The sequence below is a fragment of the Rhynchophorus ferrugineus genome, unplaced genomic scaffold, assembly GCF_030347505.1.
Source record: "Rhynchophorus ferrugineus isolate W39M unplaced genomic scaffold, kcgeb_rfMv2 rfM3, whole genome shotgun sequence".
Lineage (NCBI taxonomy): Eukaryota > Metazoa > Arthropoda > Insecta > Coleoptera > Curculionidae > Rhynchophorus > Rhynchophorus ferrugineus.
This window is the reverse complement of record NW_027472582.1, coordinates 36,382,953-36,671,310: the sequence shown is the minus strand read 5'-3', so window position 1 is coordinate 36,671,310 and position 288,358 is coordinate 36,382,953. Positions and strand designations below refer to the sequence as shown.

General features: G+C 30.4%; 2 protein-coding genes, 1 long non-coding RNA gene and 1 pseudogene across 8 annotated transcripts in view; 2 read left to right on the top strand and 2 right to left on the bottom strand.

Moving 5' to 3' along the window:
- Positions 1 to 96,015, top strand: part of LOC143193577 (uncharacterized) — a 98,657-nt gene extending 2,642 nt beyond the window's left edge. The window contains exons 2-13 of one of the 4 annotated variants that reach the window (XM_076399877.1): positions 44,818 to 45,059; positions 49,750 to 49,889; positions 81,082 to 81,277; positions 83,732 to 83,842; positions 87,800 to 87,910; positions 87,972 to 88,181; positions 89,787 to 89,952; positions 90,014 to 90,277; positions 92,072 to 92,210; positions 92,324 to 92,402; positions 92,466 to 92,657; positions 95,368 to 96,015. In XM_076399877.1, the coding sequence (XP_076255992.1) occupies positions 44,937 to 45,059; positions 49,750 to 49,889; positions 81,082 to 81,277; positions 83,732 to 83,842; positions 87,800 to 87,910; positions 87,972 to 88,181; positions 89,787 to 89,952; positions 90,014 to 90,277; positions 92,072 to 92,210; positions 92,324 to 92,402; positions 92,466 to 92,651 (1,725 nt within the window). In that variant the 5' untranslated portion in view covers positions 44,818 to 44,936 and the 3' untranslated portion in view covers positions 92,652 to 92,657; positions 95,368 to 96,015. Of the gene's footprint in view, positions 1 to 44,817; positions 45,060 to 49,749; positions 49,890 to 81,081; positions 81,278 to 83,731; positions 83,843 to 87,799; positions 87,911 to 87,971; positions 88,182 to 89,786; positions 89,953 to 90,013; positions 90,278 to 92,071; positions 92,211 to 92,278; positions 92,403 to 92,462; positions 92,658 to 95,367 lie in introns of all 4 variants that reach the window. The other 3 variants (XM_076399876.1, XM_076399875.1, XM_076399874.1) reach the window with 3 other exon arrangements.
- LOC143192478 (uncharacterized) lies at positions 34,176 to 35,608 on the bottom strand. Its single transcript, XR_013004783.1, has 6 exons — positions 35,470 to 35,608; positions 35,317 to 35,401; positions 34,931 to 35,265; positions 34,748 to 34,870; positions 34,464 to 34,696; positions 34,176 to 34,372 (listed from the first exon to the last, which is right to left on the bottom strand). It is a non-coding gene; the product is annotated as an uncharacterized LOC143192478 (long non-coding RNA).
- On the top strand, positions 50,851 to 50,949 carry LOC143194501 (uncharacterized; annotated as a pseudogene).
- Positions 96,016 to 142,652: 46,637 nt separating the features above from the next.
- Positions 142,653 to 277,197, bottom strand: LOC143193137 (uncharacterized). Of its 3 annotated transcripts, none has more exons than XM_076399121.1 (5): positions 276,775 to 277,197; positions 240,596 to 240,627; positions 207,238 to 207,280; positions 146,911 to 148,001; positions 142,653 to 144,905 (listed from the first exon to the last, which is right to left on the bottom strand). In XM_076399121.1, the coding sequence occupies exons 4-5, from the start codon at positions 147,983 to 147,985 to the stop codon at positions 144,028 to 144,030; spliced, it is 1,953 nt and encodes a 650-aa protein (XP_076255236.1). In that variant the 5' UTR covers positions 147,986 to 148,001; positions 207,238 to 207,280; positions 240,596 to 240,627; positions 276,775 to 277,197; the 3' UTR covers positions 142,653 to 144,027. The 3 variants fall into 3 exon arrangements, with proteins under 3 accessions (XP_076255236.1, XP_076255237.1, XP_076255238.1); XM_076399122.1 differs by having other exon boundaries at positions 240,615 to 240,627; positions 276,775 to 276,913; XM_076399123.1 differs by lacking the exon at positions 240,596 to 240,627 and having other exon boundaries at positions 276,775 to 276,906.
- Positions 277,198 to 288,358: the final 11,161 nt, after the last annotated feature.

Genomic DNA, 288,358 nt, shown 5'->3' with positions numbered 1-288,358 from the left:
TGTTATAATTATTATTAATTTCCATATAGGTATTTATAATTTTCTTATTAGAGCTGCTCATTGTTTATAATTAGTGTTATAGACTAAAAAACATAAAGATAATAACCATTTGACTTAAAACTGATTTTTAAAGTTATTAAACTTGAATATATTAAGTATTTATATAGTATGAGTTTTGACTGATTTAACTCCTGCTGAAATTTATGTGCTATTGATCGACAAAAGTAGTAGTCAGAGAAGCAAGATCTGAAGAATACTGCAGGTGAGGTAGGGCATTCCATTTGAATACAAGGATTGTACAGGCGTGCATTCTCGTGCTGAAAAAGGACTTTGTGGTATTTTTGGTAGTATTCCGGCCGTTTTTAATTCCGAAAACGGTTTACACATTTATAATTTCGGTGTTCTATTTTGTTTTTTTTTTGGTGAACTATACTAGTTTATATATTTTATAATTTATAATATCATTAAACATATGGCGGGCTCAGCTCGACGACTTTAGTAGATATATATTTTCAATAACAATTCAATATAATAACTCCTTCCTGTTATCGTGTAATAAGCAGGTCTAATTAAAATATGCCTGTCAGTGTTCCTGGTTGGTTTTTAATTCATAGAGGAGAGCCAATTATCTTATCCCAATTCCAACTATAACTCCCATTGATTTAGATAATTTTTAGAATATAAGAGCCTTCATCGAGCAGTTTCCCTCCAGAATTCTCCATGACTTTACGATCTAAACTATCCCGAAAAAATATTTTATAAGAACCAAACTCCCATATATTTGGTGAAGTATAAATTATTGTTTATTTTTCTATAACCAAGTCATCAAATATTCTATAGCTAAAGTGTACAGTTTTTTTTAATAGTGCATTGTTACAAGTCATTGACAGATAACCTATAATTTGGTTTTACAAGTTATTGACGACTAGGTATATATCTCGAAAAGCACATAGGTCTTCCCTTAGTTTCTACAACAGTAATGTATCAAATAGCACTACTGTTCTTTCCTGTTAAATGAACTTCATTGACCCACACAAGGTCACCTAATTAGCTTCTCTGAGTCTGTAACTTATTCTCTACTCTTGTTAACTTATCTGCTCATGTTTCTTGGCGTTTCTCTTGGTTTCGTGAGTAACAGTCAAAATTTATATATATATAACTTATTGTTATTACTTTTTGTGGAATATCCCCATAACTTCATTCCGTAGGTTCCTATAGGTTTTAGAACTTATGTCTACAACAGCTAATAGCAACACCAGATAATTAAGATTTTTTTCCAGTTCACTAATATATTCCTGTATATTTATATTCAAGTTCTTTTCTCTGAAATGTGCTCTTGTACTGTAAATGCTGTTCTAAGACAACTATTTTGTGGGGTATATCTTCTTTGGGTACCAACGGAATATATATTGAATATGAATGTACAGAATGAATTTTGCTATTTAATAAAAATTTATATTTTTTTGGAATCTGAAGTTCTCAATCTATTGTTAACCACAATCTTCGTCATAAATTTCATAGTGATTGCTTTGGCAATAGTTTTTCACGTTCAGTTACTTGGAGTAACTGCAATCACCGTTTCTGTGTTTAATATCATCTTTATTATACTAATTATTTAATTCTAACTAATTGTGGTATATTTTGTTAGTGTTAAATGTTGTTTTTCGATATTTATAGAAGTAATAATTTTATACAGTTTATCAACGAGAGCTATCGAAAAGATCAAATATACAACATTGGAAACACAAAGATGATTTTGTTTCATAAAAGTTTTCTATCGTTTAATTTGAGATGGGGATTGAAAAAATATTTATTATCTTCTCATATTAATTTCAACATTAAATAATTTTCTACTGTTTTCGATTATATACCTTGATACATTCAGAAAATTATATTTCTACGACAAGAAGGATTTAGAATATTCTATTTTGAGTATAATTTTACATTATAGACATCTGCGGTCTTGTGTAAGCTTAATATGCTTAATATTTCGATTAAGCAATGCTCCTAATATCCTAATTTGCAGAATTTGTGGATAAAAATATTCCGTGGGTGTTGGGTTTCCGTTAATGGGTTGTCAATACAATGAACTAAAGTTGAGACCTGTAGCTACTGTTTCAATTAGGTTAGAAAGCAAAAAAAATAGCAAGTTTTTCTTGGGCAACGTAGACTAGTTTATGCAAGGGAAATAACCCATCTTTATTTAAGTTATTTATGTGTATCCAGCGGAACAAAACCAAACTAAATAGATCTAAGATTAATGATTTTCTTAGATCTATAATATTGAAATTTAAGCTTGCCTACTGTACACACTATGTTTAGTAAACAACTTCCTTCAGTGTCCAAAACGTGGCCTTGATAGTTTACGCAGAGTTATACGTGAACTAAATTCTTACTGTGAGACCTCAAAATTACATTTGTTTGTGTTGCTATATCAAGTCACGATTTTGCCGAACTGTTTATCTGTTATTATGAACAATTCCAAAAAACCGATGTCACGGTAAAGCACCATTACTAGCGTTAGGAACTATCGACTGAAAACAGTCGAAACAGTCGGTAGTCAAAAAACTACCGACTTCTTTGAAAACTTTTCATCCAAATGCGCGGGCCGTCAATTCGTGATGCCAGACGAAGATGTAAGTTAATTTTATATGTGCTTATATTTTCAAAGGTACCATAAGCGAGACGGAGATGTACATATTCCTTCAGGTAATATCTGAAAAAAAAAGAAATGGATAAAAATAATTATCGAATACTATAAACATGCAATTTATAATTTCATTTTAAATGAAGTAGAATTACTTTTATATTTGAATGTTCTGTGGATTTCTAAAAAGGAATGGAATTTTTGTATGGAGTGGAATAATTCCCCACCAATGTTTTATCATATTTTGATGTGTTAATTGCTATTTTTAAATTCTATATTATAATAAGAATACAATACAACAGAACTTAAATAAAATCTAAAAACCAAATATGTACAATAAACATAAATACTAAATAAAAATTAATATATAAAAATATGATAATAATATATAATAAATAAAATTTAATAATAAAAATATAATTAATTATAGAAAAAAAACTAATCTATGACATAATTAAAAGTGATCGCACAATAACTACTAGAACTCTTTTAAATAAAGTAAATGCATTTTATTATTGAACGGAAATATGTTTTAACAAAAATCGAGAGAATAACCGAAATATTACCTATCATTGCCTTAAAAACAGTCAAAAATAGTTTACTATTTATTATTTACAATTTTAAACTTTTTACCCTGTTACATTAACAATCTTAATAAATGTTGTTCCAAAATGCTGCTATATTAATATACAATATATGTTATTTACAAGCAAACTACAAAAAAAATAACAAAACTATATATATTACATACAAAACTATGTAAGCATAAAAATAGTCAATTACTAAACAGTCGATAGTACCATCACTAACCATTACCTAAATAATACGATACATAGGCACTATAGTGACATGTAGTAGACAATATAGTTACAGTATACAATATAAATACGCCTCATTTGATTACATAAAACAATTTTAGTTGGATGTTTGTTAAGCACTAGGGAAGTTTTTTAAAAAACGCATAACCGACTCATAAATTCATTATTTATTTATTACTAGCGACCCGCCCCGGCTTCGCACGGGTGCAATGCTGATACTAAATTAAATACACTACAGAAAAAATATGAACGTTGTATATAAAAACATAGTGGCCCGCTCCGACTTTGCACGGGCATAAAATATATATGCCTATGTCACTCAATGAAAACATGATTAAAATCGATCCAGTATTTTTGGTTCATTCATTACTGCCCTTGGCCTGCACGCATTAAATTTGTAGTAAAACAATTCCTCTTCCCCTATACTTACTATGAAGATTTCCTGCTATCTTTGGAATATCTAAATTCATACAATTTTTATTACATTACACATTTTTAAACGCAAATTTTAAATTTGTAATATCTCCGAAAATATTTGTTTAATTTACATGCTGTAAGGAACCATATTGATCTATATTAATTGCACACTGTATTTAAGGTACTTAATTCGATAAGGATTAATGCCGTATTGCTTAAAATAGCTTCGTAAATAAGCCATTTTCTCACGTAAAAAATAAACAATAAAAATGGTTAATGTGGGTTATCCCTAAAAGATAAACATATACCATCGCGGACTTTGTTGTAGACCTTTTTATGGTGTACAATACTGTAGTACATTAATTTGATCTAACTCGTAGGGTTAGGCAGCGTTTTTGCTAATTGCTAAATAAGCCTAAAAAAATAAGTTAATTTACGACATCACGTTAGAAACCTCTAAAATTAGCAATGTTGCCTTAGTATATTATGCATGTATTATACATATAAACCTTCCTCTTGAATCACTCTATCTATTGAAAAAAACCGCATCAAAATCCGTTGCGTAGTTTTAAAGATTTAAGCGCACATAGGAATATAGGGACAGAAAAGGCGACTTTGTTTTATACTATGTAGTGATATAATTATGTATTTATTAATATTTTTTAATTTAGATTTAAACTGAATAAATATAAGTATTATGTACATTGATATTTACTTAAATTTTTTTATGAGTATTCACAATATAACTGCACTGTTAAACAATGACAGAAAAAATTTGAGGTGCGTACAAGTATAAAGAAACATGTTTTAATTTACTGCCGGTAAACGCACCCATCTTGTGCGAAGTTCCTCCGCAGTAATATCTCATAAATAATATATAATATTTGTATCTGCGGACTTCTTGATAGATTTATAGTCCTAAATATATTACACTTTTTAATTAATTAATCAATTAAGGCATTATACATTCATTATACAAAAATATATAATATATTCTTATTGTTTATTTAATTTTCTTACTTAATGATCCTATGCCTCTAGGACTTTTCAAGGTCGGTTTTAACATGTGTTAAATATAAAGAAATATCCCTGGTTTCGGTTACGGGAGTGTTATTGGAAAAATTACTAATTAGACTTTTCAAGTTTAGCAATATTAGAAGCCTATTCGCGTCTATTGTTAATTAACATTGCACCCTATTTAGAAATGTTCCTTTTATATAACAATCTAGATACCTATTTTCTGCAGTGGGATCTTTTGTCTTAAGCTTCCAATATCTTATCCTTTTGAAACTATATTTTAAATAAAATAAAAAGAAATAAAGAAAATTATCCTAAGTTGACAAAAAAATAAGACCAGTTCCTCCAGTTAAATTTCTACCATACGGAAAGAGATATTCTTATTTTCTAAAACCTCAACTATATCGAAAACCGTCGAAAAGGTGCCTTATACCGGAAGAAAGGGTATAAAACACTTTGCAAAAAGAATTAGGAATGCGAAGCCTCTGCCCATGATGGTTACTGTATTTGCTAAATACCGATGAAATACAAATAGGTAAATGTTTTTCGGGCCTATTTTGTATCCCTTTTTGCCACCATGAACCATGTAAAACTTCAAAGTGGTTAGATTCATCTTTATTCCAGTTACTTTGAGTAATTAAAAGTTATATCACGCTAAAACACATAATAAGTAATTAACAAATGCAATGACTTTATAAGCAATTGTTTAATTTTTTTTGTCTTTTACCAGAAAAAAACTTGTGAAACAGTTAAGGATTTTTACATGAAAACACCCCAAAGCAAAAAGCCATTATAATGATGTGGTTTATAACTTGGAAAATAGTTCAAATAAGTGAATGGTTTATCGTTAGGTGAAATTATGCTGCAAAAAATTACAGTTTTGTATATATAAATTTTATTTCTGCGAACTTATTGAATATCCTAATAAAAAGTCTATATCTAAAACTTAACTACCTATGTAATGTTATTAAATAAAAAGGGTTAAATTATATTTATAACGTATAAGTTTCCTACACTGAAGGAATGTTTTTTGAATTTTTTATTAATTTATAACATATTTATTATCACAAACACTGAAATCCATATATACCATTTAAACCATTGTTTTTCATTCGAAATATTTACCTATTCGCTTCGATCCGTTTATGATAAACAAGACGCTTAAAACATTCCAATGGTAAATTATTCTAAATATAACCTTTTAAAAACAAGTGTCGTGCGTGTTGTTTTTAACAACATTCACCAGAGTAAATTTAACGTCCGATAACGATGTTCCATGATAATAGCAGGTGTCACAATCTCCACACATTTTTACGTATTATGATTTCAAGTAACCATTTATTGCATACATTCTTCGTGCATTGAATACCAGTCCAAGCGCGATTACATTCAGACGTAATTTTTTTGTTGGTTCTTCAAGGTCAACGAAAATTAATTTCGCCGCTCGACGATATTTTGAAATGGTTCGAAGGTTCCGTTCATTAAATAAAATTTTCAGTTGGATTTAATGATGTGGAAATTTTTAGAATTCAAATTTTTCGTATCTCATTAAAAACCAGTCGATATTATAAGTATTTTGTTAATAATTAGTGTTTTTTAATTAGTTAAATGATTATGTTTGAAGAAATATATAAGCCAATAAAAATTAATAGTGAATACATTTATAACAGAAATAAATGTATTTAACAGCACTATTGTACATCACAAGGTGGATGAGATAAAGAACTTGAACTTTATTTTTATGGCTTTTCAAATTCATCTCCTTTTCTCGACTGTTGGAGATGCTACGTTCTGGTGCAATGATAGCCTCTTGACGTTAGTCAATACGGCCAAACGTTTTAATTGGATTAAATTTCTGAACCCTATTCTCAACATCAATCACTATTCTTTTTTAATTGAGACGGTCGATAGTCACAGTTTTCAAGGCCAGATGGTTCTCCTATTGCTGCATTGGTCGTGGGTTCGAATCCCCCATGGGAAAATGCTTGTGATATCAGTCACGCCAATAACCAGGTTGGATAAGATCAGATGCCTTCTCCGGGATGGCTCAGATGGTAGGCCCGCCTGGTGCCCAAGATCATAACTAATAGCCCACATTAGCTCCATATACGAAATATCGATGACGCTGTCATAACTAAAATCCACACGCATACATTAAGTTGTTGACTAAAAATGACATTGCAAAGTAACTCAATTAAATAAAGGCATTGTTTGCAGACATTTGCAAACATTGTTACAGTTGCTTCAAGACTGAAAATATGTAGTTACGGCAACAAACCCTTGAATTAAAACAAAGAAAAATCATCAAGTTCTATTTGTCAATCCACCTCTGACAAGCTCGATTGAAATTAGTAACTGAACATTTAAACAATAAATTTGACCATTAAGTATAAGTGTGATTGAACCAACAAGTAAGTTAAAATTATATGAAACAAATAGAATAGGTTAGATGAGAGGCTTTGACTAACAAAAACCATAATAGAAAGAATAACTTCTAGTATGGTACAGCAGTAGTATAAACATGGCTACGAAATTTTTAATAAGAAAATTAATAGGAAGAACGCTTGGAACATGTAGGCTAACTACAAAAAAATATAAGTTACGAAACCATATATTTGGTTATTAAGTTATTTTTGATTTGTTTCTTTTGAAAGTTCCCCCTTTTATAAACTCACGTAAAAAAATATAAATAGTTCTTGGTCACAATAAATGCTATTTTTAGAAAATAATTATTTATCTTGTAATAATTCTATATACTTGCATTGATTTACAAGATAATGTATGTAAACCTGATAACACAATATTAGAAGAGAATGCAGAAAATATGTTTGTACAATTTTAAAATAACCACTTGAAGAATGAGAATAAGCCGACAATAATTTTTTATGCCATATTTAGAAAGTTTTTATATCATCATATTTGGGTAAAATTAATCATCCTATAGTTATTTTGATTGGTGAACGATGAAAAATGCTGTTAAAAATGAACATTTACAGCTCTTTTTTGAATTTGTTTAATTAACGTTTAGTAAATTGCAATTAAGGTCATGGTGTATGAATCGCTGTAAAGCTATTCACAAAAACTATAATTAATAAAGATTTTAATTATTATTGGTTATATACATTCACTCCATGAATAACTAGAATGTCAAGAAAAGTATAAGAATGTTTACAAATATTATTCCAAATCATGAGTCATTTACAGTATGCTACCAAAATATTGTTTTACGCCTAAATTTATACAAATAATTTTTTGCTATTTTAATTGAGCTATAATCTTATTTAATGATCATTATAGTTAATTTTTTTATTGAGCAGTATTTACAAAATCTGCTAAGTAGATTCTTCTAGACGTCCTCTACTCAGTCGGTATTTTATCTGAATCCACTCTTGTAGTATAGTGTTTGGTTACTAAGATAAACAAAGCATATATTTCGGATAGACTGAAAATTGTGATTTTGACAGGTTTAGATGCGATCATTTGTCTGAGCAGGATTTTAATTAATTTTAATCTTAATTACTTAGGTTAGTATTGTTTTTATTTCTTCTTTATATATATATATTTAAATTTAACCTATAACAATTTTATTTTTTTGGAAATAACGGAAATTTTATGAATGTGTTTTCCATTTTAAATAAACTCAGTATTCGTAATTACTTTCCACGAGTACAATATAAATTTTGTATTATATAACCTAAAGGTTAAACTAGATATTTTAATTACATATTTTATACTGAAAACCGAAGAAAGAGATTTTAAGTTTTGTGAATAGCTAATTTAATGTTATATTATTTATAATACAACTAAAAATATTTTTATGCATTTAGTTTTCTGGAATGTCTTAATGTTGCTTGAATAATTATGCTTAAAGAAACTAGCTAACCGGCAGAAAAAGTTGGTATCTTACAAGTCTATTTCGCTGCGATACCGAAATTATTTGAGAAACTGCTGTTAACATCTATTAATCCAATGCAATGTTCCTGGACATCTCATACATCTCATTACATATCATTAAATAAAATGAATAAGGTAATAGTTCATTACAGCTTTTCCAGTTTTCTTTACCAACTTTCATTAAACAATTTTAAGGTCTCTAATTTTTATATGAATACGCTAAGCTGTTAATTAATCTCAAGGTGCCATAGTAGATCGATTTTTAAAACATTAGCTTGTTAATAAGAGACTGGTTAATTAATATTGCACCTGCTTATTTCAAATTTACACAAATTGTCCGTATAATTATCATTTTTTAATTAAAACCTGTGTAGGTATAATATTTCTTTCATATTAATCATGAGAAAACAGACGTCTGCATCAGAAAATTATTGTGTTATAGTGCAGTAAATGTCTATTTATATCACATAAGTTTATAAACAATTGGTCATAATAATATGACGTATTTCCACGAAATTCTCATACTTTTACTTCCTTGAATGGAAACGTTTAATTAGCATAGGCGATGATTTTAATAACTATTCTAGGAAATTATAGGTAGCTTGAAATAAACCACATTAGAAATAATTTCTTGAAATATAACTGAAATATACATTTTTATTGGTAATTTTAGAGTCAAGGCTGTATAAATGAAGGAACTATGGAGTGCTTTTATATTCATTATTTTAGGTAGTTTAAGTGTGTGATCAAAATAGCAGTATCAGCTTGTATCATATTAATAACATCTATGATGGTATTTCTATATATATAGCCAGTCCGATAAAACAGTTAATGCACGTGATCAACATTTATGACGTCAGCACTAACCGCATCAAATCTGAGTTTTGGTTGACGGTGTTTGCTGATTTATAACTTCTAGTTATTATCACTAATGTTTTGAAGAATTTCATATATTGATTCTAAACGAGTTCCGGGTTCTAAACGAATTTTATAATTTCAAACTAAAATTGGTAATATATTCGACATCATCTATGTCGTGTATTGGCTCTTCCACTCGAGCAACTATATTTGTACCTTTTCTAATAACTTGCACTGTAAATATAATTGAACCAATAAAATATTTTCTTTTTTATAGAGTAGTCTAATAATACTAATTCAATTTTAGGGGTGAAATGCTATTAAAGCCCACTTTTGAGCAAGTTTAAATGTAATTTGCTTAGATAACTTTAGTCAAGGACACTCATAGCCACAACTATTATTGCTTATTCATACCGATTAAAGATTTTAGGTGCGTCTTACTAGAAATAAAAAAGAAAAGAAGAAAATAAAAATACATTGTTAAACTTAATTAAACTTAAATATTTTTTTTAATTTTTACCAACGAGGGGTTACAGACAGGACTGGACCTACTGTTCAACGTAGGCTCCGAACTGCTATCCTCGGCATTAAGCCTACCGATTGGCCACTAACCAATTTACAAACCATCCCAGAAGACACCTGGTGGTTACTAACCCGACTGGGAAGGTAATTCCTTGTCGAATTTTCCAATGTTGCCTATAATAAAAGTTACAATTACAATCATAAACATACATGCCATGCATCAGCAGAATTTGAACCCGTTGATCGTCAACTGGGCGAAATATTGATTTGTTACATATCACAATCAAAATAAATGTGTATACAAAAAATCAAAAAAAAAACTGAAATATTTCATTCAAATCAAAAAGACAACAATAGCGTGAGAATAAAATGCTAGAACTGGAGCTTTTCAGACGATATACAAGTTATTTTATTTCAAATATAAATTTTACTTAATTTTACTTCTTAGTATATAATTATATTAATAAAATAATGAAACATAGGAACTAAATTTCAGTTAAAACCTAAAATTGCACAGTTATCTAAAATAAACCATTTAAATAAACTGAATGCATTAAACTAAAACGGCTATACATTTACAATAATCTAAATAAAGATGAAGTGTGCGGTGCGATATCGACAACGTCAATTGACATACAAACCGTTCTACCGCTACGACATTTTTCTTTTAACGGTAAAAACAACCGTCATTGATAACTACTGGTGAAGGCAGTGGACATGCCTAACCTTTATTTACTGCTGTTTTACTTTAAACATGATATATATGAGGAGAAAGCACCAATTTGTACATTATATCGGTAAAGCTGAAACATTGTTGAAATTTGGTTTATACGGTTGCACATTCGACATAAAAGTATTAAATATTATTTAACTATTTTTAGGTAATTATATTTTTTTCCGTATTTTATTTTATCAAGTAATTCTCAGTTTCCAACATATAAAAAATTAGGAATTGATATATAAGGTAAAACTGACTCCACAAATCAAACGCATGTAATACGTTTCAATGAAGACTGATGTGACTTATGATATTTAGGTAATAGGATCAAAACGTTTCTACGTTTTTTTAGTTTAAGCTAGCCACAGAAATAACCAAATTCATAATAGCCAAAACAAGATCTCTAATTTGGCGGCTTGGTGGCGCAGTGGTAAAGGCGATGGGACGGTCCTCCTACTGTTGCGACAGCCGCGGATTCGAATCCTGCTGAGGCATGGTCGTAAATTTATGTTTGTGATTGTTTAAAACTTGTGAATGTTCTAGGAAAGAGGGTAAAATACGACAAGGAAAATGATCCCAGTCACGCCAGTAACCAGGCTGGGTAAGACCGGATGTCCTCTGGGATGATTTCTAAGGTTGGTCACTCGCCAGTCGGTAGGTTTAATGCTGAGGACCGTTGTTCGGAGATATAAAAGATCTCTAATTTAAGAAAATTAACTAGTAACTATGAAAAAGAGGAGCAATAGATTAAAATATCTGAGACGGTATTGAATAGAGAATTAATCATCTAATATCCACATCATTCATGCAGGATTACAGAAATGTTTGTTTCCTATTTTCAAATCGGATTCAATAATTAACTTAAATAAACTACTAATTGAAGCTTTTGCGCCACATTACCGCAATTTCTATTATGTTGATTTTTTCATTACAATTTCCCATAAAACATTGTTACTGCATTTACTAATTTAACACATCTCTCTGGCTTACTTATTCAAAACTCACCTTGTTAATCTCTTATGAAATCCCGATTTGATATAATGAGCAGGTTGAAATATCCTCAGATTTTAAATTCAAAAATGTATATAAAAAATAATCATTTTTTGAATTTCGAATGAAAATCATTTATTGTTATTTAAAAAAAGTTTACAAATCAATCTGAAGTGTTTTATGTTTTACCCAGTCTGGTTACTGGCATGACTGGGATCATCTTCTTTGTCGGATTTTGCACACTTACCTAGAAGAATCACAAGTATTAAACAGCCATGCCGCAGCAGGATTTAAACCCGCGACTATTGCAACAGTAGGTGGATCATCCTGTCGTCTTTACCAATGCGCCAACCAAGCCGGCATTAAATTATTAAACCTCACAATATTTAATTATTGCGCTGAGACTTTTAACCAACTTTTGTACAAAAGGTAACAACTTATTATTTATATGTTGAGTCTTAACAAGTATTGCCAGACGTAATCTGATGTTTTTGGTTGAAAAATTGATAATTCACAACCTCTTTGAAAACTTGTATCTTTTAGACGCGACAATGACTAACAAATTATCAAAATTATTTTTCTGTTATATTTTTGTGACAGATGTTGAAAATTAGGCGAGGAATTACTGCTAATATACATGATTGCATAAGAATTTATATGCAGAATAGATTTACAGCTGTTGAATCTAACTTAATTAAAATAATTGAAAATGTTTGCTATGAATATATGTACTACTATGTACATACGGTTGAATTTCGTCAAACAGACGTCTACAGATTTTACATTAGGTCATCGTTACAATTACATTAATCAAGCACATATATAATAAGTATATTTTAGAATAACATCATGTCTTATATTAAGCGATTATTTAGCCCATTGATTTTAATAATTAATGTACATAAAGCTGCATGAAGAAACTTGTTCAAAATTGCAGTTACCTTATGTGAAATATCAAGGTCTTTCTTACCTTTGATATTAGCTATCAAGTTTTTATAGTTGTCGTACGCTTTTGTCTAAAAGTCCGTAAAGAAAATTAAAAAGATCAGTTTTTTTTTATTAATTTATTATTTTTAATGTATTAAATATGATATTTAAGAAATACATTAGAAATTATACATTAGAATCCAAGAACTGCTGCTGGCACCCTCATTAACTTTCTAAATAAAATTATTTATAATTATTTATATTAATCTCCTATGATTTCAACTCCCTAGTACTGTTGACATATTAATGTATATCAGCATCTGCATTTATGTCCAAATTAATATAAAATATGAGAAATTAGGTTTTACCATCTTGTTCAATTATTTTAAACAATGTTAACAGTATACCTATCAGTTATACATCCAATTAAGTTCATTTTAAAAATACAATTGTGTATTTGAAATAATAGAACAATGTTTGCTAAAGAGGAATAAGCCAATTATACAAGAGAAACTTGTAGGATGATAATTTGAGTAATGCCATAGAAAATCCGGATGACAAAACCACTGATTACTAACATGGGGAGGAAGGCAGCTGTTTTGCGTAAGATACCAAACCGGTACTGCATTGTAATTAAAGTATTTGACAAAAATCAGTAGGTCTCTTGAATGTAGTAACAGTTGTAGTTTATAATTGTTAGCTAACGTTTACTTATACACCGCTCTATAACAAGAATTTAATAAAGAAATCAAATTTATTTGTTTTAACTGCAGCCTTGATGAGTAGTCGAGATATTTAGCAAAGTCTACTCTTACAAGACCATTTAATGAATAAAAACATATGCACTAAGATCTACTACGGTATTAATAAATCTAACAGGTTTGTTCGTTTTTAAGTATAGAAATATCTTAAAATTATATGAATTCATAATATAATATTAATATAATAATAATGTGATATATTAATACAAGGTCAATCCTAATCTTACCAAATTTAAAAAAATGATAATAAGATTATACTGGCTTTGGTAGTAACATTGGTTGTAAATTAAAAAAACTGCACATTTGCGCATTTGCAATAAGTATTATTACATGATTTCAGTTATATAATATAACCATCCTGACATGTAGAAGATCACTTGAGTAAGTGTAGATTATTTGATGATATGGATTTTTTAAGCAGATTCATTGCTTGAATATTTACTGATACTAATAAGGCTCATTTTTTTTTTCTAACTTTAATTAAAAATTTCAATAAAGCTTAGTTTTTAAGTTCATTCAGAACGTAGTTAGTATTTTCTTCTGGTATCATTAAATTATTACGAGTACTATACGACGATTTATGTAACATACAGTGAGCTTAGGCTTATTTCACATTTAATAGAATATTAGAAATGTAATTAACCAATATTACCTGTATATGCCAGTTAGTATAGCCTGTAATATCTTCTAATATAGTGTTTATAATATTAGTAAATAATGTAATCACTTTTATTTCTGACGTTAGTTTGAATGTATTTGGAATCGTTCGAGTTTATTCACAATTTTTGTTCTAATTATTGTTTGGAATTACACTTTATTATTTGAATGCATTTTGATCACGTAGATATCTTATATACAAAATGTGAATCATCAATGCCATCAAATATTTAGCGTCTTAATATTCCCTCAATTTCTCTAGATGATACAACAGTTCTTCATTTAGTATTATGGAGCTTCGGTATATACAGATGCTAATCAAGACATATTTAAAATTGCATTTTGGACACACCTGCTGATAAAGTCCATCAAATACTTTTAGAAACTGATTATGTTCTTTCATAGCAATTCATATTTTCAGACAGACTAGCAGTTAAACAGAAACTGTTTCCAGATAGTTACATACAGTGGCAAAGATCCAAAACTTACGTAACTAGATGTGTCGTTACAGGCAGAAACATTAACTTTATATAAAAGGATCTGATTTTTAAATATATAAATTTAAACTTCTTTCAACAATACTTTCCGCTTTATTTAGTGGATGAGATTAATAGAGAATTCATCAAATGAAATATGTAGGGTTTAGTGCATCAATAATAATTTTAAATAAAATTTATTTTTGAAAATTTGAAATTTAAAATTAAAATTAAACTTAAAGTTAGGTGAATAATTACTCAATAATGTTGAAATGTTAAAAAAAACTGATAATTCTAACTATACATACACTGTTAGTACTGTACTGTTTTACAGGCCTTATAATGCCCTTATTAAAATATTTACCTGTATATTTCCGGTGATAGTATTCGACGAACTCTGTTTCACACCCAACAATAGACCATAAATAACCACTATAGAAATAGTTCCCATATTACACTTCAAAATACCATAAACAATGGACTATTCTTTAAAGAGTGGAATCTTCTTCATTATGTGAAAAACCTTTGTCAAATATTTCAAAACCATTATTTTAAAATAAGCAACAGTTTTTATGAATGTGTAGCTATTTCTTATAAAAAGCAATGCTATATATATGCTATATATATGCAAAGGGCTTATATATTTACAGTAGACAAAATAAAAGGAAAATGATTGACAAATGAAAAAATTTCGCATTATAAACAAAATAATTTATTCACAATACGTTTGAAATATAATTTATGTGTTTCATTTTAATTTTGTCTCATTCAAAGGATTCGTTATGCTAAGGCATAGTTATGATAATATGATGATGTATTCGACTTCTGTAATTGTTTTAAAAATGTTCCCGATTCATTTTTAATCTCTTTAAACGACTTAAATCAATATTCTCAAAAATTGTTTTATTGAGTTTCAGAAATAATTAAAGGTCAGAGAGAGCTAAATCAGGTCAATAAGGGGGTTGTGGAGTCTTTAATTTGAGTTTTAATGAAAAAGTCGCAAAACAGTGCATCATAGCGATAAAAACATATTGACACAAAATAAAAGGAGTTGGAACCTGAAAACCTTGGGGATAGTTATATGTGTAAAGTACGTAAATAATAATTGGACCGAATACAGTATATTGTGGAACCTGCTCCTTGTTTCCTTTATTGTTATTAAGTTAACTCCAAATATGTTGACTGTAACATAAAAATTTAATATAGTTCAGTGTATTGCTACGATAACCTTTTCTGAAACTGGTGGATGAGTCCGTTATTATAAATCTTGCCGAAGGATTGAGTTACGTCTAAGAATATAGCTCGACACGCTTTTTCTGTACATAATATTTTTCACTAGTGATAATATGATTCTGATCAAAAGTTCTTCGAATACCTTATGTTTTACTAGTACAAGTGAACTTCGTACCTAAATAAAGAAAATAATTTGGTATATTACTGTGTAAAATGTGTATTAACATACAGTGTATCACTAGAATGGTGCTAAGTCAGCAAGCATCCGCAAAGTCAGATAAATACAGTAGTGTTATGGGACAATAACTTAGTTTAGCTTGATCTGTCGAACACAGTACTTACAAAGGTTTACTTGCAATTATGTTAATATTGCAACTAGTTCTTAGATTCTGCAAATGTGTTTTTCAATGTTGTTATTGTATTCAGATAGTCTATTGTTATTATAAAAACGTATATAGTGTAATGTATCGCATTATTATTATTGTGAAACAATAATATTTAGTTTATATTCTCTTAATACATGGTAAACGGTGTATTATATCATAAAACGTAAATACATAATTATTTTATATCGAAAATTGTAGACAAATTTAGCCCAAAACAACTTTTAACATAATATGTTTTTAGGAAATAAGATACTTTTAAGAAATATCATGCATTATGGAAAACCCGTCTGATATTGCTATTTATACAACCTGGTAGGTGCACTTGTATTGAATAAAACATTTTAAAAAATAACATTATTTAAAATACATTTGAAATATATGCACTTACTATCCCATTTTGATTAAGCTTTTTGTTTATATGTAATAGTCTATAAAAAGTCTACAGAGTTGGTCGTTTTTGCATATATGTCATTTTTATAAATCACAAATTTACTTTGAATTAATTAACATTTTTTATTATTTATTTATTATATAGTCACTAGTCGTTGCCGATTAACTCACAATTTGTCTTTACAATAACTCAAAACTAGGTATATATCTAGGATCCCATAGGATCTATATATCCCAATTTTAGTTTCTGGTGTAATAATTTCTATGTGCTAACACCGCTGTTTTTATATTAAAAGCATCTAGCTATACTACTCTACACTATACAAGATCAAATGGTTAATTTTTTTTTTGACTCTGTGTCCTGTTCTGATGTTATCCAAGAGTTCGGTATTCAAGAATCAATATTGGAATGTGAATGGAGCCTTTTACGATATCTCCTTCCAATTTTCTTGATTTTCTGAGTAACAGTTGGTATTTGAGAGTCTGAAAAACTTGCACTATTTTTTACTACTTTTCGAAACTCCCCATAATTTAATTCCGTATGTCCATAGTTCAGTTTATTACGTGTTGTTAATTGTGATTTTTTTAAATTGACTAATACAACATACCTTTTACCTTCATACGATTTTTCAATTATATCTATTATTCTATATACCAGCTCCAATTGTTGAATGCTTGTTAATAAACCCAAAATGATATTCTCGGTAATATATTAAGTAATATAAGATATTAAAAAAATTCTATTTCTGATATCTGTTGAAATGACAAATAAAGGAATTTAAGTAAAAGTATGGAAAAATAGTATGTATCGAAAAGATGGGAATTAGCATAGAAAGTATTTCCTATTAATATAGCGGTAAAAGACGGAACCTATACATATTTAATTAAAATACTTCCATTTATTAATAAGCTTATCCGATATGCAAAAACATTCACCTATAGTGGATTAGCTCATTCTTATGTATTATATAGACATGAAAGTTATTTTTATTCTTTCTTTTTTCTTATGAAAAGTGACACTAAAATGCTAAAATGATAGTTAACCGCTAATAAATGCCAAACATCCTACTGTTTTTTTTTGTATAGTAACTAACAAGACACTAATATACTTCTAAAGATCTAAACAAACTCTCGCAAAGTCAGTAACTTTCTAACTCTACTAGATTTTCAACTATTGGAAAGAGAAACAAATAGACGTAATTCTGTATCGCTTCAATGTTTTATATGTAAGTTGTAAAATATGAGTTTTGATCATTTTCTAACTTATTTTTATAAATTATTTTAGTCAACTTATTTTCCACCATTTCTACAACCTTTTCCAATGCTTTTGGTAACATGGCTATACCGTATCGAAAGAAACATGTTGGTTTTCTCGCAATACAATTATTGATCTGTTTTCGCACATTAATCTGAACAACGGTTAATCAAAAAGCGCTGTGTCTGTTGAGTATGCTAGATGCGCCAAAACTTTCTATTCGGGCTACAAAGGTACTCTTTTATACTGTACAAAACTACTATATTTTTCACAACTCTTGCAACGTGTGGCTTTAAGTCTGCTATTGCTGACCTTTTTGCAATAATACGAAACCTAATTTATTACATTAGGTCGGTATATAATTATTATCTGCAGTAACAGTTTCATTCCGTTTTAGCTGCTTGTAATATACTATACCTTGTTGAACCCCGTATATGGACATGACTAGACTATATGGCTAGGTTTAGTATCCCGCGTTAATGTTGATGTAGATGGATCTCCTGGGTTAGACCTGACTTAGCATTGTCATAGTAAACACATTTTCGATCGTTAGTCCTAAAAGTCCATTGAAATGTGACCATTTTGTGTGATAGTCGTTCTTTCTTTTGACCTCTTTCACTGCGACGTCTGTAACAGTTGCTTCACGAAGAGCTGGATCTGTTTGAAAGTTTCTTCTAGCTTTTCGTCCAATAAGAGCTTCATTTTATTGTCTTAGGATCTTTTCGATCCCCCACTCCGTTCTGCAGCCTCATAATAATATACTTCTAAAAGTGTTTGGTAAGCTTTGGGAGCCGATTTTTTTATTTCAACAACAAAAACAGCGAATGTCGAAAATGCAATTTTAGGTATTTACACTGAATGTAATGACTCAGTAGCACTAAAAGGAAAATTATTATTTTGTATCGAGAAAGGACAGTAAATATGTTTAACATGTGTAGATAAAACTATCGCGCAATACCAGTTAAAGGAGGAACGTATTAGATGTGGAAAGCGTGCAATTCTCATTTTGGCTGTATTACCTCTGATTAGCCGAAATTACACTGGCCCTCAACAGTAAATTTGTTTAACATGTGTAGATAAAACTTTCGCGCAATCCTAGTTAAAGGAAGAACGTATTAGATGTGGAAGGCGTACAATTCTCATTTTGGCGATATTACCTCTGATTAACCGAAATCACGATGGTTCCATCAGCTGTGTGCGAAATCGTAGCGCTTTTAAACAAATTAGTGGAAGCCATTATGCAAAAAGTTTCTAAAAATAAACATGGCGTTCAATACGATGCTACAAAATCCTTTATTCATCTTATTATATTCGCTAACGGTAGTACTATATTTAATTAACACATTATAGTATAAGCTCAAGCTAATATATTATATTAAGCTCAAGTTATAAGTTAAATTCAGGCCTTATAAAGTTTGAGAATTAAAGAGTATATTTGTAAAAGTATTGACAACTGATGGATAAAGATCCATCCTAATTAAAGAATTAGACAAGTTGGAGTTGAAGTATTAGGGATCAGTAATACAGGAGAGTAGAGTGGTATCTATGATAGAAGTAATAAGTCAAGTCGTCCCAAATTGCACGAAATTTAGCTTCTCTGTGATGGGGAGCGTGGGAGTCCGGAATTTTTAAACGTTTATCTTGCGAAACCTCCTATACGGCTCTGAGATATGACACTGCTAGGGTCTGACATCTGTACGTATGACAGTCTATTAAATTATAGTTAAAGTCTTACAAAGTGTATTCTCCGAGATCACATTAGAAATGAAGTCATTCGCTTAAGATGCGATAGTCGGTAGACATTTGCTAGAAAAACTTAGAGGCACAGATTATAATGATTTCGACACATCTGTCGAATGAAAACTCAACGAATTCCTTACAGATTTCTGTATTAGATTTCATAAAATTGACCTATTTTATGGAAGATGATCGAATGATTATAGAAAGTGATCTGAAAAGAAGAAACTAACATTGGCTGTGACTATGCGGCTGATTGCCAACTGTGGCGAGATTTAATGCAGAATATTTAGTCCTGCGACACATAGTACAAAACAGCGTATAGTGGACACTCCCCTCAAAGGTCGGTTATGGATTTCTGTGATGGTGGTAATGAGAGAAGTCTTAAGACCATCAAATTTAACTGTTAGCTTAAGTTGTTTATCAGTTGTTACTTATAACTTCTTACATCTAACTTATAATTTATAACACGTACTTCGCACGTTCACTAATAAAAATCGCTAAGCAAAATACCTACCTGAACCTAATATTTACAAAGTTTGTCCAATGAAATAAGATAGTATCGACTTAAACAGGACAAAAAACAAACAAGTTAATTATGAAAATATACTCGCTTTGTTGACTGACAGGATTATTAATGGATCCGGTGCATTCTTCAACAAAACCGATCCAATCAAACACACAGGGTCACAGTTGATCGTTGTCCACCGATTTGTTTAGTGAAACAGGTTGATAGCGACCGGGAAATTTACAAACTGGTCTTCGGTAATATATTAGTATAACTTGTAATGGCTCAGGCGTGTCTATAAATCATTTACATAAATTATCGTGTTCTTAGTGAAGGAATTCGACCGTCGAAATTGCAACACGGTTCGATTGGATAAACCTCGCGGAGGAATTAGGAATATATGAACCATTGATGAGCTTATTTAGCTACTTGCTACGTGAAGTGTAAAACGTTGGGAGATACGTTAATAATGGAATAAGCTGAGGTAAGGTGTGTTGCTCCCTAAACTGTGTAAAGACGTTATTATTTCTGGTAGAGGATAATCTAAAGTACATTAACCCAGATTAAATTGATATCCAAAACAAAAATAAAGATTGCATATAATTTTATTATGTACTTAATAAAGCTTTCTTTTTTAAATTAAACCTTCTAAAATAATATAAATTATATTTAATAATCATTAATGTTTGTGATCCTCATAATTTTATTCCAAAAATTAAAACAAGTTCTTATCAATAAATTTCCTAATTTTGTAGTTTGAATTTCAATTTAAAAATTGTAAAAAACAAGTCAATCACTTATTTTGCACTTTGTGTGAATACACTTATGGAACCACTGATTAAAAAATAGTGGGAGTGAAATTTTGCAATTTTGTATATTATGAGTTTCCTCTTTTGGTTTTCGGTTGAAAATTACGCATCCGTGGTTTTTTTATCACATTAATGTGCCACTGGTTCTTCTCAACTTCTTTATCAATAAAGTCACTTCAAGGACTTCATGCTTTTGATAGGGTTGTAGAGATCAAATCGAAAAAGGTTTTAAAGACCATTTCAGGCAGATATGTTGAGTGCACTTAAAGCGAGTGTAGATGGGCTAAAGAGTCAATGTAGATGGGACAGATCACAAGAGACTTGTACAAGGTATAAAGAACAGATACATTTAGATGCTTGGGGCAAAATTCTTGAGCAGATATTATATTATGGCTTATGGATTTCCAGGTATCTAAGAGGTTTGGGTGGGGCTTTCGAGATGAAAGTCTGATAAACAGCGATAGTGCTAAATTCGGCCCTAAGTATGATCAAAATTTGATATTCTATAAGTATATAACATGCAGGGATTCCCCTGAACCCAGTGAGGCGGAGGTTCAGAAGGGACAGATGGGGAACAAAAATGGATGGAGCTTTTTCGTTCCGCATTTTGCGATGGGGAAACACCTGTTACTGGATTTATATTGAAAAGATGGTTAAGGTGACAATAGAGTGGAGAATTTTGGTCATGCGGTTAGATAATTTGCTAAAAGGGGAAAATAGAAGTTTTGCAGTGATATTTAAATTGGAAATATCCATAGTTCATTTTGGATCTGATAATAAATGTATACAAATGGACGATGATATTTGGGTCTGTAAGATCTATGAGAGACATATATATCTATTAGAGACCTATGTGTTCGGTCTCTGTTGGTTTGAATTTTTATGTTAATCATGCATAACTCTGCATGAGAGATGTTGGTCAAATAAGATTTCCAGGAAGTTCGTATAACTATTTGAAAATATTAGTGAATGAATGGAACCCAGAGTAGTTGCGATTTTTAGAGAATTGGATTTTTATGGCTTTGTTGACGTGAAGCCATTCAAATATGTGTTTAAAAACATAATTAATTAACATTAAGGTATATATATGAAATTAGTTATTAAGAAATGTTAAAATATTACCTACGTTACAATACGCTACAAAAGTATAAGCTTTTTATTTTGGTTACTTGAAACTTATTATATGAAGCATACGTCATGTGACAATTCATTATCACAAATCCTATGTAATGTCGTTTTAATTATCACAATATTAAGACTTGTTATTTTCACCATATTAACACTATTGCAGTAGAAAAATACTAATTATGCCTAGTTTCAAATAATATGACTTTAGATTTTTCCTGCTAATAATGATGCTCTATTAATTTTTAACTGCTACTTCATATATATATATATATATATATTTATATATATATATATATATATATATATATATACATATATACAACTACAGAAACAGAATATTTAGGAGAATATTTTAATCGCTTGAAGTTTTGTTTTTCCCATTTATTTTTTAAATAATTAGTCATGAGTGAACAAATGCTCTTAGCGACGTACAGTTAATAAATATAAAAATGCGAATATTGGTTTCAATGTTTCAAAGGTGAATTCTGTTGACGAAAAACCCTTAAAACTTCAAAAATTTAATTTTAAATCCAACTGAAGTTTCATAGGATATTATTATTGGTGACATTTTCCTCTGACGAATGCATGTTCGATTTGCCAGTACAGGTATAGTTTAAATCCATATAATTTTCATTTAGTAAACATACTTTCCTCCTAAGTTAGTCGTTAATTTAGATACATGCCAAGATTAGCATTTAGCAGCCTCCACCGGGGTGAGTTGCATGTTCTTCTAGGCAAAGTTAAAGTTACATAATTACATTTTGTTTCATTGTTTCTAATACACAAAGTTCTCAGCGACTACTATATTTTATTAGGATATGTTAGGAGATCTTTAATACAATTATTGGATCTGCGTGAAACTGCTGTGCCATCTGTGTATGTTGCCAAAATATTAAAAGTTAATGAGTTTTAATTAATGAGTGTAAAATGTATTGATGGAATAACTAATCAAAAATTTAGTATTATGTCGCATGGCATATAGTCTAGATAGTCTCCATTTACATAAATATGTCCAAAAATAAGTGAGCTTAGATAGACTTAAAAGACTTTTCTGACGTCAATCAGAAATACTCCGAAAATATTAGAAAATAATCTGTAAAACTTAAAAATAAGTTGTTTTTGTTTAACTACTATTGATAGGCAACTTTTGAACAAAAATTAAACAAGCTTTTTCCAAATAAAACCTGCAAAAATCCATATATATCCATATTATAATAAGTAATATTATAAATAAATTTAAAGGAAACATACTTAATGCATTAAAAAAATTTAATACAACAGAGATAAAGGTTATTTTCTAAAAAGTAAATATATTTGTAATAACACATTTTTAATATGTTAATTTTTATTGAACAATATCAATATTAATATCAACATATAACAATATTTAATAAAATTGATTACATATCAGACACTTAACTTATAATAAATTCTGCTGGGATAAATATATTATGTACCGAGCACTACGTTAAGAGAACACCTGGATCCAATTTCACCATAACACGGTTCGGTGAGCTCAGACATAAAATACCCTATACATCTTTGCACTCATTCGTCTTGTAGATTGTAAATTCCATACCTATTTTTTATTCATAACGCTGAGAAATGGGTTATTTTAAACAAATTATTTTAAAAACATTGTGGTCAAACACGTGTTGTTTTTCATTTATCGATACATTTTTAAATGCCATCAAATTATATAAAACATAAAATATAATCATATTTCATTAAAAAATAATGCCATAAAAGAAACTTATTTGACACAAAGAATATCATCAAACATATTAAAAAATTACAAAATAAAGGAGTTTCGATGCATAGATTGAAGAGTTTTTCTTTAATTTTAAACTATATTCAATATGTCTAGCAATTCATTTCTTAAGGTATAATAATTGTTCAACAGATAGTGTCACGTACGTCTTTGGCAATAGCTACTTTCAAGTTTCAAACTTTATTTATAGCTATCAAGTAGAGTGGAGAGTTTTTTTTATTAATCGAAGCTTTTCCTTAATTTTATAAAACTTTTTCTCATCTCTCTGGTAATATAATATGTGGAAAGAACTATGCTGATTCAATCATCGATCTATTTTCGCACATTTTCAGTACATTGAAACCATCCGTAATCAGATTGCACTGTGTCTGGTGCAACATCAACTAAAGCATATTGTGAATGATGTGCTATTGTAGTCTAGACACGTGGCCGAGTAATTCCATGCAAGAGAATGGCGGTTATTTTACGTAGAGTATCAAAACTATAAAATTTAACAGCTAGGTTCTGTTAATTAGGAGTTGTTTACTTTGATACTTATTAGATTTTATACTTTGATAGCCACAAAATATCATTGCTCAGACATCCAACTATATTTATACGTGTTTCCAAATGTTCTTACAAAACAAAATAAGTTATTATGTATATCTCTACTATCCTGTAGTATTTCTGGACGTCTCACAAGCTTTTTTGATCGGGTATGGCATTTGGGATTAATATACAAAATGAGCAAATTGCTACAGCGGAATCACTATCGACTGCCTAAACTGATTACTGAAAGACTTATACAGCTTAATAGCTGCAAATCCGTTCATACTATTTGTATTTTGCCACAAAATTACACAAAAACCTAATTATATCACTTGACGGCTGCACGATTACACCCGATACATCTCGGTGGTAGGTTAAAATATGAACATCATGTTAGACAAAAATCAGAGCAGAACGGACGGAAAGCCAAGCAACTGTACTGGTTAGTTAGAAGATACTCTCTATATTCATAAAGCCAATTTGGACTTATAGGGTGTAAATTTGGGATTGCACTAAAACATAAAATAAACTAATAATCCAACGCACCCAAAACAAAGTTCTACCAATAATTACCAATGCTTATCGCCACGTAACCAACGAAGAACTGCAATATGATCTCGAAATCAAATGAATATAGTAAGTGATCTAAGATTTCCCCTTAAAACATGAAAAATCACAGCAACGTGGAAACAATATAGCTACTGGATAACAAGCTGAAAATCAGAAGTTTGAAGCAAACCAAACCACACGAACTTATTTAGTGTATTCTCAACTTTAGCTTCAATAGTTTAGTTTTATTTTAATTTGAAATACATACTGATGTATTAATACTCGCCTTGCTGTAGTAATAAATTAATTCGTAAATTGAGATTGTACTTACCATATCTAATGTAAGATGTAATTAATTAAAAAAAAAATATATGTCAGTACGATGGCTAAAATATCTTAAAAATTTGTCTTGTTTTGTTTACTGCTGATTTTAATATCAAAGCTTATATAGTTTATTAACGTATAGAGTTTATAATTATTAGCTACTAATGGTATATTATATGGTATATTTGTTGGAGCATTGGCGAGGCGTTTTTTAATAAATATAGTAAGTTAACATAATAATAATATAGCCTATTAAATGATAAATATTAAGAATGCTACCCAATTATTTTTTAGAAAACATCTTTAATTGCTATTAAATTGTGTTTTAATTACCAGTAATTTTAGAAGGAATTGAGAACTATAAAATAAGTTAGATTTCAAATTCCAATCGTTACATTGGGTATTGCCACACATCGCGATGTGATGTATTTTTAAAATGTAACCGCATTGCTACAATAAAGCTAACCGTAATTTTGCAACTTTGTGTTATAGTTTAAACTTTAACTTGTTGTGATGTTAGATAGTGCTCCTTAAGTCCACCTTTAAAAATATACATATTTGCATAATTATATTTTTTAATATTTAGTATAATATAATACAATAATATAACATATACAAATTATATATTATTCATCGTCATTATTCGTCAATTTTTTTACTTTAAATTCTATTCAACCCGGGAATATTAGCACTTTAGGAATTTAGCAGGTATATCTTTATTAACTTATAAATTTTTAACATAGACTTAGAGCTTTAGAGTATCTGACACTCTATCACCATTTCTCATTATTAGTTAGCAAAATATAGAATTATGTCTCATTTATAGAGAAAATCAGCAGCTTTTGGTTTTTATAGATAATCTTTATACAGATATATTATATATATTATATATCAACTCTTATCTCTTTTAACATTGACACATTAAAATAAATTTACACATTATACTTTTAAACATTATTTAGACATAGACACTGTTAGGCTATTTTAATTGCTGAATATAACTTTTAAATTGTTTAATTAGTACACAAGGATAAATCAACGAAAACATATATTTATATACAGATAAAAAGTTAAAGAACAATGATTCAGCATATTTTATACGAAAAGGAAAGTTGATCGAGTAATCGAGTGCAACTTTAATGCATCTAACCTAAATAGAAGTCAATGCTAAACATGTAAAATTTTTCTAAAAAGTGATTTTGATCACGTGATAATAAACAATACTAATAAGAATATACTGAGTTATCTAAGTAAATCTTCCATTTTAAGTTATAATTTAATGATGAATACTAAGGCTTTCAATATTCATATTCATTAAGAAACAAGCACAAGTACAGGTTAATGTAATAGAGACCGAAATTAATATCCACAAATGTTATCTCACTAAATGTATTTCCCAACCAAGTTCTTCAAAAGTTGAGCAAGTGGTATGTTTTTGGATGAAAGCAAGAACTTCTTCGAATCTGCATTTTACTTTTGTTCATATAGTTGCGTCTTTATATGTAAAGACGCTTTTATTATATATGATTTATACGTCGATGGGCAATATTTCTTTCTTCGATGGTTAAGATGGTTCGGATGTCCTTGACGTAATTAGTCGTTATGTTTGACACTTATAAAAAGTTAGGTTAAGTTAGAATATAAGCGGGAAAACAGCAACAATTGTAAAATATAACGATAATGTAAGCTGTTAAGGTAACATATGTAGTCTGTACAAAGTAAAATTAGTGAATAAAGACCATAAATAGTTCAAAACATAGTTTATTCCACACACACATATATATATAGCACATATTCCAAGTTTATAGTTTGATTATGTACTAAACCTATTATTAGAAATTTGTTCTGTAAACGACAACTAAATTATACTGCATCATACAGAAAATATCTGCAAACTATATATATACTAGATATATATATGTATATATACGTAGTTTTTTTGTGATTACAGCTAATTACTGTTAATTATATCAATCGATATTTTACTGTCAAATGGTTAAATTATTGATACTGCTGCATATAACCAATACAAGGCCATTAATCTCAAAAATATTTAACTGATTCAGTGGAATGCAGATAGACTTACTTGCTATTTAATATTAATTACAATGTATGGCTCTACATGATATATTGTTACATAAGTATGTTTTGTTAATTGCCAAACTCATTAATTTTAATACCTTTTACGAAGTTGTTAACATCTGCTTAATATACATAATTATATCTCAAGAACAATACCTAGATGTTCAAACATAAAAAGATTTTTTTCAATCTGAAAAACTTCGTTATGTTTCCCACCTTGAATGTTCAATTCGCCTCCGATGAGATATTTAACGCTAAAATTCCTTCGTGCGTTTCGTGTGGTCAGACACTCCTAGAATAATCAGATTATTATTATTTATATAAGCACTTATTAACTTTCAACAAAGAACATCCACCCAACAGAATAATATTTTCGCGGTTGGCAATTTGGTTATTGTGCAATGACATAATGCTTGTTTTCGTATAAATAGATATTAAACAATAATTCAGTGTACATTATTTCTAAGTAATGTTATAGCTGTATTTAATCGATACATTTGAAAAAGAAATGACAAACAAACCACTAAATTATTTTGTGGTGTGCTTTTTGTAAATGCAGGTCATTATCAGGACCTGCAGTTCCTCTTATATAACAATCTCCTGAATATTTTAAAAATACAATGTATACAAATATATTTGTCCCAAAAATCATTAAAATGCTCACTCTGCAAAAAATATCTCATTCCTACAATATAGCCAACCGACAACTTCAAAAATTTCCTTGCAAACAATTTTCTGAATTATCAAATATGATAAATAATATTTTCAGGTTGCAATAATTTCGATTTCTCTGAAAACAAGCCTATATAACTCATGTTATAAAAATTAAGACAAATTAACACTGTCCAACTAATGTTCAATCAATCTCAATTATTAAAGATCATTGAAAGAGTAATTCTTAAGCCAATATATCAAACTGCGAGGTTAGCAGACGAAGTAAACCGCACTTTTCATGACAGTATCTAATAATGCAAATTTTCTGGTCATTATCAAGTCATTTGACGTTAAAATGTATAGTGATCTTGTACACTTCATACAAGTCGGTGGTTATTTCTAGACTAGGAGATTCCACAAGGTTCCCAATCGGGACTGATTAATATACCATCGTCTCTATACCTAAAGTCTAAAGTGTAAAATCTGAACTTTATGCGTATGACGTTCTTTCTACGCTCTCAATCTTAAAAAATTAACAGTCTAGTAACTTAAATTTTGGAAGCTGAAAATGAATCCACAAAGAATCCAAACAATTATTTTCCACTGTAAAAGTTTTCTTTCGTGCTTTTCTGTCATCTAAGATGGTTAGATCAAATCCACCAAGTATAGATCAAGTAATCTGCCAGTTTAATTATAATCCTTTTGTATCAGATGTCAGTGCGTTTTATTTATTATATATGTTAGCCGGTATAATCTGATTTTCTCAGATTAGATCAATAAAACAAAGTGTTCCAAATTAAGATATTTGTGAGGACTACCCGTTGGTGGACTAAGAACAACTAATGAAAGAGTATACCGACTGGTAATTAAGGTCTTCATGTATTTCCCGATTATTCCATCCTATCCAGAAATTAAAAAACACCCTTTAACCATGCCTCAATTCTGATTACAGCCAGTAAATTACGCACTGCAAATCCGAAGACCCACAAAATATTTATATTGAAGACTCTTTATAATGAATTCTTCAACTTCATTAATTCTATCCTTGATTCGACCTCAAAATATTGAACACACCCGAAGTAAAGCTTTAGAAGCTTTTTTCTGTAGTATCCCATGTAGTAGGTCTGATTTATTCATAAGTTCTTATTTATACGTACACTAGATGATCTTTTTACTGAAAATTAGTGTCAGTAACACTATTGTTATAACGGTAGTACAGAAAAGTAATAGAAGTTAATAAGTTCGAATTTAATTAGAGGATTTTTACCTTTTTACGTTATTAACCTGTTGAATGTATTTTTTTGTTGTCATGTTCCTTTCATTTCGACTGCACTTTTTAGCTCGATTCTCTTGAGTAGTTACAGTGCAGCACATCTACCATACGTTGGTTACACCAGTTTAATTTTTTTTTTGATGGCATTATGTAGTATTCATCTTTATCGCTAAAAATGTACTTAGAAAGAACCATTGGGTGTTATAGATAACGGCCCAACTTTAGAATTGATCTACATCTGAATAAAGGTATTTAAAGAATAGCGGTAAATTGCCGATATTTGCTGATACAAAGGGCATAAGTATAAACCTTACGAATGTATGTCAAAAAACAAATTGACGGAATTAAAATTAAATACCTAAAGAGTATTTTAATATTATGTGTACTTCGGCGAGTAGGATTAGCTTCATAATTTGTGAAAGTGGACAATATTGATCATCTATGTAATAAAAAAACTTTATTTGGATGATCTGATTTTAATCTAATTGTAATAATAAAGAACTTGGCTTGAAATGAAGAACTAACCAAATGAAGCAACCATTCTAGAAGTAGTAAAAGACAGGCTACAAATTAATGTTGGATGAACAACAATTCAACGAACTAAAGGCTAAAATAGAGCAGATATAAGCTTAGTCGCGAGTTCGAATCCCGTTGTCATATGGACGTAAATTTATATTTATGATTGTTTTTAGGCAAAATTGTAAAATCCAACAAGAAAAAGTTTTAGAGTTAGACCATTAAATAAGCTGGGGAAGATCAGATGTCTTTTGGAATGGTCTCTAAGCTGGTCACTCGCCTATTTGGCAAAAAATAATACTATAAATATGACAAAAAGGAACTATTTCTTGGGAAGTTTATGTAATTTTTTCATGTTATTCTTCGTTTCTTGCAGAATGAAATTGAAAACTGAAAATATAAGAGAGTTTGGTTATAATAGGTAAAATTTTACCATAACAATTTTACTCAACTATCCACCATCACTATATTACTAGCATACCCATTGCCACTGTCCCACTCAGGTATCCTTTAAAATATATTTATCCTTTAAAATATATTAAAATATCTATCCTTTAAAATATATTACTATAATAGTAAATTTCTGTGACCTTTTTTAAAGTTATTAATATCTATTGGTTTATTTTATGGGTAAAGTAAATTAACGATTAAAACTTTATTTAAAATAAAATCTATAGATTAGCCTATTTAGTATTAATAAAAAATTTAATAGAAATAAGATAACTGTTTAAAATCAATATTAACAAGGATAATAAACCAGTACCATAAAAACCGGCCGCCGATTTCTTTCTATCGTAATGGTATAATAGCTCACACCTGTCGTCAAAATTTCTCTGAAACGACACAGATTCTGAAAATGGTTGGTTATAACCATCGGCAAATTCTTTGTCACAACCAGTTGCCTGTAATTTATTCAGATGGGATCGTTTTGGAGGTCAAACGTGTCATATAAAAGAAGCCTATACACTATAGCAGTGTCATTCATTTGATAGAAGAGATATCTTATCTCTCTCTCTCTCTGTCGCTCTCTCTCTCTCTCTCTATATATATATATATATATATATATATATATATATATATATATATTCCTCTGAATAACAGTATATTCACCATGATGATTTTTTAAACGCAAATGATTTCTGTTAATATGTTTCACTTTTGTATTGGATAAGTTAATAATTTTTTTTTATCATTACTCTTCGTGGGTCCACAATCTGCCCTATTGCCAATAATTATTTCTTATGTCTATAGTTAATAATAATCCGATTCATATAAATATACAATAAAGATTTGCTAAATAATTATTGCTAAATCTACGCCCTAGAACCATCCTGTTGGTTCCCTGCCACAACTCCGATTCCAACCGGTAAATTACTCATTTACCTACCAGTTCTTATTCATACATGTACTTATAACTTTTCTTCGTTCGTTTTGCTCCTACGTTCCTTTTATTATAATTTCACTTTTTACTTCTATTATCTTGAGTAACCTGTGTATGCCACATATTAGTATATTATGTACTCCATATTTTATAGTAATATGTACTCTATATATTCTCCATACATGTACTTCTAGTGAAGTCCTTTATATGTTATACTCGGTGCCTTGTAGACAATAATAATACTGTTACAGTAATTTTTGTTATCATTTGTATTGAACATTTCAATATAAAATATTCGTTTATTTACTCTTCCATTAAATATTGTATATATAAACCTAAATTATTTAATAATTTAATGGTATTATTTATACAAGTTGTCTCTAGAAAATAGTTGTATTTGTATTTTTGTAATATTTATGAAAACTGATTGAACAATAAAACTGATAAATCATTTAGTTTTTGTTTTAATTTACGCGGATTTAAAACCGATGGTATTACTGGGTATTAAATCGGATCGGGTATATTTGTAACCAACTTCATGATAAAGACTTCACTTTTCATTATCTGTCATTTCGTCGAAGTGTGAAAAATTTGTTTTTTCACTGAAAATATCTGAATTTTTACTGAGTAAATCGTATTTGCGGAAAAGTTTTTCTTTTCTGTATGAAGCTTATAGCAAACATACTCCATCGATTTCAACATATGTTTACTGGTTTCGACATTTTAAAAATGGAGATTTTGACATCGAAAACAGAGAGCGTTCTGGATAGCCAAAAAAAGACGATGACTTGAAGGCATAAATGGGGAATACTATGGACTAGAATTGATGTATTTGTGCCGAACTGTGCGCGAAAAACGGCCGGAATTCAACCAAGAACAAAACAACATGATTATTCTGCATAACGACGTTCGATGACATGGTGCAAAACGGGAAGAGCTACCACATCCATCGCGTTCTCCAGGCCTTGCTCCTTCTGATTACTACTTGTTCCGACGTATGAATCGTAACCTGTCTGGAATCCTGGAATCCGTAAATTGTCTTAAAAAAGTAGCGACTATAATTTTTCTTAAGCTTTAAATCAAAAAAGTCCTTTAGAATTAATAAATGCATAAATTCAACTTGTATACTTTTCGCACAAGGTCTTGCCGGGGAAATCATTCACCACCTGATTCATCCAGCTGATAGTGCTTGTATTAAAATAAAAGATCAAAAACAAGGTAAACTTGGATTTCGAATACAGTGCTTCTATTATATTCGATTCATTTTTAGTTGGAACCCAATGGTACCAAGAATATGACTTTGCCAACCCGTGCTCAAGCATCATGGTCCATTAGTACATTGTTTAAAACAAATTGTTTCAGTGTTCTAGAATTATCAGATTTATATAGTCCAATCATGTACGTTCAATTTACATATCCTATAATTAGACGGGTTGAAAATATAATGGTTTTTTGCTTCATATTTATTTAAAAACAAATTAATTAATTTTATTAAAATTTGATTTTTAATTGAAATAAAAATATAAAATAAAACAATACTTTTTAATGTATTTACAAGCTTTTAAAGATGTAACCAAAACATAGCTACGGTATAATTGTAAACGTATACTTCCAACGATGTAATGTTTGTTTTTTTTTTCAGTTTTTTGTCCGCGTAATTCTTAAGACAATTTTTTGAGAACATTTTGGTAGAATCTCGTCTGCCAAGTCTGTTTGGCTTTAATTCTCATTTTTATTAAACTGATAACACAAGACTATATAAGTGAAATAAAAACACATGTTTGCATATTATCTGTTTCATAATAACAATCGCTCAACATCGCGCAATATAAACGCTTAATTTTACATTATTTCAGGTAATTGGTCATAACTCTGTTAGGTGCCAAAGAATGTTTACAAATTTCAATTTCACACACTCGGGTATATTATCTCGCAAGTGGCATCTTAACGACCACAAAATCGCATTTGAGACGAGAAAATATCGCATTTGAAATGATTAATTAGAATCTTGCTAAGCCAGAACTGTATAATAGTTATAATCAGTTTGGTTCGTTCCAAGGTTTAACTTTCCCATCGTTCCGCTACAATGGAGTTGCTCTTCCACTTTGAATAAAAAACGAAAAGATGAAAATAACGTAAGAACTCATTTTAAATGAATATTTTAATCGATATAATAAAGCAAATAGGTTCAGACATCTTCATGTATTTTAATTTAAATAGTAAATGAACTGAGTCATTTCAAACCTGTTACATATATATTTCCTTTAGTCAACTATAATTACATATAATAGATTTATATTATTTTATTTTAAAAAGGAAATGGAAGATCTTAATGAAATATGATTTGGTTATAATCAGATAGGACCAGTTTTAATTCAATAGTTTATTGCAAATAAAGCTGTGCGTTTTTGCATTTTCAATTTAATATTGTCATTTTTTTTTTGTTTAAACTTCTTTCGCCATTTCTCATGTGTAATAAAAATTTCGTCGAGAAAGAAACTCACAGGCTTCGAATATATACATTATTCTTCAATTTAGATTATAGAATATACTGTATAATCTATACAAACTAGCTATGAACTCTTATCATCTCAATTTATGACGCCAAGACGTCGCAATTTTCTCGCATTTGACTTTGACATTTTACGCATTTTAGTTTATTTTAGATTTGATGTTTAATAACATTCGAATATAAATAAAATAATGAAACAAAAATGTTGTAATATATAATTTATTTTAAAATTATAGTATATTTAATGCACATATTCAATCATTCGATCATCATCTAACGTATCTCATCTAGTGCAAATATTATCTATTTATTAAACGACAGTTAATTAATTATATTATTTTAGTACTTTAAATGTTAATTATTTTTTATATTTACATTGAACTCTTTTTTAAACCACCTAATGTATCCGCTGAAGACTCAACCCACTTAATAGATAATTGTACATCTAAATAATGTATTTTATTTTCATTAGAGGACATTTTTACATTTTTATGTTTAGTTTTTGTTTTCTTCGTTGTTGCGCTTTCTTGTCAAATCATTCTATCACTGTATTTCCCCTTGGTTTCTTCTATTACTAACTCTGTACGTAAAATTAGATTTAATCACTTCATTTTCTCTAGTGCATTCGCCATATCTGCAAAACAATTAGTACGCATTATTTCCTCGTACATTTTAACCAAATGCTTATATACATTCTGAACAATTAAACACATATCCATGCATACTTCTTCATATGTTTCTTCTTCTGTGTGTCTGTAGTTTTTCCAATCCGAAGGGTGTTATTGTAGACAATTCTTTCCCCATATCTAAACAGTCCTTGCTTCCATATTTTTTTCGACCTGCATGTCTATTTTAGTTATTCTTTTCTACATCCCCCAACAATTCGATTTTTTTGAATATGTAGTGATAAGGAGGAAGATATCACCTTCTATAGCCATATTGTTTGATACATCTATTACTTAATATGTAAATTACAGAAAATACATTTAAACATTTCATTTATATTTACCAAGTAACAATTTAAAATTATTCACTCTCTGGCATCACATCTTTACAACTTATTTATGTTTTGTAAGCCATTCCTTACTTACAGCTCTTGTTGACCACTTTTGGGATTTTTCTTGAATTGTTCCTAGCATGAAGAAAAATATATTTGTAATCAACTGTTAAAAAAATGTATGATATGCAAAACCTCATCAAGCGTTATTCTAACTTTTGTTACTTTTGTGCTTTTTTAGGATGTTGCCAAGAATGGCCTAATGTATAATTTTGAAATATCTATGTCTGTATACAAATTGAAATAACAAATTCTCCTTTATTTTATTATATGCAGTTAAAAAGTGTATTATTTTAAAGGCAATGTCTAGTAGTTGCATTGAACCTCTTCATGGATTATCTTTACAGTATATAAATCCTATGTTTTCTAACACTCATTAACACTAAATGTTCACCGCATCGACTTATATCCTTTAAAGAGCTGCAAATCCCTAAGTTTTCTAAATATATGTTCCATGCTAACAGTTAACCCTGAAATAATTGCATTAAATTATGTATATGTTAAAAAACTATCCACCAAACATCAAGGTTTTTGGTAAATCCAAAATTGTATCGTTTATGTTTTTTTTTGAGAGATTTTAGTCATAATGTCCATACATTAGTGCAGCTGCAATACAATGAAATATTTCAAATAAAAACCATAGCTGCTTAATAGTTAGTAGTATCAACGCTTACCTCTGTAACGCATTTTACTGATAAGAATGGTAACCCATTACATCGTTCTTGTTGCTTGTTGTTTCTGACTGCTTATGTACTTAGCCTCGGCATTTTCAACTACAAATATTAAACAGCAATTTAAAATTTATCATAACAAGCGAAGCGCCAAAACTATTGAATCGCGCAAGCAGATAACAGTATCAACATAAACAATTATTAAACAACCCAACCTAACAGTTAAATTCTAACATTTCTCCACATAACAGAAATTGTTTTTACATTTCGTATTACTAAATATCTAATTATATACAAGGACGCTCAATATATAAGGAGGCTCAGTTATATTTTCGATATGTTATTTTTGTTGTTTCATCTGTATAAACCTGTTGCTGCAGCCCATCAAATACATTGAGAAACTTATGGCGATACTGACTACCATACTTCATAAGGCGCTCTTTATTTCAACGATTTACAGACGGTGATTTTGCTTTTAATTTAAAGAAAGACCAGGAGGACCAAAAAACAATTAACGAAAATCCAGCAAAAACGCCATAAAGAATTTTTCCAAGTGTTTAAAAAGGATGAGAAAGATTCGAAAGAAAAATTGTTAACATACGAATTGACAATAATCGGAATGCATGTAGACGCCTAATAAATACAATTTGAATGGCTAAGAAAATGTTAATAAAATTTGGGTTAGAGGCCTAATCTACTTCTAATAATTTTAATATATTAATAAAACTATTTCGTATCTATTTCTTAAAAACATTTTTAACAAAAAATTTAACCAACTTCAAAAAATAAATAAGAAGCTCAATAAAAATTAAAAAATATTCTAACTTAGATTTTTAACACAAACAAAACATATTAAAATAAAACATGTATCTAATAATCGCTGTAATATATAAACAAAAATAAACAAAAACATTATTTAACCTATCTACTACACGTATATTATATTCTACTATATACAAACAATTTAGATTAATACCTATGTAAACCTTTTTATCTATTTACAATCTTATTTTAACTACTACCAACTGATCACTTTCAACGAACTTTTGTCATTGCCGAACCCAAATTGTATTATTATATTTGTATTGTTTGGGCTTCCTTTAATTTTATTTAGTTTTTACACCGATTATTATGTACATATTTTGTTTTAAAATGTTTGTTTTTGTGTTAAAAATCTAAGTTTGTTTTTTAATATCTAGTGAGTTATTTATTTTTTGAAGTCGGTTCAATGTTCCTGTTAACAACATTTTATTTTCCCTGTTTAGCGTTAAAGATTTACTCAACAAATTATACAGTTGTTTTACTGAGTATTAAAATGGGTAGGCCAAGTAAAGGTGCAGCCCGTTTGAGAAAAAATAGGAATAGAGAAAAAATGACTAAACTTAAGGAGGGCTTCAGGCCCCCGGGTCGGCTACCTAGTCTAGGTGATTTGACAAATGTGAACTAAACAACAAAACGTTATTTTCCCCAACGGGAATCGAACCCGCGACCTCCGTTAGGCAGTTAAACCCTTTAACAATTACACCACAGTAGCAGTAGTGTACAATATTGTATACAATATGTTCTACGACGTTATATATACCATAGTTTGTGCTTAAAAAGCAAACTGAATGGCTTCTGCTGTAAACTGCTTCCGATTTTTCGTCAGATCAGTTCAGTAGTAATATTATACTCAAATATCTGATTCTTATAGATACAAAAATATGTGAAAACATTAAAAGTGCCTTTGAAATTTGAGCGTTTTCCTCGATTTCGCTTCCTTCGCCCACACAGATCCTGATTTGGTTCCAATAGGACCAGCTCGGAAGTGTACTTTTTCGAATAAAAAAATAATTTTTGAAAATTGCCCACAGTTGGAGAATTCGGCGAATTTACATTAAAAAATATACAGTCGAACATAGAATCTCCTCCTTTTTTGAAGTCTTTTAAATATCACTTAGAGTTTGTCTAGGTTCCCTTGTTTAGCCATCACTTTCACGTAATAGGTAAATTGCTAATCGTTTCCATGTCTACTGTCAGCACGTGCGTGTTATGTTAACGGTCTCATTTGTCTGGTAAATCAAGAAGTTTGCATATAGGCGTGTACATACTATACGTTTCAGTCTTAACCCACGGCTAGTTTTATTAATTCGACTATATAGCATTAAATCTGTTATATTGAAATTAAGCTAATTTGTTTTCCACTTATGGGAACCTATTAGTTCTACTTGGGTCGTCCTATATATGACCGCATTCCTCGCCGATATGAAGAATGTAAATGTTTCTTTAATAAAGCCGTTTTACTAGACGCAAAACATTTTACGGAATTTGATTTTTCATAGTAAGAACATTAAATAGAATTAGAAGGAAAAAAGTATTTTGTTAACTAACTTGTATTTTAATTATATAATAATTGATAATTTATTAACATAAAATTACTATAATTATGTTATTTACATATTAAAAATTAATACAGTCCCAATTATTTCTTGGTATGTTATAACACATATATAATGAAGAAACACATTATTACGGTAAATGTTAAAACAATTAGTTTAGCCCACCAAGATTTTTTCGTGAGTCTTACTGTTTGCATTTACAGTATGCAGTTTTTTGGTCAGAGTTAGAGCGATTATAAAAGGTGACCCAAAGGATTTGATTAAATGCGTTATTGACTGACCAATCGGTATACTGTCACAAATTGTGATGCCGGAAGTTAATTTTGATTATGGACCATCTCTTCATCATTTTATTTTGGTACTCTTGCAGTTATTTGTATCTTACTCAGTTTAAGGAAGGGGACGAGGTATGTTTATGTTAAACTGAAAAATGTGACGAATGATATGCGCCGATATAAGGGTTTGGTTCAAATTTGTTTTGCAGCAGTTTGCTGGCAGTTTTGCCTTGTATACGCTTTTTACAAATTACCACTTCCCTCTGTAGAAACGCTTCAATGCAAATTAAAAGTTTTCGGCTTTTTTAAACCCTTCACATTTTATTATTCATTTATTATAGTAACTTTAAGGCCTTGTAAACCATACAAAGATGGCATATTTTTATAGTCTCTATATGATTATGATTGTAATTGGATATAACTATTATTATGAAGTTTCGAATATTGTGATTGATACATTTTGGCTTAGATTGGTTATGGTACACCTATAAACGTTAAAAAATATACAATTTATAATTTAAAATTAAATAAATACATTTAATACTCAAAAATATGATTCAACTAGAATTAAAAGTTACTGAATTTTGATTTAGCTGAAGCATTACATTTAGGGTTATGACAATGTATATAATAATAATATTTAAACTAAAATAATTATGGTATCACTTATAAGAAAAGAAAGAGTTACTATCACTATCCACTTCATTCTTAAAACACCGTATCCTCACTAAAAGATAACGATAACTAAGATAACTAAAGATAAGATCAACACAACCAAAATACATAATATCAACACAACCAACAACTAATGCCAATTACCAAACTTGTTTTTTTTGTCCGGATTGAGGACTATTATTCTGCAGCCAATAAATGCAGCCAATAAATCAATTTAATGTTTAATAAAATGAAATGAGAATTGCGACACGATATATTTTGTTTCCTTATATTTAACATATTTTAATACAAGGCCAATATCTGAAAATTTTATACCTAGAATTTTTCGCCTGATATGGTAGTGAGAATTAATAACAAAGTATGAAAAATTTAACTTTTCTAACAAGTTTTCATAACCAGGTTTCAACAGATGGAATCGGTACCAGTATTTTTTCAAATGTATTTATTGCATTATTGTGTACATATATTTAAAAGGAGCTTGAAAGTATATGCCGAATATTAATTGCTAGATACAAACAAAAATCTATTATTATATTAAAATGTACTCTCTTTAGTTATTATTTTCAAATGAAAAATTAGGTCCAAATTCATTAATTAATTTATTAATTTATTAGAGTTTCTTGATAATTTAAAAATAGAAGCATTTAAAATGATGGTATCATATCCGTCTATAACCAAAGGAAGGTTCCGTCAGTGAAAATTGGGGAAAGTGTAAATATATTTTTTCCGAATGAAGCGTGAAAGTATAAATTGTTACACGTATAATATTAAAAAAGTCAACAGAAAATATATTTGGACCAACAAGTTTAGCAACCATAAAATTAATAAACGCGATATTCTGCAAGTAAAGTAACTGTAATCTTGCACGTCGATCGAAGTACCGTCTGATTTCAACATCGATAACAAATCAATAAACAAGTTTTCAGTAAGGTGTTTATTTGAAACGTAATAAGATGAGCTGTAATTACTGAAAGATGCCCAGAAGATGCATCATAGCTTATTAAAGTGTATTATTATCAACGAAAAACAAGATGATATTACGTTCTTGCTGGAACTAATTCATTTTCAAATCATTATATCTACAAATGATTTCTTAATATCGATTTAGAATAATATTAGTTATAGGGACTTGGAAATAATTATCTATAATATATATCTATAATATTAATATTTATATGGATTTGTGTCAAACCAAGATCTAAACAATTTTTATCATTGGACCTAAGTAATGAACTTCGATAATATAAAAATATTCACATATAGCAGCGAAAGTGACATCCACAAAAAAGACGAAGATCGCGCAATTCCAGATAGATAGATTAGTGTTTGATTTCAGCCTGACTCAGTAAATGACAACAATTTAGAATTAAGTCGCTATAAGAAACAGTTTGTTAGAACAGAGGCCATGAAGCGATAAGAATAACAAAGCAAAGTTAAAAAGCAGCTGCGCCGCTTCAATTCTCGTAGAACACTCCCTACACATCAAAGAAATAAGGATTTGGAATTGGTTCTTCGCAAATTAAAATATGAAAACCTTTGTTGGCAGGTGTGCGGAGATTTGAAAATATATTACACGATGCTCAGACAACAAGCTGGGTTTACGAAATTTCCCTGCTTGAAGCTGAACAGACCGCGCAAATCACTGTATATTCAAGTTCATTAAGAACGTCATCCTAGAAACCTTGGTACCTCCACATAAAGTTTTTTGAACACCACTGCCCATAAAGTTTGAATTGATGAAGTATGTACTTGTATGATCACTTCCCAAGGATTGAGATTGCTTCAAATACACAGTTTTAAAGTTTCCAGGCTTCAACCGCTTTTCTCCTCTATACAGGTTTTCGTCGGGATAGACATTAGACGACCCAAAATTATCACGATCGTAATAGATCCTCAAAAAGAGACGATTACTTTTAAGGAGGTCACAGTCAATCATAAAGACCCAACTATAAACAAAGCATCAAGAAAATGTCAAAAACATTTCTTGATTATTTTCTGAACAATTTGGAAGAGGTGAGTGAAAAAAGAAACAAGAGAAAAAAATACCAAGGAAAATATAGAGTCTTAATGATATCACTATTGTTGGAAATATGGCGAGACCTTCCAGATTCTTCTTACGAGCGAAAATGTACAAAGAGGACTCACTCGCACAAAGAAAAAGTTTCAGGGTGTGATAGTTAACGTATACTATGTTTGAAAGTAAAACAGTATTCTAATATTGTTCAAGTATTATTCTCTTTTACTTTAATGTCATAACTGCTTTAAAATAGTTGCCCAAACTGTAAAAGAGCGTCTTATACATAGATAGAATAATAAAGAGTCTTATGATAAAAAAATCCTTGTATCAAGAACACCCAAAACTATATAGATACAAAACTTAAACCGCTCTTAAATTTTTTGTACTCTTGTGTAATGGGGTACTAAAAAACGCTAAAGAAGAGTTTCAGGTATATGGATAAAATGAAATGGGACAAATCATAGTGGAAACCCGTAAAATGGCTCTATATCTCGAAACAAATGTTAACAAATGGCTTATAGTGGAACATCTTATAGTGATGCAGACAAAGAACCAACTCAAATTTTATTCAGAGGGCGTCTAACTATATGTTTGATTAAATATGGATATAAACAGTTTTCAACTTTCTAAAAAGGCTGTAATATATTTGAAATGTAGACCATTGGTCTATAGCTCTGGTGCTTTTTAAAGCTCTGAGCTGGTCTTACGTAAGTCTCGGGAACGGTTCACGGACGGGTCTCCGAGAGCCTGTTCTGCACCGTCGCGACGCTATTGCACACTTCATTCGCTAATTCCCTATCGTATTTCCTCACTGATCTCTAACTGGCCGCTTTATTGCGCGCCAGCATTCGACTCTTCTTGGCTGCCATGCTGTGTATAACTTTCCTCATAGTCAATCACCGTATCGGACCATGCGTTGATCTTTGTAACGGTTTCCTTGTTGACTATTCCCTCTGCATTCCTTAACTGGTAGTTCCCGTCGGCTGTCCTATGCCTGTTTCGGGCCTATACCCTTTTCCCAATTTCGCATGTCTCCAATATATGCGTAGTGTCTTCTGGACCTGTGCGACACTCGCAGAGTCCATCGGTCTCCTTTAATTTAAATCTGTGCAGGTAGGTTTGCATATTTCCGTGGCCTGTCATCAATTGCACAGCCTTCCTGCTCAGTCCTGTGTTTCCTCTCCCTGATGGTTCTGGTGCTGATCTATCCTTGCTTTTTCAGTCCTATTTCTTCCTTTGCAGTGGCTTCTCTCGCGAGTCTGTCCGCGGTTATCATTTCCTTCGTTGTCGGCTGTAATATAGTAATACATTATGTAAATAATTACTTAGTTTTCCAAATAACAAAGTATTGTTTCTAATGAAATATATCTTCTAACATTGTATAAACTGTTCCAAACACGAACTCGTTGTTTTAAGTTGTAAACTGGGTTTGTTCATTATTGTTCACCGCAGGCAATTGTGACACCCATTGGGCCGACAACTTTATCATCGTAAACTTATCATGTAAAATATTAATTGCCGCTCCTACAGACGCACCTATGCTTTGCTACTTTGCATATTTTTGTTCGACAACCAGTGAAAAATATGTTATAGACTTTTTATAACTAATATCTAGCTGTTGAAATGGACAGCGCGGTGAATTAAAATTTCACTATATGTTATTTCCATAAAATAACTCAAATTGTAATAGACTGATTTTATAACTTACTTTACTTCCTCTTAAGTACTATCATTCTCCAAACACAGATAATCATTAAAACTCGCTTATCATAAAAATTACATCTTATAAATACAATAATTCATACATACTTATTCTGAAATTTGGCAATACCTAATAATCATTTAATAAAACTCACTGCTTCATGTGCTGAGAAATCATGCTGAGATATATGTTAGTGCTTATAGAAATATAGCTATTGGGGTTTGAGGTTCTTGATGTTGTTGTGGACCTCACAGATGTCCAAATGTCACTTAAAGTGAAACAAAATTATTTAATAATTATACAGCAATAATATTATATAAATATGTATTACAATTTGTGTTACTTACTACAGGAAAATGTAATTGTACTGAACTATGTTTTTTATTTCATCTTACTATATTATAATTATTATATCTAATACGCTTAGTATACAATACGCAATATTAATTTACGAATTAGTGTATTATCATTGTTCTGTTGTACTTGTATTAAAACACAAACAAGACGAGTGTGGAATAGATACATCGGTCTATATTTCCCGAATTGATATTAAATTGGACTACTTAAACTAAAGTTGAAGGTAATACTTAAGTTCGTTAAGTTTGGTTATTTATTTCTTTATTTATTATTTTAAAAAGGCCGTCAGTCTCTAGAGCTATTTAGGGTCGAGTTACAATGTATTTTTAAATAAAGTATACAAAAGTAACAATTACATTCAAAAATAATATACTATACAAATTAGAATAAGAAGAATTACAAAAGGTGTATCAATCTAGCGGCCGTAAAAAGTTGAAAAGCATATCCAAATGCTTGGGTTGGACCAGTTGTTTTAATGACCTTGGCATTCCGAGCTGCCGTCTCAGTACCTCACACTTTTCACACTCGAGAAGGATGTGCCTGACATTCTGTTGTGTTTGGCATTTGTTACATTATGGGGGGTCTCTTCCTTTTAACAGATGCTCATGCGTTAGTCTGCTATGCCCTATTCCCAGCCGAGAAAGGATGCTCAATTGGAACTTGTTGAAATTGTTAACGTTAGGAGATTGGTGAGAAAACCCCTTGATTTCCCAAAACTTGTTATTTTCCATAAGGAGATCCCAATTTAGTTTATCCAATATTTTGTATATAGTTTTTATATGTGTTTTAGCGTCTTCCTTACTGAATAGAATGTATAGAATATTATTTGGAATGAATAGAATCTTCCTTTCTGTTTGCCAGATAGTCGGCCCTTTCGTTACCGGGAATTTAGATAATTTATTCTTACTCTCCTCTTCTCCAATGTTGTATGTAGCTCTCTGATAGCTATAACTAGAGGGTGGACTGTCTTTACTGAAATCAGACTGTCTAAAGAACTCAGTGAGTCTGACACCACAAGTATTGATGGGCCCACCGACCATCCAGTGCAGATAGGGGCTTATAAATGGCCAAAATCTCCGCGGAAAAAATGCTAGTAATTGTGGGAAGCCAAAAGTACTCCTCGAACAGTCCCGGAGTGTATGCGGCACCAACGAAATATCGCCGTTTAGAACCATCCGTATAAACGGGGAAATGATTTGGGTAATTCTCCTCAAATGTCTGGGCGAAGGGCTCTTTTACTATGGAGAAGCTAATATATTCTTTCTTTAGTACCTTCATGGATAGGTCTATAGATATATTGGAGTACTGCCAGGCTGGAATTGTCGCAGTCCTGTTGACTGTAGCAGGTATTGTTCTCAATCGATTGCAAATTCCACGAAATACTGATGACGGACCTATACGATTTCTTATTGTAGTGTTGTTGTCTAGCTTGTTAGAGAAGAAGTAGTCGAACTGACTCAGGTCTGGATGAAATCTGAGGGACCTTGCATAGTTCATGAGAAGGAGCTCTCATCGTGATCCAAGTGATGAAATTTCTGCCGCACATTGAAGGAGCCTCTACTTTAGAAATTAATTTTTGTAGGAGACATAAAATATATTTAATAGCAGCATATCAACAATACTTTAATAATAGCGAACTACATGTGTATACATAACTACAATTTACTCCTCTATGTATCCCTCCTTTGTAGATCAAGTAAAGAAATGGTCTTAAGTAAAATCTTTATTTACCAAGCTATGGTACCTTCCGGTTTTTTTATATGGTTCGCGAGTATGTGCTAATAACATAACAAGAAAAGTGAATGAAATCGTTTCATTTATTTATAATAGCTAAAATCAATTTTATTCATAACAAAATGATTGAATATTCCTTGTTTTCTGAAAATGTGTAAAAACATCAAACTAATACATTGATTTTTATTTATACCGTTTCTCTTTTTTTTTCAGAAAAATCAACATGCCTGTTCTTCAACGGCCACGTCTTGAAATCGCCATAAGCAGTTGAAGGAATTTAAGCGATCTGTTGAAAAGTCCATTTTCAGACTTGTTATAGCATAAAATCCAAAATGACGGAATCCACGCCAATCTGCAGGTGTCGTGTACTTTATTTGGGTTCTAGTGTGCCTCAACAAACAAAAGATGGCCTTCAAGGAATCCAAGAACCTCTGCAAGAATTATATCCCGATCAGGTAAATTTTAATTGTGCGATTGACGTATTCTCGAAACAACCATCACCGTTATCTAAACAGGAAAGATTTTTTAAGCAATGGTTAAAATGTTTTTATAAAAGAATTTTTTTTTTATAAAAACATTATTTTTATAGAAGAATTTTATTACGTCGGGGTTTCCTTGAAATGTTGAATGGGGCAAGATATACAGGTTATTTTTTCGAATTGGTCAATGTTTTTGAATTGACCTTGTCATAAATTGTTTAATTGTTTTGGGCCATCTAAGGTTATTTAATTATTGGGTCAGTGATGCATTTTAAACGCACGTAGCATTTTGGGTTACATGTATTCAAATTACCAATAAGTATCAATTACTCGACCAATATATTTTAGTATACATTGCTAATAACACATGAAATTTTATTCTAAAATAATGAATAACCCATTATTTATAGAAGTAAAAATATATATTATAATTATAATATAAGCAACTGTTTAGGATAGGAAGCAAATCTCAATTAATTTATCTATTATAATAAATGGCAAAATAATTATAATAAAAATAATTTATAACAATTAATATTTGTAATAATACTAAACTAGTGAATATTAATAATAGGCACTTTATAAATAATATAAAAATGTAAAATGTTAAGTAAGAGATGTGTGTACAAAGGCTAGAAATTATTATTGTTATTCCACATACCAACATATTTCTCTCCTTGGGAATGATGAAACATGAAAAACAAGCATTTAATAATTTCAGTAATAACATTAAGTGGATAAACGGCAGCGTACTACTAAAGGTCTCTTAGGCTTTACTTATTCCTATGGCAGACAATATGAATATACTTTACCAATGACTTCCATGTATGTTTCCACGTTATTCCATCTATGAGCGTACAAATTTGATTATATTTTTTTAAGAATCTGGCTAATTTAGGTATTTCCAAGGGATGCATATCAAAAGCTTACCAAATTCTAGGTGAATATGTTGCAATTAACGAAGTTGGAATATCTCTCAGAATAATTGCAGAATACATTAAACGTCTTATTATATTAATTATTTTCCAAATATAACCAAAATTATTGAGAAAAAATATTGCTTCGTTTAACAATAATCCAAATTTACCATGATGCTATATTTCCTTTTATTTAGACGAAAAGAACAGGTTTAAATGAAATCACAGGAACACATAATGACAGATACCTTCAGGTTAGGTCATACTATCACCTATTCTGAAAATTATCCTGGACACTTCATATTATCATCGTTTACATGCAATTTAACTGAACCAGATTCCTTAAAGGATAAACCTCTGGCGTGTTTTTCTTTAAAATTGATACAGCTATAGTTAATATAGAATATAGTTAAAAATATCCTTTAAAAGGGCATAACTTGCTATAATAAGCTAATATAAAATTTAAATATTACTAAAAAGCAAACGAAAGAAGTTATTTCTACATTTCTTCAAGAAATATTAGATTGCATTAGAAATGTAGTAAAAAAAAAATTAAATAACAATTATATTCACACCAAAGAGGAGGTTGTCCCAGACGCATCCAAACTCCAAAGCTAAAGTCGCAACTGTACATAGGAAAAAATGGGAGGAAGTACACCATGATGAGTATATAATATGAAAGTGTGAGGTATTGGTGTGTCGTTCACTAAGTTTGGTCTGAAGACTAGATTGATACTGGCACCTAATTAATCTCAAAAGGCAATGTCTATAAGGCAAACCTTGTCAGGCTTGATTTAGTTATCGAATCATGAATATGCAGGGTAATTTTAATCACTAAACCGTGGCAAACACACGCTTAATAGTATAACTTTATTAAGAGAGTTCCTGTATCGGAGTTCTTGCACTGAAAATGCAACAATTGCGAAATATTTTTCTGTTTTAAGTCTGGAACAAATCTGAAAGACAGTGACTCACAATAATCCAAACATCTTGGAAATAGTGGCAAATTTGTATTTATCAGGGAGGATCTAGGAAATTAAGATTCAATATATGCACTGGATGAGCTTAATTTTAAGGAAGACTACAAAAACATCTTAAGCTATTAAAACTATAAAAAGAATTGTTTTAATATCAGATACGAGTTATTAAATCCATATGTTTTTAGTTAGCCCTAACCTTCAAAAGATGCGTCTATGAATTTGACAGCTGTCGGATCATTAGTTTGTGAATAATAGCATTATGAGTGAAGCAATTTTTGATATTGTGAAAACATTTATAAAAAGGAATTTAGCGTGTTGCTAAAATATTGCTTTTTGAAGGAAAAAATACAGTTGAAGCAAAAACTTGGCTTAATGCCGAGTTTCCGGACACTGTCTCAGGAAAATCAACCATCCAGGATTGGTATGCTAAGTTTAGACGTGGTGAAATGAGCACCGTAGACGGTGAACGCAATGGACGCCCGAAAGAAGTTGTTACCGACGAAAACATTAAAAAAATCTACAAAATGATTTTGTATGCCCGTAAATTGAAACTGAAAGAAATAGCAGACACTCTAAAGATATCAAATGAACGTGTACATCATATCATTCACTAATATTTGGGTATGAGAAAGCTCTGTGCCAAGTGGGTGCCGCACGAGCTCACTTTTGGCCAAAAACAACGACGAGTTGATGATTCGGAGTAGTGTTTGAAGATCAATCAAGCGTAATAAACTAGAGTTTTTACGTTGATATGTGACAATGGATGAAGCTTGGTTCTATCACTTCACCTCGAAGTCCAATCGACAGTCATCCGAGTGGACTGCACACAATATATCCACTCCAAAGCGTGGGAAAACGCAACAGTCAGCTAGCAAGGTTATGGCGTCTGTACTTTATGACGCGCATGAAATAATTTTCATTGACTACCTTGAAAAAGGAACGACCATCAACAGCGACTGCTACATGGCGTTATTTGACCGTTTGAAAGACGAAATTGCCGAAAACGGCTGCATTTGAAGAAAAAGAAAGTTCTGCTTCACAAGACAATGCCCCGTGTCAAAAATCTATGAATTGGGCTTCGAATTGCTTCCTTATCCACCGTATTCTCCAGATCTGGCCCCGGCCACTATTTCCTGCTCTCAGATCTCAAAAGAATACTTGCTGGGAAGAAATTTTCGTCGAATGAAGAGGTGATCGTCGAAACTGAGGTCTATTTTGAAGCAAAGGACAAATCGTACTACAAAAATGGTGTCGAAAAGTTGGAGGGTCGCTATAATCAGTGTATCACCCTTGAAGGGAATTACGTTGAATAAAAAAAAATTTGCCAATAAAATATGTTTTACTATGATAGGCCGGGAACATTTCAATTGACCTGTTCTATATAATATATATATATGATAATAATATATTTAAATTAACTATTTGCTCGTACTTGCACAACATATGTTTTATTGTATGTTCTGTATAATTAGAAACATATCGATGTACTCTACAGCAATCCGCACTTATTTGGTTAAACACACATTTTAGTTTTTATCTTGAGACTTTATTTCAAATTTGCCAGATCTTTATTATACTGTTATAACATTAACTATTACAATAATCAAATATTTAAGATAAATGGTTTTAAATTTATTGAGTTTGTACGATCAAATCACTCAATCAATGTTAATAAAATACGTATGCCCAAATCCAGCTATTCCCAATTACCTAGTTCTAATGTTAGTGAAATCTGCATGAACTGATTCCCGTATCCCCACTTCGTTTCCTTCCTTTGAATCTTTAGTTGCAGGTCCCGCCGTTGGTTCACTGAGAGCTGAATAGCATGAAGCAACTTCTTTGCCCACTTTAACAAATTCGGCCTCGCATTGTCTGCTCGAAAGCACGTTTGATTTCAATCCTATAGGGGTGTTGGCCACCGAAAAAAAAAATCAATTTTTCGATATTTGTAAAAAAATATCGTTATATCGATATATCAGAGAAAAAAATATCGATAAATGGCTAAAACAATATTGATATATAGGCTAAAAATTTCGATATTTTTTTCAGAAAATATCGATATATCGATATTGTTTCTGTATCACTACTATCCTGCATTAATCATTATCGCGCAATACGAATTCAAAATATAAAATATATCAATGAACACCCTGTATAACAAAACAAATAGAAAACAGTTGACTTAACTGTTAACATCATTTTTCATAAAGGAAAAGGCTAGAACTAGAACAGATAACTAATAGGTCCAATTTTTAAGACCTATAACTTTTCAGCCTAATTTTTAAAACCCAAGAGAAGATTAATCTAAAAAAAGTTACTATTTTATGGTAATTTGTTATATTTTTTACCCTCTGTGATTCCACAATCTTATGTCTGTATTATAAATTTGATATATTAAATTTCAAAATTAAATGTGTAAGTTTACTTCTGACTATTACATAAAAATACATTTTGTTTTTTAAACCCGATTATAAAATAATTGATGAAAACGTTACTTTAGAAACTCGTAATTACATTCATAAACAAAACAACATTAATAAAAAAAAAACACAATGGTTAATTTTGATTGATGTAAATAATAAAACCTTTGATTCGTGTATTATTACGCCATCATGTTATTACATCCTATATTTCCTATATCATTTTTAAAAATAAACCTTACTAAAATGTCGACCTTGAAATACAAATTTCTCAAATTACGTTAGAGTAATTCTTATACTTTAATTATTAAATTTTACTGTACTAATGTTATTCGTATTATTATTTCAGGGAGCCACTGGTGCCAAAGGAATTGACAGTTGGTTAAGCGTATGGTCAAATGGTATTCTGTTAGAAAATGTTGACGAAAACCATAAGAAAATTACACGATTTTTCCCTATAGAAAGTTTGCATTATTGTGCAGCTGTAAGGTAAGTCTCCTTCCTAAGTTAATTAGTTTTATTGTATATAATATTAACAGTAACAAAACTGTGGTATGCTAAAAAACAAACATTAATTATATTATAAAGGAGATTGATTATATATTAGTTTGTCATGTATAATTAAAAAGCTCTTATGATTTTTGACAAGAATATTTAAATTTTTATGAAAGTATTTAAAATAGCAATATTGCTCGTGTAGATAGGTGCGACCAAGTGTGACTCTAGCTTTAACAGTTCACTATTTACAATAATCTATTCTTTGTCCAACCTTTCAAAATTTTAGGTTATTTTTTGTTGATGGTTTATTTATTTTTATAATAAAAGTTCAACGTTTTAGTTTTACTGAGTCACACTTTGATAATATGTTGAAATTAATATTTTATAATATAAATAAATGTTTAAACTCAAGATACGAGCAATAATGGTGCTAATTATATAATATTGTAATTTACCAATCATTTTTGCCACAACTGCTCAAAATGTTTAACCTAAACTTACATTTATACTTACCAAATAGTAATCGAATGTATAATTTATAAATAGTGCCACAGCTAAAATAATAACAATTATAATATATTGCCAACGTGTTTAGTGCAGCAGTCAAGGCAACCGAATAATCCTATTACTGTTAAGATAATCGAGGGCTCGAGTCTTGCTAGGGCATGGTCGTAAATTTATTGTTTGTTATTGTTTATGATTCTCATTGTCTAAAATACAAGACTCCAAAAGCCGACAAATGAAAATAATGTCAGTCGCGCCAGTTACCAGGCTGGGTAAGACCGGATATCATATTGAATGTTTTTCAAATTGATCACTTTTCCAAACTTAATGCTGAGGACAGTGATTAAGAGTTTACGTCAAGTAGTAGATCCAGCCCAGATAAACCCTAATCTTTATAAAGAAAAATCGAAAATATAACATAAAACATTTATAATCTCTTTTTTTTTTGTTATAATTTAATATAACTTACATTGGAACGATACAGAGAAGATTAGCATGGCCCCTGCGCAAGGATGACACGCAAAATCGTGAAGCGTTCCACATTTTTATAGATCGTTGATTGAAACCATCCAATCACAAAAAATATAGACACAATCGTAAAAGAATTCACTGATTCCATTATCAATGCAGCCATAAGATCTACTCCTATTAACACTACAAAATCAAACAAATTACCGGTACCATGGTGGAATAAAGACTGCGCTAGGGTAATAAAGGATAGTAAAAGGGCCGTTAATGAATTCAAACTAAACCCAACATCCGAACTCTTTCAAAATTACAAAAGATTAAAGGCAATTGCGAGAAAAACTATTCGGCAAGCCAAATTAAGCTCTTGGAGAAAATTTACAAGTAGTCTTACCCCCAAACTTCATCACATACTATATGGAAGAAAGTATGCATACTAAAAGGCACCTCGCAATCTAAAATACCAGTAATGGTTGATGGAGGTCGACGTATTGAAGACCCCTGTGAAATGACTGAAATATTTGCAGCACACTATCATTCCATATTAAACAAATATAAGGAGGAAAAGATGAACAGCAATTATGGGGTAAGCAAAAATGCACACGATTTTTTGAATATTCCATTCACAATTGAAGAGCTTAATAAGGCCATGAGTGAGGGCAGAAACACATCTTCCGGACTAGATAACGTTTGCTTCCCATCAAAAACCTAACTCAATCGCAACACTTCCATTTGCTTAATATCTACAATGAAGTTTGAATGAGGGGATATTTGTCTTTGTCGTGGAAGCAGTCCCTATTAGTCCCTATATATAAGCCAGGTAAATTACAGCATTCAGTATCCCGCTACAGGCCTATCGCGTTAACCAGTCACCTATGTAAAGTATTTGAGCGTATGGTGTGTCATAGGTTGATATATGTGATTGAAAAGCATAGACTACTAAATAGTCGTCAGAAGGGCTTCATTAGAGGATACTCTACACTTGATTACTTGATCGGGTTTCAGGAGGACCTTTGTGAGGCCTAATACGGGACAACATCTGACTGCAGTCTTTCTTGACTTGAAAAGGTCTTTGACTACATTAACATCGATAGCATCCTGAAACAACTATCTAAGTGGAAAATAGGGGGCTGAATGTTCGACTTCATTGCATTTTTCTTGACTAACAGAAGCTTCCGGGTCAAGGCTATTGAAGTAATATCTACAACATATCACCAAACCAACGGTGTACCTCAGGGCTCCTGTATTAGCCCATTACTATTCATAATTGCTATGAACTCCATAACAAAGTCATTCCCACTTATATCAACGCCCGAATCTATGCAGATGATGTGGTTATCTACCACAAACATACTAACCATAAGTACAGCCAATCCCTATTACAGAATTGCCTTTATGAACTGCCTGCGTGGGCCGGACGGAATGGGTTGAAGTTCTCAACAGAGAAGACCGTGAGTGTTCACTTTTGTAGACGGAGGAACTGTTTACGAATAGCAACATTAGTGATGGAGGGTAAGAACCTAATAAACAAACCAGAACACAAATTCCTTGGCTTGCTGTTCGACCACAAGCTCAACTGGCTCCCACACATAAATTATATCAAGAATATATGTTTGGCAGACTTAGGTCTACTGAAGACCCTTTCCAACATCACTTGGGGAGCACACAGAACATCGTTGAGCAATATATATCAAGCGCTGATAAGAAGCAAATTGGATTATGGAAGCCAGTGTTATATTACCGCGCCACCTTCATACGTGAAGAAATTGGATCCCATACAAAACGCCGCTATTAGAATCATATTGGGAGCATTTCGCACTAGTCCGGTCGAAAGTTTGCAGTGCGAGGCACATATTTCATCACTCGAGTCACGGCGAGAGCTCCTACTACTAAACTATGCAAGCTCCCTCAAATTCCGTCCAGAGTTGGACTAGCTCAATACCTTTCTCCTACCTAAGACAAACTGGACCAATATAAGGAAGAGGCACTTAAGCCCCTCATTAATCTTCTAGAGGATGTGTAAACGATTAATGATTGTGATCCCAGATGTAAAATGCAGAATCACTAATACCACCATGGCAGTTCTCAAGAATACACATAAATCTCTCTATGAATTCCTTTTTTTCTATGAATTCCTCTCTGAATAAGGAAACAAATAGTTCTTCTACAATAAAAAGCTTCTTTAGACAGATAATCGAAGAGAACTATTTAAATCATTTTATCATCTACACGGATGGTTCAAAACGTGAGAAATTTGTGGGTGCTGCTTATACGTCTAGTCTACTCTAGAGACACTTTTGGCATCCATCATTTACTAGCATTTTCACTACGGAGCTGCTGGCTATATATATGGCCCTATCTGCCTTGGAAGAATCACAGATTAGCGAATCCATACTAGTAGTATCGGATTCCATAAGTTCCCTAGAGGATTTAAGATCGACATGGACAGTCCACCCTCTGGTCACATACATCAGAGAGATACAGACAAAGTTAGAATTTAAGAGTGTAAGAATAACATACCTCTGGGTCCCCCCACATAAAGGAATATCTGGAAATGAAAGGGCCGACCATCTGGCAAGTAGGGAAGAGTTAAGATCAAGTTAAACGAACTGTTTAGCAAAAAAGATGTCGAAGTCTATATGAAGGGCCTAAATAGGCAACTGACCCAATTAGAATGATACCTTCTCATAAAAAACAATAAATTATGGGAAGTCAAGAGGATCTTTTATCAATCTCTACACCATAATAACATGAGTAGATGCAAGTCAAGCGTCCTTGCACGACTGCCAATGGGGCACTGTAAACTGACACATGAATATTTGTTGAAGGGACAGAGCCCGCCCTTATGTGGTTTGTGTCAGATTCAACTTAGCGTCAGACACACCCTACTGGGCTTCCAAAAATATGTTGATTTTAGGAGACAACTTGAGATGCCGACAACACTGGAACAATTGGTCCAACCTCAGCAACCTGAATCTGCTGATTGACTGTCTAAAGACCATAGACCTACTTCAACAATTATAACATACATCTATTATTGTATAATTGAAAACTTTTATTGTATATATTCTACCGTTTATAATCTACTGTGTAGTATTTTAAGATGTTGATCAAGAGGCTGACGTTTATATAAATAAATAAATAAAATAAATAAATTTAACTTACCATATAGTTGGCACTGGATAAAAATAAAGCTAGGTTAGCAACACAGGCTTTTAATTTAAATTAACATTTAGGATTTTATTCAAAGGGAGGATTCAATTAGGATTCAAAATTAAATATAGCTGTCTATATTTTATCTGTAGCTCGGCTAATTTCTTCTAAATATAGTTCTTCCATTTCAATTTGAACTCAATTATCATAGCTAAATATTCGGCGTTATTATATGGTACAATTGTGCCATTTAAGTTGAAGACCGATGTATTGTTGGAGTATTATTTTTTTGACGAAGTTTATGGAAACAGATTTGAGCCTGTCTAGTTTTATATGCTAAAGCTTGGTTCGGTCTAGTACCATTTTATTGCTAACTGCTTTAAGTTCCTTTATAGGTGTTTCTTGTCCAATGCTAACAGTCTTATATCATCTGTAAATAGCTATCTAAATTACTTTCAGTTTAGGTATATTACTGGTACAGAGCATATAGAAGATAGGTCGAAGGATGCTACCTTGGGGAACTCCTGCTTTATTTACTTCAATTCAAAATATTTATTATCATATTCACTTTTCTGTATAATTGTGAATATATAGGGTATTAATATCTCCACCTATAGCTTTGGAAATGTTTTACTAACTTTATCATATACATGTATACTTACTTACTTTTTATTAATCAATCATTATTAATCAAGCTTACATGCCAAAGTTTGTCCAAAGGTTTGTATTGCGCTAAGAATAACTACTCAGCATATTTTTGGTTGTTCCAAAGAACGTCTAATGATGTACGCTATTCTATGGACCAAATCGATCGACGAGTGTTTTTGTTTGAATTCCAAGTGACAGTCACGAATTAGCTTGTTCTGATTTATTATTTAAAATTTTTACATTGTTTATACCCCATTTTCTAGTACCTCATGGGATATAGTGTATGTTGCATTAAACAGTGTTTGTAATTTATATTAATATACTGGATAATAAGAATAACATAGCAAATATATGGCAGTATTTTGAAATATTGACATTGCCAGTTTGATTTCCGATGAGTTAAATATTATTAGTGAAATTTCGTCTACATTGTTGTTAATTTTAATTTAGAAAGTGTTTTATACTTATAGTTTGTGTATTTATTTAAACAAACTGCCACGGCTTCGATGACGAACAAGTTATATATGTTTATGTACACATAATGGTGAAAGAGTCCGTAACTCTCGGTTAAATACTTACTACTAGAGAACTACAGAAGAACACTTGACAGAAAATGTAATTTTAAGAGACCAGGTTGCAAACACACGTGTAAATGAAAGTCGAGAGCAACGAGCAATATACGTCTTGGAGCTAATAGATTGAGACAAGGAGAGTTGATGTTAGGTTCGAATATGATACCGAAATAGACGTCATGGGCAACATAAAAATAAAGTCATATATTTAAGTATAAAGGGGAATTAGCCGGCCTTAGCTGTGCATAAGAGAAAATTTCACTACCATTATTAAATATGCCACAAGAAACATTGCAAATGCCACCGCTGGATGGAGTTAAATTTCAATCGACATTTTTATGCTTAAATTTCGTAAACTCAGAATGCGGATTGTCATAGTTTTGAATCAGCATCAAGATTCAGGGCTATCCGATACCCGATTGGTTTTTCGATCCAAAATTTTTGCAAATCTATTTATGGTTGACAAAGACAAACATTAGTACAAACTATCTATAAAATCAGATCGATATATATATATATATATATATATATATATATATATATATATATATATATATATATATTCCATCAAAATAGAATACCAATGTTCGGCCAGAATATCTGATGTGTCCGCTAGTTTTATTATAGATCTTATAGGTTTTATATCTAGATAAAACAATATCGGGGATCTTAAAAACTTACATAAGCAATTTTTATTCTTTATCTATTATTATTATTACAATATCAACTAACAATTAAGTGAAAGTAATTTTTATAACACAACAATAATGCTTGCTTACCCCGCAATAGTTCATTTCAGACGATTAAGGTTACGGGCATAATTTAAATAAGGAACGTTATTGTCCGTTCTGTCTTATAATGCACTTAAATTAAGTCTACATGATAGGTTAAGTAGCACCAGTGTCCAATAACGTTCGACACCCATAAATTCCGCACCGCAACATTTTACAATTTCAACATGTCGACCTTAAAATCCGTTTTTTATGCCGTCTGTGAACGCTCAAGAAAAAAGATCGTTCCGTAATTAATAATACATGACCGTAACATTTCTTCCACAACCATAACTTTCCTCCATCGTGCATATTTTTTTTTCGACGCATGACTGACGTTTTGCGTAGAATTAATACACATTGCAATGCTCCACATGAATATAGATTGGCTATATATTGCACGTCACGAAAGACACTAAAACGTGAGGAATTTTGTTCTTATTTCAGTTTATGAGTAACGAACACACTTGACAATAAATTACCACTAATATCGTCAATGTAACAAAACCCTGTTGATGTAATTCTGATTTCTCCAACATAGAGTAATAGAGCGTTAACTTGATTAACTTGATTGTGTGGCAAATATAATCAAAATTGTCTATAGCTCTTTTTATTTTAGTGCTATCAATTGAAATAGGATGTATTAACGTTTCTGTCTTTTGTTCCCTCATACTGAATGAAGCACAGCTGAAAGTCTGTGTCTATTATTATATTACTTACTTGTTCAATACAAAAATGTATTGAGGCAAGTTATTATTATTTTTACAATCTTATTGCGAAAATTATGGAACGGATAGTTAAATCTTATGATATACGTTAAAATGCAGATAACATACCAAAAATTAATACTTTTAAGAAAAAAATTAAAATATATGATATATTTCAAGATTACTGGTGTGCTCCTATTATGGTAAAATCGAGGAGTTAAAAAGAGAGCTTAAGCATCTATTAACAATATAATAAAACAAAAAAAATAAAGTCTATAAAATCAAGTTTATCTTGTTGGTTTGCAAATTGTATTATATTACTTTGTGTTAATGTATCTCATTAACAACGTTGTTAAAAATGTTATCTCGGTTAACGAGCATTAAGCCAAAATATTAACAATAACTACCTTAACCAATATAAATTTGTTTCTACTAAGTGAACCCCTTCAAAATAATTAAGTTTTAAATTAATCGCACTTTACAAACCACTTATTGCAGACACACAAAAATGGCGTCTTAAACAAACTAAAACAAACAATCGCGTTATAGAAATGAGACAATCATATCCCTTTGTAGGTCATTCGAATGAACCTATCAAGAAAGTGGTTTCAGAGCCACTATTGAATGAACCACGCAAAACATTTCCTCGATATCGCCTATTTAAGTAAAGCTTCTATATATATGCTCTATGTTTCTATAATGGAAGTTGCCATGGAAATAGATAACAAACTCAATCCTATAAAGGCACCTGGAATTGATGATATTTCACCTGAGTTGATGTAACAGCTTTCAGGAAAAGCAATTACCATATTATCATACATATTCATGCCTGTTTAAGACTGAAGAATGTTCCGGAATGTTTTAAGACTGCCCAAATAATTATGCTTAAAAAACCTGACAAATCGGCAGAATTTCGCTGGTATATGCGTTATAAAATTATTAGAGAATCTGCTGTTAAAACGTATTAAACCACCTATAAAAATTCCAAATTTCCCGCTTGGATTTCGAAAGCACTCAACAGTGGACATGTGCGCAGACTAAGAGCGGTTTTGAAGAGGCATTTGAAGAAAATAAAGATTGCTCAGCAATATTCCTGGATGTTTGACACACTTTTGACCGGATATGGCATTTAGGACTAATCTAGAATATAAGCAAATTGCTATCGCGGAACTATTGTCAACTGATGGTGACATATCTTTTCTCCATAATTTAAATAACTTTAATGTTGCCTTTCTTAAACTTTTTAAGGATTTTCAAAATATTATGTGTAATAAGAAATCAAAGCAGAATCTATGTACTATATCATTATATACTATATAATCGTATGTCATATAATTACTAATAAGTCAATCATAATACAATTTCCTACTATTAGTTCATTTAATATTATAGGATTATTTTGGGTTCCTCATTATGTAAATTCATATAAAATTAATTAACTATGGCCTTTCGAACATATAGCTTCGGTCATATCACTATAATACTTTGTAAAAGCCATATTGTTTACTACAGAGCAATGTTTGTTTGCTGCCTTGTTAATTTTTAAATGTTGCAAATTTCTTTTCTCAATGGTTTTTATATGGTTTTCTGCAAATATAATTATTTTGCTATTTGTTAGTTGTCCTAAATACATAAATTATGAAACATGTATAGTTTTAATTTACTTTAAAACTATTTTATTTTAACGGAATGAAGTGGTGACTTGACTCAGGAGATGGAGATGACTATAGAGATGTGATTTCCAGCCACATATAAACATCTAAGAATTTATTACGGAACAAGCAGGGCCGTACCAGTCGTGCTATAGTTAGTCATTGATGATTTGTTGTTTCTAGTTATTGTATTTAAAGTCTTCATGAACGAAGGTTAATAATAATAATAATAATAATAATATTATAATTTATAAATTATGTTTACTTATCTAAATACTTAATACAAAAGCAGGATACTTACACCTATTATAACACAAGAACCACAGGACCCAATCGGCCAATCAGCTCATTTCAAGCGAATTTCCCCTCATCAAAAGACGAGCTCATCACCAATGTATTCCCGAATATCATTGTTAATCACATAAAATATTTTTAACAAAAAATTTAACCGACTTTTGTACATAGTAAACCTATTTATCTATTTAAAGTATTATTTTAACTACCACTGAGAACTTTGAAGTCGGTAGAAGCAAAAAATTAGATTTGTTTTGTTCGTAATTTAATTTTGTGTATATGTCACAAAATTATATTGTTATTTTTATATTATTTGGGCTCAGCAATTCAATGCATATTTTTTATTAAAAATATTTTATTTTTCTCTTTTTAGTGTTAAATATTTACTCAATAAATTACGCAGTTATTTTATTAAGTATTACAATTTGTAGGCCATGTAAAGGTGCAGCCTTTACATGAGAAAAATTAGGAATAAAGAAACAATTACTAAATAGAAAGAACGCTTCAGGCGCCAGGGTCCACTACATAACCTTGGTGATTTGACAAATGTTCTAACCAAACTAAAACAACAACAAAAAGTCGTTGCCCAGTCGGGAATTGAACCCGCGATCTTCGCGTGTAACGTGAACCTCTAACCATAAAAGCAGTTGCCTGCAATATTTCTACGGCTTCTCAGTGTGTATTTAAGTGTTTAAGTGTTAAGTTATAGTATTTAAGAAGCAAACTGAACTGCTTTTGCACTGAACGGCTTTCGGTCTTCCGTTACATCAGTTCAGCAATAAATGTCTAATATAAAGGAGAAATCGGCGAACATACATTAAAAAAATTACTATCAAACATAGAACCTCTTCCTTTTTTGAAGTCGGTTAATAAATAACTAGTGGTTTGGTGATCGAACAATTTTTGGCGGGTGTGTACAAAGATGTGAATGATTTAAACGTTGTAATTCAGATTGAAAATTGTTGGTACTTTGCATTTATTCAAGTTTGTTACCTGTTATATGAATTAACTTGTATAAAGAATTAACTAAAATAATAAATATAATGAATTAACTTGTATTAATTTATATACATTATTTCTTGATAAAATAATACATAGATATTATGAAAAATATAATGTATATTAAATATAATAAGCTACATTTTCACAATATATTATCGAAAATGTAATATTTAATTAACTGTTGATAAATAATACAAAAATAATTATAGAGTATAATAGACGTATAACCCATCAATACCCAGTTTTCAATATTCTGACAGCTTGTCTGGTTGTAGTTGTTGCTAGAATATCATTAAATAAATATGACTAACGTTAGTATAAATCCGCATTGTAAACATATTTATTTTAAATTATGACTCAAACTCTCTTGTTGGCGGATCAAGATTCAAGATTGGCCCGGATACATGCTATATATTTTAGTTAATTAATAAATACTATTTCCATCCATAACATCCTTTGATAAATGTTATGTTTGCTTAATATGCCTTTAAAATAGATATATTAAAATTTAATTTAAAATAAGTTATGTAGAACCAGATTACTGTAGAGTTATTAATTACATTCTTGGTAATTACTTATTAAGATCAAGGTATCAAGGGTATAATTATTTATATTCTTTATCTTACTTAATATGGTAATATTAACTATACTATTACCATATTCTTAAGAACACTAATAAATTAATATTGTATTTTAGTAATATTATCGTACGGATTTACATTTTATGTATTTCTTTTAACAAATAAATCACTCGTAAGCATTAATAAAAAGGTATTCGGCAGATAATAAACGGAAATTGTTTTGAAAACCGTTCAATCAATTATTCGATAAATACAGAGCTGTGCCTGCATTGAAAAAATGACCTATAAAAAACCCAGTCAATTCCGTTTCGATCTCGTTCATTTCAGAATCACTGTCTACTCAAGAAGTGTGTCAATGAACGGAAAAGGTGAATGTCGAACAGAACAAGACATGGAGTGTACTATGGATGGGCGCCATTGGGATGTCGTAATATGGAATTTTCTATCGTTTGGTCGTACATAAATTCGCTTTCTAATGGTCACAACTGAAAATTCTCTGATGGTTGATTTAGTTATCTATAAATTAGAAGATCTATATTGCTTGGAGGAGTCACAAATAGATGTGGTAAATTAAAGTTATTTTGATTTAAAAAGGAAAGCAATACAAATGATGATATATAATTAGGTTAAGTGGAATTTATCGAAGACCAGAGACTGCAATTCAGTTTTCCAAATTAGGACCCACTTTAGAAATTGTTAAAAAGAGCCTGAAAGAGCCTGAATATAGACAATAAAATATAGATTTGCCATACTGTATTTTCTAAGCATAACTTCGATTTGCGTCCGATAAGTCAATACATTTAGTACAGTTTAAATTCAGAGTGTTTCCGTGTAACGTGAACGAGCTTCTCCAAGTTATGTAATGTCTAAATGCATGCAATTGGATAGTCGTTGGGTACCAAGATTAATATATATTGAAATACAAGATTAGCATGTCGTCTACATATGTACCACTGTAGTGACTTTTCTATCCGATATATGAGCAGTATACTAAAATAATGATAAATGGATAGTGATATTAGATGCAGTTCAGTGTATTCTTGTTTCTAAATCAACCGTTTATCTATAAGATTTTAGGAGCTCAAAATGAGGAAGATGGATGAAGTTTCTTTAATTTAACCTCCAACCCGGTTTTTCATATTTTCTCAAAAACCTAAGATATATACAGACGAGTAATATCAGTTTTTACCACTCTATGTAATTATTCTATATAGTTTCGTCTTGATTACGAAACCCAAATTGATATTATTAGGTAATATGGTAATATATTATTGAGTAATATAAATATATATATATATATATATATATATATATATATATATATATATATATATTTATATATATTTATATGCGATGACTTGCTATGAAATCAAAGACATGTGTCAATTTTAAAATATTAGTTTACGATGTTAAAATATAATTCATATGACATATGGAGAAATATAGAGTCATCACAGTACAACAAGTTTCACATAATAGTTCAAGCGCAAAATATTTCGATGCAATATAGAACCAAACAACTCGAAATTATATAGTACTTTGGCAAGTGTGCAGTGTAATCAGTTTGTCGATTATCTAGAGAACAACAAAACAATTAACGGAGACTGCTTTGTTAATTTATTTATGATTTTCACTATATTGTTAACTTCTGAAGTTGCGGAGCAAACAATGTTATATCGCCAGTGAAGAGACTTGAATTTGGTGACACAGACTAAGTTATTTTATATATCCGGATTTTTTTTAATCCAATCCAATATAACTTAACTCGTGTAAGGAAAATTTTAACGTCTTTTAACATTTTTGGTAGTTTATGTATAAATCTACATTTATTGTCAAATAATGATGCAATAACAGTTAGTGCCTCTAATATTTATGTCATGAAATTTTAACATATAGTATGACATCTGGCGGTAAATATACAGGTTAATAAATCTTATGTCCATACCAATTTTGCATAGTGGCGAAAAACAGCAACCTAACTATATCACTTGAGGGATGTTCAGATTTAAAATTCATCTCGATAGTATATTAAATTGGAAACATAAATTTAGATACAAATATTAACACAGCGGAGTCAACATTAAAACTGCTGTGCTTGTTAGTTGAAATATACCTCCATCTTAACCGAATATCAAAGAGATTGACTTCGGTCAATAATAAATTGTATATAGTTTTATGTGGTTAAGAAAAATACGATTGAAATAAATCATGATGAATGAGAATGAGATTGAAATCGATTATCGATTAGACACTGACAGAATGAAGTTCTTCCATGATTTACCAATACACAACCAGAAATGTTCATGAAGTAAATTTGCAATCCACTAAGTTATCGAAATTTTGGCATAAAATATGAAAGTAGGCTACAAAATCGCATGAAGAACAATTCGACTACTAGATAATTCGCTGAAAATCATAAAGTTGAGGCGAACCAAACCATACCTACTTAAATAAATAAAATACATAAACGTTTCTTCAACTTAAGTTAGTCGAATTTTTGAAATAATATTATATGAAATATAATTTGAAAACTTGAAAAATACATAACGATGTACTTATTTTGTACATGGTTTGCTTGTGAATTGATCAAAGTGTTTATCAAAACTAGTACTAATTTAATGTATAATTAAGACTCTACGTACTACTTAAGTTACGATCGTACTACTTTCTATATGAAAAATGTTTTTAAAAAATCTGAAGATGAACTTTCGATATATTTATAAATTAAAATATGATTTAATCTAATTATTTCATAACACTAATTACATAACATATTTTTAATTTTTATTAAATATTCGAGTTATAATAACAATTTAAATATAGTTAAGTATAACATTTATTAAAATGAACGCAAAATTATATTTTTTTAAACACGTTCACTATTTGATCTACGTGACAATAGCGCGAACAACCTATATGCAAATGTATTGTCGCATTAAAATTGCATCTAACGGTTGAAACTTTAACTCGAGTGACTTAAAAAACCTATGTTGACGCCTCTTTACGGTTTGCAAAGAATGACACGCAGCTATATTAATAATGAAGCTTGAAGTACAAATTAGAAGACAAAGATAACGGTGATCTGAGTGCTAATATGTTGTTTTATTACATTTTAATGACTGAAAAATAATATAAATGTTCATATGAAATATGCATACATAATCTACTGAAACAAAATATATGAAAAATTAAATACACATAAATTATGACAAACTAAATAATAAACAGTGTTTTACTATCATGTTATATCGATGTTGTTTTAATTTATAATTAACTCGCAATTCGTAGTGTCTTTATACTTATCAGGACACATAATACAGCGGATTATTCTAGAAGTTGTTTCAAGGTCATATATCAACAATCGTCTGAAGATTGGTATTTAAAACGACCTTAGCGTCGCCTTATCGTTATTATTTTAGTTGGATATATTGAAGTGATATTAGCAGCGTACAATTTACAGCCATTGTACTGGGTTTGGTTAAATTGCATTTTACATTCACTAAGTTGTTTAATAAATTCGGGGACGGAATCCCCCAATTTACAAATCATTTCGCTGAATTGGCTTTCCAGAAGACCTATACAATATTTTGGATGATGGGCGAGACGAAAATTAGAAGAATACACTAGAGAGAAGAAAAATGTTCAGTTCTGTGCATGTATGTATTTTTTGTCAGTAAACTCTGGGAGGTCAAGCGATCTTCTGACAAATATATAAGATAATCAGTTCCTTTGAAGTAAAGTAAAGTTCTATTGATTTTATTCACGCTAACCTCCTGGATTTTTTAGTGACAGGACTTAGAGATTAACGTGGGCTAATCACGGTCCTCGGCATTAAGCCTACCGACTAGCGCGTGACAAACTTTAGAAATCATCTTAGAAGACATCCGGTCTTACTCAGCTTGGCTACTTGCGTGACTAAGATCATATTCCTTGGCCGATTTTAGACTGATGCTTTGAACAATCACAAATATATATTTTACGACCATACCCCAGCAGGATTATATGTATATATGTGTATATATATATATATATATATATATATATATATATATATATATATATATATATATATATATATATATATATATATATATCTATATATATATATATATATATATATATATATATCTATATATAATAATTAATAATAATAAAATAATTTTTTTTAATAATAATAAAAAGTTTTAGAAATAATAGCTCAAAAATATAATATATATTATTCAAATGAGTATATGTTAATCCCATTTCAGCTTGTAAGTGTTCGAATGTTTCATATGTTCGAGAGTCGCGGGATTGAATACTGCAGGAGCATGATCTTAAATGCATATTTAATATTGTGATTGTCGAAGAGGCAAGAGTGTAAAACATAGTAAAGAAACTGATCCCGGTCATGCCAGTAACCAGGCTGGGTAAGATTGGATGTCTTTTGGGACAATCTGTAATAATTAAATCGTAAATCCAGTCCAGATAAACCCTAGTCGGTAAAAAGAAGATTTTAAATTATAACAAATATAATACCTTGCATGTCTTAACGTAGTTTGTTAATATTACATCGAACTGTTAGTACTTATTGTGCTATTTTATATTTAACACTATAATAATGCACAAATAGGAAATAAGTTTGCACCAAAAAAGTTACCCGTCTTTTTCATGTCTAAATTTAATTTTTGTCTAAAATTTTCTAAATATTATTGTAAAAATTTATATTTAACTATATAATATTAAAATTGTTTTTAAATTACAAATGAGTTTAATTTAGCTATGATTTTTTGTTTTATTTAAATTTTTTAATTTTTTATTTTAATGATTTTTTTTATACTTATTACTTAGAAATTGTGTATTTCTTATGAATTTAAAAAATATTTGAATTCAATTACAAAGTTGAAAACGGCGAATATAAATTACCTAACCATAAACTAGATGTAGTCATTAGGAAAAATATATATCTAGTGTATGCTAGTATTACCGGGGGGATTATAGATTATGTATCTATCGAATGAGCGTGATGCTGAAACAACTCGAACATTAATTTTATAATTTTAGTGTTGTTTTTTGCAGCTATGCGTTTATCTTCTGTAAACTCTATCTCTTCCAGGAATTTATATATTTAATTAGATCAAAATATTATCGATAATAATGTAAATTTATTGTTTTACTAGTTTTAATGCACTAAACCTGGCCTAATTTAACCAATTCGCTTTGCTGTCCAAATATTACTTCAAAATAACACCTTAACCTTTAATTTTGATTCAAGATCATAGTGATAAGCCAAAATGATGAAACGAGTTATACAGAATATCTTTAAGAACATGGCACACCATGAAAATGGCATTAAACGATGTTTTGTTTTTATTTTTTGAATCCCATTGCAATGCACAAGCATTATATTTCTTGACTAGTGAAATACTTGATAAAGACGTTCTTCGTATCATACAATTTTTAGGCTTGATATATAATATATCGACAATATATCCCATTTACCAACCATTGCGTTTAGAGTTGCAAATTTACCTATTATATTTACCTTTCTGGAATGAATTTCCACAGCCTTTAAATTTTTTCATTTATAGAAAATGGTAGTTAATTATGTTCGAAAGGAATAAGAATTCCATGAAAATCGAGCCTTACCCAAAATTGGCTTTGAAGTTAATTTCCAATGAAATAGAATGAAAAGAGAAAAAAAGCTTAGAAAGCCTGTCACATAGTCTTCTGCGTGAAACATTTGTTATGGACATGTTAAATAAAAGTGGCAACGTCAACTAGCCTCTGATATAAATTATTGGAAATGCGTGTGCTACATCAATATAGAAATTTTAAAAAATTTATTTATATTATACCAATATATTGTCGAAATTTTACCCATACTAATTAATTTATTTCCCACGGAATATGATAGGTTTTAGAGAAAGTTTTTAATACAATCATTGGAAGATTTTAAAAATTATTGAAAGTTTACCCAAATTAATTTATAGAAATTTCATTCTATTGGAACAATGATTTCTTCGAGTGCATATAATTATTATACATATAACTCCTAATAATTAACTCATTAGTCATGTTGGTTAGATATTTCCCAATTTAAAATAAACATTACTCTGAACAAAAGTACCCTGGCCTTTTTTATGTTCAATCAGCATAAAATCAATAAAATTACCAGAACAATAGAAAAATCGCGTTATACCTAATTGATTCTAATACAGTTAATAATTGATTTTTTAGTAATTACGACTTAAGCTTAAAATAATATAAAATTTTGACTACAAACCACAAATAAATTAATTTGTTTTTGTTTCAATCAATTTCTGCAATGTTTTTTCGTATTTTGATGTGTATTTTTACAACAAATATAATTTCAGAACCCAATAATTAACATTTATTTAATCTAAAGCTTATTCTAGATACTATTCTAACTTATTTTAAAGTCTATCCTAACTTATTCTAAAACTATTCCAGTTTATTCTAGATATTATTATATCTCACTCACTCTATGTGTCTGTTAATCAGTTCGCATTGCAGTTTGCGTTTGAACCTACGCACTTCACTGTTATTGCGCACATTTAAATGTTTAACTGTAGGCGAGTGCATTGGTATGCACTAATAGTCTTCTAGAATACTTCGCACTCCGAATCACACTCGTTATGGGTTCTATGGGGATATCGCTCTGAATCAGTTTGTTGGACACGTAATATGGGGCATCGACGATGACTCCCAACACTTTGTTCTGGAACTTGGAGAATATCTCTGTTAGATTTGCTAGTAGTACCTCACAGGTCAATACCATGGTTCCAATTAGGCCTAAGTATTGACTTATACAGCAAAACCTTGTTATCTAATAATAATTTAGATTTACGCCCTATCAGCCAGTACATTTCGTTTATTTAAGCCCAAGCTGTTTGCGTTTAGTAACCAACAGTTCAATTGAAAAGTATCTGGCCTGACACATAGATGGAGCTACTAGAATTTAATCTATATGTTTTTTAGTTAGCCCTGACCTTCAAAAGATGCGTGTATAAATTGCAGCTGTTGGATCATTAGTTTGTGAATTATAGCATTTTGAGTAAAGCAACTTTTGTTACTGTGAAGAAAATAGATAAAAAGGAATTTCGCGTGTTGATAATATATTGCTTTTTGAAGGGAAAAAATACAGTTGAAGCAAAAAATCGGCTTGATGTCGAGTTTCTGGATATTGCCCTAGGAAAATAAACCATCAAGGATTGGTATGCTAAGTTTAGACATGGAGTAATGAGCATCGAAAACGGTTAACGCAGTGGACTCCCAAAAGGGGTTGTTACCGACGAAAACATTTGAAAAATCCACAAAATGATTTTGAATGACTGTAAATTGAATGAAGTAGCAGACACTCTAAAGATATCAACTGAACGTGTACATCATATCATTCACGAATATTTGGGTATGTGAAAGCTCTGTGCAAAGTGGGAGCCGCGCGAGCTCACCTTTGACCACAAACAACGACGTGTTGATGATTTGGAGTAGTGTTTGAAGATGATCAACCGTGATAAACCCGAGTTTTGCATCTATATGTTGCAATGGATGAAAATGGCTCCATCATTTCACTCCTAAATCCAAGTGACAGTAATCCGAGTGGGCTGCATATGATGAATTCGCTCCAAACGTGGGAAAACGCAACAGTCTGCTGACAATCTTATGGAGTTTTTATTTTGGGATGCGCATGAAATATTTTTTATTGACTACCTTGAAAAAGGAAGGACCAACAGCGACTATTACATAGCATTATTGGACCGTTTGAAGGACGAAATCGCCGAAGATCGGTCGCATTTGAAGAAGAAGTAAGTGCTGCTTTCCCAAGAAAATGCACTGTGTCACGAGTCAATGAAAACGATGGCAAACATCCATGAATTGGGCTTCAAATTGCTTCCTCATCCACCGTATTCTCCAAATCTGGCCCCCAGCGACTATTTACTGTTCTCATATCTCAAAAGAATGCTCGCTGGGAAAAAAAATTCATCAAATGAAGAGGGGATCCCCGAAACTGAGGCCTCTTTTGAAGCAAAGGACAAATCGTACTACAAAAATGGTATCGAAAATTTGGAGGATCGCTATAATCCGTGTATCACCCTTGAAGGGATTATATTGAATAAAAGAAAACTAATTTTGCAAAAAAAAATTTATTTTACTATGGTGGGCCGGGGACTTTTCAATTGAATTGTTATATGTTTTTTCCATGTCAAACGTCGATCGAAATGCAGTCCCAGATATTTATTGTTGTCTTGTTTCGGTTCATGATTATTCAATTTTACTGCGGGACATGTTCTTCTACAAAGGGTGAATGTCACATGGGTTTTGTCTCATTTGCTTTGATACTCCACGTTTTCAACCAACAATTCTTATAGCTCTTATAGCTCATATTGGTTCCTCGTGTGATGATAAAACCACTGGGTTGTCAGCACATGTTGCAACAGTAGTATTTTTTGAGGTCGGTAGGTCAGCTGTATACAGTAGATATAACAATGGACCAAGAACATTGCCCTGCGGAACACCCGAATATATTGGGTGTAGGTTAGTGTATTTGTCACCCTGTTTGACAATAAAATATCTGCATGTGAGGCACAATTTGAGCAGTTGGAAGTGCATATGTGGCAAAAGCTTTTTCAATTTAACATGCAGTACAGTGTACCACATCTTGTCGAAGGCCTGAGAAATATCGATAAATGCAGCGGAGCAATATTTTTTATCGTTTAAATTTTTGTTAATTTGGTTGACTAATCTATATATTTCTTCTATTCCGTGTTTATTACGGAAGCCAAATTGATGGTCTGGAATAATAATTCTCTCCTTTGCGATTATTTTGAATCTCTTAATATATAATTTTTCGAATAGTTTAGAGATCACAGATAACAGGCTTATAGGACGATAAGAGGAAACGTCTTCTGATTTTTTTCCCACGTTTAAGAATCATAAAGATTTGAGCCACTTTCAAAGTGCTAGCAAAATAATTAAGCCTTAGCATGGCTTTAAATATGAATGTTATTAAGTTGATGCACGTTCCTGACAGCTCTTTTAAGATTTTTGCAGTTATGTCAAAACCAGGAGCTTTTTTGGAATTGATTTCTTTATGTATTGTTTGATTTACTTGTTTAACAATAAATTTCTTATGTAGCAGATCCATTTAAAACGGAGCGCTAAGAAAGTCAACTATGTTATTTTCTTCTGTTGCGGATATTTCAGACGAGTACGGATTAAATACTGTCTTTAAATGTTTTCCTTAAACTTTAAAACTTCGCCTTATCTTTATCATTCCTAGCCTAGGTATTGTTGTCAATTGATTATGTGATTTTAATGGCTGGATTATGTTGTTGAGGTTTTTTTTGTTACTTTCCAGAAAGAATATTCCATTGAACCAGTGGGCGTTAAGTTTTCTAAATAGTTTTGAATTCCTTATTTATGATTTTGTTCCTTATTTATTAGCTATTTCAGCTCTTTTATGGCCTTGTTGAATTTTCTCTTGTTTCCTTCTGTTCTGATTTTTTGCCAGGTTTTTCGCAGTTTTCTCTTTCCGGCAATTTTTTGTTTATTTATAGATGAAACGTAATTAAACTTTGGCATCTCGTGCTATTAGGTGCTGCATACCATGCGGCCTCTTGTGTAGATTCTACGTTAGGTAACGTTGCGAAAATAAGGGAGAAAATTTCTAGAAGTTTAAAGCCTTGCTTATAAAAAATTAATTTTAAAACTCGCGTTTTCACCCTACAATGGTTGAGACTAGGTTTTTACTTTTTATGACCGGCGCTTTTATGACACCAATAGTAACTCAGATGTTTTTTTTACAACAGAGCGTTCTGAAAGGGACGTCTGCACTTCGCGGTGGTTTGAACAGAACTTTGTTATTTATAAAATGTATTAATTTTATGATAAATTAAACAACAGTCAGCAACAGCAGAATGAAATACGACAATGTCAATTATTGATGCTATAGGGAAATGAGAAGCGGCGAAAAATATCGCTGTATCCATATAGGGGATGAGCGAAAACATTAATTTATCTTTTTCTAATATATAGTAGACTTAGTAAATAGTAATAACCGCATTGATCTGCAAAGGGACCCAAGAAAAATATACTATGCTATTTTAAATGTAACCATTTACTAGTAGTATGGTATTTAATAAAAATACGACTCCCAAAAATATAAAAATGCATTAAACTTGACTTTAACCAAAAATAATTTATATTATAATATTAATTTTTATTATTTTATAATTTTAATAATTCAAATACCCCAGCTAATCCAATCAAAATCATTTCTTCGTTATTCTCATCATTTCAGAAAGAAAAAACTACTAGAATTGCGTAAGACGAGAAAAAACTGGTTTGAATGGAATCTAGTCGGAGATTACGCCTTGGGATAGCATGAACACCTTAGATGTTTAATTCATTATGGATAGTTTAGCGATAACCATTAGGCATTTTCAAAGCAATTTCAGTCAAGAGTTGTGTATAGTTATGATATCGTTAATATTGCACAACATAATACTGTATACTATAACTAATATATTGAACTGTATATATTGTTATCGTTACGAGCAAATTAGCAGGTAATAAGTTGTGAGGTCATTTAAGTATTGTTATTTACTGATAAATTAAATACATTATAATTATATAGCTACTAAATTGTCTATTTATTAATGTTACACATTGTTTATACGTAATATGCTATTTCTGGTGCTTTCGCGGATGCTATATATGGAAACGGTATACCGAACTTTTATCAGCGTTTGGTTCTTTGAATGAAAAATAATCTTTGATTCTAATCTAACCTTTGATGGACGAAGTCTCGGCGGAATCTCATCTGCTAACTTCAGGCCTTGCTTTCTTTTGCTTCAGTTATCGTTTATAATTCATCAACTGCTTGTTTATTGTTCATCAATTTGTAATGGCACGTGTATATTGATTTTCAGTCAATTATGTACGTGTAGATATAAAATTAATGAGTGAGAGTGAGACATGACTGAATTTTTCAACTTCTTATAGTTTCCTGTAGAATATACCTGGGCATATATTGCAATCTTTTATCCATTCTATTTCTGCTACAATTAAATTTTACTTAGACTCGGAAGACCGTATCAACAGTTTAGGAATACATCGAGGACAAAAAAAGGTAATTGTTCTTTAATGCTTTACAAAATTATAAGTTGCGCTGATATAATAGAAGAATTTTTTGCTAGATAACATAGACCAAATAACGTAGTTTTCAATGTCGAACTAAATTTCACTTACAACGTCATGTAAATAAGCAAAATAGCTGATATTGATATTCAACAGAGAGATATCAAACATTCTTACACAGTCCAGGGGTAAAATTTTAGTGCGATTTATATGTTTGCACTTATAGTTGTAGAATGTATAAAAATAGGTTGGACATTTAAAAGATTACACAAAAAACTTCCAAAATTATGAACAATTTACTAAATATGTTTATACAATTACCTTTTGTATCATTTTATATCTTTTTAAATTTAAAAATTCTAACTGGCCATAATATAAAATTTTTAATACAATGTGCAATTAAATAGATATAATTAAATAATGATTTTATAATTTACTATAATTTGAAATTACGGTTTCATGTACCATCTGATGTAAACACACTGACTGTTTTATTAGAATTTACAGGAATAAATTATTGTTATCATTTAGCGTGCTTTTAACATATGAAAATAACGGAACGGATATACTACATGCAAGCAGAATCTGAATTTTTAAATCAACTGAAAGGAATACGTATATAAATAAAATTTATGTTAACTTTTGGTTAAAATTAAATTAAAATTAATATCTCATAAATTTATGTAAAAATATGAAAGCAAATGAATGAAAGAAATGTAATATTTAATACTAAGTAAGTTTTAGTATTTCCTATTGGTGAAATTACGAAGCATTAATGTTAAAAACTGTTAGATGATCTGACCGAACTGTTAGATTCATTGGTTTTGATACATCTACACATAAAATAAGAATTTTCCATTTAGTATTATTCAGTTTATATAGACGCTAACCATGGGATGCCCAAGATTATATTTTTAAATTGCTATTGTTGTTAGATTTAAACATTTCTATTATATTTGGAAAAATATAAAATAACAGAAAATTTCAAACAAAATGAATGTATTAGGGTTAAAGGTTTACAGCAGGAAAACAGAACTCCAACTCTCGGGAACTTTTAAACCTATTACAGTTTATGAATCAAATGATTTTGACAAGTCAAAACAGATGGGAAATAGTTGTAGAAAATTGTTGCAATGAATGTATGCCTTTTTAAAGTGAAAAATTAACGAAAGAAGAACTAAGCTCCTAATATTAATGAGTTTAATATTTTTCGAACTCTTATTTCTTTGGAATCCATTTATAATATTTGTACAACGCATAATAATTCGGTAATAATATCATGAAATATCTAATTTAGCAATGAAGGCTAACTATATTGTATATTAGTTATTTTATTGCTGTATATATTATTTAATTCACGAAAGAATTTCGATATGTGGAACATAATATTGCCATAATAAGTAATTTTCAAAAATCACAATTCATTCAAATGTATTTGCTCTTTTAAAATAAATTGTTTCTATAAAAAATAAAGGCATTTGGGTGAAAAACTTGTTTCTTGTAACTTGTTTGTCTACATCCAACTTCAGTAAACAATTAGTAAAAATTGAAGTTAGGACAAGATCAATTTTATTTCTTTTGAATATTAATCAAGATTTCTAAGGCGTATTATGTTTTGTATGCTTTAAAATGACGGTATATGGATATACCTACACTAATTACTGTTTCCGATGTATCTATAGCATCCTGTAAGAAAATACAGAACGGCATTGTTGAGATTTTACGTAGAATGCATGTAATGACAAACCGAGACGGACGTGGTATAGGGATGGAAATGCTGAGATATATATCTTTTGGATACAAAGGCCGGCGTCTTGATTCGAAATCATATAGTTTCTTAGAGTCTCTCAAAGTGTATCTTGTTGACGTTGTTGATAGCCAAATGTTATTGTAATCACCGTTGTAATACCTTGTATATTATCAAGATAATGACCATTATAATGTTTTGGTGAATGTATGTATTTTATTTATAAAGAAATAAATGTATTTCTTACAATACGCAACTTAGCACTGACGTAATTCACTCTGATTGGTTTTCAACTTATCATAGCCGACTGCTGTCTTCTATGGCTATATTTTATAAATCCCATTAACTAGACGGATATTAGTAATATTCCTCAAAATTTGTTTCCGAACACTATTATTATTTTTCTTAATACAACTCTACAGCTCACATTATGATTTCAAGAAATACATTTTAATCTTCTGATTTCCTGTGCGTTGTCCCTTAATTGGGATGCTTCCATGGTGCTACGACTGAGTAACCTTATTCCATTAACTTCGTCATCGTGCAATTGCTTTTGGGCTATATAGTGATAAGCCAGCATAATTAACCCAAAAATCTTGTTTTGTAAGTGCTAGATAACTAATCTATTTGATGCTTCAGTGCAATCCCATATTTGAAAAACATAAACTCAACCCGATCCAAATAGTTTGTATAATGGATTGATTAACTAATCATTTTGATCTTAGGTCAGATTGGAAATATCTTCTGACTAACCAGTACAGATATTTAATTTCGAATCTTATCTAATCTGATCTGATCTGCTTTTTGTCCGACGTGATATATTTGTCTTTATATTACTATAATTTTTCATTTATTGTTTACCTCAAGTGCAATCAACAGCAACCAATTTATTGTTCGGTTCTATCTTCCAACTCCTCATATTTAAACTGAATCCTCCTGATTTTAAACAAGAAAAGCTGGTTCAAATTACCACAAGACATTAAAACTCTTTTTATCGATTTTATAGACAATAGAGTACATTTAAGCTTCGAGCAACTTTGGAGCGTATTCGTTTGAATTAAGTAGAGGACTTAGAGTAGGAACATCCCACTTATATTGGCAGGAAGCACTTGTAACAGGATTTGAAAGATTCTCCTAAAAACTAAAAAAAAATTAATCAAATATGGACAATATGTAATATATACAAATTAAGATTACATTCGCACCTTTTAATTATGTGCCAGTGATGTGGTAAGTTGTACGTGTGACGCCATCATTCGCAATTATGCAACAGACGAAACAAATGGTTGCGAGTAAACGACTTCTAATATTAAACAGGCACGATAAGTAAGTTTCATTGAAGTGCCAACAGGCGTACTCATTATATAATGCCCGCTTCTATCTGCTATCAGAATATCAAATTCTTTCATGTCAGAGATCATTGTCCTCGTTGGTATCGTTTGTATGCGTACGTCCGAGTCGTAGCAGTTTTGATTTAATTTGAAACTTATTAGATGTTTCAAACGCCTTTCGACATCAAGATGGAATCTAATTGATTGGATACCGTTTTTCGTACGATATAATCGGATAAACAGTTCTGACCTGCATTTATTTGAAATAAAATAACATCATATTTTTTAGCATAGATTTTGTTATGAAGTTAAAATATGATGCATATGTAAATATAATTTCAGAAGCATATATTAAGAGAGCATTATATTGGCATAGTTCTAATATATTTTTATTCCGGCTTTTTACAGTTTTATCAAATAGGCTAGATCACTGTAATAAAGAATAACAAAAATATTGATTTATTTTAATATACTATTGAGAGATTATTAAAAACAGTTTTATCCTAAAAATCAAAGCGGTATTACAAAAATTCTAGCAGGAACAAAAACAAAATATTTCAAAATTCTTTATGTTAATTCGCACTACGAAACATTAACGTCACTTATCGTCTCTTGACCATCATTTCCTAATTAGGACGTTTTATCTTTTTAATGTGCTTCGTTTTTATTTGAATTATTTATCTTATATTTTACTTTGTTCTATATACATCCACAATGACTGTACTATGTGTATAACAGAAATAATATTTAAAGAACATACTAGAACTTTTATAGTAAAGTGAGTGACTACCTCAAACACACTAATCATGAAATGTGGTAGAATATTGAAGAATATTAAATCTAAAACCATCAGTACAAGAATTGATAACAAGATTAATACGTTCAGATAATAATTAAATCTAGAAAATATCCAATAATAGCACAATCGCCAGTAGGGAACTGTGACAGTAGCATTCTTGAAATCAATTGCTTCTATATTTATTCTATATTATTTAAATTATCTCTAAAGATAATATGCACAAGTTATAATTTTAATGTTTATTTAAAGTTTATTTTAAAGTTCAGACATGCTTTAACATATTAAGTTTTTCTATGAGTTTTGAAGCTTGATCTATGTTTAGTTTATTTTACTTTACTTGACTTCAGTGGCAATCACATGATTTGGATTCATACACCATCCCGAAGTAAATATTGTTTGAAAATGTTTACCATAACACACAGATACCAGGATGTAAAATTTGATACAATCTTATTATTCAATCAAATATGTAGCAGTTACCCGTAACCTGGTAAATAGTATAACCCATCGAACTACTTAATGATTAAAAAACCAGATATTTGATATTAGCTTTTGTAATACAATCATGATGGGATTTGATTTATACTTGTTAAAGGCATGAATTTAATTAATAGTTTTCTTTGTATTTTAGAAAATATGGTCGTTCAGTAGTGAAGAGCAGTGGACAGAATCTTAGAGAAATATTTTATATATTGACTTCAGGCGCACTTTTACAACTAAACCTTACTAAATCTATTTACGACTAAACCACATTATATTATGTATAATTTTCCATATTATTTGTAAACTAAAAAAGTGCAAATTCATTAGCTACTCATATAAAATAAAACTAATCAGGTCCAAACTGAAATGTTAAATGTACGGAAAATAATCAATATTTGCATTAGAATGATCTTATTTCTGTGAATAATTTACCGATGTTCAAACTATATCGGCTAGTTCGCGTCTTGCAAGATTTATCCACATTTCGCTACATATATCTACTACGGAACAAAACTGCCATTGTTGTCCATCAGAATATTTAATTTTAACATAAAATCACTCAAATAAAGTATATTTAAGACCTGTATCATATACAAACCTAAAACAACTACGTCACTACCAGATTTGAAGGTTTTAGTGCGCAATTAAAATTACATTATTTCAAACGCCAATTTTTATACTAGCTTTTTTTGTAAAATATAGCACCTATAGTACCTGTAATAATATATATTATAGATATATTTGAAAAGACAATATTTAATTAGTTATTGACATTTAATAGGTTACGCCGACCAAAATAAAAAATTTATGTGGTAGGAGCGATGTGAATTCATGGTTGAGGTAGAAATAATATCAAAATAGACCTAATGACCTATTGATATGTTAATTGATATATCGGCATTTGTATCTCTATGATAGTTTATGATATTTTGCGAAGTTTTATGACCTTCATTTCATTGGAAGTATGTTTTCTAAACCGATTTTCATAATAAACACATTTTAATTTTTAACAGACTTCAAAAAAGGAGGAGGTTCTATGTTCGGCCGTATATTTCTTTTTAATGTATGTTCGCCGATTTCTGTGTCAATTATGTACCGAATTTCAAATTTTTTTTTAATCTAAAGTGCCCTTCCGATATGATTAAACCATTTAATCCATTTTAAACAAGTTATGATCAGAGTGCTGGCAGGGGAAAGGGGGAGGTAAATACAAGGAATGCCTTAAATTTTAAAGGCACGGACAATGTTTTCATATAATTTTTATCTAACAAAAGCCATTCAGTGTGCTTTTTAACCATATAATATGAGAAGTCGTGGGAGAATGGCAGGCAACTGTTTCTATGGGGTAATAGTTAGAACGTCAAGGTTACACGCGGAGGTGATGGGTTCGATTCCCAACGGAGCAGCAAGTTTCATTTTTCTAGTTTGGTTAAAACTTTTGTCAAATCACCTAGACTAGGTAGCGGACGCTAGTGCCTGAAGCTTTCATTATTTTCGTATTAATTAAATAATCTAACTAATAATATATAAATATATATAAAAATAAAATAAGATATGTACGTATGTTAATAATCGTTGTAATAACTAAATGAAAATCAGTTTGATTTCGGTGCCAAGCCCTCAAACGATACAAAAATAATAATATAATTTCATGTCATGAATACAAAATTAAACAGGAACAAAGCAAATCTAATTATGTTTTACATTTTATTGAGTTCTTTGTTTATTTTTTCCAGTCGGTTTAATTTTTTGTAAATTAATAAAAATATCATTTTATTTACTTATTTTTATGTCTATTAGATTTATTTTTTCTCGTAACAGCTAGATTGCAACTTAATATTTTTTCAACTTGTTTAATTTTCAATCAATTTTTTCTTTGAAATTTTTTGGATACTTGTCTAAAATGTGTATTAATATTTGAGAATATGTACAGTAATACATCGCAAATTAGTCGTGTAACATTGCGTATTGTGTTACTGAACCATATCGATTGTGATAAAATGTATAATATAAGTATCTTCGGATGAATCTCGATGCAGACCTCCTTTGAAGTAAGCGCATTAAAAATAAAAGAAAATAATATAATTTAAAATATAAAAAATATATATTTGTTAATCGGAAAAATATTTTAATTATCACTATATAATAAGTTACTGTTGTACAAGCAATTTTTATTCCTCACCTATGTAATTCACTTACGGCTATTATTCCGAGACAAATAGCATATACATCTTTCAGGATAAAAAATCCTAGACTAGGCGACGATGAGAAGTCCTAAGGATTAGACTAGACGCAAAAATTCATACCCAAAAATAATTTTTTGGTTTTATCCAAATAATTTTTATGAATCTAAAAGTAGTTCTAGGTTAGGAACTTGATGAAGAATAAATATAACTGACTCTTGCAGCTTGAATGAGCAGCCTTCGTGGCTTTGAATTTATCTTTATCTGCAGCCAAGCTTGTACAACCTGATAAGGAGTAACCATTACAGTCACGTCACTTATCATTTATCAGAAGATTGGAGAGAGCCAAACTACGCAAACTTGTTTAGTGTACAAGTGTATTCTTAACTTTTGTTAAGTAGATTAATCTTATCCTAATTTGGGAAATACATACTGATGTATTAATCCCGTACTAACCTTGCTTGTGTATTAACTCAAGTACAACAGTACAGTAGTAATAAATTAATTTGTAAGTTAAGATTTTAGTAAGCATATCTTGTGTAAGATGTAATTAATAAAAAGAACTTTCATATGGCTGGGTAAGACGGATGAAGAAATGCGTGAAATATAACAAATAGTATTGAGTGCGGCAAACAGGCAGTCCGGATTTTACGCTTCTTTTGAGGTTCTCTTTAGTTATATCCGGGCGTTGTAGGAAATAATGTAAACGATGATATACCACGCCAGATCACATTCTTCCAATCACCAAGTATCCAGGTTTTATGATCGTTGCACTGTTCCTTTCGCAGCTTAGCGTTGGCTTCTGTTATAAAAGGTTTGGCAATCACAGCCCTTCCACGAATGTTAGCTTTGTGGAGATTCCGCTGTACTATTTTTGTTGAAGCCTTTATTTCTGGTGTCACTTTTAGCGCTTTACATTCACATCATTTTTAAAATTATTTGGTGCTAGTTTGAGTAACTTTGAGTTTAGTCCACAATTCCTCCTGGCCGATAATGTTTTACCATGATTTATGTATGCTGCCATTACCATGAATAAAATCGCTCGTGAAACGTTAATCAATTCAGCTATTCTCATCCAGAGGCTCCCTTTAACGAAGCACCAATGATTTTCTCTCTTTTGAAAACTGAGATATCGCACATTTCACCGATCACTGGTTTTAACCCTAGTCGAACACTATCCTAAAAAAATATATATTAAACCACTTGAAACAGTGCTACCAACATGTAAGAGATGTACTATTTTATATATGATATACTATTAACTACTTCATAAATAATACAATTCATTTATTATCATGCAACTATATAACATAGAATGCGCATTTAAAATTGTATTCAAGTTGTTTATAATATAATGCAGCCTTTAATTTTTCGGTCGATATTCACTAATAACATTGGAATTTAAAAACGAATCATATCCTCAAGATCAGCTTGTATAATCATTTTTCTGTCTGGGGTATTTCGTGAGAATAACGATTTCGAACCGGAAGTCGGTAATTGAGCAAGGAAAATATTGCAGAAGTAGCAACGGTGAATCCGCTAGTCTGGCTGCATGGGGAAGGTCATGGCAATTAATTTGCCTGCAGTGATTTAATTGCCAAATGACTATAGATATCCACGGCGCACTAGTGTATTAATAATAATAAAATTAGACCTTTGGTGGGATAATGTAAAAAACCGACCGAGATCAAAACAGTTCGATGAATAAAAACAAAGCAATCCAAGAATTATGATGTAAGCCAACAAACAAAAACAACACAATTAGATAAGTTTTTAAACATGAAGGTGCATATTATTGATTACAGACTGAAGAGAAAAGGCTGTACGTTCGTTATGGTCAGAAATTTTTCTTAGTAATTTTTTAATCTACTGGGATAATCATAGCAGATAACTAAGATGAAATATATACCTTTGTTGAGGTAATTCAGTATTATTGGCGGATTATTCGCTAAAACTATAAGGTTTCTCTAGTTTAAGGTGATAATTTAGGTTTGTTGTTGGTGTAATATACATTTTTTAATACTTTCTAAAACGTTGGTGGTTGGCAAGTTGCTCGCCTTGTTTTGTGTAGCGTAGGTTGAATTCTTGCAGATGTCTTTTATAGGTATTAAAAAGAAAACAATAAAAATGCAGTAGGCAACTTTTAATATATGACTAATTCCAGACTATGTTAAATTAGTACTGATGACATTTATTTAAAATATTGATGCAATATATTTATTTTTATAAACTCAAATAGCTAACAGTACATAATCATATTATTTACTAGAAGAAATTTTGACTAATGATTACATCTAGTTCAAACCATTCATTTTCACACTTTCAACTTTAAAATCAACTGTTTAATTTTCCTTAATGATTAGGTGTAATAAAAAATGTAAACTTTAAACCATAAATATTTTAGTAGTTAAGGATCTCGCGATTTTATCTTTCGTATTCATTAATGAAAAGGTAATGACAAAGCATCATCAGAAAAACATAATCAGAAAGTTAAACTGTTGGGTTATGGATAAGTTTTTCATAATTTTTTGTAAGCTCTGATTCTGTTGTGGAAGATCACAATTACACACCACGATTTCCAACTTTATTCTGATGGTAAAGGGTGATGTTATATAGTAATCAGATTCTCGAATAAGGCAATTATTTAAAATGTGTATTTCAACTTCACAATTATGTATATATATATATATATATATATATATATATATATATATATATATATATATATATATATATTTATATTTATAATTAAATTGCAGATAAAACGAAAACATATTTACAATTAATTTAAAATTTTGTGACTTTTACTGCACTTGCAGAAATAATAATCATTTTGTATCAAACAAATGAACCGAATATTTAGTAATTTACTACGCTTAATTTCAATACAATCAATTAGTTCCTTTAACAGTTTTTCTGCATAATGTTCAATTTTTTAGGACTTTATAATATGCACAATACTCAAAGAAAACAAATGGTTTATAATTTTGAGGTTTTATTTGTAATAATAAATATTAAAACGCTTTTTTATTTTATTCAAGTAACAAAAATATTCCATTTTTAATAATTTCTTTTAATTGTAACGATAGCTTCCACATAAAGAGAAATTTGTTTTACGATGCCACCCATCTATATTTGTCTCTTTTTCAGATATGTTCTAGTCCCAGAAAAAAATACACTTCATTCACCATCACCGAAATTTCTTCCGCTGGATTCACCTTTCGCAAGGGCACCTAATCCTGTTCATCCGCCTCTGTTTGCTGCTATTTTGAGGAGAACAACGGGCATTAAAGTTTTAGAGTGTCATGCATTCATCTGTAAAAGGGAAGTCGCTGCAAACGCATTGGTAAGATACTTTTCATAAACTGTTACTATAACAGCTTAAATGTTTTATTATATTTTTAATTTCAATTATTTTTTTCCATATAAAGTTTATTTTTATAGAAACAAGTTAATTCTGAACGTTATATGAGTCATAATAATCACTTGGCCTATTTTTATTTTCTCGTTTAAAATTCAGCCATAGAAAAATGAACTTTATTTTGTGTTATGTTTGCTATAAAACTGTTAATTGATACTTAAGCAACATATAATAGTAAAACAAATATTCAGTTACCAACGATGAGTAGAAACGAGCCCATAAGCAATTCAGGGAATTTTAGATTGAATCGGCTCTTACACTACTTCAAATATTTCCCAATGATATCGAGAGATCATTTGATCTACGTTGTATTTCTATAACAATTCTATAAGATATATGCATATAATAAAATAGTCGTCGTCAATAGTAATGTCGGTCGATATAATCCTTACCGAATAATATTATAAGAGGTCAATTGAAAAGTCCCCAGAATGATACATAGATGTCGCTACTAGAACTAAATGTCCATATTTTAGTTAGCCCAAACGCTCAAAATTTCCGTGTAAAAATCTGACAGCTGTCCGATCATTAGTTTGTGAATTATAGCATTTTGAATGAAGCAACTTTTGATAATGTGAAAAAAATCGATAAAAAGGAATTTGGCGTGTTGATAATATATTTGCTTTTGAAGGGACAAAATACAGTTGAACCAAAAACTTGGCTTGATGCCGAGTTTCCGGACACTGCCCCAGGACAACAGCAAGCATTGGTATGCTAAGTTTAGACGTAGTAAAATGAGCACCGAAGACGGTGAACGCAGAGGATACCCAAAAGAGGTTGTTACCAACGAAAACATTTAAAAAATGCACAAAATAATTTCGAATGACCCTAAATTGAAATTGAATGAAATATCAGACACTCTAAAGATATCAACTGAACGTGTATATTATAGCATTCACAAATATTTGGGTATGAGAAAAGTCTGTGCAAAAATTTCCGAAAAACGACCTCATTTGAAAAAAAAGAAAGTGCTGCTTCACCAACACAGTGTACCGTGTCGCAAGTCAGTGAAAACGATAGCAAAAATTCAAGAATTGGACATCAAGTTGCTTCCTCATCCACCGTATTCTCCAGATCTGGCCCCTAACGAGTATTTCCTATTCTCAAATCTAAAAAGAAAGCTCGCTGGGAAGAAATTTTCGTCGAATGAAGAGGTGATCTCCGAAACTGAGGCCTATTTTGAAGCAAGGACAAATCGTACTACAGGCATTGTATAAAAAAGTTGGAGGGTTACTATAATTAGTGTATCACCCTTGAAGGGTATATTCTTAAAAAAAACTAATTTTATCAAAAAAATGTGTTTGTTCAAAAAAATATTAAACTAAAAATACTACAATAATCAATGGGAAGATATAAAAATCATAATATTTTCATATATTTTTCATTATTAGTTTATTTTAGTGACTTAAACTGACAATAAGAAGTATTACGCGTCACTGCGCGAAATTATTTTTCACAAGATGCCGAAGTTATGGTCGAATAATTTGTCGATTTTCATGACCGCATCTTGAACCACTCTATTTTCTTTATTTAGCACCGACTGTACTTATGGCTAACCTTTTAACACAAAAAGTAACTCTACAGACACTGTTTTGAGTCGATTACCATCATTTATTGTAGATATTATATCTGTTGATTTCCTTTTAATAACATAATTAAAAACACTAACAGTAGGTACCAGTTTCTCCTGTGTTTTTCATTTCCATAAGCACTGTTTAATTTTATCTCAATCTGGAACTCAAGTTAATTTTACTATAACTCAATCCAGTTTAGAACTAACGCATAATAATGATATAGTTATCTTAATATACCACTCTAAAAATTAACATAAAAATTTTTTTAGAATGACATTGGAACAACATGAATTACCTCAAAAATGGTAAAGAGTTATAAAGAAATTGAATAATATGTATGAATTCATGCTGTTGAAGAAATCTGGAGAATTTATATATTTATATTTATTTTATTATTCATATACCTCTTGTTCTTGTTTAATATTTTAAAGCCTCAATTTTACCAGCTAGTATCAAAAGTGTTTATCTAAACTGGAGCTACTGTTTAACGTAGGCTCCAAATCACAGTCCTTGCCATTACGTCCGACCTTACCAAGTCTGGTTGCGATATGACTGGTATCGTTTTTTATCATATTTTACACTTTTGCCTAAGAAATAATCACACACATACATTAATTTCATTCGCAGCAATACGAGGACACGTTAGGTCATCTTAACCACTAAAGCTAACATCCGACCTTAAAATGTATTAAAACACCAATATTCTAATATAATATTTTACACTTACGATTAGTTCAAGACGTATTGGAAACGTAAACACAAAATACATTCTCTAATGTTTTTAACAGCTCTCTAAATGTTTCAGGTTAGATGTTGCTTCCATGCATACGCTGACTCAAGTTATGCCAAACAAGTTGATACGGCAGGAAGTATTTATGGCACTCTAGCCTCGGAGAGGCTAACGAGTAAAGATAAGGTGAGTAAACTTTACCGCAAGAACCATTTTTTTAAAATTTCATTACACATATGAGAACAGGAACAAGAACCATTATGCTTAATACGGCTATAAAATATCACACAGCTCGGTTTTTATATTATTATGTGTGCAAGATAACTTTTTCTGGGAAAGAAATAATTTTAATTTATAACATGCTGGTAAATATGTATTCAGGTACTATCCTTCCTACTATTTTACGGTTCACTGTTCATACCAGTTTAAACTCGCTGCAACTTCCTGCATAGCATATTTTAGTCTTCTTTAGATTATTATACATACAACATATAACTGCTCCTTTAAAATTATATTTATTAATGTTTAAATTCAATATAACTTCAGTATACTATTGATTTTAAAACAACTTAATATAACTTAATATTAACATTAATAAAATCTTGAATAAATTATATTCACTTATATTAATTCCAATCTTGTTTAATATTTTGTTCAGCATTTTTTTAACGATTTTTATACATATTGTCCATTCAAAATAGAAGTGACACGGGAAACGTCGCAATGTTGCTGCAGCTATTCTGAGTTTTACTACATTTAGGCTCTGACATATAACAAAATTTTAATATAAATAAAATAATTCAACAAATGTTCTATTAAATATAATTTATTTTAACATTATAATCCATAAATTAATTTTACAGTCACAATAATGTATATGTTAGAGTTGTTTAGTTATATATAGGGTAGTATAGATAGGGTTCCAGAAGCGTTTTTAAATGTAGCGGTATCTCCCGAAAGCCTTATGCAATTAATTAACAATTGTATATCAGAGTAATGTTGTAATATTTACTTTCATTAGAGAGCATGTTTATGTTTTACGCTTAGTTCTTGTTTCTTTCGATGCAATGTATCCTTGTAAAGTCATTATGATATTACTATATTTCTCTTTAGTTTGTCCTGTTACTATCTGTATACATCTTTCTTGATAAAACTACATTTAATTACTGCATTATCCTTAATGCATTTGCCATATCTGCAAAAATAGTTACAATACAATAGTATAACTTACATGCTCAAAAAGCTTTCACACTATAATACAATTCTCTATAATTAAAGTATATTAATTGTATACTGACCTTTAGTGGTTTCCTCTTTCATCGCCCTGTCTTGGTCATCGTCAGTATTCAATCAAAAACGAACATTCATAAAGTTTCATTCAATCACAGTCACTTTCACAAATACTAGTCAAGTTATTAAACAAGCTGTTTATTTCCAATCTATTAAAAACTTGCTCAAAATTCTACCATTTGTCAATTTCTTCTTCAATGTGTCTGATTGAGCTCATACAAATCGAAGGTGTTATTTTCGACAATGCCTCTTTCCATAAATCCAGATTTTGCATAATGAATTGATGCATTATGTTATGACTAACAAAACCTAATCGATAGTTATTCCAACATCTACCTTTTTCCATGAAACTTTGTTGTCTTTACACTATACTTATTACCATCTTTCCATGAGCAACCCAATGTACCATTCTGAGATATTCATGTCTCTTTAAAATAAATAATTTGATCCAATTCTTCCTCTATTTTGTTATATGTTTTTAAAAATTGCAATTAAAAGCAATCTCTGGAAGTTCCATTCAACCCCTTCGTGGATTATCTTTATACCACTTAAATCCTATATTATCCAACAATGTGCTACCTCTCTCAAATAGCTGTATATCTTTTGGCTCTTTGTGGGTACTACCCAGACTAACAATTTTCTCTGAAATAATTGTATTAAATTATGTTTCGATTGTAAAAACTACTTACTGTTTTTTACATTTGATACATTTGATCTCTAAAACACTAAGATTGAGCTTGATTCGTCAGCTGTTTCGCATTAACACGGTTCCTTTTTAGAGAATTTAAAGTTATATAGTTATTTATTTTTTGAGATATTTTAGTGACCGTGTCCGTACTAATATACAGTGCAGCTGCAAGGCGCAAAAAATATTTTCAATAAAAACCAAGGCGATTTCAAATTTATTAAAACAAAGCGTCAAAATAACGTTTGTCGGTTTATAACCCGTAATTATAATATTTTGAAGAATTTTTAGACATTTGGCAAACGGACAAATTTTGCAGGCTCATTCCGTTACATGTTCGTACTTCTCTAATAGCATTCTATCTCTTTTTAAATAGAATAAAATGACAAGCATAATATTGTCTAACCATAAAACGAATTTACGAGTTGGGACAGTCATATATTGATATTCGTGTCACTGCTATTTTGAATTCACTATATTTTGATATGCATATTAATATTATATTCCATGATTTTAATATTTCTCGACATAAATAAAAATTTTCTATTTGGTGTTAGTTTGTGTATACATTTTGAGTGAATACAGATGCAGTATGTACCGATGTAATACTCAAATATAAATTTTTTACATTTAATGGTAACTTATGATAAGGCTGATATATTAGATGATCTTATATTCATTAATCGTCGCTTTAAACGATTATGATTATATTGATATCATTAACAAAGAATGCTCGGAGTACCAAAAACTTACTGAACTTATTGAACGAAGACCAAGCTCCAACTCTCAAATAAATTTTAAATATGTTATCAGTTGATGAATTATATACTTATAATTTGAAGTTTCAAAAGAATTTATATTTCAAATTATTATCTTACATGATAACGTTCGGTCGCAAGTTGTCATACTTTTGAAATATACTTAATGACAGATTGAATGGGAAGTTCTGCAAAGCGGCATACTGAGGATATACGAAAATTTTTTCAACATATTATTTACCATCTTTCTGGAACGCTGAAAAAAAGTCGTTGAAAACGATAGAAAAATTTTAAGTAATATATATTGTCAATTTGTCCCAACAAATGCCTTTTAAAAGTGAACATTTGTCCAGAATATTTTTGCAGTATTAAAGTATAGCAACAGCTGATAGAACTGTACTAAATAATCTGGGACGACAACTGAATCAAAAAACTCATATTACGAAAAATAAAATATTCTTTGAATATCTAAACGGCGAGAATTTCTTCTGAGAACAATGTTAAGAAACTGATGAAGAGTTGATGAGTCCAATGGATGAGACTTTATCTCCATAACTGCCCTTCGGCAGTTAAAATATTCTATCGACTAAACTCGCACATTCTTAGAGAAATTGAAGAATTAGCAAAAAAAGATATCTAGAAGATGGAATTATTTACTGAGTACTTAACCAATACCTTCTAACCTTATCCTCCTGACGGCTGTGATACCTTACCTAATCCAAATAGAAACAAAGATAGAGTTATAAACCCAACCACTCCAAAGGAAATTGTCACCGAAATGTAGAACAATTTGAATATCAAAAAGACTCCATAATATAACCCAATAAGTGCCCAAACACTTAAAGAGCTTTAAAAGAAGAGAATAATAAAACTTGCATATGTATTCAATGCTGCATTGCGATATCAATTTGTGCCAATGTCCTAGACGATTACGGAACTTCTTAAGATCCTTAAACCAGGTAAATCGCCGAAAAATGTCACTTCTAGGGCCTATTCGACTATTAGAGGGTCCCAAATGCAAGTTGGCAAACAAATTACCTAGACAAATGAAACAGGTTCTCAAATTCTACACTTGTATTATAAATATTATGAATAATATACGGAATCGAATGTTATTTTAAATTAATCTATTTGAGTATATCACAAGGTAATCTGCTGGCATCAACATTATATTTACTTTATACCATATTTGCTGGTGTTACACTGACAATTATAATTAGTGTACAAACTGCTGTTAATCACATCACAAAAAAGAATACATGCAAGCACGTACTAAAATAAAGTCATCAATATCATAAAGTCAGAAAATTTATTTAATAACTATGAAAATGTTATAATCATAAAATTAAATCGTAATAATTCCAAAAATTCATTAAAATGCATGTGCTAAATGGGATTTCAATGTTTTAGATCGAGGAGTGGAAGATGTCTAGATCGCAGTCCGGCTCTACCATGACCATAAACACCATCGGTAATGGCAAAGATGACGTTAGTATATACAACGGCGATGAAAATCACAAAGTAAGTGAACTGAAAAAATTCTATCGACAACAAAATTGCATTTAAATATAATCCTTATCAGGTTTGGGCAGGTAGTCAAGATAATTTGGACGCCATCTATGATGTTTATGCACCATCGACTTTGAGTCGTCCTTCGAGACCACGTCAGATATCTCAACCGGTGTCCGTACCTCCACCACCGGTAAAGGATAAAAAGAAAAAAACCAAAGGCTTATCGAAATCACTGGCGGGTTCACGGGAAGATTTGTATCATCCTGTTATGAATGGAAAAGTAAGTAGACCTAACTGAATTTAATGTGTTTGCTAGTTTTTAAATTAGAAACATATCTCGCATTTTTTCTGAATAAAGCCAAAACGAATTCCTGCTATGGATTAAAATATATTAGAATTACCTCCTGCAAAATACAATATCTGAATTTTGGACTTAAATGTATAGTGTAATACCTAAGTATGTATTAGTATAATAAAAATATTTAAAATCTATACTTTTAATATATAGTTTTTTAAAATATAAATCAGCTATTTTCACATAAATAACTCATTTCAATAACTCTATGTTTAGTTTATAAGGCACCCAATTTCTTTTCCTTGTTACAATTCTTCCACTGAAAGCCGAAAGCTCAAAGCTCACGCAAATACTGAACATAATAAAAATATTGATCAGAATTAATAGAAATCCTATATTAACATATATACGAACTCAAAGCAATATAATCTGAATTTTATTAACAGTCAGGTAACAGCTGGGATTGTCTTCTAAAAGTTAAGCTGTAACCAATGTTTCGGTAAATTCAAAGTATTCGATGAATAAAAAGTGGGATTTAAAATTAACGTTATATTATAGGACCTTTAGCAAAAAGCATAAGATAATGTTGCATTAATTTTTATTTTAAAGTACAGATCGAAATAAGCAGAATAATAGAGATCTTAAAAAAAACATTATTTAAATCGTAACACAAACAAACATGTTCACAGTGATATGATATTGATTTAAGAAATTTCACACAATATTGAAAAAATTTGAAGAATTGATATTAAGTTTTAATAATATGTTCAAAGCTATATTATAAGTAGTGCAAAATATTAATATTATATAATCACAAGTGATAATGAACTCGAGGAAGTATAATATCCGGAAATGCATTAAAATGAACCTTCCAATGAAAACAAAAATATGAGGGGAATACTAATTTATTTTTATGCATATTATTTTTGCAATCTTACATCCTTGCTTTTTAAGTTTTAACTAAGTTAATTAAATTAACTAATTTAATATGTAGCAAGCTAGTTATTTGTTATTCTTGAAGAAAAATTTTAATAAAAATTGTGATAAAAATTTAAAAAAAGTTATCAGTTCATAATTCAGTCAGTATATAATTGTAATAATTTTTGGATGATTAAATTCATTATCATCATTATAAACTGGCTGTAGTTATATTGATTCATAAGTTACTTTAAAAGAATTAAGAAGGTTTGATTAACTCGTGTCTACATGTAATTTGTTGTTTTGATGTTTCATATACCTTCTCTACCAGCGATCCATGATACTTGTTTTCCTCGAACCCACCTGTATGGTATTTTTCCAGAGATACTTTTCGATAGATAATGTAGTTCGTAATTAATATTCATTCTACAAAACCGCAAATATTAACAAATTGTATTTACGTCTTCGGTATCTCCTCCATTCCTCTCTCCAGTCTATTGTATCCCCAGCTTTGATTGATTATTGTAATGACTGGCAAATATATTACATAATAACATTGAATATAAACAACGTTAAAATGAAAATATGCATATAAAATTCAGTTAATTTCAACACTATATAAGTATTTTTCAATACATACAATATATAGGTACATAACTGTTGTTATTTTAGGCTAGTAGCGTCTCAGGAACATTGATGAAACCAAGACACAGTATGCCAAGAGATGTAAGAGAAATGAGTATGCCACCAGGACCACCACAACCAGTTTATATTGTGGGACCAGCACCAGGCCCATACCAAGGAACATTGCCAAACCCAAAGTTTTTCAAGCATCATGGTGATTATCAACAGTTATAAGATAGATGTGTATGTTAGTAATTTGTTACTATTAATTTTAGGTAACACGTTTTCCCATCGACCACGAGGAAAAATGCTTATACCAGCACGACCGATACCACCCCCTATGGTACCCATAGGTCCTGTTATTATTCCGGCTCCATCAACATTGTCGAAAACGAAAAAGAAACAGAAACAACCACCAATGGAAGAACCGATTTATATGCCCAGCAACCGAGCACTTAGTCCTGTGGCTAGTTATCAACCTGTTAATTTTCCTCATGAAGCTTATTTAATGCAACAGTATGCAACAATGGAAAGTCAAGGTATAAATCGTTTTTTAGCACGCTTAATATTTATATTAATTGAGTATTATGAATTCCAATTCAACTTTAAGTTATACAAACGAAGTAAACACAAATCCAAATATTTTTTTTCTATTAGATACGCTTAGTACTAAGTATACATCACTATTTAGTTCCCCATATTTATTGAAATACGAGTTACATGGATAGGAAAATTACAGCTATGGCTAAAGTAGCAAGTCTAATCGCTTGAACGATTATCGCTCCTTGATAGGAGCGTCTGCTTCTTTAAGATGGTGTATGTAGAAGAGAGGAAATATTACAACTATGACTAAATTCGTAATCGGTCCACTGTCGTAGCTTGGACACATTTACAGTCTGATATGTGTAGATTTGCAGTCTTAAAAATTGAAAGTGATACTTTAGGCAAATTCACATATACGTTCCTGAAGTCTAGAGAGGCACATTTCAGTGGTTTGGAGAAGCGTGTCAAATGACAAGTAAACGAATCCGTCACAGGCTTCTCAGATGAAATCCACCCTCTCCTTAGAAGACATAGATAGCGATTTGATAAAACAGGAGACAAACATTTTAGGTCGATGCCAGAAGGGTTGCGGTTAACAGTGGCGAGATTTGGCGACGACTGATTCTTGAACTTGATATTCTATTATCTTGCAGTACCAACATCAGCGTATTAATTAAGCAATGGACACTCTCGCCGAATACAGGCCATGAATTGAAGATGATGATACACAATTTATACAATTTGGGGATTATTTGTATCACATCTATCATTAGTCAATAGTTTCTTCGTATTTTTGAAATGTTACTTCCTTTGGGGTACACAAATGTACAGTCATTCGTCACTTTTGATTGAAAATTTAAATTTGAGAACACATCATTTAGTATTTTGAAGTCAACACCTTAACGGTTTATTAATGTTTTTATATAAGCTGATTACATTTACTATAATTTTCCAACCGTATTAGTTAAGTGTCCAGAACACTTTTATTAAAGTTGTACAAATAAAAATAAATCAGTCACTCATTTTTATAAATCCATCAAAATTAACTTACAATATTAGTAAATTACTTTTGATTGGAAACAGACCAATTACCAATTAGGTATTTGATTTTGATGTGTTATGCTTATTTGATGGATCTCATCTAGAAAATGCTGATTATTTTCATAACTGAAACACCACCAAAATGATGGGAAAATTTGTCTCCTTAACCTAACCTAACTAGGTTTGCTTACAGCTAATTTAAATTGGAACTTGTGACTTTTACCGAGCAAATATCGCTTCTATAATATTTGATACACTAATAATTAAAGCTGATTTACAAAGGAATAATTGAAGAACATTCAAAAACGTAAAAAATACCGATATATTCTGAGAAGTTACTTTTTTATTATTTTTAAATTAATTGATTATTACTGTACTGTTGTACTTGCATCATTCACACAACATCTATCTTTGTAGATAAAATATATTTCGAGGTCATTAATCAGTTCTTGGATTAATAATTAATTGAAACAGTTTTTTTCTGTGTTTTATCCACCCCCCCTAAAGTCCAAATATCATTAATGACTGTTAATGAATTAAACAAATCCCTTTGATGGAAGCGACTCAATTATTTTTCGTTAACTAATTTGGAAGATAATATAATTATTAAAATTCAACTAAATTCAAAAAAATTAATGCAACTAAATCTACAAAATTAATAAATGTACAAAAGTTTGTACCTTATAGATTTAAAATAATTCAAATAAATATGTTTCAAAAATATATGAGTTATTTTAACGAAATTTTAGGAAAACAGAGAAGAAGTAGAGAAAAGTCTACTGAGAAGCAAGGAAAGTTAAATAAGAAACTAGCTCAAAGTATGAATGGTTTGGACGATCCTAATTTGCTGAGAGACGACGAGAGTCCGTTTAATACAGGCATATATAGGTAAGTTCCGTAAAAATACTGTATAATTAGCAAAAAGTACATCTTCTTTATATTTCTCTGGTTAATAGGAAAAAAGGGCATTTAAATGAACGAGCATTTTCTTACTCCATTAGACAAGAGCATCGAAGTCGAAGTTACGGCAGTCTCGCAAACTTAAAATTCGCTAGTCCTTTACCAAATGGCGTCCCTGATGTAAGTACATATATAAAGATACCTTTGAAGTCCAAGAACTAATGAAAAATAACTTATTAGCAGGATATTGATAGAGAGGATATCAAGAAAGAACGAGAAATCATGCAAATGGTCCAGGATCTTGACCTTTCAGGCGATGAAATTGAAAGATCTGAAGTACCGCGAGGCATGTACGATCCACGTGGCATGGCTCCTGGTCCAGTCATAATGACAGGCGCTCAGATTAATGGAAGGAGTCAACGTAGATAAATAATAGTGAGCAATTATTTTAACTAACTTTGGGAACTATATAGTAACTGACTCCTTTTTACAATTGACAGTTTCAATCGAGTACTTTAAGTCATTATTTTCACTCCGACTAGTTTCATTTCACTGATTATTAAACTTCTAGCTTTGTTACGGTAGCCGTGATTTTGAAAATAATATGCGGAATTTATGCTACATATATTTTTGGTAACATATACTCCGTTCAGTAAAACAGTGAACTCACGTCATCTAACATCATCCATACTTCAAAACGTCGCAATTTTGTCGAATCAACTCTGAGTTTTAGGTCATTTTGGCTTTAACATACCACAAAATTCTAATTTAAATAAAATAATTAAACAATAATACTATTATCAAATATAATATATTTTAACATTATAGTATATCTGATGCATATATTATCGGTAATTATTTGTAGGTTAGGGTTGTGTTTTATTTCCATTGAACATTTTTCCATACCATAGGGCCTCATCGCACTGTCTTGGAAATTGTCAGCATTGATTCATAATCCTATATTTAGAAAGTTTCATTTAAATAACTCACTAAACTGTTCCAATCTATTTCCAATCTATTTAACATTTTCAACAATCAATTTCTTCTTAAATGTGTCTGAATCCAAACCGAGAGTATTATTAACAATTCATGTTTCTAGCACGAAGAACAAAAATTTAATAATAACTGTTTTGACTAATACAATCTAACCAATTGTTATTCCAACATTTATAATATGGGTATTTTGGTCCCTAAATCAAGTCTTCCTGGATTTTATGATATGCTTTTAAAAATATAATTATTTTAAAAGCCGAAGTTCCATTAGACCTCTTCATGGATTGCATAGATTGCTTCTTTGCACCATTTAAATCCTATATTATCCAACAGTGTATGAAAGGATATTCTACATCCTTCAAAAAGCTGGATATCTCTAAGCTTTATATGGATACTTTTCAGACTAACAGTTTCCTTTGAAGGAACTGTATTATATTATGTTTATATTGAGACAACTATTCACTGTTTTTATACATTTCATATTTGATCTCTTGTCTCTCTGTCACTCGCTTCGTATGAAGACGGTTTATTTTAGATGAATCCAAAATTATATTTTTATTTTATTGAGATAATTCACTAGCAGTATCTATGCTAATATTCAGTTCAGTTGGATCGCGCTAAAAATATTTTCAATAAAAACCGTAGCAACTTAATATTAAACAGTAAATATGCTTACCACTCTGAATGAATTTTACTGGCAAGAGGGGACCATTATCACTGATTGTCTTTATGTGTGCATGTAATCTGGTCATGCTTTCACTTTAAAAGGCATTTATTAGGTCACATGTTAATCAAGATAATATTCAACAATTTTTTACCATTTTTCTGATCTATGTTGAGATTTTCTGATCTATGTGAGAACTATGTTGGTTTGGCAATGATCCGGTCATCGATAAGTTCTGCGGTATTTCAAAAATGTGTGCTAGCCAAACCATGTTGTTAAACCTGAACAAATAATAATAAAAAGCTGTACATCTAATGGGTACGGTGGATGGGGCAAAATTTCCCCATTGAACTGTTTTTTTTTGCAACAATACATTGTAAAATTTTTCCCCTTGATATGCAGTAATAGTTTTATTCGGTTCTAGTCACCTGAAATACATCACCTTGTCGCACCATGTACACAGCAAGTTTAATATAATTTATGTAGAAACCATTTAAATAACCAGTTGGTTAGCAGTGGTTAAAAATTGTTCACTGCGATATTTATATTTTCATTAGTAGATATCTTGGATCAAATTAAATGCAAACACCTAATAAGTTACATGCAAGAGTGATAAATTTTGTAGACAACCAGGTTAGAACGTATTCATCAAGCTAATATTTTGCTGGAATATCAATTTCATTAATTACTACTCGTTGCACTTTGTAACTGAGGTTACTCTGAGGTCTTATTATATTCAATTCATTCAATCCTAAATATTGCTATATATATTTTGGTTGCAATATAACTTTAAAGCGTTTTTCAATTTAATGTGGCGTATAATTTTTCCTTTTTGAGTAATTTCAATGGCTCTTGTAGGTCTCTAAAGTGGTGTTGATAAATAACTTTTGATAATCTTGTATTTAGCATGGATTTTCATCAACCACTTAATAGTTTTCTTCATATTCAGCCGCAATGTCCTCTATCTTTTATATCAATATCAACATATTTGAAGTGTAAATGAAGTTTTTAAAAGAGGTTACAAATAGAGTATATTTCCTATATAATATAATTTGATGACATATTTTATTAGTTTCCTTTAAATAATATATAATTTAATAAAATTTTAAGTAAAGGAAGTACACTTTTTTAAATATGATTTTCCAAATTCATCACAAACTATGTTGTTGGGAATAGTAATATTATCTTATAATAATATATAAATATATAATATAATATATAATACATAATAATATATTAATGTAATAATATAATAATCAGAGTTATATATTGTCAAGAATTGTGAACTTTTACATACATCCACTATAATATTTCAAAATGACGTAATTTTGTACAAATATTAATATCTCTATGATCTTCTATCTTTATATTTTCTTTCTTCAAATTTACAAGTATACTGACTAAATACTAACATTGTATAAAATTTGATTCTTAGATAAAGCTACTTTTACTATTTTCCATTTTATTAAAATACATTTTTTATTACAGGTTAGCTGGATAGATCCCATCATTGTTTTCACTATTAGGAGCTGAGGTTTTCCAAAATAAATTGTTTAGTTTTAATCCAAAATTAGACTACTATAGGCATTGAAACCATTATGATATTACGTTACAATAATTTAATTATTCTAGTGGTTAAGCTTTATTATTAATTACACAATTATATAATATAAATATATTAAATAATTAAATTAATATATACAATTCACATGTATAAATAGTAACGTATAGAAAATAAACCAACCTGTATAAATATCAAATAGAAGATAAAATTGTACACACTGATCAAAATTTGCTCAATGGTGTATTAAATATTTACCGAAAAATCGACTATAAAAAATTTGATTACATCTCGAAAAAATCCCAAATCAAACTGTTTCGTCCTATATTTTTGTAAAATAAAATGGTATTTTTTTTATAATCGATTTGTTTAAGTGAAATTTATTACTTAGGTAAATAAATAATGTTATAAATGTATTTTTATAATAATAAATATTCAGCTGATGTTTATATTTAAGTGCCATTTAAATATCTCAATATTAGGTTGAGAGAATTTAAACAAAGCAAAGAAACATCTTCTAATTACTTTGGATAGAATAATTTGTGTACATATACTAATATATGATTAATAATAAATGGATGTTTTATTTCAAATTTTATTTGACTCTGACCGATATGCTTTGAACATATTTATGCATGTGCCTAAAATGTTTAATCTCTTTTATTAAGTGGTAGTGAGAAATAAATCTTATATTACTGTATGATTCGAGACTTGAGCTTTGGCATCCGTAAGATGGTGAATGTAGACAGGAAAAGTTACATTCTAGACTAAATCTGTAAATTTTAGGCTTTTTCAAATGCAATACGTAAGCTAGATTCTAGACACTTCCCTCTGAGATCCTGTTAGAACAGAGGCCATTTGTTTAAAATAACAGAATAATTTGCAATTGAAGAACAAATTCAGAGTATTACGAATGTTTATGGAATGAATGTGAATTCCTCCCAAATCTCTCGGAAATGGTGCTTTTGGATAAAGGAGGCAGCGAGCAACGAAGAACACTCGAACCGAGATTATAGAAGGCTACCTGAAAAATATGAGAGTAGCATTGTCCATTGTCCCAGACCTAAACTATTATAGATACTCTACCCAAGGGACTACTATGTATTTATGATGATGATGATGATGATGATAATTGTTACATTGCTGTAAAAAGATAGTATTTGCATTTGAATTCGAAGTGCAACTGCCAAGAATATCTGCATTCATAGTTGGGTAGTTAGATGTAAGCATTGTACTATTAAAAATAATGAAAATACATTACTGAAGCTCATGATCTTATTTATATAAAATAAAGATAAATTGCCGAACCTAAAGGTCTTATTCGTTCTACTATAGGATTTTTAACAAAATGTACATTTTATGACAAAGAAACCATTTAAGTTATTTAGAGGGAAGCTAGTAAAGTCTGCTACCTATATATATCTAAAAGCAAAGTTTTTCATATAGCAAGTATTTGTTGAATATAGAATAGGTTGTTTTGTTTATTTCTTGATTACTGTTTTATACAAAAACATGCAGATTGTGATTATTTATGGAAACTAATTTCACTAAAATGGTTGACATTAAAAATGGTTAAATATGTAACTCTAAATGTCAGTAAATTGACCATGAAAATCAGCTTTGTCATAAAGATGAAAAACAAGATGGCAATCATTTTGAAAATAATTCCTGAATACCCAAAAATGTTTAGAATTAAAATGGTTCATTTATTATACCAAGTATTTTGTTTAATTCTCGTTACAACTATAGTTCATCGAAAATAATAGTGAATTCACGTTATCAAAATTGATGACTACACAGCGTCGCAATGTTGTCGAATCAACTTTTGACTTTTATTTTGTCTTTGATACAAAAAGTTCTAATGTAAATAAAATAATGACACAAAAATATTGTTATCAAATATAATTTGTTTTTACATTATAGTACATCAAAGTATATATTAACGAAGGACTTACAGCCACAATACTTTATAGTATAGTCTGTTTACACCACTTGTAAGCTAGAGCTCCAGGCGGGTTTTTTATCTAGTGGTGGACCCTGAAAGCTTAGTCTATGTAATTAACAATTTTATACCCAAGTAATATGTTTTATTTTCACGAGCATATTTACCTTCTTATGTTTAGTTTCCTTTGTTAGTATATCTTCATCTCACGTGTCCTTCTTAAATCATTTTTATATGAATATATTTCTTCTTATAGTTTTCTGTTACTTGTTACTTTTGTACACATTTTCTTTTAAAATTCTACGGATTTCCTCTATGTCTTCTGATTTAATCACTACATTTATCCTAATGAATTTGCAATATCGTATGTAAAAGAGTTAGTATCCGTGTTCATACATTACATAATAATATACATTATTACACATATACGATCTTGTTACACATATGGATGGTTTCGCTGTAGTGAATCTAACATAGTATTGCTCTTAACTTTATGAGAGTTTTTCATGCCGGTGTCCATACTAATATTCAGTGCAGTTGCAACACGAAAAAATATTTCTAATGAAAACCCGAACAACTTAATAATTAATCCTAACTTAATATTAACATCAAAACATGGAAAGCCACAAAATAACGCTTGCCGATTTAAAACCTCTAAATAATCACTATTTTAATAGAATAATTAATGTAAATTTAAAGCCTGCTCTTTATGTGATAGTATACACATGCAAAAGCTTATCATGCAAACGGGGATTAACAGAATAAACATGTATCTGTCAGTGTCAAAAGTGATACATTTTGCAATGTTGAGACAACACCCACTACATAGAGTTATCAATAACAAAGATTAAAAATAAATTATCAGACTATACAACTAATTAATTTAACTATAAAAGTAATTTCGGCTTTTTGAAATAAATAGATGTAAGGCCGTATAACTAAAAAATATTTCCATATCTCTGGCAATAGTTATTCCGTTTTGAAAGAGTGGCGTCGAACGCGCTATTGCTGTTTTTTTGCGGCTATATATCCTTCAGTTTCTTTAATTATCATTGCTGATAACAGGTCAATTGAAAAGTCCCCAACCTACCATAGTAAAACACATTTTTTGGCAAAATTAGTTTTTTTTTTAATCAATATAATTCCCTTCAAGGGTGATACAGTGATTATAGCGACCCTTCAAGTTTTCGAAACTATTTTTGTAGTACAATTTATCCTTTGCTTCAAAATAGGCTCCAGTTTCGGCGATCACCTCTTCATTCGACAAACATTTTTTCCCAGCGAGCATTCTTTTGAGACCTGAGCACAGGAAATAGTCGCTGGGGGCCAGATCTGTAGAAGACTGTAGACGAAGCAGCAATTCGAAGCCCGATTCATGGACTTTTGACACGGTGCATTGTCTTGGTGAAACAGCACTTTCTTTTTCTTCAAATGCGGTCGTTTTTCGGCGATTTCGTCCTTGACGGTCGAATATATGTAGTAGTCGCTGTTGAGGGTCCTTGCTTTTTCAAGGTAGTAAATGAAAATTATTCCATGAGCATGCTAAAATACAGACGCCATAATCTTATCAGCCGACTGTTGGGTTTTCCCACGCTTTGGAGCGGGTTCATCGTGTGCAGCCCACTCGGATGACTGTCGATTGGACTTCGGAGTGAAATGGTAGAGCCATGTTTCATCCATTGTAACATGTCGATGCAAAAACTCGGGTTTATTACACTTGACCATCTTCAAACACTGCTCCGAATTATCAACTTGTCGTTGTTTTGTTTAGAAGTGAGCTCGCACGGCAATCATGTTGCACAGAGCCTTCTCATACCCAAATATTCGTTAATGATATGATGTACACGTTCAGTTAATATCAATCATCAATCATCAATCAATCTATGAGACTTTGCAATTGGTATTGTCGTAGATCCCCACTGTGCCGCCAACGAAGACGGCAATTTAACAATTAGAACACTTCACAATTACAATGACACTTCGCGTTTTCAAAAGTAATTATCTTTCAATCAAGATTCAAGCAAGCATATAATATCTACAAAAGTACTAGATGGAATAAAACCATTTGAATTCTGATTTTATACGTTCGACAATAGCAGATTAAGTCAATATATTTATCAACTTATTCATTTTGTTTTTTTTTTAATTTAATAACACTAACGCACAGGAATATAAATGTAAGCGAAATATCATTTCTATGCCAAAAAAATAATATTTTACTGTTTATTAACATTTCAAGGCAGATGTACAAGTAACCTTTAAAGTAATTAGCATCATCTCCAAAATTTTTTCAACAAACGAATTTCTGATCAAGGTAATCCTCATACGTAAACGTGTGAACAGTGTGTATGTAAAATTTTTGTCAACGGCTACCAATGTTATAATAATATTTAAATTAAATTAAATATTTATAAAGCTAATAATACTAAAGTACACCCACATTAATTTTAATGATAGTTAAACGGAAACTATCAGTAATTATATGAAATTCTCCATTGAGAGAAAAATGGGAAATTAAATTAAATAAAATTTTAACATCATTTGTTACCACTTAATATCAGAGTTGATTTATAGTTTTTCAAAATATTCTCTATAAAGACTGATGCACTATTCCACCTACATCTTTTCAATGGTAACAAAACATGTGTTTTAATGCTATAATTTACTTGAATAGTAGTTCAACCATTTAGGAGGAGTTCAGCTGTATACAAACGAATAGTACAACAAATATTCAGAAGATTTTACCAGGTGTGCTGAAAAGTCATTAATGGTTTTCCTAACAGATGTCGCTAGAGTTAATTATGCAATGTTATGATTTGACACATATGTCATTTTCTTCTACTGAAATCAAGCTTCAAAGATATACATGTTAAATTTTGCAAAAATTACACCGTCATGTATCTATACTTGTACGAAATTGTCAAATTTTGTGCATGAAAAAAAGCCGCTGATTTTTGCTTCAATAGTACAAGCGCTTGCATAGAAGAACTTTGAACTAATACTTTGAATATATATTTTTTTTCCATTTTCTTGAAAATTATGTAGATTAAGAAAAAAACGAGTAACGACTTTTCAGCCATATTATAACAAACAGCGCACTCACTAGGCATAGCGTCTTCTGATTACCATATAAGTGATCAATGCTGAAAGATATAACATATAATATTATAATGTTTAAAAAAATCATCTGTATTATTATCTCCTCTGTATAATAATAGAACTAACAGTCCAGAGGCACTAGAGAAAAGCTAGACTGAATCATTTTTCTAAATTTACATGTATACAGAAAGGCACACGACTCTTAATAGTAAGCTCTCTCCAGAAATCCATGAAAAACCACATGCGATTACAACTTAGTAAAAGATAATAAACAGGAAATTACGAAAGAAGAAATGGATATTCGATAATGGCTCCGAGGAGCGTTAAGTGGAGGCAGTGCATTGTACTTGCAATACCGGTGGGTATTCGTAGCACTGGGGAAGCCAAGTATTAGGTGGATATATCCATATCGGATCCATATCGGACATATGGTTGACAAATAAATTGCCCAAAGAATTCAAGTTTGGTCTGATGATCATCAGAACATCATCAAATATCTTCCATGGACCTCCAAAACCTCAACATAATTATACCTTTATGGTATTCATAGAACTGGCACTATCAAGCGAAGAATTGCAACTGGTTTAGAAGCAAATGGTGGATCGATACCTTATTAATGAATATATATTTTGTATATAGTATACATTCACGGTATCGAGTTATTGAGTTATTTGCTTTAAGCAGAAATTAATTACGCAGGTCTCACTATAGGTTTAAAATAGACCTAATATAACAAATAATTAACTTGGAAACAAGATATTAAAGTTGTTTTTGATTATAGTTTACGTAACCGCACTTTATCAACATATTTACATTTGTTGTCCGGGTGACGTATAGTTTTTTATTATTTAGTCAATTAAATCCAGTATGAAAATTTTAGAAAGTTGGATGAATATATAAGTTATTTATGCTAGTTGTAATGGATTAGTTCACTCATTAACTGTGCGTAGGTCTTGTGTTAACATCATTGTAAAAATCATCAGAAATTGATATAAATACATATAAATTAAATGCCATCATTTATGCCTATAGTATCCATTTATGTCTATTAAAAATTATACCGTGAGCAGTAATATTATATTTGTTTGTTTATCTAGAATCTTTACCTTTATGGTTGAGATCGCATATTTTATTTGAGTATCGGCACTAGTTGGTTATAACAAAGAATATTTATCAAATTAAAATTGAAAGCATTGTTACATATTTGCATGGTAATTTAAAATCCATTTGAGTACTTCCGTCCATTTAGAACTTACATCAATTATTCTATTAAATTTTAACGTATTTTGTTTTACACTAAATTTTTACTGGGCGTTTATTTTTAATTGGTAACCGAAATTATAGCTTTAGGTGGCCATAAAAATGTAAATTATAGCGTATTTTATCACTACAATAGTAAAAACCTTCAGAATAATAATATTCAATCTATTAATCATATATTGTTAATCACTCGACATTAATTATGGCGATTTAAAATATTAGTAAAGCCTAAAAATATTATTGTTAGTAGTTTAGTAAAACATATTTTGCCTTTTCTTATAAAACAACTAAAATTATTTCGAATTTTATGCCAATATCAGTTTCAACACATAAACATATTAGACTCACGCAAGAAATTTTATACACTAATATTAAAAACTTGTGTAGGTTTCGATGTAGTTAAAAATTCACTTCTTTTGTTTAACAATTTTAGTTTCTTACTTTGGAAATATTAGGGAAATGTTTAATAGCTCTAGCTAGAGTCTAGAATGTATAGGCAATCGATTTTTTTTACAAATGAATCAAATAAATCAATATGCTCAGATTATACAAAAAAAGAGGCGTTCGAGTATTTTTAATTTGATTTCTATGTAATTTAATATGATGGAAATTCAATACGATACAGCACAATGGTGTCTTTTGATAGATTCATCAAAAAGAAGCCTTAAAGGAGTTGTAATTCATAACGGTGGTTTTTATGCTTCCGTTCTTGCAGGTCATTCCGTAAGTATTAAAAAAATCTACAAGAACTTGGGATTGGTTTTTCGTAAGTTAGAACATGAACACCATGAGATTTTAAAGGTGTTCTGCATGTTGTTTAAATAACAAGCAGGGTTAACCAAATTCACTTAATTGAGATAGCGGAGTCTAAACAAATCACTGGACAAAAAAAAGTTGGCCGTCGAGGCAGTTTAAAGTTGATGACCAGAACGTCCTCCGGCATAGAGTTATTTTACGTCCGCTACACACAAAGATTAACGTATTGATTGTTTGATCAATACGTAACACACGTATTGATCAAACATTTTGTAAAATAACTCCTCAAAGATGGAATTGCTTCAAATACACAGTTTCAAAGTTTCCAGACTCCTTAGAAGCCAATATGAAGGAAGGTGTTTTGTCAGACCTGAGATAAGATACCATATAACTATACAACAATCACGACCATGACGACACCTCATCAACAAATATTGATTGATTTTAAGGAGGTCATAGAGAAGTTTTCAGACATTCATATTAGACTTTCACTATAAACATATTGTCAAAAGAATGTTAAAAGCATTTCAAGTTTTAGGTTGTCTAATGAGCCTAAAAGTTAATTTTCCTCATTCTCGCCTGGGCTACTTTCAGGAAGGTTTGGAAGATGTGCGTGAAGAGCAAGGCGAACGATGTCATCGGGACATTAAACAGATGCGAAAGAGATAACAAGGAAAGTGAAGCGTCTTAATGAAATCCAACCTCTATTGTACAGTTCAGAGAGACCTTGCAGATTTTTCTCATAAATCGATCTGTGACAAAAATTCAACCACAATATATTAAATTAATCATGTTTCTCACATATAGAGTAAAAGCACTAATTTAAAAATTATATGTTATTAAAACTTGTTTTCACAGGTCATTCAGTATTTTCAATCAAAAATCATCAAAACTGTAAATGATACAATTACATTAATTAAAATAATAAATATATTTATATTAGAATATATTGAAATATACATTATAACACTCGCTAACTTTTTTAAATTGCTTTTAATTACATCTATATTTCCATTTACTTTCAATAATTTAGAAAATATTAATAAGTGTAATTTACTACGCCGTTGAACATTATCACAAAGTATCCGAAGTTCAAATTTTGGAATTGTAACAACTTCAGAGCAACAAATATACGTATAACAGGTCAATTGAAAAGTCTCCGGCCTACCATAGTAAAACACATTTTTTTGGCAACATTAGTATTTTTATTCAACAGAATTCCCTTCAAGGGTGATACACTGATTATAGCGACCCTCTAACTTTTTGATACATTTTCTGTAGTACGATATGTTCTTTGCTTCAACATAGCTCTCAGTTTTGGTGATCACCTCTTCATTCGACGAAAATTTCTACCCTGCGAGCATTCTTTTGAGATCTGAGAACAGGAAATAGCCGCTGGGGGCTAGATCTGGAGAATACGGTGGATACGGAGGAAGAATACGGAGGAAGCAATTGGAAGCAAAATTCATTGTTTTTTGCCATCGTTTTCACTGACTTGTGACACGGTGCATTGTCTTGGTGATGCAGCACATTCTTTTTTTTCAAATGCGGCCATTTTTCGGTGATATCATCCTTCAAATGGTCCAGTAACACTATGTAATAGTCGCTGTTGATGGTCCTCCCTATTTCAAGGTAGTCAATGGAAGTAATTCCATGCGCATCCCAAAATACGGACGCCATAAACTAGCCAGTCGACCGTTGCGTTTTCCCACGCTTTGGAGCGGGTTCATGGTATGCAGTCCACTCGGATGACTGTCGATTGGACTTCGGAGTGAAATGATGAAGCCATGTTTCATCCATTGTCACATATCGATGCAAAAATATCAGGTTTATTACGCTTGATCATCTTCAAACACTGCTCCGAATCATCAACTCGTCGTTGTTTTGGTTAGAAGTGAGCTCGCACGGCAATCATGTTGCACAGAGCATTCTCATACCCAAATATTCGTCAATAATATGATTTACACGTTCAGTTAATAGCTCTAGAGTGTCTGCTATTTCATTCAATATCAATTTACGGTCGTTCAAAATCATTTTGTGGATTTTTTAAAAGTTTTCCTCGGTAACAACCTCTTTTGGGCGTCCACTGCGGTCACCATCTTCAATGTTCATTTCAAAACGTCTAAACTTAGTATACCAATCTTTGATGCTTGATTTTTCTGGGGCAGTGTCTGGAAACTCGACATCAAGCCAGGTTTTTGCTTCAACGGTATTTTTCCCTTCACAAGCACTATTTTATCAACACGCGAAATTCCTTTTTATCCATTTTTTCACAACAAGAAAAGTTGCTTCACACAAAATGCTACAATTCACAAACTAATGATCACAAACTAATGAGCTGTCAAATTATTACACGCTTCTTTTGAGGAATAGGGCTAACTAAAAAACATATGAATTTAATTCTACTAACGCCATCTATGTGTCAGGCCGGGGACGTTTCAATCTGTAAAATGATTTTATTTTACTTTTATGTTATAAAAATAAGTATGAACTGATAAATTAAGTAATTTTTTTATATTAAAATAGAGAATATACGAATGAAAGCAAATTTGAAATTGACAATTGACAATATATGAAAACAATAACGAACACTATTAGGTAATTTATTTTTAAAATTTGAAAATATATATTAAACAAATGTCTTTACAATCATTAAATTAACTAATGATTTTACAAAACTTTGGTCTTAGAAATAAATAATCAAAATAATTGATACAAGGTTCAAAGAACAAAATGTCATATAGTCACTCATTGTACTAATCATTAGACCTTAATATTAATATTAATAAATATTTTTAAATGTTTACAAATGTACTGTTAATGATTTATAATTTCTCTTATTTGTCCTATGGGTTCCATCTATGTAAATTATGTGTTTATATGGCAACAAAAAACTAACCAACAAATGTGGAATTAGGATTCTATGAAACTATTTTATATCTATTAATATTGTATTAAGAATTTATTCCAACTATTGATACACAAATTAAGGTGTTTATTATCTGCAGTATTCAGTTAGTGATTTGTTGAGAAATGTGTTTACTAATGAAACCTGAAATTAATCATAAGTTAATACCACTAAAACATACAGAACCTCACATACACAGATCCTACATATACAGATGTCTCAGAACTATATAAATTAATAATAATTTCTTAAACAGGAATAATTTTTCTTTTTCTCTTTTCTTCATCAAACATCAAATAAAACTAAAAGCTGATTTAGAAAATATAAATATGTTATAAGCAAATAAAACTGACTTATTCTTGATATTCTTGATTCTTGTTACTCTCGACTTTTGTTAATCTCTGTTGTCTGTCTATTAGGGTGAAATTTTTACATATGTCGAGATTTTCTTTCACACCTGTATATACCTTTTGATAAAACGGACACATTAATTTGTTTTCTCCGCAAAAAATGTAATATATTTTACATTTTACGTGACCACACTATTCTCAATCGTTTTTTATCTACACTTATCATAACTCTTAAAATTAAACAATGTTTTGACCACTAACATTCCGTTTTAACATCGTTTCAAATGTAAAATTTAAGGATTGTCTTCTGATTTTAAAATGTATGCATCCCTGGTTGATTTAATTACAAAGGTATAAAGCTGGACTTGACAGCGCGTCAGCCAGAGCTTAAAATATCTCTTTAAATATATAGTTTAATTTATTTATTTATAGTCGTGTTACTTGGCGACTTCGGAGACTCATTTAGTTTTATGAACATTATCCTTTATTTTACTTAATTAACTTTTAAAAAAAAAACCTCTAACCCTAGCGTGATTCGATTCAAAGACGTTATTGTCGTCGAGCTAAAGTCTTAGTACGCACGACTACCCGCAGTTTTTGTTTATATATTTTGCGTTTCCCATCTGACGGCTCTTCCTGGTTGCTTGATATGGCCGTTTTTCGTTTTGTTGGAATATATTTATTTGTTGCGCATTTTACCCAAAAACATTAAGCTTTGATATGATTCCTTAATATAAGCTTTAACTGTGTCAAATTTCGAGCCTCATGTTTTCCTCAAAAAGGGAGAAATATTTCCACTAAGCCGATTAATATATAGATGCGAATTAATTGTATGAAGACGGAAAGAAATTTATGTAACCGAAGAAAGCGATATAAGACATTTTCACCAGCTTCCCTCCATCTCGTGCGATCGCGTATCGATTCATAATTAGTGCTAACAGCTAGCCCATTCACTTCCTATAGTTTTCCTCTTACAGTATTGATCGTAGTTCTTTTTTGTATTTAGAGCGATTTGAAAAATGTTAATTGGCATCATTGAGAGTAATGGGATTTTTCTTACTTCTAGTAGTATTCTTATTGCTAGTAACTTCTATCCAATATCGTCATAATTATAATATAATATCTACATAATCCCTCAACTCCCAACACAATTATAATATTAATTTTTTATTCTGATAATTTCTTCTGTAAAAAGGAATTTAATCAGTAAAATCCAAGCCAATCGATCCATTTTCTTAATTCTTTAACATTTCGATTTTTTTAGCCATACAGTATCGATCTCAACAGATTAATCAGATACGTACGCTGGTGAGTACGCTGCTTCCTAAATATTAAGTTCTTCCCATGAATCTGTTCCTACAAACTTGGGATACAATTCTAGCGTTGAACCTAAAATTTAAAATTTTCAGAACAAGCTGTTGACTAAAGCAGATAGATTACTATCTGCTCAGTGCATGTTTGCATTGGGACTTGTTACACCTGCCTGAAAGACTAAACACTGTAGAGCTGCATAGGAACATATCCTTTCCGGACTATGTTTGAGAATTTTTGACGGTTCTCAACCATCATAATTCAAACCTAAATACGTACTGAAGAATATAAAAGTTAAATCTCCCCTTGGTTCACTTCTTTTTAAATAGTATAATAAATTAATAAAAGCACAGTGATTGTCTTATTAATTTAAAACGAAATAAACTTGAAGTGGTCTCTTATGAGAAACTAAGGTGAAAAGCGAGTTAAGTGTTATTGATACAAAAATATATTCAAAGGCACTATTGAAGAAATTCTCAAATATAGACAGAACAAAATTACAGATAGTTTAAAAAAGACTAAACTCTGAGAGCTGGTGTAACAGTGCTCGAGTGAACTGAGTTTAAAAAACATATAACCAATTCAAAATAACAGTGAATGTGTTGCCTATTGCGGTTTTTACATTTGTTTTATACTGTCTCCTTTTTTCTCTTCTCAGATCTTTCTCCTTCTCAGTTTATTCTTCTTGAATGAAATAATTATATCTAATGTGTCCGAACATGTAACCAAATCAGCCTATAAAATTCGACCGTTTTTTATGAGATGATTTGAGAATTAGAGGTTATAAACCGCAAACGTTATTTTCGCGCTTTGCTTTATTATTTTACTTTATTAAGATTACAAAACAAAACAAAAGATGATGGAAAACGACAAACGTGAGAAAAAAATTTGATTAGTTTTTGTCAGTCATAATATTTTTTAATAATTCATTGCACATGTATCTTTGTTCATGCCAGTCTGGTTTGCGGTTTGTGCTTTTATTTCTGAAGCTGAGTTAGTGTTGTCTTGCAAAGCCAAAACCGACTACCATAGAGAAATCAACTAGAAGGTGGGTTTGCTCGAATTTGCAAATCGATTTGCAATTGTTAAGAAACTTCCTCCAACCATCATTTATTGTTATGGACAATATACTATACAATAGCATGTTGGTGGAAAAGATGGGAAATGGTGGCCAATGGGAACGAGGTAATGGCTTGCAAAACATAAATTAAGTTTTGCAGATACCTGCAAGCCGTTACGCAGTTGTTGAAAAGTGAAATATTTCAAATTGTTACTCGGTAAATATAAATGAAATGTTTAATTCTATTTTATAAAATCTACTTTTTTTATAGATAACAAACAAAATGTACTGAAAAATATGTATAAAATCAAATGTGACGTGAATAATTTAAATAAATTATGCTAAATTTTTGCAAATTATAATAAAAATTGATTAGTATCTGTGACTTAAGAAAGTAACTAATCTATTAAACTAAATTAGAATCAGAATCCCTGTTTGATTCGCAATAAATCTAAGATAATAAGCTGTCATACATATTAAATTATCCTTGGCGTACTTTCTTGTTATAAGATATTTGCCATGATATGAAATCAAAAAAAAAATTGTAACATGCCACCATTAAGATAATCGCGGTATCCACCCAACCTACACGTTTTTTTTCAAATCTTTTTTCGTTGCAGGTAACAGTGCAAGTAAAAGTATGCAATTAAACAATATTTAAATAATCATTCTTCATCGGCTTTCACACCATGGATTACGGACTGATACCTGCTTGAGTTAATTATCCGATTATGGCGGTACAAAATACTTTCTTTCGGCGTCGATGTTTTGAAAGATTTATCTTTTGTTTGTCCGTTTTATGTTTTTTAATTTTTTTCAACGAAGGTCGTTCAACTTTCTTCGAAATATTAAGGTTTTATTGACCTTAGAAACGTCTCAATGTCTTAAAAATTCATTTTATAACGAAACATTTGTTTTAGTTTCTGTCGATATTAAATATTATTCAACTTACATTTTCACTACAGTAGTAAATAAAACTAAAAAAAGTTTGTTTTGTTTTACATTTTAAAAATCTTTATATAGATGTACGCCAACATTTTCCAGTTTTTTTTGTTGTATTTTAAAATATCCTTTATAGCAAGTAGAGTTTATCTAGACTAGAACAAGTGCTTAGCATAGGCTCCCAGCTATGTTTAACAACACAAACATCCGGGCTTACCCAGCCTGGGTGCTGACGTGACTAGGATCATTTTCTTTTTCTTTCTCACTCTTGCCGTTTGGACAATCATAATTATAAACAATCACAAACATAATGTTACGACCGTGCTCCAGTGGGATACGAACCTACTACTATCATAAAAGTATGACAACCCTCCAAGCCAGCAGTTTTCAGTCCTTGAAAGAGTTTTTGACTTTGATTTCTAGAATCGTGTTCAAAGTCTTCTACTTTTTGTTTTCAATATAAAATTAAATGTGCAGTTATAGAATGCTATAAATTGGTATTTGTGAGCAATAAGTGAAGAACTGAGACTGTATTATCGGATCTTGTCGTGTCAGCCCATTGAGAGGGATAACTTTACAGAAAACACGCATAACAGAAAATAATATGCCTTCATAAAAAATAGAAAACATAGAATGAGAACTCTCAAGTGGATCTAAATCGAACAAAGCCTAAACTTCTTTGTTTAGCTACTAGTCAGAACGAAATAGAAACAGCTACCTGGTTTCGACGGAACCTCCGTCCACCATCTCAGAAAGCTCTCGCATAAGCTGCTTGTAGCGCTAACATAGTGAGCTCTATTCTGAGTTCGCAACATTCCACAGCGCCATGGGAGCATGTCTATATAGCCGTGTCTTTAAAAAATGAGCCGGATTTTTGCCTCCGAACCATATAGCAATATTTTACACTCTTTCTATTTTGCGATGACTAATAAAATTATTCCTGGCGAAAAGTTAGGTTTTAAAGCCAGTTACTCTATAGTTCATCAAGTCGTACGCTTGACCGGTAGAGTAATTGTTAAATCTATCGGTTTTGGTCTACTTGAAAACCTTTTCTCCCACGAAGATCCTTCCAGGTCAAGGTAAGATCCCGTCTCTCCACTCGGAAAAATATTAAGTCCAGCGTTTCACAAGATTCCTCGTTGTATTCCGCCCTATTTAATGTTTACATGGGTTCTCCAAGGAGAACGTATATCGAGGCCCCTCTTTTCACAAGTGGCTTAGATTTTTTCATGAGCTCTAGCCAGGCAGACCATATCAAGTAGCGGTTGCAGCAGTAACTACATAACACGGTAAAGTGGTTTAAATTTTGGGGATTAAACATTATTAAGAAGAACACCCAGGCCGTGATCTTTCATACTCTATATAATATTATCGATAAATATTATCTTCCCGCTTCCTGACTAGAAATTAGCTATTTAAAATATTCTTAGCTAGAAACGGCCAAATTCTTAGACCTACATTTTGGCGGAAAGCTCAGTTGGTCACCTCATCTCTAAGTGGCCTTAAAAAAATTTACGATATTCAGCCAGCATCCAGCATCCGCTCATTTGAAGATCGAGCAGGCTTCCCATGCCTTTCAAGTGCTTGAAATGAATGAAATTGAATGAAATTCACACATTCACCGGGTGCCTGGAGTTCCATCAGTCCAACAATGTATTTCTAACCTACATATGGATTCTCAAAAAAATCCATGAACTATGAAAATAGGTTACGTGCCACACGGGTTCAGCCCCACATAACCTGTTTAACCCTATAAACTTCCAGTGTGCATCTCCGAGACAGATATACATATAGTATATTCAAAGTTTTTTTTAGTAATGCGTCGTAGATACTTGTGACGTTAAAACATTACAATGTTGCCGCATCAACTCTGAGTTTTAATTCAGTTTGGCTTTCACATACAAAAAAAGTCTAAACTAAATAAAATAATTGAACAAAAATATTACCAAATATAATCTATTTTAACATTATACTATATCTAAAAACTACAGTCAATTATACTGTAGTAACAATTTATAGGTAAGAGTTAAAACCTCTTAGTGATAAGCTTTCAAGAATTTTGCATACGTCTGACAGCTGGCCGCCGTCCGGTTGTCAGATGTACGCAACGGTAACATTATTTTAGCCCTTTATTACTTATATTACTTTGTTTGAAAATGCGGAAAACAATAGGTATTCAGGGTCACAAATTGATTGCGACTTTAATAGGTTATTTCGAAAAGGAACGAGATAACGGAGGTCCCCTTTTGCCGGTAAATTCCATTAGAGAGGTAATTATTGATGATATTAAATAATATAAGTCCCTACAATTTTATTGAAAATGTTTTTGGCGGGTTGCTGCTGTGCTAAATATTATTGTGGGTACTGTGAATAACATCGCTTACAAAATGAAGAATAATACGTTAGATTCACCCAAGAAAACCCATCTACATACAAAGTGAGTGACGAATCTTGACCATCTTGATATTGGCTCTATTCGAGACCAAATATAAGAACTGTATAAGACATACAATAAGTACACAAACTATTTTATCGATATAAACATAATTTAATAAAATTATGTTAGAGAAAATTATCTCTCTGGAAATTATACATAAAAGAATTAGGGACATGCAGCTTTTTGAGGGATGTAAGACATCCTTTCATATACTCTTACAGGGCATAGGGTTTAAATGGTGTAAAGATAACCCTCAGATAGGTTTAATGGAACTTCCAGACATTACCTTAAAAAGAATTCAATTAAAGGCATAACATAATATAAGAAACTTGAATATTTCAAAATGGTTCATTGTGTCACTCTTGGGAGAACAGTAATAAAAAAAGTGTAAAGTCAATAAAAATTGAAGGAAAAAGTTACAATACGAAAACTGTTTGGGTATGTGGAAGGAAGCATTGTCAACCATATCACCTTCGGTTTGGATGAACTCGATAAGATATACAAAGGATGTAATTAATAAATGGTGGAATCTTGAACATGTTTTAGACAGATTAGAAATTAACACTTTAGTGATTGAATTGGACAGTGAGTCGTAAACTGAAAGTGACTGAAGAAAACTTTCAGGATATGTACTAATACTGTGAAATTCTGGAAATTCCTGAGTCAGAGTGATGAGAGTGGTAACAACTAAAAGTATGCACATAATTAATTGAATATAAATATAGAAAATGGTATTGTAGGGCGTAAATGATTTGTGCGCATAGATATGATTGTAATTGTTCAAAATTAAACATAAGCATTAGATTATAAGATACGAGGAGAGAATAAAATACTAACTGTTTTGTAGATATTGTAAAGGCATTAGACAGAACTCAGTGATTAATTTTATCAAGAATGATGTACACAGGTTGTAGCAGAAGAAATAAAAATACAGTGATATCAAGATGACTTACCAAGTAAACACACCATCGAAGAAAACAAGAACTAAACGTAAAAAGTAAATTTTCTCTCGTATGAAAGTAAAATTGTTTTATCAGATATACAATTGTTAATTAGTATTGGATTAGGCCTCCAGGGGGATAACACTACATAAAAAACGCGCCTAGAAATTCTAGCTCATGGATGGTGTGGAAAAGAGTTAAATATATTTTATTTAGATTAGAATTTTCTTGTGTCAAAGGCAAACTGAACTAAAACTCAGAGTTAATTTGGCAACATTGTAATATTTCGATGTCACAAATATCCATGATGCTTTACTAAAAAAACTTTGAATAGACTATAAAGTATTTTCTCCACTCTAGTAATCATATCACAAGCTTTTATATTATCTAAATTAATGCACTAAAACCAACAACACCATTCCTGATAAGCAGATCGGCTTCAAGTTGAACCATTTAGCTGTAAACTAACCGATCGTTTGACCGAACATTTAATGCACTATTTAATAAGCATCAAAAGGCTGGTGCAGAAATTTTAGACTTAGTCAGAGCCTCCACAAGGTTTGTTAAAACTACTTACTTTCTAAGTATATTCGACTAGGTTTACCTGAAGACGAAAATTCTTTCTGTCGGGCAGATAATTCCAAGTGAACATCAACAAGCGTTTTTTCAGTCGAAAATTAATAAAATCACGCCCAACGTACACCACTACAAAAAATTCATCACCGACATGGTCCAGTGATTAACATTCTGGAGATTGTAAATTAACCCAAAATCGGGAAAACCATCATTCCATGGCTACAAGGGACCATGTACCTAAGCTTATTTTGGACGAAAGTTCAGCTCGATGTTCAAAAAGCTAGCGATAAGCTCTGAATTCACTGATCTCCAGATCTAGCTCGATTCTCAAGTTGATGAAGTGTTTGTTAAATCAAAAATGAATCCATAATGTTATATGAATATATTACGTATTTCAAGACCAATACGCCAACTTTGGTGAAACGTCTTGAAATATATCAAAACAAGCCTCTCAAAGCTACCCTGATCGTTCGTCAGAAACTCGCAAGTTCAACGGGAAGTCATGCAAACGCAAGGAAGTCAAGGCAAATTCACTAGTTCAATTAGTTCATTACGTTCATTTCACTCGTCCATTTTCCATTCGCTCGTCTTTGTTATAAAGTTGGGAATGTTAACTTTTATACCAAATTACCTTTCATAAATAAAGAGCTACTACTACTGGAAAGAGCAATTTTATTGGATACGCCCAAAGACAAACTCTCGTAGCGAAACTGGTCCTCAGGTGTGGGTCACCCAGGCGGAATATATATCAAACATATTTCACACTCTGTATCAGGCGAAATTGTCAAATTTAAATAAATTGATTGATTCAAATAAATTGATTAAAATCGAATTATATATATTCCTAAATTAGTCTGATATAGCCAAACTTCTGTTTATTCTATTGAGGTTAATGGATATTTGAAAACATTTGTTAATTAGAATTCCGATATATTTTTTGTAGTTTTTTTCCTAGAATCAAGTATAAATATTTAATTGTTTTTTTTTTCACTCTTGACTGAAAAATTATTGCGTTTTAATATGACCTGTTGTTTTAGGTATAAATTTCCTTCTAAAGTACAATATTCTTTAAAATATTCTTAAAAATAAATGAAATATTCCAAATGATGCTGCTCCATGTCAGAAATTTTGATATATTTTAAAGTCTATTTTTAACAACGAGGGTTTATCTGCACTGAACTTACTCTTTAACGTGGGATCCGAGCCGTGATCCTCAGCTTGTGACCAACTTAGAAACCATCCCGGAAGACATCTCAGAATCACATCAGAATCAGGAATCCCCAGAAGTTGTTTTGTCTACATTAGTTAGACAGAAATGTATTAGCATAATTGAGTACAACTAAGGTCTGTACAATACAAGTAAGAACAATGATAGATTATTCAAAGGCTTTTGGTGGAAATTTTCAAATAAAGCTATAGTACATGACGTGTGTTTAATTAAGGATTCTTTTCACACTATCAATTACGTTGCTTCAACTTCAGGCAGGCAAAAACCAGGCTGTTGATCACCAACGACAAATAAACTCTCTAAATCTTATAGCTATACTTAAAGGTAACCAAGAATTGTAGTTAAGTAACATATAAAATGTATAACAACTTTTATTAAACTTTCTTATTCTTATGATAGCCAGTGTTTCATATTACACTCGAATGAATATCAATGCGGCACTTGCGACCTAAATTTTATCATTAAGGAACATGCCGAAGTGCATAGGGAAGTTAGTCAAGTCTCTTTAATCATCTTACGGCTACTATTTCGGCTTAGATAAAAATATATGGTATACACAGAGCTAAAGAAAAATTATAAAATTTCTTTTCCGTTTTCCGTTTGTAATGAATTTTCTTCATTTTGCTTCGAATGACAAAAGTTTTCTATTTAATTTTATTATTATTCAGTTTATACAGACATTGATCAATCATCTCGTCAAAATTTTTTAGGAACTTATAGAGATTCTGCTTCGTCAATATTCAATTATCGGTTTTGGTTTCACCGATATAAAAGTGAAGATTTAATGTCATTGACAAACCACGACTTTATGCTCCGATTTCGACCAGGCGATGAAATATGGATGTTTTAAAAAGTTGTGGATAAGCCTAAGAAAACTCTCCACAGCTATATCAAAACTTATGGTGGTATCAGCAAGATATATGGTAAAAATCAAGATGTAAAACTGTTACCGCTGACGGCTACTGACGTCAGTTCAATAACTTAAAAGATTTATTGTTCCGAATAAGCTCAACAAAAGCGAGTAATAGAACCAAAATCATCATCTTGCACGATCACTCTCAACCACACGTTGCAATTCAAAACGAGCTTATTCAACCTATTTTCTTTTCAGAAAATATTATTTATTAATTTAACGACATATACTATTAGTTATTTAAATAATTTAAAAATTTACACAAATTAGTAAATTTAAATATCTCAAAAAATCAAGTATGAAAAAGGCTAATAAACTTTTGTCTCCAACTACGTAGCCCATTAAGATATTAACCGGTGAATCGTTCAAAACTATCTATAAAAATATTTCCGATAAACAACATCAAGGACAGTCGTGCTGTTTAATAGAACATGAAAAAGCGTAAAATAATTGAATTTGGTCCATAAAGAGGATTGCTCTGATTATTTTGTAGATGATCGAGATAGAACGGCGCCTATTCAACAGCAGTATATCTTTCCCTTTTGTTATTTTTTACTGATTTCGTGTACGCTATAGATTTCCATTTTATTCCTTTCACTCTCGTATATTATTTATTATTTTGTAATGAAGATTAGAATATCTTTTATCGGATAGGCATTGTATCTTTAGATTTAGTTAAAAAATAATTCTCCTTCTCGTCTAATAAATTACATTTTTTCTAGTCTACTAATACAAAATATTTTTTTATTCTGATGAATATGGTCGTAAATATTTGGATATAGAAAAATCATAATGGGTATTATCAGAAACTGTACAAAGGTAACTCCTGCTGAATTATAGTCTAATGCTAAATATCTAATGAATCTAGAGATCAAGTTAATGAGGAACATGTACACTATTATTAAAACAACATATTGGCTATGAAATGGAAACAAAAACTCTCGATACTATATGCTTTTGTAGTAAGAAAATAATGATACAAAATAAAACAAAGTAGAGTAGAATTATGCTTGAATCTGTCATTTAATGTTTCACTAATAATAGATTTTCTTTAAAAAATCACCCAAAAAATAAGTCCCTTCTCTGCGTAACATTATAACTAACTAGACACTAATTAGAGAAAAGTATAAAATTAGAATCACTTCTTATTCAGAATCAAGGAATATACAGTATGTAGTATGTTAAAAATATTCAGAATAAAGAATAGCGTGCGAATCCTAAACAGTCATAACATAAATCATTCAGCGAAAAATTTCGGAAAAATAAAACCTCAAAAAAATATTAATGATAATTAGAAGAACACAAGAAAACAAGGAAAAAGTAAGGGTTCAAAATTTCCTAATATGTCTGAGGCCAACAAAAACAACCAAATATTTATCACGGAAAGCAACAGGAAAGCTCAAATTGCACAAGAAGCATGATCCATCATGTAAATTAATGACATTAATTGGGCTATGAGTAATAAAGTATCATCACTAATCACTAAACGTATTTAGTGTATTAAAGGTATCTAAACCATTTCCGTTTGAACTGTATACAAATGCTGTAAAAAAAATTTCGCAAGCTTGCGATATTCGTGGGTTCTTATCCTGTAATTGTCTTTAGACAAGAGTGCAAAATCCGATAAGAGAAATAATCTCAGTTACACCAAGGCTTAGTAGGACCGGATGTCTTCTGGGATTATCTCCAAAGTTGACTATTCGCCAGTCGTAGACTTAATGTCGAGGACCCGCATTAAACAATAGGTGTAGTCCTGATATAACCTAGCAGCGAGGAGATAAAATTTCCTACTGTACTATAAAAACAAGACGATGAACATACACATCCAATATACTCCAGAATTCTACTAGGCTCATCTGCTCATTTACCGACTACTAAAATGAGAACCATCACAACATAGTAGACAGCACGGCGACTCACAAAGACTTAATAAAAGCATCAAAAAAACTTCAAGAATACCTTAATAATATACGACTGTGACTGAAAACTTGGTGTATTAAAGCTAATGAAACAAAATCTATACGCCTAAAGAATCGTATTTTAATTTCTTGACTTTATTCATGAGACTTGAGATTGTAATAATTTACTCTTAATATGTATATACACCTTCTTAGTGAAGCAAAAAACTCTGTTTCTTAGCCAATCCAGCTTAGTACTTCAGTAGCAAATGGTATGTTTTTCTTTATTACTAAGATACAGTACTTAAATAAGGACACTTGCTTTAAGAAGTTGACATTGAAATTTACAATTTCAGGTGATCTGCCTGTTTTCAACACACTATAATTTTCTTCATATATAATTTGTGTATACAATGCGAGATACATCATAATACAGACAATTAGTAAATATTATCAGCATAAAACTAGTTAAGTAATTCTTTTCGAATAACTGCATACAATAAAATGTTGGCGGGCCACAGTGGCTAAAGAGACAGGGTTCTCTTACTATTGCGATTGTCGTGGGTTAAAATTCTGCAAGTTATATATGTACTTTGTGTTTGTAATTATGTTAACACTGTAAATATCGACAAGGATTAAACATCCCAGTTACGCTAGTAACCATGACGAGCAAGAACTGGTGCCCTCTGGAATAGTCACTGGAAAGTTGGTAGTGATTGGCGGACCAACGGTTCGGAGCCAACTTTGCACTGAAGATTGAGTCCTAATAAATCCTGGTTTGTAAAATTATTAGATTAAAATATAATTGAAAGCAAATGTTGGAAAATAGCACTTTAAAAGTTCCCAAAAATGATATATTATAGAAACATCCGATATGTACTTAGAGAGGATTTGCTTCGATCGCAATATAGAGGTGGTCGACCATCGTAAAAAAATGTGTATTATACTATTGGATTAAATATTGATTATACAGTAAACAATAGCAATTTTTAAGTTCTGAAACACTTCACACTTCGGAAATAAATCACCCACAATCGAATAAAAAACTCTTTGGAATGTTAACGTCTGAAAACTATATGTAAATTTAAATAATAACAAGCATTCTATTTTAGTTATAAGCTGAACGATCCAAAATTAATTTTAAGTAATTATTAAAAAGAAAGATCTTAAAAAATTGCGTAAAATATTAATTAAAAATATAATAACACTTTATATAATCGTGAACTATTTTATAAAGCAAACACGAAAGGTCGATGTACATAACAGGAAAGTTAATAAGTATCGGTATACCTGCAGATCATTTTCATAAATTTAATATGTTCTACATTTTCTTTATTTTTATGATCGCTCCTAAAACGCCAACGTCGAAGACCGGACCCGAGCGACCGACAAAAAGCGGCGGCTTTGCAAAATCATAGAATAAACGTTTGATGGTGGCCTTGCAATCGCAACGGACGGATTTTGCCCTTTCCAAGTCGGAAAATCGTTCGGAATGCGGTTACATAACGCGTGGCCGTTGCTTCACAGTCGAACGGTCGTCCGCCCAAAGGATCTGGGCAGGGACCTATTTTCTTTCGGGTTTTTCTTTTTCGCAAAAGCGATCTCGCGCTCGATTATCGCCAGATATATATCAAGTTACTATCAATGGAAATAAAGTTATTTACTGTAAAAGCGAGTTTTATTTGTTTATATTTTCTCGATATTTTTTTCCTAAACACAGACAGAGACATGTGCTATTCAAGGAAATCATCAGTCTATCCGAATATCTATGGTACTTGGAATTCCATCTCGTAGTTTGATATTTTAGACCTTTTATTTTTGAAAAAAAGATTGAATATTTATTATTTATTAAATCTTCACTTATAATGTCCTGATTATTATTTTATATTTATTAGCGTTCATTTCCCATATTCTATTTATTATTTTCTTCTCTCTATTTTAGTCGAATAAACATGTGATCGCCGAAACTGAGACCTATATTGAAGCAAAGTACAAATCGTACTACAAAAATGGTATCGAAAATTATAGCGACCCTCTATAATCAGTGTATCACCCTTGAAAAGAATTACGTTGAATAAAAAAAACTAATTTTGCTAAAAAATGTGTTTTTGTGCCAAAATGATATCCGTAAGGTATTTATAAAATAGGTGTAGAATTTTCTCATACGACAAACAAAAAAACGCCAAAAAATCAAAGCGCTGTCTTGCAATTCCCGCAAAAGATTTCTTTCGTTCTTGAAGGAGTAACCACTGAATAAAAATGATCGTCTGCTGTATGGATAGTAGCCAGTGGAAATCGTTCAATACGGCCAAAAATAAATCGCCTGGCAAAATACTCTGTCAAAGAAGTTTCAAGCACCTGCATCACTTTTAAGGGACAGAATATTGAGGAATACAGTAGTTTTCTTTGAAGAAATGTTTCAATAGATTCCTTCCAAAATACCTAACTAACCTTTTAAAAAACGCAAATGAATGGAATCATTACAGAATTTTAATAATTCTATGTAAACCACGTTATTGCTAACACAGACAAAAATAAGTTGTATAATGTATTAGATAATTATTTATATTATATAAAGTTTTTTAAACATATTAAATTATTGGTGCTATGGTTATTAACCTTATACAATAAATTCCAGATTAAATTTCTTACAACTGATTTAAATATAAAGTTATTATCTAAAGAGTTTTTTATTATCTTTCAACCGTCACTAATCAATTATTGTTGTGACAATAGATACTCGTAAATTCTATCTCGTTTGTTTATTTATTAACCACTTTCTCACTGTATCTTTAAAGCGTATTAATATATGTTGCAATATAATAAAATAGTTTTTATTTTGTATGGTCTATTTTACATTTTTATTTTTTAGTGCTTGAACTAGTTTGAGTCTAAACCTCAACTGCAAGACAATGTTTAAATGTCATAGGCTTTACTATAAATTGATCAAATTGATACAACGTAGCGACCTTGAGGTATATCGAATTTCACATTGTGAAATAACGGCCTACAACATATCCAGGAAATATTATCCCAGATTTTGAACACGTGCGGGATGCCAGCAACGACGATCAGTATACGATAATAAAGATCTGGGAATTCCAAGATGTTGATACCGGATATCATTGAAGGGTTCTTTGTATCATAGAGTCACTGAACATCGTTCGGTTTAAACGTGCCGTCATCGAACGCTCAAGCGTCTCTTCATTTAACACTGCACTGCCTCAGTTGTCTCTTTGTATTTTCACCTTTTTATAACGTCAATAAATAACGGTCACATAATGTCACTATCACTATTTTAGTTCGTCTTACGAACCCATTTATTCCCAAAACAAAAATAGTACCCATCAAGATTATGAGTTATTCAATTATTCATTAGTCAAGACTTGTCAAAGGATTCATATCTTTTTCCTTTGTACCAATATAGCTTAGTCATTTTTTCATACTTTATCAAATATCAAATATCAAAGATTGTATTAAAATAAGATCATGTATTCTGATTATTTTCCGAAAAAGGCTCTTATTGAACAAAATTAATACAGTATATGTTAACAAATTATTTTGAATTATTTTCTATATTTTCCCTTTGTCCTAGCAACATGGCTATACCGTGTCCTAAAAAGTTGATAAAGTGGACATGTAGCCGAGCCTGTTACTCGCTACTATTTTCTTTTTTATAATAGCCCGGCATTCTATTCTTTCACTTGTTTCAAATCTAATTTTCTTTAAGTTTCAATAATCAACAAAGTATTAATAATTGTAAATTACTACACCTCTGAACATTATTACAAAATAACATAAGTGAGATTATTTTCAGAACTTTAACAAATTATTTCACCCTTACAGATAGCTCATCTTTAATTTGCCTTGTTTCGTTTATCTATTGCTTTCTACTTTGTCTTATGTCCCACGTAGAAACTAACAACTGATCAACATATGAGGAATCAAAATTCTATGCAGCTATTTTATAATTGTTAATATTATTTTAACTCTTGTTGCACAATTTATCGTATTTATTAGATGCAATATTCGGTTAGTGCTTTGTTAAGAAATGCATTTACTAAAGAAGCCTGATTAAAAAATAAATCTAAAAATTATCTAAAATTTACAGAAAAATATTAATAACTTTTAAAATTACGTTTATTACAATGATATACTATGTGCCCAGAAACATCAATTACTATCAGTCCCTAGGCAAGAACAATTTTTAAAAACTTCGAAGAACACTATATAATAAATAAATAAATATATATTATAAAAAAATATATTTAAAGACGTTCGCAGACGATAACTAAAAACAAATTTTAATAATTAATTATGAATGGATATTTTTGTTCCTGTCTAACACCATAATTACGAACCCATCAAACATATTTTCTAGAAATAAATAGCGGAATTTATACACACAAAGATAATTTTAATCAAAACTTATTTTCTGCCACATCTGTTGTAACGATCGGCTCAATAAACGGAAGTAATTAAAAAAGTCGATAAATAAAAGATTTACTCGCCATCCAAGATCTGTTATACTGTTATAAAACGCACGTGTCCATCGATGCTCTGATGATTGCAACCCTATATTTCCTGTTAAACAATATCTTAATTAGATCGTGGATAAGTGCGTTTATATCATAGTCAATAGCCTTTATTACGAAAATATTAGCGTTATCGCAGGTGCTTATTTGCAAGTTAACAACAAAATGTCTGAAAATTAGGACTTAACTATTACTCAATAAGACTCATAGTATAATCAATCCTCCTAAGTGGAGCTATTAAAACGATGTGTGGAATAAAAGTCTCTATTTCGTTGATATTACTGACATTGTAAATGTTATTTATGACACAAAGATGGCGCTAATTTTATCACAGTCGCCACTTCTTCAGTTAGTACCTTCAAAAGAAAACTGCTATAATTTCATGATATTCTACTCATCTTAAAAGTTTGTGAGTTATTGTGCTACGAGTGACAATAATTTTGTTATTTTCAAAACTATGTATCAAAAACAATTTCATGTTTTGATTTTACCCTGCTTCTTAATGGGAAAATATACCGTTCAAGCGAATCAATGGCTTGAAAAGTATTATGAGGACACCGCTCTATCAGAAATAATAACGAAATATTGGTGTGGTGTCTTCAAATGTGGTCGTGGAGGACACCGATGATGCGGAACTCAGTGGATGTCCAAGTGAGGTGGTAACATCAGAAACCCACAAAAAATCCCCAATATTTTTGAATGATCGAACAGTGAAGTTGCGTGAGTTTGCTCATCAACATCGTAAAGACATTAAAAGAACGAGTTGGTTTTATATTGCATGATAATTGGACCATGAGAAAGCTCTGTTCAAAGTGGGTGTCGCGTTTGCTCAGTGTTGATCAAAAACAAGAACGTGTTGTTTATTCTGTGCTGTGATTGGACATGTTTAAACGTAACCAACCGGAATCTTTGCGGCGATATATGACAATGTATGAAATAAGTATCCATCACTTCACCCCGGAATCAAAACGATCGTAATCTGAATGGAGAGCAACCAGTGAACCTCGTCCAAAGCGCCCGAAAGCACAACAATTGGCTGGAAACTTTATGGCCTCGGTTTTTTGCGATATTTGTGGTGTAATATTCATCGACTATCTTGAGAAGAGAAGTTCCATCAACAGTGAATATTACATAGTGTTATAGGAGCATTTAAAGGCCGACATTGCAAAAAACCGATCGCATATGGCAAAGATTTTTTTTTATTTTATCAGGACAACGCACAAACTACATGAATTGAACTTCGAATTGCACGGACAATTACCATGTTCGCCATATTTGGCTCCCAGCGACTACTGGTTGTTCGCACACCTCAAAAAATGCTCTCTAGTAAGAAATTTCGCCAAAACTGAGCCCTATTTTGAGGCAAAAGATAAATGGTTCTGTAAAAGTAGTATTGAAATGTTAGAGCGGTATTTGAATGTTGAAACAAATAATGTGTGGCTCTTGATGGAGATTACGTTGATCAATAAAGCAATTTTGAACAAATATCCATGTATATTATGCATACATGTATGTATGTATTGTATATTATGCCCTAAAGTAATATTATTATTAGATGTTTTAAATTAAATATTTTTTTCTCTGAAACTAGTAAATAATCAGAAAGATGTGATGCAAAAAAGTTATCAAACTATTATTGATATTGGTAAGATCTGGTTACTATATTTGCCAAAAATATCAAACAGTTCCTATATGAGAATTTTCTCTAATACTAATCAATACTAAAATACAATTTCAATATATTAAGAATATTTACATCCCAACAGTATACTGAATATTCTTAAATGAAAATCGTTTTCCACGAAATGTTCCTTTGATGTATAATGTCAGAAGTTGCAGGGTTCAAAATCTGGGGAATACCCTGAATATTTAAACATATTGTGCATTAACTCACTCATTCTACTAATTTGAGCTGTACGAACAAGTACATCAACTTGATGAAATACTTTTTTTCTGTTAAATACTTTATACTTACAAAAAACAATGAGCCGAGGCATTGTCCAATTTTAAATTTGATTTTCAAAATTTCGAATTCAGTTTCGTTGTTAATAATGAAATATAAAATGACATGGAATGTGTTGTTCTTTTATTGAGGAATAAATGTTATCTCTGGAAACGAGGGCACTATATCTTATCAGATGCCACCTGAGTTGTTCATTGAAAACTGGATATTGTTGAACATAACCTTCTTCGGAAAGTTTTATAATTTAAGCTTAATTTGTGATGTTTTCAGGAAACTTTTCATGACTCTTGACGTAGATTATTAAGACAATAGTGTAACGATGAATGTAATTATATATATGGAATACATTGTATCAGTTGCTGTGCCAATATGTATCAATGCTGAATCTAACCTCATAAACAACATCATGTGAGACGCCGGAAGACTGAGATATTCTTGAGCAATAGACATGATCGATCCTTAAGCCATCGAAAATAGTTGGCGTTGGATCCCCCATAATTAGAAAAATATTCAAAAATATGCCTTCATTCAGTGGGTTCAAGTATTAAAACATATGTTCAGAGCCCATCAAAATTTGAATATAACTACTCAGGTGACAAATTAAGTATGTACGTCTATGAGAAAACAAGATGTGTCCGCAAAAGAAACACATCCATATAAATATTTGCCCATTATTCTAACAATATCGGTCACGTAGTGGCATTAGAGCAACGTAGAAAATCCAATTCTTAATAGTAGACGCTTCTGTTTGTCTTGAAAAAAAGTCTTAAAATATAGAAAAAGAGCCAAAAGAATATAATGTTTGAGCGGCCCAAGAATCGAATTGATTGGTTATCCACCGTACTGTCCTTACTTGGCATCCAATGTTTTTTTATTAGCGCATATAACGCGGTTAACAATTTTCGACAGTCTAAGAAGCGACTGATTCATTCAATACATTTGGTTTGGACATAAATCAGAATTGAAAAAGTATTACAAAAATGTGTAGGTCTAACGAATGGATAATCGCATTGATTTTAATGAAGCTATTTTGAACAACAATAAATTCAATTTCGGCTATCAATATTTATCAATGCCAACATCATTTTCATTAAAAGGATTTCATTAATAGAGTACAGAAATACTTCTATAATATAAGAAAAAGTTATAATAAGCAAAAGAAGTAAACCATAATCTGCATTATAAAAGTTCAAAGTAGACCTGGGGCAAAAATTAATAGAAGCTTGTTACAATTGTTCTTGTTTTGGTATATTTGGGTGACATGTGTATGCATGTGTATTCCAAACTTCACACGTATTCATAAATATAGTACTAGTTTTTAATTTAGTTACATAGTTAATAGCAGTAACCAGTAGTGACTTCAAAAATTATTAGTAAATATATGTAATGTTCTATCTGGCAATCTTCAAAATTATGTTTAACGCATTTTTTGTTTTATCATAGAAATTTTTTACGGACAATAGGGCCAATGGCTTAGCCTTGAACGCGTATTTAATTTTTTTGTTTGTCTTTTTCATTTATGAGTTTGTGGTAATCAATTCAAAATACAAAAAATCCTTGAGAATGTTTTCGATGGTAGGACAGATGAAATGACCTTCTAATTATTTCCAAGCAAATGGGTATTTTAATTAACTAGGTCCAATGACTTTGTATTACTGTTAACTGTCGTTAAATCGAGTAAAATTGATTTTACCATATATTTTATAATTTTATTCGATTGAACTAGCAAAAAATGTAAATATTACATTTATCAGAGAGATATTTTCAGAGTCTTTTGTGATTTTGAAAAAGACGTATACAATATTTCAGAAATTCCGATGACAAATATACACAAGTTACATAAAGAACGCATTTGGCAATTAAAACAATCTTCTAGAAATGACGTTGTGTTTTATAAATTGTGTAATTAAAAGTGGGGGTTTCGATATTCATGCACGTGTGTGTTGGGTGGTGTCCAAATTTATATCTTGCAATTGCAATTGCATGCTGTGTTAAATAAAGACAACATAAAAGCAATAAAAAGTTTAGATTAGCTTCGAATAAAATGGGGACGATTTTTTTACTGTATTTTTTTAATAAAAATCCCAAACGTGGAGTCTTTTAAATTCACGGTATATATGTCTGGTTGGACATGAAGAAGTTATAACAACATTGGGAAATATTTAAATAAATATTTAGGTATATTTAAGTGTTCGCTGTGTGATCATTATACAGCGATATAATAAGTCAGTAACTTTCAAATATTTGGCTTTGAATCTCTTGATCTAATTTATCTTTGTCAACTACAGCTAAATCACCATACTTAAAACTAAATGACGTAGTTGTCTCATAATTCAACACATTTGGATTTGTAGTAGAATGCTGGAGTATAAATTTTAAAAATTATAATTAAATTTTATGGTGGCCAAGACCTACTATAATTTTTAAAACAAAAGAAATCTCGAAACGATACAAAATAATATATTGTTGAAAACTTGTTCCAACTACTTAATTTTGTTAATATAGCACCACATTTGACCACCGTATTTTTTACTTTTTAAACTTTTTTAGACATCTCGCTGTTTTACCTCAAATGATCTACATAATGGTACTATTTCTACCTAAATTTTCATGATATCGCTCTATGGAATATTTTGGAAAGACTCTAAATTTCACATAGCCTACAGAAAATAAACTGAACTACTACAACCCGCATTTGGTGGCTAAAGCAATATAACTACAAATATACTGTATATCCTAACTCTAGTTCACTCACTCTTCAGTAACAGACAGTAACTTCAGTCCGCCTTTGGTGGCACTATATTTTGAAATGTGATGCTTTTGTCGGAAATCCACAAACTAGAGTTGCTTTTTAAAGTTTATATGTTTCCTAATTGGACTAGTTTCTTGCTAGGTGTTCTTCAAGGCACCTATTATGGCTTTAAATTTACCAATCTCACATCAACCTGTCTTTTTCTCTTGATCATTAATTTGGTTCAGGTTAATTGTATAAATTGAAACGAGAAGTGTTATGATCTCTCCAGAACTGAGAACCAGTTATGAAATAGGAAAGGTTTTAAAAAACGAAAACTATTAATTTATTTTAAAATATTATTTTAATTTATATAAACAGAATGCGACTTGTTGAACCCGATAAGGGACATTCAGTGATATAAAATACAATGAACTTATTTTGAAAAAGAGGTGATCCAAAGTATTTTTATACAATAAGTCTGATATTCCTGCAGTCCCTCGTAGCCTCTCGTAATATAATTTAAATAACGAGATGAAAAATCTATGAAAAAATTATAAAATATCAGTGAATAAATTTAAATTAATTTAGGTGTTATTTAGTGAATAAATATTCTTAAAATTAAATTTATTAACTCCCATGACATTGAATTGACTTAAAAACTACCAACTAGTCAGTCATTCATTGGCGTTTTTGTTTTAAATAAATAACAAGGCCGAAAGCCTTGAAAGTGAAGAAGGTTGCGAATCTCCATTTGATTTCAATGATAATCTATAGATTGACAACGAAAATATTTAATTTTTTTTAAATAAATATAGTTAAACACATTAAATATAACAGAAAAAATCATTTTCTTTGATAAAAATTTTGTTTGGGCTTTATTAAAATTAATAGCCGGGTAAGTAGAAAATATCCATTTGCATAGACGTTACAATCTGATAAAATGCTAACAATAGGTGAACCATACCCAACTAAATACAAGAAAGTTAGAACGTGTTGTTTTAAAAACATATTAGGAAATAAAATTTCTTCCATTCGCCGCAGACTGAAGAAAGCTTAAACAAACCAAATCACTTGGGACACCGTCATAAAACAAAAAGCAAGAGCAAATAAATCGAAAATATCGTCGGACGTCTTAATCGTTGCCGGCTAGTCGAACTACTTTCTTTCCACGACGACAAAAATCGGCCACACTCGCTCCGATTTTAATTGAATTATACAGGATGTGCGTTGCCGCGTTTGCGTCAAATTTTAATCAACTCTTAATGGTAATGATGTTAAATGAGCCGATAAGCATACAGATGCACGTTCTTCTAAACTAAACACTGTTATTTTTGTAAAAAATATCTGTTGAGTGCCTGTTCTGCATGAACTGTTCTTTCCTCAACATTAGCAGATAATCAGCATATTCTTAAGGAACACTATTTTAATCCCATTAATTTCATCTTTTTTATCTTGATAAACCTAGCTTCAGGAAGTTCAGATTTTTATATGTATACATATTTACTGTCGACTAAGAACAAAAATATGTTCAGAATGGACGAGAAACACGAACATTACTATCTAATTCTTTTCCACCAGGTATATGGGGCGTTAACGGGATTCTCCTCTTAAGGCATATATTTTGTAAATTTCTTCAACTGAAATAAAAAATTGACGACATTTCTGTTTTCCATTTTTTACTATATGTTTATTATTGTTTAAAGAATAGATAATGGAAAAAAATGAATGCTAATGAAGATGGGTCGTTTTGGTCGTCGTTTTTTCGTCAAATTAAGGCTGTTTGAAAAACAAATCTTTTTTACCATTTTTTTTGACATCTCTGATTTTACTCTAAATAATAAACATTTTGTTATAACTAATATATGAATTTATAGACAAGGCTCACAGCAAATTCGGTAGAACTTCAGATATATCTACAGTTTCGAAGAAAAGCTCGAGAAAAACATGTTTGAAGTTTCGTTTTATAAAGAACTACATCTCCGAAAATAATTTGTGTTTTAAAAAATCCTCTTAAAGATATATTCTTAAAGGACCAAGTATTTTTTAATATATTTTAAAGTCTCATTTGACCAACTAGGGGTTTATCTGGACTGGAGCTACAGTTTAACTTAGGATCCGAACCATGGTCCTTAGCTTTAAACCTACCGACTGGCGAGTGACCAACTTTGGTTACTAAGCCTGGTTAATGGCGTGACAGGGATCATTTTCCTTATCGGATTTTACACTCTTGCCTAGGACAATCACACATATTAAAAAATCACAAACATAAATTTATGAACAAGCCCCAGCAGAATTCGAACCCGCGGCAATCGCAATAGCAGGAGGACCGTCCATCGCCTTTACCACTGCACCTCCAAGCCGGGTAGGTAGGTAGGTAAGTCTTAAAAATATGATAAAAATTGATTTTTCAAATTTCTAGATTAGAATCCACCTAAAGTTTCGGATTAGTTAAGAGCCGAATTTGAGCCACTAAAACAGCTAAATCTCCGATAATATTTTAAATTATGTAAAATTCTCCTAAGAACTTATTCTTAAAGGGTTAAGCTTTGAAGATAGGAAAGAAAAATAAATTGATTTTACAAATTACTTACTATAATTGTTATTGGCAGCTTGGTTTTTGGAAATCAGAATTGTAGGGCAATCTATTGGGCAAATTTAGTCCTAATTGAAAGCCCGAGAGTGCATCAAGAAATTAGAAAAAGTTAATAAAAAATTATATTAAATAATACTTAATTTTAAATAATTTAAACTTTAAAAGTATATCATTTTAACGGCAAGAAATAATGACTTATCGAGTGGGCATTGCATATAATATTTCGGATCAAACTCTTTTATAATCTAAACGAAACTCCTATAAGGTAAATACATTAGGTCACTCGATAATAGTCACTCTGTACAACACATCTTATACACTATGTTTATTATACACTATGTTTTTTTGAGCTTGGAAAAATGAAGAACTAAGAAGAAAAATTACTAAATACCGAGCAAAAGGATAACAGAATAAGCTTTTGAACACAATGCTAATTTGCACATTTTCACTAGATTCGGAAAACCTACATCGAATTTCGGATTTACTGTTTTTTTATCGATCATTTAAGCCATAAAAACCATTTTATAAAGGTATTCATTGACCATCATGGAACTTAAACTTAACGGCAGTGCACTATTTTTGTGAATATATTTTAATCATTTCTACTTTTATTTTAGTTTTCTAATATTTAATAAATAGATATATACGACTTGTTATATATTTTGTACCCTCTATTATACAAACCCGTATATGTTGGTCAATCATGATTGGATTTCCATCAGTTGATTTGGCTGGTTGTACGGAGACTCTTTAATTACAGTTCACAGGATGTAGTGCTTTTTTTCTGAAACATTTTAATGGAATTCGTTCATTCGAAGCAATTGAACTTAATGGAAACAACTTCGACTTGTCTTACGGCTAGTTTTTCATATCCTCCGCTAGAGGGGTATTTCAAGAACGCAGGTAAGAAACCGAGCTTTTGCGTTATTAAAACACGTCGCCTTTATATGATTCAATAAAATCATCGACCACTATTACTGCTACTACTATGAGTAATGAGGTATTTGGTTGGTCAGTAGTTCGATTGGTATTACAAAATATATTACGGATGCATGCTTTTGCATCCATTTCTGTTAATAGAACGACATCATATATTTAGTTTAAACTTAATGAAATCATAATACTATTTATATTAATATTTTAGTTTTATGATGTAAAAGCAATTTAAGTAATTATAAGAAGTAATCAATCGTATACTTAATTATAATAATCAACACAATGCTCAATGATAATAATAACATATACAATGCATATTCTTTGCCTCAAATCATACTCTGTGAATGCGTTTTTGCTCTGGGCAAAAATTAACGTAAATGCATAAGAAAATATCAGTGATAGAGTGTTCAAGAGATGGGCTTCTACCACTAAAGAAGATGCAGTGACTTTATAGTGTATCTTTATAGTGATAAAAATCCAAAGTTCCATTTGTTGAAGGTACTACGCAGGAATCTTATACAGCCTTCAATAAAACATTAATACCTGGATATGACAGCGTATGGTAGTATATATAAAATAAATAAAAATATACATTCATTATAAAGTTGTAAATGTATATGTTTTTTTTACAGAAAAGCTGCATACTCTGGAAAAAGAAGTTAAAGATATAAGAAGTTACAGAGCAAGTAACTGACCGATAACATAAAAGCTTAATCGTTCTGATAATCCTTAATTGTATAATGACATGATGATGTATATAAAGTTTATAATTGTAGCATGGGACATAACGTTGTAATAGCTATTATAGGCAAGATTGCATTTTTAAGATAATAGTGAAGATACATTATTTAATTTATTATTCTAACTTGTGTTTACTATCTATTTTTTACTCGATATGTGTTATTAGTTAAAAATACCTATAAAAATATTATTAAAAGGAAAATAAGTTAAAAAATAGTCCAAATCCAAATTTTGGTCTAACTCTATTTTGGACAGTTGAAATGCGAACTTGAGATACCATATTGAGCGAAAAAATATAGAGGAAAAAGTAATTTTGAAATAATAAATACAATATAGTTAAAAGAGATAAGAAAGTAATTTAAATTTTGAAAAATCCTCGTAAGGGCATAATCTTTAGAGGTTAAGCTTAAAAGAAAAACGATATCTTAGTTTAGAAATTTAATTATCTTTGTTTTTTTTATTTAGACTAAAATACCCTTTTAATGGTGTGGTCGAGAAAAAATGGTTACATAAGATAGTAAACGTAATTGAAAATAGAACTAATGATTTAGCAGATTGTATGTTATATAAAGTGTAATGTGTAATAAATTGGATTTAAATGTAATAATTGTGATACCAATGACCAAGAGTGGTGACAGAAATGTTTAAAGAAACGAATTAATGCATATGATAATGAATTGCAAGACTAATTGACTGAAAACTCAGATTGCTCTTTTAGGCTCCTTAGCGGTTGATGAATCAAGTTTCCACACGTTTACATGAAATGGGTAAGGTCTAAAAGGAGAAGAACTCACACGAAGTTTATGAAAATACAATTAAATACAATTTCAACATCTCGTCTTGATGGTTTGCCAGAAAAAAATAAGACTTTTCTGTAGCACATTGTGACTAGCAATGAAAAATACATTTTCTACGACATTCCCAAATGCAAAAAGTAATGATTTCATTCAGAAGTGGTCTAACGCATCCACATCGACAGCGATGATCATGGCATTAAAGTCTTTCTGTATTGTACTGTCGCGGTGGCATCAGCAAAGTTACTGATTACATTACAAGCTGCTAAAACTGAGAGAAAAAATTATTACAACAAACTGAACGATATATTGTTGCAAAAGGGGCAGCAATAGTGAGTAACAGACACAGAATCATGCTGTTCACCAAATATTCACATATTCACCAAAGATATCGCTTTCCGAAATTGTTCGAATCAGTAATTTATCATTTCGATATGATGCTTCCTTGTGTTACTTGCCATGATGATTTGGCATCAATGAATAAATTACAAATAATAGGATATAGGTTTAGTTTCATCGCGAATATACCCCGACTAGCCAATATTATAATTTTATAATAAAATAAATAATATAAAATGTTTTGTAATCGGAGTAATCCAAAGATAGAACTATTAAGAAGAAATGTTTAAAAAGAAATGTATAAAAAACAATAATTGTAGAAATATAGTTAACAAAATATATCTTTACAAATATATAAAACTTCCGTTGAAATATTCGATTCATGTATAAAAGTCGTTAACAACTCTTGTTTATGACAGTTTTTAATAATGTTAATGATAATAGGTTGAGGTCTAGGCCCATTTCAGATAATTTGGTTAAGAATTAGAGTTGAAAGTTTAGCAATAAACATAACTATATGACAATTATGTTTTTTATGTTTGTATTTCAGTCATTAATTCCAATAAAACTACCGATTACTGATTACTACGAACTCTATTAGGTTTATAATTGTTATATATTTAGCATGAATATATGTAATAGTTTTGCGATTATTAATCATAAAAAATATAATTGAAATAATTTACAATATTCTTTTAAATGTACAGTTTATGCCGAGAAAGCTGTATCAGAAAGCTGTACTTTATTTAGAATTGCTAATAGAGTTAATAGTGACAATCTTGGTTCAGAGACTATGTTTAATAGTAGGTAACAAATAAACCCTAATCAATTAAAACGATCTTATGACATAATTTTGTATTGCAATACGTAAGCAAAGTTTTTTTTATGTTTTTAACAAATTCTGAACTTCTGAATATATCATACACTTTTAGTTAATTAGATATGTTAAAAATTAAATAAAAATAAAAAATTTTGGAACCATTCCATAAATTGAATTGCGAAACTGTTTCGAAGATTGAAAAAATTGTACAATTGAAAAAGGGCAGATAATAAAGTACCAGGCAGGCTTATACAAAAACATATATTATTATAGCATTGATTCAGCCGTAGAGGCCACTTTTTTCTTCTCTATTACTGAGAGCAAGTTCCAGTACTAGTGCAGTTGCACTATCTTGATGCCGTTGAGATTTAGAACAGGCAATATGGTTGCTTCCAATACTTCGAATGCTTGTTATATTATACGACTAGTATTGCACTGACGATGGATATCATTATAATCTGAGGTGTTTCCATCTGTTTTGAATGATAACACCATTGAGTGAGATATCTAAAAATAGATACGGGATAATTTCTACCTGTTTTTACCCTCAGTGACACTTTATATCGCCGTCCAATCAGTTAAATTTAATAGTTTATCAAATAAAATAGTTTATTAAAATAAATTAATAGTTTTTGTATTGTAAACCCTTTTACATCTTATAAATATCTATGTTAACGAATACAGTGCTATCACTAGCAAACATCAAGATCGATGAATATTGTAGCTGACTGACTGAAGCAACAACAATACAACATAATGGATTTGAATATATTATTGAAAGAAAACGAATAATTACGAATGAATAACGAGCGCCTGACAACTGTTGCAATTATCTAAGGATATGGCTGCTATCCGTTTGCAACTGCAAGGTAACACGCGAGATACACCAAAAAGGCATACTAATTATGCAGAGGACTACTACACTGATGACGACGAACTAGCATTAGAGGTAGGGCAACAGTCTGATAGGACCGAAGTAACAAACAAGAAGGATAAAAAGAGGAAGAAGTCCGAGATGACGCCTTTGCCAATAGCAAAATGTGCTATAAACATTAAAAAAAAAGAAGCAAGAAGACAAAATCCCTCGGTCCCCTCCAATCAAGGTAAGCAATGTTGGCAATTTTAATTTATTTAGATCACAAATAAAGGGAGTATCCTCTGACCTAGTGCAATTTAAAACTTTGTCCTAATGATGATATTAACGTAACTCTTTTTAATGAAACGGACTACAGGAATGCAAAAAAGCATGTCATTGAGATGAAGAAAAACAATTCATTCAATAAACTCGAATACTACACTTATCAACTAAAAAGTGATAAGTGGTATAGACTAGAGGATTAGAGGATTACCGTCCACAAAAAATCAAGACGACGAAGTAGTGACCGTCATGCCTATAGCGAAAAAAAACAACTAATGTAAATGGTGAAAAACAAATTAAAACTTTTCCGTTGTTCTACGTAGACATGACACAAAACGAAAATAATAAAAATATATATGATATAAATTATTTACTACACTGTAGGATAAAAGTGGAACCTCCGAAGAAAAATAATAATATACCACAATGCAAAAACTGTCAAAATCTTGGACACACTAAAATTATTTGCAGTAGGAAACCAAAGTGTGTGAAATATGCCGGTAAACATCACACATCACTCAATCGTGAATCGAAAAAAACGGGAATGAAATAAATAATGGCGCTATATATTGTCCACCAAGACATAAAATAACACAACAACAATATAAAGATATCTTTTCAAAATTAGGCTCAAGGTTTATTATTGGTGGAGACTTTAATATTAAACATACAGCTTGGGGTTCACGAATAATAACACAAGGAAAAAGAAACGAATTACTCAAAGCCATTAACCTTACAAATTGTAATTCGCATTCTGGGCTCGAACCCACTTACTGGCTCACAGACAGTAATAAAGTCCCAGATCTGCTGGATTTCTACATTACAAAAGGCATATCATTAAATCAAGTTTACAATCAAGTACAGAAATCTTGTATGATCTAACATCTGTTCACACTCCAGTATTGTTAACACTGGGCGCGACAATCCTAAGAAAAGCAAAAAAGCCTAATCTCACTAACAAACATACTGACTGGGACAAATTCAGATTAATACTGCAGGAACAAATAAGTTTAAAAGTAAGACTTAAAACTATAGATGATCTTGAGCAACAAACCAAACGTATAACTGAACAAATTCGGTCAGCTGCAAAAGATGCTACCCCAGTAGAAAGAGAGGAATCAGAATATGAAGTAATTTACCCCCTCGAAATTACAGAAATGATAATAGAAAGGCGAAAAGCTAGAAGAGTATGGCACAGAACCAGAAATGCTGCAGACAAAGCTACTTTTAATAGAATTAGTAATCAGATGAATCAAAAGATCAAAGAATATAAACAGAATTGCTTTCAATAGTATGTAAGTGAATTAAGCCCACAAGCAGACAAAGATTATTCGCTATGAAAAGCAACTCGAAGATTTAAAAGACTAATTATTCGAGTACCGCCAATTAAGAATGATCGAAATGAATGGGTTTGACGCGACAATGAAAAAGCTGAATTGTTCGCACAATACTTAGCTAACATATTTCAACCTAATGATATAGAATCTACCATGATTATCAACTCGATGTAGATCTAAATCTAATTTCTCCACTGGAAGTTGCCACTGAAATTGATTACCTCAATCCTAAAAAGGCACCTGGTATAGATGACATTTCACCTGGATTATTGAAGGAACTACCACGAAAAGCAATCATCATTTTGACATATATATTTAATGCCTATTTAAGGCTGAAGAATGTCCTAGAATGCTTTAAGGTGGCACAAATAATTATGCTCAAAAAACCTGACAAACCTGCAGAACAAGTTAGATCTTATAGGCCTATTTCGCTACTACCTGCAATATCAAAGCTATTTGAGAAACTAATATTTAAACGTGTTAAACATTTGATAACAATATCAGATTTCCAGTTTGGTTTTCGAAATCACCATTCAACAATCGATCAAGTGAACAGAGTAACTCTGGCTATTGAAAGAGCATTTGAGGAAAAGAAATACTGCCCTGCAATATTCCTGGATGTCTCACAAGCTTTTGATCGGGTTTGCCATTTAGGATTAATCTGTAAGATGAGCAAATTGTTACCGCGTAACTATTGTCAATTACTGGAGTCATCTTTATTCGGCAGAAAATTTAAAATATCGCACGAAATGGCGTTCTCGATACTTAAAAATATCTCGGATGGAGTTCCACAAGGCAGCGTCTTAGGATCTCTCCTGTATCTGCTCTACACTGCTGACATTCCAACAACAAAAAAAACATTTCTTAGAACCTTTGCTGGCGACACAATTATTATGGCTAAAGATATATCTCTGTCTAGGGCAATAGAAAAAGTACAAGTGGCAGTCAACAAAATCTACAACTGGACGAAAGATTGGAAAATTCAATTTAATAGCTCCCAATCTGTCCACGTTAATTTTGCATTGTGGTGAAATAATAAAAACCTAATTATATCACTCAATGAATGCCCGATTCCTCAAGCAGATTCAGCTAAATACCTTGGAATCCATATTGACGGTAGATTAAATTGGAAACATCACGTTAGACAAAGAGCAAAACACATTAGAACCAAAATAAAACAACTATACTGGTTAGTCGGAAGATAGTCTCTCAACTTGATCTAAAATCAAAGAGTTTGATCTATAATACAATTATAAAGCCAATTTGGACCTATTGGGTGCAAATATGAGGTTGCACTAAAAATTCAAATCAACTAGTCATACAACGCTGTCAAAACATGGTTCTTCCATTGATTACCAATGTCTATCGTTATGTAACCAACGAAGAACTGCACGATGACCTGGAAATCAAATGGATTTGCGAAGTTATCCAAGATTTCGCTTTGAACACGAAAGAAGATTACTAAATTATACTAACGTGGAAGCAATACAACTGCTGGACAGCGCACAGGATGTCAGTATTTTATTTTTATATGAAATTAACATTAAGGGGCCTTTTATAATTTAGTAATTAACTAAACTATTTATTATTATATAATTATATAATCTTAATAATATATATTTATATATTATATAATTTTATAATATAGTATTAACTATATAATCTAGTTATTAACTAAATTAAACTATCGTATTAAAAAGAACAATGTAATTTGCTATTTCAATTATCCGAATAATAAATATTTTGTGTACGTCATACATAGAAATCGCCAAATTAGGTTACATTTAATATTAATTCTGAAATAGAGAAACATGAAATTGAATATTTTTTTTTGTACTATTATCTATTATATACAATTTCACAATTTGAGATGCTTTCTCATATATGAATGTCTCTTATTAATTAAAATTGACTCGTATAAATATGAAGTTTAAAGTTTCGATAGAAATAGCAATTTATTACCTTTAATTATTACCATTTGAATACATTTCTCTTTTTAATATATTATTGCAATTAAGTACAGTCGAGAGAAATCTTGTTTTTTATATGCATAAATTTGGTGTCAAATATTTGTATCTCTGTTATTGAAATCTTATGATTTTCCTATAAATACTGATCGAAAATGATGTAGTGATATAGATATATAAAAGGTAATAGAGATTAACAATAACTCAATATTCAATACACTTCTTACATCGCATTTAATAATTTCTTACACAACCAATTATACTTTTTCCTTTAATTTTAGTCGATGCCATCATGCTTTATAAAACTATTACTTTAAGTTGTTTGGTTCGTTTCAGTCTGATACCTAGAAGGCCAAGAAGGTCTATAAGCAGGGCTTTCTGTATCAACAAATTGAAGGTAGGATTGAAGGTATTATCCATAAAGGGTTTGTATGCATTTTAAGCAGCGATATTAATTAGCTGCTGCTGAAGTTAATCAAACACTTTTAGAAACTTATGGTAATAATATTCCGTCATTCCGTCACTTCTTTTATTTTGGTGTCTATGGCAAAGAACAGTTTAGATTCTTTCGCGGTGTTGGCAGAAAGTCTTTCTGTGCATGTGGTGCGATCAGCAAGGTATAGCCTATATCGAGATGCTGAGGTTAAACGAAACTGTTACCGTATATACTCACCAACGCCAACTTAACCAATTCAATAGCGTATTCTTGTACAAAGAAACAATAGCAAGGAACAGACGTAAAGCCATCTTATTGCATGGCAACGCACATTGTGCAAGCAAATTCTGGATAATGGATTACAATTCGAATGAGAAGTTCTGCCGCCCTCAATTTTATAGTTTAAGGGTTTAATTAGTGTATCAATGCACTGGAATCATCGAAGTTGAACCCCTTAGATCCGTGTTAGAATGAGATACTCCGTCTCATATTTTGAGTAGTGTTATATTTCATAAATAATAGCCTAAATAGTCCTTTGGAATACAAAAATTGTCGTTGTTACCTTACCATTTCCGTTTCAATGTCGACCCAGTAAAAATTAAAATTGCTTTAAAGATGATACTATTAACACTCATAAAACTAATCACAACAAAACACAATTTAGAAACACCTAAATATTAATACATTTTACGGTGTAAGGTTACACATTTGCAAAAAAAATTAACCTTAACAATATAGCATTTGATAAACACAATTAAAATAATAGAAATAATACTAAAAATGTTGTTTTCTGCCTTTACATATTATCCATGTTATTTTTGGTGATAAAGGCAAGAATGAAAAAATTATGTATCAACCGGATTTTATTAAATATCACGAAATGTTATTTAATAGTTGAGTCATATGTAAATAGAAATTTTAACATTCATAGGTTTAATATAAAATGTTAATTATTACTGTGGGTATTTGCAGTCACACCTATATTGTGTTTTTAGTTATATAATATTTAATATTTAATAGACTAAATGTAAATACAAAATTATTATATTAAGAATATTTAAAAGTTTAAGTGAATTGTGTTTAGTAGGATTGAATAGATGCTTAGTCAAACAGTTTTTTGTTAAGTTAAATATTTAATTATATTTTAAGAAAGCCATATAGAGACAATGCCTTCAGACTACTTTACACTCATCTCAAAAATAATCTAAGGAATTCCTTGCTATATAATGCCTTGATTGATAATCACATACAAAATAATTCTTTTATAGAATGAACATAGAGAATTATCTCAAATGTGTCATTCGACAAAACAGATGCAGAGAAAGGGTTAAAAATGAGAAGTTCCTGCAATTGAACAATATTAAATGCTCACTTACTATACAGAGGCAAACAAAAGAAAACCGATTTTTTTTCACTGTTTTAGATATGGACTCACACTATAGTCAGCCTTGCCTGAGCACTGGATGAACATTAGCTACAACATTCTGTTCAATAAAGTTGAGGTTTAAGCTGGCCCACAAAATTATTTTAAGAGAAAATGTCCACAGGGTGAAATTGAAATTTATAAACACGAAAATAAATTCTACAAAAACTATAAAACCAAATCTATCTGGCATGCCATCCTCCCTTTCTAGCACAAAACTGAGCTAGTTTTAGTACACAAATATGACTCAAATATCTCCCCGCCAAGTGAATTTTTCAAATTCGAAAGCAAAAAGAAGTCACACGGGGACAAATCTGGAGAACACGGAGATGTGACTCGATGATTTTTCCCTTCTCCAGGTAGTCGATGTATGAGCAATTTTTTAATTATTACACGAACCAACAGGATCTTTATCAGTTGGCACTTGTTTTGATTGGCTAACGTGATTAGAAAGCTTCGGTATAAACGCCCTCTCGAATCTCGAAGATTCAGATTCTATTGCTCAGCTAGTTTTAGTCCAGTAATATAGCTTAAATCCGAAACTAAGTAGTTACAGTTTATTTATTGAAACTTCTGAACTTAATATTTAAAATTGAGCAGTGAACAAACCTTGTTTGATTTCAACATAAAAAAGTGTCTTGAAATTTAAGGGCGCTTTTAATATACAAATAAGAAAGTTTTTTTAAGTTAAACATTAAGTTTCAAATATTACTTTTAAATACAAATTTTATTTTATTTACGCAATAAAAAACTTCAAATGTTAAGAATTTTGTCCTAAATATACTATTACGTTGTTGAATATAAACTAAAATTAAAATGACTTTGCTTTTCCAATATAATTTTCCTCAACGTCAATATATTTATTTCAATGATTATCCAGAATATGTATGTCGCTAGTGTTATTAACATATAGCGTAGTGAGGCTTGTGATATATTCTTTTATAGTGGCTATTAGTCCTTTATTTCTTAAAAAATGCTTTTGATGAAGAGTGTTTAAAGTATGGGAAGAGAGGAAGAATAAGGAAGAGTAAATTTGGCAAAAAGAAATATTGAAAAAATTGGAGCATTAGTGAATTGTGGTATGCAATGTTTCTTTAAATTGTCATTCCAAGTAGTTCGAAAATGCAGAAAGGAGGGACAAAATTTACGAAATTTTGCATCTACGTGAGTGGTTCGATAAATAGACTACAAAAGAAATTCGAAAATTTTGGAAAAGTGGCAATATTTTATATATTTCTCCTCATACTCTCCTTTTAGCTCGATACACTTGGCCCAGCGATCCCCCAACTTCTTTAACCTATCTAAAAAGTACGTTTTCTCGAGATATCTAAAATGGACATCAATACGACTGAATTTTCTGCCCGCCGAATGGCTTTTCAAATTAGGAAACAAAACGAAATCGCACGGTGCCAAATCTGGGGAATACGGAGATGTGAGACGGAGGTATTTCCTTTCTTCAGTTAGTCGATGTAGATCGTATTTTGTAAATCTCAGAAAACGATGCCCATCAACTTTCCGCCCGATAGGGCAGTTTTCGCCTTTTTCGTGTCACATTCGCCGGGTGAAGTCCACTGTTTCGAATATTCCTTCTGATATGTGGTGTATTCTGAGAGCTGTGGTGTATCTTAGTCGATCCATGTTTCGTCAACGATTACGAAGCTACCCAGAGACTCCTTCGGATTATGCTTAAACAATGTTAAACACCGTTCTGAAGTGGTCCCACGGTTCCTCTTGTTGTCTGGAGAGCAAGTCTGGGCGCGCACCTTCAGTTGGTGATCTGTTACTGTTCAGTCTACGAGATTGTGGATTTTTATCATGTTATCCTCCGTGGTAGCTGATTTCACCGACCAATATTGCTCTTTTCCCATATTTCTAAAAATCCGCGTATACGCCCGCTTCCACATACGGTCTATACAAAATTGCAAGTCCGATTCGGTTGAAATTTCTACAGCAGCCGTCTATGAGAACGTACTACAGCCATTTAATCACTGTAAAATAAATACTATCCTTATAGGTATGTGGTATAAAATAGGGAACATTAAGATTTAGCATCGAATTCATAGCTTAAATATGGATACTATTAGATGATTGTATGTATTCTAATAATTATTCCCCTTTCGAAAAGCATTTACTGAGAAAAATTGATACAATATTAATTAGCCAAAAGATTTTCCTAAACGAGGAACTCCCCATTCGAGTTTCAACTGTACGCTACAATAGAACTCTTGAAACGTGTGACCGAACGTTGTCATGTAAGAACTTTGTGTCCATACTCTATATCTATATTTGTATCAATCTGTATTAACCACTTAAATCGGTGTTAGCAACTCGTAAAACACTACACTTTGCTGATCGCACTATATGCAAAGCAAGTCGCCGTGAAAGTTTCACATTAATGTTAATGTGGAAGGCTTTGCTGAACTAACCAGTCACTTTTTTCGCTTGGGATATTCGTAGTAACAATAAAGTTGCATTTTCAGTCAATTCGTGTGGTCAATTTTCCCAGTTTTCTTTTAGATCTTTCACAACGCATGTAAATGTCAGGAAACTAAGCAACTACTGCTGAACTACTCAAAAATTCTTTGATGAATTGAGTTGAGTTTTCATCCAACAAGTTTGGCAATTCATTGTCTTGTTACTTTTTCGCTGAAAATATTTCCGTTCAATAATAAATAAAGTATTTACTTTATTTAAAAAAAGTTCTAGTAGTTATTGTGCGATCATTTTTAATTATGTCATGAATTAGTTTTTTTTTCAGTATATCTTTAATTATTATTTAGTATTTATGGTTAGTGTACATATTTAGTTGTTAGGTTTTGTTTAAGTTCTACTCCATTGTCTATATTTATTTTAGAATATTCTTTGAAAATAGCAATTAACATATTAAAATACGATAAAACATTTCTGGTTATTGCATGTTATTGCATGTTTTTCAGTTTTAGTTTATTGCATTCCATCGAAAAAATCCATTCCTTTTTACCAATCCATAGAACATTCAAATATAAAAGTAATTCAACTTCATTTAAAATGAAATTATTAATTGCATCTTAACAGTATTCAGTAATATTTTTTTCTTTTCTCTTTTAAAGTTAGTACGTGAAAGAATATGTGCATCTCCGTCTCGCTTATACTACCGTTGGAAAAATATAAGCACAAATGAAATTAACTGCTCGAAGCAGTTATCTCCGTCCTTTCGTCTCTCACAATTTATACAGGAAATGGTTCGCACATTTTCGTTTAACATCACGAATTGAAAAAAACAGTCAAACCGTGCATATGACTGAAAATAGTAATTACTTCTAGTTTTTTGACTATCGACTGTTTCGACTGTTTTCAGTCGATAGTTCCCAATGCTAAATAGTACCCAGCAGGTAGGTTGAGTTTACCAGTTCGGCTTAAGAGTTTAGCTCACCGATATTAATGTACTAAGATCGAATATCTCTAGGATTAAAGGTCGTTTAAAAAAGTTTTGCAAAATAAAGGATAGTGGTAGTAAATATTAAGTGAGTGTGTTGAAACTCGCTAAATAAGACAATAGTATTGGGGCCACTATAATTAAATAAAACATAAATAATGAATGGAAAAGTATTAAATGTCGAAAATGTTAATTGAGCGTTTCATTATTAACATGTGTGCATTTAAAACAAGCGAATTTAACTATTAGATTATGTTGTTTAATGGTTGTCTACATTGGCACTTCGAATATTTAGCGATCGCTGATCATAATACGTACAAACGCCTAATACATATAAAGACTAGTTTTTAAAACAGCTCAATTACAATTATTAACATTAATTTTAGTTTAACCTAGGTCATCAAAAAAGAAACAAACGGATATCATTTATTTATTTATTCATATATACGGTTTACAGACTGAAAAAAAACAAGATTTATACATAATTATACATATATACATGTTTGAAATAAAAATACAGTAAATATACACTTTAAAACAGTTCCTACTGCTAGTGCGAATACTACAACTCGGTCTAATGTTAATTAAATAAGCTGCTCTGGTATTTATTTCATGGTATATAAGTTGTGGCAAAACATACAACAAATAAGATATTTTTATAGGCTTATAGACTGTTATAACCTTAATTCGTAGTGATTAAATACGAACACATATTTTTCTGCATAAAATATCGTTCATATGTCATCAATCTGTATAAATTAAATTGTTATACATTTTTATACAATATATAAAAAGTTTGTCGTGCATGACATTACGAATTCGGATATTTAAATAATTTGTATTAATTTAGAATATATTTCTATTAAAGAGGGGATCGATTAACTAAAATTAGAGAATTTGTTAATGACGAAAATATTCAAAATAAAACAGAATTTAAAACAATTCTTTATATATAGTATGTTAAGTATAAATTGTTAATAAAACAACAAGCTTCGGTATTTTTCAATGCCGAAAGCTGCAAGAATATGTGCAAAATTCATATTTTCTTCTCGAAAATATGAAATTAGTGTCATAAATAAGTGTCGTGCTCTATTGTGCTTTACAAAAAATTTCCTTCAAAACGCAATAAATCTCAAAAGCTTTTGGCTCTACTGATAAAAACCAACAAAACTGCAGTCAATCAAAAACTTTGAGATATAGCGCACACATTCCTCATACTGAAAAAGCAAAAACTTCATACGTTGGTAATTTACGAACAATTTGAAATAATACGCAGACTAGTTTTTAAATAAAACGCCGGCTTTCATCACAAACACTAAAAAATAGCAAACATTATAACAAAGTCACGACTTAAGCTTGAAACATTTTTAATGCATGTTTTCGAGTAGTTTTCATTAATAAAAGGAGATCGGAAAGTCGTTAATAATGGTGGAATTTATAAATTGGTACTTCGAGATTGAGGCGTGTCCAAATTGGTCCAGATACTGATGTTATGCACGTTAATTGACTTGAAAGTTTCAGATAACATTACAAAACTCGTATTATTAAAGGAAAACAAGGAAATCAAATTAGGTATTTCCGTGGGATATTTCACGTTGATTTATTAATATTAGTTTGAATAAATAAGGTGACTATTTAGATTTTGGTCTAGTTTGGACGTATTTGAAAACGCTTGAGTCCATTCGAACTTTTGCTCCAATTTAAGTTGATTTAAGAATACTTTCACCGTTCACATTCGTGATAATCGAAAGTTTATTGGGAAAAAAGACACTTTTTATGGGAAATAATAAATAGTTTATACTACTTGGACGGTCGTATAAGCACTGAAGGTGACTTTTTTCTCGTTTTTCTTTTTGGACCCACCCTCGCCACTTTTAATGCTACTTTTGAGGTTATTCCTGTCTCTTTCGTTACTCAAAAACGTTAAGTCACTTGCACTGCCCCATTTATTACCCAATCGATTTGCGTCACCCCTACTAAAGTCTTTTAATTTGGGTGTGAGTCCAAATATTCGGTTGCCAATGGTATTTTCCTGTTGTTTGTGTAAATTGGGGACATTATAAGCATAAGCTAGCCGTGGTTGTGTCTCCAAATTGTGGTGTTTCCTTTGCAACGTTTCTGCACTATGAGGTTTTGGTTTCAAACCGGTTGCGGTCAAAAATATTGCATTATTCTGTAACGACGTATTGTAAGGGTACTCCATTGTAGTGTCGATATACCGATAAGCCATCGGTTGAAAGTTTTGTTGGGTATTCCGAGTTTCGCTTTTGCTCCTTGAGCTCTTTTTCAATATGCGAGGCACCGAGTTCGTCCAAGAACTATTTTTCTCGTATAGGGGCGTTCTCGTTGACCTGTTTAAAGTAGCATTCTCTTGCGGATACCTCAAAATTTGACCGCCGTTTTTTGGTTCGATTTTCGATTTCAGAAACGAAGCGAACGTGGTCTTCCCGCTAAGTAGGTTGAAATTCTGTCCCAGTTTCTTTGGATGGGGTTCGTTGGCGTTACTTTTCACCACTAGGCGATTTTTGTCGACAAAATCCTTGTCCAGATTCACGTTTACTCGGACGAATTGGCCGCTTAGAACGTCCTCGATTCGGTCGGATTTGGTGGCAGGAGGAGGGGGTGCAGGTTTCTTTTTCCTGCGGCGTTCTGGTCGGCGAGGGCAATCTGAATCTGAAACAATATAACACATAAATTAGCTATTCATTATCACAATAAATAATTAAAATAAAGTTTTCCAGAAATCATTAAAATTGAGTAACAAAAACTTCGTGTCAAATAAGTTCTTTTGGGGATCCCATTTTCGTATTTTAATATAAGCTTTAGGTAATCATCAAGACTAAGTATTATCTAGTATTAGGAGTATCTATTATAATAATAGATGAAATAACATAAGTCCTATTTTATTTTAAATACATTTTTGGTGATATTATTTCCATATTTTAATATAGTTTTTCGGAAATAATTGTTTTATTTTAGGGAAAGTCATGCTCTAGGTGATTGTATATGTGGATCTCGAATTTTAATTGCAAGAGAATAATATGTGGCTGAATAAGTTTAATAAAGATCAATTGGAAGAAAAGGCTCATATTAAACAATTTAAGATGCATTAAAATATATATCTATTGTATATTTCACTATTATTATAAATAAAGTACTGCAATTACACATAGAATTAACCTTCATTTTAATATCTAGTAGGAATTTATTGCTGTTTTAATGGTTTAAGTTATAAACATAAATAATTTGATTAACTGTCTACATATCAATTTTAATATATAATGAATTGATGAAAAGTATTTTACTATTTTTCATGATTTTATAATCTAATTTATTCGAATACATTTAAAATATTTATCTATTAAATATGTGCTCTTTTGTTGAATTATATTGGGCTGAATTATATCACTAATAATCATTCGTTTCAAAAATAAATATTTTTCCTACCGTTTCAACAGCGATTCAAAAATGGAAACTCGGCCATGACAAAAAATTACCTGTGCGAGGTATATTTTTTATAATACATTCAAATTTCCAGAACGAAAATGAGAAAAACAATTCTAACACCGATAATAAACACCACGCACTTGTCTCTGCAAATTGAACTGTTCCTATTTTGAAAGCTGATATGCAGTATATGACGCAAATGACTTGGACTCACAATTTTCAAAGCTATCGTGCTCTATCTATAAACATTCCTAAAGATGTCTAAAAACTTTAAAACTAGCTATTATGAAAACCGAAATTTATTTTTCTCCAGTCAAATAATTTAGGATATTAAACTTAGTTTTTAATACTTTATTACTAAATATAATATATATGCAATTATGTAAAATATCAATTCTCAATTACAGTATTTAATTATTTTGCTCTTTTCGACATTTCAGTTAATTCAAAAGTGGAATTTAAAACCAGTTATAAAATGGAAATTAGTATTTGAGAAAAACGATCACAATTTCAAGATATGTAATAATTAAAATTAAAATATAAAAATCATATACGAAAAAAAATCGCAAAATGTTTTAAAAGATCCTATTCATTTCTAAAAAAAATGTACTTGAGCCTGAAACTATTTGAAAATTGTTGAATAGATGCATAAATAATTCTTTTTTAAGATTTCAGTGCTAATGAGTTCATTTACCTTAAGTGTTTTAATTTAAACATCACAATACTTTCTCCTGAAATTGTATGCAATAGTATGTAAATATAATTAAATTTTAACAGAAAATTATGAAACTCTTATGTTGGTTTACCTCATCCATGCTTAATGAGCGCTAAAAGAGTGAAAAAATAGTGACAATTACTTAAACCGTAAATAGAAAATAAAATCTGCTAGAGCTAATCTTCTAGCTTCATTTTTCAAAGTGTTGCTTAAAATTTAATTGTATTTCGATTAAGTAAAATAATAAAATCACAATCACACAAAAGTTAATAATGTTAAATAAACGTAAATTAAAATTAAATTCGAAATTATCAGCTGCTGCTGCTGAGTACATAACAAATAGGGTACTAGACAGCACTTGATTGGATTATTCAAATTACATTTTCTACATATAGCATGATTAATAGCTTTTAACCAAAATTATTGGCCATGAATAATGATATTTATCTATGACATTATAGATTCCAGCCAATAATATATATAATAATTCAATGTACATAGAGTTGTGTATCTTACCTAATAAATCTTCTGCCGAATTCCACACTTTCCTTAAAGTCCCCAAACCATCATCTTTGACTAGATTGCTTTCCTTACTGTCTATATTTAAAATATTCTCTATCGAACTGCTTCTGACCATCATCTTCTTTGTTCCCACTTTATTGTTAATAGTATTAAATTTTACATCATTCAAGAGTCTCATGTCAGTGATTAACTTACTCTCTGCTCGTTGGCGTAGGTTAATATCTTTTAGCTTATTCGATTTCGAATCGTCAAAGTCATAGAACTTTTTGGATATGGTACCATCTGGAGTATCAATAGAGATGATACTCGATGGTCCACTATTAGTAGAGTTCTGTGATTTATTTGCACCATTTTGCTTTTTGATTTCGATGTGCGTAACACCATTTTGATCAGTTCTTTGTAGTAAATTGTACTTAGTAGCTATGTTTTTTGTTAAATTATATGCTTTCTGATTGGTAACCGCTTTTAAGGTAGTAAAATTAGTATAAAATGTTTGCAGGTGCTGAATATTAGCAAACTTAAACACTAGAGCCTCGTTTCTAATGACGAAAATCAAAACGTCCGGATACGTTACGTCTGAATAACAGACGCAGTCGACTAGATCAAACGTTTCTTTTTCTTTTGGAGCCGATAGTTGTTTATCTAAGCCCTCCTTGAGCGTATTGGCGTTTTTAGGTGTTAATGTGTTGGTCTTCTCCGTCTCTGTTTCACTTTCCGTACCGGATCCTCCATTGGCACTGTCAGTCTCCGCGAGAACGGGCTTCTGCCCAACTTTATCAACGGCGAACGATTCATTTTCACTACTAACAATTGAGATAGTGTCAATGTCACTTTCGAAACCCTCGTCTGGCGATAACTTTGATAACACTGGCAACTTTGGTAAGTCTGTGGGTGTTTTAACGGCACTTTGAGATGGTTCCGGAGGTCTGGAGAGTAAGATAAGGTCCAGTTGGTTGTTCTTCAGTTGAAGGTCGTAATCTAGTTGTCCTTGGTTTGGTTGCCGTTGAGATTTCTCCACAATGGCAGCCAAGGATGTTGTTGAAAGTTGCCTTAGAAGTAGAACGGGCATCTTGGAAGGTCATGATCTGAAAAATAGAAAAAAATAATTAACAAAGGCTGTTTGATTTGAGAAGAATGATTGAGTACTAAATATAATATAGTAAAATATATGTAGTATATAGTACGAAACTACAAGGTGTTATGAATCAGGTATCTAGAAATTTTGCGTATTTTAGTCTTATTGTGTCTGTTTTACATTATATTCAGTAAGTCGCCACTTCCACGACATAAAATAATTTTAAAGTAAATTAAGCATTTTTATTTCAAACCCTACTCGTTATATAAGTGTTCAATTTTAAATTATTTTACTTACAACTTACTAACCAACTTATTTATCAAGGAAAGAAAACAGGTTAATATTGTATTTGTAATAACTCAGTTATTTTGTAACATTATTTGGTATACTTAAGCAGAATTTGGGTAGAATTATCACAATTTAAACTAAGTTATTGGTCAGTAAATGTCGACTGAAGATGCTAAGTGTCCTCTAGCAATAAACTATTAGGAAACAATGACTCTTTGAAAAACACCACTAGACCCAGTATTGCATTATAGTATTGTTGCTCAGTAGTAAACTATTGAAATTTAGAGGACTGAAACCATTCCATATAGGTTACACCAAATTTTGGATAAAAACAAGGCAATTAGGAAAATCATCGAGGGAAAACTGGCGTTTGTATACAAGAATGTTTACTGTACAACTACCTTGGAAAGTTATTTAAACTAAATATTATAATAGTTACGCTATTTATTACAGAATTAATATAATGTATACAATATATATCATATGATCAATGTATTCAACAAAATAGAGGTTAATGATAATACCTAGACTATATCTACTAAATAATGAACTTTTCAAAAACATTATTTTATAATATATATGATATATGGTAGCTAGTTCTCATTAGTCTCCCGAATAATATAATCCTCCAAATTATAATCAACAATAAGTAAATAAGCAGCATTCAATAAAATGATAAACAGTAATGTGAAGAAATAGAAGATAATAGTATGATAATTTCATATAATCTATAATCGACAGTCCTAGCACATGGAAATATACAGTCACTGGAAATAGAAATAAGAAACAGAGAATGCAATAATTGGTATTATTGGGGTAGATAGTCCAAATGGGTTCTTCGTAGAGCATACAACGGTCCAGTTCAGACAAAACTAATAAATCAATTACAACTCAATGCCAAAATTATATCAGACATTATTAAAAACCAAAACGAAAGAATTATGTCCTTGAAAAAATAGATAAATTATAAAAATACATAAATAATAAAAATGTTTTTAATGTAGGTTATGTATTATTGCAGATAAATTTTAACTTATACACTAATTTGAAGTTGAGATGTCTACAATTTATCAATGAAGGGAAACGACAAAATAATTAACAATTGGACACTATTTCTCAAATTAGCAGCAACAAAGGAACTTTTCCACTATTAAAAACTCCGTTACTTTTTTTCAGCCATAATATTAAAGTATAACAGAGAAACTAGAGATTAATGATCAAAATAGAACACATATATAAAAAAAATATTTCTAAAGATTATCATTTATCTTATCTCCTTGACCTGCAAACTATTATAATTTAATTAAATAGTATTGGGTCAGATTACAATAAAATATCGAATATAATAATGTTAATGATAAGAACATGAAAAAATAAAAAACAATAATTAACTAGTCAGAGAAAAAAATATTATGATTGCCGTACTAGTTTCTAATGACTGAATTTTAACAAAGAAGTTGCTGGTTAATTATAAAGATGCTTAAACATTTTTTTTCTATATTAAATAGGTCATAATATTATAATTCTCTAGTTCGCCAATTCTTATTTTACCCAATTCTGAACGTATTATTAGCTACATATACGAGTCGACTTTCTAATAGACGGTTATAATCGATTTGTCAACTCAATTACTTTTTTTATGTAACTGTTCATCTCGTTACGGTGTCACGTTATCATATTTTTGTTGTTTTTTACTTTTCTAAAGCGCAAATGATTAGTGTATACACTAATCGATGTGGTTCATAGATAAAAATTAAATTATTTTCACGCTTGATTGTTGTTCACTTTGTTATGCAACAAGCATAACACGCGATATTTTGACGGATTGTTATATACATTTTGAGAATTAAATTAAAAAACCAAGCTTATTATAAGCTTGTTAAAGAAAATATAATTCATTTTAATATATATAAGGTACATGTCATAGTAAAACATTTCAATTATTTTGTCATTGTTAACAGGTCAATTGAAAAGTCCCCGGCCTGACACATAGGTGACGCTACTAAAATTAAATCCATATGCTTTTTTAGTTAGCCCTAACCCTCAAAAGATGAGTGCATAAATTTGACAGCTGTCTTATCAATAGTTTGTGAATTATAGCATTTTGAGTGAAGCAACTTTTGGGTTATTGTGAAAAAAAAATTGATAATAAGGAATTTCGCATGATGGTAAAATATTGCTTTTTGAAGGGAAAAAATACAGTTGAAGCAAAAATTTGGCTTGATGTCAAGTTTCTGGACACTGCCCCAGGAAAATCAACCATCAAGGATTGGTATGCTAAGTTTAGACGTTGTGAAATGAGCACTGAAATCGGTGAACGCAGTCAACGCCCAAAAGAGGTTGTTACCGACGAAAATATGAAAAGATCCACAAAATGATTTTGAATGACCGTAAATTGAAATTTAATGAATAGCGGAGATTCTAAAGATATCAGCTGAACGAATGAGAAAGCTTTGTGCAAAGTGGGTGGAAAGTTTATGGCGTATGTATTTTGGGATTCACATAGAATAATTTTCATTGACTGCCTTGAAAAAGGAAGGAACATCAACAGCGACTATTACATAGCGTAATTGGGCCGTTTGAAGGACGACAATGCACCGTGTCACAAATCAGTGAAAACAATGGTAAAAATCCATGAACTGGACTTCTAATTGCTTCCTCATCCACGGTAGTCTCTAGATCTGACCCCCAGCGACTATTTCCTGTTCTGAGATCTGAAAAGAATGCTCGTTGAGAAGAAATTTTCGTCTAATGAAGAAGTGATCGCCGAAATTCAGGCCCATTTTGAAACGAAGGACAAATCGTACTACAAAAATGGTATCAAAAAGTTGTAGGGTCGCTATGATCAGTGTATTCCCTTGAAGGGGATTTGTTGTTAAACTGTTGAAATGTTGAGCAGTTTATTTCTACACCTGTTTTGTAGGTGGATAAAAACTAAGTAGTACTTTGACTACTATTTGTTATATACCATTTGTAAGTAGGAAGATTCACTATTTTTATGAACAAAAAATGGGATATTCTTTGAATTTTAATTATTATTTTTAATAATTATTTGAAATCAATCACCATGATTTCTGTATTTTGTAATATTATTGATGAATATTACATTCACGAGGCTCGTTTCCTTAAATAATTAAAGCAGATATTTTGTCCACAGGTAAAAGTTAGTTATGGTGAAATTCTAGAGCAATATAATGCATTTGCCTAAAATAAAAAAAATAATAATGATTCTACACCATATATATATATATATATATATATATATATATATATATATATATATATATATATATATATATATATATGTAATACTAATGATTTATTTACAATCTGATATTAAATGTAATATTCAAAAGGTAGAAAAAAGTTATCAAAGACTATTAAAAAAACTAATTTATTTAAAAAAACTTATTTAATTTTTCTATATATAAGCACTAATTAGAAGCTATAATAACGACATTATTCATTTTGCACTCATTAATTTATTTTAATTTGTAATTATATTTAGATATAAAAATAATAATATATACAGATATTGAATTTTACGTTGTACCTATATATCATATATAATAACAATATTTAAAACGATATGTAAACAAAGTTCAAATAAGAAAGTTTTTGTCAGAGAAATTATAACCCTGTTTACAAAAACATTTAGGTAAACTTAACGCTTTTAAATTATTCTACTTACTAGAATTACTTAAGCATATAATGTTTATTACTAGAAAGCAACAGATTTATTTTACTATGACGATGCAGATAAAATATCGAGATTAAAAAAAATGCGTAAAATTATTTTTATATAATTCTTTTTTATTGTTGTTTAAGTCGGTATTAAATACCCGCCATGTAATAATTACAGCAACACAACAATAACTAACGTAATACGAATTAGAATTTATTCCCATATACGTAACACTACCAACCCAGAAGGGAAAAATGCTAATAATTAGAATACATTAATATTTATGTTGATTTCTGTCAATGTCGGTGGAGTGTGATTTTCTTTATGTTATTGCACCTTGCTGGCAGAACATGTAGAAAGACATAAATGTTGTATATGTGTTTGGCATATATATCGAGTACAATTACTATCGACTTGTTTTTTGTCCTCAAATAAGAATTATCACATAATATGATATTCGATGCTATTTTGTTTTATCACGGAACAGTACGGAAGAATAGTACTAAAGCTAGAAAAGGACCATTGTTACGTCAATCACTACCAAATTGTCCACTATAGATTCGTATATAATTAATGAAGCGCTGTCATTCATCATTTTTTCTATGGAAATGCAAGTTCAATGTCTGAATGTAGCATCAAAAATCAAAATGAATGCTATAAAATAAATCTGCAACAGATCTAAATTTCTATGTTGAAATATTTTATCACTGTAAATATATGGCGTATATTATTATAATTATAATAAACATAAAGTATACATTACATGACTATTAATGTTTATACCGATTAATAATGCAAGATTGTATAATAGACAACAAGAAAAACACCATCATGATATTACCAGTTATATACTATTTTTTATTTGAGACCCAAACAAGCTTAAGGCATGGCACACTTTGTTGTTCCCATTAGAAACGTATTATCGAGTTATTTATACATTCTAGCAAATGGACATCTAACGGCAATCAAACAAATGCAGCTCTAAATACCAAGTAATGTTTATATATGATGTTAACAAATTTACTGAGTGGTGTAATAATTTGGACCGTTAAGAGCATTTTAGTTTACTAACACTGTCAGAGAATTTTATTATATATTACTCCAAATGACTCCTGTCTCTATTTATATTCCCACACCAGAGAATATTAATTTTTACAACTATTAACACGTTTTTTATTTTAGTTTCCAGCAATTGGAATAACTGAACTGTAATACATGTAACATTATTTTTTTATAATATGATTTCTTATAGTATTTTTTACAGTTTTCCTGGTGTACCGACAAGTCATTACCGGTTTTTCGAAAAAAAAAACATAATTTTCAAGAAAATGGTATATTTATTTATTGAACGTATTGTTTATTAGGTAAATTATGGATGCCATGAAAAGATAACCGTTTGTTCGTTGAGTAAAATCATTCATAGAACGATTTTCTAACTTCATCAAAATTGGCGAAGTACTGTTCTGAGTGCTGAGTCCCACTGATGCGAAGAATTAGTAGTCGGACGAGGCAAGCTCTGAAGAGTACGGCGAGTGCGATGATATGTCTCATCCAAGTGCTTTCAACGCTTCCTGGACCCGTTTTGCTTTATGAGATAGCGCGTTATCGTGCTAAGAAATCAGTTTGCCGTGTCTTCGGTCCAATTCTGGACGTTTTCCAATCAATACATGGTTCAAATTGATCATTTGTTGTCGGTGGCGATTACTATTAACGGTTTCACTAGGTATCAATAGTTCGTAATACATCACGCCATTCTGGTCCCTCCAAACACAAACCAAACACACATTTTTTATTTACTTATTTCTTTATCGTGATTATTAGATTTAATGTCGAATATATTAAGAAGGTAAATAGGTTCGGGAAGTAAACAAAAATGGTAAAATTTTGGAAATAACCCATTTTATTTCAAAAAAGTATTGGAAAAAACGAAATAATAAAAATACAATTAAAATACATCCAGCTATTACATTTTTATAAAACCATCATGTTACACTTTACCATTATTTTTTATAAATAAAAACACACAAATATGATAAATAATTGATTTAATGTGGAAACTATATATAAGGATGGAAATAAACATTGAAATTTTTTTGAAATAATACATTTTGTTTAAAAAATTATTGAATAAAATGATATAATAAAAATAATTTCTATATATCTTTTCTGTTTTTATAAAACACTATATTTAAATTAATTTACATATTTGAACAATTAACAAGAACTCCAAGAACCATATAGATAAACATTACCATAAAAAGACCAAAGTCGTTTAGATCAAACACAGCCAGTATAGTTAAAATCAAACGAAAAAGCCACCACTATATATGAAAGAAGTAAAATTTTCCTAAAAACCTCCAAATATTATCGCTACTATTCTTGATCCACAAACTCCATTAATGAATTGACGACCTCGAGCCTTCAATTAACATATTGTACATGTACTCATCTAAAACGAATGGATGATAGTACTTTAAAGCTGAAAAACATCTCAGTCAATACATCATTATATTCACAAAATAATAACTTATTTACCTATACTCTTATATAATAATGCATTGTATCTTCCTTGTCATTAGATCATTAGGATATTGTTGATAGCTTTATATTTTGTTTATTTCATCCAGGTCTACTTTTGTTAACAAATTCAATTATTTCAAAGTATCACTGTACACTGTTCTTATATCTTAGTAAAATGCTGTCTAGTTTCTTCTTCTCTGATTCATTCGATCGTTACAAAAATATATTATGTTGAAAATAAATGTCTAATTATTACCTGTTACTACAGTTTTGCTACTATTCTTGATGGACAAACCTCATTAATGACTCGACTACTTCCAACAAAACAAGAATCATTTTCTTCTCAGTTCTTGTTATCATTAAATTTTCGCATATGTTGTTACCTATTCCAGGTCGTTGAATATGATGTATTGTAAATTTGGCAGCTAATATTCCCACTATACATATAATTGAGGCTGTTTGTATTTTATAACTTTTAAAAATGTAACCTTACATTCTGCACTTACCCTTGTTCTTCCATATTTTAAAACCAATGTATGGTAGACCACCAAGAATAACACAACAATTTAACTATTATTAGTATGGAATTATTAATATAACATAAAATCTAAACATTCGTTTTTTTTTTATTTTCCATTTGTCTATCACTCAATTATTAAGGCATCCATATGGCCGTGTTTTGATTTTACCCCATTGCTCGTAATCGGCCGCAAATTACTTCTTGGGCCACATTAAACGCTTTCGAAAATTGTTTTTATGTTTGGGTTGGGTTTTCGTCCAATAACTCTTGCAGTTTCGCATCTTCATCAGGTAAATATATAGTAAATTTCTATCAGCCAAGGTTGCTAAAAGCATGAAGCTGGGCATTTTCCAAAAAATTATTTCGCATAATATAACATATGTAGCTTATAGCAAAATATAGTATTTGTATCATCAAATATCACTTTTACTATTTTGTAATGATTAATACTGCCAGAATTGTATTTATCTGAATATGAATGATTAACATATAAACTTCAAAGGAAACAAAAAAACGACTAGTTTACCTAGCAACTATGTTATATAATCGTGATAATTACATATGTATATATCCTTTATCAACTTTTAATATGGTTTGATTTAAATAATGACTATAATTTCAATTTACAAACACATAATAATCAGAGCGCATTGTTGTTTATGACCACAATCATCGTTAAGCCTACCTTCTAGTGCTGTTTTAACTTTCCGTTAACATTCAATTGACGCATATCTTTCCGCTTATTGAAGCATCATTTTATGGTTAATGGTTTTGTCATTGCTAATTAATTTACAGGGATACTCCACTTAATGCACCATTTGCGTACATATCGAAACATGTGCGTCTAAAACTATATTTTTTTACAATACAGAGTGAATAATAATTTACATATTTAAATTACTTTATTTAAATGCACATTTTATTTTTTTTTTCATTTTTCATTTTACTTCATTTTATTTAGAGCACATCAAAATTTTACTTAATCAAATATTTTCATAGGCTTCTAAAATAATTTTGCTTTATTATATTAGATACTGGGATATATTTTGACTAACGATATCTATAAGCAATAGTGCCAAGTATGTTAAAATCGATTATTTTGGCAGTCAGACAGAAAAAGTTCTGTTTAGTATTATTAAGTTATACAATATATAGACTCTAATCATGTGATGCTCAAAATTGTATTTTCAAAATTCATTAATTTAGTTGTTTGATTTGAAGAAATCTGCTATCAAATGTTATGAAACGATTACTGCAATATCTTGACGCGAAGGCTTGTTACATATCAACGGCTACAGATTGTGAGAAGTATCATCACACAATTCAGATATAGCACCTTCCGATTACTGCTAGTGCAGAATCATTTGACTGTCACCCGGTTTCGATATACTGATGCAAACCAACATCTTTCCTCGACAGCGTATCCGCATGTTGTCAGAATGATGATAAACATTTATAGATAGTGATAGACATTTCAGTACACACGCCTGTAATATTAGACAATATGACTAGAGTTTTTGGATTGCAGTTCAAGACTCTTATCTCCCTTAAGAAAACTCCATAAAATAAAAACCTTCATGCATACCCTTTCAATTCTGTTTCATGTATAACAGCATTGCTTCTATGTTTAATACTACAAGTCATAAACTATGTTAAAATAATAACATCAACTATACACGTAGGTTATGAGTTAGGTATGTGTTAAAGTACATTAAGGTAATTGTGCTTTTAATTATGTACTTAAAAGCAAAAAATATCTATTAAGATAATTTCAAATTTGTTCACCAATAAAAATAAATAAGAACGAATTTATAGGACACATATTGATTTTTTGACCGATTGTTTAAAGTATTTGCAAAGTTTTCTTTCTGAACGATATACGGCTCAAACGTATTAGTCTTATATGATAGCTAAGTTATAGCCAATAATGACTTCAGATTGTAGCAGTTAATAGCCATTTACACAATTCTTATTCTATTCCAATCAATTAATGGTGAGTGAATGTGTATTATTATAAACACAACAACAATTGATCAGGTACTTAACCTAACAGATATCACTGAACAATCCCATGAGGTTAAAAAAGTGTGTCCAACTACATTCTTAGATGTAGCAAAAGCCTTTTATAACTTATATATGTTAAAGTTTGGCACGACGGCCTTTTTGAAATGCGAGAGGAATTATTAGAGAAGCAACACACTAATCTATTAAAATCTTACATCACAACAAGACTGTTTCCGGTGAATGGGTCAAACAAAAGGATCTAAACCTGAAAAATAAAATTTAGACAAAGTAAACCTGTGCGTGTGAAGTTCACTTATAATCATACCGCACAAACATCATTAACACTAAATCATAACTATCATTCCATATAGCAAGAACGCTGAGTATCTCGGAATGACTCTTGTTAAAACGCTTCGCTTCGGAAGGAACATGTTGAAAAGAAGATGAATGAACTGAATTTGAAATAAAGGTAAATGAGTTGGTTAATTGGAATATAAAAATTACTATACTACCATGTATTAAAACCTACTAGATACCCTGACTGTATTGATATTGACTGTCACTCAGGAAGCAAGCAAAAGAGTAATATAGTGTAATGTGGTACATTTAATAGAAAAAAAAAGCAGAAGATTTAAGCTACTGTAAAGAAAAATTGCAGGTTAATGGGTAACGACTAGTAACTGTGTAATAACTGTTTTTAAAAATTATATGAGTTTAGGTGAAACCAAATTTGTTGTTCATCAAAATCAACCGTTTACCTAAGACTTTAAGAGTCTGCCTACTATCAATAATTAGACATTTGTCAATTTATGTTCTTGGCAAATATTCACTAAGCAGGCAAGCGTCTAATCTTCATATCCTAAGACAATTCTCAAGTACACCATGACTTCTACTAAAACACAATGGCCTTCGGCGGCACTACTCTTCATATTGAAATAAAATTCCCGGCAAATAAATAAGTTTTAAAAAAATACAAAACACATGTGTAATGAATAATATCACATTAATCGGTAAAATCTAAATAGCAACTTCTTCCTTATTTCAGCTTGATAGCTATCAGTTTAAATCAGTTGGATCTCGTTAATTTTTACCTATTTGTAAAATCAAATATTTTACTGTCGCTTCATCGTAAATTTGAGTTATCGTTTATCTCGTTTCAGTTATCGTCCTTAATGCTACCATATAACATTCAATTCACGTAAGAATCTATTTTTACGATCTAGATTGTACCACCACCGGATCCGTTCTCGCTATCAGCAAATCACATCGGGAGAGCGATTTTTCCGAGTCCCAGGTGCCGTACCTGTATTATCCAGCCAGGTATGCGCCGATAGAATCAGCAAGAACACACGAGTAACTGTACCGTCGTTGGAATAGAGTTGTTTTAGATAGTCGATGGTCTAATCTGCGCGAAAATCTGCGCGGGAATGTGCCTTGGGTCACAATTAAAAAATAATTGTGATTTATGTTTGTCGAATGGTACTATTACGGAACAATTCTGACGGTAAAAGCCTTTCACACCGACCGTTGTTTGTTTTCGTCGTGACAATTAATAAACAATCTAGATTTTCGCATGGCTCTCAACAAAGCTAATGGGAATTATTTCATTGTTTAACGGGCTTTGATTCAACATCAAATCAAAGCGGTTTAGTAATGCATAAAAATCCGTTGCTTTTGAAACAATAAAAGTACCACAAAATTAGAAAGAGATATGCACATTCATATCTGTAATTACACTGTGTCATTAGATTTTGTCATTAAACTTTTGTCTAACTTTCGTGCCTTTTTGAAAAATTCCACTTTATCAAAACATCAATAGATACATATTGGAAACAGTGAATTTTACCAGACACTGCCTACTCTGAAATGAGGAAGTAAACCTATGTTATCCCTTACCAAACATCGATGTAAGCAATAACATTTTCATTCCTCTTAAACAGCTCTAAACAAGTGAATGAATCGCTAAGACGTTGTTATTATTTTCGTTTCGAAACGCGACACTCACTTCGAAATCAAGTTATCCATGCTCAAGTAAAAAAAATGTATACATGCATTCTAATATCTTTAAGATATTAGCTATTTTAGAATGCCTCCGTTTTATGGTTTTACAAAAATATCTTACGAAATAAAAATTTTGAATGACCAGAGTATTTAGCAATTATCGACATGCGTATGATTCCGTCCAAACTTATTATACTTCATTTTCTTTCTACAGATTTTGCATAAAACTTATAAAGCCACTGCTTGTTTTAACAATATAATTTCCGTCAAAAAACAATGACTACTGAACATAAACTCACAAGTTCCTTTTTATTTATTGTTTCGCAAATAGCATCCCCAAATTCTTGTAACATTTATTAGTAAATTGAAGGTTATTTAGAAACATATCCAGAAGTCACGCTACTTTTTTTTGATTTTTTCAAGAAGTAGTTGCTAATTATGGGAAATAATAATATACATAACGTTTGCCTTAAATGTTTGCTATTACTCTAAATTAAAAGATTAATTCGAAATCCTGAAAAGCACGTGAAGGATATATTTCTTGCATGGGCTTAATGTCAGTGATTGCATGATATAACACCTGTACTATAAAGAAGGTACGAGAGTCATAATTAACTTAAAGTATAACACATATTATTAACTTTTTTGAGAATGTTATCAGAATTTTGCACATTTATTTGACACACGTATTAGAATGATGAACTTTATGTATTTATTATTTTCAAATTTCAATGCCGGAGTTTCATCAAAATTTCCAAAGGAAGTGCATAAAGATGCCCACAGTCTCAGAAAACCATACCCTTATGCTCTTATTTTTTACGATACCACGAATATTTTTAAACATCTCTCCAAACATAAAATAAGTTAGTCCTTAATCTTATTTGGGCGATCTTTATGATTTCTATCAATAATTCTTTAAAAAGGTTTTTAAGAAAGTTTTGTTAAAGTTTGTGTCCAACAGTCACTTGACATATTGTTCGGAACATTGCATATCTACAAAGAATATTTGTTTTTCAGTATACTAGAAAACTGTTGAGTGTTACTAACGCGGTGTCAGAATTGTGGAAGGTTTGTGCATTTTGTGCAAGTCTATGATAATTTTAAAAATGTGCAACAAAAACTTTCATCGCACGACATAACTATGGAATTAAACATCGACATATTTTATAAACATAAAATATTTTTAAACTATTAACCAAGAATGGGTGGAAAGAAACTTTATACATGGATTCCGCTGTTGAAACGAAACGAAATCGAAAGGAATGAAACGAATTAATGCTTTGAAACGAATTACGAATGAATAAAAAGCAGTTCACATATGATCTACAGCAGCTATCCATAGATAACTACCAATTAGCGAAATACATTGTGCTTCAAGTCGGAATAACACGTGTTTGAACATGTCCTGTAAACAATGCAATTAAACCATGATAAAATTGATCAATAGAAAAGTGTTGTCTTTATTATGACAACGTAAGACGGAATGGTTTCCCAAGTTTCCCGAATCGTACCGACCGCGCCAGTTATAAAATTTGAAATCAATTGACGATTTATTAATGGGCGATACAAAACGGTATTAAGGGTTTTTATCTATTAGAAAACAGACTAAACCCACCCTGGCGCATGACCGCAATTCTTTGAAGGCAGGGCCATAATAGTTACGTGATGACATACATACTAAGTACCATCTATATAATGATGTAATTCAAGGCGTTATCATTTTAAAACATTAAGAAAACAATTTAGTTAAGTAAGGAATTCAAGGTAGGTGTTTAGGAGAGAAGGAAAATTCAATAAATATACGCAACGTGAGTAAAATAATTATCTGATTTAGTTACAGAACTGTTTAGAGATTTTATTTAATTTTTAAAACATAATTTCTAAAAAATATCTATTATTAAGTTACAATATATGACTCTGTAATCACAACTAAACCTTTCTGGTTCGGGTATCTTACTGAAGCAATAATAAAACAAATAATTAGTAATATGTTATATATAATAAAGAACTATTACAAAAAAGTAACATTTTCAATAAGCTGAACATTTAATTTGATTTAGAAATCATGCCATAGAAATCTTTATCCTTTAAATAACAATAATGCATTGAAAATTAATCTTATCTGATGCAAGTAGTACAACCCATTAAATGCTGATAATAATTCTATTAGTATTAATCAATCAAATTCAACTGACTTGATAAATGGTACGTTTTGTTTTGATTAATCAGACCGATTATTAGGTTATAAACAATTCAGAACAGATCTAGAAACAGTTGCTTGAAGGCTGTTTTCAAAAATTTCTCTGGTTCAAGGAAAGTCGTTCGCGCTACAAATGAGTTTCTCGTAAGACATTCTTTTTTTTTTTCTTATTTCGTTGCAGGAATGAATGATATCAGCTTTGCGCGAGACCACTTTGAATCAGGTGCAAGGTGGACCAGATAATTATTTATCCGGTTGGAAGTGAATTGGTCCGAATTAACCGACATTAATCGTAATTCGCTTAAGAAGAGGACCGTAGATATGTTCAAGTTGCAATCGAAAATATACTGGGGCAATTTCAGTTTCCTTTTTCGGTCTTCTGGGTGGTCACGGTTGCGAAAAAAACGAACGAGGCTTTTTTGATCACAAGCGGTTAATAATCGCTGGAAAATCCAAAAAAATATCAATCTTTATGGAAAACGACCTAGTTACTGAACTAGGAGACACGGGCTCCGATATTTTACGGATATTAATTGCAGCTCGCAAACTGTTCATTCAAGCTAATTGAAATATATAATTTTGTGAGATGCATATAATTAAAGAAATTGTTGTAGAAAGTTAATGGGAGGGTAAAAGTATGCTCTCGAGCACTTTAAATGCTCGTTAATACCGAAACAAGTTCAATTATACATCAGAAACGTCTGCTTTAATGCAAAATAGTATTTAAATACATACAAACCCCTAGAATATTATTCTATTTAAAACTGAAAACCAAATAAAAATGTAAAAATCTTATACATAATATACTGCTGGTTAAACATATTAAATTTTTATTGTCAAGGTTAGTTTTCAATTTTAAATTAATTAAAATACGAATAATATTTACTAGTCTTGGCTGTTTCCCACGATGGCTGTTTTCCAATGTGTGGTACTGGCACAACATTTAATGCATACCCCATCTAAAAATAACCAGTACACGTAATCAAAATTATGACGTCAGCATCGTGCATTGTTGCCGCATTAAATTTAACTTTTAATTTACAACGTGACGTACATTAGCTTTTTTATTGGACGCTATATTGTCAAATGCAATTGTTTTTCTTCTAAACCATTTATAAGTTTATTAGGTAAAAACGACAAAAGTTATGCTGTTGCTATGCTTATTTTGATTGTATCTATTTGACAATATTGCAACATGGTGCTGTGTTTTGAGTTTTGTTTGACTACATTGAGTGGTATTTGTTCTTTATATAATCTCTAAATTACTTTAGGTTGAATTACTGCTTGATTTATTATAATTAAAAGCAAAAATACTATTAAATATGCAATTTGTGTCAAAATAAATTATTATTCCACTTGAACGTAACGATTTTGAAGTTATTTGGGGTTATATTGATAGGAGCTCTTGTGAATTAGTTGATAAACTATATATTCAGAGTATTACATAAACAATTATAAGATGTCCGTGACGTGTTTTATTCATCATATAAGGTTTTTCTGCTTAAAACAGGCCAATTGAAAAGTCCCCGGCCTACCAGAGTAAAACATATTTTTTTGACAAAAGTATTTTTTTTTATTCAACGAAATTCCCTTCAATGGTGATACACTGATTATAACAACCCTCCAACTTTCTGATATCATTTTTATAGTACGATTTATCCGTTGCTTCAAAATAGGCCTCAGTTCGGGGATAACATCTTCATTCGACGAAAATTTATTCCCAGCGAGCATTCTTTTGAGATCTCAGAACAGGAAATAGTCGCTGGGGGCCAAATTTGGAGAATACGGTGGATAAGAAAGTAATTCGAAGCCCAATTCATGGATTTTTGTCATCGTTTCACTTAATTAAATGAACCACTGGCAGGAATTACAATTAAAATATTAATTTTAAGAAAACAAAATCCCAAGTTGTAAATTTAACTAATTAACAAAGATCAACTAAATATAATCTTTGTTTTAAGACACTTTGTATTTTCTATAAGTAAAGTGTGCATGATTTTAAAAAAATATCCTTAAAACAGCAATACTTCTGTGAAAGTATATTACTAGTAAATATATTCTTGCACATTTCAATTTTCCTTGACAAGGAAGGGAATGGGTAAGGGTAAATCCATTGAGACGTTTAGATTCGTGTTATAATTACTAAAATTCAAACCTCCAATTTTCCATTCATTCCTCTATATAGATTCTAATATTTTAAGACGAAAAGAAAGCTACTATTTTTTAAAATTTTTGTGTTTCTTAAAAAAGTATCCACAAAAAATGAGATAAAAATAAAAATAATATTTTTAATATATAAATGCTATTTATGTGGTTGTTATACCCACAGCTTTCAGTGCCATTTAATAAATTGTGTTCTAGTTTTTTTCTAATATTTTCAAATTAAGTTTACCGTTATATTAATTTAACTATTTATAAAAACAATTTCAGAAAAAAATAACAAAAATATATATCTTGTTACAACCAATAGTAAACAATTCTCAAAAGTGTTTATGTTGTGATTGACAAATTCAGCGACGAAAACCAAAACGACCTTATCGTTAGTAGATCGATTATAGTCTAATTTGGTATATTCGTGTTTGATTTCACCTTCAAAGCAGACAAGATATTTCGATTATCTTAGTTATACGGATCGAAGCGAATCTAATCGGTGTTTAGACGTGAATTTTCCCATTAACTGAACCTTTCCGTTTTACACATTCTCGGAATGTCAGTCGCCCGATAATTGTAACATGGCAATTTCTCACGCTTTTGTTGCTCAAAAAAGATGTTTGGCAAAAAAAACATGCTTCATATTAAAGACAATACTCTTGATATTATTTCATATACATTTTTGCAATTATTTAACTAAGTTTTTATTTAAATATTTATGTATGTGTATATTTAGGAGACCATTGCATAAATATCTGTATAAATTGTATCACCAAAAGTAGTAGCACTGAAATTATTAGACTGGATTTTGCAACTAAATAATAGTTAACACTAGTTGCTTTTAAATTTAACTACTATGTCTCATCACTAGGAAAGACACCAACATTATCATCAATCTAGTTCTTAATAAATACGCTGGTATTGAACAAATCTTTCTCGTGTTCCACTAGAGCTGTTTATAAAGGGTTCAATCCAAAAAGTTGATTTCGCTACAGAAATCTGAAGGAATTCGTACACCTTTTATTCGAGAAGCATCACCACTACTTAATCAAATATCTTAGTTTTTCAGATGATTTTGATAGAAACAAGCTAAATTTACCTAAAGCATTGAGCTTAAAATATTTTAAACGTACATATAAAATAATTGCTATATCTAATATAGATGCAATATTTCATTTCCCTCACATCTTAGAGAATACACTCACATCTCTTTAGATTATCCAGATTGTTACTTCAGCCGTAATTAGCATTCCCTTGTCTTTACTAATCACAAGTAGTTGAACACCTGCCCGCGCTGGGATGTTATTAGGATAAACAACTGTCCACATATAAGTGGTCCATTAATTGTCAAATCATCTAGTTAGTCTGTCAAGTTTACTATTAAATTATTTACAACTTATTGATAGAAATCTAAATTTTTTATCACAAACATCTATACCGACATAAACTTTATCGCTTCTAGTCTAATTAATATTTATGAAGTTTTGTTGAATTTGAATACGTTAAGATAACAAAGACTTCGCGCAAAAATTAAAAATATTTTACGTCGACAAGGATTAGCATTAACTGTCCATTGTTTAACATTCGCAACGGTTTCAGAGTTTACTTTTCGATAGATGTGTATCCATCCTTTTATGGGCATTGGGAAATTTTCACCAGATCGTTCGACTTTGCGGGCAAATAATAATCGTACAGAATACACGTATTTCACACTGACGCAAAAGTCAATACAATTGTTTAAGTTTGGTATTTACAATGACTTACTAATCTTAATGGTGATATTATATCTTATGATTACTAATATTAAGATGTTGGCCAGATTTAATATCAACGCAGTATATTATAACAATATTTTTAACATAGTACGGAAATATAAAAAATAATAAATTGGGAAAAACATAAGTTTAGGTTCTGTTAATATATTCTAGAATGGATTTTAGATCTTATTTCAAGTGAGGTAAAAAACATATTACAGTTTTTTACTAGATATTTGGAAATTTTTCAAGAATAACTAAAAAAATATAAAACTAAAATACAGATTGTTACCTGTTGATAAAGTGGGGTATCTAAAATGATGGTGTGCCCTTATTGGCAAGAATACAGTTATCTTAGTAATCCTAAACCAAAGAAAAAATCACCAATTTACGAAAAAAAACGAGATATATCTTACAGAGAGAACATTTTAAACATATTATATTAAGAATGTGTTTGATGTATATATTTCTTCTCATCAACATCCAAGTCATTTCTTGCAATATTTTACCATGTTGAAATGCTGCTTTCTTTGCAATATTGCGTTTTCTATAGAACAACTTGTTTTTTATAGCCTGAAACATATTTTGCCGGCCGCTGTCAAAGAAATACTTTGTGTGATGCGTAGTAGTGAATTTTGTTTTATATATTCGTTTTCCATCAAGGAAACAAAATTATTACAAACTCAGCGCCCACTTTGAAAGAAAAATTCGGTAAAAACTCGAATATTCGTATAATTTTTTTTATATTTTAAAGTCTTTTACCATCGGGGGTTTATCTGGGCTAGTCCTATAGTTTAGCGCAGGCTCCGTACCACGGCCCTCGGCATTAAGCCTACCGACCGTTACTGGCGTGACTGGGATCATTTCCCTTGTCGGTTTTTACACTCTTACCCAGGAAAATCAGAAATGTTAAACAATCACAAATATAAATTTACGACCATGCCCCGACAATAATCGATCTAGACTATTACAACAGTAGGAGGACCGTGCTGTCGCCTTTACCACTGCTCCAAACAAGCCGGCTAGTATACGTTTGTAAACACAATAACTTCTAATTATTCTAATCTTTCAATGGTTAAATATATAATGCAACTTCATTTTACAGGTTAATTTTTTAACAATCATTTCATTATTTCATTATGTTTACTACCTCATTTATGCTTTACATAAAAATCATCAAGCCACTATTATTAAGCCACTAAGTTAAACAGTATTATCTCCATCCAAAATATATTTTACATTTTTTGTTTTTTCAGGCGAAAAGACAATAACGTGTCGAAAAAAACTATGTTGGTTTTGCGGAGGATTCATTGATGGTTTTTTGTACTTCTTCGACATTTCGAAACCGTATGTCAGCGGATCTGAGCAAGATAGATAGTAGCTAATAGACCAAATACCAAGATGATCTAAAAATGGCATGAAACTTGCCATTCGACCTGCATAGTGTACCTTTCACAGGTCTTACAACGCGTAAACGAACATTATCATAAAACAGGACGACTTTGGGTCTGCTACTCCCTCTTGTCGGTCTTTTTTGTTTCGTTTCGCCTAATTTGTTCAATTGACGTTGGTAGATCTACAATAATATATTCATTCGGATTTAGCAGTTTGTTATCCAGTACATTATGTTGGTCTCGTCCAGCTCAGCACGATTTTATGGCCATAAAAATTCCGGTTCCGTATTAACGTGGATTTCCTGGACTCACCAATGGCTTTCATCATGCGATAACTATTAGCGAAATTAGTTTTTTATAAATCGCATGTAAATATATATAAACAGTTGATTCATGAACTACTAAGCTCTCTGGAAATTTCTAAAGGATTTAGTTGGGTTTTCATCAAATAAATCTTGGAATCATTGACATCAAAATAACCACTCGATAAAACCAAAAACGATCATAAGGACATGACTCACCAAAATCATCACAATAAAAAATTATTTAATGAGTTTCGGCAATAGATTAGTTATATGTTAAACAACAAAAATAATGCAGTTTGAAAACGCAAATTTGAGCATTCTTTCTATAAGCGTTTTAATTTATGAAATAATGGTCGAAATAACTTAAAGCTATTACCTAGGTAAAGCTAACTCACAGATTTCTTTTTTGTCATATTTGTATTAGGCATAGTGTCTCATTATATTACATTAAAAAAATTGACATATCGTAACCTTAATGATTTTAAGGTGCTACAATTTACTAAAATTAACCAAAAAAAACTTTACAAAGCCCGATTATTACCTACCTTACTGGTGGGTAATAATAATAAAGCGATATTCCATTTTAATGACCGCTGAATATATAATCACCTTTTACTGGCAAACGCCATGTTCGACGAGAATTGCCAATAAAATCGAAACGGCATATAATCCGTGCCGCTTCTTTTGCAGTAACGTTATAATCAAGTCGAAAAAAAGCTCCATCGGTAAAAAGTCGTTAGGAAATTAATAGAAATGATCAGTTGCAAAGCTACAGGCGTGAAATGAACGGTATTCCAGGTCTTTCTACCAGTGTATGATGAGTGCGAATGCGCCATGTACCGTTTCCGATAATGAGAGGTCTCGGAGCCAGCTCTGAAACATAATCCTGGGCATATTTTTCATCTACTCGATATTTCATTTAATTTTATATTATGCTTGATTATATTATGTTTCTTTGTGGTCATTATATTTACTTAGATGAAGAATAAATCACACGGTTGAATATGTTACGGTTTTTTAATTTAATTGTTTACTTAGTCATCTAAAATACAATTGGGTAATAAAATAGTGCTACCAAAGTGTCCCATTTTTGTAAGAATTAATAGATTTTCAATTTGATTGTAAAATGTAACTTGTACACACTCTAGAAGCAATTTGTTATAATAATTCAAAGGTACCACCTCAAGGAAAATAAAATGGTGAAATGGTTTTCAGATGAAGAAACTAGACGTATTCGGAACTCTTTGCTTTGCTCGCATATTTCATTTTGCATATTTATAGCATTATTACAATTTTATGCATGATAAATGTTAACATGACAACATCATGTAATATGTCTAGAGAAAGAAATCGAAACGTAAAGAAGCAAATATATTTTACCCACGCAAAATACTCCTTGTTACTAATAGATTTTTCATAGTTTTGTAAAAACAAATTAAATCAATCTATAAATGAAAACTTGAGTATTGAGCTTAATCTGAGGAGATGATAGGAGATATTAAATTTGGGATATTTAGGCATTGCTCACTTATTAGTTTTATTTTGTTATGATAATACAATCCAAATATATCGCCGGTCATACAAAAATCGGCGATTACGAAGATGAAAGATTAATGATACCAAGCTTAAAGCAATGAAATAAGATTTGCATTCAGAACGTCGGATAGAGTTGGAACATTATTGCCAAATTGATATAATTATATGTAACCTTAAAAATATGAGTTAAGAAAGAACAAAACTAAAATATTTTCAGTAAACTAATATTTAACAACGAAAAGAATATTTATATTAACAGAAATTACCTACAATTCCCAACAGTAGATCTAAAAACTAATAGAAGAACTAGATACTATCATCATCTTATTTAGCATCCATGGTAGGGATACCGAAGAAATATCGATATTTTTGGGCAATATATCGATATTTTTCTTAGAGGTTAGTTGTCATTTTTTTTAGTAAACCTTATATATTGACATAAACTTTATATATATATATATATATATATATATATATATATATATATATATATATATAAAAGATGATAAGATACGCCACGTTTTCAACCACAATTCGACTTTATTAAGATGAAGTTGTAGCTTTCTTGTGGCTGATATTGGATCCTGGTGTGATGTTAAAACCGCTGTATCGTCACTATACAACATATGCTGATGATACAACAGTAGTGTTTCTTGAGGTCGGTAGGCCAGCTGTATACAATGGATATAACAATGGGCCAAGAACACTGTCCTGCGAAACATCAACAAATATACTGGGTGTAGGTCAGTGTGTTCGTCATCCTGTTTGACAATAAAATCTCTGTCTGTGAGGTGTGATTTCAGTAGTTGAAAGTGCGTATGGGGCAAAAGCTTTCTCAATTTAACATGCATTCCAGTATGCCACACTTTGTCGAAGGCCTGAGAAATATCGAAAAATGCAGCGGAGCAATATTTTTTATCGCTTAAGTTTTTATAAGCTTGACTAACCTATGTATTTATTATGTTGTTCCGTGTTTATTACGGAAGCCAAATTGGTGGTCTGAAATAATATTTCTCTCATCTGCGATTACTTTGAGTCTCTTAATGTACAGTTTTTCGAATAGTTGAGAGATTACGGGTAGCAAGCTTATAGGACGATAAGAGCAGATGTCTTCGGATGTTTTTACATGTTTAAGAATTATAGTGATTTGAGCCACTGTTTAAAGCAAGATGCATACAGGTTGAATATATCTATTCGGGTTTCTCAAAAGTAATAATAATTTAAACATAAACTGGGTGGAAAACTTCACACTACTTCATATAGTATGGTTCGCTTCAATTTTGTTATTTCTTGGAATTGCTAAGCCGTATTGGATAATACTGGTATAATTCCTAAATTTATATTTAATATTCTTATTTCTTAAAAAGTCTTATATTGAAAAATATTGTGCTTCTCTTAGTTGATTACATGACTCATTGATTCGGGAAACGCTCGGGAAAACTACCTCTAAATATTCTGCTGTTACCGCCGCAGAACTTTGAATATTCTTCACTAAATCTGGTCACTGTTAGAGAATGGTTACAATCATGCCGGACTCTAACAATGTTAGTCTCTTTTCAGATAGCTGAAAATGATCTGTGCGATTCTTCAGCTGTACATAGATTGTCGCATCTTAAACGAATTACTTCATTTCTAATATGGTTTCGGAGAGAAGCTTGTAGAATTTTGTTTTAAGCAAAGATTTTAATATTACAGATGTGAGATTATAAGAGTGTCCAAGTTTTATATACATATGAAAGGATTGGCAAAACAAATGTTTGAAGTAGCCGAATATTACATAATACTCCTTCTTTTCCACATGCACCATCTTAATATTATGAAAGCTTCGCAGTTGTCAATACTTTGGTCTTTCATTCACTAATTCCAAATGGCTCTGGAACACGAGCTATATCATTAATAATTGTACGAGCCTCAACATTACATCAGTCAAGAAGTTTATAGCATAAAGCTTTTGCATTTTGCTAGATTGAACAGAAGCAGAAAAAGGTTATATAGGTATTGATATTTAAACGAAAAACGAGAAATTTGTTTTTGATTGTAAGGCGATTCGATATTTTTGGTTTTATTACTCTAAGTAACAAAGAATGTACAATGTTATCAAGAATGTTAATGACACGTTATATTTCCATACATACAGCATAATGGAATAAATTTATTGTTTTTTATTGAAATAATTAGTAAAAAATATATTTTAAATGCCTAAATTAATAGGGAAACAACAAAAAAATAAAAGCTTCAAGAAGAGCATGGAATCTCACCCAGTTTTGCATTACTAAATGCATAATGTATTACTCCGCGGACAGGAAGCATAAAATTGAGTTCATGCACGCCATTAATAAACCATCAATTTCGCGTAATCAGTCGAAATCAATTCGAGGCAGTCATTAGAAGCAACACTAAAATACGTATTAATAAAATTAATCGTTCTTTTTTCCTTTCCGAAAAAAAGTCGGTCATGACATACTAGGTTTCGGCTTATGGGTGTGAAATTTTTAATGGGTATGGATTCGAATCAATGTACATATTTCGTGGCGTGTCTTCGACCTTGAGTGAATGCGGTTGCTGTCTATTGGATCAAATTTGGTGGAAAATGCAGATTATAGTGTGAATGATTTGAACGGTATCGGACCGTACAGAGAGTATTTTTTCTTAGCTTTATTTTTCATTTCCGTTGTTCCTACTGGGAAGTATATATGTTATATAACCCCATTAATAAGGCACTTGATATTCTAAGAAATCGATCTGGTATCTGCTGACGTTTTGTGACGAGTGATTTGTATCCATTATGTTCTAACAGTCTAATTCAATAAATCGACAGAATAGTTTTCAAGTAAAAAAAAGTTTTTTGCTTTCAAAACCTATACATTGGATACCTTATATTAATTATAGTATTTAATAATAAATATATCAATATTTCTTAAAAAAATTAAATATCTTTAAAAATTCCATAACTTCGGTGAGAAATAGTGACTGGTCAATTGAAATATAAAATATATTTTTGACAAAAAAAATGAAATTGAAAAACTAAAATTAAAAAAGTGATAAATTTTTTTGTTAAAAATATTTTATATATCTATTCAATAAATTACGCAGTCATTTTATAGTAAAAGTAACATATTACAATGGATAGCCCAATTAAAAGTGCAGCTTATATGAGCTCCCCTACCTACTCCAATAAATTTTCCAACTAAACTAGAACAAGAAAAGTTGCTGCCCCGGTAGAGAATCGAAACCGCGACCTCCGCATGTTAGCATACAGTTCTAATCAACACACCATACAAGAAGTTGGTTCCTTTATTTCCACGACGTCTCACATCATAACATTAGTGCTTAAAATGCAAACTGAAGGGTTTTTACACTAAATTACCTCCGGTTTTTCGTCACATCAGCTCAGCAATAACATCATAAACAAATATCTGATTATTTCAGATAAAAAGTATGTGAAAACTTTATACGTGTCGGAAATTTGAGAGTTTCCATCGATTTTCCCCCCTTTTTCCCACAACAGATCATGATTTGGCTCCAATGGGACCATTTCGGAAGTGCATTCGTTCGAATAACAATTTTGAAAATCGGTCCATAATTGACAGAGAAATTGGTTACATACATTAAAAAAAGAAATATACAGCCAAACATATAATCTCCTCCTTCTTGGAAGTCGGTTAAAAAGTAACAATTTTTGTCACGTTGTAAATAAATAATTATATATGTTTCAAAAAATCGACAATTATAAGAAGTATTGATTTTATATATAAATCAAAACAATTTAAAAGTTTAAGGAACTGAGCAATTAGAAAATTTAAGATAAGTCACTTTTTTCGCTATATTTTAGAGTTTTCTATATACCAACTGACTGACTGAAGCACTGATCTCCTGCTTAGCATGGCTTCAAACTTAGATGCTGACTATTCTTGCACAGATTGATTATCTATGTAACTAGGATCTTTGTTTCCTATCGGATTTTACATTCTTGCTCAGGTGGTATTCAAACCACAAGTTGGCGGATGCGGATAAATATGAGATGTGAGAACAAGGCGTACATAAGCATCAAATTTAGCCGAAAAGTTTACAGGCTTACATCAAAGAATCTCGAAAGATAGAAGAATTGTTATTCAATAAAAAGAAGAATCAAACCACACTTAGTAATTCTTATTGATATGATTGAAAAGTTATGAAATGAAGAAGGCAGTTTGTTCCGCCATTTTTGTAGATGTGGTGCAGGATTTTAATAACGTATATAACGAGAGACTTAAAGAAATAAAATGATATCCAGATAGTTGGCAGATTTGATATCTTATATTTCAGATAGAGCCTTCAAGGTGTAACACATTTCACAAATAATTTGAGTTATAAGAGTCTATTCACGTCAATTTTTCATGTAAGAAGAGTTAAAATAAAGTGCAAACTGTAATATGATAACATAGCAAAATATTTAGGAATCACATTGGACGTCCAGCTGGGCTGGCAGATTCATGTAAAGAAGGAGAAAGAAGCATTAGATATTAAATTTAAAAAAATCCATTGGATATTTGGAAAAAGGTATGCCCTGTCTATAAACACTACTACTTACTTAAGTACTGTTTTGCTTAAGCTTATATGTCATATGGAATCCAAATATGAAGTTGTGCCAAGAAGAGCACTAATAGCACTCTAGAAGTAATTCAGCGATTTCAGAACAAAATATTGAGGAATGCTGTTAATGCCCTGTGATACTTAGAAATAATTATCTCCATAGAGATTTCGGAATTGACACTATTCATCAGACACCTGTTGATACTTCTATCTATCGTCTATAATTATGAACAAGGACTTCTTCACCATGTCAATATTAAAGTAGTTCGGTTTTTCGAGCGTGAAGTTCGGACAAGAGGACTGAAAATGTCTACAAAGGTCTAGTTAAGCAAGCGTATGGTGGGGTACATGCAAAAACAGAGTAGAGAGCCAACTTACACGTTAAAATTAGTGTAAACAAGTGAATGGAACTTAAGAAAACTTAATGCGAATGTCCTTTTAGTTTTTTGTAGTAATCCGGGACTGCATAAATATTACTCACATAACAATTACATTATTAGGAATTATTATTCAGAATGTAATTTTTGATAATCTGACTCGGATTTATATTTTACATAAAAATTTATTCCTAATTTTTAATTAAAATTTATAATCCTTAAATTTACTACCCGATAGTAGTTGTTTATTAACTACTATCGTCAGCAAAGGTTTTGCGCTATTAAACTTAAATAACTTAAATATATGTTATAATAGAGATAGTGTTATAAATTGAATTTAATTAAAAGCAATAAAAGTGTTCTTAAAAATTAGATATAACAGATTGAACAATACCTCTTTTTATTCAGTGAAATATCATATTTCATACGTTGTACCTTAAAACGCTCGGTTCGTATCTAATCCTAAGTAAACATGTTTAATAGACATAAGCCATAAAGCTAAGTAATTTTCATTGTATAATTAAGCGCTATTTAAACAAAACTAGCCGGTTAATAGTGGGAATTTTCTGCAAGAACAAACTGTGGTTATTTTAAGCTTTTCATATTTCCATAGCTCACAACAATGTCAACTTTACCAGTAATTTTCTGTTAAATATTGAGTTTGCAGCAAAAACCAATTAATACTTGAGTAAAGATTAAATAATTTTAAGACAACATTCTTACACAATAATGTAAATGTAATTGACAAATATACGTTTGCTTTCGCAAATCTCTCTGCGACATCAAATGTCAAAGATCAACAGTCAATATGTGTTCAAACATTATCTAATTATTGTTGCCTTATTCAACCCGCCAAATTAAACAGAATGAAACAATGAAGAAGACTTTCTATTTATTCTATTGAGTGTTGTCTTGTGAGCGAAAATCAACAACAGCGTCTTTAATAGGATAACTTTCACTCCTCGTCTCGATGTTGGCGATAATGAAATTACCAATTTGTTTATCCATTTTTATAAAATAGTGAACGAAAAAGTAATTTATTCTTTAATATTTTAAAATGGAAACTATAGCACAGTGTTAGAACGAACTTGTACTTGTGTCTTGATTTGTTGAAATTAATTTCAACCAAAGCTTTTCTTATTATCCTGTAATTTCTACGAACATCTTTTGGGAAAAATTTCGTGTCATTTTTTTAAGTAAATTGTTCCAATTGCAAATAACTCGGTAAATACAGATCATAGAGACCCACCTACTTATTTCTTGGGAAGACGACACTTGGAGTATGTAAACGTAAGAAAATGAACTAAAATTAATGAAAAATTGCAGTACAATATCGTATATTAGTACGAATACAAGGAAACAACTATCGAGCGTATAATAAATGTATACTATATATAGTAAATATATTTAATTAAATATATTGCATGGAAATTGAAACGGAGAGAGTTAAAGTTCTGACCAACCAATTAAAAAGCTGATGAAACTCTATTTAAAAATACAGAAACGTAAGAACAACAAATTTAAAAAAGTACAGCAGTGTCAACATTGGTATGGAGTTAGGCATTGATCACCTACAAAATAGTGACTACAAAAAATCTCCATGTACACGTCTACCGTCAGTTAAGTGCAAAAACAATATGAATACATCTAGGAAGCACTGCTGAAATGTATAAATCGTTCAATTTCTGAAGCGTGTCTTAATCGATTATAAAAAATGAATCATGTTGAATAAATAGAAGAGATATAAGCATAATGGCATGAAAATAAAACATTGTTAAAAAATAATTTCATTTTCATACTATAAGACATCTAATTTTTTTATTAAAAAAACACCACGAATATTTTGCTTGTCAAATATAACGAAAAGGTCTGGAATATTTCTTAAACCAAGATATATAAACGTTATATATGCTGATATTATTGAAACACTCTTGCAAATATTTTTTAAACAAAACGGTATAATACCGAAAGGTAAGATCACTTTGAAAATTATATACTGGCCCTAAGTGAAAAATGGGGCACTTTCTATTAAATAAATGCTATTCTTTGCACCGTTATACAGGTGATTCAGCAACAATTCCATAATTTTCAGCAACCGAATCATAGAAAAATGAAATGAAAATAGTTACTTAGGTATCTCTAATATGCATAATAAATAATTGATTAACACTTTTACAAAATAAATATTAACGTTTTTAAATAAAAGAATGTTATTTAAAAATATGACATTTAAAAAAAATAACAGCTTCTATTGACTTCTTATTATTCCATTTAGATTTTTACAGACAAAATTGCACTCATTTTTGTTATAACATCTTGAAAAAGTCGAGCGAAAGTTGTGGAAAACTGTAAGATATATGCTTATATAAACATTTATGCAATATTTTGAATAGCACTAAAAATTAAAAATCAAAATAGTATTAATACAGAAATATTAATAAAATGTACCGAGCGTAAAGTTAAGTTAGGTTTGATATGGACGTAAAAAAAGTTAAAAATGTAAAGAATATAAATTGAAGATATGCTGAAAACCTTTCATGTATTTGAATCTTTATTTCGTTATTTCAACATTTTTTTAATATCAAATATGTTCTTAAAATATCGTAAAAGATTTAAAAACACAAAATTTACTAAACAAGTACTCAAACACATACACAAAGTACTAAACGTTAAAATAAAGATTTTCGCAAGAAACACACATTTGCTGGAACAGGAGCGTGCCATATTAATTGAGTCTTCATTAAAAAGTCGTACTCTGCCGAGGAAAATATGAAGCTTTGGTAATGAAAAAAAGTCAGAAAGATTCATATTAGCGGTTAATTAACCTTGCAGAATTATTAGAAATTGATGGTAATTAGGAAACACAAATTAATGACTGATATCTCCACTTGTTAAGGCCAATGAAATAAAATCTACTCTTTCTAATCTAATATTTACCATGTTTAGAGTGACCAGTGATTTAAAAAAATTGCTAACTCCTCAAGGATGCTAAATCCTGGGTAACACCTAGATTGACGTTTTAAAGACCGACGAAAGTTTTAAAACATTTATATGCATTAGGAAACACAAATTGCTGAAATATTGACTTGTTAAAGCCAATGAAATAAAATCTAGTCATATAACTTTCCCATGTGCAGATGCTAAATCATGGGTAACACCAAGACCCACGTCTAACTTAGAAGCACATACTTGCTAAGCGATCAATTTTAAAACTAAACTAAAATTAAACTAAACCAAATATATTGGCCTTTCGGATGAAAATCGCAGTTATCATTAAGGTAATTAGCTATTGCGATACAAATAGATATGTGGCCCAATGGGACCTTCAGAATACAATGATGAGCTATTTCTAGCAAATCTAATATTGCCATCCTAGACTGGTTACGTGCTATAACTAATATTAATTTAGTCTACTGAACTAATAATATATGTAGGACTTAGATTACAATATTTGACACAGGCGATCATTTAGTGAATAGATATTCTGTATATCATGTAAATAATAATTATAAGAATACCTATTGCACAATGGATATATTATTGAATCATTAGGGGTACTAAAAAAGCATTGAGTGATTTAAGTATTATGCTATAATATTGAAACCTATATGGACATACGGAGTTCAATTATGGAGACGTTCTGCAAAGAGTAACATAAATAAAACACAAAGTTTTCAGAACAAAGCCCTGAGAGGTATTGTGGGTGCATCCAAATACTATAGGACTGATACCTACATCGAGACCTTCAGATACCCACAGTCAGTCAAGAAATAAAGAGAATTGCAAGGGGGCATGAGGAAAGACTCCATCCTCATACTAATATTGAAATATTGCAACTTTTGGATACCATCAGAACAGGACACAGTCTCAAAAGAACCAAACCATCTGATCTTGTGTAGTGTTGTGTAGTGAGGTGCATATATTAAAAAATTCAGCAGTTACATGTATAAACATTATTTCACCAGAAACTGAGTTAGGGCCGATGGGTAATTAGGAGAATTATATATCCAGATTTAAGTTAGCATAAAGACAAATTGTAGGTTAGACCGAAACGACTAGTAACAACATATTGATTAAATAATAAAAGAAAAAAAAAGTATTATGCTTTAGAGAAGGTTCCTTTGTACCAAGCTTGCTGCAATGGCTATAGTTTCTCAAGAAGATTTTTAAAACGAATTGTAATGTCAACAACTCTAATTGAAAATGATGATGATGTTCGAATTTCATTTTAACGAAGAATGTTGAACACAATTAAAAAAATATCTGTATTTAATCCTCCGTTTGAATATTATGGAATTCAATTATGATCCATTTCCTTAAACATTGAAAATAACGCAGCGATTTTACGAAAACACGATAAAATAATGATTTTTAAAATCACCTGTCATATTCACCGGATATTTCCTCTTTTCGTCCTATTATAACTTGTTATAATGTCATGAATATGAAAAAGTAGCAATACACAATATATTCAATAATATGCTTTTTTTTTATTTCACATAATACATCCGTATTCACAAGAACCAATTCATTATTGATTATCATTTGTCGGAATTCCTAATATTGTATATATTACTGTACCAAATATAACAACATTGCATCGTTTGATACTTTCTAGGAATGTTGAGTAAACCTATGCAAATTTTTTTTTCAAGTTAGAAAAGAAACGTTACGCCTATGGTTATGATCGCACGTCTAATAATACCCCCTAATGCGTAATTTATTGTGGAGCACACTCCGTTGCCAGTGATTTCCTGGGTTATTTTTTTTCCTTAATTTACCGGTCAAAATAACAGGCTTAGTCGCGGCTTGGAATCCGATTGCTATTAACAACCGTCTTTAGGCAACCGGCCTGATCGTTAATTAAACATCACTTTGTGACATCATGCGTATCGCTCACAGATTTCCATTTTCATTAAAACGGTCCATGGCGGACTGTCTTTCTTCAGTCATCTAGCTTTCTTTGTTCCATCTACTTTGCGTTAGACTCTGCGTTCTAGAAAACATTAAAACGATGTATCTTCTTAACTTTAATTTCCGTTAAACAGAATTATACTATTAAACTGAATTGTGCCTCACAATGAACGCAGAATATTTAATTGACATCTTAGTTTGCATATGACAAATAATATTAAATTAAAATTATTCTATCAAGCTTACACCAGTATATACGGTTTTGGACCTAAGCAACCATGAGCTGTTTAGAAAATAAATTGGAGAGCTGAATCAATATCGGCAGTCCGTTATTTAGAACTGGTTCCAGTTATCTAAATATTTAACAAATTCATTATTTTATTATATTTGATCATTAATGGCCACTTATTGAATTAAAGCGTATCAATCAGAAATAAGCAGAGGTTGAACTCGGATAAACTTGGATAATCGCTCATTTTGCCTTCGTGTTAAAATACTTGAAATCGCCTTTCGATTTTCGCTATACCTTGGTTTAGCCGGTCTTCTTGCTCGTCTCTTGTGTTGCCTAAGTTTAGTGGAAAAAATTAAGATGTGAATGCAGGAAATGTATAATGAGAACAATGCCCATGCTCCTGCTTCATCAGGCATTACATATTTTGTAAACTTTGCGCCTGTCATCAGTTTTAAAATATCAGGCACAACAAATATTCCTTCTTTAGTTTTGTGTATGACAGATTTGGAAATTACTTGGTTAAGTACTAGAAAGTCCTTCGGGATTGAGCGTTTTGACGGTCTGCGGATTCACAAATGGTACAGAGGGCACAATCATATTTAGAAATTAAATAAAACTAATTTGTGATGCCACAAATTCTCCATTGATGCTCATTGTATTTGATATTGTCCAACATTTTGCGATTTGTGACTTAGCATTTTTAATTTGTACTGGGTGAGCAATCGGAATGGATGGTTTTTTATTTCCAATGTGGATTAGAGCCGCTTTCAAACGGTAGAGCTAAACCATCTATGAACTAAATTCATCACATCCAATAAACCCTTGATATAACTGCAGAAACACTTTTTTTTTGAAGAACGATAAAATGCCCTGATTTCTATTTTTGTATATAGTGACTTATTTATTAGAGTCAGGATATTTCTATTTCGGCCAACGTGATACAAGCAACTATAATTTTTATATGAAGTTTTAAGATATTTTTTACATTTGTGCCTGAATAAATTGGTAATGGATTACTGTCCCTACATGGAACTGGCATAGACACTCATGAGATTAGGATATTTAGACTGTGCTATTTTTATAAATTTATACAGACGACATTCATCGAGCATAAGTAGTAAACATCAATATATTTTTTCTGTTCTCTTCATAAAGTTGGCACAGAAAATGAAAAGTACACATTTTCACCAAATAATCACTTATACAGCTTTGTTCTGCACGCGTTAAATAATAATTCCGGTACCAATGACTTGTCAGTGCTTACAGTAAAACCAAATTTCCTGCAAATACGCATCTTCGAGTGCGTATTCGGCATCGTCAACTGATAGATAGTCTTGACACACTGATTAAAGATCTGAATTCAGGACATAAAATTTGTCTTATTTATAAAACAGATCATGTATATGAAATTGTTAAAATCTAAGCAAAAAATTATTCAATATAAACATCCTCTAAGATTTACCGCAAAAAGAAACCTTAATATGCCAAAAAAAGGTTTTTATGCGAAATGAGTCAGCAGCCACAATACAATTGAAGAAATTATCTACATTAGAAGGATAAATAAATGCAAATATACTTTTTAAAAGCGTCGGTGGTTCGATAATGGTAAGCTGAAAAACGTGATGGCTTATTACCTTCAATTTGTTTATAATATCGGACACGATTATCAATTTCAGAACAATGATAACTTACAAGGTATTAAAATTAACCGATCGCTAAGAACATTATTAACGATGAAACATAACAGATGATTCATAACTGTTTTCCTTAAATAGTGGTGCTAAAATTGTAAATGACGTGTATATGAAAAGTGACAAACTCTGTAATGTATTTAATAGTAGCAAAATCTAATAAGAGTAATAATCCGTACGGTTAGCAAAGGAGGTGAATATGTAGTCAATAGATCAGAAATTATAACATGAAATCAATAAAATTCGAGACAGAAATTTCAAAAACAATATCATTTTAAAAATTTGTTATAGATTAGTGTGAATATTTACCTACGGGTTATTTCGGTTATTTCGTCAGAAGGGTAAAATGTAAAGATACCAAATAATTTGCTTTAGTAGGGTCACAGGTTACAAGAGGGCTAAACCGTAAATACAAAATCATATATAAAATTGGTAGGATGCCCTACAGAGAATAGCCATCGTCAGGTAAACTAATATTTTAGGAAAAAGGAAAAAAATTAGAGCTAGGAAAAACTTGGGAAAAAATAGTGAAACGACAAAAAAGTAGACAAAGGTGAACGAGAAAAAGTGAGTTTGAGAAAATTAAAAAAAAAATTAAAACTATATTGTTGCTGTATGAAAGAAAGAAAAGTGTATTGAACAACTAAAAATATTTTGATAAGGTATATTTTATTTGAAGGCCCAATCTCAACATTCAATTCATTTATCGACTGATATATTACACGAATCTTAATATTACCGTGCAATTAAATCAACTTTTAAAAATATCTTCAAACAAATTCAACGAATGCTTTCGGAATTTTGTTGTTACAGGGGGGGGGGGTTATTTTATTATTTATTTAATATTGTTTAAAATTTAGATTTATTTATTTGTCGTTTTTAGATTTACGCTACTATAAAATGTTTAAATAACATCTATGAATACAAAATTAGTTTATTGTGACTTGAACATTGAACAAGTGTCCTTTGACAGTTTATGTTTTATACCGGATATTTTATAAAACTTATAGTTATACTTTAGAGTCTATCCAAAGTAGCAGTGAACGTTTAATTATAATGTTAAAGTAAATGACATTTTTTAACATTCGGGTTTCATTATGTTATTTCCATTAGAAGGTTTTGATATATAAATGCTAAAATTCAAAATTAAATGCGACGTTTTGACGTCTTCAATTGAGATGACTTGAGTTCACTGCTACTATGGATATATTATGTTACATGTCAATTATTTAATATAGAGGCTATTAATTAGAAGCTTAAATATAGTTTCTATAATAACTAGATTTACCTAAATACTCTATTTTTATGGTTGGTGAAAAATTGGTTTAATAGTCGTTTTAGTTTATAACACGAACAAAGGCCCATCAACCCATTCACATATGCAAGAGATATGAAAAAAAAATTATGAAGAAAAATTTATATCATTTATAACAAAGCAGTATTTTTTTATTAATTCCCAGATTTTCCAAAGCAAAGGATTACTACTTCACACAGATCTGACGGGAAACTTTGTTAAAGCTACGAACGAAGATGGTGAAGACCTACAATATCTTAAGACAAAATTTCCCCGAATCAATGATGAGACATTGAAGGAAGAAGTCTTTGTAAGCCCGTCATTTTTGAAGGAGTAATTTTTTTATTAATAATTTAATTAAATATTCAAAACGATTTCTGGTGTATTGTATCTTATTGAAATTTGACGTAGTTTTTTGGAATCAAAAACACCGTGGTGGTTGTGTTCATGTAGTCGAAAATGCAAAAAAAAATTTGCTGAAACTCAATCAAGTATACAAATATGAACAGCAAGTAAGAACAAAACTGAGAAAGTAAATGGAAAAAAAATTATAGGTAAATTATGACATAAAATAAGGTTCTGTAGAACATACAAGCCGACTTCTTCGAGGAAATTCTATAATATATTAAAATTGTGTAGAAAACGAAAGATAAGTTAGTGAATTTAAGCTATATGTGAGTTGAATATAGGTTTTTCATAGGTTAATAGGAATATAGGTTCTTATGTTAGTTTTATTTTATTTATACATCTTGCCAGTATTTCCATATCAAATGAACGCCAAGGCCTTAGGCCTTAACAATAAAAATGTTGTGACAGTCTGATTTAAAGCCTTAATAATTCTATATTCATGGTTGATAAAATGTTGATCATTGAATTTCAATTCCAAATTTCTAAATGATTTTGGCATCATCAATTAACTTCAACTGCTAACGTTTACTACAACTTAATACCGTTCCAATATTTCTTCTAATTAAAATTATGTGTAACAATATTAAACTCTAATAATAAAAACAAACGCCCACTAGACAAATTTTAAAATTATAATTTTATGAGCAGTTATTATAGATTTTAAATAATATTTATTTCGTATCTTGATGACTTCACAATAAAATAATAAATTAAACTAACCTACTTCAATGTTAGTATTTCGCATAATTTCTCTTACTAAACAAAACCTAATGGTCACAGCAAGTAAAAGTATTTTTAATGCTCTATTAACTACAGTTCGGTGTTGTTCTAAATAATTTACTCTTCTTTTGCATTTCTAGAACTACCAATTATAAATACCCTGATTGTCATGGCTTGAACAAATAAATAAACATCAGTATAATTTACTTTTATAACTATTGACGTCTAAAAAAGACAAAATATTTCTAAGAATAAAATATTATGAAGAAATAAAAAATGTTGGTGATTAATAGGTAAGGTTGTCGTTCTAATATTACACTTAACTGATTTTAGATAACACTCCTAAAAAGGAGAGATACTTGTCAACTAAAATTCTAAATGATATATAAGGGTAAATGTGTTATGACATTGATGTACCCGATGGTCGTTCGAAGCTTTAAGGTAATATATGTATTATTGGCATTGATAAAAATCATGTTGGCCATGACACTCTGGAATCTATATTTGGCATGCAAGAACCAAAAAAAGGATCGTTAAATATAACTAGTTTCTTAATTCACCATAGAATGTCAAATATATCGTAAAGTCCTATTTTTTAGCATTTAATGCGTATAAAATATAATTTTTTTATATAGAGTTGAATGAATGTAAACACACTAAAAATAAAAGTATGTTTAGAATATTATAATTGTCAGTAGTAAAAATTATTAATATATTTCCAGTGTCAGTAAACGAATCAATCTTTGCTATATTACTGTCTATAATTTACCATATATGAAATATGCGTTATAAATATTGGCAGACATTTTTTTACTTCCTCTATTACGAAATTATTTTACTAATTTTAAATAATATTTTGTCGAATTTCAGGTACTTGCAGAAAATATTTATTCGAATACTAATAATCAATTATTATAATAACATTAAAATTAGTTAACAAAATAATTCTAATGCAATAAGAATAAAAATAAAATGCTTAATTGAAAAATACAAAACAAAGTTAAGTAGGTTTACTATGGGCTTTAATATAAACAAATAAATGCTTAACTTGAAAAGTTTTGTAAAATTTTTCTAATAAAATACAAAAACTAAAATAGATAATAGATTTTTAAAAAATATAAACATTTCAGAGTTATCCGTCATAATATTTTAAATATTATTAGCTCTAATTCCTGTACTTGTTTTTTGCTTAAAAAAGAAAGCTGATCTCGTAGACCTTATCTTGGCTTGGAGACTCTGGCACCATCTCGCAGAAGATTGCGTTACTGCAACTTTGACACTGGAAAAGGAGATATTCCTGTGACAAATCATAACAAGATGAAGTATGCAGTCAAATTATGTTTCTGCGAGGAAGACGTTTTCATACCGTAAATTTAACAAAAACGTTTTACTAAATTTACACCTATCCGAGGCATAATGATATAACATATTTTAATCTTTCAAATACTAAAAAACATTTTACAGCAATATACTGAATACTGAAATATTAATATGAAATTTAAATATTAATTTAAAAATTTAAGAGATAAAAATACATGATAATATATTATTTTTGAGCCTGAAACAATTTCATTGTGAGAGACTATGTGTGTTTGTAGCCCACGTTAACCAGCAGGCAAGCTCAGATAAATCGTATAATCTTAAATATAGCAAAAAATACAAATAAAATAAGTCATTTTCTGCAAAATATAAATAAAAATATATTATTTATTTTATTATTATTAATTATTTTTAGGCGACATACACATTTGGCTATTACATGTAGAATATAAAAACGAATACAAAATAACATCACTGAAATTCATGAGGAAGATTCCAGTGTAGTTAACTATAATATACTTAATGTAGCAAGGTATAAAATATATAATGTTGTAATTATGCAACACTGTATAATGTAGTAATAAAAATATATATAAAAAAAAATTGAACCGACTTAAAAATTAAAAAATAATTGAACTCAGAATTTTAACACAAAGAAATCATTTTAAAATAAAATATGTACATAATAATCGTAATAATTATATAAAAATAAACAAAAGCCTTATTTAAACTATCTACTACACGGATTTTATATTCTACTATATACACACAATTGAGCTTAATGCCTACCGAAACCTATTTATCTATTTACAATCTTATCTTAAGTACTACCAAATGATTAATTTGAAATCGGTTACCAACCCAAATAGTTATATTAATTTAAATTTGTTTTATTGGTAATTTATTTTTTTGTATATATCACAAAATTATATTATAATTTTTGCATATTTTGGCCTCGGTGCCGATTTCAAACTAACCAGTTAGTAATGGATAAAATAATATTGTAAATAAACAAATAGCTAGGTGTTAAGATACATTGTGTGTATATAGTAGAATATAAAATACGTGTAGTGGATAGGTTAAATGAGTTTTTGATTATTTTTATTTATTTATTATAATAATTATTTTTGTTTGAGTTTGATTATATATTAAGAAAATAAGTATCGCCTCAGGCTCAGGGGTCCGCTACCTAGTCTAGGTGATTTGACAAATGTTCTAACTAAACAACAAAAATGTTATTGTCCCCGCCGGGGATCGAACCCTTTAGGAGCTAAACCCTTTAACCAATAGATCAGAGAAGCAGCTGTCCATAATATTTCTACGAGGTCATATACGCTATAGTTATTGCTTGAAAAGCAAACTGAATGGCTTTTACATTACGACCTGCTATTTTCCGTCACATCAGCTCAGCAATAACATTATACACAAATATCTGGTTATTTTAGATAAAAAAAATATGTGAAAACTATACGTGCCTTGAAATTTGAGCTTTTCCCTCGATTTGTCCCCTTCCCCCAACAGATCCTGATTTGATTTCAATGGGGCAACCTCGGATGTGCAACCTTTCGAATAAACAAAGAATTTTGAAAATCGGCCCACAATTGACCGTTTGGTGAAATCGGCGATATATATATATATATATATATATATATATATATATATATATATATATATATATATATATATATATATATATATATATATATACATATATATATATATATATATATATATATATATATATATACATAAATATATATATATATATATATATATATATATACATATATATATATATATATATATATATATATATATATATACATATATATATATATATATATATATATATATATATATATATATATATATATACAGCTAAATAAAGAAACTCCTCCTTTTTCGAAGCCGCTTAAAATAAAGCTTTTTGACTTCGCAATTGAAGCTTTATTTGTTGACTAATGCTAAACGAGCTTTCGCCTTCCTGACTTACCAATTGCATTGCATTGGTAAGTCAGGAGCACTCAACTGAAGCTCTCCTAGTCAGGTTATTCCTTTTACTAGAGCCACGTAGGGCTTATCTTATAGATGTTGGCTTTGTTTGAGGCTGTTTTGATGCTCATAAACTTAGACCTCGGCTTTATTAATCTGAATATCGATCCACATCGTCGATGTTCTTTTGTCCATGTACTTATGATCTTACCAGTTTCTCATATGTACGATTTCCCACTCTTACTGTTACCTTTAGCGGATCCCTTTTAGCTTTGAGTTAGGGAGATCTTGCTATTGTTGTTCTAGGTGGTGGTATGTAGTTATTCTTAAATATAACTTTGACACTGTGTTTCTTTCATTTTGGTTCTGAATACTAGGGCTCTTATTTCGAAGGAACAACGAGGTGTGCTTTTCAGAAATGCATATGTAGCGACCTTGAGGCATGTCGAATTTTACATCGTGGAATAACGGTCTACAAAATACCCAGAAATATAATCCCAGATGTTGAACACGGGCGGGGTGCCAGCAGCGCCAACTAGGACCCGATAACGAATAGCTGGCGGCAACCCCGAGACGTTTATCTGGGATCTTTTTGAAGGGCATTTCGATTCATTCAGTACTCGACTAGCGTTTGGTTTAGACGTAGCACCATCGACTGCCCAAGCCTCGTCAACAGGTAACTCCGGTGCCATCCGTTTTATCATGTGTATTTTTCACATTTTTTTATATAGCCAATAAATAACGGTCACATAATGTCACACACCACTGTTTCATTTCGTTTTACCTCCATTTATCGAGCCACATCACCTACCCTAAACATATCTTGGGATAGCTACATTATACAAACTGATAATATACTTAAGAATTGCTTCAACCGAAAAATAATGGGAATCATTTTAAGTACTCCTTAATTAGTTGGAATTTCTTCACTGTATCATCGGACTAGCACCTACTAGCATCGGAAGTTGAACGTAAATTCTGACTCGACAAGAAATAACGAGCATGACTATTTTCTTATATTGAATTTAGATTCTGATAGAAAACTTGCGGAAGTTACAATTATGCCTTTTAGAAATACAGATAGCGTGCGTCTATTGGGTGAAATAATTTTAATTAGTGCTCTACTCAACAACCTGCATATTTCATAAGATTTCGTTCTTCTTTTTCGCGGTTATTAAAATTGAAAAACAAAAACCGCCATAGTCGCAGTGGTAAGAAGAACAGTTATGCACAAGCAGCGTGCGGGCACTTAATTCATATTAATTACGTCGTTTATTTCTGCACGTGTGAAAACCTGTTATCAAGATTTTCCTGCGGTTTTATCTTCCTGGCCTTTGATGGACGAGCTACGTTGGGCAGCTGTTCTTACGGGATACGATAGATTCAGACAGATTCTTCAACCCCCTACTTAAAAAATAATGTTCGTGGTGTTGCAAGGAAGGAAGAGATTTAAAATGTAAATTTTCTGCAATTTTATTAACTAACATAAATGTAATTTTAATGTTTAATTAGTTTAAAGTATTATACATTCCACCATATATTTAAACACCAATTAATATATAAAATTATGACATTGAGAACGGTACTTATTCTACTCACAAATTCCACAGTTACATATTTCTCTTCTTTGAATATCAATTTATTTTTTTTTACTTGCAATGAAGATTGCAATTTTAATAAATGTTATTTTATATGCTAATAATTACAGCTACATACAAAGGAACAAAATAGACAACATTATTTATTGTAATATTTACATATTAATTAAAAAATATTTCATAAGATGCTTGGGAGCCATTTTCGACAACTGGCTGTCCTGGAAGCATCACATCAATGATTATAAAACTCGTTTCTCCAGAGACATGTAAATGGTGCGCTGGCTGTCTAACCGGGGCACATATGTACCAGGTAACCATACTCAAAATATATTCCTTCTATAATCCTTCCCAAGCTAGACTATGGTTCCCTCCTGTTAGCCGCTGCTGCTCCAAATAACTACAAACTAACTAAGTTGGAACTAACCGCAAATCCCTTGGTGCTATTCAAAATATTGCACATAGAATATCGCTGACTGCCTTCCGATCCTCCCTTGTAATTAGCTTGTGCAGTCTTACATCCACCCCACTTCTTTCTTATCGTAGGGACATTCTTTCACTGAAGTTCGCTGTGAGATCGCTTGCTCTGCCATCTTCCTTATCTTCTTCCGTCCTATTCTTCCATATACAATACATATAACAATGGACCAAGAACGCTGCCCTACGGAACACCCGAATATATTGGGTCTAGGTCAATGTATTCGTCACCCTGTTTGATAATAAAATGTTTATTTGTGAGGTACGATTTCAGCAGTTGAAAGTGCATATGAGACAAGGAATTATTTAATTGGATAAAATACAAACAGACTCCTCTGAGTTCTACCAAAAATCGATTATTTTTATAGAATCTAGCCTATGCTGAGATAAGCATCGCTGACCTAATCACCATTGCTTCGGTGTGGGTGCTGGTGTATGCGGTCTGAACGGGATCTACTTTGCCATGGTTGTGTTTGTTGACTTGAATTTGTGTCCATTTTTAAATCGTATATGCACTATTTATACTTTTATTCCTCCTTGCTTGTGTTATTAATTTATTTTATATATACAGTTTATATCTGTTCCCGTCCACTTTATATGAACACCTTACTGTTTTATAATCAGAAAATGACGACATTTGTCAAAGCGATATAACAAAAAATATATATTGTACTTAAATTTGTATTAATATATGTTGCTTAAAAAATGTTAGTTTGTGGAAATGCCTAGCAATTATTAGAGTCTATTTCACAATAATGTATAGTTCTTACAAAATTGTCCTAATAACCTAATAATGTATGCTCTAATGCTCAAAATATGTTTGTACTTCCTTCTCTAGTAAATGATGTTCTAAAAAATTATGATCCATTGAATTTTATCTGAGTAAGTAAGTTATATCAATTTGCAACTTAAAATAGAGTCAATTAAAGAGATTGCACTAGAAAATAAAATATAGTAATGTTTAAACTGTAGCGCCAGCACGACATGCCACCATTAGTTCGTAAACTGCGACAACTTTGTGAAATAGAGTTCACGATTTAATGATATCCAACACGTGAAAGTGATAAAATAAATCGAGACTGTCATGGATCCTTAAATCAAAAGAATCACAAACTGTATGATCGTAAAAAATGCAATATAATGGTTTATTACTAAAACTGAAGTAAATTATTTTATAACCAATAATTAGGTAAATATTAGAGTGAAGGAAAAAAGTAGATTTGGATTTTTACTTCTGAAAAGGAAAAAGTACAGCGTAGGCTATCGAAGATTGTATGGTGAAAAAGCCAGAACATTTTTTTTAATATAAGGGCAGATATGTGTGATCAATCTTTTTTATATAAGACTGGATTATAGGAGTGGATACCAAAAGCAGTTCTTCTTCATACATATCTTAGTATTTAAGAGATTCTTGTGTCAAAAATCGCTGTAGGGTTATCTATTATATGAAATGTATCTCACAGATTTATATCAATACCCATGGTATTATCTTCAGAGAACCTTAAGATTAATCTGATCTAGTTATCTATTGACAATATATTTTTGAATGAAACGAATTATTAGGGGCAATGAAAGGTGAATCACGTAAAAAAAAATCATACTGGAAACTCCAAATGCTTCATATAATCATCAGAAACAGTGCCAAAGCCTGCATTTACTGCAACATTAAAATTAAATTACAATATTCTAAAATTGAGATTGACTAGAAAGTCTTGATGCATCCATCATATAACCAGCCCAGATACCATTTGTTCTCTAAGAACCTTCTTAATGGAGTAAAGGAAACATGTGAAGACTACTTAGTTCAGTTTTTCGGTCGAAAATCTTAAAGGTTGGTTGGTATAGTGATGTAATTATGATTACCAAAGATATAGTAAAAAGTTAAAGATGAAAATAACACATATATGACCGATTAATATTTGAACTTTATATGAGTATATCCACTTTGAAAAATGCGAAAAGAACAACTGACATACCCAGATTATTATATGCAGTTATATATATATATATATATATATATATATATATATATATATATACATTTTTTAGAAGGCAACATTGGTAATATAGTAAGAATAATGTCTAATGATTAATAATGATTTAGACACGAATGGCCTGGAAACAAATTCTGTTTTTTTTGTACATCAAGAGTTCTATATTCAGATATAAGATATATATATATATATATATATATATATATATATATATATTAACATAGTTCAATGTCAACTGCGAGAATTCACCTTGTTAACGGTGAGTCAATATCGGAAAAGATCTTTACTAGGTCAAGACCTGACAAATTTCAAGTAGGAAGTTTTATCTTCAATGTTTTATAAATATTTAAACACATTCGTACACAGTATTTATATTCATTAAATAACATGATGCATTATTGAAGCTAGTGTATTAATTTACATTTGTAGGATGTTTTTATATTGTAAAAATGGTAATTAGTGCAGGATTTCAGCAATGAGGTTAAATCCAAAATAACAAATTACTTTTACGTATAAAATTAAAGGAGTAGCGCTGTTAATATGCAGATGTTACTTTTTCTTGTTGAATTTAGTTAATTCTGATAAATTGTCTTTATTTATGAATCCTCAAATTCACTTACTCGATTACAAAAATAAAATATAAAATAAACAAAAATCTATAATCAACATTACACATAAAGCATTGTATATAGATCATTAAATATATGTAATTCATATATAAGGTATAATAAAGTCTTACATCAAAGTGATTTAATTTATTATATATAATATAAATACAAATTAGCAATTTTTTTTTAAGAGTTTTTGGCTTATCTAAATGATCCTTATAGTTAAATATTATTGTTATTTAAAAATTGTGCATGCACTAAAAAAATACGCAATAAAATAACATATAGCTCCACACCTTCAGGCGTAAATAAATAAGCTTCCAGAATACAGGCATATAAATTAAAATTCAGTCTAGAGAGTTTTATTCTGTTAGAGCCTATTTGTTAGGTGCATAGTATTTTGGTCGTATTTTTCCATATTAATGACACAACTGTTCAATTATCTAACCTAACTGTTTAGTGAATGGTGGTTTTGGCAGTTGATGTTAGTAGTCAACTGTTTGCAGATATTTATATGCAATGATAAAGATCCAAATGGAACGAAAGCGGCTACCACACGATTTGTCATGAATGCCTTTTCGGCCTTTTTCATCATCAAAAATGATTGATTGCGGATTTAATAGGTTATTTCGAAAAGAAACAAGATAATGAAGGCCCCTTTTGCCCGTAAATTCCTTTAGAGAAGTAATTATTGATGATATTATATACAATAAGTTGCTGCAATTTTAATGAAAATGTTTTTAGCGTGTTGCTGCTGCACTTAATGTTAGTGTAGGTACTGTGAATAACATCGCTTACAAAATGAAGAACAATAAGTTAGATTCAACCAAGAAAACTTGACCATCTTGATATTGACTCTATTCGAGATCAAATATACGAAATGTATAAGAACAGTACACAACTGTTTGATCGATATAAACATAATTAATAAAATTATTTTAGAGAAAATTGTTAGTCTGGAAAGAATGCATAAAAAAGGTAGAGACATGCAGCTTTTTGAGGGATACGGTGCATAATTAGTGTTTTCCTCCAAGGGCGACTAACATGTTTTGTTATGGTTTGAAAATCAATTGTTAAAAAACCTGGAGAAACCATCAGTTATTATTTTGGACAGTGCACCATATCATAGCACAGTGGTGGAAAAAATTCCAACAATAGTTTCAACAAAGGTTGCAATGAAGGAATGGTTTTCAAAATATGAATTGAGTTTTGAAGAGACTATGATTTTTTGCAATTTACTTTTTTTTATAAATAAGTCCAAAAAAGATATACACGGTAGATCAAATAGCTGAACAATATGGTCACATAGTATTATGACATCCTCCCTGTCGCTGTATATTCAACCCAATCGAGTTGACATGGAGGGTAGCAAAAATTATTATAATAGACATGCTGGTCGAGAAGGATATTCCATCAATAACTGTTTGGATATATGGAAGGATATTGTCGGCCATAACAGTTTCGATTTGGATGATCTCAATAAGACATACAGAGGAAATAAATGATAAATGGTGGATTATGAACATGTTCTAGGCTGGAAATTAACAGTTTATTGATTGACTTGGACAGTGACTCGGAAAATGAAAGTAACTAAAGGAAGCTTCCCGGATATGTGATAATGCTGCAAATTCCTGAGACAGAGTGATGAGAGCAACAACTAAAGGAACATAATTAATAGAATATAACTGTAGAAAATTAAATTGTAGGGCGTGAACGATTTATGCACAGATATGATTGTAATTGTTCAACTAAACATGAGCATTAGGTTAGAATATATGAGGAGAGAATGAATACTAACTGTTTTGTAGATATGGTAAATGCATTAGGCAGAATTCGGTGATTAATTTTATCAAAAATGGTGTATACAAGTTGTAGCTGATGACTTGACAAGTAAACACACCATCGAAGGAAACAAGAACTAAATGTAAAAAGGTAAATATGATCTCGAAAGTAAGTAAAATACCTTACTTTGATATATAATTCTTAATTAGGTGGATTAGACCTCCAGGTGGATACCACTACTTAAAAACATGTGCCTAGAACTCTACCTCATAGGTGGTGGCGAAAAGAGATGTAAATATAATAAAACAACTGTAACCTATAAAATATTATCGCTTTGTCCTTAATTGTAGTTTTAAGGCCTTCGATAATATATGCATTGGCTGTGCTATAATGTTAAAATAAATTATATTTCAAAACAGTATTTTAGTTTAATTATTTTATTCAGATTAATTTTTTTGCGTGTCAAAGCCAAACTGAACTAAAACTCCTAGTTGATGCAGCAACATTGCGACGTTTTGATGTCATAAATTTAAATGACGCATATATAAATAAACTCTGAATAGACTATAGTTCTTTCGAAAAATATGTAGGACTATATTGATGGGGAAAATCTTTTTCAACAAATGCCTTTTTGAAGCTATAATAGAATATTGTGAGAATCATTCATTAGGATTAAAATAAACTACTGTAAGTAGAATTGTTCACAACAAATCCACACCAAACGGTTTTATTTTATTCGTGAGCCTATTGTGTTTTTAACGTTACATTGTTATTCAACATTACTCCAAATAATGCAAATATACAATCGCAAGCAAAAAATAACATTTCGCAGGAAAGTTCACCATACAAATAAAACAAATGTCTGGCGAAACAGTTAGGCAATTTCTCGACAAAGGTTATTGTTGTCGAGTAGCAAAATTAGATCGGTGCAAGTTATCGGTGTTTGTACACAGACAAAAATAAGGAAAAGGTCAGTTTTATTTCCGAGAACGAACTATTTCATGCCTGATTCTTTTTTCTTTCGGCACGTTTCTATTCAATATCAGTATGGAAATGTCGTAGAACTTTTTGCTTTGCACGAGGTTCGAATTAAGGATCATTGACACGTTCGAATGTTTTCATCAAGCGATTTAAAATCAATTTGTTTTTAATCAAGAAGAATTTGTGTTTATATATATCTAACAATATAATATAAATCATTCAGGAAACTAGGTTTATTAATAGCGTTGTTATTTAAAATATCAGTAGAAATATTGATTATAAACATAGTCACTTAACACTTCAGACTATAGACTAAACTATTTAAATTAAATTAAATATTTAAAGATCCAATACTGACAGATAGTGCATCAAATTTATTTATAGAAAATATTTTTACCTATGTTTAATACATAATCATTACATGTGTATTTTCCGTAAGTATAAATTTTAACTGTATATACCTAATGACAATATATAAAAACAGACGGTATGGAGCAATACGAGACCAATAAAAAGAACAATTGCTGGGATTAATTATCCAACTGAAATAAGAAATCCCGCAGCTGGAAAAATAAGGCTAAGAAGACAATGGCAGCCAAACAGAACGCTAACAAATAAAATGGATATCACACAAACCTTAAGAAGATCAATAAAGAAAATAAAGAACGAAACAATAAATTCTTACCTTTAAGGGCTTACATATCAGAAAGATACTGACTATTCTCTGTGGAAGGCCACTAAAGGAATAAAAAGACCAACTGCACATAATCAACAATAAAAATATTTCTATTCGCCAACCATTTGGAACATATTTCCAACCAAATGGAACAGAAGTAAATGAAATTCTAGCTCCAATAAATGAAGTAACCACCAAGGAGATAGAACCAGTAATTCCAAAAGAAAAAGAGCCAAGAAAAGCAATGGTAAAACTGGTTTGCATATTTAGTGCAACCTTTACAATAAAATATGTGCCTACCCGCAGGAAAGTGGAGGATGTCATAATTCCTAAACCCGGAAAACCTGTAAATGAGCTCTCATAGACCAATATCTTTGTTACCGGTCATATCAAAATTGTTTTTAAAAAAATTCTGAAAGGACTTATTATTGAAAAAAAAATTCCCCTATATCAGTTTGGTTTTAGAGAAAACCACGCAACAGTGGACCAAGCGCATAGACTTACTGATCATTTGGAAAAAGAACTAGAAGAAAAGAAGTTATGTTCAGCAGTATTCCTGGATGTAGGTGAGGCCTGCGATAAGGTCTGGCAACGGGGACTTGAACATAAGCTTAAACAACATCTGCGCGAGTGATACAAAATGGTGTTAAAATCTTATATTAATGAAAGAATGTTTCGCATTAGATGCGATGATCACTATTCAGAATTAAGATCAGTAAAGGCTGTTGTACCACATGGCAATGTTCTGGGTCCATTGCTGTATCTCCGTTTGCAGATGACACATGTGTACTGGCCGTTATCAAAACGGAACAAGAATCTAGTAAAAATCTCCAAGGGATATTAAGTCAAGTCGATGCATGAACGGAAAGTTCGCGCATTAGACCTAATGAAAGTAACTCAGTCATCAGTACAAGTACATTTTACTAAAAAACACACTGTTCAAATGCCAATCATTAATAACAAACATATTATTCCATATCCAAACACAGATAAGTACCTAGGTATGAATTATAGTTACAATGGAAAGAACATAATTAGAAGAAAAGAGAAGAGCTGAATCTCAAATATAGAAAATTATATAGGCTATTAGGTCTGAAGTCACTAGTCGGTTCTGAAGTATCAATTCGCATTAAATTGATGATATACAAACACGTACTATAATCTGTGTGGAAATACGGCATACAAGTACAACTTTGGCTTTGCCTGTGCAAGCAATATAGAGTCATACAAGGATTCCAGAACAAGGTACAAGGGGGTATTGTCAATGCCCCTTCGTATATAAGAAACAGCGACATACGCAGAGACCTGGAAGTAGAGATGATGGCAGACGAGATAAGAAATGCTGAAAAGAACAATTAGGAGAGGCTTAATAACCACGAACGTCGAAGAAATCCAGCTGCTAGACCAAAGTGGAATAGTGAGAAGACTTAAACGGACCAAACCTTTTGAGCTAGTTTAGTACAGTGGGTTAAAAGCAGAGCACAGTGCGTGTTCTGTGTATGATACTTTAACTATAATGCCATCTTGGAAAAGAACTTAATTAGCCTTAAGAATTGTTTTTGAAAGACTTCAAGCTTACAAATGCCAGACTACTCCAATGTCTCGGAAAGATAAGCGTTCTAAATAGGGGGACTTTAGACTTCATAATAACATTTCCTCTATTCCACATGCAACATCTTGGAGAAACAAAAGCTATTGCAGCTTAATCGATTCAGCTTATTATTTCAACTTCATAGTGCCAATTTCTTCTACTGCATTACTGATCTCGTCACAACTGCAGTTGCTGTAACTGAATCTCGTTGAGATTAAAATAGTAAGCGATCAGTCAGTTATCAATACTTCGGCCCAATATTCATAAATTCATTAAATCTTATGTCATATAACACAGGGTCTGACTAAGCACGCACCAACAATATATCTTTAAATGTTATGTGATTAACCAAAATTAACTCAGAATCCGCTTATATTAGACATTGTTAACGAATTACTACTGCTAATATAGCAGGTCAATTGAGAAGTCCCCGACCTGACATATAGATGGCGCTAATAGAATTAAATCCATATGTTTTTTAGTTGGCCCTAACTCTCAAAAGATGCGTGTATAAATTTGACAGATGTCGAATCACTAATATGTGAATTATAGGCCGAATTTCCCGCCTGCATGTGCACTGCAACAGACACTGTCCCACGAAAATCAATCATCAAGGATTAGTATGATAAGTTTAAATATGGTGATATGAAAACCGAAGACGGTGAACGCAGTGGAAGCCCAAAAGAGGTTGTTACCGAAGAAAACATTAAAAAAATCTACAAAATGATTTCGAATGGCCGTAAATTGAAACTGAATGAAATGGCAAACACTCGGATCAGTGTTTGAAGATGACCAAGCGTAATAAACCCAAGTTTTTGCATCGATATGTGACCATGGATGAAACATGGCTCGACCATTTTACTCTGAAGTCCAATCGACAGTCATCTGAGAGGACTCCATACGATGAACGCGCACCAAAGTGTGGGAAAACGCAACAGTCGGCTGTCAAGTTTATGGCGTCTGTATTTTGGGATGCACATGGAACAATTTTCACTAACTACCTTGAAAAAGATAGGACCGTCAACAGCGTCTATTGCATAGCGTTATTGGACCGTTTGAAGGACGAAATCGCCGAAGAACGGCCGCATTTGAAGAAAAAGAAGTGCTGGTTCACCAAGACAATGCACCGTGTCAAAAATCCATGAATTGGGCTTTGAATTGCTTCCTCATCCACCGTATTCTCCAGATATTGCCCCCAGCGACTATTTCCTGTTCTCAGATCTCAAAAGAATGCTCGATGGGAAGAAAATTTAGTCGAATAAAGAGGTGATTGCCGAAACTGAGGCTTATTTTGAAGCAAAGCACAAATCGTTCTACAAAAATGGTATAGAAAAGTTGGAGTGTCACTATAATCAGTGTATCACCCTTAAGGGGAATTATGTTGAATAAAAAAATTAATTTTGCCAAAAAAAATTAGTTTTACTATGGTAGGCTTTTCAATTAACCTGTTATAATACATTAGTTTTAAAAGTTTTTGTTTTATATATATATATATATATATATATATATATATATATATATATATATATATATATTCAAAAAAACAACATATTAAAACTCAATATTAAGATAAAACGTTATCTTATTTAGGTATTTCTTGCAATATGTGACACACTAATGAACATATGGTCTAATAGTCAATAATTTATAAGGCGTGTGACCGCAAAATTATTATAATAACAGGTCAGTTAAAATGTGACCATGCATTTCAAAAAATAACATGGATAACAGCGAATAGAGTTAACATGTTATAATAGTTAATAAAATATGGTCTATATATGTTATCTGCATTTTTTTATGTAACAGAATGGCAAAATTATTTATTTTAACTGAATAGCAGTTACAATTTAAAAGTTGAGGTCAACGTCAATGTCATGAATGAATAAATTAAGTTTATATGTAGTTGATGTTAATGAAAACAAAGCTCATCAAAATAATCCAACCTATTATAAAAAATAACATGTTGTTTCAAAATTGAATATTCGAAAGAGAGTAAATATTTAATTAAAAGTACATAAAAATTCTTTAAAATTTCTTACATTGTTTTATTTCACGTCAAAAATAAGCACTTGACACTCAACCAAGCCTAAATAGCATTGTTGAATGTATTTTATTATCTGATATGAAGAAAATACTGTTATCAATAGCCATTACAAAAAAATAAATGTTCTTCAGTATATAAGTAAGTCAACGAAACAGCGGCTTACAAATTCCTCAGAATTTTATTTAGCAGAAAAGAGAAAACGAACAAAAACGTTTAAATGATTACCTTTAATGATCAAAATGGTGACAGTTAAATAACAGGTGACATATTAACCTAAATCGTTGACAGGCGTCAAGTGCATAACGCAGAGAAACGACAAAACGGTCACTGTCATCGGGAAAATTGCAATTTTGATTGTTTCCAACTGCAATCCTATTCAACATAAGGTGGATATACATATAGGAAAAAAGCAGATTTATTATATCTGGCGGTACCGTCGCGTAAATCAAGCAAACGTTTATTTATGCAACAAGTGTGCTGAGTGCTACTTATAAAGGAGAACGCTCGACTTCTCGACAGATTTTTATGCGTAGAAGTGTTACGAACTGTTTGCTGGAGAACAAATTCGTATTTTAATTGCAAACGTTGCAATCGCCATACGTAAGGTCTTGAATAAATGCAAAAATTATTTTACAAAATGTATTTAATATTTCTCTAGTAATGTCCGAATGTAATTTATTATTTAGATTATACTTGTTAGCGTTGGGAACAATCGACAGAAAGCAGTCGAAACAGTCGATAGTCGCAAAACAGTCCAAACAATCGATAGTCAAAAATATAGCGACTGAAAATAGTAATTACTAACTTCAGTCAAATGCACGATTCGACTGTTTTTACAAATTCGTGATGTCAGACGAAGATGTACAAACCCTTTCCTGTATAAATGTGAGCGAGGAAAGGATGGAGATAATTGCTTGGAACAGTTCATGTTATATGTGTTAATATTTTCCAACAGTAGTATAAGCGATACGGGGATGTACATATGAATAATTTCATTTTAAATGAAGTAGAATTACTTTTATATTTGAATATTTTGTGGATCTGTAAAAAGGAATTAAACTTTACTATCTAAATAATATTTTTTCTAAATGGAATAATACCCTACAAATGTTTTATCATATTTTAATATGTTAATTGCTATATTTAAATAATATACTATAATAAATATAGACAGACATAAGAACAGTAAGTAAGTAAGTAACAGAATAGAATATAAGCAAAACCTAAAAACTAAAGAATACAATAACAATAAATTCTAAATAAAAATTAAACATATACCTAATCATAGAAAAAAAACTAATTCATGACATAATTAAAAGTGATCGCACAATAAATACTAGTGCTTTTTAAAATAAAGTAAATGCTTTATTTATTTTTGAACGGAAATATTTTTTAACAAAAATCGAGAGAGTAATCGAAATATTACCTATTATTGCAATAAAAACAGTCAAAAGTATTTTACTATTTATCATTTAAAATTTTAATCCTTTTACCCTATTACGTTAACAATCTTGAAAAATATCGTTCCAAAATGCTGCTCTATTAATATAAAATGTATTGTTATTTACAAGCAAACTACCAAAAAATAATAAAACTATATTACATATAAATCTATGTAAACATAAATTGTGTACAAGGTCGCAGCTAGGCCGACAAAGCCAGAACGTTAAAAATCAGTCAATTTAAACTAGTAGAACCAAAAATAGTAACTAAAAGTACAACGCTGACAACAGTCGATAGTAAATGGTAAGAAAATCAGTCGGACTGAAAATAGTCGAACCAAAAATAGCGATTGAAACAGTCGATAGTAAAAAGTGGTCAATTACTAAACAGTCGATAATCGATTTCAGTCGATAGTCACTAATACAGTTTCACTAATATTTATGATACTGACACTGGGGGTATCCGAGAAAATAATTAAATCCCTGGTAAGTTTGCCATTTCATTGAAATTGGAAACCATATGTGAACTTTATCGAATTAGATATTCCAGCTTATTAAAGTCACTTCTATCGAAACGTAGATTATTTTATCGTAGATTATTTTTTGTTTCCATCTTTCATGCTACCAGACATTGGAGATCGTAAGATCTAATGTATCTACTCTGTGGATCTCCTTGTAAAACAATTATGTATCTTCTCACCTCTGAACTTGTAGATCAAGTGCTCCTCAAAACTTCATATATCAACCAATATTAAAGGAGACTTGAACAGATTAGAGAGAAACAATATTAATATTATTTAACTCCAAAAGCCTCACACATACCGAGTGGCCTTCACATCTCACATCTGCTTCTTCCAAGAGCACTAATTTAATCTTTTGAATATCTCGACTATAATTATTGCTAAACTGTAGCCCTACTGAAAACTCGAAAGTTATCATCATACGCTCTAAAAGAACTCTTCTGTAGAGATTTGAGATAAGAAACGAACCGATCAAGTCGTAAAGATAGACACAACAGTTGCCTCATCACCCAAAATTGCAACTCCACTCAAAGCTTGAATACTGAATCAATTAAGTTACAAGCTGATAGACTATAACAAATTGCAAATATTTATATATCGGCCAGATGAGAAATTTACTGTTAAGTAAGTAAAACAAACAATTGTTAAAGAAATCAATGCTAGAAAACTTCCTGGCTTTGACCTAATTACGGGAAGAATCTTAAAAGAGCTCTAATAAAAGTACATCAAATTAATAACCTTCATATTTAATGCCATACTAAGACCTAATTACTTTCCTAGCAGTCGGAAAGTGTTTAAAAACATTATGATTCTTAAACCTGGGAAAAAATCAGAAGACGTCTGTTACCGTTGTTACTTGTGATCTCTAAAATTTTTGAAAAAACTATTAATGTATAGAGACTCAAAATAATAGCAGAATTGAGAAATATTATTAGAAACCACCAATTTGGCTTCCGCAATAAACACGGAACAACAGAACAAATACATAGATTAGTCAACCAAATTAACAAAAACGTAAACGATAAAAAATATTGCTCCAGTGCATTTCTCGATATATCTCAGACCTTCGACAAGGTGTGGCACACTGGATTGTATGTTAAATTGAAAAAGCTTTCGCCGCATACGCACTTTCAACTACTGAAATCATACCTCCCAGAGAGACATTTTATTGTCAAACAGGGCAACGAATACAGTGATCTACACCCAATATATTCGGGTGTTCCGCAGGGCAGTGTTCTTGGCCCATTGTTATATCTATTGTATACCGCTGACCTACCGACCTCAAGAAACATTACTGTTGCAACATATGCTGACGATACAATGGTTTTATCGTCACACGAGGATCCAATACGAGGATCTGAGGACGAGGATCCAATATCAGCCACAAAAACCTCTAACTTCATCTTAATAAAGTCGAATTGTGGTTAAAAACTTAAAAGAAGAGAACGTAAAAGAAGATGTCCTTCAGTAAAATTGAATAATCATGGAACTACTGCAAGTAGACAACGTTAAATATCTGGGAATGTATGTTGATTGACGTTTGATATGGAAAAAAACATATAGTGTAAAAACTCAAACAGCTTGAGCTTAAACTAAACCAAATGTATTGGATGATAGGGCGTAAATCTATATTATCATTAAATAACAAGGTTTTTCTGTATAAGTCAATACTTAGACCCATTTTGACCTATGGTATTAAACTATGGGGTACAACTAGCAAATTTAACATAGCTATTCTCTAGAGGTTTCAGAATAAAGTGTTGCGAGTCATCGTCGATACCCCATATTATGTCTCCAACAAATTGATTCACGGCAATATACCCTTAGAACCCATAACGAGTGTGATTCGAAGTTTTAGTGAGAAGTACCCTGAAAGAATACTAGTGCATCCCAATGAACTTGCCAAACATATGCGCGATGACAGTGTAGTGCATAGGTTTTAACGCAAACTACCATACGAACTGATTAAGAGACACATAGAGTGAAATTTAATAAACCCTAAAATAAATTAAAATAGTCTTTAGAATAAGTTAGGATAGACTTTAAAATAAGTTATAAAGTAAGATATAAGTATCTAAAATAAGATTTATATTATAAGTTGCGGAACTTGCAACTTGTTGCGGTTGTTATAACGGAAATCATATAATAATACTTATTGCCCACGGGCAGATTGTTGAAGTTCTAAGAGATTAATAAAAAAATCTGTTATATAAGGGTCTCGGCATCAAGCCTACCAACTGCCCAGTGATTGACTTAGAGACCAACCCAGAGTCCTTCAGTCCTTAACCATTCTGGTTAATTACGTGACTAGGATGATTATTCCGGATATTCCGATATTGCACTGTCGCCTAAAGATATTTACAATTAATATCACAAAGATAAAGTATATTCATGCCGGATCCAACCCCATGACTATAGAGTAGTAGGTGAGATAAGAGTATTTATATTATCAGGAATTACATATAATAAGGAATATATTCTGCTAAATAAAAGAGAATCTCTGACAATGGCTGTCTTGCAACACAAATTATAGTCAACAATACAACAATATGTAATTAAATATAAAATTAGCCCACAAATTATACATTAAAAAGCAATTATAGAAATTTTAAAAAAATTGAAATAAAATTTATAAATTGTATTGTGAGATTTATATTCTTGTATTAAGCATATATAATTAAACTAATGTATTGAAACTCTAAAAGGACAGCTCCGGACACAGCAACATTACAAACAGGAAAATAAACAGCTTTGAAATGTTCTTAAGATTATATCTATTTCCTGTATTACCTTTCAACTAAAAATCTATATATCTTCGTTAAAATTAAAGATGTTATGCATCATGAGCGTTGCAGATCAATTAGATTTGATTTTAATATGAGTTCGATTCTTCATAAATTATTGTGAGTGTAGTTAAACCTTACTGCATCAATTAAGAGTGGTTCATCATAAATTATTCTAAATATCTGTAAGGAAGCATTTAAATTGGCGAGCTTATATAGCAACATTTCTAATATATAAGCTTTGGTATCTTGATGTATAGGCATCAATCGAAGAACCTTATTTTGACAGCGTTGTTAACCAATGAAGCATAAACTTGAAGAAATCGAAAGAATACCATAAAATTCTAACAATAGATGAAGTTTTATTTTATTAAAACTATTTTAAAGGCTATTAATGAAATATTTCAATCAGTTTGTAACCAGTTGAGTATAAAGTTTTCAAACACACTCACCTCAGATCAACTCGGTAAAATTTATGAGTGATTAATATATACAAATAATAATATAAACCTATAAATAATGTAAATATTATAAATGTATCATTATGTAAAATTATTAAAGAATTTTTGATTAAATATTTTATAGGAAGGGAACGAGTGGGAAAATGCATTTTTTTAATTCAAATTTAAGTAGTTTCAATATTATTCGTATACGTCGTAGCGTTAAGCTGTGTAATCAAATGTAAATACCTGTGTCACCACGAAAAAATTCCCATAATATTGGACCGTATTCCCTTAGTTCCGCCAGGTCTTTCGAATGATTCATCCGAAGCACTCACCACAACGAACACCGAAAAAAAACTAAGAGACAATAGCATTCCGGAAACCAGTCGGACATATCTTTAGACCCACCTTCTCGACCATAACGCCCTTTTCTACGTGGTCTTTCAATTACATTACCGAAAAGTTTCATGTTTATTTCTATAATACATGAATAACTATAGTACCAAAATTCAGTAAAATATAAATAAAAATAAATTAAAATACATCAAGCTATCAAGATAACCGTTAATAAAATAATATTTATATGTATTTTTATCTGCTAAGTTGTTCTTTGTTTTCAAATCAATATTATTATAACTTATCTTTTATTTGATTACATCAAGTTTAAGTTTTAGTCGTATTTAATTAACATACCAACAGTTTAGTTTGTCACAACTTCCACGTTAGTTGATAAAAAAACAGACATTTCACTCCTTACAACATGCAGTCTTATACAAATACCGTAACAGTCAAGCGATATAACATATATTCTTGTCGAAGTTTTGTCATGAGGCTTTACATTTTTATCATACTCAATTTTGATAACATACTTCAACGAATGAATCTGTTACCGAATACTATTCTACGGATGCAAATATATAAATCTAGGGATTGGCGTGATAAACTCGGTAAGTTGCAAATACATTTATACTAAAATATGGTTATGAACTCTTTAATCAGATTTCTAGCAACGAATGGATGCTCCAGTTTTCACAGCAACAACGAGTATATTACAATAATTTCAGGTATATTCAGAATGTTTTTCAATGCTTAGCTTGCTTGACTTGGTTTTATTGTTGTTTATAAAGATCATTTACCGGGTTTTAAGAACTCATAAAGCAAAATGTTTTTTAAAGTCATCACATGACATTACAGGTCAATTGAAAAGTCTCCGGCGTACCATAGTAAAAAACATTTTTTTGGCCAAATTAGTTTTTTTATTCAACATAATTCCCTTCAAGGGTGATACATCAACTTTTCGATAATTTTCTTGTAATACGATTTGTCCTTTGCTTCAAAATAGGCTTCAGTTTCGGCGATCACCTGTTCATTCGACGAAAATTTCTTCCCAGCGAGCATTCTTTTGAGATCTGAGCACAGGAAATAGTCGCTGGGGGTCAGATCTGGAGAAAACAGTGGATGAGGAAGCAATTCGAAGCCCAATTCAGGGATTTTTGCCATCGTTTTCACTGACTTGTGACACAGTGCATTATCTTGGTGAAGCAGCACTTTCCTTTTCTTCAAATGCGGCGGTTTTTTGGCGATTTCGATTCCTTTAAACGGCCCAATCACGCTATATAATAATCTCTGTTGATGGTCCTTCCTTTTTCAAGGTAGTCAATGCAAATTATTCCATGCGCATCTCAAAATACAGACGTCATAACCTTGCCAACCGACTGTTGCGATTTGCCACGCTTTGGAGCGGGTTCATCGTGTGCAGTCCACTCGGATGACTGTCGATTGGACTTCGGAGTGAAATAATGGAGCCATGTTTCATCCATTGACATATATCGACTTGGGTTTATTACGCTTGATCATCTTTAAACACTGCTCCGAATCAACAACTTGTCGTTATTTTTGGTCAAAAGTGAGCTCACGCGGCACCCACTTTGCACAGAGCTTCCACATACCCAAATATTCGTCTATGATATGATGTATACGTACAGTTGATATTTTCAGAGTGTCTGCTATTTCATTCAATTTCAATTTATGGTCATTCAAAATTATTTTGTGGTTTTTTTATATCTTCGTCGGCAACAACCTCTCTTGGGCGTCCACTACATTCACCGTCTTCGGTGCTCATTTCACCATGTCTAAACTTAGCATACCAATCCTTGATGGTTGATTTTCCTGAGGTATTGTCCGGAAACTCGCCATCAAGCTAGGTTTTTACTTCAACTGTATTTTTTTTCCTTCAAAAAGCAATATTCTATCAACACGTGAACAAAAGTTGCTTCATTCAAAATGCTATAATTCACAAACTAATAAAAAATAAATAAATAATCGACAGTCAAATGTCAAATTATTAAATCCATATCTAGCAGAGCCATCTATGTGTCAGGCCGTGGACTTTTCAATTGACCTGTTAAGTTTTCAGAAAATATATTGGTTTGGTCTTAAGTTATATTGTTTTTGAAGTAGGACTTCACAAGTTTGTATATTGTCATCTTTTCCTATTTTTTTATATAATACTATATGCAATAATTTTTTTTATTTTTTAAATATAACCTTATACTCTTCCAGTTTCATGACTTCCATTTGTAGTTGACTTTGAATATTAATAATTCGTTTACACTTCTTTGAAACGTCAGCTAAAGTAATATGGGCACGTAAAAATCTACTTTTTACTTTAAGTTTCGCTAAGAAAAATATTAATTTCGGTGACATATTCTTTTAATCATACTGTAAATGTAACACTTTATACAAAAATTACTTTGTTGCTTATTTCTACTGCTTCCAAATTTTATTTATTTTAAAGTATTTATGAATATATTACTAAATAATAGGAATGAAAATCATATGTTAGAGATTATTTATGATTAACACTTAATAAAGTAAACAAATTACTCAATATTAAGAAAAATATTTGATGTTAACTTTAAGTACCTCACTATCGAATGCGTCGCAAACAAATATGATCAAAAAACAGTTATAACAAAAAACAAAATATAGAAATTATAAAACCATTATTATAGAAACAAAATAGCATGTATTTCATCTTCAAAATAATATCTAATTTTTTGACGTTTTTTCTAATAAACTCTAATCATTTTAACTTCAAACGATAACGGAGATTTTTTTAATTCACGGTATAGCTAGAGATTTTTTAAACTAAGTCAGATAATATTTCGATTTGTATAAGTTCAGTATGTGAAAACGATAGCACCACTTAAACGATATTTGTTCTCTTTGTGTGTGTTTGTTTGATTTACAGCTTTTATGTCTTACTATTTTTCATTCATAGCAGTAAGTTGTAAATCACAGTCGAGTGAACTTATTGCATGATGCTTGAAGTAATCTTAAAACTCTAATAGTTACACACATAATACAAACGGAAATGAATATTATATAGCTATATTATTAGAAATTTGAAACTATTTTTTTCTTTAGTATCCACGTCATTCTGGCGTATTGTTAATTTCCACCAGGTTTATTTTCCCTTAGTCAGCCACTACCGGCCCCTCTAGACACCATCCTCTCTGGTTTCCTATAAGCACGTTTAACGTCTTGACCGTATCAAGTTTTCTTTCTTCGCCTTTTGCTCCATATTTTACGCAAGCTTACGTTTCAAGAAGCCTCGAAGGTTAGATACTGATTTAGCGGTCGTAGGTGTTGGATTACGTATAAACTTGGACAGTTATAAGAGATATACGAGTAGAGAATCACGAGTTGTTTTTTCGTTGTCGATGTTAACCTGTTCTCTTGGTCATTCAAGATGTTACGGTTGAAGGAATGTGCGTTTACAACTGCACAATCAAAATTATGATCTTTGCAGAAAATAGTTAAGTGCTTAGTAACTAGACCGCTTTTAAAATGACATTAGTGATGATATTTTGATTTCTGTGACACACGTTGAATAGGCAATTAAATCTCGTCTTCCTGGAGAATGTACCCATTAAGAACAGGCAAGTAAGTGGAACATTTCTCATAGAACGATAAACCACCTGAGTATCTTTTGTTTTAGGTCCGTCTCTAAGAGTTATTTAAAATTATTTCATTGAAAAAGACGTTGAGGTATTTTTAGCTAAAAATGTTTTGCAACATAAAAATGTTTAGACTGTTTCTAAGAAAATTTAATAGTGTCGGCCAAACTAGGTTTATCTCTGGCTATTTCAATTACAGTTACAAACAGTTAGTAACGAGAAAACATGAGTAGTTATATTAATAGAAAAGTGTTTACTTAAAATAATATGTAAATTAATAATAAAATTTCAATTAATAATTATATTACAAAAAATAAATATATTCCTAAAATTGCTAGATTATACTTTCTGATAAATGAATTAAAAAACACTATTTGCGGTGATGTGCTTGAATGCAAAATTTTATGGCACTAAAATTAAAACAATCGCAAGAAAAAGTCCAAAAATATATTAATTTTATATCACATACCTAATAAAGGAGTCGAAAATATCTCTTCATCTTGATTTGATATCTGAAACAAAAACAAGATTATATAAATCAGTAGATCACAGATCAGTAGTAATTATATTATGAACAAAAACACTTAAATAATAATAAACACTTAAAATATTCCACAACATTTAAGAGAGCTAATAAACAACCATATGTTTATATATATTATATCAGTCTTCCAACTAAGGTTGAATTAAATTCCAACCAGAATAAATCTTGCATAAGAATATCCCATTACTAGGTGGTAAAAAGATTATTATATTTAAATTCTGATAATTTGATAAGTTTTTTAAGAATAAGATGTTCTTTAATATAAAGAAGTTCTTTAACAAGTATTGATAATAGAGACAATTAATATGTTTTTAATGAAATATTCATGAAAAATTAGCCAATCAGCATTATATCTAAAACAACTGATGCCATGATCTACCGAATTTAAGCGTTTTTATAACTAAAATAACATTGTTGCCATAATCAAGTCCTCAATTTTATTTTGATTCCATATCAATCAGTCACTCCTTCAGAAAGCAACGATTGCATCTAATATATAACTACATGACCAAATGGAGAGCATATGAAAATTTGACTATGTAAAAAATACATAAATTTTTTTAAATATATCCTGAGGTTTTTCAACAGTAAAATTATAATTTTTTACAGCTAGTATTTGGTATTAACATGTTTACGGTTAATATAGAAATAATAATCGTTGACACTATCCCATAGGGGCAGGGGCAGGGTGAAAAGTTCGCAGCCAGGCACATAGATAGAACTCCAATCAGCAAAATATATGCTTTCTGACTGGTTCTTTCAACATATTCTCTATTTACACCAGTATTTGCAGTGTTTTTCGTTAAAATGGATAGGCTTTTTCCAAGTATACAAAATTTACAGGTATTCCATGTAAACTGTTAAAAAGTGAGCAATTAAATGTTAACGTGATCTCCATGATGAGGCTTCCAAAAAACGTTAGATATAAAACAGCTATGGGTGGAAAGCGGTGGTTAAGAACAAGTCCGGCTTTAAGAGGAAAATAATATATTTCTGCAGAATTTAGGATACTTCCCGCTCAGCCTTTCCACTATTATCTTTATATGACATCCTCAGATTGTTCTCAAGATTGAATGATTTTCTTCTGAGAAGTGCTTTGTTAAGAATTATTCTATTATCCAACATCTAGGAATGCTCATGTTGGCTAAAGGCTGAACCAAGCATGTTGAAATAAAGGAATATTATGTAAAGAGTTTATATATTATGTAATAGTTTTTGAACTGATAATCGCATTCTTTTATTGCAAGGCAAACAGCCACACTACTTTAAGATATTATTGTATTAAGTATACAAACATTGTATAAGTCATTTCGAAAGAACTATATACCTATTGAGGCTATCAATGAATGGACTTATTTTTGGTATCATCATAAGAAGTGAAGCTCTAATCAGACAATAAACGACTTATATATCGGAACAAGTGGTAATCAGAAGAAGCAACAGTCTGGAGTGGCAGGTGGGGTAACACTTCTCATTTTGATGTTTCCAAGTATACTTTCACCGGTGTTGCAACATGTGGTTGAGCGTTATCGTGCTGAAGAATAACATCATTGCGTTTTTGTTCGTATTCCGGCCGTTTTTCGAGCAGTGAGCTCGACTCGAACGTATCAATTGTAGTCGATAGTGATACCCACTGATGATATGATTAGGTTTTAGGAGCTCCTTGTATACCACACCACGTTCCACACATGGTTAACTTGGTTCCATGGATATTCGGCTTTACCATTGATGTTGCATGACTATTTTCGGTTTAGATTATCGTAACGGATCTAATTTTCATCACCAATAACAATAAGAATTTCAATGCCTGTTTGTCAAAGTGCACTGAATTTTTTTGTTCAAACTTCGACAAAGTGATACATACTGAAAATTGAAGCTTATGAAAAGTGAGGGTTCTAAATGAAGCAAGTTAAAATTATACCCGATACAATTTAACACACAGTAACTTCTTTAGTCATAAATTCTTTGAAATTAATTTATAGGCCTGATACGTTCTTATTACGATCAGGGTACTGCTCAATATTACTTTTAGATACAATGCGAATTTTAATGAGTCATTTAACCTTATTATTAACATTTTCCTTTTGGTAATAATTACTGAAGAAATACATTCTGCAGTAGGAACTAAGAATATCGGTTTTATATCGACTTTGACCCAACGTATAGTAGGTTCGTGATTAGATTTCAACATCAATATTCGCAATACAAAACAATAGTTTAGAAATATCTCGCGATTGTTAAATTTTCAATAGAAATTTTACAATAGATAACACAATACAAATCATATATATTAAATATGCATATCATGATATCAAATTTCAACATAGATGTATAATTTCACTTCTTTCGCACAATTAAAATAAAGTTTGCTGACATAGTGTCTAAAAATTAAGCAATAAGTAGGTTTTTTCTTTGTTAAAATGTATTGTTTCTTTATTATATTTTAAAGTAACTATTCTTTTAAGGTTTTTCTGCTCTCGACCTAATGTTTAACGCTGACCAATGACAACTATATTATTTTTAATAGAAGTTGGAATTCTATTTTAATATATATAAAAATCCCATGACGCTATTTCGCTGTGGGAGCTTAAAAAGAATCAGATTCTCTTTTTATATATTAAGACGTACTTCATTTGCCCATTATAAATCATAAATGAATAAAAAGAGATTATGTTGTGTCTAATACTATAAAGAAAACAAATATTGCTTGAACACATAATATAAAAATAATATAACTTATGATACAGAATAAACTCTAATGAAAGGTATTTAGTATAAATGGAACATGGACAAACACTAAAACTTCACAGTCTCAATTACCTAGAAACAAAGCAATGCATTGTAAATAAAGTTTGAAAATATAATATAATTTAATTTCCATTTTGAAACCTAACATTTCCTTTAAACCTTTAAAAATTCTTTATATAATTTTTTTTAAATTATAATTATAATTTACTTTATAATATAATATTTTATAATGAATTATAAAATAACATATTATATATTCTGTGATTCTGTAATGAAAGAATGTACGCTTTACATAAAATAATAATGTACATGATATTAATTTTCGTATATTTTTATGATATAATTTTAGCCATGTAATTTTGAACATTCAATTTGAAATGTAGTTTTGACAACGTCGAATCTAAAAATATATGATTATATTTTACCTTCCTAATAATCAGTTAGTGACAAATGGATAGTCAGATAAAAAGATAGTCTTCAGTTAGGATAATATATTTAAGTCATTTCAGGCATTTTTAATTATTAGAACCTAAAACATCCCCTATAATTATACTGCACCCCGCTGGGAACAAAACCTATTAGTGTTTCGATTTGTAAAACGATATTACCTGTGGTGGGTTTAGATTCGAACACGAAAAAAGGCTCAAGTAAAATATAACATCGAACAAAAAATATTCCTTTCATAGCATCAGTTCTTTTCAAATTATATAATTATAAGAGCCAACTAGATTATCTACATATGGCTTATTATAAAAGCATTACATTATGGATTATGGACAAACCTGAAATTCCTGAAATCTGAAATGCAGACTGGGATGAAATTCAACAAACTTCATGGAAATATTAGCTATTTGAATGTATATTAATCTGCGATATCTTTTGATGGAAAAATGTGAAATAGTGATGCAAGCAATTGTTAAGCAACTTGACATAACTGCTAATTTCGATTATTTTATTCTCTACACACAATAAACGTTTTCCATTAAGATTTATTAAGTTATCCAATGTATACAGCGCTCATTATGGAATACTCATCAATTGCATCTTAGGCGTTCATTAATCTTATACATTTATTTGAAAAAATATGCTGCTGAATAAAAAAAAACTTCAACAAGAATCTTATGGTTTGCTCGTCCATCATATCCCAATTGTCGTTTTATATTTCAACGATTAAAACGTTGGTGCGAATAACACAGAACAGCCCATCAAAAAACTTTAGACATCTTGTTGTGGTGTAGTGTACTGCAGATGTCTACCAACGATGAACAATTGAAAGTTATCCTCTTGCATTACAATGCTCAGCTACCCATTGCAAAAGTTCATTATACACTATTGCAGCTCAGATGTGAAGTTCTGACGCACCTTACGCACTCATAAGACTCTTACAGTCTTCTGATTGTTCAGCTCGATACAGCTTCAAGTGCTGAATGGATTGACTAGTGGATCCAAAAGTTGCTACAAATATGGGAAAACCATTTAGATAATGATGGAAAAATTATAATTCGTAATATTCTGTATACAGCGAAAAAAGCTGTTTTGTTCGTATATGGTACATCACGTGATATGTTTACTGTACATACACTTTAAACTTACAGAAAATAATATTTTCAAGAGTTAAAACTTACGGGTTAATATTATGTAATTAGTATTTTTAATATATAGTTTATTTTATTATATAATTTACTAGCATGAATATATGTTCTGTTTTACAACAAACACAAAATTCGTTATGTTTGTTTTATTTGTTAATTTGTTTTATTGAAAAATTATGTAAACAAGACAAAATAAGCCAATCAACTTATCCAAAATTATTTGACTCTTGATGTCATACTCAAAAGTTCAAGAGTTTATTACGACTTGTGAACCCAAACTTACTTGGTTGTCTATTTATACCATTGTATGCATGGTTCAAAATTATTAGTACTTGTTATTAACTAAGAATCTAAACTCAGACACGGATTAACCATCACACTAGTAACTAAGCTTTATAAGGTATAACATTTTGAAGTTTCTACATTAGTCACTCACCTATTAATAGGCCTCATTCATCGGCAAAGGCATAGAGTATTACTTAAGGATAATTAGCCAGTAAAATATTCTAGAGAGTAATTTCAAAACTACCTACAAATTTTAACTGATATTTTCTTTTTCGTATATTTCAAATTATAATAATTTTTGCCAGCTTGGTGGTGCAGTGGTAAAGGCGGTAGGACGGTCCTCCTACGGTTGCGATAGCAGCGGGTTCGAATCCTGCTGGGGCATAGTCGTAAATTTATGTTTGTGATTGTCCTAGGCAAGAGTGTAAAATCCGACAAGGAAAATGATCCCAGTCACGCCTGTAACCAGGCTGGGTGGGATGTCTTCTGAGATGATTTCTAATGTTGGTTACTCGCCAGGTAGGCTTTAATGCTGAGGACCGTGATTCGGAGCCCACGTTAAACTGTAGGACCAGTCCAGATAAACCCGTAGTTGGTAAAAGGAGACTAAAATATATTTAAAAAAATTATTCCATAGAATTTTATTATCACGCACAAAAACGAGTTTTATTTCTAAAAATTTTCTCGATATTTTTTTCTTACCGCACAAAGACATGTTTACACATTCACAAATGTTCATTTCATTCAATTTATTCCATATATTATTTTGTAACTATTTATATATTTATCTATCTCTTTATTCAATTATCTTTATCTATTTTATGTTCCTCTATTTTATTATTTATTCGTAGTTTTCCCATAATTCTTAACTTACCGTCAATTAAAGGTAATATTTATATGGTTAACTAAAAAATATACATTAACTTAAGCCAGAATCTAATGCCAAACTGGCCAAATTATATATTGAAAATTTGAAGCATACATAAACACCACCGAAAGTAATTGTTGCGGGCTCTCGATGACAGCCTCTCTAACGTGTTTACCTTTGGCTTTTGCCTTGTGGGCAATGCACGTTCATCATAATAGAGCTGGAAGAATAAATGTACACTAGCAAGAGTGTTGCTTATTCATTTGAAGTAATAGCTTTCGCCTTCCTTTGATCTCACTGTACATCTATCCACGACCTGCTGGTAGGTCGCTTGTTACGCTCCCTTCGTACAGTTTCCACATGTCATGCTTCATCCTAACATAGCTTATCATATCTCCCAGTTATTGTTGTTAAATACCATGCATATGCATGCCATCATAGCTATTGACTACCGTTGTTTTTGTCTTTTGCTGATATAATCAATACCATGGCTTATAAGTAACATTGCCTGTTGATACATTAACTTATCGAGCATTCGACTGAAATTAACTATCGACTGTTTCATAATTGATACTTTTTACTATCGACTTTTTCAGTCGCTATATTCGATTTGACTGATTTTACTACTATTTAATATCGACTGTTTCAGTCGCTATTTTTGGTTGGACTGATTTGGCTACTTTTTACTAGTGACTATTTACTGTCAACTATTTCGTTAGTTACTATTTTCGATACTACTAGTTTCATTCGACTGATTTTTAACACTCTGGTTCTGTCGTCCTAGCTGCAACCTTGATAGAATTCTATGTAATATATATATATATATATATATATATATATATATATATATATATATATATATATATATATATATATATAGTTTAATGATTTTTTTGGTAGTTTTTGGAACGTTTTTTTTTCAAGATTATTAATGAAATAGGACAAAAAGATTATAATTGAAAATGACAAATAATAAAATACTTTTAACTGTTTTTATGGCAGAAAATATTTATATAAAAATGTATTTTTATGAAAGTATGAATTCATCTTCGTCTGACATTACGAATGGAAAAAAAAAACAGTCGAACCGTGTTGTAATTACTATTTTCAGTCACTAGTTTTTTTTTAATATCTACTGTTTCGGCTGTTTTGCGACTATCGACTGTTTCAACTATTTTCAGTCGATAGTTCCCAACGCTTTTAGCTAGCGTACTATTAGCTGCCAGTAATATTACCTATCAGTATAATTATATTTCATTATTACCTGATATTACGAGTAGTATAAAATATTAGTATATGTGGTGCTAATCACGGATCCTTGCTATTTTTCATGTGTATTTTTAATTTCATCCTTGTCATTGAAACTAGCTTGCTCAGGTAAGTCTTAATTTCATTTTCGGAACTGTCACCGGACCACCTCGACATCAAGTTCTCGCACGCTCAAAATGTATTTTACCTATTTTGCCATTTATTGTCTAAGTAACTGTTACATCAATTATTTTGATCTCTGGCTTAAATTAACTAATATTATTTAATTAGCTACTTAATTTATTTAAAATTAACTTTACACGTATTAGAATTTCACAAGGTGTCACATTTCAATATAGGAAAATTGAACATTTCTAAATCAAAATGAAATATTGGTAAAGCGATTTAAAAAAAAATATGTGTAAATATTTACAAGTTAAAATGTCATGGTTAAAAGCGTATATGACTCAGAAAATACGCCTTTGCCGTTTGCGGTTCGATTTCGCGATTCTATTAAAATTTTGATATTTAACTTACGCCAGCAATTTAATCTAATCCATTTTTGGTTCACGTTGGCGACCTACAAAAACGGTCCTACATAAATCGAGGCATGCCGCCTCGAGATACGTGTAAACACGGCCTTTATAAAATGTCTCGTTTTACAAACACCGTTTGACGCAGATTTGAATTGCAAATAATCCGAGACAATCGACCGGCTATTTTTTTATTATTCCGTCCGAAGTACGTTATTGGGACGGAATTAAATTTGTTGGCGGCAAATTTATGCACGCCTCAATCTGAAACGACCACTTGCCGATGTCGATGAGTGTGTAATGGAACAAAAATATCGACCATTGATTGTCGAGATCGTTCTAGGTCGTTATTGATATGCCTGGGTTGTATCATTACCAGTCGAGAATTAAACCGATTTTAATGAAGGCTCTTGGAAATTAGATCAGTGTTCAATAGAATTTGTCGTTTCTCAGAAATATGTAGGTTGGTTTGATACAATCGCATGACGCTAAAATATTTCCTCGACAAATTCAATACAGTTATTTTTTCTCTAGCTAAAATATAGCCCTTATTACATATAACGTAAACTATTCAAACTTAATCTGATACAATTTTACTATAGAATTTTCTCACATGTCGTGCTTCTTTATTCAGTTTGTTATTAATTATTAATTAACAAGTAGTCTGGTCATCTTAATACGACAACATATTTTCATTTTTAGTCAGATTTACGTATAGTACTTCTAATACCCATACAATTTGGGACCATTTAAAACCACGTTTATATACAAGACTAAGCAACTTATACGACAATATTGCAAGCTCTAATAGACTCTGACAAATTTCATGGAACTATTATGAGCTTACATGTATCTTGATCAGCGATATCTATTGGCGAATGTGTGAAGTAGCAATGCAAACAATTTTTAAACAATCTAATCTTTAACCTAACTTTTAAATCCGATGTTTTGGTCAATTTTATACATAAAATAACAGTTTTTCGTTAAAAACTTGTGAATTATCCAGTGCTAACCATGAAACGACCAAAACTGCCTTAGACGTTCATTTCCTTTGTAGTTAGGTTTGAAAAATTATATTGCCGAAGCCTATTAAACACATTTGCAAACTTATAGTGATAATTAATTTCAACAAGTATTCATTTAATCAGAAAGTGATTTTATTTACATTCTCTGGATCACTGTTTTATATACAATTCGTTCTTTTTATTTATTCTGTACCCTTATATTAATTTCACTAGTCCGTCCACATCTAAAAGGAAAATAATTGAACAAAATAATACAATTTTATTTAATTAATTTATATTTTATATAGTATATAATATGGTATATTACTTTTCCTTTTTAAAATAGGGTCAATGAAATTTCGGACAAATTAACAAAATTTAATTGATCTAGATATAACTAAAACTAAAATTATGTAAGAATTACGAACATACCATGTATAGAAAATGTTAATATTTAAAAAGTACAAAATTGAAATATAGTCGACACCATAATTGTATATGTTTTACTAACAAAAATACACCCAGTATATGCTGGTATAAGAATAGTTTAATTAGAATTTTTTATTTCTATTTATCACATCGGAGATGTTAAGGCGTATTATTTAAACAAAAATCAATATTTTATTTTAGGATCGAAAATTTAAGAGTAATATACTCCTGCTACCATTTTGATTTGACACTAAAGTGGGGCAAAAGTCCCGCTATCATTTTGATCGCGAGCCATCTTGATTACGTGAAGTTTAGCTCAGTTTTGAGTTTTGGCTTTAACCCTTGTATTGTGCAGACGTTAAAATTCTATTATGGATAAATATACGCCACAAGAACAAGCAGAAATAGTAACAATATTTATAGAAAATAATCGTTCCATTATTGCCACTCAGCGGAAATTGCGTCAATGATAGCGGGTCTTTTGCCCCACATTATATAATAGACTGTAATAAATTAATTACTAGCAAGTTGCAAAGAGTTAAAATTATATAAACAATATAATACAAATAAACTTGCGTAAAAGCCTGAATTCGCTGAATAATCTGTTAAGAAGTAGAAGTAGATAATATATTATGTTATATTACCATATAAAATGTACACCAGATTTTGGTAAGAGAACTACTATTTCTTTAGAATTATAATTGAAGCACATTGTATAAATATTTTCCACTTATTAATTTGCATATACACACTATTTTGGCGAAATAATAAATGTGGCGTTTTTTTTCTGATACTCCATTTAACCTTTCAGGTTGTGGATGGTTCTAAATCATATCATATCAGATACAAATATATAATCTAAAGGTTGGTTAGGAACGATATATAAAGTTTGCTTAGAACCAACAGAGTTATAAGCATCAGTTTCAATTTCAAGAACGTAAGATTTTCATTAACGCTTTCAACCCAAAATCCAGAAAAATATAGTTACACGTTGTGGAAGTAAATACTCGAAAAGCTTTTAAAATACATAAAAAATAATGCGTACAGTTATAAAGCTTTTTGCAGACAGAATACCAAGGAGATATTTCGAAATTTTAATATTTGTTTAAATTTCAATTAAGCAATTAAATTGATTATGAATTTCCGTCTAAAGACTGTTCAAGCTATAAAATATATTACTTTCGTATATCTTTGGAACATTAATTAGCTTTATAGATAGAAAAATTTCAACATTTTATTTTAATAGACCATTTCATAAATCTATTAATAAAAATCTGTTTTTTAATGAGGAACATTTATCATTTAATATGACATAACACTCCTGATTTCTATTAATGGTTATAAGAAATTTCCAATTTCCTTAATATTTATTTAAATATATTCAATAAAAATTAAAAACTATTTTAGTGTTAAGTGCAATAATTAATGATCGTTTGCCTTTTAAAATCTAAATTATAAAAGTTTTATACCAAACTACAAACTATAAGTCAAAAATCTCTCGATTAATTTTCTTAATTAACTTGAAATATATGTATGTTTAAGTACTAATATAAATGAGGAATGACAAAATCTTAAATGGAAATAAAAATGATATTATAATATAATTAAATATTTATCATTATTTCATTATAATGAAATTACTACAATTTAAATGATTTCACACAAAAAAGACGAAATATATCCATTACAAATAAATAATGGATTAGAAATATATCTGCTGTATATAGTATGGCATTACTTAGCAACTTACTCAAATTGAAATGAAACAATATTACAATTTCGATAGCAATCAATGAAAACATAAAAAATAAGTACATTTAAACCCCAAACAATTAAAACTTGTTTGTAAAACTGAAAGTAGAGATGTCCCACTATCTCAAACGAATCAGAAAATGCTATTTTACAAACAAGAACCGTAATTTTTTAAGAAGTATAGAAAATTAATTAATGCTAGCTTATGCCATGTTAACAGTGTTATAAAGTAGTTACAAAATAGTTCAGTTCTTAGCGAAACTTGAAATATAGGAGATGAAACATTTTATAATAATACATACGCGGGTAGAAAAGTCATGGATGTTAGCTTATCTACAACTACATCATAGAAGAAAAAATCACTAGCTCGAATGCTGATAATGTTATTACTGAAGATTATTGCAGTATTTAAACTGTGAATGATAAACTGTACAGTTGAGGATTAATTTCAGAGGCGCAAATTACGATGGTTTGGACATGTCTGTCGAATGAAATATGAATGAATTCCTCATAAACTTCTTGTTCTTGGAAATCAGCTTCTTAGGTGGAACAGTTACGAAAAGAAGATGGACCAAGATTATATAAAACCATCTGAAAGGATATGAAGCCTGACGGAAATTTGGCCGATTTGTCAGCACCAATAGCAGCTTATTAATTGAAGACTACAGGGAAGTGAACAAGATGTACTATTAATATTTCAATTTAGTTTGGTTATGTTTGATAGTTTTATTGTTTATGTGACCGTATTTCATTGGAAAAGGTTCCTCTTTGAAATACAGCTAATCACATTGTGGATACAGTTATCAATATTTTAGGACAATTTATGGAATTGTAATTTAAAGACCGTACTGAAGAACTTATTATGTAAACCTTTCTTCTTCATTAAATATTTTAAAATAATATAAAAAAAAGCTTTTAAGTGAGGCACTGAAAATATGAATGAAAATGAATTAAACCAAATAACGTTTATGACATTTATGGCATACTTCAATAACGAAGTTTCAGCTTGTGTATATTTAATTATGTACATTAATATAGCATTGGTGTATTTCGTTAAATATTCCTTGTTTTTCTGGTATTTCCTTGTTTTTCACAATAGTGTTAATATTCATTCCATATTCTCATGAAACGTTCATGCTTACACTTCATATTTTTTAATAACTACTAGGAACAATGACACTAATAGTAAAATATACATATTAAACCTGCTCTACGAAGAGTATTAGATAACTAGTTACATTTTACATTTTAGCATAGCTGTCATTATGCGAACTTTAAAATTACACTATCATAATAATTTTGTCGGTATTGTTAGATATATATACAGAGGAATACACAAGCTATTAATAAGTCCATAATTATATTACCATAGAATTAAGAAATAATAAACAACTTGCATACATCTTGTTCACTTCTTTGTCTATTGGTTAAAAAGTACGAACTCTCACCCAGCACCAGTTATACATTAATAATGAGGGTGATGACACCAAAAGAATACCTTCTAATATTCACTATAAAAGAGATAAACTTACATATATAAAGTAAATAACACAAAAAATAATTCTAATTATCGTCTAATCAAATACATAATATTCATACCAGTTTTATTTACGAGGATTATAAAACGAATCATCGTCTCTTGACCATACTCATTATAAATCATATTTCTCGGCTATCTGTGGAAAAACCAGATAGGTGTCATAGTGTCATGCGCCGAACGATAAACGTTCCGGTATCTTAGTTATCTGCGCAGAGCTGCGAATCGGTCGCGGAATGCGTCGTTGCCGATTTTTTGTCGTTGCGTGCGACAGCTCGATCGTTGTTTATTGCGCGGCGAGGTCCGTTCTCGTGGAATTCCGACGATGGGCGGTTATAAACATGTTGCCGTCTGGCGTACACCGTCGGAATGCGATTGAAGAAGGTCCCATTAGTGAAGGATCAGTCGGGGGGGTAGATCTTACGTTAATCTACGTCGATGGACGCGCAGCTTTCTTTCGAGAACCCGATGATTCTATTGTCAATTGGTTTTCTCACGTTGACACAAAAATAAATGTATTCGCCTTACAATCACATTTAAAAAAATGCATTCACCAATTTAGAGCATTGATTTTGCCTATCAGAAGTTTTTCAAAATAATATTAATTAACTAAACTAAATTTATAATAATTAAGTAATTAACTAACTAAATTATTAATGTTATATATAAAATTATCATGTCACAATGTTCGTTCCCATACACCTCCTAAAACGCTTGACCGATTCTTATGAAAATTTTTATGCATATTCAGTAGGTCTGAGAATCGGCTACTATCTATTTTTCAAACCCCTAAGTGATAAAGGGTGTTCACCCCAAAAAAAAATTATTATTTTTTTGTGTGTCTACCGGTGTCAATAATAACTAATAAAATTATTAATTTTGAGTGTAATTCGCACGATCAGTTAATACTCAACACGTATCACGAGTTCCCGCAAACAACGGCTATTGAGTTGTAAGTGTAAATTATTTTTATATTTATAACGAAAATATTGTTGGGAATCGTGGAAAATTAATTCAGTGAAAGTTAGAATAGTTTTTTGTTAGGTTTGGGATTTTTTTTTGTGTTTACTTATAAGAGCTCTAACTTCTACAGAATTTTTTTCATTATCTCTAACAACATGTATTTTCAATATAATTAAAAAGAAAGAAACTTTTCACTTTCGTGAAACTATCTAATATTTAGATGTATATTTGATGTAATCAGAGATAAAATAAATTATTAATACAATAATTTTCATCATTAAATAATTCAATTATTTATGATTGTTTTGTATTGTACAGTGAACAATGCCAACAAAACGCAAAGGGGCCAATTTGAGCCGTGATAAAACTAAATCTAGAAGCACTCGAAGTAGAAGAGCCCAAAAAACCGAAGAACAAGTTCAGCAAGAAATACTGGAGCGCGTGTGAGAATGGCGCAATTGCGTCAAGAACAAAACAAAGATGGGCTAAAAAAAATATTGTTCACGCTGTAGCATTAAGAGATTAATATTATGTAATGAATTGATGATATAAATAATAATTACTTAAAATAAATTATAATAAATTAAAAAAACTAATGTTTGGTGTTTTGTTATTTTTATATTCCCTCATCGTTCACAGCCCTTAATGCCTTTTTCACTCATATACCACATCCTTACACACTTCCAATAAGTTAGTTATTTTTCTACGCTAGATATTCCCTAGAAATTACTTACATGGCAAAATAACGTTTGCCGGTTCAGCTAGTATTTTAATAATAGTTCGCTTAATAAAACTTATTTATTACTACAATTATTTTGTTATTTATTGGTATTTCTTTTCAGGGTAATTTCCTAATAAAATTGATGAAAATGCAATAAGTAGAATAGATCTGAATAATACATATTCATTTTATCTTAGATTGATTTTGGAATTTAGAATGATGCGTACCCAATTATAGAATTACCGCTTTTATCGATAACATGTGTTCCAATGTGGTTTTAAAAAAGTTTCTGGGCGTCATTTTACCACTTTGTATGGAACATGAATCTAATATCATATTCTTGAACCAAACAAGAAGTTACGAAATAAATTAAACATGGTACTCCTAGGCAGGTTTCCCATCATCACCGCTTTCGAAAAATAGAATTTTTATTAATGAAAATTAGTAAGTAGCAAAATATTACGAACTGTTGTAACATCTATCCTAAGCCCCAAATTTATTTAGCTTCTACCTTTTCTCATTGCATAAATGTAAGTTTTTTGGACCTATATTGGGGAATCTCTTCGATAGCTCATAAATGGAACTGCCATTATAACCCCGTTTTCATTTCATTTTCATTTAAAAAAGTCAATGACTCAACCATACAACCTCACCCCAGTGGGTGCTGCTCCTTTTCTTTTTTCCTTCCCTCTCTCTTTTGGATAGATTTAATATTGATTTTAAACCTAAACTATTGAATTTGGCGAAGAAAACGTATTATTCCATCAAGACACACGCGTGCAATCACGGCGGCAAAAATCTATAAATTAGGCTACAAACCGCTATCCCATCAAGCATATTCTCTAGATTTAGCTATTTCATAGATATGACTATTTCCTGTTTCCAAACATGCTGCAAATAAATGCCTGTGTGGTAAGAGATTAGGGATTTGTGTCGAATGAAGATGAGCACTTAAACAAACACCTATATTGTACCGCTTAAGAAAACCTATTATTTGGAAGGAATAAAAGAAATTGGAAAATGTTGGAGATGTTGAGTTAAAAGGATTATAATAAGTAATTAAGTAATAAAATGCTGATTTATGAATTAGAAAATCACTGGAGTATTGAAGTAGTAAATAGTGATCTTCTTATTCTTTCTTTCAAATGCATTAATATTCAAATAATAATTTTTTAATAATTCATTATGTCCTTAATGTTAGATTTTTAATATCAATTTATATACCCTTTTTAATATATTTTAGTCTTAATGCAATATTGTAAATGTAAGAATTTGTATATTAAATGTTTAAATTTTCCAAAATTTTTTGTAGTTATTTTATAGTTTAGTACGATGTTATGTATATCAGTCACCATATCAGAATTGTGAAATATTTAAATTTCGTTATTTTATCTACTGCTAAGAGGCATTTATGATCACTCTATGTTAATTAATTATCAATACTTAATACAGCCACTAATTAAGGTAATAGTCTTTGTAAAAATAAACACGTTCAAACTGAAACCGAACCCTTACAGTTGTCTCAGTAATATATTAGATAATTTAATACATAACACGTCAGGTACCCAATTTAATTATGTATATAACAAATCTTTATATCAGTTAAAACCTGGCCACATATGTGTGTATTCTTATATTGATTTTTAAACATGTTACAAATTACACTTCATTATTCTATACAATTAACAAAGCAATAAAAAACACCGTTACACGGTATGTTATATTAATATTATATTGTGTTCCATAGACATTTTTGAGTACTTCTTAACACCATAAAATCATCTTCACTATATTTTATTAGCATTCATAATTATGCAATTAATTAAGATAACTGTACTGTAATAATAATAAATGCCAGACAGAACTTAATCTAACATTGGAATAATAATTTTAATCTCAGAAATACCAGTTATCTTGAGAAAGAAAAAACAAAATTATCGGCCATAACTACATATTTAATAGATATAGATTTGATTTGATAATATTTAATGAACCATGTCCTTAGACTATTGTAGTATAATGACAGAATTAGTATTATATAGTATTTCTATTAAATAAATGAATTATAAAATTAAATAATTATATAACCAATATAGATAATATCGCATCAATTAATACTCTGGTGATGTTACAACGTTGATTTGAATATGAAAAATCAAAATATGAAAGAAATGACCGGTCATTAATAAGTTGTTACTGCATATACTACCAGTATTAAAACATATCTTGTCCTATTGAATCAATTCAATCAAATCAAGTCAAAGACATCTTCTGAAAGATAATTTATAAGATAATTTAATAATTTGATAATAAAAAACATTTTGCAGGATAAGGCCCTAATAAATCTGTTATATATTAACCAGTTCAGTAACAAAGACTTCAGAGTCCAATTATCAATAAAACATGAAAAAACATCAGCACACCTATATTTACACCTATGTGAACATTCAAGTATTACAACTCTTGGTGATTACTAAAAGAAATGAATAGAACCAAACTCCTTATGTAGCGGTGTAGTCAGTGTATTTGATACCAAAAAGACAACAAAGTAGTAATTAATCCGGGAATGTGTAATTATTTTATTTAATAGCTTTACAGATGACCTCACGGAATCAGTTGTCACTTCTCTGTAAATCATCTAATAAAATATATAAAATTGCCGACTTGGTTTTCTTTCTAGAGATATAATACTCCTTACTAATTGCTAGTAGCTTTCTTACCGTAGCAATTACGTTTCATGTAGAACTATATATTTTGATCTAATTCTTTATATTTATTTTTTCTCTAAATAATATTACTCAATAATAACAAGTGCTCCATTTTTGTATACTATAAAGAGTTGTAAATACACTAACAATTTTGTAGTTATCTGCCCTCAACATTTCTCTTTTTCCTTAATCCTTAGTGTTTTGCGTTAGGTTATTTTGAACATTTCTCCAGACATCACTCTAAGAGAGGATCACATTTGGTGAACTAATTCACAATTTTTCGATCACCATTAAGTTGATCACAAAAGATATTTGAATACAAAGAGGATTACATTAATTACACATTACGCGAAGATTAAAATTACTGTTATTAATAAAACTGCTAAGAGCGAATATTAATAACACCGGTTACGTAACAACTTACAAAATAAGTAAATATTTTAATAACTACACCTATATCAGGACGTGTTTTCCCAACTAGCTACATTTCTAATAGTTCATCTAATTAAACTATTTATCACATTATACCATCACGGAACTAATGTTTGGTAATATCGGCGTTAATTTCATTTAATAACGGCTCTAATTAAATAGATGACATGGCGTTCTCCCTTTCGAGCAAGTACTCAAATCCGTTTTCTATTGATTCAACCACACAAACAGCGAGCAAAAAAAGAACAACACGTTCCAAGACGCATTCTCTCGCTCGATATGGAGATGATAGATTCGTGATAAAACTGCGGAATTTCTGCTGTTTTCATCAGTAAATGTTACGTAAAATGGACAAGATAGAAGTGACGCAATTTACTATAATGATATACAGTAAATAACAAATTGACCTTTAATACCTTTGAGTACATGTTTTTAACTATTAGAAAGCTCTCATGAACTATAACATAACTTTAGGTGCTTTTAATAGGTTTTAATTACGTATACTAATAAATTTTAACGTTTAACATGTTTAATTAAAAATACCGGGTCCAAATAAATATAGAAGTAATTTATGAATGTTATCCGAAAAAGATCCTTTGTTGAATATAAAGACGTAGTGACCCAATTTTTTTGATCTCTTGATTGAAACGAAGTTAAATATATTCCAGTAAGCGTATCCTGCATCACATGAAATTTTCAAGACGGAACATTAATAATTAGTGTCTAGTAGGCCAACGTAAATGATTTTCGACCAATGTTTTGCTTTAATTTAACGAATTTTGTTCAGTTTTATTCGTTCAAGTTCACCTTTTTGAACTGAATTTTACAATGCAGAAATAATGGGTTGATTCATGGCCATAATCAGATATTTACCGACTTTATTTAACAAAATTGAATTATGTATTGTTGCAGGAGGATTAATAGTGAGTAACAAATACAAAATCATCTACTTGCGCGACTACACTCGGCCACACGTCGCAAGAATTGTGAATGATGCATCATAATAGGTATTTCCAAGATAAAAGTTCATTGTTTTCTTTTTTATGTAATGTAATATAATATTGTCACAAATTGTATGAAGTTATAATATGTGAAAGGTCCTTAAATAAAAAAACTATTATTTTACTTAATTGTTTTTATTTCACAGAAAGAAGAGGTGACTTGTTGAACAGCAATACCAACATTAAATACAAAGCGACACTGAGGCTCTATCAGATAACAAACAGATCAACCCGTCTCACTCGTTCGCCATTCTAGTAGTTTTAAAAACAGATGGTATTACATAACACCTCTCTCTTAAAGAAACGACCAGAGGGATGTGCGTGGTCGTTATTCCGTCTGAACAGCTTATATTTGTTATAAAATTGTTTCTAAGCATCGATTGTATCTTCTTCTGCCAGTTTTCCTCTGAAGATCTTCGAAATAGCGCTTCTACCCAAATTTCCATCATAACTCTCTATGAAAAGATTTTCCAAATTTTGCTGAACTGAAAGCTTCTATCGACATTCCAGTAGATTATTAATATTATTATTAATATCAGCATTAAATTAATGACAAAAAGTATTAAGTTGCTTGGAAAACTATTTTGTTTTACGGAAAGGACACGCGACTTACGCCGCGATACAAAGCGACTTCTTTTGTACCACCAACTCCATCTACAAATTCTATCGATTTTTATGATAGTCTTTGATACATTCTGATCTGTAATCTGTGATCTGTTCTCATAAGTCACCTTCTGGCCTTCCTCCTCTATGTCCTTACTTCCCATATTATTTATTAGACAATGTCATAACAAATGTGACCAACTCTATGAACGAATATTTCTTGTTTTTATGTAGTCTCCTACCATTCAATATTGAGATTTTGAGGAAGAAATCTAATATTACTGCTATTATTTATTACTGAAATATTGCAGAAATAAAAAATGTGTTAGTCCGAATGACCTTTACCTGCTACATATTATCTGATATCATAAATGTCGATATACGCTAGACATTTTGAGTTACAAAAATTATTCCCATCATTAATACCGACTGCCTGAAATGATAGGATTTCTCACAAAGAAAATTTCCGGCGTCGGGGACACTTACTTCTTAATGCTGTGAAGTAGTAGAAAATCTCGGTGTGCACCGTGGCAAACCACGAACGATTTAACCCGTTAGAGCGTGTTTTCTTCTTCTTTTCGCCGGCGGCCACCGCAAACCTTTCATTTGACGCTCGATTATTAAAGCGGCAAGACGTCTGCATCTGCGACACTGATTTTTGCTACCGATCAGCTTAAATAATAAAAAAATATACTAACAATTATATTTTATTTTATACAAAGTGTTTCGGTTTCTGAAATACCTAATTATATGTAATTATGATACAGCGATTGGTGATGTGTTTTAAAATGTAATGTTTAGAATCAAAATATTAATATAAGCATTGCCAAATTATATTTTTAACGAAACCGCAATTTTAAAGCTAGATCCGACACCCTCATGGTTTTCAACTAGGATCTTTTGTGGTCTTTCTGGATTTAATTTCTCCCAAGTCTACTTTTGTGATAACTTTTTTTGGTGATATAACCTCAATAATGATAAACATAATAAATGGTATTTTAGATAAGAAATGAAAATGTTGAAATTATTTATTTGTATTCTAAAATTTTGATTTCATAAAATACAAAATATACAAAAGTAGGGCTATATAAAAAATACGTATTTGTAGCTCTTTAGTTTACGAAACGCTAGAAATAATAAATTGATACCAGAACAGACATATTTTATTAAACCGCACCTAAAATAACATTTGTTGTTAATCCTGATAAAATGTCTTCAAAATTAACTATCTAATCACTAAATATTTTACTATTTTACTTATTGATGATTATTTGATTATATAACTCTGAAGAACTATTAAATCCAGTTAATGCATACCAAGTATTCTAACTGCAAACGTCAGTAAAAAAAGCATATTTTGTATATATGGGAAATCAATCAATTCCTTATCATTATCCATCAGATTAAATAATATCCACGAACCATATGCTAACAGCCGCGCTGGAATGCTGATATATAGGAGAAGAAAGAAGAACAGTATGATAAACTCAGAAGACTATTTTGGTTATTTAAATAACATTATATTCCATCCACATGTAATAAAGCAGCACTGTATAAAAGATGTTTAAGCCCACATGAAAATATGGCATTCACATATGGAGTTGTGTCAAGAAGAAAAACGGTTTTGAAATCGACAGAATTAACTGGATTAAAAAAATTGTTCAGAATTATGAACAAAGATCTTTTCACCATGTCAATGTTGAGGAAGCCCAAGACGAGTCAAGAGGACTAAGCCTTTTTAGATAGTGTTGTGTGATGCAGAAAGGAAGCAATATAAGAAAACATATTTTACCCAACCAACGTAATGAACATATTCAATATCCAGAGGAAAGATAAATATAATTCAATCTTTAATACTAAGACTAATTCTAAATAAAAGTAATTATTTCATTATTATTGTTGAATAACTTTACTATAAAAAGTAATAAGTACTGAAATATAATTAAAACATTTTTCTATTGTAAATATTATGTTGCTTTATATAAGTAGTCCAGAAAGAAATTAATATTATAAATGCAAAACGGTGAATGGATGTGTAAAACAAGCACATCCGGGCTACAAAGAAACTCAATTGAATCTGATTATTCATTAAAAAAGGTAAATTTTAGTTTTAGCAGTAAAATATTACAAATATATATGCCCCTGCTGGATATGACCTGCCAACCTTAAATGTAACTAAGCCAGTGGACTAGCACTTACCTGTATAACCAACACTACCTACCTAGCTATTAAATTTGAGCTAGATGTTGTCTTTAAGTAAAATTAATTATTGATTGTATAATAACTACCACTCTAGATGAAAATAATGATGCATTAAATGTGTAAACGTTCTTGCGATAATCAACTGGCGAAACTTGCTATATAATTTATGTCGAATTTACCACGTATCATTTAATATTCAAAATATTTGATGACACCGACTGACATTTATGAAATACATAAATTATTTCTACATCAACTTATATAACGTATAACGTCAGTAAATTAACATTTTAAATTAATCATCTATTAAAGATAATTATAAATTTTAATTTCAATATGGGTATATATACTATTATATACATTAAGCTAAAAGGTTTTCTAATTCATATACTCATAGTACTGCAAAAATGCGTTATCTTAATGAAATAATATATTTTATTATGTGCCTTGCATTTTTTGACAAATTTTTAGATTCACAAATTCGACAATAATAATTTTGATTCCAAAAATCCAAAATTTTCAAAAATATGAAATATTTACTTTACATTAGTTTATTTTACATAGTATGTGTGTTACGTATATAAGGTATGCGTATGTGTATGTAAAAAACACAACATTTGGGAAGGCATTCTTCGAAGATGTTTTTATATAAGAACGGATTAAACTTCCATGACTCACGTTCTACCACAATAACCACTCAGCCCACAACTAATTGTCCATAAAATATTCTTCGACTACAACGTTTTCCCATCTAGACGGTTCCATAGTCGCATTATCGGCATAGCTAAAGTTCTGTAAATTCCCTTCTCTGATGCTAAGCCTTGCACCAGGAATGTGTATAATTTTTCTTTCTTTTGTGAATGTTTCCATTGATGAGTTACAAGGAAGAAGAACGTTAAATATACAAATAACTGTAGAATTACACAATATACGTTCAATGAAATGAAAAATAAAGTGAACGTACTAAAGTATACGGCATAGAACTAACAAATATCATATATAGTTTAAATGTTTAACATAACTTCGAGTCAATTGAAATATTATTTTGAGGGTATTAAATCTTGGTAGTGGGCATTGTTTTCACAGAAGAACCTTTAACTTTTTAACAACTTTTTCATGTGTCATATTCAGGTTTTATATCAACAAGATTGTGATTCTGCTTATACGAACTGAATTATATATAAAATATTCAATGAGTTCGATTTATTGGCCCTTCATTTGATTTTCGCCAAAAATTATATTTTGACATGTGTTGTTTTACCGAAACCAATAGAAATTTAACATAAATATAACCCTATTCCTGGAGTTCTAAATTTACTGGAAATAATAATTTTTTACGTATAGCAAAAAAATCATCAAAAAATTAAGGATGTAAACATTTCCTTTTTTTCCAAATTTACGTTCAAAAATAACAATAATAAAATTTTCATATATAAAAACTTCAAAAATATTCTCAGTACAAGAAAATCAATTTTTTAATCTGCAAGATAGTGCAAATAAATATAAAATAATTTAAAGTATAAAATATTGCAAATATATAAGTGATTAAAGTAACAATTTTATGTTGGTTAACTAGCTACAATTGCATTACAATTTACAAAGCTTTAATAGCATTATTATCCTATATCCTCCCATGTAATTTCGAACTGATTGTTGAAACACATAAACATTACTGTTAGCGAATGATCACACCGAAGCAACATTAGTAAAATCAATATATAAAAAATATGTTTGGAAAGCTTTAAAAAACTTTCTACTATAAAAAATTCAAACATCATTAATTCTCTAGTTCAAACAAAAACCAATTGATAAAGGCATCGTATTGTTCGAACTCCTTAAAAATAATTTAAATTCATTAGGCGCGGTACTTCTACATCTAGAAAAAAGTATTACAAGGCAATAAGAAGAGAAATTTATATGTTAAGTGTTGCTCGCGGCAACGAGCAAGTGTTGCTAATGTTCGTATTTGTCTGACAGTTTTTTTAGTTCTATGGGAATGGATAGTAGTGAAACATTTTATCTGTCTACTTTTCTCCTTATCTATATGAAACCATAACAATATAACGCATTCATGAAATATAAAACTATAGACGTATTCGATAGTTTCCTAAAGCAAGTAATATTCTATCATTAGTTAAATGAATACTTTATTTGACTTGTATTGGATAATAACAATAGAAGTGGATTTAATGAAAGAGAACATTAAAAACGCATCGGTAGTTGTTATGAATTTGTCCAGTTTTCATGTTATTGTAAAACTGATGGAAAAATACACCCCAAATACCGTGAATTATTAGAATTTTGAAACTTTGAAAAGACATTCTTAATCTGCATATGTGGCAATATGAAATTATTAAAGGTTTTAAAAGTATCTATAAAAGTTTTACAGAAACTTAGATGTTGGACGGTTTAAGATTATGAATAATCTACAAGCAAAAAGTACCAAACAGTCTCGCTACGAATAACACCATGCTTATGTTCTTCTGCAAGATTGTATTGTGACATGCAATTAATAATCACTTGTTAGCTGTTAGCTACAAAATAGGTAGGTTATATCCACACATAAATATAGGGAATTAACTTAATAGGCTAAATGAGACTAAAATTAAAATTGGATTTGGCTTTCATAAACCACTTAAGGATTAACATAATATATCATAATACGTCATCTAATGACTATCAAGGCTCTGTAATTTATTTTTAGTTTTGAAACAATAATGCTTTTACAAAATAAAAATGATATTGGGTTCTGTCCATCAATAATTGGCCGGTTATCAATGGTTTACATTGTTTATTATAATTTAATATACGACGATTTAATTAACTATAGGTATAGGGAAAACAAATTACCAAAAAATAAAATAAAATTAGGCCTACAAATTCATTTTATAGGTTAAGTATAGGCCTAAATAAGATTTTAATTTGTAGCTTTATTGTGAAAAATTGATACAATATATGTTATTTAAAGTATAGTATTATTCGTCGACAGCCGCTAATTTCTCCCATCTTTCAGGCAATTTACGATTGATCAATTTTTTGGTATCATTCAAAGAAGTAAAGCTCTGCCCAGACAGGTCGTGACTTATCTGTTGGAACAAGTATTAATCAAAAGAAGAAAGGACTGGAGAATACAACAGGCGGGTAGCACTTCCCATCTTAATGTTTCCAAGTATGTTTTCACCGGTTTTTCAATATATGGTTGACCGTTGTCCAGCTAACATTTTAGTGTCTTTGATCGTATTCCCACCGTTTTTCACACAGTGTCTGTGCTTCAGCACATTAATTATAATCGATAACAATCCCCATTGATGGTATCATCGAATAATGCCTTCAAATTCCTCGTCTGAATTTTTTTTGCAAGTCTAGAAAGCTTGTTGTCTTCGATGTAAAAATCATCATTTTTTTTTTGAAACCTGTATTCACATACTGAAATTGATGGAGCATAGTTATCATAAGCTCGATACAATTTTCGATGGCGTTTTTCTTCAAAGTGAAGTAAAAAAATCAAATTTGCGAATTTGATTTTCTGGATACAAAGTTAGACATTTTCAACGCACTGAGAAAAATTTTGTTCACACTTCGACGAAATAACACATATTAAATACTGAAGCCTGTCAATGTGGCTTCAGCATGGCGTTTGTTACAAAAATACTCGATGCGATTTAATACACAATAACACCATGTGTTCATCCCTCATTCCTCTGCTGTCTACATAATATGTAAAAAAAATTGTCATGGCCATAAGCCTTTGCAAAATGAAAAATAATTTCATATGTTTATTAATTCACCTCACTAGAATTCAAGAATTGCTTTTTGAACTGCCACCTTACCACATATACTCATGAATCGGATAGAAACACAATTTTTAATTGAGAAATAACATTTGGAACCGATAGACGATCGCATCGTAACACGAGAGAAGAAGGAAGACAGAACAGATTCTAAATATAAGAACTGCGAAGTGGAATAAAACAATCCTGGAAGAAACCATGAACCCAAGAATTATTTCACGCCGCCACTAGTGAACAAATTAAGAAGCAAAAGAGAAAATATTTTATAGGTTTATATCGAAGCGTCTTATTGCTAAGCAATACTATGTTTTCGACTTTCTCTTGATTCTTTTGAATTACTCATGAATCGTTGCAATTCGCAATGTCAGTAATAAAAATATTCTGTGCTGTTTCATTTGATGTAGAAAATTTTCTAAAAATAGCCGCTATTGTTGACAGTTTTTAAATATGTTAACATACATTTGTATAATAAATATATAAATATTTTTATTAATAGGACCGTATATTCGCAGATTTCTTATAATACTTTTACTAATAGAAAACGAAATAAATTAAGTTCTAGACTCAATTTTTTTAATTTCAATCGATAACAATATCTCTTTACAGCTTTACACCTATCAGCTTATAACCTCAGCTGAGCGCATGCTCCTAAATAGTATTCATTCACAGAGTCCTGCAAATATGACCTACTGTAAAACAGCGAAAGCATAATCAACATTCGCTTATAACCTAAACGTTTTGGGAATAATATACAAAAAAACAAATTGGCTCCTTAGCTCCAAAGCCGAGCCAAAAAAGAAGGGATTTCAACATAGGTTTACGTAAAGATAATAAAAACTGAACTAAAGTTCTAAGTGTACAATATCATCGTTTAAGCTCAGTAAACTAACAGCATCAGTTGAAGCATACATACAGCTTTCTAGATTATGCTATATATTTAGCGAAATCCGAAATATGTGATCTATTATGAGTTATTAAAACTATGATATTCTGTAATTGGAAACTCCATCGACCTACAAACGATGCGCATAATTTTTCAGTTTATTGAAGGAAAATGGTTGGGATTGTCCGAAAAAAGACAATATGATATTTCACAACACAACAATACCTGTCTGTCTCAAAACCAACTAACGCTTGCTTCGATGTGCTTCATTCTAATTTCATTGCATTCTAATGAATCGTAGTTTTTTAAATACACAATTTATAACTTTTCTAAAAAAAAAGAGGTAAGGTCACTGTTTATTCTACATTTATAACTTTCTTTATTCTTACACAATAGTATATTTAATATGAACAAAATTATATACTTTAATTTAAGAAATTTTTTTATTTTTTACCAAAAAGTGATAAACATTTGAACGTAATCAATTATATACATAGTATACATAGTAAATTAAATTCAAACTATATACCTCATATACTGAAGCTAACGCCATCGTACAAAATATAAAGATTCCTATTTCGAAATAGTTATATCCAATGAAAAATAAAATCGAGTCTAATAATTATCATATGTATTCGTTGTATTGATGACCCTGTACATGGAAAACAATATATAATCAACCCATCCTGTAGACGTTCACCTATTGATTCATCAGTCTCGCGCAACAACGCTTTTCTTGCCGATTTATTATGGTCAAGGCTCTCGGCTCAGCTAAAATGGCAATAATAATAACTTCACAAGAAGGAAATACACTTCCGGCAAAAATATCTGTTGTTAATAGTCGTCGACCCGCTCTCCACTCCACAACTTAGAATCGAGAGAGATACTAAATATGGACAGTTAGGAGACCGTCTAGACATGCACAGGAATAAGAATAAAAGAGAAAACTAGAATTTCCAATTACGATCAAAAAATCTTTATAAGAAACCAAAACATCTCTGTCGATTATATCGGATTTCTAGAACATATATTCTACATAACAAGTAGTACATGAAAAGTGAATAAGCCAAGACCCCGATTTTGTAATTAAACGGTGAAAGATCTCAACAGGTATCTATATAAACTTAATAACTTTAATTATTTTAGGCTATTTTTAAAACTTTTGATAATTAAGGTAAGTTTAATACTCGACGCGTTCTTAATAGCATTAGAATCATAAGAAAATACAGTTACTAACGATGAAATCAGGAATTGTATAGTCATAACCTAATTAATAGCGAGAAAATATTTTAAATAAAGCTCGTTTAACGATGAATCTTGCACTTGCATCGATAAGTTTTCAGTGACAATAGAGGATGATTTCATTGCTATACGATATTACTCGTATTAAAAGTTCTCTTAATTAGCAGATAACAGTGAATAATTCTTCACTAAATTGATAACCACAGTTCTACAGCATCTGAGGAAGTAACCATAAATATAATTTATTCATTATAGATCAACGCTGAGATTCATCTGTCTTCCGCTATTTGCTGTTATTTTTTTTATTTTTCATAGTTACGTTGATTAAGAAAGAAAAACGGCCATCACAGGTACATGTAGTCTTTTTGAAGATAAAACTTTTACGATCGAATACAAGTATATGTTTATTATAGATGGCAATAATCCTTTTAGGATTAGGATGATATTAAATTAAATAAGGACACAAACATAAAAATCAAAATACAAAAGTTCCGATTGGCAATAAAAAAATTGTCGCCTTTCATACTGTTTTATTTCTAACGTAACAAAACAATGCATTTGACTTATGTGGATAGTCGCATATAACATAACATAATGGAAGTACAAATAAGTTCTTGTCAAGTTCCATTAAGGAATATGCCAGATAATATTTAAATATTTAGTGCATCAAAATCAGACATTACGAAATAAATTCAATACGCTAATTTATTACTATGACTCGCATTCTTTTTTATTCCCATTCGTCATTTAATGAACATTTAATATCAACTGGTTTAATAAATCGAAATATGTTTTGCTGACATTGTTTGACAATATTGCTGCAGTACAAAGTTTCTTTAGCATACTAATTTCAAGCATGAGGTCCTCCTGATTGCTTCTTGAACTTGGCTTTTTTCAAACCTCAACTTAATGATTTTTGTATCAAAAAGCAGCCCAACAATTATAAAAAAAATTCTTAAAGGAAGACTAAACTAAAAAACACAAAAGAAAAAATTATAAATTGATAAAAACTTTCGAAAGTGCTTCATATTGACTTATACTTGAATTGAATTCAAAATTGATGCGTACGAAGAATAATAATATTGAGTTTGAATAGTATTACATATTAACAATAGTCTTTAATCTTTATTATGAAGGTTTTATTAAGTGGTCATGTAGTATGTAGTAACAATCTTCTTGTAAGTGAAAGGAGTTCTTTTCCAAGACCTTTCAAGTAATGTTATTGGATATAAGAAAATTAAGAATTGAAACTATATACATTTTTATATCAATTAATTTGCCTCTTATAATAATTCACGTTGAGTTCGCCACATTTAGACAACAAAGCATTTTACAAAAAATTGTTTTACAATGAAACAACATTTTGACAGTTTAATATTGCATAAAACTCTTCTATTTATAACAAAAGTAAATTGTGAATTTACCAAACAACAAACAATTTTTCGTACAAAATAACAACTATTTTCTCGAAGTTTTTACAGAACATATATACGGAAAGAATTTCTTGAATTAATTAGAATTAACAAATTTCCTTAATCACAATATTGTATACATTTAAATACTTTCTCCATACATTACGATAAATTTTGATAAGATATGAACTAATATATTTTGTATTCTTATAATTTTGAAGCTTTAGAGAGAAAATAATGAAAATATTGTCAATTACTAAGTACAGCCTTTCAAAATTATTCAGGCACAATAGAGATAGATCCACCTGTGGATAACTTTGCTCCTGTGGTCGGAAGGAACTACGTCTGATGTGTACAGCAGGATTTTGTGAAATATGGACGAACATTTCAACGTTTTGAAAAACTACTATTTTACTTTTTAACTGATACTTATACGAAAATGTGCTTTACTCAAGCGTATCACTGTTTTCCATTTACAGCGATTGATTTTGGTAGCTTTAAACTTAACTAAATTCGATATCTTCATACAATTTAAATAGTCTGGTTTTTTCGTTGTCCTTAACCTATGTTTTTTCTGCTTTTATCTATAGTTTTAAATCAGACAGTTTTGTGTTAATTAACTGGTCTTCTTCATCTGAATAAAGTAAATGATTAGTAAAAAAATGATCATAAACAGAAATATTATAGGAAATAAATAAACTTAATTCAAAAACTTCGAAATACTATAACACTGCATGCAAATATATGGTACAAATAGCATAAAAACCAAGGCAAGCGTGAATGTTAACTTTATGTAAATTCGAAATTGCATAAAAATGCTATTTAAAAAAAATCAATAATCAGAGGTCGTTATAATTTCAGTTCGTTGACATTATTGCCATCCGCTTCCTCGAATATGAAGGTTATGAAGGTAACGCATCCGACTGCATTACAACATTAATGAATAAAATATTTTTTATGGTCGGTTAACTTTATCGGCATAAATCTCCAGTCGATCGACGCGAAACAAGAGCACACACCGAAGGCGATGCATGTTACTATGGCACTGGTCGACTGAAGACTCAGCCAGACTCAGGAAGTTACGAGAAGCATGATTCATTCATTGCGGACCGTGGCCGATGCTCATCTGTCGGACGGCAATTGCAGTTTACGATTTACGTATTTTCCATGAACGCCCCGATTGCAGAGATATAAATGATAATAGTCGGCGTCATCGAGGACAGTAAATGTTATTTTCGTGCCTTCTTCGATGATATTTCGGGTTTCGATTCGAAGAAATACTTCATATTTAGATTCAAGTTTAAGTCATTAATTTTATAGATATTAAAAGGTCATATGTTCTAATGGTATTTAATTGAAAAAATTGTTCCTTAAAAATAATACATCACGACTGAGATGTGTTAATAAACCTTTTAATTAATAATTACAACAGTTTGAGTTATTAAAAAACGTTTGTACACCTAAATACCTGTTTTTTTTTTTTATCTAGTAAACACTAACAAGACATGGGTACCGAAATTGTTTTGTAATGCGTTTAGAAGAAAGTTGTACAAGTAACTTGTTGAAGATGTATACTTTTCATTCTCTGCGCGTTATGGAGATAACAGAAAAAGCATTAAGATGATTGGCACTTTTGCTCGATGAATATCATCAGTATAAAATTAAAAAATAGCACATATAAATGTTGTGAGGTATTGTCAGTGTCGAAGCCATTTCCACATACGAACAGTGATCCATTAACAATTCGTCAAGTACAAAATATGTCTTAAGAAAGTCTTCATCACCGGCAAGAAATGAAAGCGATTTCGTTATGGAAAAGAAGCGCTGAAATTATTATGAAATATTTGACGGACCTAATATACGTAAACTAACAGCTGATGCAAGGTTTACAAAATACTTAAGGCTTGATAAAGCAACATCAACAGTTAATGGTCGAAAATAGCAAACTAATGAATTTATTGGATATTTCTAACACTAGAACCAATTTTAAAAACAATCTGCTGAGTTATTTTCAGCAACCACAATTTACCTTATAAACAGCTTTTGGTTTCTCAGGTCCAAAACTATGTATAGTACTCTTATTTCTTAGTACTGTAATCAAAATATTATAAATATAAAAATCGCATGTATTATGAATAAATTGACACGACACAAATTTTTAATAAAAAATTAAATCATATGATTCTGCAATCACAGTGTTTGTGAAATTGCTGGCCAAAGAACTGCTTCGGTAACATCACTTTGAGTTAGTTAAGAAGATTAAAGAATCTTTTAAAAGCCATTCCAGAAACCTATGCAATGCATTTTTTTATATAAGGGTTTTTCTATTGTTGACCTAATAATGAAAAAAAAAATTATTCTTGAAATTCAATGTATTGTTTTTCAACTTATTCTCCATAAAAATAAATGCATAAACATTTTCTACTTCAAAACATGCTTTGCATTTTTTGTATATAAGGGTTGTTATTTCTATTGTTGACCTAATAATGAAAAAAAAATTATTCTTGAAATTCAATGTATTGTTTTTCAACTTATTCTCCATAAAAATAAATGCATAAACATTTTCTACTTCAAAACATGCTTTTTGAATCATTCAAGAGAAGTTGAATATAATTGACTGCATAAATTGTTTTCAATGTGCGGAAACAAAAAATATTGAGAGCCAAATCTGAATAATTGCCTTATTGACTTTTATGCTGTTGCTGGCCTAGTATGCTTAAATTCCGCAGTATGTCACATCTTCCTTTATAAGATCATGTACTGCTTTAATGTTTTCTAGCACAACAACCGATTGAGGACGACCTTCACGTAATTCGCCCTGGAGTGAACACCAGCTACGATTTAATTCCTCATACTACTTTTCTATGGAGATTTAGCTTGTTATCATGATAATCCACATAGAAGATTCTGAAAAAGAACCGCACGATAACATTCATGAATTAATTTCCTTTTCTCATATATATAATTTTTCACTTACTGCCGCAACTTACAAAATTTTCTTAACTCTCAATCGAAACGCCAAATGGAGCCTAACAATACTCAGTACTGTCAAGGCTAGAAATATAAATAAAATCCCATGAAGAATAAATACATTGTACATAAGAAACAATACCTTGAAGAATATAAAACTATTTTAGAAGAAGAAATAATTTTTTTGAGCCTTATTTCAGAAAGTGTTTATAATATTGAGTAAACTCGCACTATATTTAAAAAAATAGTGAAACAGTTAAAAGTAAAATCGTATCGTTAAATGTAATTACTTAACTCATTACGTACATTAAAAAAATTCAATTAAAGATAATATTAAACCAATCTTATGTTATGTATTCATATTATTTAATCTTCAATATATCCGTCCAAAATAAAAACGTCTCAAAATCGGTACCGTCGTAGAATTTTAATCAATTTCCTGATTGGACATCCTGTTTTCCCCTGATAAATTAAAATGAATATTACCTTCGATTTTAGAACGCATGTATGTAATCAGCATATTAACAAGAAACTTTATCATCTATATTATCAAGTAATATCTTGGGTTGCCTTCATGTACAGTCAAACGCGCTCCGAATAACTAAAACAAGTATACTGTAGTAAAACTATATAATAGTATAATAAAACTAAAAATAGTATAATAATATTAGTAACAGAATAGTCATATTAATTACCCTAACTACTACTCATAATATATACTACTACTTGCAAAAAATAAACTCCATACATACAAACATACAAATCATCCAGGCAAGCTTAAGTAAGTTTAATTTCCAAGTTAATAAAATGCCTTCCTAAAGTATTAATAACAGTTCCACAAAGGCTCTTCTGGAAATAAGCTATGAACAATTGAAGGTTAATCCGCCAACTGATATCCTTTCTGAAGTAGATCAATTTGCGTAAAATTATTTCAGTTGAAAATATGATTTTCCACTAATTGTATATAATTAAAAAAAAAGAACGTTTTAGAACAGTAAATCCCTTATACAGAATATTAGAACTGTAAATTTACATGAATATTATGTAATAATTGGTTTCTATTTCTTTTATATTTGTCCCTATATAATAATTTTCTATTATTTTATTATAATTAATTACTTTTGGATTGGCGCAATGTTTATTAACTAAAACTAGCTTATCTTAACATTGCTGTTGCGTCTCCAGGGCGGTAGATATGATATGGTCTTATTAGTTTATCCTATTAGGTAAAAACAGAGAAGATGGTATGACTGATAGGGCCAGTTCTATACACCTTAGTTTTTTTAAGATTATCTATGTTTTTATGAATATTAACACTCTTGTAAAAAAAATAGACCTATAGTACTGAATTTGTATTGACACATCCATCGCCTTTAGCAGAATTCTTTTAGGTTTGAGGTTATGGAGAACTTGAAATATGGTGTGGTTTGAAAATAACTTTAATGTTGTGCTTTTTTATAAATGTTAGTATTTTGTTTGGTACTTTATTTCAATACAACATTCTAATCAGTAAGCTGAAGTTTGTAATAAGCATAATTCAAAATTAAAGCCATACAGTGTGAATATCTTACATAACAATACAAAAATTATCTGAAATTAAGTGACATTGAGGAATTCGATATTTTAATTTTGTTTGTGATATTTTTGAAATAGTAAAACTACATTCGCAATTGGGTCAATTGTTGGGTGAATGATTGGAAACCATATTAAAACAGTACTCTCTTGGCAATACAATATTACGAGTATTTTCGATTTTCCAATTGTTGTATATACCATAATGAAAGAAAAATTGATAACCATCAGGAGAAACTAGTAATAGCTAGAAAAAAGTATTTAATTTTGATTGGAATCAATGAAACCCAAAACAGTAAATAAAAGTGGAAGAAAACAATACATTTTTAAGAAATTTAAGAATCTTTATAATACATTATTTCATAAAAATCAATGTGAGCGTTACCTCGTAAATAATTTCAAAAAATAAAGCGAATCAAGAAAAGATCATATGATTTGATACGATATTACGTAGAAATAGATTTTCTTCAGCTGTAACTTATTATTTACTGTCGTCTAATAAAACTTGGCATTTTCAATAAGCCTTTCTACTGTCTTTTAGGTCGACAAACGGCGTATATACTACGCCAGACCATTTCAGCGGTATCTCCGTAAATGTTAGAACCCATCTTGCACATTTACGATGTTTCTCAATAACCGAGTGATGCATCGTTAATATAAAATACAATTATATCTCGCATTGTTGTTTCACAGATTCGTGGCATATTAATGGATACATGATATATATTTGGTCATTAATCAACGGAACTGGGCAGAGACATCGATTTAAATTTTAAAAAAAACTTACAGAATTCAAGCCAACATACCAATTCCTCGTCCCTGTAACAAAAAAAATATATGTAAGTAACAGCATTGATAACAGTTTTTCATTAAATTAAAAAATTAGTAACAATAAATTAATAAGAATTGATATAAAAATTATATTGTTTATGACACAAAATAAGATGTATGATCTCATTGATCAATAACCAAGTAATGTTGGGTTAAAACATATTGCAACCTAATTTTGAGATTAAATAGTCTCTTATTGATTATTTTTTCAAAAATCCTTATCAATAGAATGGCAAATAAAACATATTTTAACAAAACTTTAAATATTGGTTTGCATGATTTGAGAAAAGGGTAAACAATGAAAACATTTACTTATGAATTATCATCTGAAAAGATGTAAAGATGAAAAGTATATCTCGAATAAAATTATCGCGGAAAATTTCTATCGAGTACAATTCATGATTTTGAGGTAATCATTGAAATAAAATTGAACTTAATTTTAAGCAAACATTTAATTTAACAGTTAAAAAAATTTTTTTCTAACTTTGTGTATCCTATGTTGCTAATAGTAGGGGATTACTTATTAGTCATGTACTTTCATCAGCGATATATGTATATATATAGGTGAAAATATGATGTATCAATGAAAACAACTGTTAAATTCGATGGTTTTAACTTTTCTCTAAATAAAATTTCGCTTTCCCAATTAGCGCCATTAAATTATTCTGGTTATACAAACGCTAATCAAACATGTCTTGGATACTCATTTTTCTGTTGTTTAATATCAGGAAATCTACTGGAAAGTTTCACAAACCCGTTTCAGAAACATATGACAATGCTGCTTCATCATGTTACAACAGTCGGTTTTAATTTCTATGATTTTATATTGGCATTTCAATAGCAGAAGCAGGTCCGTTAAAGAACCAAAAACGTTGAAAGACAATTAATTAGCAGCACTTATTAGACAAAAGCCCAACCAAAACTCTCAAAGAACTTTTAGAGAGTTTAGAAGTAGATAAATAAACTCTTTCCAGGCTGCCACACGAATTAGCTAAAAATATCTATATTATCAACTTCAAAATGCTACTAAATAGATAAAAAATAACTGATGACTGACTATGATATGCATTAATAACCTGCGCAAGTTTTTAGCCCAGACAATTTTATTACTCATTTCCGTGTATAATACTTTTTCATAGTAGCTACAACAATAATAGCAGGCAAACTTGGTAATGCCGATAAGCAATCAGACCACTAACCTCGCGGCAAAGAATTTCATTTTTTCAAATTAGTGTTACTCGATATAAAGAATACGTATCGACTATGACATCGGACATATAATATACAAATTAAAATAACTGATGAAGTTATGAACGTACGTGTTAGGTATTAGTTCCACTCCATACTCAATAATAGTAGTTTCCCATTATTATTCAATTATATAAAACGAAACATTTTAAAAACAATGCTCAACATTCCCACTTTTTACCTGGATCTTACAAAAATTGTGTTGTAATTCAGATAGTTATTTGCCAGCTACTATTAAAACAAAATAGCAGTAGCAATAGTTGAAAATAGCAGATTCCAGCAACAAATAGAGAACAAATATAATAAAAAACCTTGACTTAACTATAGTCCCCACATATTTAATACATTCAAAGATCGAAATTGTAATTAACTGTAATAATCATTTATTTCCCATTACATAAATATCTTATTATATTTTCCACAGAAAGAGAAACAGGTGTTAACACAATCGCAAAAGTAAGAATACATGTTTTTATACTGTTATCATTATTTATCGCTACTTTCTAATTTAGATAAATGTGTATCAGTTCATCATTAAATAAGTAACGGTAAACTCTAAATATCTTAATAAATCAAAGCAAGACAAATTTGATTAGTATCTCGTATACCTCATGATTTGCAGATAATATTCTTGTTAATATTTTATTACATCTATTAATATCGATTTTAAAATGAGAAGAAAATATCTTGTAGTTAATAAAGGTAACAAAATGATTTATTCACTTACTAGCAGCAATTTCCGCTGACGAAAAATGTAACAAGGCAAATATGGCATGTAAATTACAATAAATATCTTAATTTAAAGATTCATTTGACGTATTTTGAAATCAATCACTATTATATAATTTCTAAATTTTTTATTTCCACACAAATTCTATTTCTTCAATTCAATGTCACGCAGTGTCTCTAGTCTTAATAAGAAACAAATTTCTCTAGTCTCTAGAAGTTCACAGTGAGTAAAATGCTCTACTTGCTTCGAAAGGACTTTATACGTGATCAGAAATTCGTCTTTAATTGTAAATACACTACATTCTGGATCTCAGGCAACTTTTCTTGACGGTTTTCTAGAATTGTTTAATTTATATTTTCTATGAATTTTGGATGATCACTTTTTAGCATCACTCGTATTTATATGGCCACCAATTCTAGTGAAATTTTTAAGTTTTGAGTCTCAATAATACTTATGAAATATTACGTTGCTCCAACAAGTTAACAGCATTTCTCCAAACAAACAAAAATATTCAATAATATTTAATAACGGATACAAATAATTTCATTTATTTTTATACATTTCTGACAATATTACAACAGAATTTGTTCCGCTAAAACTGCTGTAACAAGCCTAATATATGAAGATTTATGTATCAGTCCAGATACATATTAAGTGATGTGTTATATGTTAGCGGTTAGGTACTAAAATAGAATAATAAGGTAGAGTAGCGCCTGAGCGAGACGTTGAGCAGGAGAAGAAGAAATATGGTGCTAGTAATCCCTGAACAAATATGATGGGCTACGGAGTTATAAGGTATAATATTTTATAATATTTTTCAGTAGATTATTATAGCGCTAAGTAATTGTGAAAATAGATAGTGCCGATTTGTATATATATATATATATATATATATATATATATATATATATATATATATATATATATATATCCTAAATTATTCTCGACTGAAAATGTCATATCAATATCAATAACATAAGCTTTTAATGCTCATTAAGTGAAAATGATAATTTACTACGATAGAAAACTGTGGATAATATTTAAAAAAATAAATACACGCGTTCATAAAATCGACATGTACCTTACAAATACAGACACTCCGATCCAGTTATGAAGTAAAGTACTCAATGGCAGCATTGTATCACATCCATGAAAAATACTTAATATATAGATACAGTTAAATGGGAAGTTCCAGCCGTTATTCTCTAAGCTTACAAAAAAAATAACAAATAGTATTAAAAAACAGGAAGCAAAAAATTCAAGATAAACATATACGAGAAAATATTGCTTAGCGATACTTTGAGTCACAAATATATATAATGCCATTTACAAAATAAACCTACGATTTTCAGAAAAAGCAATATTATTACTTATTCTATGCTTAAAAATGTAATAATTTAAGTTAACAAAATATTTATTAATTATGGTAATGATCATTTAAATTATGTATTTTTTCTAAAATGGTTTAGTTAGAATTAAAAATCAAATGTATAGTTTATCACAGGCTCTTATTCATTAACAAGTATTTAAAATTATGTTTCATTTATCTAAATATATAAGAACATAAACAGTTTACAATCCTTATTCAAGGTTTGTAACTGCAACAATAACGGCTGTTAATACACGTTTTGCATAATCGTACAATGATCTTGTATTACTTTCATAAGAGAATAGTTGCATTATAGCTTACTGCCCTTTCCTTACTGATGAGTTTTGTAAATTACCATCGAGTAAAAAGCAAATCGATATTTCATGAGGAAAAATTAAACTACTATACATATAAAAATGTAAAAGTAAAAATGTAATGTACTTACTATACATATAAAAGGAAACTAAATAAATAAATGTCGATCTAAAGGTAATGAAATTTATTAAAATAACGAATTTATTAGTAAATACGTTGTTATTTATATGCGGTTAAACACTACTGACTTCCAGCGTAACTAATACCGTCTAGAGATAGCAAATTAAATTAAACATAATCAAATTAATTCATTCTTACATTATTATTACGAATAAACGGCATAAACGCTATTAAAAAAAGAAATTAAAAAAATCGATAAAATTTTAGTGACATTTGATACAAATATGTATATAAAAATTGAAGCCTATAACGAGTTATGCATTAATAAAATATTCTAAAATGTAGTAAGCAAAATATTTTCTTAAGTTATTTAAGAATAAATTTTCTTGAAAAACTATCATCTATTAATTGTAATATCAGTTAATGCTCCTTAAAAATAAATTATTGAAGTAATTGATAATATATACACGTATTTACTAATCTAAACCAAAGATTTACATATTGACCTAGTAAATAATCCCGTTTTATATTGAAATACTTTTAAAAAATTTGAGAGAAATTCCACCAATTTATTTGATATGTAATGAGGTCCCAAACACAAATGATGTGAATCAAAATAGACGAACACTATTCAGTTAACTGCAATCATATCCAGCGTCGCAACTAAAGTTATATTTAATGAATTCCACTAAATCAAAAATGTTAATGATGATTTAATATAAAATCCTTGACATTATAGATATTAAACGGCCGAAAGTAAGAGGTTTTCCTTATTTTGATTCTTCATAATTTCTCGATTAATATATAAAACATATCATAAACTATTCCAGTAATTAACTCTTATATAAAATAATATAGCCAGCTTGTATAAGAAATTATTTTTTACAAAATTATCTTTAAATGGGAATGTCTTGTTTTATTTTTCACTGTATATGCATATGGGAAACAGTCAACAAATTGCCCGTAAAGTGTCAATCCAGGTCAAGAAAGATTTGCTTTAATATCTATAAAACCATTAAAATTACAATAAAATATTCTACATTTTACTATAAATAAGCATTGTATATACTAAATTCAACATAATATAACTAACAATAAATCAATTTCGTTGCGGTGATATAAAATAATTTAAATAATGTATGAAAAAAACTGCAAAATGTTTGGTAAAAAAACCAAGTGGGATTTACAATACGCCTGGGTGTTGCTTTGAACTACATAATTCATTGTTTACATCATCGGCTAGTAGAAAATATCTAGATGTTTTATATAAAACATATTACCACAACAATACTGTGGCAAATATAATAAGGTGTCAGAAAACTATTATATAATATTTAAATTACAAAACGGAATCAAGTCACAAGTAAACAAGTCTAAGTAGAGTATATAAGTATAAGTATAAGTAACATCAAAAAGGTAACGTCAAATATTTAGAAATCACCATTTCATTGACTAGCAAATTTTTTTTATATATGAAGCATGAAAAAAAAATTTCATAACAACTATTTTCCTATAATAGATGAATTTTCTATAGTAGGAAAGATCAAAAAATTGCAATAAAGGTAACCGAATTTCTAGTATTAAAACATTTACATTACATCAAAAACCAAGACAAATTAACTGATGTCCATGTATTATCTATTTTAATTAATTTGAACATTTCTATGATATACATTTTTATGTAATAAGTCACATACGTAAATAAAAAATAAAATTAATGATTACTGTCTATATATGATATATTACGCTTCTCATAAGACCTTGGTTCTTTGAAAGTAAAACGGCCTGTTTATGCCAAACTGTGAGATGTAGTGAGTGAAAAATAAGAGATTCGCTTACATTGGAATAGGATTGTACCAACAATATTGTGTCTACACTGGGTTCAATAAATCGCAACTTCTTTTCTTTATAATTTAACAATTTTCAAGTAAAATAAATGATTTTGATCTTCAATGATGTTATCGGTATTGAGAAGATCATAAAGTAGTAGTTATAGAGAAAATAAGTTTTTATAACATGGAGTTAAAAGAGTATTTCTTGGCATAGTTAATAAGGGGAGTTTGGGGAAAGGTATTGCAGTTCCAGTTCTCCAACAGTCGATTGAAGGTGCACAAGCTACTAGCCATAAAATATTAGAATTAGGACACGCATGCTTTGAAAAACACCACTAATCCGCTAATTCCTAGCACAAGTATCGCAGTTCAGGTTACGAAAGTTAGATTGAAGTTGTCGTAAACTAATATATTATTAGCATATAGAAGTTCAGTTGCTCGGTCCAAAAGCAAGTTTAGAAAACCATACCAGACCGGGTATACCATGAAAATTTGGGTAAAAAGTTCTGGTAGATATAGTGATACTCAGAAATACCACAAATGTTCTGGTACCGCAGTGTGATTAGTGATTTCCACTATTAGAGAATACTTCTCAAATCAAATAAAAGTTCTTGTCCTACACTACCTTAAATCTTACACGTTTCGTAACTTATAAAGATGTGTTGAACAATTTGTCCAGATCTGAAGGCCTGTGTTTAGTTTATGAATTATTACTTGAAAATCGAAGAGTACACTATTGAAATATACAGGATAATAAGATACTGAATGAATTACAATGTTTTCATTCCCATGATTTATGATTAACATCCTTCAATTAAGTTAAATATATTATTATGATTAGATTATACAGATCTGCTTTGGCTATAAACATATAAAACATTATAACCCTCATATAAAACTAAGTGATTATATTTTCAAATTGAATTGTCATTTATTTTTAGTTTCTGTAAGCTGTATCAACTCTTCAACTTAACTGTGTTAATATAATACACATGTTGTGCAAAATATAGGAAAACTAAATCAAATGCAAACAGTATTTAATCCTTTTAAAGTTTATTTCAATCCATTCAAAGAAATGTCCAACTTATTTCATTATTTATAATCCAACAGTTACAATGAATTAATTGAATTATAGCCATATCCAGTTTAGGAAGTAGTCAATAGTCAAATAGGACTAAAACACGAAAATGTTGGTTACCGAAAAACACGAGTTATATCTTTATTTTTAAATAACTATATGTTAATCACGATTTAACGTGAAAAAAATGTGTCCCTCCTAATGCATCTAAATCTAGAATAATACCTAGTCATTAAATTTCCGGGAGGATTTGATCTAAGCGCATTTGTTTTACCACTATATTATTTCATATACTTGATTTTATTAAATAATTTTTAATTGTTCACTTCAAGGAACTCTTGACGAAGCATAACCTCACTTTTATGAAAGACATACACTATATTGAACAATATTACCTATTAATTGTAATATTATTTAAGAACGCTTATTCAAGTATAATAGGTCAATAGAAAAATCCCCGGCCTGATACATAGACGGCGCTACTAGAATTAAATCCATATGTTTTTCAGTTAGCCTAACACTCAAAAGATCAGTGTATGAATTTGATAGCTGCCCGATCATTCAATTTCGCCTGTTGATAAACTATTGCTTCTTGAAGGAAAAATCTGCTCCAGGAAAATCAACCATCAAGGATTTGTATGATAAGTTTAGACGTGGTAGAATGAGCACCGAAGATGGTGAACGTAGTGGACGCCCAAAAGAAGTTACCTTACCGACGAAAACATTTAAAAAATCCACAAAATGATATTGCATGACCGTAAATTGAAATTGAATGAAATAGCAGACACTCTAAAGATATCAACTGAACGTGTACATCATATCATTCACGAATATTTAGGTATGAGAAAGTTCTGTGCAAAGTGGGTGCCGCACGAGCTCACTTTTGATCAAAAACAAAGACGAGTTGATGATTCGGAGCATCTTTTGAAGATGATGAAGCGTAATAAAACCAAGTTTTTGCGTCGATATATGACAATAGATGAAACACGGCTCCATCATTTCACTCCGAAGTCGAATCGACAGTCATCCGAGTGGACTGAACACGCTCCAAAGCGTGGGAAAACGCAACAGTCGGCTGGTAAGGTTATGGTTGAGTTGTTAGCAGCAGTACTCTCCATGAGTGGTTTTATTTGATATGGAGACTTTCCACATTCCGTTTGTATTTTGGGATGCGCATGGAATAATCTTCATTGGCTACCTTGAAAAACGAAGGACCTTCAACAGCGTCTATTACATCGTGTTATTGGACCGTTTGAAGGACAAAATCGACAAAAACGGTTGCATTTGAAGAAAATGAATGTGCTGCTTCACCAATACAATGCACCGTGTCACAAATCAGTAAAAACGACTTGGTTGACAAAAATCCATCCATCCACCGTGTTCTCCAGATCTGGCCCCCAGCGACTGTTCTGTCTGTCCTATTCTCAGATCTTAAAAGAATGCTCGCTGGGAAGAAATTTTCGTTTTCGAAATAAAGAGGTGATCGCCGAAACTGCGGCCTATTTTAAAGCAAAGGATAAATCGTACTACAAAATGGTGTCGAAAAGTTGGAGGGTCGCTATAATCAGTGTATCACCCTTGAAGGGAATTATGTTGAATAAAAAAACTAATTTTGCCAAAAAAATCTGTTTTACTATGGTAGCCCGGGGACTTTTCAATTGACCTGTTAAGGCAGAACACAAACATCTAAACAAACATTTTCCAAACCAAAAATTTATCGATATTCTATATTTCCTCAAGTTAACTTAAGCATCTTTCATTACAGGGATTTTATATCATTGAAAACAAGCCGTTTTTAGTGTTTGGTATGTGCTGGTGTACATAGGTGATCAAATATATAGATCAAATAGGTTGTAATTGATGTGCAGTATGACGTCGATATGTTGTCAAGATAGGAAAATAGTATCTCATATTTGGTCTCAAACTGATCATTGCTCGGCCAATGATTGCTTCAATTAATTGAGTTGTTAGCAGTAGTACTCTCCATGAGTGGTTTTATTCGATATGGAGACTTTCCACATTCCGCTTTAGTTTCAATTTATTGATTTGCCACCAAGTGCTTTAAGCATCAAACCAGTAATATTCGGCGCACTTTTCAGAAAAGTTATTTAATGTTTTTAATTTACTTACATCATGTCAAACCAATCAATTAAAAAAAATAAAAAATGTAATTAACATAAAAATATTTTCCAAGGTTTCTAACAGTCACCGACTCAAGTGCAATTAACGTTCATTTTACATAATCCTTTAATAGACTCGTATGAATTTCGTAATAAAACGGCTTCCCCGGCAGTCATCTGGTCGGTATGTACGAAGAAGGTGCGAACGCTCGCATATAATTTCACAGTAATAAGGAAGCGGCAAAAAACAATGAAAGACGAGAGGGGAAATGTGAAAGTTAACGGATGAAAATTTCGAAAGGTAGAACGACAACCTAGTAGATAATTGATATTAATTGGAAGCCTTCTGGGTGCGTCAGGCGGTACCTCGTTTCGTGGAAAAATTATCGAAAATGCGTAATTATATGAATTGTGCTCCGTCGGTTATTATTACTGTTTGGTCATTTTGCTTGCCAACTGTTTGATAATTGTTATTTGTTTTACGTAAGTTTGCATAATCTGCTTATCTTTAATGTTTGGGAAATATTTGATTATGACTTCTATTGTAACAAACTATACTTAGTTACTTATGATTATATATACACATTTTAAATATATGACCATTGTGTTCTACATATTTTAACTATTTATTAACTATTGTTTTTTCATTTATAGTTGTTGGTTTAAGAAAAATGTATTGCTTGTATTATTGTGAACTTTACCTGAAATCGGTGATCATGCACATTTCAATTTTTTAAATTATTTTAATTATTCTAATTCCTAGAAAGTAGGTAATCATGTTATGATTTGAAAAACGTACAAGTGCAGCAAAATCTACCGAAAATTTTGAAATATAATATGAGATGAGTTGAATGTTTGAATGTTAAGATGTTTGAATTTATTATTTGAAATTATTATGATAACAAGCTAACCAGCTCCATAAAATCACAGAAGCCATTAAAAAATCCTACAAGGATAAAAATATCTACTCAGCTACATTTCTAAATTTACTCCAAGTCTTAGACAAGGTTTGGCACGTGGGACTTCCTAGCAACAAATTAAACTTTTACACTCTTACATCTCAAACAAAAAGATTAGAGCCAAATAAGCGATACCATACTTTACAATAAAAGAAGCTAAAGCTGATGTCCCACCTACTTTAAACATATAATATAGCACAAATAGAAAATATATTAGAGAAGTTAGCAAAGAAGCAACTAGAAAATTACAACAAGCCAGCGATAATATAAATAAATGGACTCAGACGTAGATTTAATAAAGGCAAATCAGTGCATATTAAGATTATATATAACCAAACTACCATATCAAAATAACAATGAATAAATCTATATCACCCCATATAACAACCGCAGTAAGTATCTCGGGATGATTTTGGGAAATATAAAAAATATATTGAGTAATAAAAATAAAAAAGATATTGGATAGTTTAAAACTGATATGGTTTGATGGAATCAAACGATATAATGTGGTAATTCCATTAAATGTATTTAACAGAACACGCATAAGTACCACAGCTATAAACAATAAATAAACGTGAGAGATTAACTATAGACCTAGTTTTTAAGTTATTGTAAAGAATTGTAGGCTAGTCTTCAACGAATATTAACAATATATTAATAAAAAAGTTATTAAAAAAATAATAATTGGGGAAAAAGTAGCGGCTTTATCAAAAACGTCTCTCAAAAATCTAAAAGCTAAAAGTATTTTGATTTGAATTCATATAATATCACAGTTGTTGCTTTTGAAATATGCCAAAGTTCTTTCACACTTTTTTAAAAATTTTATATGTCAGCCATCATGATTTCATTAAAATATATCGATGTCAGTAATATATTAAGTTAGTTATTAGTAAAGGAATGTTGTCATATATGCATTTAAAACTAGACTATAAATGACATAAAAAGAAGAGACGCCACGAGAAAATGGAACGAATAATAAAATTTTTTACAGGTCCAGTTTTGACAATCTATTTTGAAATCCATTTATTTTTGCAAAATTGAACTATATAATTTCGTCATATTGCCAACCATATAGTATCGAAATATTTCATCATCTACGGTAAAAATGGTTTGAATTTAGCAATTAACCTAAAATTTACGAGAACCATATGTAAGCACAGATTTTGTAATTATAGAATATATAATTATGTAATTTCCATGTATAGCTATATACAAGCATTAGATTATATATGCAAATTCTAAGATCTTAATAAATACTTCACAGGACATAGTACAGCACCATTATAGAACATACAGAACAAGATCATTTCAACACAGATCTCACAAGAACACATTCTCCAATATTATTAGAATATGATAGTTTTAGGACAGCTGATGATACTCTATATTATAAGATTCGTTGGTTTAAGTACTCATGACTTTCGTTATTATAATTATAAATAAAATAGGACCAACGTATATCTTTGAAAATATGTTTGTTTCTCCAGACATGATATGTTGTGGTATATTATGTTCCTTGCTTTGCATATACTATAATATTATATTCAATTAATATTTTTCGTTTCCCTTTTTTATTAAATGGTTTTACCTTTTCAACTTTTCAATTCAATGAAGCGATACTATAACACTTTTGAAAGATAATAGCCAATAGAATGTTCTGGATATAAAGGTAGTTATGTAATTATTTTACCGAGTCAAAAGTTGTTGTTCTTCGAATATGGACATTTTTGTCAGATTTTGCTTTTTTACTTCAGAAAGTGGAAAACATTAAAGCAGGCTCCCAGTGTCGATGCCAAAATGTTCGCCAAAGTCGAAGAAACTCGTAGAAATACCTGGATAAACTGATATATCTGATCTTATCAGGCTACGGGACTAAAGATCCAAGTATAAAACAATTTTCAAAAATTTACATACGACTTTATACCAAAAGCCCTTCTACATGAAGTGACAGGGAAAAAAATTTAATTTGCTGCTGAAAGGAATCAAATTGCAACGTGCAAATGTGCAAATTGAGATGTCATGAACTGTTCAAGCGAATAATTCGACACTCTTTCTCTCTCTATGATCAACAATGAAATGAAATGAAATTGAAGCAATAATTAAATAATAAAAGAAATAATTAAAAATCGAACTGTCTCTGTCTTCCATCAGTAAACTTGCCTTAAAAAATATTTTACAGAGTAAAAATTACTATATCCTCATGGCATCTTCTTGTATCCGCCATTATATATACTAATTTATATTTATTAGTTTATTGGATTATGTTATGTGTTGTTATGTTTGTGACCTGTGTTGTTGTACACTTGTGCTCTAAATTCATTTATAGTTATTATGTTGTTCAATCATGACATGACAGTTCTTATTTACTCCTGGAATTACTGTTTACTAACCCTTAACATTCACTCGATTGTCTTCTTCATATTAGTAATCACTAAAAATATTTGGGGTATCTCACATGTATGATGATTTGTACTTAATAGTATACCCAAGTTTTAAAGCTACTATAGGTTAGGTTATATTAAGTTATATGATAAATTTTAGTCCTTACAAGACAATTATAATAATATGATATGTTGTTTAAAATTAACGGGAGAATTATGTAACTGCCACATATGTTGGAAATCAGGGGTCACAATGAAAATCACAGGTCTGAATGTTCAGTATTACTTTAATGATTATACTGAAGAGTATACCTATAGCACGGAAGAAAACAATAATTGTTTCTATATTAAAAAATAAGATAATAAACATTGCAAAAACTTTCGATGTATTAGTACCCTATCAATGTCAGGAAAGTATGCATGAAAATCAATGCATATGAGATCTCGGAATATTTATGGGAATGGGAAGAACTCATGAAGAAATAACCCGGGGAGAGCAAGCAAAATTGAGATGAATCGCGTTTGTGTATTTAATATTTTCGCGGTAGGTCAGTTTATAGAGAAACGTATGAGAAATGCAATGCGTGCGACTGTAGTTTTTATTTATTCTCATTCTACTTTCGACAGCATATATTAATTATCTATTGCTTTTCAATATAGTAGTGGTTAAAATTACGCGCAATGATGCTAAAAACATCTGTAATGATCCAATATTCACTGATGGTAGCGCTGTATTCGCTGGTACAGATGTGCGGGGACATGTGATGATGATGATGAGTATTATTTCTTCAACCTGTTTAATAATTGTAGTAAGATAGTTTCTATCTATAATATTGTTAAGCTACTTTATTATATAATATATTATTTAAATGTCATGATTAATTATAATCAATCTGAATTGATTCACGAAAACATATTAAAGGTTATTTTAATGAGACCATTACTCGACACACGTCAGATCTTGACGAGAAGCATCTCTGAATGTTTTGGTCGAGGTAACACAACATTTGCCGCCTGCGAGAAAAGGTTACAACGATCCGACGAGCGATCATCCTCCATGGGCGAAATTACCCAGGGCCATGAACAATTACCATCGCCGACAAACGCAGAACTTTTAATTATTCGTCGTAAACGAGCTCTAACGAGTTCGTTGCTTTCCTACAGTTAAACGTCTCGCCTAGTTCGCTCCTAATTGGAATCCTTATTTACGATCATAATTCCGATGATAAATCTTTTTTTATTATCCATTTTCATTCGACTCATTTAACCGCATATTTACGTTCCAACATTTCCTCGTGGAAGGATAAGGCGGCTCGCGTATCGAACAGACCAGGGCTGTAATAGCGGCTGACGTAATTGCATTATCTAATTTATCAGTTGATGGGTTTTACTGCGCAATTTATGAATCCTTAAATACAAATTTTCAAGACGCCAAACGGAAATCGAGATTTCCGATCGCATTTTGGATATAATTTATATGCGGTTAATTTCCTTGATAGTACCGCACGTTCATACAGACATACATTCGTAATGTATTTTTTGGGTTTTTAGTAACAGGATCTACTTCCTAAAGCGAGCACCTCAATCACGAACCTCGACTGCGGATTACTCCGGCTTAACGAGCTGTAGACAGTTATTTTTTGTCAACTCATGAAGCCTTGGCGGATGGCTAAAGTGGACAGTATAAAATATAAACAGCTTTACCCAGCTCGTTTAATAAGATAATTATATCCTGATAAAGTTGATTTTTCTGAACACTCTTCAATATTATTAACACTCAAAAAATATTAGAAAATGCAGAATAGAGATAAAGAAATAAAAATATATTTCCCATTACATTCTTTTATATTATTACAATTCAGTACCATATCCAAACATTAATAATGCATACGGTGTACTGGATTCCAATGACGGTAGATTAATGTGCTTCAGCTTACGACCCTTATTTATACATGTTTTCACTAGAAAAATACGACGCGTCTTACCCGCTTAGCTTACCTAATTCATGTTTTATATTTAAATCTGCCACCCACTACGATAACTTCTCTAGAATATGGCCACACTTAAACAGCTTCTTCTCAAATTTGTGTTAAAAATTAGTTGTTAGTTAATATCAGGTCGGCGCATCAAGACCCTCGATATTTATAGCAGTTAAGACAATCTATTAGTAAATTTATTAATTTAATTCATTTTCGAATTCTATTACTATAACACTTATTAACTTATATTACGATAAAACTATTTTACTATTACTATAAAACTTTGGTTTAAATAATTTAAATATGGTGAATTTAAAGTTAATGAACTGCCAGACTTATTGGACGAAAACCCAGTTAAAAATCTCAAATAATCTAGGCAGCTTAGCAATTGATCAATGAACTGCTTAAATAATTTTACATGTGATGAAAAAAACCTAAGCGGGCATAAAATGGCTACTAATTGACAGAAAATGCTATTTCAAACCATTTCAACATCGCGATTTCATTTTTTGACTGTAAAAATAACGTTTCTTGTAACACAAAATGACTAACAATGAAAAATAGATGTACTACAATAATCCTAAGCGTAAAAATCCATTAATTAGTTCAGGAGAATCATTCACATCGGCACCAAACTGAAATATTCGTGGTCTATTCATATGGTGGGATCTGCAAGGTGTAATATAAAGTGAGTTTTTTCAAATCGAATGAAATTGCCACTATCAATGTGATTGAATTGAAAGGTGTATACAAATATGATGGAATGTTTTTAATTAATTTATAGTATAATATTTTTCTTAATAAATGCCTTTCCTAAACCACATATTTACCTAGTGTATGAGTATATTTGCCTAGGATGTTGGTAGTTGGAACAAAAGATCTAATACAGTTATGAACAACGGAAAATTCATATAATTAAGCCAATACACGTCAGCACGTTTATATGTTTCCTCATGATATATGATTTTTGGTTTACACCATTTGAAGTTCTGTAACTTCTAAATATTATTACTAATATTTTAAAGAACTTTGCAGACATTTGGCAACTTGGCTTACCAATACATATTCCGACGCACTAAACAGCATTTTCTTTCTTTTTAACTAGTATAAAATGGGCAGAAAAAATCCGCTCCAAATTTAAAACGAATAATCAAAGAATATAATTAAACATGAATACATTTAAATGTTCTGGATCTACATCTCGCACCTCCAAAATAATCTATGTTGTTTCTAAAGAGTCTCATCTTTCTAGACTAAAATAGCTTTCTCTATACTCAAAAACACGTTGCCACTAACCTCCATAACGTTATAATGTTGTTCGTTAAAAACTACTATATAATTTTTAACAACTAAGTTTTGACAGAAACTGTGGAAGATACGTTTTCAAAATCCCAGAGTATGATTAAAATATACTGGCATAAAACAAAAGCAAAGTTCGATTTTAAGACTTTCCTTTTTTTGATTTCTTTGTTTAAAAACTAATTATTGCTCACATGTGGCGTAATAATGTTACCACAGAAAAGATGTTTGTATATATGCCATATGTAGGTTCAATAACAAAATTATTCGGTGAAATAAAACATTTACACCTGTTTTATATTACGCAATGTAAATAAAATATTACGTCAATAAAAGAGCTTTTCTCAAAATAAAACTTTCTTTAGAAATTTCACTAGTTTTGGTTATATATATCCTTCTTTCTCAAATGATATCTTATGGTTAACGGCCATATAAAATTATTTCATTCGAAATGAAAGATTTTATGTGCCCCAGTTTCAAAAAGAAGAAGAATTAGAAAGCACGGAATGTCAAGACACGAAACCGACATTTCCCACGTTCTGTCTCATATCATTACATTTCGGTACTATACCGTGATAATATAAATAATCTTAATTACAACAAAGGTACGCAAGCATTAATTATTACGTATATGTGACCCGTCTACCCTGTAGGAACGCTTAAGTTACTTTTTTGTTATTCATATTTTCATTAAAAACCCGTAATAAAATTAAATGATGTGACTCATCATAAAATCTTACTCTCAACCAACAGCATCTGAAGGATGCACCGTTATTTTTTAAATTCTACTTTTAAGTGTTTATGTGTGTAAATATACATATCTGTTTTTCATTCGATTGCAACGATTTACCGTTATTTTTACTGCTTTAATTGTTTTCTCTGAACAACCATATAATATAGGCTAATTATAGGTTATTATCGTATTTAATTTTAAAGATTTATTTATAAAAATAACTATTATTTATTACAATTTTTTTATCAGGTATCATTATCAATAATTATGTTTCATCTTTTCAATACATGCATGTATACAGTATTGACGAAAATGAATACCCCTCAAAACAATGTGATCCTGCACGACCTTGAAAATCACACTCAGAGAAAGCCATACGTGACAAATTTTGTGTTTTTTTTCTATAACTGGAAGTATATGGACATAAGATAGTGTTTTATGAGAGGGAAGAGATTGCTTAGGGTTTTATCCGATTTCTTGATTGTATAAAAAGTCTCATTCATAGAGACTTTGGTAAAAAGTATAAAACGTAAAATTAACAAGAATACCACTGGATTTATTGGAATAGTCACATCTTGCTTCAAATATCATCAGATATTTTAAGATGATACTGTTATTGATACTGGTGCTGTTATTTCTTAGCGAGGTTTAGTTGGGAATTTAGCAAATCCGTATTTTCTAGGTAGCAATAAATGTCGAGGAGGTAGAACATTTATAAATCATTATTCAAGAAAAAGATTCTTAGGAGTATGGTAATGCTTTTCTCGATAACTATTGAGTACTTTTTCAAAAATTTGTAAGGATAGTGGTCATTCCTAGGTGGTCTTCCACTTCCCGTACGACCGTTTCCTTCGATATTTTTTTTATCAAATCATTTGACATACATTATTCTTCTTGATAGATGACTGACGATACTATTAAAAATGTAACTCATTTAGTAACGAAGGTCGCAGCAGTAGGAGAACCTTTTTGTTGCCTTAACCACTGCCCTACTAAGCTTGTTACTTAAAATATTATTTAATGAAGCTATCCATCCACACCTAATGTTAATTATATTATAGTAATATTAAAATAATTGCTGATACAAAAAATAGAAAGTAATAATGAATAAATTGTTATTTTAATAATGGAATAAAAATGTAAATATGAGAAAAACAAACAGATTGCAAATAACAGTCTATTTATGTTAATGGCATTTCGTATTAAGAAATATTTTGGTTGATTATAAACACTATTTATATCGTAGTAGGTTTCTTTAACGGTTGAGTAGTTTTATGCCATTCACGAAACATAAGTAGATTTCTAGGTTATATTATAAGGTACAAATAATGGGTGCTGTTTTTTCCTTCGTATATTTTTTGAAAATTACTTTTAAAATATTGAAATAAACAGGTATCAATAATTTCAATATATATACTCGAGTTCTGACTTTTATTACCATCAAAATAACTCAAGCTAATAAAGTTTATTTGTGAAGGTGGTATATCTTCCGATTAATGAATTAAACTACAGTTATTTGCTCTTATTCTCTGTCTTCATTTCGCTCTCTGGTCGTTTTGTCTTAATATAATCATTCAGTCGATTAAATATTGTTGTGAAATATTGTCTCTTCATTGTTTTCCACAAAGATATTAAAGGTATATTTCATGACATAAATGCCACTTTAGGCTGTTTTCACTCTTTTCTACTCGCAAACTGTAATTTTAATTCCGGTTTGCAATGGAAAAACCATCTTACATTTACCGGTACATATTGATTCAATATTTATGTTAATTCTACTAAATTACAATCAAAAAGCTAAACGCAAAAACAACAGGTTGTTTAGTTTGGTTCAGTTTACATACTTTTTAGTTTATAGGTCAGATCTATATTATTCGATCCCTTTGAGCAAAACTTAATATTTGTGAATATTATGAAAATATATTGATTTTAGAATTTAAAAATAATGTAACATAAACATGATTATAGCGGAATAGTAAATTGTTTTAATAGAATGTATAAAAGACTAATACTGTTTCTTCGTTTATTATAATTGAGTAGTATCACACACTCAACGTCATTATGTGGTGCGGTTGGAGCCAAAGGCCAAATATTATTCGCCAGATATCATCACTATTGGCAATCTATTTTCAGATCATTCTGTATTATCTCATATCATCCAAAAAGTGGATTTTTTTCGACATTTGACAGGTATGTTAAAACCGTTGGAATCTGCGTCTCTATACATTTCTTCAGCTTTAAACCGATTGTAGCATTTTAATCGAACGACGTTTTCACAATCTGGGAAGTCTCATAACTAAACAAAATAAGCGTTAGAATTTAGTTTTAACTCTAACATTTTTTTCTATACCAACCATTTTAGAGAAAGGTAGCTGTGTAGAGTTTTTGTATTTCTTATGGATTGTAATAGATCATAAACACATTATATTATTCAACGTTATTAGCAGGAGTATCGCAATAGTTTTGTTTTTTAACATCAATATCTATATCTAGATAATCCAAACAGGCTACGATAATAATCTGAATTTATATTTTAACCAGCTTGAAACATTGAAACAAATATAATTGATTGCCAAAACAAATATGTCGACACCAAACACGTTCTTAACCAATATGTGGACTAGCCCTCGTTCGAGCTTTTGAGCGTACTGTTTTGAATTAGGATCACAGTGGGGTGGATCCGACTCAAATCTTTTTTGTAGTGTAAACATAATTAGTAAATTTGAATAATTTTGAAGACTGTATTTTTGTTCCATTGCTAATATACTGAATGCAAATACACAATACTGCTCAAAATATCTAGTGATATGTTATTGAGAAAAAATAAATGTTAATACATAGGGCCAAAAACTGAATATGTTAAAACATTTTTTTGTTATATCATAATAGTCACAGTCCTTTTTATAATTTAACAGTTCTTAACTTATATTTAAAAAAATAGAAAGAATCAGAACTCCTAATTTACTACTTTGTATAAATTATTATATAATTAATGTAATAATATCCTAGACGATAAAAATATACTGCAATAGTTTTCATATATGCTTTAAAATTATTTATATAACCTGTTCATAGCAAATTGTTTGATAATAAAAAATTGTTATTTTTCCAATTAAATAATAAGAGGGCAAAGTTTAACGTTCATTTAAACTTGAATGTTAATAATTTGTTAATAGACAATTTATTTTTGTTGATATTTACATATCATGAACAATTCATTCAAATTATTTTTTTACGAAATGATAATTAAATTAAAATATATGGACAATTCTGAAAACTTTTTTGAATATTAAAACTAAATTTAATAATAATTCTTACAAATACATCACATAAAAGCTATATTGGGCATATCTTGCTTTGAAGATAAATATCAGTACAAAATCTATTCGATTAGAAGGAACTTGCAATTACGTATGACTTTTATGAATACGGAATAGCGTTGCAATCGCTAGAAATAGATTTGTGGAACATAATACGCGCTCAAGAAATACTATTAAGCAATGCTCAAGAACGTTAAAGCTTACATTTAAACGTACATATGGTAAATCCAATAAAACATCAAACATCATATACACTTCAAAAGTTATTATTCGTTTTAAAAATTAAAGAATTACTTTTTCATATCAATAACATTATATATAATAAAAATAATACTATAATATAATAATAATAATGCAATAACCTGTTAGGATTTTTTAAAAATATCTTCTAATTTTATAACGAATGAACATTTTAAGTAATATTTTTATTTGCTCTATCACATCTATGCCAAAATAATAAACTTTCGCACAATTATTGTAGATCACTGCAATTTATGATGGAACATAAATTCATTTTAATTAGTTTTATGTTAAAATGTAAGGCTTTGTTATATAAGCTATGTATATTCTGTATTTTCAACGTCCAAAATATCAGAAAATAGTTTAATTTTTGAGAGTCTTTATTAGGAAATTACTGCTTAACTAAGAAATAGTTAGGCCAAAACAACGGCCATTTTTGTGTAGTGGCGACAACTTATTTTGCAAAAGTAGATATGATATTAACTATGGTCCATTGGCTCTAAGAGGCTATAATTCTTTAGGGTAAGTGAAATGGCTCGGTGGAATGGAGGTAAAACGAAATTAAACAGTGGTGTTTACATTTTGTGACCGTTATTTATTAGCAATATAAAAATGTGTAAAAAAATACGAAATAGATAAAACGGATGGCAGCAGTCTTACCTGGAGACGAGGCTTGGACAGTCGATGGTGGCACTAGACCAAACCAAACCAAACCAAAAGATGGTCGGTTACTGAATGATTGGAAATACCCTTCAATAAAATCCCAGATAACCGTCTCGGGTTGCTAGCTATTCGTTATCGTGTTTTAGTTAACGCGGCTGGCACCCTGCCCGTGTTCAACATCTGGGTACTTTGATGACAGTTATTCCACGATGTAGAATTCAACATGCCTCAAGGTCGCTACAATTCCAAATCATTCCTAATGGTTTCATTTTAATTTCCGTAACAGTCTTATGATTAATTATAATAATCTTACATGAGCCTGTTATCAAAAAGTAAAAAATATGTACAATCGACATATTTTAAACTTAATAAATATATATCTTCGAAACTAGTCTCAATCAAAATGCGAGAAATAACTCAATATAAAATCTAGAACAGCGCCTTGAAACAAACAACCTATAAATGTTGAATGTTTTGCGCTCCATTTAGTTTCTGAAACACTTTTAATGAATGACTGTAGTTCCGGACTCCGGACATTTGTTCGCATAGAAAATTGCCGATATAGAATTTCTTTAAACATGCATAACTTACAATTTAAAAATAATAATACTTTCCGTGGTAATAGGTACCACGCTATTCGCAACGATTCGCTCGAATAAACCGACAATTTCAACAAATTTAACGACTTCAGAAACTATAAGGTGTAAATATAATTTAAGTTCGGCATATTCGACATGTTCACATATCTATATTTTACAAAGTTCCAACAATTCTAAAAAACAGAAGTTTAATATAAAGGCATTATCCAACTATTATACCATTGATAATGATTCTTCTGATTTTCGAAATATTGACAATGACATTTCTTTGGTGGAAATCAAAATTGTTTTGAATGAGAATATCTTGAAGTAACTGGTTCTCAAAATCGGAAATCAGATTGATCTAAAAGATGAATGTTCGGCGAAATTTAATTCATTGATTTTAGGTATGGTCTTTGATGGAAAATAATATCGAATGAATATTAATAACGAATTATTTCATACAATTGGCACAAAAGGTGAATTGTAATCTGAGATTATTTATTGTTGTTGTATTTATGTTGATGAGATTATTGTTTAACCAGCTTGTTTTAGGGCTTAATATTTTTAAATCCTATAAAAACTGATGTCAACATTTTCTGGGGCGATTCCTCAACAATGGTGTACTTTGGAATGGATGAACAGAGTTTATACCATTCATTAGCCTCTTATTTTGAATTAAATTGGGCGGATGTACGTAATCCTGCACCTGAGTATGTACGCAACGAAGATCTAATTGAAATCTAGGAATCCCTACAATTAAAGAACAAATCAAAATATTCCCCTAGAAACATGAATCTGGGCTACAACTCCACAAAAACCCAGAGAATTTTTCGCTCCCAGATGGACAGCATATCGTTGAAAAGCCTAAGAGTGTTGAGCCCGTAATAATACACGATTGAAACGGGTGTACAGTAAGAGAACAGAACTATCGTTGCTTGATATACTAATTAAATTTATTGTTGGATGAATATAATCCCTGGAAACGAACTCACATATTTTGTGAGTAAATTAATAGTTGGTCTAGGAGATCAAGTTTTAAAATGGAATTTAAAAAAATAGAGCACACAAGGCAAATTTAAGAAGTTACTAGATAAAATGTTTACAAACTTACTGCATAATCTATTGACAATGGAAATAAAACTGAATAATGTAACTTTTAAAATTTAATCAAATATATTTAGGATACACGATGTATAATTTTTAATATTATTAATAAAAACATGTATATTACATATATGTATATAATTTAAATCTTTTCGTATATATTGTCATTTTAACAGATTTTCTTCAATTATTATTATAGATTAAAAAATATAAGAACGACTATACTATGTATATTAAAAGTCACATCATTATCAGAAAAATCAATATAACAACGGATTATACATAAAACTATGGATATAAAAACAAAACCAAAACGCCAACAAATCCCTTTGCATTCTCCAAGAATACCGAAAAATATGACAAAACAGTACGACGGACAGTTATTCCGGCAATAAGAGAAAATTTATTTAAAGAAATAGCTGTTGAATAAGGCGCATATATTATATTTTAACAGTTATGCCAATAAGCAGAAAGAACCTCTGTATTTTAAGACCACAAACAGCAATATAAGTTCGAAATATACACAATATTAAACGTATATGATTTAAGGTTTTTAATTTGGCAGAATATTGCGTTATTATATAAGGATTACGAGTATAATGCAACACCACTGACATATATTTTATTGCCATATAAATATAATATATTTGCTGCAATATGCGGATGCGTTTACATGTACAAAATTGACTATTTAATAAAGGCTTTAAATCCATGAAATAATATCTATATGGTGTGCAAATATTATATATAGAGTATATCTATAGATTTACAAAAGTTACGAACGTCCACTTCTTCTAGTTATAAATAAACATAAATTATTGAAAACATTTGAGTGTCCCTGAAAACTAGCGTATCTAATAAGAAAAATGGGTACTGGTCAAACTTATGTTACACAACACCAGCAACGTTGTCTCAACTATATAACAGAAATCTGACATTCTATAAAAAAATATACCCCAAAGACACATCGAAGATTGAAAAAAAACATCCTCTAAAAATTGCAGGGTCAATATAATAACTTTGAAAGGTGATTAAAATCTCATTTGTCATGTAAACTAAGTGAAAATAGATTAGAGACTCAACCGGAGAAAGTGAAATGACATATAATCATCAGTGAAGGTGCGGTGTATGAATATTACAAAGTTCTTACTTCTACAAATTCCCAGAAAGTAACTTGAAAAATAAATGCAACATTGGTATTCGGTTCAGTTCCATACTTAGATATTTAATGGTTGCCATAAAAGATATCAAGAAAACATATATTTTAATATAATCTTTAGTGTACGGTTAAGAATTATTTATATTTTTAACTGATTTTATGATAAAATTATGTATTTCCAGAATATTCAGTATTAAGCGAAATTCATTAACAAAGCTCTTTATTTTTATTTGTACCGTTAGTGGTCCAATATTTGTTACTTCTTATGAATATATCACCTAATACCTAATTATTTTGACACTGTATTTGTTATTACTTTAATAGTATATAAGACCTATAATAAAGGTTTTTAATTTTTACTTAACATATTATTATCTACAAATATTAATCACAGATGATATTATTTAATCATCATGAATTCTGATAGTGTTTTCGCTTTAAACTGGCGTTTATTGAGAAAATTTGGTGTAATATATCAAGGTAGTTTCCGTTGATTTATACCACTTTTTTCCATCTTCGTGATAACATAACGATACCGTGTCGAGAAAACGATATTTGCTTACCAGCCATCCTATTATTGATTTTTATTAAATATTCGCACATCTTCAGCATTCCGAAACCATCTGTCTGGTCATGCCATGCCTCTTAAGTACTCTGTATATAGCAAAATCTCCCAATGGGACTTCAACAGTGTATGTTTCGCAACTCTTTCAACTTGTTGCCCAGCAATATCATGCCAGTGGATGCACGTAAAAAACATTCCTCATTATTGCTGGTCTTTTTTATAATATGTTGTCCAAGTTATTCAGTTGAGTTCCGTAGACTGGATCCGTATTCTGCAGTAAAAGTTTCATTTGATTTTAGTAGCTCGTTATACATTAGACCTGACTGATTCCACCATAAACATAGCAAGATTTCATGGCCATGAATATTCTGCTTTGGTGTCGATGTGAATGGCTCTCGGTAAATGGATTGTCGTAGTTGATCCACCTATTATCGCCAATCACAATGCACCACAGAAAAATCAAATCAAAATCATCTTTTTAAATCATTGAAACCAAAGGCAAACATTGGGATATCATGCAGTAGCGTCAACTTATGTTTTTCAAAGTGTTTGATGGCTTTCGACAGCAGTTTTTATCAAAAAATAGCAACAAAAGTATGAAATGTCGAAAATACAAATTTGAACGTTTTATGATTAGCGTCTGTATATACTGTCAGTCAGTATTACTCAATGGAAAATTGATATTTTATATAGAAAAATACCAAAACTATCGAAACTAGGTTAGGTTGTTTAACAGTTAAAATAGTAATTTTGAGCCATTCCATGATTAGCACCTACATACACACTAACTACTTAACTACTACTATAAATAATTTTCGGAAAAAATAATTAATATTGTGTTATAATGACATATTCATAATTCATAAAATTGCTTTTTCTACTTTAATATGTAATTTTATAACAATATAGTGTTATATATTATAGTTATGAAAGTACATATTGTTAAGTATTCCTAACTATGTAAAGCCGTCAGTCAGTAATGTAATTTAAATGTATAGTAAACAAATGATCTCTATTATTACCAATTTTCAATCAAATACGCAATAAAATGAATAAAATAATGCATGGAAACATAAGCGGAAGCAAAGTATATGCAATATATCCAAAATATTACTCGGCTTCTCTCACATCACGAATAAGCTCGGCGATAGTTTAAGATGAATGAAATAAATACAACTATGAAATAAACACAAACGTCATTGAAAAATATTCCACTATGCACAATAATACTCATAATAATCTTAAAATCAGTACTATATTTATGCTGTATGTGTGTTGTCAATATACAAATATAGAAGTCCAATTTAACTAATTGACGAGTGAAAAATTTTGTTTGTTAACACATGTTGACTGAAATTCGTTCATTTATTAAAGAATAACTAATAGAGAGTAATAAGCAGTATACATGACATTTAAGATTGTGAAATATGATTTTTCATTTATATGACAGATGAACCGCTTTCTAATGAAACAGGAGACGGATTTAGTTTCTCATCGATACTAGGAATGATGATAGCGAAAAGCACGAATAATAAGTGGGTCAATATCAGCAATTAGAGCTTGTCAGTAAATTTTTAATATCTAACTAGATAACAATAAAAGTCGAGTGCCTTTCATTAAATATTTCGTATTCGATATGTCTTATGCCTGCAGTAAAATCCCGACAATAAACATATATGTATTTAATAAAAATAGGATTATAAAAACTCAAAATATTTTCTCATAATTTAACCATATTGCCATAGTATCATAAAAGTTAATATATTCTTTTGTATATTAAAATTACGATGGATAGCGTCAACATTATTTACATATATTTGAAAGTTATTCCTTATCGTATATTATTACTAACAAATAATGAATAAAATTTTATCGTTTTACGGTTTTGAAATCCTTGAATTTTTGAAGGAAATTTTTAAGGAAATCGTATATTTTTTTATAACCAGTAATATGTATCAGTGCTGGTAGGCGGTAAATATGTTTTTCTGCAGCCATTCAATTTTTCTATTTTTATTAATAACCGACTTCGAAAAAAGAAGAAGTTCTATGTTCGGCTGTAACCAAATCAGGATCTCTTGTGGGGAAGTGGGGGAAATTGAGGGAAATACTCAAATTTTGAAGGCACATATAGAGTTTTCACATATTTTTTATCTAATATAATCAGATATGTGTGTATAACGTTATCACTGAGCTGATGCGGCGGAAATCTGGAAGTCGTTCATTGCAAAAGCCATTCAATTTGCTTTTTAAGCACTAACTGTAGAATATAAGAACCAACACAACCGCACCGACTTCAAAGTCAATGATTATTATTACATATTTTAATTTAAAATGTTTTATTGTGTTTGATTATTTTTTAATTTTTAGTGAATTCCTTATTTATTTTTTGAAGTTGGTTCATTTTTTTGCTGAAGATGTTTTATTACTGGTTGCTTGAAAAAGGAGCCAGAACTTGCATTTTAAAAAATAGAGTATAGCAATATGTTAAAATATCTATAGTATCATTATTAAAAATCTATTATCAAACTATAACACACAGCGCTTATTGTATATATTTAATATATATTAAAATTAGCTAACTACTAGAAGACTAAAAACTAGACTAAAATATGAACCATTATGAAGATTACATCAGAAGTTATTCAACATTACCTAGGGTTGCCTACCAAGATCTAAATATATTCATTATTTTTTGCCTATAAACAGCTATTAATCTACAAGCCTATAGCAATATTTAACATCTACAAAATTCGAATATTCAAATTCTTAGCCACAACGCCATCTATACAACAACTACCAAGACAACACCTTACATTTTCATTATCATTATAAAAATAGTAACAATAGAGATACCAGGTTTGTTTTGGATTTGAAAAATTAATTGCTAATTATTTAGGAACAGTTGATTCATATTGAGAGTGTATGTTAAAAGGCGACAAAAATCTAATGAATTTATTTTCTTCTAGGCGTTTTCTTCAACATTTTAATTCAAAGAAAAACTGAATTTACTTTCGAAGCACCAGTTTGAAATATTTTATTTATTTAAATTGAGTTACTTCAGCGTTATTGTTAAAAATACAGCACTAGATTAAAATATAAAGAACAAACAAATACTACAAATAAGATACATGTCTTAGTTTAATCCCTAGTACATCCCATGTCCCATAAACGATTTAATGCCCCAAGCGCTGGGAACGCTTTGTACTTATATTATTGTGTCAGTGTTCGAAATATATATTCAAGGGATCCTATATAATACTACATATTCACTCAGCAAACATCAATATAATTAATTTTTCTGAGGAAACCTAACAATATAACAGCATCGTCTCTAGCATGAATATGAATGAGGGTGTATAAAAAATATATATCGAATTAAGTCGATATTGGTATATTGATATTTTTTTAAAAGTGTACATAAATCTAAAAAGTAATTTTAGTTGAATCAAATGTTCATCGATTAATGTAATTTCTTATGTGTGAAAGATCAATAAATATGTTAGTGTTATAAAAAAAACAATAAGTTTTATATTGTTGTATATTAAAGCTGGCCAAGGTGGTTTTCTGTTTTCAGTGTAACATTTAACTTCAAATGACCGGCAATGCTACAAGTCGTGCTTAAATCGTTGCGTTGGCCTATTGCACTATTTACGATAGGCACAGCATTTGAAATAGTGGCATAATATTTGTAAAATTATTGCCTTCGAGTAGTCGCATAAAATGGATATCTTTAAATATATCGATCAGTTATCCGATATATTAGTGCATCGCTGCTTTTTTTTATTTTGTATGGATATTTTTAGTTTCTCTCTACTGCCTTTCAAAATTGTTGTTGATGCAATTATGCGAAAAGATTTTAAAAACAAACATGGCGTTCAATAAAATGCTAAAAACTCCTTGACCGATCTGATATTCACTGAGGATAACACAACGATTCACATTCAGTTATGAGAGAGTCAGCCAGTTTACCTGGACTCTATAACATGCTCATTACCCGATATTCCCACATGAAAAGGGATCCATGTCAAGGAGACTTTGATGAAGGTTGTATGAAATAATGAATTGCAGATTGCACGCAATTTAAAGTAATTATGACAGTTACAGTTATAACAAAAACATACTAAGATAGAAACAAACAAGAATACATTCATTTACCGGACACACATATGAAAATTAAGGGTTTTGTCTCTTCGATCTCCAGGTAAGTCCAATTTTTTCGAATAGTTGTACTACTTTGTTACACAAATATATGAACATTTTAAAGTTATTTATTAAGAATTTAAATAATTTAAAACAATTCCCTACTTACTATTCTAAATTTAATTTATAAAAGCAATGGTTGATCCCTCCTACAAGCACCACAAAGCTTTATTAACATGTATATATTGACAGAAAAGAAAATATATTACGTATCATTACAGCAAACGGTTTTACTGTCAAAAAGGTCACGTTTTGCGATGAACTATTTGACGAGTACTGCGCTGGAAACGACAGACCATTGTTAGAAATAACTACGACGTATTCGCACGCAACACGCGGATAAAAAATCTACCGCACAACAATTTAATACCGAGACGCTTTTCTCCCCTTTATTCACCACCGCCAGATCGAAGATATGGGATCATCAAAATTTCGTATGCAGCAAATGATAAATTTCCTTTCAAACCAAATTGAATACCGATACATCGCCGATCAGAGTTCACATCCGCTTTTGATTGATTGGGTGTTCGCATTTTTTCGGGCGATTTTTTTTCATCCGATCGGAATGCGGTTAGCAATGAATTTGTCAATAGTAGATGTGTATGGTTTGTTGATGTAGCGTATTATGAATCCCACTTAAGACAAAATTAATTTATATTCTGCACGTGCTAGGCACAACGCGAAATATTAGAACGGTTTATTTGATCTACATCTCGTGAACGTTAATATATCTTAGTTGGAAAGTTGGAAGCCATAGGATGACAAAAGAAAAAAAATATTGCTTAAAGAATTTCTTAGAAAACAAGAAGTCAAGAAGCTTATATACCACTGTATAAGGAGTTATCATCAAGGTAGTATTTTTCATAAAACTATTGATATGATAAATCTTACGACTGAATTTTAGGTAGGGTACGATAAGTCATGAAGGGTTACAAGCAAAAAATTAATTTGAGTCTGTCAATATAAGTTTTTTTTTGTTAAGAATGTTATAAGACTCAATATTGAAGCAAATACAAGCAGTCAATGTGAATCCCAGAATAATATTCGACAATTAAATTTTGACAAGGTAATAGGGAATTATTTAAGTAATTTCAATTATCGTCCTTGTTGCTTGATTAATGCAAATATTGCATACCATTAATCCTGAAAAGGTAGCTATTTAGAAAAGGATTGGGCTTGCTACAGCTGTATGATTTGTTGATAAGGAAAAGTAATCTGCCAAAATATCAAAGAATAGAAAAGCAAACCTAAGCAGAAATAAAAAAAAATAGTTGAAAGGTACTAAAATAAAACACAAAATATTTACATCATTGAGTTTTTAGGTACTTGAGTCCTTAATTTCATTAATTATGGTGGTGTTTTTTTAGACGCTAAGCCTTTTTTCCATGAAATATATTAACCTTGCCTTTATTCGGAATTTTGGAAATTTTCTATTGTAACTTTTATTGTAATGTAATTAATTAGTAATCAGTGTGAGAAGTATAAAGGACTGTATCTATAAGAAAGTTGTTATAAAATTTTATTTATATATAATCTATTTGTAGTATTGCATATTCAAATATGTGGTAATTTAGTAAATAGTTTATGGAATAACTAAAGTTAAGTAAGAATATATAGCTTATTATAAAACTTATGAACATTACCCTTTGTTTTAATAACTATTACAGAGTATATTTTACGCCTCGAAAACTAACACTATGCCGATATTAGAAGTTTGGTTATAGGTAAAATACAGCCCTACTCATGGCGTCCCAAGCAATACTGAGAATATTCAAATATTTTTAAAACTGGGGACGGGCGCGCCGGCGCAGAAGGGTCAATCTACCGGACCACGATGATTTTTAATGTATCCTTAATCTCTTGCGAAACCCTGCTAATTTTAATACTTTTTTAATAAATTATAATTGATATAACAGGCCTGAAGTAATTAAGTTTCTTCATTTTATCTTTCATACATAATAGAGGGACTTAAAGAAATAAAAATACAAAATCCTGTTACTTCTATACATAATTTGTAAGTGGGAATTAGTATTTATTTTTATTATGTACATTATATATTATACATAAAATATTTAATAATAATTAATTATTAAGTTCACTAACTTATTTTATCAACATTTAAAGAAAACTAAATATTAAATTAATATTTAATATATTCAGACAGTTGAAAACTTATAAATATAAACTAGAGTATCATTTTAGTTATTTACATCGCACACGAGGATTGCTATTTTTATTTTGAGCCTTGGCAATTTTAAGTGTTGTTAGACTCCATAACTTTTCCAATAATTGTAAGTTTGACACTTTTAACTATAGCTTTTTTCAGAACGTTTTTTCACTTAAGCACAACTTGGGTTCTTTACAGGGACATGAACATTTTGTCTCAGTGAAAAAATAGAATTAACTAGTGAATTATTTTTTAATATGATTTTTTAAGATTTTCTACGTAATTTATCAAGACAGAAGTGATCGATCAACTTACTAGTGACTTTTGGTGATGAAGTACTATCGTTGGCTACAGTAAAACATTACTACAATAAATTTAATCGTGGTCGTAGTCTCTCCTTCTCTCGCAATCGTCCTACAAAATCAGTAGTTGTTTCAGAAAACAATGATGCTGCCCACGAAATAATGTTGCAAGATCGTCATATGATTTACCGTAAGATTGAATCATCCTGGAGCATTAGTATGACGAGCATCAATAAGATATTCCATGATTTTCGTGATAGCTGTGAAAAGGATGATTACTGGCATGACTGGGATATCCTTGCCATATTTTGCACTCTTCCCTTTTGGATTATCACAAACATAAATTTACAACTAACCCCAGCATGAATCGAACCCGCTATTATGACAACCGTAGAAGGACCACCCTGTCGCCTTGACCACTGCGACAACCAAGAAAGCCTATTAGTTAATTTTAACAATATTTAAAGAAACTTAAAAAAACGATTACATATTAAGTTCACTAAGTTTATTTATAGGTCTATTTGTTTAATAAAAATTAATAAGTAATTTCTGGGTAATTATTAGTAATTATTTAGGAAAGGTTGACTTTGAGATTTTTCAAAATGTATGTTTAAGAGGGAATGTAAATGTAATTAAACATTTTTCAATAAATATATAATTCAATAATAGTTAGTCAAATTAGAAAATATAAAAATCATTTATGCCAATGTTAAAATATAATATGTAAATTTCCTTTCACCGAAACCGTTAATAGAATATAACTGATAGTATGCACTTTACAACAGGCTAAAACTAAAATGAATCTGTTGGAATATTTACTAAAATTCCTTGGTTCTAATACCGTTATTGCTTAATTCCTAGCATTCCGACGGTTAAATTTTAATATAGTTTTATATATCTAATCCATAAAATTAACCATCATCCGTCATGGTAGCACAGAAACAATTAATTTAAACGTTTTCAAAATCCACAGCGACGTGACCTCACGCAACTGGTATAAAATATTTTCCATCTTCGAGCATCCTTTCACGTTTAGTGCCGTGAACGAGATCGCAGATAAGTTCCTTCGAAATTTCGTATGCAGTAAATGATAAATTCCCTTTCGAATGTATTGAAATTCTATTCAATGGTGGCCCAGACATATTTCAATCGGTTTAAAAGCGTGACTGATTGCGAAATCACCGTTCAATATTTACCTTTTTTTTTCATTTAATTATTCAGAAGGACGACGACTATTTTATATTCTCATTTTTCCTCATTAATATGCATTTCTAAAGGACATTTTAGATATTTACATAATCTTATTATGTTACATAATATATTATATTAATTTTTATAATATATTTTTTAATCTATATGTAATATAATCTATGAATACCTATTTCCCTTGGTCAAGGCATAACTTAAAAACGACATTACCAATTTCAAACAAGTCTTTTTAACCGGCTTCAAAAAAAGAGGAGGTTGTATGTTCGGCTTTATATATTTTTTTAAACGTATATTCGCCGATTCCTCCGTCAATTATGGACCGATTTTCAATTTTTTTTATTCCAAAGGGTGTCCTTCCGAGGTGGTCCCATTAGAACCAAGTTAGTATCAGATGGGTGAAGGGAGAAATCGAGGGAAAACTTCAAATTTCCAAGGCACGTAGAATGTCTTCACATATTTCTTATCTAAAATAATCAGAAATTTGGGTATAATGTTATCGCTTAACTAATGTGATGAAAAATCGGAAGTAGTTCAGTGTAAAAGCCTTAAGTTTGCTTTTTAAGCTCTAACCATATCATATGAAAAGTCGTAGAAACATAATTGGCAACTGTTTCTATGGTGTAACAGTTAGAACGTTAATCCCGCATAGGTAGGTCGCGGGTTCGATTCCCAACAGAGCAGCAACTTTATTTTTTCTAGTTTGGTTGAAACATTTGTCAAATCACCTAGACTAGGTAGCGGGCCCCAGTGCCTGAAACATTGCTTATTTTCAATCATTGTCTCTTTATTTCTATTTTTCCTCATATTTTTACGAGGGCTATATTGTAATATTTAATAGAATAACTGCATAATTTACTGAGTACATATCTAAAACTAAAAAGAGAAAAATAAAACATTTTTAGTTAAAAAAAATTAACCGACTTCAAAAAGAACCAATAACCCAGCCCTCAAACTATACAAAAATAATCTACCAGCTTGGTGGCACAGTGGTAAAGGCAACAGGACGGTCCTCCTACAGTTGCTATAGCCCCGGGTTCGAAATCTACAGGGGCATGGTCATGAATTTATGCTTGTGATCGTTTAATAATTGTGATTGTCCTAGGCAAGAATGTAAAATCTGGCAAGGAAAATGATCCCAGTCACGCCAATAACCAGGTTTGGTACGACCAGATGTCTTCTGGGATGATTTCTAAAATTGGTCGCTCGCCAGTCGGTAGGCTTAATGCCGAGGACCGTGGTCCGGAGTCCACGTTAAATAGTAGATCCAGTTCAGATAAACCCATAGTTGGTAAAAGGAGACTTTGAAGCAAAATCTTGTTTTTACTCGACTTTCTGGGCACTTCACCAGGAAAATCAACCATCAAGGATTGAGGATTGGTATGCTAAGTTTAGACGTGGTGAAATAAGCACCGAAGACGAACCGACACGAAACTGAACAAAATCGCAGACACTCTAAAAATATCAACTGAACGTGTACATCAAATCATTCACAAACATTTGGGTATGAGAAAGCTCTGTGTAAAGTGGGTGCCGCACGAGCTCACTTTTGACCAAAAACAACGACGAGTTGATGATTCGAAGCAGTGTTTAAAGATGATGAAGCGTAACAAACACGAGTTTTTGAGTCGATATATGACAATGGATGAAACATGGCTCCTTCATTTCACTCCGAAGTCCAATCGAGAGTCATCCGAGTGGACTGCACACGATAAATCCGCTAAAAGGGTGGAAAACGCAATAGTCGGCTGGCAAGGTTATGGCGCCTGTATTTTGGGATGCGCATGGAATAATTTTCATTGACTACCTTTAAAAAGGAAGAAATATTAGCAGCGACTATTAGATAGCGTCATTGGACTGTTTGAAGAACGAAATCGCCGAATAACGGCTGTATTTGAAGAAAACGAATACGCTTCTTCACCAAGACAATGCACCGTGCCAAAAATCCATGAATTGGGCTTCGAATTGCTTCCTCATCTACCGTATTCTCCACAACTGTCCCCCAGTGACTATCTCATGTTCTCAGATCTCAAACGGATGCTCACTGGGAAGAAATTTTCGTCGAATGAAGAGGTGATCGACGAGGCCTATTTTGAACCAAAGGACAAATGGTACTACCAAAATAGTATCGAAAAGTTGGAGGGTCGCTATAATCAGTGTCTCACCCTTGAAGGGAATTATATTGAATAAATTGAATTGAATTGAAATTTGGCAAAAAGATGTGATTTACTATGGTAGGCCGGGGACTTTTCAATTGACCTGTTATATGCCTGTTCACGGGTATCCGACTATCAACATTTTTTTTCAGACCAGAAAATAAAACTAACTATGTGTATTAAAGAAACATTAAAATAAGCACTATGTTTTTGAAATATATTTTGTTACTTATTCCAGTTAAAACTGAATTATAACTCGAATAGCACAACTGTCCAGTCAGCTAGTATAGTAATAATATTAGATTTAAATAATATTTATAAGAGCTAGTTTAATTAAATTTAGATTAATAACTAAAGTAAAATATACTGCCTCGTCAGGGACAAAGCAAAAATAATCTTGTTATTATTTTATTATTATGTAAGGATAAATGTTTTCAAATTCAATGGCTTCAGTTCAATTGATCCAAATTAGAGCGGGACTAGTTATACCAGGAGGCGTTTAACTTTAACTTATAAACAACTCCTCTGAATTGTATGTCACGCTCAATAATATATCATGCATGCATTATATTACATGGACATATAATGGAATAGCTGCTGATGATGGCTGTTCCTTTGGTATAGCCCCGGTAATGTACTGTCTTTTAATATTTTATATTTTTAAGTGAGCATATCTCTTTGCCCAATATAAAAATCTCATGAGTCTGAAATAAAGGTAACTTGGTCGATATCCAGTAAATATAAAACGACTTGATGGTGTTTATCTTTTTTAATCTATGACCACCTATCGTATAATGTGCTTACTGCTCAATAATTATGTTACAGTTGGTGTTCCAGGACGAATGTTTTTCACTAAATCTCATCACAGTCGACGATCTATGATCTTTGTCCATATCTTCTTCAGCTTTCATAGATTTATCTTCCAAAAGGTCGATTTCGCAGCAGAGGTCTGTAAATAACTCTTCCTTCCCTACTATTCAATCTACGTGTCCAAGGCGTTGTAATCTGCATCTCTAGATTTTTTAAAACTGTGATCTGATTGTCTGTCTTCTAGTACCCTTCCACGCGTACCCTGTAGCTTAGCCGATTTGGCTATTACTTGAACAAGAGTTGCTGATCCCAAGTATTTGAACTCTGGCACTTAAACTATCTGGATCCCATTGAGATATAAAATTGCAGCCGATGTCACTGGTCATTTGTAAATTCTTTCCTGTTTTCATTATTAATTCTCAATCCATATGGCTCTGCAACGCGAACTACATCATCAAAAATATTAATTGTTTCAACATATCTATTAGCGAACAGCGATATCAACAACATTTGATCGGTAAAAAGTGTGTAGCCTCATATTGAACTATCTTTATTTAAAATTGTTACATAATTGTATCCTCCACTATGTTGAACAATAGTGAAAACTCAACATCTTCTTTGTGAACTATCGCAAGATGTATAAAGAAGTTAGATACATTATAGATGAACACATTCAGCTTATGGAAGGTTTACTTTCTACAGGTTTGATATCATTGGATGTGCTCTAGATGGTTTTCTTGTTGTTTTCTCAGTTTTAAGACATCTTTTAAGTCTATTAAAAATTTAATATGGAGTAACTCCAAGAACTACATATTTTAAAACATGCTAGTATTTAGCAAAACGCTAGAGGAATCCTCATATCTAATACTAATTATGCACTATATAAGACTAATAGGTCAATGATTGACAATAGAGATATTACCGGTCAGGTTACTTCCATTAAATAATTGTTTAGCTAATAATAAATAGTAAATAATTAGCTAATAATAAATAAAGTTAAATGAATTTTTGTCTTGAGATTTAGTTATAATTTACATGGATTATTCATCGACCTGATTCTAAAAAAGTTTATGTAATATTGGTTATTTAAAAATTGATAGTTTTAAAAGCGTTTTGTTAAAAGTAAATAAGCTTTTTCTTTATTTCTATTTTCTTAGTCATAATGAAAAAAATACTAGAGCTAAATTTATTTCATATAAAACATTATATTTGGGATTTGCAACATCTTCGATGATATAAACGTTTACTAAATTATTCATATATTTATGAGATATAAAACTACTTAAATTATATTTTATAATCTCTCTTTATTATATATTATTTTACCATCGGTTACACACCACAATAAGTACGAAAATGTTTGTTTCATTTTTAAATAGTTTTGTTACCACGCTGTTTACAAACTTAATATCATAAATTATATTCATAATGTTATTATAAATTATTTTTGCAGTACAGAAACAAACATAAATAATTACTTTTTCAAAAAAAATGCTTACCGAATTATTTATCCAATACAACAGTAATCCATTGGACACAATCAAAATAAACCCAATAGGCAAACTTAATCAGTGCGTTGATAGCACGAGCATCCTCAGCAAAAATCAATGAAAAAAACTCACTAAAAACACGGTCAACACAAGAAAAAATCTAAAGAAAGTTTTCGACTTTAGGCGGGTTCGTATGTTATTCGTCCCAGTTTACTTCACTGTTCGAGTCGGTAAGTGATTGGAGAAAAATACAGGTCAAAGGGCCTGATGTCTTCCGCGATCAGGCGAAGACGTACAACAAACTCGTAATGTCCTTTGTGCAACAAAAATCAGCATTCACGTAAATGTCAAAGCGCGAAAAATCGCTTTCGAAACGTCGGAGCTTTTCGCTGCTGCTCGTGACTTGTTCGTACCGGTGAAAACAAGTGACTGAGCGCCGGTACGCGCGAGACCACCTGTTCGGGTGTCCGTTCGCGGATGGTTGCCGATCACAGGTGGAAAATAGGCTTACTATATCGCTTACAAACCGTCGTCGTAAACGATGAAACAATGTAATTATCATTTTGATTATTCTGCTGTTGCAAATTAAGTAATCCTCTTCAGTTATACGCTATAGTCACAGTTAATACTTTAATTAAACAACCTCTAATACCATATTTATTTTACAATAAATATGCATAATTAACGATCTTCTTATTCTGTTTTCAAACAAATACAAAGAATTTTCTTCCATTATGTTAAGACTAACGTCTAACATATTATTATATTCTGTATATAATACCTGTAGCATATCGTCTTTTAAAGATACTTTTAAATTGGTTTTAAAAAGCGTAGCATAATGACTTGTTATACAAACTAAAAAAGATGCTTCCACATACTATATATACCAGACACATTCATCTTACCTCAATCGATAGAGCTTCATGGTTAATTGCAATAGAGAAATAGTTTAAGCAGTGGGGAATAAAAGCAAACTAAACCAAGTCCACTCGTGTTACTTACACAATGAGAAGAGAAACCTCTCCATTGATAAAATTATATAATGAAAGCGTCACATAAGAGGAACATGAGGCTAATGATAATCTAAAATTAAACCAATTTGAACATACGGCATACATCTATGGGGCACATAAACAGTACAATACACAACAAAACAATATTGATATAATAGAGAGATTCCAGACCAAATTTTTAAGCAATATGCTCAATATTCCTCAATGCATAAGCAACAGGTATTTAGAACATATATTTAGATGTAACTGCGAGAATGGTGGAACAGTATATGCCAGCATAGAATAAAATATCAGAGAATACTTACGCAACATAAAACCGAGGTGGCATTAACTCTAAATTGAGTATAAGATGCGACATCCCTAATATAACCAGATTTAGATTTAGAAGGCAGATTTAGAAGAAGGGTGGCATCTGCTCCCACAGATTGATATGCTCTTTAATACAAAATATAACAAACACTTTAGCGGTTGGACAAGACAGTGGCTTATTATTCTGAGTTAGATCGCCATGGCGCAGAGTAGAGAAAAATAAAGAAAACATAGTAATTTCATAACTTTGATTTAAAGATGTTGTTGTTGATATAAATTGATATTTTTGCTCCAGTGGAAAGGGTTACTGTGGGTTCACGTTACGTACACGTCTTTATCTTCTGGTAAAATGGAGTTTTATATATTCTTCAAAAGGTTTTAAAATTGTAAGCAATAACAGCTATATGGGACTCAATATCATTAATTTCTAAATTCTCAACTAACTATTAATAATTCAAAACCATCTAATTGCCCGTTCTTTTTCTATTACCCAGAAGTTGAAGCAAGTGCTAGTCCTTCAATTTACAGCTATATATCGAGCTAATGTCAAATTCTTTTAAAACTGTAATAATTTTGTTATTTCGAAACCGATATCTAATTTCAGTGTCACTCTCTACATTTTTAAATTTATGTTTATTGAACATTAACTTTCAATAGTTTGTAAATAAAGTTACAAATATATCAAGTTTATAGAATGTTTATAATAAAAGTTTATAATTAATTAAATTAAACAGGGGAAATATAAATGGAAATTACTGTCCGAATAAGAAAATGTTGTTTACCCTTTAACATAAATCATTTATGTAACGAATAGTAAAATTATATCACAAAGTTTGAGTATGAATATGGAGAAAAAAGCATTTAAGCTTTCTAAAAAATATAAATGCAATAATATAGAAATAAACAAAATAAAATATAAAAGCACATGAGCTTTTACTCATATAATACATAAAGGTGTTAAATTGCATCTCAATTAAAAAATTTTGGAATTATAATAATAAAATACCCTTGAATGTTATTTATTTTCAAATTTTTTAAGTTGACAGATAAATTCGTTATTTTCTAATAAAAACTTAAATCCTCTAAATACTAATTAATTTTTAAGTTCATTGCATTAATACTAATGAATACCTTTATACAAACAAATAAAATTTCTAACAAATTTTATTTTAATCATATGTATCTGACAACAAAAAATAGCTCACTTCCACTCTTCGAAAAATATCAACACAAATTTTCAAACTTTTGTAATTTTAAACAAAAAACGTAGAATATTTATATTATTGATAACCAATGGTAACTACATAATAGGCCCGCATCCGCCGTGAATGGAACGGATACGTTTGCTGAGTCTTTACCCGAAGCTTCGCCCAAAGAACGTCAGAGAAAGATTTCTCTCGTCGAACACACTGGATGATCCGCGATGTCGTGTGGACCATTCCCATGCAGCAGTGATTACTAATCTGCGGCAAAATCTTCTTTAATGATTATTTCAAATATTTAGTTATTTTAAGATTTTCGTGGGCGTTTAGAAACGATGTAAATATTTCTCTTTAATATTAAATATATTGCTGCTCTTATATTTATTGATAATAATTAATGTTTTAAAAATATTACTTTTGAAATATTTGAGTGTAAAAGATATCTAAAAAAGAAAAATATTGATCTTGTTTTGGTACAATTAAAATACACAAACTTTAATTATTATTTTTTATAATGTAATAGTAATGTACTGATTTATTTTCTTTTTTTGTTAAGTGTTTGCATATATTCTAATCTTTTTTTTTTCACTTAATGAAAAAATTGGTGCAATATTAACCAACATATTTCCATTAATTTTTAACCGACTTCGAAAATGGAGGAGGTTCTATGTTCGGCTGTATAATTTTTTAAAATGTATGTTCGCCGATTTCTCCGTCAATTTTGGGCCGATTTTCAAAATTGTTTTTTTTTATTCGAACTGGACACGAACTGGAATTACCTTTAGAAACAAATCAGGATCTATTGGGGGAAATGGGGGAATTCGAGGGAAACGCTCAAATTTCAAAGGCACGTACAGAGTTTTCAAATATGTTTATTTAAAATGATTAGATATTTGTGTATAATGTTATCGCTGAGCTGATGTGACGGAAAATCGGAAGTCGTTCATGGAAAAACCCATTCAGTTTACTTTTTAAGCACTAACGATAGCATACAAGACCTCCTAGAAATATTGTACACAGCTATGGTGTATTGGTTAAAGGGTTTAGCTCTCAAACGGAGGTTGCGGGTTCGATTCCCGGCGGAGACAATAACTCTTTGTTGTTGTTTAGTTAAAATGTTTGTTAAACCACCTAGGCTAGTTATCGGATCCCGGTGCCTGAAGCGCTTATTACTTTTGATCATTGCTTCTTTATTTCCATTTTTCCTCATTCCTCACCAAATAATGACTTGAATATTAAATGAAATAACTGCGTAATTTATTGAATAAATATCTAACAGGAAAAAGAGAAAAATACAATATTTTAACAAAAAATTTAACCGACTTCAAAAAATAAAATAGGAGCTCACTATTAAAAAAATCAAATTTAGATTTTTCACACAAAACAAAACATTTCAATATGAAATATGTATACAATAATCGTTGTAATAACCATATAAAACTAAACAAATACCTTATTTAACCTATCTACTACACATATTTTATATTCTACTATATATATACCCAATTCAGCTTCATACCTACCTGTTGTTGACATATACAAAAATTTAAATTACCATTAAAACAAATTTAAATTAATATAACTCTTTCCACATAACTCCATTCGAGCTGCATTAGTGCTCTGTATCTTTCACAACTCTTACAACGTATGGCTGACCATTATCATGCAAGTGAATGACTTTGCATCTGTTCTCGCTGTTGCTGGATTTAGCATTTACTTATTTTGTCATGTATTTGTCATATCTGCAAAGCAATCAGCATTCATGCGATCTAACCAAATGTTCATATATATTCTGAATATTTACATATAAATATTCACACAAATATTTCACACTCTACAATACGATTTCTTATCTTATATTAATTATATACTCACCTTTAGTTGTTCCCACTCTCATCGCCCTGTCTTGGTAATTACGTACTCAGCATTGGATCATAATTACACATCCCGAAAGTTTGTCTGAATCTTTCTTCAGGCCTATTTATAAATAATAAAGTTACATAAAACACATTTAAACATTTTTATTATATTTACCAATTAGCAATTTGAACACTTTACTAATTAACATAATATCTTCAAAACTTAATTCATGATCTGCAAACAATGTCTAAATTAAAGGCTGTGTCGATATATTTGTTGGAATATGTTCCATCAGTGTGCTATAGTATGGTGCAATATGGTCTATAACAATAACTGATGGTTCATCCATGTTTTTTGACAGCTGATTTTCAAACATGTAATGTCGTATGGAGGGATGATATACATTAGAGCTGCTTATCCCTACTTTTCTATGAGAACTTCTCAAACTAATCGTATCTCTGAACTAATTTTAGGAAATTATCTTTATATGGAGAACCTAGTACTACCTAGAGTACGATCCATTTCACAGAGAGAAACCCGGTCGGATATTCCAAACAAAATTTCGTTAATACCTTACAAACACCATGTGATTTCGTTTCAATATTGACTCGTTTGTCTCGAAATATTTGAAAAAAAAAATATTTGTCTTTTTGAGTAGTAATTTAGGATAACATAATATTATTTATTGGACAAGTGCATTCAGAATGTAATATTCAGAGATATCGTAGATATAATATTTAATTTAAAAAAATTAAACTGATACCTCTTTATTATTTCCATTTAATAATTAATGTAACAATTTACGTAAGGAATTACATCTGCGTTAAGTATCTTCTGCATTAAAGAGATCGTACATATCTATGTTAATCTAATATTTCAATTCTTTTTATTTAGCGGCGTTTCCCATTAGTGGGATACTTTCAGTATAATTCTGTAATTGCCGTAGATGGACGAAAAAGCGGAAGAAAAGTGGTTTCGAAACAAATTCCAGTACTAATTAATGCAAAAAAACTCAACATAGTAAAAGTCTATAAATTGTAACAAATTGTTATTTAACGAACCAACATAACTATGAAAGTAATCAGTTCCGTCCAGCGCATTTAATCAGAGCGATATTTTACACACCAAACCGATAAATTACAAATATTATCCAGTTTATTTATATGCTGTATCTAAGAAATATACAATCCGCGTTGCCAGCTATCATACCAAAACAGGAAGTATATCGTAAAAATTGAAATCATATATCATTAATGGTCATAAGCAACAGAAGTTTGATTTATGAACAATCTGTTACGTTCAGTGCCTTTATGACCTCTATTACAGATTTTATCATTATATTGGCTGATTAGAAAATATTAAGCTTAATGGCTGGGACGAATATTGATTTTTATTGTTTAATAAAGCTAATTTAGTAAATAATTGGTAATTTTTTTGTTGTCTCTGTAAGTTAAATTGAATTTCGTAAATAAATATTTTATTTAATAGCTGAAATATTTGTATCTTCATGCCAATTTTAAAAACGCCAGCCATAAAATCAAATATAGACTTATAATAATAATACTATTTAGAGTGGTAGTATATGTACTATTAGTTTCAGATAGAATATCTTACGTAAAGAGTATCGAAAATTTGATATTATAACATGTAAATTGAAAAGTCCCTGGCCGGGCACATAGATGGTGCTAATATAAGTAAATCCATATGTTTTTAGTTAGCCCTAATGCTCAAAAGATGCATGTATAAATTTGACAGCTGTCAGATTATTAGTTTGTGAATTATAGGATTTTGAGTGAAGCAACTTTTGTTATTGTGAAAAAATGGATAAAAAGGAATTTCGCTTATTGGTAAAATATTGATTTTTGAAGGAAAAATATACAGTTGAAGCAAAAAACTTGGCTTTATATCGAGTTTGCGGACACTGCCTCAGGAAAATGAAAATGAAAATGAAAAATTCCAGGATTGGTATGCTGAGTTTAGACGTGGTGAAATGAGCATCGAAGACGGCACTGGACGCCCAAAGGAGGTTGTTACCGAGGAAAACATTTAAAAAATCCACAAAATAATTTTGACTGGCCGTAAATTAAAATTGAATAAAATAGCAGACACTCTAAGGATATCAACTGAACGTGTGCATCATATCATTCATGAATATTTGGTTATGAGAAAGCTCTGTGCCAAGTGGGTGCCGCGCGAGCTCACTTTTGACCAAAAACAACGACGAGTTGATGATTCGGAGCAGTGTTTGAAGATGGTTCAATTTTTGCGTCGATATTTGACAATGGATGAAGAATGGCTCCATCATTTTACTCCGAAGTCCAATCGACAATCATCTGAGTGGACTGCACACGATTAACCCGCTCCAGAGCGTGGGAAAACGCCACAGTCGGCTGGCAATTGGATTATACAGTATTATATTGCATGGTGTTCATATTATTTTGCACCTTCACTGTATATACGATATACGTCTAAACTATCGTAATAAAAACTATTGGTCACTGGAATTAAGATACTACAACTAGATTCATTTGTTGTCAAACAAGGAGAATACAAACGTTTTTCATATATACTGTAATAATATAATATAAGATAAGTGATATAAGATATAATAATATAAGAAATATATCTTGCTATATTCTGCTCAATTATATAGTTGAGCAACTCATACAGACAAAGTCAATGCCGAATTATTGAGAATAGGCAAATTCAAACAAGTTTTGGAAGTGTTTATTTTAAATACATTTCTTTATAGTACCAAATAAAACAAGCACACAAATCTCAACATATATTTAATAGTAATTTAGTTCATCTGATTATATCCTCTTATTTTGACGAGTAAGAATATCAAAAACTGATATAAGTTTTTAAATGCAATTATTCATGCAATATTAATCCCTCTAGCAAAATTTTGTACTTCAGTTCGATCTGTTCATACTTTCCGCCTTCTCACCAAATTAAAGGATTGCCAACTTATTTTCTGTGTAAATTTGTAATATAGTGTAAACCTAGCTATGAGGAATAAATCAAAGGAATTTTAAAAAATCACTACACACTACGAAAAAAAATTGATCGATTCATTTATATTATCTATATACAAAATTCGCAAATTGCTACTCTGAATTGCTACTCTGCCACTTCCAAGTCGGATTTTCTATAAAGTTTTAAGACTATAGCATCAAAGTTAATAAGATGGACTTCTATTTGTAGAACAAAAACGCGTTCTTTATTTCTAAAACGAGATAAAAAATTAGTAAAAGAGTAAATTTTGTTACAAAAATTATTTAATTATATTTACTTTCTTAACATTCTAATTGTCATTTAGTAAAATTTTTATTCAAATGTAAACATTTTATGCTATTATACTACATATTCTTTATCAATAATAAAAATAATGTATGTATCTCAACCACTGTAACTGTGGTAACTAAAATTGAGTGTGGAAAAGTCCAGTCGATGAATCCTTCATATAGAATATCACAGTGCTAATAAAATTTGTGAAATTATAGCAACAATACGACAAATAATTAATAAAGTTTTCCAAAATATCACATATATCACAGAACTATGTCGCCAATGACCAAAACAGGAAGTATATCGTAAAAATTGAAATCATATATCATTAATGGTCATAAGCAACAGAAGTTTGATTTATGAACAATCTGTTACGTTCAGTGCCTTTATGACCTCTATTACAGATTTTATCATTATATTGGCTGATTAGAAAATATTAAGCTTAATGGCTCAACTAGCGTGCGTTAGCAGCTAAAAATAGTAGTATGGAAACTCATACATTCATCAATACTGTAAGAATGAGGAGAAAGAAAAGACTAATTTGTTAATCATCTACACCGCGACATATTTTAATATTAATGCATTATTATAATGCATTATATGAAAATACTGTTTACTCCAAAATACTTTAACAAACAGATAATGTGATAATGTCGAACGCTTTCATTCGGATGGGCACTTATTGGTTTAATTAGATACATAGTAAAAACACAAACCTTAATAGTCAATGAATATTTCAATAGACAATATGACAAATTTTGAAAAACCATTCATAACATCCTAGTGTATGGTTCCGCAATTTGACGATAGGTTAATAAAAAATCTTTTTGCTTTATTTCTATATATATTCTAAAATATTATGATTTAAAAAGTGATTTCTGACTTGAGATTTAATTTTCTCAATACATTATTCTACGTTATATCTAATTGGATACTTTATTCACATTTCAAAAATGAAACCAAAGCATATTCCTTCAAAATTTGAATGCCAGTTAGATTGAAAAAATCTAACGCTACAGTACAAGCACGCATTCTTAGAAATAAGAAAGAACTATTACTACAAAATGGAAGCGATTAATGACTTACAAGAAAGTAAAGGTCTCTTTATACCCCTGTTTATATTATAATCTATTCAAAATACTTAAAATTATATTATTACTATTATCTGTGGCTTAGTAAACTTGCATGATATTTTATTGTAATAAATACAATATTATAATAAAATATGTGATTTATTATCGTCATTTATATTAAGATATAAACATTATCTTTCAACTTGGACCCATACATATTATGTTATAGAAGTAACCCTTATATTAACATGTCAAACATTATTTGGTCTTGTTTTTTTTTGTGAAGCCACGAAGCTATTTTATTGAAGATACATTATCCACAAATATGTCCGGATTTAGCGCATGCGTACATACAGCTTTATTTACTTACATCTTTTTATCGTGATTATTAGATTTAATGCCGAAAATATATATAAGCAGGCAAATAGATTCAGGCGGTAACTAAAAATGGTGAAATTTTGGAAATAATACATTTTATTTAAAAAAATATTGAATTAGAAAAATTAAATGATAATAATGAAAATAATTTCTTTATGCCTTCTTATTTTTATAAAAACACCATATTTAAACTAATTTATATATTTGTACAACTAACATGACCTCCAAGGTCCATATACATAAACATTACAAGAAAGAAGATCAAAATCGTTTAGATCAAACCCAGGAAATATAGTTAAAATCAAACGAGAAAGCCACCACTATATAGGAAAGCAGTAAAATTGATCGCTACTACTCTTGATCCACAAAATCCCAATAATGAATTGACTACCTCGGGCTTTAGATTAACATATTGTACATGTACTAGCCTAAAATGAATGGATTACCATTATTTCACTTTTAAGCTGAAATAAATCTCAGTCAATACATCATTATTTTTACAAAAAAAAATAATTAATTTACCTATACTCTTATATAATAATGCATTGTATATTCCTTGTCATTTGATCATTACTCTCTCGTTGATAGTTTTATATTTTGTTTATTTGATCCAGGACTACTTGTTAGCAAATATAATTATATCATAGTATCTCTATACACTGTTCTTATATCTTAGCAAAATACTGTCTAATTTCTTCTTCTCTGATTCTCTGAATTGCACATTCTTCGACTTTCACTCTCAACAAATTCTAGCTACATCTTACCTATAAAATAAAATTTAAATCATTACTAAAATATATTATTTTTAAAATAAATGTCCAATTATTACCACTTATTACAATTCTTGATGGACACTCCCCATTAATGACTTGATTAATTCCAGTATTCCAGTTCAAAAATCATTTTCTTCTCTGTTGATTCCTCCTCGATGTCATTAAGAATGGTGTGTTATAAATTTGGCAGCGAACATTCCCATTATAAATAAAATTGATTCTGTTTAAATTTTATAACTTAAAAATTTAACCTTACATTCTGCTTTCATATTTTAAAACCAATATATGTTAAACTACCAAGAATAACACAACAATTTAATTATTATTACTATACAATTATTAACGTAACACAAAATCCAAATGTTCTAAACTTTTTTGTTGTTTTGGCTTGATCGACTGTACCGATCAATTTGTAAAGAATGTACCGCCATTAGAAAAGGAAGACAATAAAGTTTTTTTTTTCTATGATTTATTTTATAGAAAAAAGTGTGTATGCGCCAAATCCGGAGATATTTGTGGGGTAATGTATCCTATTTTATTGACTTAAATACTATTAAAGGTTCATCCACTACTATGCAATTTTATGTATATTTTGGCTATTCACAGATTTTTCATAGATTTTGAACGGTCATATACAATTGCTAGTTAAATACTATGAAAAACTATACAAACGTAGAAAGAAACAAACAAGATGGAAACGACGAAGAAACGAAGGGGTTCTCCCAAAGCAAAATCTATTTACTTGCAAGTGACCAGTCGTTGAACTTAACATGGTGTTAATAATTTTTTATTAAATGTTTTATTAAATAACATAATATTTTTCTTCTGTTATTTACAGTCATCTTGTTGTCCTCTGTTGTACCTGAACTATATTATAATGCGTAGGTTGGATGTATATCCACGCAATACTTATATGGTTTGTTAAAGTGGTACATTACCATTCATTTTAAACATGTTTACGATATTTATTCTAAGATTTAACACAGATTCAAACTTAGACACATTGAAAATTACTTTATAGAAGTAATTATATCAAATCCAGCCATCTGATAAACCACTTCTTCATTTTCAGGAACATCTATGAATCCGAAAATATAATTTGAAAGAGGTTTTAAATAAATCTATTAATACCATAGCGACAGAATTTGTTATATGTATCTAAATAATAGATTGCTATAGGAACATTGCTTTATTTTCTTTTAGTCCAGAAATACCAGCAAATTCCCTGTTAATTTTACTGATTTGAGATTTGTCATTTGTAAAGATGTAAGAATTAATACACCATTCCCTTTATGTTATATAGTTAAAATAAATATTATTAACTGTTGGTTTCAGCATATTTTATTTCAATAAGGAACAACTAACTATAATTTATAGATATAGTTCAGTAGTTATATTAGGACATCCAATACGTTTGTTGTCTGATTTTTATCGAAAGGCGTTAAACGCTCTTGAAATTTTATCATGATAATATTCTGTTGTAATTGCTAAATTTGGATTATGATCTACAAGTAGTGATTTTATTGCCATGACTAATGTTTGTCTTGTTTGTTTGCTGTCTGTTGTGTGACAATCGGTTTGAAGGTCCAAACTATTGAACTGAATTGAAAATATTGACAATAAATTACAAGACATATTCTATGAAAGCATATCTGTTCTGATAAATTAGCACAAATAAATAAAACACATGGATC

Bases quoted from the DNA above. Each gene is read 5' to 3' on its own strand.
- LOC143193137 (XM_076399121.1), bottom strand. From the start codon at position 147,985: ATGCCCGTTCTACTTCTAAGGCAACTTTCAACAACATCCTTGGCTGCC. The intron at 144,906-146,910 runs GTAAGATACACA...ATATTGTTTCAG, and splicing joins TTCGGCAGAAGATTTATTAG to ATTCAGATTGCCCTCGCCGA.